At 40.5% G+C, this 288,358-nt stretch overlaps 2 protein-coding genes across 6 annotated transcripts in view; both read right to left on the bottom strand.

Annotated features, from left to right (window-relative positions):
- The window catches only part of tle2b (TLE family member 2, transcriptional corepressor b), a 186,847-nt gene extending 157,517 nt beyond the window's left edge, over positions 1-29,330 (bottom strand). The window contains exons 1-4 of one of the 4 annotated variants that reach the window (XM_051935265.1): positions 29,222-29,330; positions 12,490-12,587; positions 12,135-12,198; positions 8,658-8,702 (exon numbers count right to left, since the gene is read on the bottom strand). In XM_051935265.1, coding sequence (XP_051791225.1) covers positions 8,658-8,702; positions 12,135-12,198; positions 12,490-12,587; positions 29,222-29,245 — 231 coding nt within the window. In that variant the 5' untranslated portion in view covers positions 29,246-29,330. The remainder of the gene's footprint in view (positions 1-8,657; positions 8,703-12,134; positions 12,199-12,489; positions 12,588-29,221) is intronic. The other 3 variants (XM_051935266.1, XM_051935268.1, XM_051935267.1) reach the window with 3 other exon arrangements.
- Positions 29,331-95,352: 66,022 nt separating this feature from the next.
- Positions 95,353-265,154, bottom strand: LOC114662753 (TLE family member 5-like). 2 transcript variants are annotated; one of them, XM_028816402.2, is made up of 7 exons: positions 264,561-265,154; positions 136,591-136,688; positions 111,612-111,675; positions 105,177-105,221; positions 99,710-99,772; positions 99,020-99,094; positions 95,353-98,914 (listed from the first exon to the last, which is right to left on the bottom strand). In XM_028816402.2, exons 1-7 carry the CDS (start codon positions 264,585-264,587, stop codon positions 98,687-98,689), a joined length of 600 nt encoding a protein of 199 aa, XP_028672235.1. In that variant the 5' UTR covers positions 264,588-265,154; the 3' UTR covers positions 95,353-98,686. The 2 variants fall into 2 exon arrangements, with proteins under 2 accessions (XP_028672235.1, XP_028672236.1); XM_028816403.2 differs by having other exon boundaries at positions 95,353-98,911.
- Between the last annotated feature and the right edge of the window lie 23,204 nt (positions 265,155-288,358).

Below are 288,358 nucleotides of genomic sequence, written 5' to 3'. Positions count from 1 at the left end.
AGATGGAAAAGTGCAAAGTTGGCCACAGTTACTTGGGAGACCGAGCTCGCCGCTGGATGAGGTGATTAATAATTAACCACTGGCAGCACATTGAACTTTTTCCTCCCTTGTGTTTGTGGTATGGGAAACTGTGATTTTTTCAATGGCGTCAAAGGAAACTGAAACAAGCAGGCTAGCGGCCACATCCGCCTATTCATCTGTTATCACCTAATTGACTTATTTGAGATTTATGGTTGCTGGGGGCCTGAGCCCATTCTGGCAGCATAGAATTTAAGGCAGAAACTCCACCACAGTCCATTACTGGGCCAATTGTAAGACCCCAGCCAAACAATAAAGTATGTCTTTGGGAGGACAATGGAGAAAGGTCTATGTGGACCCGAGCAGAGCATATAAACTCCACACAGAGAGCGCGACCAGGAGATGATTCGACTGCAATCTCCGCTGGCTGTGAGGCAGCAGCAGTGAGCCACCATGGCTCCACTCCAACACCAGCTCGATTCTGGACGGGAAACAACTGGTGAATAACATGTGGTGTATGTGAACCTTTGAGGACGACAGTTGAAAGAAATGAAGTGTGATGGTCATCCAGGAATCTGTGATGAAACACACGATCTGCAAAAACATCCATGAAAATGACAAAAATGTGCAAATGATGCTGCACTGGCTTTGTATAGTTACTACAGTTAGGCTTATTTCTACTGTACTTATACAAGTATAACTTTAACTTGACTCCATCTCCAAACACTAATGGCTACTTTTGCTCCAATACCTTTTGCTAGACACATTAGCTACTGCAATATTAATCCAGAAAAGAGAAGGGCTGAGCAAATTCATACAATACTTTAGTCAGTCAGCCATCTAAGATACACTTCAGGACTTGTTTGTGAAATTTTACGTCTATAAAGAATCTGAGATAACATTCAGGTATATGCTGCTGGTGTTAACAACCCGACTGGCAGCCAATCCAAGTACAGAATACGCAATGGGGCGGGGCTGAAAGTTTGGGGCGGGGCTGAAAATTGGTGACGCTCTGTCTCCTCTCTCAGTTATTTCCACAACTGATGCTGCTGCATGGCAGGCTAACAAATGGGGCGGGACTTGACTTTGAGCATTTGACCAATCAGGTGCTGTGGTTCACTCAACCTTATCACGTGTGTGGCTCACATGTTTTCTGAGCATCACTGCTCTAAAGAAGACTGTGAGCTGGCTGGCAAAGCCCATGGGAAACTGTAAGGCCAATGTGAAGTGATAACGTCATCGTAAAGCACTTTCTTGAACTTTACTTAATGATAGGTAATGCCTTATTAGAGTTTGTGTTGATGATTAATGTTATTACTAAATTCATTCTTTCACTTTTCATGTAGTTCAATGTTATTTTAATAAAAATGCGACCAATTTCTGGGACCATGGAACACTTAAAAATATTTCTCATTTAAACTTTTTGTAACTTCATTCATTCATTCATTTGTTTATTCATTTTCCACAGCTTATCCGAAGCCGTATTGTGGGGGCAACAATCTTAGCAGTTAGGCCTGAACGTCCTTTTCCCCAGTCACCCTTGCCAAGGGTGTTCCTAGGCCATCAGGGAGATATAATGCACCTGGAGCACTGGGTCTTCCCTGGGGTCTCCTCTCAGCTGGTCGTGCCTGTTAAACCTCCACTGATGCCCAAACCACCCCAACTGGCTCCTCTCGATGCGGAAGGTTGGCAGCTCTACTCTGAGCTTCTGCCAAACACTGGCGCTTCTCGTCTTATCTCTAAGGGAGAGCCCAGCGAACTTGCCGTGAAAGCTAATTTTGGCCGCTCGTACCCGTGATCTCATTCTTTCAGTCATTATCTAAAGCTCGTAAGCACAGGCGAGGGTAGGGACGAAGATCAATCGGAAAATCGAGAGCTTTGCCTGCTGACTCAGCTCCTTCTTCACCACTACAGATCGGTATAGCGGCCACATAACTGCGCTCACCACCCCAAGCCGTTTGTAGAGGTCACCATCTCTTCTCCCCTCACTTGTGAATAAACACCCGAGGTTCTTAACTCTTTTAGGACGGATGTCTACGTTTGTGGACACAGGGGGCTGAGGATGGATATCAGGGAAAGAGGGCGAAAGAAAGCTGTAAATGCTGATAAAACTCACCGTTACATTATAGGTGGACCCTCTTTGCTAGGAGGACTGTTAGACTCATTGACTTGATGTTGAAACCCTGCGTGTGCGTGAGTAGCGCAGAGTAAGCAACGTCTAGAATGGCATCGACATCGGGTGAGAGAGCAAAGCAAATGCACAAAGCAAAATACTCTGCGCATATTATTTATTTCTTTCTTTGTTTTTTGCATATTATTGCTGAATATTGCTCTGACTTATCGAACTCCGATTTTGATACAAGTGATCCGGATATTGAAAATGAAAGTCAGGTGCCTGCATCAGTTGATCGTAGTGCTGACGCGCCATTGAAAACGTTCGCCCTGGGAGGACTACACAGACATCGATCTCGGGGAGACAAGCTGGCAACTGGACTTCACCAAACGACAAGTCTGCTGGTGGACACTCGACTACTTCAAGCCGTTATTTTACCAGAAAGTGCCTTTCAGCTTATGAGTGATGGAACAAACACGTATGTAATAAATATGTGAACATGCCTACTGTAGGGGCTCCTGGAACATAAAACAGAGTGACAACATAAGTATTTATGTGTGAAACCATTGCTTTGTGTGCTTTTTAGAAAATTGAGTTTTTTGGAAAAATATTTAGCCCTGGCGGCACGATGGCACTGTGGGTAGCGCTGCTGCCTCGCAGTTAGGAGACCCGGGTTCGCTTCCCGGGTCCTCCCTGCATAGAGTTTGCATGTTCTCCCCATGTCTGCGTGACTTTCCTCCCAAAGACATGCAGGTTAGGTGCATTGGTGATCCTAAATTGTGCTTGGTGTGTGTGTGTGCCCTGCGGTGGGCTGGCACCCTGTCCAGGGTTTGTTTCCTGCCTTGCACCCTGTGTTGGCTGGAATTGGCTCCAGCAGACCTCCGTGACCCTGTAGTTAAGATATAGCGGGTTGGATAATGGATGGATGGATATTTAGCCCTGAGACAAAAGGAAGAAAAAATAATCAGCCCTGAAAGAGTTAAACTCCTTCACTTGAGGCAGTAACTCAACTCCCACTCGGAGAGGACAGTCCACCTTTTTCCATACTGAGGACCACTGCCTCAGATTTGGAGGTGCTGATCCTCATCCCTACCATTTGACACTCGGTCACAAACCTCCCAATGTGTGCTGGAGTTCACAGCCAGATGAAGCCAGCAGGACCACATCATCTGCAAAAAGCAGTGACTCGATTCGATGGCCATCGACCTGGACCCCCTCCCCTCCTTGGCTTGTGCCTTGATATCCTGTCTAGGAAAATCACAAGCAGGACAGGAGAAAACGCACAGCCCTGGTGAAGCCCTGGTGTGGATGTTGTTCTGAGTATGCACACATGGCTCTCGCTGAGTTTATACAGGGACAGAATACCCTTATTGAGGGACCCCCATACTGTCCCAGCACCCCCAACACAATCCTTCGAGGAACACGGTCATACGCCTTCTGTAACGCACTTAGACTGACTGGGCGTACTCCCATAGTCCGTCCAGAATCCTCATGAGGGTAAAGAGCTGCAGCTCTCGACACAAATCAACGTTAAACCTTCTTCATGTTGTTTTCAGGAGAATTAAAGTTCATTTGAGTAAACCGGGTCTGGCGCTTGTCTTTCAGCAAGTCGCTTTGTTCTCTTTGGTCTCTCTGATCCTTCTTTACTTTCAAGCTCAACATTCACCTGTTGCTGCAATTTTGCTTGAGCTCTTTGTTATTAGAGTAGCGACCTTTGGTATTTCTGATGGTTCTTCCAAAACACTCTTTAAAAATAAATAATAACACTGATAACAATCATGTTCATTTTTTTAAACTCTCTTTTTTGGTGATTTCAAGTGTGTGGCAGACTCCTCCACACACTGGGAGGACTGGGGGAGCCAGCCTATCCAGAGTGTTACCCCAACTGGGTTGCAGCGGTGCCTTGGACTCCTGCAAGGCTTCATGGGAGTTGGAGTTTGGTGCAGCTCTGTTGGGATCCATGGGTGCCACCAGGGGGTGCTGTAACTGCTGCTGAGCCCTACAGAGCAGCTCATCTGCCACACCCGGAAGTGCTGCCAGAAAAAGGTCATCAAGCACCGGGTGGGCGATAAAAGGAGCCAGCAGCCACTACTCCGGGAGCCAGAGTGGGGAAGATGGAGACAAAGCTTGCCGGGAGGAGTGGAGGAGAAAGAGAAGAGAACCATGTGCTGTGTGGTTTGGGACTGTGTCGAGCTTTTGGGAACGGGAAAGGTGATGCCCTCAAGGTAAAAGAAAATAAAAACTCTCGTGTGCTTTGAACTTGTGTCTGTGCCAGGGCTGGCTTTTACAAGTGGCAAAGCGTTTTCAAGGTAAGTCAGTAACCAGGTGTGATTTTTCCAAAAGTTGACGGCTATCCAAAGCCTGCACCAAAGCCTTCACAATCCCTTTGCCAACTACAGCGCCATCACAAAGTATTCAGACCCCTTCACTTTTTCACATTTTGCTGTGTTGCAGCCTTGTGCTCCATTCATTGTTTCCCTTATTAAGGCATATCCCATAATGACAAAGCAAAAACAGGATTTTAGAATTTTTTGCAAATGTGATTAAAAATAAAAAAAAAAAACTGAAATTTTAACTATTCCAACATGTGGCTCGTGGGCTTTCCATTCTATTGATCTCCTTGAGATGTTTCTACACATTGTATGGAGTTCACGTGTGGTCATTTCTGTTGGTTGGACGTGATTAGTAAAGGCACACAGCTCTCTATAGGAGGTCCCTTGCCATGAGGTTGAGCATGAGCATCACCTGCACAGCTTAGAGACAGGATTGTGTCGAGGCTCAGATCTAAGGGAAGTCCTCAAAAAATATTCTTGCAGCTTTGAAGGTTCCCAAAAGCAAAATTGACAGCCATAATTCTTTAATGGAAGAAGTCTGCAACAATCACGTGGCCACTCTGCTAAATTAAGCGATTATGAGAAGGACCAGAGTCGGCCCTCGGGGTGTGCAGGGCCTACGGTTGACCAACGCTGTTACCGGTATGTGTGGCCTGTATAAACTTGAGCGCGAGTTTAATAAAAATAATGTTAACATACATTTCTCATTACAGTATTCAGCTAAATTTTTGCAAGATAAGACGCGGACTTAATCAAAATATAATGATAAAATCTATTAAAAAAGTGCAATTCATACATACCTGTAATTCATGACAATACCACGACAGTGCGAAATGTGATGCGGTGTCGTGTGGAAATTAGCACGGCCATCTTCTAGAAAACGTCCCCAAATTGCAAGTAAACTCTGAGTCTCGATATACAGGATGTCGTAGCCATAACTCACGTTGATGTCATGTCAGCTGGTTATCATGTTTTTGTGTGTTAATATTCAGACATGTTTATGGCCAACAAATAAAATGTGAGTTTCAGTGTTTCGACAGGAAGTGTGAAATTAACGTAGAGGTATCATCATGAAATCTCTTAACAGTTCCCAAGTTCAGAGACGAAAATCCACTTTTCTTGCCTTCTGATTGGGAAAGTCGTTGATGACATCTTCGTTGTCTAATCTGGATGCCATGAATTTTTCTATAGAGAGGAGAAGCCAACCCAGCGACTAATGGGCTATACCTGTTTTAGGAAGGGATTATACTGGCGACCCGATGAAGGTGGACTACGGAAATAGAAGAATCTCAGATATTATATGTGTGGAGAAAATAACTTGAGAAATCCACTCGAATGGGACACATGGACCACAAAAGCGGGGCCTGGGGCGGTCACCCCACTTGCCACCCCCAAATGCTGCTCTTGAGAAGGGCCTTGGTAAGGAAAGGGGACTAAGAACCCAATGATCACTCTGGTTGAGCTCCATGGAACCTGTATGAAAAAGGGAGATGCTTACAGAAGGACAGTCGTCACTGCAATACCTCACTGATCTTTATGGCAGAGCGGCCAGACAGAAGCCTCATGTCAGTATAAAGACAACGAAAGCCGCTTGAAGTTTGCAAAAAGACCTAAGGGATTCTAAGATTGGCAGAATCAAGAGTCTCTGTCCTGATAAGACCAACATTAATGTCATGTCTGGATGAAACCACTCATCACCTGCGCAATACCATTCCAATAGTGAGGCATGATGGTGGCACCATCATGCTGGGCGACTGGGACACTAGACAGGGTTGAGGGAAAGCTGACAAGACCAAAGTACAGAGATATCTTTCATGGCAACCTGCTCCTGACTGGCCACGGGTTCACCTTCAAACAAGACAAGCCAAAGTCAACACAGGAGTGGCTTAGGATCAACTCTGTGAATGTCCATGAGTTGCCCAGCCAGTGCCCAACATTTCTGGAAGGACCTGAAAATAGCCGTCCACTGATGGTCTGTGGAGAGAGTGTTGACCTCGTCCAGAGGTTTACTTACCTCAGCAGTGACATTCATGGCTCTGGTGACTCTTCATATGAAGTCAGTAGACAGATTTGGAGAGCATGGGGGGATCATGAGGTCACTGGAAAGGGGTGTGTGGCGCTCCTGATATCTTTGTCAAAGGACAGAGGTCTAAGTCTTGTGGTACCCGGATGGGGGTGGTACCCAGCCGGGACACCAGAGAAGACCGGAGGAGGGCTTGTGCCTCCTCCAGACCTCGAGGGGGCCGCCCTGGGGGCCGCGGGTACAGAGCTGGGAAGCTTGACCCTGTAGGGGCCTGTGGTCACCGCCAGGGGGACCCCAATACCTGAAGGACATTGGACCTCAGCACTTCCGCCACACCAGGAAGTGCTGGGGGGAAGAGGAACAGGGACACCCGGAGTGCTTCCGGGGAGACAGCCGGCACTTCCGCCACACCGGGGCGTGTTGGTGGGAGATTGCCAGGAACACACCTGGAGCACATCCGGGCGCTTATTTAAAGGGGCCGCCTCCCTTCAGAGATGGACTTGAGTCGGGTGGAAGAAGGACAAGGTTTCTGGAGGAGAGAAGGAAGCGGTCTGAAGACAAAGAGAGAGAGAAGGCATTGTGTTGGCCTGGACTGTGGGGTATTGGGGGTCTGTAAGTACTGCTTTGTAAATATGGAAGCCCGAAATAAATGTGTGTGGGGTGATTACAACGTGTCTGCCTGTCTGTGTCCGGGTCATATTCCACAGTCATCATAGAGTCCTAGTGCTTCCTGTTTCGCTATGTGGTTGTGAGACATGAACACTATCCAGTGACCTGAGATGAAGACTGGACTCCTTCAGTAGTGTGTACCTCTTTGGAGAATCCTTGGGTACCGCTGGTTTGATTTTGTATCGAATGAGCGGTTGCTCATGGAGTCCCAAATGAGGCACGTTATCTGCATCGTGAGGGACCATCAGTTACGGCACTATGGCCATGTGACGCAATTCCCCGACAGTGATCCAACTCATAGGATCCTCATTGTTGGGGATCCAAGTGGCTGGACCAGGCCAAGGAGTCGCCCACATAACACCTGGCTGTGGCAGATAGAGGGTCATCTCTGGATGGTGGAACTGGACTGTGTGTCTGCCTGGGTGGTTGCCAACCGGGATCCCGAGCTGTTTCGTTATGTGGTGGGTGCAGCAACACACTACCAGTGCATGCTCCCCTATGTGAGCTGACCTGACTTGGTGGTCTCCATCCAACCTGACAGAGCCTGAGAGGATCTGCAGAGAAGAATGGCAGAAAAATCACCAAATTTAGAGTGCAAAGCTTGACGTGTCACCCAAGAAGGCTGGAATCGCTGCCAAAGGGGCTTCAGCTAAGTACTGAATGAAGGGTCTGAATACTTGTGTTAACGGGAGATTTCAGCTTTTCTGTTTTTAATAAATGTGCAAAAATATCTTAAATTCTGCTTTCACTTTGTCATGTTGAGGTGTTGAGTGTTGCTTGATGTGGAAATTTAATGAATTGAAATGATTTTAGCACACAGCAGCAGCATAACAAACTGTATAAAAAGTGAAGGGTCTCAATACTTTGTGAAGGAGTTGTCAATGTAATTTATTTATTTTTGCTTTGCTTTAGCATTTACTATTGCGACTCCTTTTAAAATGATTTCAGTTTTGGATTTGTGTCAGTGTGGGTTGTCATGGTTTGTAGTAGCGGTTTGATGACACCGCGTGTATCGCCGTCATCATTTTCTCTAAATTTGCCAGACGTGTTTGCTGCCAATGACATGGTAATGACATACAAAAGCCCTGGCTCCTCGTGAGTAAAACCCGAACAAAATAGCACCATGATGGCATCGCAAATTAAATATTAGACGAAGCACAATAACAACACCAATAGTTCCAAAAGCCAGATTGTCTAATGAGAGAAATAACAACAAAAACCAAAGCTGAACATCTTCAGATGAGACCCCGACTCTCTGCTGCCCTAAAACTGAGAGGAGCTGCATGAAAATCTCAAGCTAGAGAGGCCTGTTGGACAAGGCAGGGAAAGAGAGCAGCCATTGGGTCTTAAGAAGTCCAACTCCACAAAATTAAGAACAACCTGAACAGCAACAATCAGAAGGGTCTCCTGTCCAATGTGCCCAACACCCAGCATGCCATAGGCAGGTGCAGAACGTGCATAGCAAGGCATATAAAGTTCACTTGGATTTGCACTGTCTTACCTGTTTATGCATTTCGATGTTTAGCCCGTAAGACATTTCATAATACTGGAAAAAAAAAGAAAAGAAAAATTGAATTAGCAGGGACATCATAAACAGAGATTGTGTCCTTCTTGTTTATCAGGTCCATATTCTCAATCCCACTGTTTATTGTTCTTCCCTCAGGTGTGGAGAGCATTTGGCTTTTTGTAGTGTAATGGTGCCCATTAAACAATTTTTCAATGAAGTCCAGTTTCTCACAGTTTTCATTGTCCTTTTATCAGAACTCCTTTTGTGTGTATTCAAACCTCAGAACGATCATCAACTTGGTAAGTCAAAGTAAGCACAATCAGGAGGTGAAAGCACCAAAAGGAAATGGCCCGAGTCTTCTATCGACAGAACTGATGGAAAAATAATTCAACAAAATGAGAGACGGTAAACCAAATTCATAGTCAAAATAACATAACCAAAAGTCCTGTCAGTTCCGTGTGTTAAGAATCCCTAACTAGAACCTTTTTTTGAAGAGAATCCAATGCTCTGTTGCATGTGGCTGGGTGCCACCATCTTATATAGGAGGTTTATAATGACACAACTTGTTCTGTGACACCCCACATCACAAGAGGCATAGAAACTATCAACGGCATGACTGTGGCTTTGAAAAGATAAAGACAAAATAATGACGACCATGCAAAAAACAAAACACAAATGGCAAAGTGGGATCAAACTACCAGAGCAAAAACAATACATGCCTGTGATAGTTTACATGTCATCATTATGGACTTTTTGGTACGTATTTTGCATTACTTACTTTATTTTCATGCACTTGTTTTACATGACAAGGGTCTCATGTCACACGGCTCATTCGGAAATTTGCAGAAGTCCTGCGATAAATATGACAACAACCCCCTGTAACGTTATCCCATGGTTGGATAAATCTCAGTTTTTTTAGCAGTAGTTAGCGTGCCTATGAAGTAGACCAAGCGCTAGGTTTCATGAATTTTTGGTCCCCTTTTTTTTGATTTTTGGTTTGTCCCTGTACTTTATTTGCTCATGTACATTTGGAATCTGACGTAGCTGCAATTCCCATTTCATGTTACAATCTCCCAGTCCTATTCCTTCACTCACAATAATCCCTGGAGTGCCTGATAGCTCAACCAAATCTTCATGTGACAAGAAATGATTTGGATGATTTTCATTTTCACTAGAGATCTTTATTTAAATCCTAAATGGCAGATGGATTTATTGCAAGTAAGCACATCTAGACTGGGCTAAATGTCTTTCGTTCTTTGTCATTGGCATGAAACACAACTTCTTTATCAAATTTTTTGCAACGTATAATATGGAGTTTTGCTGAAAATTCGATTGCATGCAAATGGTTTGCTTATCTCTAATTACAAGAAAATACAACTTACCATATATACTTGCATTTAAGTTCTCCCGTGGATAAGTCAGGACTTGATTTTACCGTATAATTTCCAGTATTTTATAATGTCGGTCGTATAAGTCGAATGTGGAAAACTCACACTATTGGCCCAAGGGATTATGAAATGCTAACGCCCACGTGAGACAGTAACCACGGAGTACATGTATGTATTGTGCCTAAGTGACCACACGGTAATACCCAAACTATTCCAAAGCGACGTTTGCACTGTTTTGTGTTTTGTGTGTCTCACACCCTCCTACACCTTTATCGTAAGAGCATCCCTGATCTACGATGGAGCATTCGATTAGAAGAAAATATAAAGCTAGTTATAAATGAACAGTCTTTGAAGTGGCAAAAGAAATTGGTAACTGCGCTGCTGCAACAAAAGTCGATGTGTCTGAGAAACTGGTGTGAGATTGGTGGATACAAGAAGATGTAAAAAATAAAAAAAAATGTAAGTGTCGTATTTTTGAACGGGCGTATAAGTCGGGGTCTGATTTTATGATCGATTTTTCAGATTTCAAGACTCGACTTATACGCAAGTATATATGGTAATCGATAAGAATAAGACAATAAACTTTAAAATTATTCCAAAGAGGAAATAACTCAGCATTCAATCACCACCCAAAAAGAGAGAACAATGCGAGCGATTACACATCAAGCACAGTAGGAAAGCTAAGCACAGACCTGGTAACCTTATCTTAGAATTATATTAATCAGTCCTTGACACATTTTAAAAAACATTTGAACAGATCCTCTTAATAAGAGTTTATTTTTTTCCAATTTGAGATACTATAATATTTGACTTTCCCAATGAGTTGCGGAAAGTGCGTTAGGATTAGACTATATGAGCAAAATAAGTCTTCACGCCAGTAGAATGTTGTAGGATGTCACAACTGATTCTCATTGTGTGCTTTGATCCCCTTTGGCAGTCCACCAAATACCATCACTAATTCACCCGCATTCAGTGAAGAGTCGCTAATTAACTTGATGCTGACTTTGGACACTGGGAAGAACCCGAAGTCCTGACGGACATCTGTGTGAACTCTACAATGGAGAAACTGTCTTTAGGCTTCAGCATGAAACTATGCACCTATGCATCTACATTGTTCACTTGAACAGACCAGGCCATTGTGCCCAACATATTAACAGCCTGATGGTAGAGTACCACAAAGCTGAGTTTTTCGAAAGTCCTCACATACTCTGCCTGGTAACTCATCCCATGTCACTTCAGTAACGTATGTGAAGAATTACTGGCAGATCTTTGAGAAACCAAAACTGGACAGCAGATTCCTGATGAGGCCTTGAGAGTGTTTTACAGAATATAACCAGAACACCTCTTGAGATGTAATTCACTTAATATAGGAGGGACACTATATACCACAACATTCAGCCTTCTAAGACCCCCACCCATGTAAATTGTATTTTTAAGCTGGTAGTCATATAATTCTTTGGCTCATGGATTGGAGGTCTCAGTTTATAAGGTGACACAAAAAACCTCGACTGACATCATCCTTATCTGAAGTGAACACTGATGATAAATGTAAATATATAAATATGTATATTTGAAATAATAAATATATATGTTCATTATTTATAAAAAATATTTTATAAAATTAAATATATTGTTTAATTATGTTGTAACATGAATTTGAAAAATATCTAAGTAAGGAAAATATGACCAAAATATCAATATTGCATTAGTTATCTCTTATTAGATATGCTGTATGCCCTGTGTTCTTCTAGCTGTATTAATTCTGTAAGTTATTTAAATTCTATGATTTACGTTCTTGTTGGACTCTTGGTGTCACTCAGTTCAGATTTATCATGTATGCCACACTATCAGAGTTTCATCCTGCTGCTCCATCCTATGCTTCTGTCGCCCACAGCACACATCCTTGGAAAGCGCAGTCAGATCCTAATGGTGTCAGATAAGGAGGCATCCCCGGTATGGGTTTAGGATCATAAAGGGCTTTCTTAAGGCTATAGGTCAGTGTGCAGAGAAGAACCTTGTAAGATGGCTCATGGTCATTGGTAAGCTGGACATCACAAAGTGAAGTGGCCCTGGTCACACTTACCATGATGTAATGTCTCTGCATCTCAGTCTTCTCGCTGGCCAGTTTTTCACACTCCAGTTTCAAACTGCAAAAATAAAGACGAGAAGTTACGAGTTACAGTATACTTAGGATGGTGTGTGACATCAGTGTCTCCTGTGGAGAGCAGCAAGCCTGGTTGGCATTTTCCTGTGTGTGAGGGTGTGCAGGTGTGTGTGTGTGTGCGTGTGTACTGCTGAGGGACAAATTAGCATCAGCCTTATGTGTTCTGGCCTTTAAAACAGTCCATATTCACACCAAAGAGCAGGATCAACTAGCAATGGTAGGAAAAGTCATAGCAGAAAAGATAGCAACTGACACAGCAAAGGTGTCACTTTACCTGTGATACTGCGCTTGCAGAAACTGAAACTCCTCTTTAATCCGATCCAGTGTTTCCAGAACGGTGAACTTGAACGGCTGGCCAGGCTGAAGTGGGACCTGAGAAGCAGAAGTTCAGACTTTGACAAAGGGGACACCGGCGGGGAACTGTGAGCAGTGAGGTGATGAGGACATGCAAGGCTTCAGACAGGAAAGAAGTGGAGGCCCCTGGTGACCAAATCTCTGAACTACAAGCTAGGACAAGACTGGCAGCCCAGTCCCTGTCACCTGAGGTGAGTCACTTATAGCTTCACAAAGACAATGAAATAACTTTGGCAATAACTTGTCATTTATAAGTCACTTTGGATAAAGGCATTAGCTAAATAAATGTAGATAAATTTATAAACATAGATAGATAGATAGATAGATAGATAGATAGATAGATAGATAGATAGATAGATAGATAGATAGATAGATAGATAGATAGATAGATAGATAGATAGATAGATAGATAGATAGATAGATAGATAGATAGATAGATAGATAGATATTATTTATCCTCTTGATTTTCATCAGTGGCGTTGTCACCTACAGCACTCCCAGAGGTCAGTGGGTTCACAAACCTTAAGGCGACTCTTGTTTATTGACAGCGAGACCAGGCAACCCCATCTCAAAACAAAAAGTCCTGCCACCTGCAGGCCAAAAAGCAACATGAATGGCATGACAGCACAACCCTAAAAAGCAGAAAGTACAACATGTGTAGAGGATGGCAAGAGGAACTTATTTTTAAAGTAGGAACAAAGATGAAGTAAAGTAACCGGAGGATGATTATTTTCTCTGGAGAATGTATATACCAGCACAGAAGGAGTGAGATGGTCTTCAGGTACGCAGCCTCAGGCTTTCAGGGAGCCCATGCATCAGTTAACTAAAGCCGGCAGCACACCCCATGACTTGCAGTTGCAGGGATGTCAAACTTGACGAATGCAGTTGCTGATCTCGTTGTCTGAGAATGTCAGATTACACAACAACCTGCGGCAGTGAATGACGAATTCTACAAGTCCGTGGTGACTTTCCAGCACAGCTTCACAGTTCCAAACTATCACAAGCTCACCACCCCCCCACCCCCAACCTTCATGACAGCCAATAAGATTCCTGTGTCAATTAGCCAGGGTGGTCCGAATACGTTAGAGGCACAGAGAGTTCAGCCACAATCTCCAATCTTGTATTTCTTTTTTCAGTTCTGTTGAGACATCAGATAGATGAGCTTGTCTTCTGTCTGTGACGTCCAAAACACTCGGCATTCTTATTCCTCGTCACCACATTACATGCATTGCACTTTCTGAGGGCTCATATACCATTTAAGACAAAAGCAAACCTGTTGGACTGGGGTGAGTCGTAGACTGGTTGGATGGAGATACTTGGGATGTCAAATTACATGACTGTGAGTCACAGGAGCACAACACCACAGTGCAAGTCTGTGGCTGAAAATCACTAGAAACATCACGTAATGTGGTGAGGCCTTAAGAGACAATAACAAAGAGACATTGACTGGGAGAGGACAGCCATCTGTCCAGTTGGGTAAATTGGAAACCATAACCAACTCAAAAAAGATCCAGATACAAAGGCTTTACAACGTGAGAAGCCATTTCACCCACACAAGTTTCCCTGCATTGTCCATCAGCTGTCCACTGCATGCAGATTCTGGACGGATGGCCTCTCCAGTATGAGAGAAGCTGCATAAAGAGAGAAATGAGCAGCTCGTGCCGGAAAAGACGGTCAAAGCAAAGTCCTGTCTGCCCAGAAAGACAGAGTAAAGGAGGGAGTGAGTGGCAGGACAGGCAAATCCATCGCAATTCAATTTGCGAGGCAGGACCAACGACAGAGGGGCTCCTTCTGGAAAGCATCCATCCTGAGGAACCCAACGCTGAAAACATAACAGCAAAAGGACAAGTAGGCAGGTCAAGGTGGAGAAGGAGCCATCCATCTGAGCAGGACTGATACCACATGGACACGGAATGCAAATATCAGAAATGCTAAGAACCACAGACACATGGAATAAATGAACAAGCAGTGCAGTGGAGAGCTGGACTTTAGGGACCTCAGAATCTCAACTCGAGGTTACTTTGGACAGGATTGATGGATGAGCTGTTGTCATCACAATTGTCCTAATGTCACCCTCATTACTCCTGAAGTCCTTCTTTGACACTTTATGGAGGTGACAGTCGTCCTTTCTTTCCTGATGTCTCACACGGTTGATCAGATCTCCTGGATGAAATTCTCAAATGACTGAATGGACCCCTAAAACCACCCCCCGACTAATCAGCTGCAAATCGGCTCAGCCTCTGAGGTCAATGGAAAGTGCAGTGAGGTGATCTGTAGGCTTCCAAAAAAGCACAGACTCCCTCACTGAGGGTCTAGACATCTACTGCCATTTGTCCCCTCAACTTGGGAGCTCCTGTGCGGTGGAAGTTTGTTGAAAGGATGTCACAGCATGCAGCCACCATATTTCAGGTGTTTCTGCTCCAATGAAACTTTTCAGAGCAGCGGGGAAAGGCCTTTGGTAGGCTGGAGTTATGCCAGCTCTGGTCAACCAGGTGGCGCCATACTAAAGCATTTCCTTGGACATTGACTGTTAGTGGGCCAGACGTGAGGGGACCAGGTTTCAGACTTTGCACGAAGAGCGCTGTGCCAGCTTTGCAAGGTCTTTAATGAAGGCTGACATGGGACGTCATCAACAACAACTACACAGTCACAGCTGGCAGTGAAACTGCAACTACATCTTTATGAGCAGCTCCAAGAAGATGCCCCCTAAATGAGAAATGGATGGAGCCAATGGTGAGCCACGTAAAGTGGGTAAGTTGCAGGGAGGTCTTAAGATGCTTTAAGACAGGGTGAGTCTTTAAGAGGGAGCTGAAGAAAAGACGAGGTGTGACCTATTTACTTGATCTTTGGTGGTGCAAAAAAAGATGGATGGGTGGATGGAGCAACAAATGACTTCTAAAGAAATGGATGGACCAAGAGATGCAAGACTGGGTTATTGCAGGAATGAGTAAATGACCAGCGATGGGAGGGATGGACGTGCAGATCTGTGGAGCAATGGTGGGATTCCAAAAGAGACCTGTGGGCAAACACATGGCAGATGAAGAAATCGATGGAGGAATGAAGTGAGAAATGGAGAAAGGGAAGGGTGTGCTGGAACATCTGTGAACTGATGGACGGGTAAGGGAGAGATGAACAAAGAACTGACTGACCGGTGGAAAAAAATGGATGAATAGGAGGATTGAAAGGATTAGGTCAATAAATTTAAAAAATGGTGAAAGAAAATGGACAGAAGATTAGTAGGGATGGACTGACAATGGCCTGGTGGGATGTGTGTGCAGAGGCCTGGCTTGATGACGAGAGGAATATGTGGGTAGACTTTTGGGCATCATCATAGGAAGACGCTGAGACATCAATGGAGGAAGAGCAGTGTGGGTATACACAGTACCCGGCATTGTCCATCTATATTTGTATTTGCATAATGTTGACTGTTTGGTCATTGTTGACCATCCCATCCATCACCTCCACGATGTCTCTATCAGTTTGTCTGCTTTCGTGAGTCCAGAATTTGCTCTTTTTCATAGATTGGATTCCATAATTGCTGAAACTCCTAGTTGGGTTGGCGCCATGAGTGCTATTTCTTGGCATGTCCTGGGATGATGTAGCTTCATCATGAGATGTTTAATCCATCATCAATTAACAGCATGTCTTATTTAAAAATTAACCCATGGACCAGCATCTGCAGGAGGGGGTCCAGGTAGGAGGAGACTGAGGCTCACAGACATCACTGCAGGTCAATGGTGGGATCTGATGATGTTATAAAGCTGATTCATTCAACTTTGATTTAAAATGGCTACAAATCACAATGTTGGATTGGCAGGGAAGCCTGAAATTCCCACTGCATTATCATCGAGCTTGGACTTGAAATAGACGTCAAGAAACGGTGCAAGTGACTCACGCCGTCCCCCTTCTACCGTATTCTGAACTCCACATACACTACAAAATCGTGCTTCATTTGGCCTCATTGTTTCTGTCACACTGGGGATGACAACCAACACGACTGTGGGTCACAGGAGCAGCACACCACAACTCGAGGCTGGGGCTTGGAGTCGCTGCAAACCTCACATAAGTCTGTAGGTGATACCAAGATAGGTGGATTAGCAGATAATTTGGAATCTGTTGAATCATCACAGAAGGACTTGGACAGCATACAGGCTTGGGCAGATTTGTGGCAGATGAAATTTAATGTCAGTTAATGTAAAGTGTGACACATAGGAAGTAAAAATGTTAGGTTTGAATACACAATGGGCGGTCGGAAAATCAAGAGTATGAGAAGGATTTAGGAGTCGTAGTGGACTCAACTGCCAGACAGTGTTCAGAAGCCACTAAGAAGGCTAACAGAATGTCAAGTTATATAGCGCCTTGATGTGTGGAGTACAAGACCAAGGAGGTTCTGCTCAAGCTTTATAACACACTGGTGAGGCCTCATCTGGAGTCCTGTGTGCAGTTTTGTGTCTCCAGGCTACAAAAAGGACATAACAGCACTAGAAAAGGTCCAGAGAAGAGCGACAGGCTGATTCCAGGCTACAGGGGATGAGTTTATGAGGAACGATTAAAAGAGCTGAGCCTTTACAGTTTTAAGCAAAAGAAGATAAGAGGTGACTCTGACTGGAGTGTTTAAATTATAAAGGGAATTAGTGCAGTGGATCGAGACGGTGACCTTTAAAATGAGTTCATCAAGAACATAGGGACACAGCTGGAAACTTGTTAAGGGTAAATTTCACACAAACATTAGGAGGTTTTTCTTCACACAAAGAACCACAGACACTTGGAGTAAGTGACCAAGTAGTGTGGTAAACAGTAAGACTTTAGGGACTTTTAAAACTCGACTTGATGTTAATTTGGAGGAGTTAAGTGGATAGGCCTGGCGAGCTTTGTTGGGCTGAATGGCCTGTTCTGGTCTAGAATGTTCTAATGTAACGTGACGAGGCCTTAAGAGACACTGACTGGGAGAGGACGGCCATCTGTCCAGTTGGGTTAATATTTATGGGAAGAAACCGAAACCAAGCCGAGTGGCCCGTCACAATTAATTAACGACATGCCGGTGCTGTGGTACAGTTGGCTCTTTCAAAAGTGGAAGTTTCTGCATTGGTAACAAATGGCATCACTTCATTTCAGAGTTAATGTCACTTACTGTACACCCAGGGCAGTGACACTCCTACCTGCACATCTGAGCAGCACACAGCACGCTGCCACTGTCCTGGTTACGCGTCATACAGCATCACAACATAACAGGTTATCAGGTGAGTAGAGCACAGACCGCTGTTTGACGCTCAACTTCCTTTCACTTGTGATTTCACAACCTTGAAACTCGCTACAAAGAGAAGTTCAGAGTTGTGAAACTTTTTTGTGGGGTTGAAAGAAAGGACCATCACTCTTTAAGGGTTTGGCCCACCTTTTGGGACCCGTTTAGGTCTAAGTAAAGGGTCCAAAGTACAATACTGTAGAGACTGTCTTCTGGAAAGTCAACATGGCCACCCATGATGAGACGAAATGACGTACTCCGCGACAAAAACCAGAAATCCAAAGAGGAAATGAAGTTGTTATCCAGATTAGCTGACTGCCTGCCCACCTAGATGAGGTGGTCCCGCTTTGGCCCTGTGAGAGGAGAGCAGGCATCCCGGCCAGGAAGGAGGAGGATGGCTTCATACCCAGACGGGAGACCAGAACAGAAAGACAAAAGGGACTAGAAAATAAATTTGTGTCTGAATGTCATCAAATGATGGCTGGACAAGCGAAAGCTGGGAATCTGGGGCAATTCCATCCCCTTTATGCCAGGTAGCAGCGATCCTCGCATAAGAATCCAGTCGGGATGCCCGCAGGGGTGCTTGGGATATGAAGTCCAGAAATACAGCCCTGTCGGGGTCCCTGGGGACTGATAGAGGGCGCTGTCTGGGGAGGACCTCCCTGCTTTCATTATTAGTGCTTCCCAGAAGATACGGCATGACACTGGAAACACTCCTAGGTGCGGCTTAAAATGGGGGCCACACATGGACTGGAGAGTCAGGAGGCAGTGGGCTACACTCTGGGAGGAGGAAGAAAGAGGAATTGTGATTCCTTTATTTGTGTCATTTGACGTGTCTTTGGAAGGAGTCTTCATTGGAAAGGTGCTTGAGTTTTGAGAAAATATCTTTTATTTATAACCGGGAATTGTGTGTGGTATAACTGTGCCTGTGGTTTGGGGCTCTCTGCTGCCCTCTTGTGGTTACAGCCAGTGCAAAACTTTGTTTGCTGATAACGATTGGATAGCGCTCTCCTGCTGCCTGATGGGAACTGTAGTCCTCACCTTGGTGCTGTGTTCTGGGTTGCCCTCCCTCTCTCCAGCCTCTGTTTTAAGTTGGACCAATGGCAGCCATGTTTGTGGACATCGGTTCAGCTGTTTTGGTGTGATTGGTAAACAAACAAACAGCTTATGACTGGATTTTATTAGGCTGTTTGAAGGGATGGATAAAGGGAGAGGTGACTGGACCAGTGGAGCAGTGGGTTGGGTTATGAATCTCAGGCATGGCTTTTTGGACTTACTGCATAGGGCACTGAGATCTTCAGTGGGAGTCCACCATTTCTTTATGCTTTTCCTTTATTTGCAATGGATATAAGGTAGGGCCACTGTAGGCAAGTTTATAGGGCCTGATCTACTGCTGGGTGTGTGAGTGAAAAGAAAACCTGGATGGAAAGATGGATGGAACTGAATTGAAGAACAGATGGACTGAAGAAAACATTGGAAGATTTTGGAGGTGGATGAGCCATTGGAGAAAATATTTAATTAATTATAGGTTTAGGAAATGGATGGATAGATGAAGGATGGATGGATAGATGGATGGATAAGCTATTGGAGAAAATATTTGATGAATTATAGGTTTAGAAAATGGATGGATGGATTGGTGGATGGATGGATGGATGGATGAGCCATTAGAGAAAATATTCAATGAATTATAGGTTTAGAAAATCGATGGATGGATGGATGGATAGATAAATGGATAAGCCATTGGAAAAAATATTTGATTAATTATGGGTTTAGATAATGGATGGATGGATGAATGGATGGATGGATAAGCCATTGGAGAAAATATTCAATGAATTATAGGTTTAGAAAATGGATGGATGGATGGATGGATGGCCACTGGAGAAAATATTTAATTAATTACAGGTTTAGAAAATGGATGGATAGATAGATGGATGGTTGGATGGATGGATGAGCCATTAGAGAAAATATTCAATGAATTATAGGTTTAGAAAATCGATGGATGGATGGATTGATGGATGGATGGATAAATAAATGGATAAGCCATTGGAGAAAATTTGGTTAATTATGGGTTTAGATAATGGATGGATGGATGAATAGATGAATGGATAAGCCATTGGAGAAAATATTCAATGAACTATAGGTTTGGAAAATGGATGGATGGATGGATGGATGGATGGATGGATGGATGGATGAGCCATAGAAGAAAATATTCAATAAATTATAAGTTTAGAAAATCGATGGATGGATGGATGGAAAAGCCATTAGAGAAAATATTTGATGAATTATAGGTTTAAAAAATGGAAGGATGGATGGATGGATGGCCACTGGAGAAAATATTTAATTAATTATAGGTTTAGAAAATGGATGGATAGATGATGGATGGATAGATAGATGGATGGATAAGCTATTGGAGAAAATATTTGATTAATTATGGGTTTAGATAATGGATGGATGGATTGAAGATGGATAAGCCATTGGAGAAAATATTCAATGAATTATATGTTTAGAAAATGGATGGATGGATGGATGAGCCACTGAAGAAAATATTCAATGAATTATAGGTTTAGAAAATCGATGGATGGATAAGCCATTAGAGAAAATATTTGATGAATTATAGGTTTAAAAAATGGACGGATGGATGGATGGATGGATGGATGGATGGATGGATGGATGGAAATTCTGGAAAATGTTGATCGTTTTAGGCATGTGTAAATAAATAGACAGATGAATTCTGGGGAAGCGTGATGCAGATGGATGAATGAGAATAGCAATGGACGGGTGCATCTTTGGGGAAAACAAGGATGAATCAGGAAGGTTTGGTTAAATCTGGAAGGCCGAAAAGACAGGTCAGAATAAAGATGGACGACTACCTGGATGCATCTTTCACTCATCATGCCTAAATAACTGGACTAACAAATGATTGACAGAAACGTTCTTCGATGTTTCTGCTAAGGAGGTCAGAAGTTGCTGGGCTCACCAGTCCAAGTGCCATGTCCGAGCTGATTAGCACACGCCAGCAGGGGTTTTGCTGTACTTTATTATATTAAGGACACTGTAAACCCTAAAATGTGGGGGGCTATGGAGCATGAATGAGAACAAAAATGAATAGAAGGATGGATAGATGGATGAAGAGATGCATAGTTTGCTGATGGAATGGGATGAAGGAACGAGTAAGTGAAGGATGCATTTGTAGATCTTTGACGTTGACGGATTTCTGTGCAGATGGATAAAAGACTACAGGGACGGATGGATGGATGGATCTGTATATGAAGAATGTGTGGATGGATCAGCCGGTAATTGAGTCTGATGAACCAAATGGCCTCCTCTTGTTTGCGCCCTTTGTTCTGCTACCCTCAGTGACCTGACGATGTGGGCGTCTCAGCTGGTATTCTGCCCAGAAGTCTTCCTTGTGGCAGATTCATGTGTGCCGTGGCCATTAAAGCTGCAGTTTCACTCCCTAACTGTGACGTGCTGTCTGACGGCACAGCAGTTGTTCGTAACTCGAGAAATACCTTAGGATACAAGGCGCTATATAAAGGAGGGTGGCTGTTTAAGCCTTGACTTGTCTGCTGAAGCCGTCTAACGAAAAGACTCAAGAAAAAGTGACTGGCGTAGACGCGATTCCCCCCGTGAGGGTGGGCGGATGGCACTCGAATCACAAGCCATTGGCTTCATTAGCTTGGCACAGCTGCAAGGGGGCGGAAGACAAACTGGGCTCGAGACGCTCCGCGCAGGTGCACCGAGGACCCTGGGGGCAGAGCGGGGAATCGCACTTACAGATGGCTGGGGACGCGGGGTTTGGCAAGCAGCGCCGCTGAAAATGGACGATCCAGTGCGGGTGGAAACGAAAACAAAACACACACACACACACACACACACGCACACACACACACACACACTAAGTGTTGCGGGAGGTGGGAGGATTTTGGCCCCCAACGTGCCCCGCCAAGAGTGCAGGAGCTCCGACAGGAGGTCAGCTCGAGAGCAGACGCTTCACAGCTCGTCTGTCTTTTGAAATATTAGAAGAGGATTGAAGGGAGATTATGTGATCAGCGGCGGGAGAAGAGTGAAGCAGGCTCGGCCGACTTAAACACTGCAGATTTCTTCTAGTTAATCTCGCCCCCCCACACACCAGACCCAATCTGCCTCGTCAGCCCTTCTTATTCTGTCTCTCTACTCTCTCAAAGATCAGACGAAAAGCGCCGCGCGTCCCTCTCGTCCCGTCCAGTCAGAGCGACAGACAGGCTGCGTGTGCACGGGGTGGGCGAAGACCTCGTTAAAGTGGGCACTCCTGACAGGGTGACCCGGCTGTACTCTGCCCAGCATGTCCTTTGAGGGAGGGTGATGGCGAGCATTGCCACCAGTACATCATTCATGCAATGTGAGGGCCAAGATGTCAAGTGCACTCTAACCTTTTATTGCAAAGTGGCACACAGGCATACATGTATGCCAGTTAAATGAAGAGCATCCATTAATGAATTAAGTAATCTGACTCATTGCCTTTTATATATTCTATAAAGCAACTTGTGATTGAATTGGAAAAGGTGCTATACAAAAGAAATAGGATGGGTTCTCACACGAGAGACCCTGGATTGGGATAATCTGGTTTGGAAAGACTGATTGATTGATTGATTGATTGATTGATTGATTGATTGATTGATTGATTGATTGATTAGAAGTACACTTATTGTGGTGGTCTGTCAGAGAAGGTTTCTTAGCTGTGAGCTGATATAGAACAAGCGAACAACATAAATGCAGGAGGATGAGAAAGACACCACACTGAAAATGCAACAGCTTTGGGAAGATGAAAGATAAGCTCTCATCATCAGCACAGATGAACCAATAGGCCTCTTCTCCCAACCCTCGGACCCAGGTTCAATGACTCCAGGCCTAGCGAGGCAGGGCCAGAATACAAATGGGCGGTTGGATTTAAGGATGAGTTGGGTAGATGGATGAATAAATGGATACAGTAGACATTATACAGAGCCAAGAGAGCAAGATATGGACCACCAGAGAAGGACAGTAACAGCCCAGTCTTTGGTGTTTGAACATGCAGATAGGAATTTCATTACAGTGTGTACACATTAGAATAATGAACAGGTGACACAGCATCTAAATGGATGGATGGATGGATGGATGGATGGATGGATGGATGGATGGATGGATGGATGGATGGATGGATGATATAAAAAACACTACAAGATCAAGAAGAGGAAATCCTTATCATCCACAGCTGAAGAGGTAGACCTCATCAATCCAAAGAAATGAAGGGACCACCCTAAGGTTAAACAGAGAAGAAAGCTGCCCTAATTAAAAAGAGCAAGTTGTCATTTGTCCATGAAGAGAACAGATCTACCACACCCATAGCAGAGGAGACCACACCACCACCACAGAGTTACTAATAGATATAGCAGAGAAGAAAAGGATAAAAGTACAGTGGGAGAGGGAGGACACAATGTCCACAGAGAAAGAAGGGTCTCCAGGTAGCATAACAAGGGAGGAAACATCATAGTCTGTAGGAGAATGGAAAACCACCTTTGGTCTATGAGGAGATGGGTTACTCAGAAACCTGTGGAAAGGGGGGCACCGTCAGTCAAGCAAGAGAAGAAATCTGTGATCACTACAGAGAGAAGGAGGAGTCACCCTCAGCTATAGCAGCCATGATAGCTACTGGAGCTTCTTGAAGGTCAAATGTTAAAATAGGCAAAGCAGCAAATACGAGCTTGGTTCATGAAGAGGATGGTTCAACCATGAACATTTAGAAGATAGGACCACAAACAGAGTAGAAGGAGCCACTGCCAGGTATAGCAAAGGAGTAGTAATAATAATAATAATAATAATAATAGTAATAATAATTGTTTACATTTACATAGCACTTTTCTCAATCAACAGTCATTATGCAGACAAGAAGGAGCCAACATCCACAGAGGAGAAGGAAGGGCCCAACAGAGAAGGAAACCATCATAGATGCATTATGACATAATCCAAAGTAGGAAGCCACCTTTGACCCCCCGACAGAAACCACCAAAAACTGAACCCTAGCAGATAAGGGAGCCATCATTAATCAACATCCATCCATTTGGAAGCTCACTTATCCCAGGCAAAGTTGTGGTGAAGCTGGGTGAGCATCCCAGTAAGCACTGGGCACAAGGCAGGAACAACCCATAGAAGAGAAGTCTTCAGTCACTTAAGATAGAAGGACAAGCCACAGAGAACAAGGAGTCACCACCAGGCATGAAGAGGTGGAAGTCATTACTGATTCATGCACTGCAGGGATCCACCATAATTCACAGTGAAGAAGGAGGCCACCTTTGGTGCATGAAGAGGAGGATTTGACTATGAAGGAAGCCACAATGACATCACCCTGAAGCCACCATAATCAACACCGGGGAAGGACCTAGAGCCAGGGAATTCGAGGAAGATACCATAGGGACGATGAGGAAGAGGAGGCTGGCATCAGGCCTGAAAGATGTGAATCTGTCCTTAAAGAAGAGATAGAAAGACACCACAATCTGGAGAATAGGAGAGAGCCATCTTTAGATTGAAAAGGTGAGAGACACCACAATCCTAAAGAGGGTGCCATCTTTAGTTAAGAAGCAAGAGGCAGAAGCTCATGAAGAGGAGGAGAATAGATAGATAGATAGATAGATAGATAGATAGATAGATAGATAGATAGATAGATAGATAGATAGATAGATAGATAGATAGATAGATAGATAGATAGATAGATAGATAGATAGATAGATAGATTCAAGGCTGCAAAGGATGCCAGTCCACTGCCTGGTCTACTTGCCCTCACATGGGGGGTCAGTCAACCCAACCTGACTGTGCTTGGGATTTGCAATCAAAAATGGACGTCCTGGAGAAGAACAAACAGGGGGGACAGGAAGACTCCACACAAACTGTGGGGTCCGTGTGACAGCAGCTCTCCCCGCTGAGCCAGCTGCTCCAGAAGACAAACACTAATTATTCATAGGTGAACAGCGAGACGCATCCACAGGGGCTCCATTGTGTCAGAAGGTGCGTCAAACTTCAGGTCGACATCCCAATAAACCTTTGAACCCCAGGTGCTCACAGTGCACCCCATTCACTACTCTTACGGTCACCTCATTAGCTTTTGGTGCCTTCTAATGTGGCTTGGTGGTCTGCTCCCAACATGAACCCCAGAGGCTTTTATGAAGAATTCAGGTAAATGAGCAGCACCACAAATGACCAGTTTAGTGGTGCAAAGGTTAACACTGCTGCCTCAGTGCTCCAATGGCCTGGATTCCAATTTCATCTCAGCCAAGTCTGCATTTCCTCCAGGTGTCTGCATGGGCTTTTCTTCAGGTGCCCCACTTTGTCCTTTTAATGGTTTTGTGTCTCAAACTTGTGTGTGTGTGTGTGCCCTTCAATGTACTGGCAGAGGAAAGGATTCGAACTCATTGGTTTAAAAGGGTTCAGTAATGGATAGATGGACATTTTAAGGTGGGAGGCCTTGTGGCACAGTTAGTGCTGTTGTGTCTAAGCTCCAAGGACAAGGACTCCCAACTCGCTCAGTGCCTCTTTGTAGCATACATCATCCATGGGGTTTGTCTTCAGGACGCCTCCCACATACCACACGCATGCTAGTTATGGTGACTGTTAGCTTAGTCTGGCATGAGTGAGTGTGGCTGTGAGCATGTGCCATGGGGTAAGCTGGCTCATCTACAGCTGGCTGGTGCCTTCAAACTGACAATGACAGGATGGTGTCAAACTCCACATAACCAAATAGCCAAAAAAGGGGGTTCAGAAAATAGAAGTGTGGACATCAGAAAAGAGACTTGCTCATGGTCACAAGGCCAGGATCTGAACCGACAAACTCCAGGGTTTGAAGTCCAAAGCCTTAACCACTACGCCATACCACATGGGGGGGGGGGGGGGGTGGGGGGTCATAGCAGTCTGGGCAGGGAACTGTGAAGTCAGAGGCAGGGGACCTTTGGAAAGTCAGACACCCAACCCAAACCAAACAGTTAATGAGAGGAAAGAGGGGCCAGCAGCTTGGAAGTGGGATGGGAATGGAGTTGAGTAATGTGGGGCTCAAAAACAAAGAGCACATGAAATCGACATCTTCCTGTTCTATAAGGTCCTGAAGAAAGGGGAGCTAATGGGGGGGCACAAGACCATGGGGTTACAGACAGCGCATACATTTAGCAATGGAGGCAGTCTAAGCTAAATATGGATAAAAAGGTCCAACATTTAAAATGTCCACAAGCATTAATATCATAAAACACAAATATGGAGTGAGAGATGTGAAGCAAACATGAACAAATGAGCAAACAAATGATAGATAGATAGATAGATAGATAGATAGATAGATAGATAGATAGATAGATAGATAGATAGATAGATATGAACGGCATTATATGATAGATAGATAGATAGATAGATAGATAGATAGATAGATAGATAGATAGATAGATAGATAGATAGATAGATAGATAGATAGATAGATAGATATGAAAGGCATTATATGATTGATATAGATAGAAAGGCACTGTATAAGATAGATAGATAGATAGATAGATAGATAGATAGATAGATAGATAGATAGATAGATAGATAGATAGATATGAACGGCATTATAGATAGATAGATAGATAGATAGATAGATAGATAGATAGATAGATAGATAGATAGATAGATAGATAGATGAAAGGCACTATATGATAGATAGATAGATAGATAGATAGATAGATAGATAGATAGATAGATAGATAGATAGATAGATAGATAGATAGATAGATAGATAGATAGATAGATATGAAAAGCATTATATGATTGATATAGATAGAAAGGCACTGTATAAGATAGATAGATAGATAGATAGATAGATAGATAGATAGATAGATAGATAGATAGATAGATAGATAGATAGATAGATAGATGAAAGGCACTATATGATAGATAGATAGATAGATAGATAGATAGATAGATAGATAGATAGATAGATAGATAGATAGATAGATAGATAGATAGATAGATAGATAGATAGATATGAACGGCATTATATGATAGATAGATAGATAGATAGATAGATAGATAGATAGATAGATAGATAGATAGATAGATAGATAGATGAAAGGCACTATATGATAGATAGATAGATAGATAGATAGATAGATAGATAGATAGATAGATAGATAGATAGATAGATAGATAGATAGATAGATGAAAGGCACTATATGATAGATAGATAGATAGATAGATAGATAGATAGATAGATAGATAGATAGATAGATAGATAGATAGATAGATAGATAGATAGATATGAACGGCATTATATGATAGATAGATAGATAGATAGATATGAACGGCATTATATGATAGATAGATAGATAGATAGATAGATAGATAGATAGATAGATAGATAGATAGATATGAACGGCATTATATGATAGATAGATAGATAGATAGATAGATAGATAGATAGATAGATAGATAGATAGATAGATATGAACGGCATTATATGATAGATAGATAGATAGATAGATAGATAGATAGATAGATAGATAGATAGATAGATAGATAGATAGATAGATATGAACGGCATTATAGATAGATAGATAGATAGATAGATAGATAGATAGATAGATAGATAGATAGATAGATAGATAGATAGATGAAAGGCACTATATGATAGATAGATAGATAGATAGATAGATAGATAGATAGATAGATAGATAGATAGATAGATAGATAGATAGATATGAACGGCATTATATGATAGATAGATAGATAGATAGATAGATAGATAGATAGATAGATAGATAGATAGATAGATAGATAGATAGATAGATAGATAGATGAAAGGCACTATATGATAGATAGATAGATGAAAGGCACTATATGATAGATAGATAGATAGATAGATAGATAGATAGATAGATAGATAGATAGATAGATAGATAGATAGATAGATAGATAGATAGATAGATAGATAGATATGAACGGCATTATATGATAGATAGATAGATAGATAGATAGATAGATAGATAGATAGATAGATAGATAGATAGATAGATAGATAGATAGATAGATAGATAGATAGATAGATAGATAGATAGACAGGAGCGATGTCATGTAACAGATGTCTCTAACAAGTCACAGATCAGCTAGCAGATATGAAAGTCACTGAGTGTTCCGCTCGTATTTCACGTCCAATGACACTAACACTTCCGGCTAACTTTTACCTGATATAGCGCCTTCCTCACCGCCCTCGCCCCTCAGCGTGTATTACCGACTGTCCCTGGGAGTGACGAAGACTGAAGGGGGCTTGTTGGACCTCACAGGGGGTCCGAATCTGGCAGGAAACTCCCATCTCTTCAGCCACAAGACTTCCCTGCAGATGCAGCCCCCGTGTAAAGCGGTCCCACGTGGCTATGGCAGGCAGTGACACTTCTGGAGTGACCTCAGCACCGCCACCTCACATTCTTCCTCGTTTTTTTCGTTTTTTTACAGACCTAACGGCGTTCTGTTCTCTTAACAGCAGGAAACAGGGACACAGTAAAGCCAGGAGCCAAAGGGTGGACACGGAGGGGTTTCAGAGTAGCCTGGTGACGGGCACACAACAACATGAGATCACACCACAGCCTCAGCATGCCAGGCACTTTGTGAACTTTGCTTGACACGGGCAAATCCCGCCCGGCGCTCTGTTTTGAACGGTTGCCATTCCAAATCAAATCAAACAAGGACAGAAGGCAGTTCTGGGAAGAGGATGTTCTCACAACTCCTCAGGTAGGCGAGCAGAGTCCCGAGCCAAACATAATACCAACAGAGACACACTGCTTGCCAAGCCCCCGCTCGTGTGACATGCTACCTGGCACCACATGCAAACAACAAACAGAAGTGCAAGAGAGAGAGAGGGGGAGAAAGAGAATCCGAGCCCCCCTTCAAAGATCCGTGGGTGTCGCTGAAAGTTCGTACTCCGCAAATCCAAAAGGAAAAAGATGACAAATCCAAACAGAACATTAAGAAGACTGGCAAGGTACCCAATGCCCACCCCCCCACACAAACCCAAATGCTCACTCAAAACTCCAGCCAGTCACTCAAATAGATAAATAAGAACGCAGAGCAGCGCACACTTCTCATTAGCAGCATTAGTATGTTCCTGACAGACAGGGAGATTGGTGGTCTCCTCCCTCACTTCTACCACCCTCCCTCTAAGACCTTCCATCTCATGTCAGATCGCTGGCACCTATCACAGTAGCTCGAAACAAGCCCTGACAGACTCGATCGGATCAGACACCTGGCTATAACCTGCCATTACGAGATTCTTTCTGTCTGCTTTCGGGGCGGGTGGGGGCACGGGCTGGGGGGGTGTAGGGAAAAGAACCCAAACAAGCAGAAGGAGAAGCAGCGGCTTCAAAGTGTTTAATCGAGCCGTACTCACCGGGTGCCGTCCCTGGGGATACATTCTTCAGCTTTAATGTGCCGATAATTGCTGACTTGAGAGACTCGTCGGCCAGTAGATCGATGACCCCTCTTGCCCCCCCCCCCCCCCACCCCACTCCTCTTCCACAGACCCCAATCCTTTCTGACAGTGAATTCCAACCCCTTTGCAAGAAGGCAAAAAAAGAAGGAAAAAAAATCCAAACGCAGAAGCCGGCCAAAAAGGCAGCGGAGGCTGGCACGGAGGCAGAGACGAACACACTTTTCTTTCCTCCTGGTCTTTTTTTCGGAGAAGAAGAGTCCTCTTCTAGTGGGGTCGGGGAGGGCAGGAGGAAGGGGTCGAGGCAGGAGAAAGAAGTGGATCCCGCTTCAGGTCCGTCCAGGCACCATGGTCAGCTCCCTGAGAAGTGTCCCCTCAAGTTGGGCTCAATCTCAAGACCCGAAGCGTCCTCGATGCAAAGCCCCCCACCCCACCCCCTCCACCCCCCAGTCCCGCAGCCTCCCCACCTCCCGTTCCAAAGGCTTCCGCTCCGGGAGGAGGAATGTTTGTTGAATCGGAAAGCAGGCAGGATGGAACAGCAGGTCACTAGAAAATCCAGCAGGCTTTTCAGCAGCCGTCCCAGACTGTAATAAATTGTGCCTGTTGGCATGAACACAAACACTTGTGTCTGGCAGCGAGCGCTTAAGGTGGCTCCGCGCGGATCCCGCGGACGGACGGACGGCGCTGGCACACTCGGCGGCAGCCTGCCTGCTCCACTCCCCGCGAGCAGGACTGCGGTCCACGAGAGGGCCGGGATACTCCGCAAACTCCGCTTGGCTCCTCTTTATTTTCTTCTTGCTGTTTCTAAGAAACAAACCGAAGCGGAGGAAGTTAAGGCGGGAGAGAGAGAGAGAGAGAGAGAAAGAGAGAGAGAGGGAGAGAGAGATAGATGGTAATTAGATAACTGCCGAAATACTAGGCATCCACTCATCCATTCACTCAGCCCTCCATCCATCCATCTAGTCACCCATCCCTCCATCCATCCATCCATCCATCCATCCATCCACTTATTCAGAGCATCTATCTATCTATCTATCTATCTATCTATCTATCTATCTATCTATCTATCTATCTATCTATCCAGTCAGACTGCTAACCACCAATCCATCCATCCATCCATCCATCCAATCATCCATTCATCCATCCATTCACCCAGCCCTCCATCCATCCATCCATCCAACTGTTCAGGTATCTATCTATCTATCTATCTATCTATCTATCTATCTATCTATCTATCTATCCATCCAATTATCCATTCATCCATCCATTCACCCAGCCCTCCATCCATCCATCCATCCATCCACTTATTCAGAGCATCTATCTATCTATCTATCTATCTATCTATCTATCTATCTATCTATCTATCTATCTATCTATCCAGTCAGACTGCTAACCACCAATCCATCCATCCATCCATCCAATCATCCATTCATCCATCCATTCACCCAGCCCTCCATCCATCCATCCATCCATCCATCCAACTGTTCAGGTATCTATCTATCTATCTATCTATCTATCTATCTATCTATCTATCTATCTATCTATCTATCTATCTATCTATCTAACTTATATAGTGCCTTTATATCTATCTATCTATCTATCCATCTATCCATCCATCCATCCATCCAATCATCCATTCATCCATCCATTCACCCAGCCCTCCATCCATCCATCCATCCATCCACTTATTCAGAGCATCTATCTATCTATCTATCTATCTATCTATCTATCTATCTATCTATCTATCTATCTATCTATCTATCTATCCAGTCAGACTGCTAACCACCAATCCATCCATCCATCCATCCAATCATCCATTCATCCATCCATTCACCCAGCCCTCCGTCCATCCATCCATCCATCCATCCAACTGTTCAGGTATCTATCTATCTATCTAACTTATATAGTGCCTTTCTATCTATCTATCTATCTATCTATCTATCTATCTATCTATCTATCTATCCAATCATCCATTCATCCATCCATTCACTCAGCCCTCCATCCATCCATCCATCCATCCAACTGTTCAGGTATCTATCTATCTATCTATCTATCTATCTATCTATCTATCTATCTATCTATCTATCTATCTATCTTATATAGTGCCTTTGTCTATCTATGCCTGGATTCCATGTGCTGATTTTCTAAACTAAATGTCCACCTTTCCTTTTATCTGATCATTTTAACTAAACACCAAATATATATTTTATATATTTAATTTCATATAAGAGACCTGCAAGTAAGAATTTTATTGTCCTGTGAAAACAAGGCAATAAATCTGAACATGAGCTTGGAATTTATTCACCCATTTATTCCATTTTAATCTCTTTCCACTTACATACTGGTATTTCTAATAATCCTTCCATTCCCACAGTCACCCTTTCATTTTATTTTTTTTTCAGTATAGTAATTTTCCATCTTTTCAGCCATTCATTCAACAATGTTCCAGTTCATTTCATTTCAGTCTATTCTCATATAGACATTTTCCTGGAATCCGTCCATCCACCAATCCATCCATCCATTCTTTTTCTAGCCCAGTTATCCAGAGCAGGGTTGTGAGGAGCCAACACCCTTTATGATGGCATTGGGCTCAACGCAGGGGCCAACCTAGAGTGGGCTAAAGTTGTTATTCTGTTCAACTTCAATACCTTGCATTCATGTTCAGTGTCCATCCATCCTTTCAACTGGACCTCTTGTTATAAAGTGGTCTTCTCAGAATCCCACTTACTCATTCATTCCTACATGCAGGTATGTACCATCCAATTCAGTGTCTTCTAATGTAGCACTCTCATCAGTTCAGCCACCCATCTGTCCATCATATGAGCCTGTCCATCTTCCAGATGGTTTCAATTCAATTTCTATTCATACTTCACTTCACTTAGAATCCACCCATCCACTTATCAGTACATCCATCCATTCATCAATGCATTCACACCTTCAATAAGAGTTCTTGTTATAAAGCCGTCTTCTCAGAATCCATTTACCCATCCAGTCATAGATGCCTGTAATACAATCCAATTTAGTCAGAGTCCGTTCATCCAAGTCTCTTTCCATAAATCATTTCTCTTAGAATCCATCCATCCATTAATCACACCCACCCATCCTTTCAATGAAATGTAATCTACTTATCCATCTATCTATCCATCCATTCTTCCTGCCTATCCATGTTGCAGTTCATTTCAGTTCAATTTCTTTTCATATACCACTTCTCCATTTATCAGTTCACCCCTTATATCCATCCTACTATCCATTCATTAACTCAGTTTGGGGTTGTGGAGAGCCAAGGTCTATCCCAGCAGCACTGAGGGCTCCATAGGAATTAACAGTGGATGGAGTGCCAGATTTTCCATTCAATTTATTCCACTTAATTCAATGCCAGTATGTCACTCTTTTCTTTCTTTTTTGTTTTGTTTTGTTTTTGGAGATGTTTTTCATTTCATATCCACCCACAGATCCATCCATCCATTCATTCTTCTTCAGTTTTCTGTTATATTCTGGTAGTTGGATGAAAGCTTCTCGGTTTCTTCTTTAAGCTCTAAATGTATCCTTGATCAAACGTGGTGTCAGTAGTGGGATGAAATCTCTTTATTGACTTCTTAATGTATCGCTGATCTCACGTTGGTGTCAGCAGCTGGATGGAGACGGCTGAATCTCTAAATGTGTTCCTGATACTTTTTTGGCGTGAGTGCTGGGATGAAGCCTGGTTCGTAAACACCAAGTTGGTTTCCACAGTAATAGTAAGTCAAGGAACGGGCACTATAATCATGGGGCACACAGGGCAGGCTGCATTTACATGCAAACTCAGTGAAATTACAAATGAGAGAGTGATCTTGACTTCCCTGGGTAGACAGCATAGTGCTGGTTCTGGATGCCTCCTTACATTTTAGGACCTTGTCTTTACCTTGGGTGACCTTCCCTCTGTGTTTGCGTGAATACCCTTTGAGTAGTGCGGTTCCCTCTCACATTCAGTAAAAATGGCCGATAAATCAAGTGGTGACTTGGGTTGGTCCACTGTAACTGAGGTCAGCTGGTGTAGACTCCTGTGGCATTGTGGGTAGGTTTCTGCCTTGTCCCCAGTGCTGTTCTCTGTGAACCTGTTATGGAGAGAGGAGGTGCAGAAAATAAATGGATGAATATCCTGCGGTCCTGAAGAGTGGTCCACGTGTTACACCGAGTGCCAATGACAGCAGATGACCACACACACACCCCTCATGTCGACTGCTCTTCTGCTGGCAGACAGCAGCACGGGGCCATTTAAAGGTTTAGTGGTGCCAGCCTGCTTTAGGGTTGATAAAAAGAACAGAATCATTGGGTCAAAGAATTTCGTGCTTATTGCTAGAAGGGAGTCATAACAAAAGAGCAGAGTAGTGGGTGGGTTAATCTGAGCTGGCATATGTGAGCAGCTGCCAGGGCTGATGCTCGTGTGTCCTTTTAGTTATTGTCAAAAAGAAACATGTGAGTGGATGTGGAGACTTCTACAAGAATCACAGAGAGGTGCCCTCCTACGCCTCCTTCTCCTGCTTCTTATTCGAGTCTTGCTGATCAGCCCTATTCATGATGATACGAGGCACTATATCCGTGACCCTGTGTTAGGATATAGCGGGTTGGATGATGACTGACTGACTGACTGACTGACTGACTGACTGACTGACGAGGCTCACACTTTTCTAACTCAGTAACTCCTGTGTTTCTTTCTGGGCTTGGGATGTGTCTTACTGGATATAGCAATGGACACAGAAGGTTGCCCAATCTGCCATGCTTGTATATCATGCCATGCCAAGGCACTTCACAGTTGGAGTACAAGCAGGATAAGTGACCTAACCAGGATCTCAGAGCATACCCGACACACACAGGCCACACACAGAAACGACAGGGCAAACAAGGGTCACATGGTTAAAACCAGGGCTGGTGGCCACAGCCTCTCCTTCTGCTCACCAAATCCATAGCCAGTGTCAAGGTGAAGATCCACCACTGATATGACTCCATCTCTGTTGTTAGTCATTAGCACTAAAACAAAAGTAACATGATAGTTATAATTTGTTACTAACCCTCGCCTATTCTGTTTCTCTTCTCGGTACTCAAATGTGGCACTTGGTGCCACTGCCCACCTGCCAAGTTGCTTTGCCTGCCTAAGGTAAAGTCAGCTCTGATGGAGGATCACAGGAACTGTGGGGTAGAGGGGTCCTTTCATTGGATTGGCTGGCCCAGCACTGGCCAAATGGGGGAGGCAGCTTGATGGATGAGGTCTCCAGGACTCTAAATAAATCCAAATCATATTATGTGATATCATCTACTGTTAAATTCTGTTCCGTACTTGTAAAATTTTTTATTTTTATACTGTATTGAGAATTTGTTCCCTTCTGTGTATTGTATTGTATTGATCCCCCTTCATTTTGACACCCACTGCACGCCCAACCTACCTGGAGAGGGGTCTCTCTTTGAACTGCCTTTCCCAAGGTTTCTCCCATTTTTTTGGGAGTTTTTCCTTGTCTTCTTAGAGAGTCAAGGCTGGGGGGTTGTCAAGAGGCAGGGCCTGTTAAAGCCCATTGCGGCACTTCTTGTGTGATTTTGGGCTATACAAAAATAAACTGTATTGTATTGTATTGTACATGATCCTACTTGATTATGTGCGAGTGCCTGCCTGTTCAAAAGGGTCCTAATGAGCACAGACCTCGATTCCTCCACAGCTGAGAACACACATGCAGCTCACATGGATGGCAAAAGGTCATGGTTAGAATAAGCCCATGTCTGATCTGAGGATCAAAGACAACCATCGGGGAGTGAGCACCGCAAGAAAGAACAAGCAATGGAGAACATTTCATTAGTCAATCCACAACCTGAAATAACTGGAGCCACTCTTATCAAAGGTGGTTCAACATGTCAGAAAAGAACTTAGGAAAGTTTACCTGACTATGGTTCAACGATTAAAACTGCCATCCTGAAAGCTTAATGGACTATGGCTAGTGTGAAGGAACAAATGCCCCCCCACGCACATACTAATTAACACCCACAATAACAGCAAAAGAAGTGAGGACATTACTGAAGGTGAGAGGGATGAGTGAATTCAGGGCACCAAAGGGAAGTGGACAGAACAAAATGAAACCCTGATGTCTCAACGGGAGTCACAGCTTAGCTGGAAATCGTCCCAATTTGAATTTCTTAAAACATGTTTGTGATTTTATTACAATTACCATCAGCACTGCTATTTTGATTTTTGGTTGCTACGATGTATCCATGTGACCTCACAGTGATCATCTTATTTAAGAGCCCCATTACTCTGTTATTGTCTGGACTTTCTTTGATTTATAAAAGAACTTCTTGTTTATCTCCTCCAGGAATTCATTCTTAGGACTATTTTTGACATTTCGCCTTTGACTCTGCTTTCTTTCCAGGTTGGGCCCGTCAGATTTCTGAAGACGTCTGTGTCATAACCCTTGTGCCTCTTATTGTTTCTCGGTCTTTTGTCTCTTTCTCTTTCCAGTTGTGAGGCTCACCTCTTCCCCATTTTCCAGTTGTCCCACTGACTCTCTTTCTCTTGGTCCTGATGGTGAGCCTTTGCACCTCTCACCTCCCAACTCCAGACTCAAGCCTCCTCTGATTATAAGTTGGCTTTGGAACCCTCATCACACCCAGACTGAGCTCCAGAGTCATTGTGCATGTCTGAGCTGAACATGAAGCCAGCAGGTTAACACTGCCTCTGATGGTCCCTAGTGTTATTGCACCCCTGATTCCACTTGGTCTGGACAGGCTTGTTTCTGTCTGCTCCTTTTACTAGACAGTATTGCCGTTCTGCCAGTGATCTGTCTCCCACACTTTTTTCTGGTATTCTAACATGTTTTCTCTTGGTGAAAGGGCAAGCTGCCCCCTACTGGTACCTGGCTGTTTCTCTCTTCTAGCCACAGGTGTGGATTTCTTTTTTAAATGGAGGTTCTTCTTGTGGTGGACAAAAGGTACTGAGAAAAAAGAGCAGGAAATGAGGAATCATTTTGGGGACACAGCAAGGAATAGTCGATAGTTGGTCATGGGTATGACCTCATTTAATTCTACAAAATGAAAATTATGTAAACCAAAATTAAATTAAAAAATGAAAGGCCCTAATGGTAACTCAAGATTTCTTTCCATAACTCAGAGGAATGCCACGAAGAACCTTGAGGATGTTTAATTTATCCAAACCTGGATGTGCCGCCATCTTAAATAGTGCAGCACTGATACTAGAAGACATAACCGACCTAATGTATTTTCTCAGAAATGTGAGCCGCCATCTTAAATAGTAAAGCAATGACTCGGCAGCCATAAATAACATGTCTGCTGTTGTGAGAAAGATCTAAAATGGTTCCATAATGACGTCATTTAAGAGAAAAATCCAAATGCTAAAAATCCAAAATAACAAAAATGATAACTGTTTAGGTTAGTAAGCCATGATTCATGACAACACCCATGAAGATCGGACAATCATTTCAACATGAGACCAGTGGCCACATGTTCAAGATGGATGGACACTCTGTCAGTGATGTCCTTAATCACCCCCTCTGTGCCAATCACAAGGTGATGGATTGAGGGAGGATGGGTATAATGAAACGCTGGTACCCTTGGCCTATTTATAAGATGTGACGCAAATACAACTTGAGCAGGAGATGCCATCACCCCTCCCCACCCCATCAGTCACTCTCTCACTCTCAACTGGCACAGGATGTAATGAGAAGGTGTGCCGTCTCCCTGTGTCATGACACCAAAAAAATCTGCAGTCCCACCACCCTGTGATGCCATGCAATCAAGCGATGCCAACAAGCAGTGGATGCCTTCATGGATCCCGAGGAGTTTTGTTGTGCAGTTTATTTAATTCTGTTTGATTACGCCCATGCTGATAGCAACGCCAAGCACATTTAATCACAGAACACGAGAGCGCTATGTGACGGAGAAAAGGCGAGAGAGAGGGGCGGCAGGGAAACATGCAGCTGCTCTGGTCCAAATCAGTCACGGCACAAAAAAAATAAAAAATGAACAGAAGAGAGAAGTGCAAAAAAAAAAAAATCTGAAATAAGCCAAGTGAGGGGAGCGCAGCTGCCGAGAATTAAACAAAGCCTCGTTATGATATTTGGCCCCGTTCGCTTGTTGGAAGTTGTCCCGTTCAACCAAAGCCGGGATCTGGCTGGCCGAGGGGATTTATGGGCCAGGCAAATAAATTGAAAATTCAATTCACGTAAATTACTTTTGTCACCTCATAAGCAAACTGCAGCTCAACCCCCAATCTACTCCCCACACCCTGCTGCCTCCCCGTCCCATATGTCCTCCAATACCCTTTCTCAACCACTAACCTCTATCCCGTACCCCCAATCAGGACCTCCAATTCAGTATAGCTTCCCTTTACTGTACCCCAATCAATACTCAGTACCTACCAATCTCACACTCCCTCCTCTCTCAGCGCCCCCCTAACCAGTGCACTCTCACTCAGTATCACCCACTGATTGAATATTCTCCATTTAGTGCCCCCTCTGATCTAGTATAGCTCTGAAGTCGTACCCCACCATCTAGTACCTCCTTATCCGAAACACTTTCTTCCATCCACCACCTCTCCATCCAGTATCCTCTATCTAATTTACCAAGTAACCCCTAATCCTCTACATCCAGCTCCCCCAATCCAGTAACCTCCACCCCATCCAGTATTCCTAATCACTATCTCAAATGACTAGCCTCTTTGTATTTAGTACCCCAATCCCGTAAACCACCCCCAAACTTCCTAACCAGAATACCCTCATCCAGTACCCCTACCTAATCCAGTATTCTCCATTGAGTACCCCTAAACAGCACCACCTACCCATCCAGAACATTCTTTCCACTCTCCATCACTGCTAATTCCCTCCTTTCAGTAGTTTTGCAAAATTGCTATAAAACATGGCAAAGTACAAAACTCATTGAAATGAGGGTGTTTTGGGGGGATTACGTTTTTGGGATGGAAATCAAGGAGTATTGCATCCATAATTGCTCTCTAATGCTGCACTGAACTTCTACAACTCCTTCCACGCAGGTCAATATGCTCTCACCTTCATTGTGCACTGCCTGTCTGCACATTCACACCACCGGACCTGCTTCACACCATCCATTTGGGGATTGGGGCGGATAGAGGTAACACATTTTTCATTCACTTTCCTCAACTCTGCAAAGCTGATCCAAGCCAGGATCCTTCTGGAGACTCATTGATGGCCACGTGCCCAGACCAATGGATCTTAACAGTGGTGAGACACCTTCAAAGTTCTTATAGGTCAGTGGTCTCCAGCCACACCTCCCTTTCCACACCCTCCATCAGGCTAAATGTTGCCATGCCATGTACATGGAGAAGAACATTACAGATGAGATGAATAATAATAAAACAAAGTTCTCTCGTGGTGAAATATGACTTGTTTTGTAAATTCTTTGCACAAATTCAATTTCGTAAAAATTATTTCACTCTTTCCAGTACCCACCCATTTATCTTCTCCCCATCCAGTGCCCTCAGCATCAGGTCTTAAATTTCTGAAAATGAGTCGCAGGTGGACCTTTGCTCCTGATTAACGTCATATTTGATCATTTCACACCTCCATGCCTGTGGGGTCCTTGGGAAGCCACGTGGGTGTCTCCTTGGTAGAGGGTTGCAGGATTCTGGTGACATTATGGCTAAGATTTATGTTAAAATAAGGCAGTTGCTTGTGGTATTTGGGACTTGGATTCAAGGTACTGGACATCAGAGAATTCAAGGAATCAGAGGGACAGGGCATCAAAGGCTTCAATAATTCAAGATACTGGGGATCAGATGACTCAAGGAGTCAAGGTACCAGAATTCGGAATATTTAAGGAATCATGGTGCCAGACATCAGATTGTTCAAGAATTCAAGATACTGCGAATAAGAAGATTCAAGTTGCTGGGAATCAGATGACTCAATGATTCAAGGTACCAGGCATCAGATACACTTATTTAGAAGAAGATGTGAGGAGGACACCCTGAATTTCACACTGTAGGTCGGAAACGTTTTGATGTGCTGAAAAGATGGAGTGTCAAACCAAATTAACGCGACACTCAAAACCTATAAAACACTTGTGAGATTACACCATGAGCCTCATGGCCGTTTCTGGCCACCACACTACAAAATAGTCACCCATGTGTATCCCTGGACCAAGCAGCATATCCTGCTTGGCTATGTGTGGACTTAACTAATCCATCAATTGACCTCCTCACATCTCATGAAGGCCTCAGTAAAGTCAATCCACTCAGGGAAAGAGCAGATCACGTTACTGAAGTGCAACGATGGGGAATCCCACCTCAGATGGAAACTGGGAAGTACATCATCTCTATGTATATAAAATCTGACGTCTGTTTGTCTGTCCGCTTTTCACAAAAGAACTACTTAACGGATTTAGATTGTTTTTATTTTCTATAATTTACTTGAACATTCCGGAAGATTTTGCGACATCTCTCATTGCATTATGTATCATAGTTCACTTGTGGTACCGATTTATTTGCGCAAATCCGAGAGAGACGCAGCGGGCCGAGGGGAGGGGGAGGCGGGACCTCAAGAGTAGGGGGCCATCCTCACTCACGTGCCATCCTTGGGGCGTATCTTATATATGCTTAGCTTGCGAACGAGAGAACTACTTAACGGATTTAGATCGGGGTTTTTTCTAGAATTTCCTTGAACATCCCGGTTGATTTTTCACACTAAGAATCAGAGTTCGCTTGCAAGAGCGATATATTCATGCTAATCCAAGACAGAGGCTGTGGGCCGAGGGGAGGGAAGCGTGACATCAGGAGTTGGGAGTCGGTCTACCTCTGCGTTTTGGAGTGTAACTTGCCTTACCTTTTTGTTTATTGATTTTTGAAGATTGTCTTCTTTCACTATGGGGGACAGCCATTCAGCAATAAAGAAAGGTGTGGTAGTCACAAGAAATGAACAATGACACCAAATCTCAAAACCCAAAATATGAATACCATGTGATATACGGCCATAAAGCCTTTTATGGGAGCTAAAGCCAACATTCGATAGAAAAGTACAAAAGAGTCTTCCTCATTCATATTCCAGTCAGCCGCAACATTCAAACTACTGACAGGTAAAGTGAATCACATTGATTGGAAAGTCATTACAGTGGCACCTGCCAACGGGTGGGATATATTGGGCATCAACTGAGCACTCAGCTCTTGAAGGTAATGTGTTGGGAACAGGAAAAGTGGGCAAGTGTAAGGACCTGAGTGACTTTGACAAGGGCCAAATGGTGATGATGGCTAGACAACTGGGTCACAACATCTCCAAAACAGAAGGTCTTGTGGGGCGTGGTCAGTATCTACCAAACGTGGTCCAAGGAAGGACAGCTGGTGCTCAAAGTTAATTGATGTGCATGGGGTAGCGAAGGCTAACCCACCTGGGTCAGGTCCACAGAGAAGCTACTGCAGCGCAAACTGGTCAGTGTGCTCATGCTGACCCCTGTCCACTGCCGAAAGCGCCTACAATAAGCACATCAGCATCAGAACAGGACAATGGAGCAATGGTGCCCTGGTCTGATGAATCGGGTTTTCTTTTAGATCATGTGGACAGCCAGGTGCGTGTGTGTCACTTACCTGGGGAAGAGATGGCAGCAGGATGCATTATGGGAAGAAGACAAGACGGCAGAGCATTTGTGACGTTCTCAGCAATGCCCTGCTGGGAAATAGTGGGTCCTGTCATATATGTGAATGTCACTTTCACATGGTACCACCTAGCTAAGGAATGTTGCAGACCACATGCACCCCTTCATGACAAAGGTATTCCCTGATGGCAGCGGCCACTTTCAGCAGGTACACTGCACAAATTCTGCAGGAATGCTTTGAGGAACGTGACAAAGAATTCAATGTGTTGACTGGGCCTGTACATTCTCCAGCTCTCAGTTCAATCAAGCACCTGTGGAATGATCTGGAAGAACAAGTCTGAACCATAGTGGCCTCACCTCGCAACTTACAGGACAGAAAGGATCTGCTGCTAACATCTTGGTGCAGATACCACAGGACACCTTCAGGGGTCTTCTGGCGTCTCTATGCCTTAACAGGTGGGCCTACACAATATTAGGCAGGTGGGTTTAATATTACGGCTGACAGATGTATGACTCTGTGCAGTCAAATGTGAGCGCCTGCCTTTTCAAAAGCTCCTAATGAGCACAGTAGCAGCACCTTTACAGAAACTCGTAAACCATTGTTAAAAAGCTACAAAAACAGCATGCACATCTGTACAAGCAACTGCTTATTAAGAGTAAGGGCCGAATCATTAGAAAGATGGAGTCTGCAGTGCGGTGCAGTGCTTAAGGCTTTGGACTTCACACCCTGAAGTTGTAGGTTCAAATCCTGCTAGTGACCCTGGGTGATCATGAGCGAGTCACTTGGCCTGCCTGTGCTCCAATTGGAAAACCAAAAGAAATGTAACCACTTGGATCTCAAATGTTGTAAGTCGCTTTGGATAAAAAGTATCAGCCAAATACAAATGTAAATGCTTCTCCCAAATTAGTCCGACTTACCGCCTGCAGCGATAGAACACATCGACACATGTGAACCTGCCATCGAGGATCTCAGGAAGCAATAGGAGATTATCAAAATGAAACAAGACTTTAAAATGTAATTTAATAAAAATGACACAAAAACCAACGACCGGGCCAAAAAATATGTTGGAATGAGACAGTGGAGCGATCTATGACATGAAGGTTTTGGAACGTGCAGGATTCATTTTTCCTTGTGTGTTGTATTTTTATTTGCATTTTGAAGGTGTTATTATTCAATTTTGTGACTTTCCTCCAGACGTATTGCATTCTCAGGAGCCACCATTTTGTGTGGTTTTGTGAGGCCGTGTCCATTTTGTTGTTGACAACCAGTTTTTGCTACTAGGTGACAACCAGAACTCCAATGTGTAATGTCTTTAGGATGTCCATATTTAAGATGGCAGCTACTAATTCTGCATTTTTGGATTTCTAAACGGATTCAGTGGCGTGTGTTTATCGTTAGTTTAAATCATTTTAGGGACACCAGCTCAGTAAAATGTGATTTATTAATTTTCTGGTTTCGGCCTCAGGGCCTTTACTCCTTATCACAGGGTGCATTGATTAGCTTCATTGATTGTTTTATTCCTCCCTGCCAGGAGGGTACTTTGGAGGCTGCATGGGTGTCTCTTTAGTTGAGGGTTATAAGATCCTGGTGGAATTTCATCTAATATTTATGTCAAAATAAGACAGCTAGCTTGGTGCTAACTATAGATGTGCTTGCAGTATTTGGGCAAGGACTCAAGCTATCAGAGGATTCAATGGGTTAATGTACCAGGGATCAGAAAGTTCAAGGAGTCAATGTACCGAATATCAGATGATTCAAGGATTCAGGGTACCAGGGATGAGAGGATACAAAGAGTCGAAATACTATACATCGGAGGTTTCATGGATTCAAGGTACCAGGGATCAGAGGATTAAAAGGTTCAAGGTATCAAGGATCAGAGGATTCAAAGGTTCAAGGTACTGGGTATCCAAGGATTCAAGGATTGAAGGTACCAGGCATCAGAAGGTTCAAGGAGTCAATGTACCAAATATCAGATGATTCAAGGATTCAGGTACCAGGGATAAGTGGATACAAAGAGTCGAAATACCATACATCGGAGGTTTCATGGATGCAAGGTACCAGGGATCAGAGGATTAAAAGGTTCAAGGTATCAAGGATCAGAGGATTCAAGGATTGAAGGTGCCAAGCATCTGAGGGTTCAAGAAGTCAATGTACCGGCCATCTGAGGATTCAAGGATTCAGGATACCAGACATCAGAAGTGTAGCAGGAATCCAAGGATTCAAGGATTTAAGATACCAGGGATCAAAGGATTCAACAATTCAAGGTACCAGGCATCAGAAGGCTCAAGGACTCAATGTACTGGCCATCAGAGAGTTCAAGGAGTCAATGTACCGGATATCTGAGGATTCAAGGATTCAGGACACCAGACATCAGAGGTTTTAAGGATTCAGGGTAGCAGGGATCAGAGGATTCAAGGATTTAAACTACCAGGGATCAGAGGATTCAAGGTACTGAGGATCAAAAGATTAAACGATTCAAGGTACCAGGCATCAAATGATTTAAGGAGTCAATGTACTGGAGAACAGATGATTCAAAGATTCAGAGTACCTGGCATTGGAGGATTCAAGGAGTTGAAATACCAGACATCAGAGGTTTCAATGATTCAAGGTACCGGACATCGGTGGATTCAAAGGTTCAAGGTATCGAGGATCAGAGGATTCAAGGATTGAAGGTACCAGGCATCAGAAGGTTCAAGGGGTCAATGTATCAAATATCTGAGAATTCAAGGATTCAGGATACCAGACATGAGAAATTTCAAGGATTCAAGGTAGCAGGGATCAGGCTGATGCCATTCATCACCAGAGTGTACCAATGAAAGGTTGGAATCCCATTGGACCTGCCTACCAGAAGCATTGGAAGCAAAGTAGAACTCATGCCTGTAGGGGATGCCAGTCGATCCCAGGGCAGCCTCATGCTGGGATCAGCCCAAGTAATATGCAGGTGTTTGGGATTTGAGAGGACAACCCGTAGAGACACAGGTAGACCACGCAAAGTTCCTCAGACCAGGAGTTAAACCCTAGGAGACTGGAGCTGTGCCACTATGCTGCCCTCAAGGGAAGGCCTCACTTGGAAATCTAATGGAAATGTGTGCCATGTGTCAGCTTAGAGTGCATGTGTCTCCTGCCAGTTTGGGTACCCCACAAGTCTCGGCACATGACCTTCCTCCTCAGCTCTCTATTTATTGAACATGAGTTTTCAGAGAGCTGAACAAAACTTGGGGTCAAGAAGCAGAGACTGGGAGATGGCAAACTTGAGAGGGGCACGGCGCTCAAGACTGAGCAGGGTCTCCAGGCAGGTGGCAACCATCAAGTCAAACAGTGAACAACTCCTGTGAGTCTGGTCTGAGTAGGCAGCACTTTTAAAAGAGACTCGGCCAGGATACTGAACTGGCTTAAGATGGGTTTGGCAGGGGAGTGTGAGATGTAATGTGTTGGCATCCGACTCAGGGTTGGCATTTGGAAATCACCCAACAGCCAGTATATTTCAATCCAGGGATCTATTTTGGCACATCAGGCGTAAGACAGGAACCAACCCTGGACGGGATGCCAGTCAATCATAGGACAGCCGATTAAAATCAATGTGAACTCAGAGAGGACAAGTAAACTCGACACAGACAGGGCTTCGAACCAGAGTCACTAGAGCTGATAAACAGCATCCCTAACAACTTAGGGAATTATGACTAAAATGATATCTGCAGGGGATGCTGACCTTATGTATGTGAGATAGATAGATAGATAGATAGATAGATAGATAGATAGATAGATAGATAGATAGATAGATAGATAGATAGATAGATAGATAGATAGATAGATAGATAGATAGATAGATAGATAAGGCACTATATAATATAGATAGATAGATAGATAGATAGATAGATAGATAGATAGATAGATAGATAGATAGATAGATAGATAGATAGATAGATAGATAGATAGATAGATAGATAGATAGATATCAAATGCACTATATAATATAGATAGATAGATAGATAGATAGATAGATAGATAGATAGATGATAGATAGATAGATAATAGATAGATGATAGATAGATAGATAGATAGATAGATGTGAAAGGCACTATATAATATAGATAGATAGATAGATAGATAGATAGATAGATAGATAGATAGATAGATAGATAGATAGAATAGATAGATAGATAAGCACTATATAATATAGATAGATAGATAGATAGATAGATAGATAGATAGATAGATAGATAGATAGATAGATAGATAGATAGATAGATAGATATCAAAGGCATTATATAATATAGATAGATAGATAGATAGATAGATAGATAGATAGATAGATAGATAGATAGATAGATAGATAAGATAGATATGAAAGGCACTATATAATATAGATAGATAGATAGATAGATAGATAGATAGATAGATTAGATAGATAGATAGATAGATAGATAGATAGATAGATAGATAGATGTGAAAGGCACTATATAATATAGTAGATAGATAGATAGATAGATAGATAGATAGATAGATATGATAGATAGATAGATAGATAGATAGATAGATAGATAGATAGATAGATAAGGCACTATATAATATAGATAGATAGATAGATAGATAGATAGATAGATAGATAGATAGATAGATAGATAGATAGATAGATAGATAGATAGATAGATAGATAGATAGATAGATAGATATCAAATGCACTATATAATATAGATAGATAGATAGATAGATAGATAGATAGATAGATAGATAGATAGATAGATAGATAGATAGATAGATAGATAGATAGATAGATAGATGTGAAAGGCACTATATAATATAGATAGATAGATAGAGTAGATAGATAGATAGATAGATAGATAGATAGATAGATAGATAGATAGATAGATAGATAGATAGATAAGGCACTATATAATATAGATAGATAGATAGATAGATAGATAGATAGATAGATAGATAGATAGATAGATAGATAGATAGATAGATAGATAGATAGATATCAAAGGCACTATATAAGATAGATAGATAGATAGATAGATAGATAGATAGATAGATAGATAGATAGATAGATAGATAGATAGATAGATAGATGTGAAAGGCACTATATAAAATAGATAGATAGATAGATAGATAGATAGATAGATAGATAGATAGATAGATAGATAGATAGATAGATAGATAAGGCACTATATAATATAGATAGATAGATAGATAGATAGATAGATAGATAGATAGATAGATAGATAGATAGATAGATAGATAGATAGATAGATATCAAATGCACTATATAATATAGATAGATAGATAGATAGATAGATAGATAGATAGATAGATAGATAGATAGATAGATAGATAGATAGATAGATAGATAGATAGATAGATGTGAAAGGCACTATATAATATAGATAGATAGATAGATAGATAGATAGATAGATAGATAGATAGATAGATAGATTGATAGATAGATAGATAGATAGATAAGGCACTATATAATATAGATAGATAGATAGATAGATAGATAGATAGATAGATAGATAGATAGATAGATAGATAGATAGATAGATAGATATCAAAGGCATTATATAATATAGATAGATAGATAGATAGATAGATAGATAGATAGATAGATAGATAGATAGATAGATAGATAGATAGATAGATAGATAGATAGATATGAAAGGCACTATATAATATAGATAGATAGATAGATAGATAGATAGATAGATAGATAGATAGTTAGATAGATAGATAGATAGATAGATAGATAGATAGATAGATAGATAGATAGATGTGAAAGGCACTATATAATATAGATAGATAGATAGATAGATAGATAGATAGATAGATAGATAGATAGATAGATAGATAGATAGATAGATAGATAGATAGATAGATGTGAAAGGCACTATATAATATAGATAGATAGATAGATAGATAGATAGATAGATAGAGTAGATAGATAGATAGATAGATGTGAAAGGCACTATATAATATAAGATAGATAGATAGATAGATAGATAGATAGATAGATAGATAGATAGATAGATAGATAGATAGATAGATAGATAGATAGATAGATGACCCTACGTATGTGCGCTTTATTAATGTGTAAATAGGACTCATTGGCAAAAAAAGGGACAAAATCAAAATGGAACAAAAAACCCAATGGCCGGCCTGTCATGGCAAGTGAACATGTCTGGCCACAGCAATTTAACGTGTCGGCTGTCTTTGCCAGAGGCTTTTTAGCTGTATTCTCACAGCTGTCACAGCTACACTGCCAACAAGTTGGTTGAGCAGGACAACAGGCGCCCACCCATCCAGGAGGAGGACCAGCTGACATGTTGTCATCAGGGGTTTAGAGGGAGATAAGGCAGTCATGTGCTCACCAGACAGACAGGAGTCCTGAAAGTTTAAACAGGCCGTTTGATGTTATTCCATAGGCGAGATGTTTATGAGTGAGTGGTGGGAATTACCCTTTGGGCACATTAGCTTTATTTAATAGGAACTAAGTAGGATCCATCCAGTTATGTGTTTATAAATGTCTAGAACTGGCACACTGGTTAGTGCTGCTGCCTCAATGACTCTGGGTCCTGTGTTTAAATTGGTATTTGCCGGCTCTCCCTATGGATCTCTGGATTTCCCTCCAGCTACACCAGTGCTCCAGCACACCTGCAGTCTTGTAATATTGGTGTCCATGCGTACACGAGTGGCCATTGTGATGTCCTATCCAGGGTTTGATCAATATTACGTCTATTTGTCCCAGAACAGGCTCCAGCTCCCCTGTGACTGTGAATTAGACTGTTTGGTTTTAATGAGGTCACAGCCTACCTGTGTAACTGGTGAGCCACTCGGTGGTGTCACTGGTGTCGGCTGAACTGGAATCTCGTGGTGTAAACCTCAACGGCTACGCCAGCAGGGCTGCAACATCATGGAAGGCAAAGTCGGAAAGAACCCAAGGAGAGTGCGCAAAACAGGGCGGCTTGTAAATCTGAGAGTATGCGTAACTAGAAAGGATTTCAGCATTTCTGTCTGTTCCAGAATGAATTGAACCTCCAGGGCGGCTCTTCTGGGGATCGACACCGCTGTTCTTCTTCCTGTTTGGCATCTTTATGACACACAGCAATTTACACATCTGAGATCATCCAACGTCTTCATGGCAAACTCTGGAGGCTGAAGAGCTCGAGTGTGGGAAGAGAAAAGTGAACTGATAAATAGAGCGAGAGACAGGTAGGTGAAAGGCACGATAGATAGATAGATAGATAGATAGATAGATAGATAGATAGATAGATAGATAGATAGATAGATAGATAGATAGATAGATAGGAAAGGCACTATAAATTAGATACGAAAGACACTATATAACAGATACATAGGACAGGCGCTATATAATAGATAGTTCTTATGTGTTTTTATTTTTGTTATTGTGTAATTTTAAGTTATATTTAAAATTAAAAAACAATAATATTTTCTTTGTAAAATTTAAAAATTGGATGTCTAATTAACACACACACGCACATATATATATATATGCACTATATAGGCACTATATATATGCGTTTATTAATTTTACTATGCGTTTCCTTATTAGCTTTTAATTAATGCGCTCCGCGTGCAAATCGACGAAGCCAAACGGAAGGGAAATGAGCCGTTCCACCTTAAATGATGAGCGTTGACACCGGCACAAGGGAGTCTCCTCATTGGACGCAGCAGGCAAAGAAAGTTAGCCAATGAAGCACAAGTATACCCACGTTGGGCCGTGACATCAGAGAGTTTTTCACCAATTGCGTGCTGGATCCCCCTCTATTGGGTGAATATTTTCGGAAACGCCGGTGTAGGGGCGGGGCTCGCGCTGAGTGACAGACTAACGATGTGGCGCTCCTGGGAAGTGCAGTCCAGCGGCGACTGGAGGGGCTTTGACGTACGCGCAGCGGACTGGCCAGCCGTATTATGTGGATTTTATGAAAACGGGGAGGCAGTCTTGCCATGAAATGTGTCGTGTTTGTTAAATAAAGCTATTAAAACTGCAAGATAGGAATGCTTAACAAAAATGTCTTGGAGAGTGTGGAAGATAAGACAGACAGTAAGAGAGCGCCAGGAGTCGGGCAGATGTCTTCTTAAACTTCAGGCGTCGGCGTTTCCGTTGTTTTTCAGATTTCCGTCGCCTTGCACCGATTCTGGCCGTTTCGAAGGGCAGGTAGATTTAGGATCCGCATGTTTTGTATATTTGTGATCCTGCCTCACTTCCACTTGTCTTTGTAGAGTTTACGTGTGCTCCCTGTGTGATTTGATGAGTTATCCTTTCACGGGCTGAGTTAATTGGCCATTCTAAACTGGCATGATGTGAGGGACGATGGGTGTGTGTGCCCTATGATGGACTGACATCGAGTTCATTAATGAATCCTGAACACATCAAAACTTGCTGAGAAGGACTCGTGACGTGCACAGTCCTAAAGCAGGTTAAGCAGGTCGGAGAATATGAAGCCATGTTAACACTCTCAGTTCAGGAGCTGACAAGGCAAACACTGAGAGACAGTATGGGGGGCTGAAGTGTGAGGTTTTGACAACAGCGGCCACCTCACGTCCCGTTTTCCAGTGATCGCCTCTCTTAGCAGAACAGGCTAGACTGCTGACTGTCTGTTCTGTTGATGGCCTAGGAGGTGAGAAGCTGGCGACCTGCGATCATTTGGGGATCATCCTGCGGAGAGTATCGTGTGAACTTGATGCACTGGTGTTAGCAGTGGGATGCTCTTCACTTCAGACTGTAGGTTTAGGTGGTGAAGTGTGAGACACGGCCAAGGGGTAAAGTGCACTTACAGTATATCAGCTGTACAGGCGGGCCAGTGGTGGTGGGTTCAGATCCAGTGGCAAATTGGGGGGGGGGGGGGGGGTGTAGCACAAATCATTTACAATATTTATATGCTATATGTCTATATATATATATATATTTCTATGTAGTTTCCAGTACAGGATTGAAGGGATCTGGACAATCTCCCAGCAGCAGTTCTGGACACGGACTCAGCCCAGGCCAGCTGGGGGCCGCCATTTCGTCTGATAGAAGAGCAGTTGAACTGGAGGTCCAAGGGCCGTGAGGCAGGCCTGTACGTTCAGGGAAAGGGAGGGGAGTCCATAATGGCTTCTGACAAGCGGAAAGACAAACAGAAGAACTCAAACAAAGATTAGCAGAGAGCAAACATCAGCTATGTGGGCACCTGTCATGAGAACACGCTGAGTGGTGAAAGTAAAGCACATCACGGTGGGCTTAGAAGTCACCATGCTGGGTCCAAATTACAAATCTAACCTTTAACGGCATCTGCCCACTTCTGCCCGCATCTGCTGTACGCTCAAGGCCGGGGAGCTCTGTGGCGAAATCGATGGCAATTTATTTATGCGTTTGAAGCCATCAGGAGAGAAAAACACATTTGTAACGGGGAGAGCACGTCAAATAAAGACGGGGGTTACAATTTAAAACTGGACCACCGAGCAGAAGATCATCAGCTGCCAGGGTCAGCTAGGGTCTCTGGTTGAATTATCAGGCAGCCGTCTCATGTTAGTGCCCCCAACGAGCAAGGGGGCAAATCCAATTACACACAGGAGCCTGGGGGCCAGCCAAGCAAGCCACCAGTATTTTATATAGCGCCTTTCACTATCATCTCAAGGTGCTTTAGAAGGACAGAGATTATGTAAAATGGGAGCAGCAGCTGGTGGAGTGATACAGACAAAGAACATATGTGAAAGGCGCTATAGAATCATTTCTGGGGCCTCTTTATGACAGTGTCTTTGACAGGAGTAGATAGAGAGATGACATATACACTATATAAGGCACTATATGATAGATAGATAGATAGATAGATAGATAGATAGATAGATAGATAGATAGATAGATAGATAGATAGATAGAAAAGGCACTATATAAGATAGATAGATAGATAGATAGATAGATAGATAGATAGATAGATAGAGATAGATAGATAGATAGATAGATAGATAGATAGATAGATAGATATGACAGGCACTATATAAGATAGATAGATAGATAGATGATAGATAGATAGATAGATAGATAGATAGATAGATAGATAGATAGATAGATAGATAGAAAAGGCACTATATAAGATAGATAGATAGATAGATAGATAGATAGATAGATAGATAGATAGATAGATAGATATGACAGGCACTATATAAGATAGATAGATAGATAGATAGATAGATAGATAGATAGATAGATAGATAGATAGATAGATAGATAGATAGATAGATAGATAGATAGATAGAAAAGGCACTATATAAGATAGATAGATAGATAGATAGATAGATAGATAGATAGATAGATAGATAGATAGATAGATAGATATGACAGGCACTATATAAGATAGATAGATAGATAGATAGATAGATAGATAGATAGATAGATAGATAGATAGATAGATAGATAGATAGATAGATAGATAGATAGATAGATAGATAGATAGATATGAAAGGCACTATATAAGATAGATAGATAGATAGATAGATAGATAGATAGATAGATAGATAGATAGATAGATAGATAGATATGAAAGGCACTATATAAGATAGATAGATAGATAGATAGATAGATAGATAGATAGATAGATAGATAGATAGATAGATAGATAGATAGATTGGCGATTCTAAATTGGCCCTAGTGTGTGTGTGTGTGTGTCCTCCGGTGGGTTGGCACCCTGCCTGGGATTGGTTCCTGCCTTGTGCCCTGTGTTGGCTGGGATTGGCTCCAGCAGACCCCCGTGACCCTGTGGTCGGATTCAGCGGGTTGGAAAATGGATAGATAGATAGATAGATAGATAGATAGATAGATAGATAGATAGATAGATAGATAGATAGATAGATAGATATGACAGGCACTATATAAGATAGATAGATAGATAGATAGATAGATAGATAGATAGATAGATAGATAGATTAGATAGATAGATAGAAAAGGCACTATATAAGATAGATAGATAGATAGAGAGATAGATAGATAGATAGATAGATAGATAGATAGATATGACAGGCACTATATAAGATAGATAGATAGATAGATAGATAGATAGATAGATAGATAGATAGATAGATAGATAGATAGATAGAAAAGGCACTATATAAGATAGATAGATAGATAGATAGATAGATAGATAGATAGATAGATAGATAGATAGATAGATAGATAGATATGACAGGCACTATATAAGATAGATAGATAGATAGATAGATAGATAGATAGATAGATAGATAGATAGATAGATAGATAGATAGATAGATATGAAAGGCACTATATAAGATAGATAGATAGATAGATAGATAGATAGATAGATAGATAGATAGATAGAAAAGGCACTATATAAGATAGATAGATAGATAGATAGATAGATAGATAGATAGATAGATAGATAGATAGATAGATAGATAGATATGACAGGCACTATATAAGTTAGATAGATAGATAGATAGATAGTAGATAGATAGATAGATAGATAGATAGATAGATAGATAGATAGATAGATAGTAGAAAAAGCACTATATAAGATAGATAGATAGATAGATAGATAGATAGATAGATAGATAGATAGATAGATAGATAGATAGATAGATATGACAGGCACTATATAAGATAGATAGATAGATAGATAGATAGATAGATAGATAGATAGATAGATAGATAGATAGATAGATAGATAGATAGAAAAGGCACTAGATAAGATAGATAGATAGATAGATGATAGATAGATAGATAGATAGATATGACAGGCACTATATAAGATAGATAGATAGATAGATAGATAGATAGATAGATAGATAGATAGATATGAAAGGCACTATATAAGATAGATAGATAGATAGATAGATAGATAGATAGATAGATAGATAGATAGATAGATAGATAGATAGATAGATAGATAGATAGATAGATAGATAGATAGATAGATAGATAGATAGATAGATAGATAGATTGGCGATTCTAAATTGGCCCTAGTGTGTGTGTGTGTGTGTCCTCCGGTGGGTTGGCACCCTGCCTGGGATTGGTTCCTGCCTTGTGCCCTGTGTTGGCTGGGATTGGCTCCAGCAGACCCCCGTGACCCTGTGGTCGGATTCAGCGGGTTGGAAAATGGATAGATAGATAGATAGATAGATAGATAGATAGATAGATAGATAGATAGATAGATAGATAGATAGATATGACAGGCACTATATAAGATAGATAGATAGATAGATAGATAGATAGATAGATAGATAGATAGATAGATAGATAGATAGATAGATAGATAGATAGATACACTATTTTATAGATGGATATGAAAGGCGCTATATAACCAACAGGCAGATGTCTTGTCCCCCCCTTCTCCTTTTAAACCGCCGTTTTCTCTTTTCACAGTGTGATGTGTACATCTGTGAGAAGGACCCTCTCCGGTTGGCAGTCAGCCCAGCCACTGTCATGCCAATTAAGCTCAGAGGCCAAACAACTTCCATCTGGGGACGCAGGGCGTTCTCAGTGACTCTCCGCTGGCTGTTGTGCTCGGTCAGTTTGGTGCGAGTCTGGGACGAGGGCGTCTGGCCTGCGGCTCGGTGGAGGGTGTCAAGAGTGCATTTCCCACGTTGCCGCTTTGCTGAACGTGGGCTGCTAATTAAATTTCTCAGCTGCCTTGGCGTTTCCTGCCTTGCATGCGCAGCCTGGCGCGGTTGGGCTATCATTATGAATTTGTGAACGTCGCAGCCTCTGTGCGTCTCCCTATCTTGTCTTGTCTCGTCTTCTTACAGAGATGCCAGCCGCTGCTTCCCCTGCCTTTGAGGTCTGAACCCATGACATTGCCCCTTGAGCTGAAACACACAGTCATATCAGTACCCCCAGTCTGTTGTTGAGAGGTGCCAAATAGAGGTGGGCTGTCTTGTATTATGAGGTACATGTGGCATTGTTGCACCCACAACCCCACCCAACCCTACCACACTAACTGACTGAAGGTCAAAGACGTAGCAGCGTCCAAACAGCGCACTCACCTGCACTCACCCTGTCAGCCTCTTCTTCTCATTCCAGGTTCCAGTCAGGCCTTGGCACAATTTGAGGATGTGAGAGGAAAAGCAAAGTACCAGGAGGAATCCCACATGGACACCAACAGAGCATGGAAACAGCACATGGACAACAACCAGCATTTGATGTCTAGGACGCTGGATCAGCCGCACCAATCACCATGCCAGCCATCATCCATGCCTCTGTAGCGAGCCACAAGACGGGCACATGCATCGAAATGGCCACCTCAGTCTGCCTCACCTACACACCTGGGGGATGGAAACCCCACAAAGCCAGCAGGAAGAACTGAACTCGGACCCCTGGAGCTGTCATGCCGTATCTTTACTGTGCCACCCAAATTCAGTTTGTGCCCTTCCCATGTTTCTGCACATCACGTCCGGTTGGTTGCTGTATTTCTTACAAAGCCTGCAGAGACGTGGCCAGGAATTGAACCGAAGTCCCTGAAGAAACTGTCACCACTCTGCTCCCCAAATTTAATGAATGGCAATGCAGTTTTATCCAGGGCTTCACTCCGCTTATTACACAGGAGGCCCAGAGTGTTATGGAGCCTTCATTGACAGGATCAGGCATTGAACCCACGTCTCTTGAGCTGTCATTTCATTTGAAATGTTTATAGCGCCCGTCTCAGGATTAGTCACATCTTGTCTGTTTGCTGCTGTATTTCCTAGAAAACCTGCACAGACGGGGTCAGCGATTGAAGCCAAGTCTCTGGGGCCATCATGCAGTAGCTTTAGCTGCTGTGCCACCCAAATTCAACTCATTTTAGATGAGCTTTATATAGCGCCTTTCTCAAGTTTCTGCACATCTGTTGTTGTGTGTTATAAAGCCCACACAGACAGGGCCAGGTATCGAACCCGAGACCCTAGAGGTGCCATGCAGTGTCTTTAACTGCGGTGCCACCCACGTTCACTTCATTTCAGTTAAGCATTTTATAGTGCCCATCTTACGTTTCTTCACATCTTTGTCTGGTTTGTTGCTCTGTGCAGGGCCAGGAATCAAACCCAGCAGTGCCAACTGATGTGCCACCCACATTCATTTCATTACAGTTGAGCTGTTTATAGTGCCCTTCTCATTTTTGTTCACATCTTGTCTATCGTTATAAAATCTACACAGATGGGTCCAACGATTGAACCCGAGCCCCTGAAGTTTCTCAAAACCGCCGTGCCAGCCATGCTCACTTCATTTCAGTCGAGCTCTTTATAGCGCCCTTCCCAGGTTTCTTCTCCGGTGTGCTAGAAATGCTGCACGGACGGGGCCAGGAGTCCCTAGAGATGCCATGCAGGATCTTTAACGGCTGTGCCACGCACATTTATATAGCGCCCTGCCCAGGTTCCAGCACATCTCTTCACTGGAGTGTTACTAAGCCTGCGCAGACGGGGTGTCTGTTAGCAACTTCACTTCGCGGAGCTCTTTATAGCGCCTTTGTCGAGTTGTTCGGTGTGTCATTAAATTCTCAAGTTTTATTGTTGACCTTGTATGGTCGAGCAGGTCGAGCTCCCCGGGCTGATGTACAAATGTGACGCCTGGCCGTTTCTTATGGTGGTCCGCGTTATGCCATGTGCGCTGAGCCCCCGCCCCGCCAGACAGCAGACATCTGTCCACACTGCTGCATGTTGGTTTCAGTCAGACATCTTGTTTGTGCTCCTGGCGTGACTGACCGCCGCCCTGCCTTTTTTGTGCCCCCTTGCGCCATGCGACTCCCCCCCCCCCCCCCTCTTCTAGAAATTCTCAGCTCATCCTGCCATTTCACACGTTGTGAGAGAACAGAAATGCCAGGGGGAGGTGAAGGACGCCGCTCAGAGCTGTTAGAGCAGCGTGGATTTGTGTTGTGGCGGAATGAGTGTGAAGGCCTATAGGAGGGAGGGGGCGGGAGGGGGGGGGGAGATGGGGCGGGTTTTTATTTTTCCAGAACACGCCACCGTGAAGCTGTCAATCAAAGTAACGTGGTGCACAGAAGCCGGTCCGCCCCAGCTGGATTTCTTTCTTCTCTCTCTCGGTTAATTATAGTGCTTAGACAGGGCCGCGCTCACTCGCCTCCTCATCACATCAGAGGCAAGGCGGCAAGCGCGAGTGCCAACCCCCCCCCCCCCCCCCCCCCCCCCCCCCACAAGGCTACACATTCCAGAACGCACCTTCATTTAAGGCAGTGGTTTCGGTCTCATTAACATGACCACAAGCGCCCTGGGCTGTTCAAACAAACAACGCCCACCCACCGGCAGCCGTGCCCTAGCCCCCCCCCCCGCACCCAGCACTGCTCCCAGGGTTCACAAAGGAACAATGCAGGCGGCTGATAATGAGTCTGGGCTGCTCACAACTCCATTCCGGAAAGGCTGGCATCTCAAGTGAGAATCAGCCGCCCGCACAGGATATGGCCAGTGAGCGGGACTCAAAAAAATAAAAATAAAAAAAAGCCCCAGGTAATGGAGCCAAGAGATGATGGCAGGCATCTGTGCGAGCCGGCCGGCCGGGAAGCAGATTGTGTGCGTGTGTGCGAAGCTGTTTACTGAAGCGCTCAAGCTCAGATTCCTCAAAACATAGCTCAGCTGCGGCCTTATAAAGCACGCACATCAGCCATGAAAGCCTTGCCCTGCAGCGCTGAGCGCCATGGCATGCGAGCGGCTAATTACATGGCCTCCGCACTTTCACTTGTAGTCGGATCTAGCGAGAGCTCGTCATCAGGCAGCTTTATGCACAGAGGCTGTCCGCGCCCGTGATGTCGCCTGATGCCGTTAGATCAGTGTTGTCCTGAACTATTCGCTACGGGAGGCTGACCCTGTCAAGTCACTAAACTTAGCAGATTTATCTGCCCGTCTGATGACCTCTTCAGATGTTTCATTTAAGTCTGATCCTGTGATCTCCCGCTGGCCTGCGGTTTTATGCGCCGAAGATTGATCTTGTCCTGTCCCAGCATGCTAGAGCTTTATTGCGTGGTGCATCTCACTATGTTAAATTATTTTGTACAGGAGGCTGACCCCGCCAAAGCATTGAAGTCAGTAGATTTATCTGCTAGTGTCTGACCTCTTCAGGTTAGCTTTTTCTTTAAGTCTGATCCTGTGGGTTCTTGATGGCCTGCAGTTTTATGCAGAGAAATTTGATCCCATCCTGTCCCAGCATGCTAGTTACTTATGGCCTGGTGCCTGATACCATTGCATCTCACTGTATTAAATGATTTTGTACAGGAGGCTGACCCCGCCAAGACATTGAACTGAGTAGATTTATCTGCTAGTGGCCGACTCCTTCAGATGTTAGCTTTGTCTTTAATTTAAGTCTGATCCTGTGAGTTCTCACTGGCTGGCGGTTTTATGCACAGACGTTTGATCCTGTCCTGTCCCAGCATGCTAGTTACTTATGGCCTGGTGCCTGATACCGTCGCATCTCACTATCTTAAATGATTTTGTACAGGAGGCTGACCCTGTCAAGTCACTGAAATCAATAGATTTATCTGCTAGTGGCTGACTTCATCAGATGTTAGCTTTGTCTTTAAGTCTGATCCTGTGAGATCTCACTGGCCTGCGGTTTTATACACTGAAGATTGATCCTGTCCTGTCCCAGCATGCTAGAGCTTTATTGCGTGGTGCATCTCACTATGTTAAATTATTTTGTACAGGAGGCTGACCCTGCCAAAGCATTGAAGACAGTAGATTTATCTTCTAGTGTCTGCCCTCTTCAGATGTTAGCTTTTTCTTTTAAGTCTGATCCTGTGGGTTTTTGATGGCCTGCAGTTTTATGCACAGACATTTGATCCTGTCCTGTCCCAGCATGCTAGTTACTTATGGCCTGGTGCCTGATGCCGTCGCATCTCACTATCTTAAATTATTTTGTACAGGAGGCTGACCCTGTCAAGTCACTGAAGTTAGTAGATTTATCTGCTAGTGGCCGACTTCATCAGATGTTAGCTTTGTCTTTAAGTCTGATCCTGTGAGATCTCACTGGCCTGCGGTTTTATGCACAAATGTTTGATCCTGTCCTGTCCCAGCATGCTAGTTACTTATGGCCTGGTGCCTGATACTATCAACATCTCACTATGTTAAATGATTTTGTACAGGAGGCTGACCCCGCCAAGACATTGAACTGAGTAGATTTATCTGCTAGTGGCCGACTCCTTCAGATGTTAGCTTTGTCTTTAAGTCTGATCCTGTGAGTTCTCACTGGTTGGCGGTTTTATGCACAGATGTTTGATCCTGTCCTGTCCCAGCATGCTAGTTACTTATGGCCTGGTGCCTGATACCATCACATCTCACTATCTTAAATGATTTTGTACAGGAGGCTGACCCCGCCAAGACATTGAACTGAGTAGATTTATCTGCTAGTGGCCGACTCCTTCAGATGTTAGCTTTGTCTTTAATTTAAGTCTGATCCTGTGAGTTCTCACTGGCTGGCGGTTTTATGCACAGATGTTTGATCCTGTCCTGCCCCAGCATGCTAGAGCTTTACTGCGTGGTGCATCTCACTATGTTAAATTATTTTGTACAGGAGGCTGACCCTGCCAAGGCACTGAATTTAGTAGATTTTGTTTTTTTTTTTTTTACGGTGAAGGCTGACCCCCCTCATTCTTAAGTGTTCCTTCAAAACGTTGATCCTGTGAGCTCCCAGCAGTCTGCACGTTTATGCAGACCCCTGTTTGATCCTGGGGGTGAACAGCACACCAGAGCTTTATCACCTGCCGGTGTCCGATTCTGTCAGATCTTTCTGTTCTAAATTCTTTCCTACAGGATGCTGACTCTGTCGAGTCCTTAAATTTTGGACGATTTTTCCCATTTTAGGAGGCAGTGCAAATCCTTTCTCCTACAGGAGGCTGATCCTGTCCTGAAGCTTCCCTTCAAGAGTCTGATCCTGTGAGCTCTCACTGGGATGCAGTTTTATGCACCGGCGCTTCATTCTGTCACTTCCCAGCATACTAGCGCTTTGCTTCCTGGGGTCTGACTAAGATGTGACAATTTCTGGTGGCATGCCATCCTGCCAGATCATTGAATCCAGTACAGTCTGGCTCAATCCCTAAAAGTCTGATCTTTTAAGCTCTCTCTTGCATGCCATTTTATACACGAGTTGGTTTCCCCTCATATTAGACCTTTACCCCGCCCGGCTGTCTGATATCAACAGATCTTACTGTTCTAAGTTATTTCCTACAAGAAGTTGACCCTGTCAAGTCATTGGATTCAGTGGATTTCATCACTAGAGAGTAACCCAGTCTGCAGCTCGAGTCCCTTAAGTCCGATTGTGTCAAGTGGCCCTGTTCTGCGGTTTTGTCGGCTGGAGACCAATGTGGACCCCTGAGACGCCTGATCCCCACTCCATTCAAAGTTTGTGTGTGGTAAACTTCATCCTCCTGCAGATTTACCCAGAGGTGTGTTTTCCTGCCGCGTCTTTCCTGATATGGTTCAATGGGGTAAGATTTTGTTATCCTTCAGGTTTAGCTTTTAAAGCTGCATCCTCTTAGATATTTCAGTTTCAAACCCCTGCAGTTAGAGCTCAATGTCCTCGACCAGAGACTTTAGACTTATGTATAATACAAGTGTCCTGATCCTGAGAGACTCCACTCTTCTGCAGCTTTAACCCTGATGCTACATCCCGCTTAACGTCTTTACCAGGAAATGTTACCCGCCAAAGTGCAACTCTGTGCCATGTTAGATTTTTACACAGCTTTGTGCAAATGTTGCACTCTGCCTTATCTGAAAATCAAACGGTTTCCCCTTGGAAGCCTGATCCTGTGAGACATTACGTTACTGCAGCATTAACGTCAGTTGTCTGACCCTATCAGATCTCTGCATCAAGCATCTTTACCCTTTGAATCCTTCACTTGTGATACTTGACTCTCCGGACGCTTTATCATGGAGTCACGTAGTAGATGAACCTGGTACTACATACCTTCATTTCCTGAAGCCTGATCCTGTCAGATGTGACACTCCAGCAGTCTTACACTTTGAGATCACGTGGTGCACAGTCCTACTACAACGCCATTTTACCCTCTGAGGCCTGAATTTGTCAGATGTGACTCTCCAGCACCCTGATGGTGTGATCCTGAACTTGCCTAACTCTACCTTCTAAAGCCTGATCCTGTGACACGTGACTCTTCTGTGGCTTCTCATCCTGACGTTATTATCTCTATATTGTGTAACTTCATTGTAGTAAAAGTGGATTCTTTCAGATCTCAAACCCCTACTTTTAGCTAGCTCTCATCCTAGTCATATCTTAGTATCCCATATTTTTAACCCAGAGAGCCTGATCCTGTTTTCTAAAATGTATAGGGAGATTATTTTTGTGAGGACACGCAAACATCATTCCAACCTGGGACCTCATGTATAAACGGTGCGTACAGTATGCACAGAAATCTTGCGTACGAACGTTTCCACGCTCAAATCGCGATGTAAACCTAAACTTGGCGTAAAGCCACACACATTTCCACGGTACCTCATACCCTGGCGTATGCAATTTCTCCGCTCGGTTTTGCAGACTGGCGGCACCCAGCGTCAAAGCAGTGCTACTGATCCTGTGTGGTCACCCTTTCTTTCTTAGACCCACATTCCTGACGCGGCTTTATAAATACACTGAAATTAACTGCATATTGTTTATTAGTGTAACGCATCTGATCGTAATTAACCTGCAGCAATATAATGGTCCAGGGAATAGCCATAGTATTACAAATACCATAACTGCTTTAGCGTTGTTACGCTCACTGCATCTTGTTCTTTCAGCTGCTCCTGTTAAGGGTTGCCACAGCAGATCATCTTTTTCCATATTACTCTCACTGCACCACTCAGAGTATTTATATCACTGTATCTGAGTGGGGAATCACAGCAGCAGCTGATCGGAAAGAGAATTATCGGTATACAGTTTCAAGCACACACTACCTCAGCCATGGCAAAATGCTTCAGAGAGTTTCCTGTACGGACCTCGCGTTTCAGAAACAGTTTCATCCCAAGAACTCTAAACGCACTCAATCAGTCCATCAAGTGCTCCTTGTAGACCTGTGTATACTTATAAGTACAATCACCTCACTGTAAACTTGCACCACAGTTATAATATTGCACAACCTGCGCCACTTTATGAAGCGCGCATGATGATGATATCATTTTTAAGATGAAATGCAGCAAAATATGTTGATTATATTATACAGATAAAACTTTAACTTCATTTAAATAATCTGTATTGTTAATAATTAAACATGTGAGGACACGGTGCCACAGCGTTAGCTAGTTCACGGATAACTCCTGCCTTGCGCTGTATTATTGCTGGTGCTGACGCGACACTGGAAAAATAGATCCATCCATCCATTTTCCAACCCGCTGAATCCGAACACAGGGTCACGGGGGTCTGCTGGAGCCAATCCCAGCCAACACAGGGCACAAGGCAGGAAACAATCCTGGGCAGGGTGCCAACCCACCGCAGGGAAGGATAGATGGATTTAATAATTAAATACGTACTACGAAGACATTTCAATGTTCCTTAAAAGTTTTGAAGAATCGACGTTCTAAGCTTACAAATGGCTTAACGTCTATTACAGAGCTTATTGTGTGGCGATTGGGTATTTGGAGAAAGAAAAGTAAGGACAGGAATTGGAGGTTAGTACGTTTGAAAGAGACAGTACTGCTGTGATAAATTATTTCGTCGAAGGTCGTGCATGGCGCAGCAAGCCTCTTGCGTGAGACATGAACAATCACTGCGCCACCGTGTTCCCATGTTTAATAACATGCTTTCATTCCTATCATCATGAAAAAGATATCACGTATACATGTCAGTATTTTAATTATTCAGAGAGCTGTAATATCACGAATGTAATGGATTCTGTGTCCTGTCGGAGAAAGAGAAAGAACGGAAGCACGTAGTGATTCACACACATAGAGCATATAGAAGATCAAATACAGAACAAAGCATTTAACGTGCTACTTTAGTTACGATGGGATTTGAGAAACTAGTAAAATAAACGATTTAAAGATGAAGTTTATGATGTTCTACTTTAATGACAAAATAAACTACGTGATTAAAGTGGAAATTTCGAGATTAAAGCTGACATTTTGTGTTTTTTTCCCACTGTGTCCCTATTTTTTTTTTTGTACCCTGATAAGCTTTCATATGACACTCAGACGGTGGGCTACGACTCGCCTTTTCACAGCGACTTTGATATGTGATTTCTTTTTTATTTCGGGCACTGTGCGACTTTGTGAACTTGAGCTTTCGAGTTTCTCCAACACTCTCTGTCACTCGATCAACTTCCTTTTGTTGTTTATACCACTATTTAAACCAACAAATAGTACGTTTTTCCTTTGCCTCCACTTGGTATTCGCTGAAATTCTTCTATTTTCCCTCGTGCTTTTCCCATTGTCTTTTCACAGAAGGCTGAGCTTAAGGGCTATTTGTATTGATTTGCATATTCAAAGAGGCGTAATTCTGGGAGGAGTTTGGGTGGGACAGAAGGCGCGGGCACGTGCGTTACTTTTCACGCTGAACGGGATTTATGTAGTGGAAGAACGTGGAAGTTTGCGTACGCACAGACTCCTGCATCTGGATTTTTCTGTGCGTACGCACATTCCCACTTTTGTGCTTACGTCATGTTATAGTGTGAGTTCTACGCACGGCGTTATACATGAGGCCCCTGGTGTTTTGACATCTTACCAGCCTGGAGATTTCTCCTGGAGTCTCTGATCTGTTCAAATGTTACAATGCCGGATCTTTCTGCTAAGGAGAGTGACCCTGTCAGATCTTCGCATTGTAAGCCATTATCTATGTAAGTTGATCCTGCAAAATATTCAACCTTGTAGCTTTACCTGATGGAATTAGAACCTCTGAGAACTCATTACCTTCTGGATTTGCTCTGAGAAATCTGATCCTGTCAGATACAACAAGCCTATAGTGTTGCAGCCTTATAGTTGGATCCAGTCAGGTCTTAGTAGCATGAACCGTTATTCGTGGCGGCTGATCCTGCCAGTCCCCATTACTACTTGATGAAATGTCATCCGGAAAGACTGAACTATCTGCCAAAATCGCCTCTAAAGTCCAGGCCTTTGTAAATGTCACAATCCTTCTTCTTTAACACTGGCTGAACCCTAATCTGCGCTGTCTGATTCTATCAAGCCATTCTTACAGTACATGGCTCCACTTGCTGGAGGGATATCCTGTGAGATTTCATTGCCTTCCATATTAACCTATCAGATATAAGGATCCTACAGCTTTGCAGATCTCAGAATCCTGAAACATTGTCTATGGTCTGTCACAACCCAGCAGCTTTACCAGAATAATTCCAACTCCATAACATCTCACCACCCTATTACAGATTCACCTCTCGAGGCAGATCAGATCAAGTGACACAGATGTGCACCTTAAACCACTGGGGAGCTGACCGGGTCAGATCTCAGTGGCATGAACCGTTATTTGCGATGCCTGATCTTGTCAATTCCCATAACTTCTTGATAGAATTAGATCTTGTAAGACTGAATTATCTTAAAAATCACCTCTGAAGCCTTTCAAATGTCACAATCCTGCCTCTTTACCACTGCGAGAGTGATCCTGTCAGGTCCCAGTAGCAGGAACCATAATCAATGGGCCTGATCTTGTTAAGTGTCACGGTTATGCAATGTAACGTGATGGCAGTTGATCCTGTGAGATCTCAATACCTTCCAGATTTACCACTGGGAGAGTGATCCTGTCAGATCTCTCATAAACCATAATCTGTGGGGCCTGAGCCTGTCAAGTTTCATTTGATGGCAGCAGATCCAGTGAAGTCTCATTATCTTATCTTCACCCGTGAGGGAGTGAGCCTGTCTGATCTTGGGAGCACGAACCACAATCTCTGGGCCTGATCCTGCTAAATATCACTATTGTGTACCTTCACTTGATGGAAGTCGATCCCATGAAATCTCATTACTTACCAGATTTACTCACGTCAGATGAGGTCCTTCCAGAAACCAATACGGCACAGTTTTACCACCTGTAGACGGATCCACGGAGATCTCTGGACCATAAACCACAACCTATGGGGCTTAATCCCGTCACAAGTCATTATTATGGCAGTTTCACTTGATGGGTGTAGATCCTGCCAGGGCTCCTTACCATCCAGGTTTACTCATTGAATCTTGCCAGACATCAATATGGCCCAGTCGTGCCACCTGAACGCTCCCAGTATAAAGCAGATCTGCTCCTAGGCGTCTGATCTGGCAAGATCTCTGGATGGTGTGGCTTTACCTTGCGTAGTTCATTGTTGGCAGCCTGACTCTGTCAGTGTGCTGCTTCATAAACCCTCCTCTATTGGAGTCTGTCAAGTCTCTTAATTAGACTTCACCTCCTGGATGGACTTCGGTCCCCCTGTGAGATTTTGCTGACCTGCAGATTTGTCCCTGGAAGTCTGGTGACTCCAAACCTTGGGCTGATTCAGTCTTGCCTTACGGAGTTTGGTTTGGGTGCAGCCCCCTGACCCTGTAACGCCGCTCCCTTCCGTCACGTCACCTTGTGCTTTCTCTACCCAGTTCCATCCGATTTAAGTCTCCATAAGTGTGCTCCACAGAGCAGTGGGGTCTGATCCTCTCTATAGTGAGGACCCTTCATTTTTACCTTCCAGAGTCAGTTGGAACAGATTATGCCATTCATGTACTTCAGAGGCAAGCAACAACGCGCCTCACCCGCTTTGCACGGGCAGCATGTCAAACCACTTGTGAACCACACGCCAACCACAGCAACAGCACAGGAAACACATGTGGTTATGGAAAACAGGAGCTTCAGTTGTGTTCTGTGAGAAAAACTGAAAAGCCCCAGCCAAAGCAGCCCAGAGCTGGCGAAGCAGCCATCACTTGACACAGGGAGCCGCAAAGCTGGGCAGAAAGGTGCCCATCACCTCAAACGAGTCGTAACATTCTCAGACCCAGCCGTGCAGCACCAAGGCGTAAACACAGAGCCTGGGCTGGAATTGGCACCTCTGCTCAAGTCGGACCTAAAGTGGCAGCTCTGTGCTGGAGCTTGCAATGGAGTGGCATCACAGTTGGCACACAAGGCTGTGAATGAGTCAGAAAGCGGAGGGATTTCTGCTTCCCGAGTTGGCACCGAAGTGGCAGGCTACCATTCAAGGTGGTGGTATAGTGACAGGCCCTCGCCCAGGCAGACTGTAAATTGCAGGGCTCTGTGTAAGTTGGCACGTTTGTAGCAGACCTCACGTCAAGTTGGTATTGAAGAGAGAAGCCCCCATATATGAGGCTGCAGGCTTCTGATTTTGTTGGCGCTCAAGTGGCAAGCCAGCATCTGATGTGACACATTTGGCACTGTGATGGAATTTGAGTTCTGCTATGGCAGGGTGGGTCTCTGTAGGAGTTCTTAGTAGAGCAACTGGCCCCAAACTGAGGTGACCTCTGGGGCACACACAGTGGTAGATGACTGTAAGCTGGCAGTGCCACTGCAGACTCCTATAGACGTTTTTAAATAAGCAGTAAGCCTTTGGTAGAAATGGCATTGGAGTGGTACACCACTGTTTAAGCTGCACTTACTATACCAGGCTGGACTCTCTGTTGGCATCGGAAGTTGTTAAGAGATTAACTGGCACTGGATTTAAGCTGTATACCCAACAGCAGACCACTCGCCAGGCTGGCAGGCACCTATAAAAGTAGCAGGGCTCTGGATGAGTTGGCACTACTTTCATTACATATAATGCCTGGCTAATCTAAATTTTTTCAGTGGAATGGCAATCATCTATATAACATGTTAGTAGAGGAACAGGCAGAGCTGGCCCTGGACTGGCAGAACCTTATATGATTTGGTACCATGCTACCATCTGAACTGGAACACAATGGCAAGAAAGCTTCTCAGTTCTCACTTGGAAGACAGGTCCACATTTGAGATGGCAATAGGCTGGCACTGGACCAGCAGGCCTCTGCTTCAGCCAGATGTGCAATGACAGACAAGCGCCTGAGCTGGCACTTGAGTGCCAGTCCCCTGTTTGAGTTATCAATAGAGTGGCAGGCCTCTCTGTCTGAGCTGGCAGACTTGTGCGTGAGCTGGCACTCGTCCAGCAGGCTTCTTCCTGAGCTGGCACAGGACCACACAGCATTTTATTGCAGCCAGATGTGCAAAGGCAGACCAGTGTCTGAGTTGGCACTAAAATGGCAAGACGCTGCATGGACTGTTAAAAAATGGAGGTGAGGTGGGGGGGCTAAATGCCCCACCGCTGACGGACTTGTCAGGCACCAGTTCTCGTCAGCAACGAGTCGGCTTCTCTCCTGCCTGCAGCACCTCGTCATTAATAGAGCATCTTTGGGGGGGTAAGGACTGGCATGTTGGCAGGAAGAGTGAGGTGAAGCGTTAGTAATTGGATTTGACAGGGCAGACTGTCTACAAACAGCTGTAAATGAGCCAAGTCAGCTTTAGCTGCGGGGCTGATGGTACAAGAGAGCCGCCGCAGCGCCTGTCTGCACCACGCACGCAACGCGGTGCCATGATCTGCCCGTCATTCACTGAAAGGCCACAATTGTGGGCGACTGCCTGCTTCACTGTGGCATCGAGGAGCTCCTCGTGTACCCCAGCAGGTGCAATCAGTACAATACTGGAATACACTATTCCCACAGCCACCATGCCAATCAAGGTGCATTGCTGAAGGGGCATTGCGCACAGCGGGCAGTAGGGGTGGGGGGGGGGGGGGAAGTTACACCAGCTCTGTACTGCTGGACTGTATGTGGAGGAGCCTACAGATCTCAATGACCTTGCATTGATGGCCTGGGGTTCTCTGCCCCCAAACTGGAGTAAAGAGAAAATGGGTGGAAGGATGGCTAACTGTATGAAGTGTGGAAGGGATGGTGCCCACCTAGTCAAGATGAGGCAGAATGTAATCGAGCTACAAAATAAAAACATAGCTGGTCTCACTACCGTCCTGTAGACCTTCCCTTTCACTCTTACTGATACCCATCTGTCACAAATCACTCCTGACACTCTTCTTCATGTATACCCCCTGCCAACACTCTCTTTTTCACCTCTCTTCCACAATCCCTGTTACTCTGTACTGTTGATCCCAAGTATTTAAACTCATCCACCTTCGCCAACTCTACTCCCTGCATCCTCACCATTCCACTGACCTCCCTCTCATTCACACACATGTATTCTGTCTTGTTCCTACTGACCTTCATTCCTCTCCTCTCCAGAGCATATCTCCACCTCTCCAGGGTCTCCTCAACCTGCTCCCTACTATTGCTACAGATCACAATGTCATCAGCAAACATCATAGTCCACGGGGACTCCTGTCTAATCTCGTTTTTCAACCTGTCCATCACCATTGCAAATAAGAAAGGGCTCAGAGTCGATCCCTGATTTCTCCACCTTGAATGCATCCGTCACTCCTACCGTAGACCTCACCACAGTCACACTTCCCTCGTACATATCCTGTACAACTCTTACGTACTTCTCTGCCACTCCCGACTTCCTCATACAATACCACATCTCCTCTCGAGGCACTCTGTCATATGCTTTCTCCAGGTCCACAAAGACGCAATGCAACTCCTTCTGGCCTTCTCTAAACTTCTCCATCAACATCCTCAGAGCAAACATTGCAACTGTGGTGCTCTTTCTTGGCATGAAACCATACTGCTGCTCACTAATCATCACCTCACTTCTTAACTGAACTTCCACTACTCTTTCCCATAACTTCATGCTGTGGCTCATCAGTTTTATTCCCCTGTAGTTACTGCAGTCCTGCACATCCCCTTTATTCTTAAATATCGGCACTAGTACACTTCTTCTCCACTCCTCAGGCATCCTCTCACTTTCCAAGATTCCATTAAACAATCTGGTTAAAAACTCTACTGCCATCTCTCCTAAACACCTCCATGCTTCCACTGGTATGTCATCTGGACCAACGGCCTTTCCATTTTTCATCCTCTTCATAGCTGTCCTTACTTTCTCCTTGCTAATCCGTTGCAATTCCTGATTCACTATCTTCACATCATCCAACCTCTTCTCTCTCTCGTTTTCTTCATTCATCAGCCTCTCAAAGTACTCTTTCCATCTGCTCAACACACTCTCCTTGCTTGTCAGTACGTTTCCTTTTTTATCCTTTATCACCCTAACCTGCTGCACATCTTTCCCAGCTCGGTTCTTCTGTCTAGCCCATTGGTCCTTTTATCCCTCCTTAGTGTCCAACCTCTCATACAACTCATCATACGCCTTTTCTTTAGCCTTCGCCACCTCTCTCTTCACCTTGCGCCTTATCTCCTTGTACTCTTGTCTACTTTCTGCATCTCTCTAACTATCCCACTTCTTCTTTGCCATCCTCTTCCTCTGTATACTCTCCTGTATTTCCTCATTCCACTACCAGGTTTCCTTTTCCTCCTTCCTCTTTCCAGATGTCACACCAAGCACCCTTCTTGCTGTCACCCTTACTACATCTGCTGTAGTTTCCCAGCTATCTGGTAACTCTTCATTGCCACCCAGTGCCTGTCTCACCTCCTCCCTAAACTCAACCTTGCAGTCTTCCTTTTTCAACTTTCACCATTTGATCCTTGGCTCTGCCCTCACTCTCTTCCTCTTCTTGATCTCCAACGTCATCCTACAGACCACCATCCTATGCTGCTTAACTACACTTTCCCCTGCCACCCCTTTGCAGTCTTCAATCTCCTTCAGATCAACTCTTCTGCATAGGATGTAATCTACCTGTGTGCATCTTCCTCCACTCTTGTACGTCAAAATATGTTCCTCCCTCTTCTTAAAATACATATTCACCACAGTCATGTCCATCCTTTTGACACAATCCACTATCCTCTGACCTTCTTCATTCCTCTCCTTGACACCATACCTACCCATCACCTCCTCATCTCCTCTGTTCCCTTTACCAACATGTTCATTTAAATCCGCTCCAATCACCACTTTCAATACCTTGGGTACACTGTTCATCACTTCATCCAACTCACTCCAGAAATCTTCTTTCTCACCCATTGCACACCCAACTTGCGGTGCATATGCACTAACAACATTCATCATCACACCTCCAATTTCAAGATTCATAATCATTACTCTGCCTGACACTCTTTTCACCTCCAAAGCACTCTTGACATGCTGTTCCTTCAGAATAACTCCTACCCCATTTCTCCTCCCATCCACACCATGATAGAACAATTTGAATCCACCTCCGATCCACCTGGCCTTACTCCCCTTCCATTTAGTCTCTTGCACGCACAATATATCAACCTTTCTTCTCTCCATCATGTCTGCTAACTCTCTCCCCTTACCAGTCTGCTGCCAACATTCAAAGTTCCTTCCCTCAGTGCCACTCTCTTTACCTTCCTCCTCTCCTCCTGCCTCCGGACACGTCTCCCCCTCTTCTCCTCCTTCGGCCAACAGTAGCCCAATTTCCGCCAGCGCCCTGTTGGCTAACAATACTGGTGGCGGTCGTTGTTAACCCAGGGCTCGACCGATCCGGTATGGAAATTTGTATTGTTGTCCGCATATTGATTTGGCAAAATTTTACACCTGGTGCCCTTCCTGACGTAACCCTCCCCATTTATCCGGCCGTGGGACTGGCATGAAGAAACACATTGGTTTGTGCATCCTCTGTGGCTGGGTTATATCAGATGCTTTCTGAAAGTCCAGATAAATAATCTCATGAGCTCCACTCTGATCATATCCTTTTGTTGCTTCCTCATAGAATTCCAGCATGTTGGTACAACATGACCACCTCATCTGAGCCCAACCCCGTGCTGCTGACTGCTCACTAACACTCCGACTCTCGCCATGGGCAGCTCAATCTTCTCCTTAACAATTCCTCCCATTAATTTGCTTGGGATGCACGTTAGGCTTCCCGGCCTACAGGATCAGCGTCTGTACTTTGACCTCATGAAGTAAACCATCACGTTGTTCCTTATGGAAAGTCTGGATTAGGGTGGGTTACACCAATTCAGACTTTTTACTTTTGCTGATCGCAGCCCCCCTTATAAGTTGTTGGTTAAAAGTCCACCTCAGACATATACAACTGGACTCAGGATGGTGTTTGTCATTGTCCACCCACACTCCTACCATCTCCCCCCACCCCCCCAAAATTCACTTAACGGCTTGTGGTCAAATGTCTGTGCAGACTGTACTGGAAGGTCAGGGCATAAGGACACGGCCGGTGACGGTCACTCTCCTCTTGAACCTCAGGCCTGAAGAAGGACAAGGGTCCCCCCTAAACTGTTACTCATTGTCAGAACAGCAGTGGCTATGAGACCCCACACTTTCACTTGCCTGGCAGCGCCCTGGCCACTTTGGCACTCTTAATAGAATCTCCTTACCCCTTCCCGTTAGTTTCCGGTTTTATTTTTCAAGGAAAGGGACAGACTGCTAGAATAGAAGATCAAGCAATGAACTGTGAGCCATTAAATATTTAAAAACTTGAAGCTTGTGTACCATTTCAACTTGAGGGGATTTTAAAAATGTAACAACACAAGGCGCCCCTGCAGGACTCTGCTCATCTGCTTAGGCAAAGGCGAATCACTCTGGCGGGTGGCGTTGTGGCTTGTGTGCCAAAGTGCTGGCTTCACCATGGGTGGGCAGGGGAGTGCCAGCCATTAAAAAAAGAGAGAGAATCCCACATCCAAGGGATGCCGACAGACATCTTTACAAAGAGCTTTACTGAGCTAAAGCTGCAGGGAGCATCGGCCATCCCCTCGGGGTGCAGGCGTTTGTAAACGAGTGGTCCGCCTCTAATGAGTTGAGGAACACGACGACCCCTCCATCTTCATGGCGTGTGCTCCCATCCTGACAGGTCTCGGGGCACTGTTGCCTGATACAATGGGGGGCCGATCCGGCCTCATCTCACCAGCATCCCATAAGATCTCCCATTTCAGCTTCCTGATTTAACGGTGTCCGTTCTTACGGCTTGTGGGATCCCTGCAGCTGGCTGCTGGAGTCTAAATGGTCCGATTAGGATGGATCTCCTCATCCTGCTTCTTGCATTAATGCCGTTATCATTTACATTTTCTTCACTCTTTTTGCCTTCCGCCTGTATAGTCAGGCAAAAAAAGGCAAATTGCTTAACGTGAGGATCCTAAATGCGACTTTAGTTTGTATTGTCAAGAAGGTGGGCTACTGGACTCTACCATCTATTCTGTGACACCATTTTGTTTATCGTGGGTGCCTCCATTTTGGGGAGCGTTGCTTGGAAATCGACCTGGAAATGTGCAGCAGGAGACATCAAGGCATTGTGGGTCTAAAGGTCAGGGCGGGCATTTCCTATTCATTCGGTTATGACGCGTAGATTCTATTAATTTTTTGCACCTTTATGCCCAGAGACATTGGTTTAGATATTCGTATCTTTCTATCGGCATTCCGGATTGTTCTTGGGTGCAGCGTTTCTGTGATCAGAGCATCAGCTATTAACCCAGAGCTCCACGGGAGTGAGCAGCGCATGTCATCATTGGCGTGACCTATGAGTTCTGATGTGTGTAATTTGAATTTATCTGTGCTTTGGATCAAAACACTTTATGGGTGATTCTCTGTGTCTTGCAGATCTTAGTCTTCTGACTTTTATTTTTTGTTCACAATTGGTGGTCTGTAACTTGAAAGTGCCACTGATGAGAAGGGCCTAGGAGTCCACCGAGTGTCCAGAGATTTCAAGTTGTTGGTGACATTTTTCAGCTCTTCCTCACAATCAGCAGCTTTGCTGTTCAAAGGCAAGAGAAATGAAAATTAGGGATGGGAGAAAGAAGAAATGGAGGAGATGGAGCAGAGCAAGCATGAAAGAAACCCATAGCAGCCCTAGGCCTTATACCACTCACGCTGGTCACCAATACAATACAATACAATACCATTTATTTTTGTGTAGCCCAAAATCACACAAGGAGTGCTGCAATGGGCTTTAACAGGCGCTCCACCAGCCCTGACTCTAAAAAAGACCAGGAAAAACTGGAAGAAACCATGCAGTGGGTGTCAAAAAAAGGGGTAAATACAACACAATACACAGAACAGAACAGTGTTCAGAAGCCATTAAGATGACTAACAGAATGTCAGGTTATATAGCGCCTTGATGTGTGGAGTACAGTTCCAAGGAAGTTCTGCTCAAGCTTTAAAACACACTGGTGAGGCCTCATCTGGAGTCCTGTGTGCAGTTTTGGTCTCCAGGCTACAAAAAGGACATAGCAGCACAAGAAAAGGTCCAGAGAAGAGCGACAGGGTTGAGTCCAGGGTTACAGGGGATGAGTTATGAGGAAAGATTAAAAGTGCTGAGTTTTTACAGTTTAAACAAAAGAAGATTAAGATACAGATTAAGAGGTGACCTGACTGAAGTGTTTAAAATTAGGAAGGGAATTAGTCCAGAGGTTGGAGACTGTGACTTTTGTGATAGTTTGAAGTCTCCGTGACCCCTTGAACCCTCAGACTCGACTCCAGACACCAGGTAAAAGTCCAATAATTATATTTATTTGGACAATATAGTGCACAAAGCACCCTCCTCTCCACAATACTCAATAATAAACAATCAATAATCAATCCTCCACACTCCCAGACACTTTGCCACCCTTCCTCCCAGCTCAGCTCAGTGTACTGGGCTTCCCAGAGTCCTTTTATACACCCTGACCCGGAGGTGTTCCCGTTCAACAGTCCACAGTTCCTTTTCCCTTCCGGGTCAGGGTAAACAGTCCTTTTCTTCAACCCGGGAGCACGTCGTTTCTTCCTGTCACGTGACCATGACGTACTCCCGGGTTATAGGGCACATGTGAGCCTACGAGCCCCCTTACAGCGACGCCTGGTGGCCCCCAAGGTATCCAGCAGGGCTGTGTATAAAAACTACATAGTCCATGAGGCCCTGCTGGAACTCGGGGCATGTCCATGCTGCTGGGAGAGCTCCTCCTGGCAGCCTGGGGGTGAGGGCTGGAGAAATAAGCCGGCAATCCACCACACTTTAAAATGAGTTCATCAAGAACACGGGGACACAGTTGGAAACTTGTTAAGGGTAAATTTCTCACAAACATTAGCAAGTTTTTCTTTACACAAAGAATGATAGACACTTGGAATAAGCGACCAAGTAGTGTGGTAGACAGTAAGACTTTAGGGACTTTCAAAACTCGACTTTATGTTTTTTTTGGAAGAAATAAGTGGATAGGCCTGGCGAGCTTTGTTGGGCTGAATGGCCTGTTCTCGTCTAGCTTGTTCTAATGTTCTAAAGTATGCCTCAATCTCTTATATATATTTCTCTTCTGGTTCGTCCTGCTTCCTCTTCAAAACCGGTCCCGCCCACACGCAGCCGACACAGCATTTCTCAATTCCTATTCCTGCTCTTCCAAACCCTTCTCCCATACACCCCCACGCCGTTCTTCTCGATTCCTATTCCTCCTTTGGACTACCGCGTTCCCCGCTCCTCTCTCATGGCCCCATTGGTGTCACGTCACCGCCCTATATCTAGCCCGACCATGTGATCTTTCACTTCAGCCATGTGTGTGCCTGGGAGTCTTTTCCGTAGCCTGCTACAGGAAGGTACTCTGTTGACCATTGGCATTGGTTTCGCTCCTTGCTATTCGTTTCACTCCTTCCTATTTTCGTTATACTGCGACAGGTGTTTTGTAAGCCTTTGTCATAAAATGAAAGACAGTGTCCCTAATTTCCGCCAAATACTGCCTGTTATCTTCAACGGTTCTCAAGCCCTCACTGTTGCCTCTTCCATCAACAAACACAGGCTGTGAAACAAAATGAAAGTCCTAAAACTCACAAAAAATATGAGAGCTCTCGAAAGTGAAACTCAATTTATTCAATGGCTTCTTCAAGTTCAGGAAGGTAAAACTAGAGACACGGCAGAACTACCTTCTCAATGTTTACCACAACAACAAGACCCAGCTGCTCAACTTTACGGTGATATTAATTTCTCGACTGTGACTCCCCAAGAACTTGCTGCAAGAGCAATACTGAACGTCACAAACGACGATTCTCTACATATTAACAACAAAGTTCTTGATCTTATACAGGGTGAAGAAGTGACCTTCAAGAGTGCAGATACAGTAGTCAGTGACGATCCTAATGATCAACTAACATACCCACAGGAGTTTTTACACACCCTCACACCAACTGCCATGCCTCCCCATATCTTTCATCTGAAGATAGGAGCTGTACTTATGCTCCTCTGAAATATTATGCCATCAAAAGGTCTTTGCAACGGAGCAAGACTCATCGTTACCCAAATACATACAAATATTATTGAGTGCAAACTGCTTGCTATCCAAAATTCTGAAACAATCTTCATTCCCAGAATCTCTCTCCTTCCTTCTGACACCAATCTCCCTTTAAATTTAAACGCACACAATTCCCACTCAGACTCGCCTTCTCCATGACTATCAACAAGTCCCAAGGACAAACATTTGCAAAGATTTGCGTCAATATACAACAAAAAGTCTTCAGTCACGGTCAGTTGTACGTGGCTTTTTCTAAGATTAGATCTTTCGACTCATTATCTGTTGTCTCCACCAAAACACCTATTCACAACTGCGTCTTTCAAGAAGTATTTATTTCTTCTTGATTTCTGAATTCCTTTGTCACCGTTTTCTATTCCTATTCTTACACTGCCGTATGCTACGGTGGGCGTCAGCTAGTACATTATAATAGTGCAATAGAAATATTACAAATACAGAGCAGAATTCAACAGTAGATGATATCACATACTATGAGTGCACATCTACCTATAAGCTGCTCCGTGAATACCAGCAGGTGCCAACTACATTTAAAATGTTGTGATGTCCCTCCCCGCTTATTTAGTACATCAAGCACAACTGTGAACGCTGGTAAGATTTGTCCTGCAGACCACCTCTTTATGTGTCTGGTGCATGGAGCTAACATGTCTTTGAATCTGCTGTAGACACTATCAACTTCTCGACAGTGTTCAGAAGCCATTAAAAAGACTAACAGAATGTCAGGTTATATAGTGCCTTGATGTGTGGAGTACAAGACCAAGGAGGTTCTGCTCAAGCTTTAAAACACACTGGTGAGGCCTCATCTGGAGTCCTATGTGCAGTTTGGGTCTCCAGGCTACTAAAATGTTCTTTATTTATTCAGTACAGTAGTAGTTAAGTTGTTTATTTAATCATAACTGTAGAAGGTACGTGCCATCTCTAACTGTAACAGAAATACAGTAACAGTCTGCCTTCTACCTCCGTCACATCCTGCGCATTTCTCTGTGGTTGTGCGTCATCTTTTGAGAACCTCAGTCATAGCAGCTCATTTCTACTACTCCTTGAAAGGGAAATAGGTAGGTGACATGGTGTACATAAAAATAAAAGCAACTTATTTAATGAAGGATGGCCTAGTGACAATATATACTGCAGTGAGTATGCGTGTATTTCTGTAACACTCAAAGCAACCTAATTATCCAATGATTTTTATAATTCAGTATTTCTCTGACACTACAATAACATCAGCTGTCTATCAGGTACAGTTGTAGCCAACAGTTTTACCTTGAGACTTTAAACCACCATCGGATACTTCTTAGAAAAATGTAACGTTTACGAAATTTGAACCACAGTTAGCCCGAGAGCCTCCACATCCAGCAACAGCACACACATGATTTCTGCTAGCTAGTTGAAGAGGAGGCTCTGTGCACACAGTAATGCTGACTGAAAGTCCTTCTGGTGAAATCTCAGCCAGCTCAGTCACCTCCGCTGTCCACATTGCACTTGTGATTTTTGTTTAGTAGAGTTTCAGCGTACAGATAGCTCTAGAGCTGGACATTGATGTGTATTGTTAGGTTCAGCTTCCAGTAAGAATAACAAGGTACTTCGTTTTCATTCATTTCCCTCTGAAGCAGAAACCTGAATTAAATGGATTGTCTCTATCCAGTGAGAGAGCTTTACGGTTAGTCCTTTCCAATGTTTAAAAAAAGAGGACTACCACGAGTCAGGGTCTGAGACAGGGTGGCTACTGTTGAAGAATAGAGTGGTCCCTGCATTGCTTGAGTGGAACAACTTCTCCATTCCATTTTCAAGACCAGGGGTTTGGGAGAGAAGAAAGCGACAGAGACATTCACTTTTTTACATGGTAAGATGTCCAGCAGACTCATGTTAGTATGTATTCACTTTACATACACATTCACCGGTCACTGAATAAAGTTTAATGACTAATTATTGAAATCCAGTTGTTGTTTTTTTTTTTAAGATGCCTAATGTAATCACATATTTGTCCCATGTAAGTTCATAGCAGACACAAGTTTTTAAGACATCCAGATCTTACCTTTGTAATTGTGGATGTAGCTTGAACCCTATAGTTTGATACCCTTCTTCCCTTTAACTCCTAATGTTTGAATAATGTGACTTGCATCATTTACTGTAAGTCTTGGCGCAGTTTGAAGCAACCAGGTGAACAAACACCATAGCTCAGGCATGTCAAACTCACTACCATTGGTGGGCCGCTTCAACTGCCATACGAGCGTCAGTGGGCCACACTGTAACAAATACTATTATACAAAGTTACTGTAGCTTTCTTTCCAATACTGAAAACTTTAAAAAATGTAACACTTAAAAGTTTAAAGAAAAGCAATTTATTTCCATACAATCTCCATACAACAGCGTACAATTAGAGTCTTAGCCTCTTAGCTACAGGAGATCCTTATATTATTATATTATATTCATTGCTTATATAGGAGTCTCACAGTGTGTGATCTATTTCTTTTGTCCCGACACTTGGCATCTCTTGTTAGTAACCAGTTCGTCAATATCAGGCTTGAAATCTTGTGCAGCTGCAACTTTTATGAGGGATGAATGGTGCTCGATGGTAAGTCTTGAGCGATGTGGGGTTTTGGTAGCTTTCATTAACAAAAACAATTGCTCATAAAGGTAAGTGCTTCCGAAAATAGACAGTACTCTTGATGCCAACTTACGGATCTGCACATACGAGGGTGGCAGGTAAGCATACAAGCCTAGCACACCAACTTCGTTGTATTTTGCCTTCAGAATAGAATCTGACTGCACTTCAATCAATTCCATTTGGATATTCTCGGGTGCATTCTCAACATTGTAAGAGTATGGTGATGTAAACAGCGCAAAGTCCTGTTCGTGTGAACTGAAATTACGAAAACACTCACTGAATTCATTGCTCTGTAATTCAAGTTGGAAAACAAATCCTCCAAAAATCTAATTTTAATTTACTTAGTTTACTTTAAAGTTTATATTGTAAAATAAGCCGATATGCAAAAAGCCCCCTCACCTAAAATAATTTTACAAACTCAAAATCACAAAAATATGTTAATAAATAACTCACCAACTTCTCGCGTCCACTTCAGATCTTCAGCTGTAGTCTGCACTAATTGTTCGTTACAATACTAACACAATATTACATGAAACTAGAGCAAAAAAACGTGAAAATATGCGAGCTATTACTACTCGTGATGGTCAGTTCTGCCCAGTGGCCAGTCTCAGCAGCCCAGCCAGTAGTGTAGCCTGCCAGGGGCGACTCTAGGCTCATGGTGGCCCTGGGCAGAGAAAGAATCGGTGGCCCCTTCGCCCGCCAATGTCAATATGGTATCTTATGCACGGCGGATGGCCACGTCTGTTGCGGACACTGGATAGCCGCCTCGTGCTTATGACACGCTTCTATATGCGCGTGTCTGTAACTTGAAAACCAAGTGGCGGTCCATGATATTCTCATTACAGCAGAACGTTTTAATACTACATATAGATAGATAGATAGATAGATAGATAGATAGATAGATAGATAGATAGATAGATAGATAGATAGATAGATGAAAGGCACTATATGATAGATAGATAGATAGATAGATAGATAGATAGATAGATAGATAGATAGATAGATAGATAGATAGATAGATACTTTATTAATCCCAGGGGGAAATTCACATACTCCAGCAGCAAAAAATATTAAATTAAAGAGTAATAAAAAATGCAGGTAAAAAACAGACAATAACTTGAATAATGTTCAACGTTTACCCCCTCTGGTGGAATTGAAGAGTCGCATAGTTTGGGGGAGGAATGATCTTCTCAGTCTGTCAGTGGAGCAGGACAGTGACAGCAGTCTGTCGCTGAAACTGCTCCTCTGTCTGGAGATGACACTGTTTAATGGATGTAGTGGATTCTCCATAATTGATAGGAGCCTGCTGAGTGCCCGTTGCTCAGCTATGGATGTCAAACCGTCCAGCTCTATGCCAACAATAGAGCCTGCCTTCCTCACCAGTTTGTCCAGGCGTGAGGCATCCTTCTTCTTAATGCTGCCTCCCCACACCACTGCGTAGAAGAGGGCACTCGCCACAACCATCTGATAGAACATCTGCAGCATCTTACTGCAGATGTTGAAGGATGCCAGTCTTCTAAGGAAGTACAGGCGGCTCTGTCCTTTCTTGCACAGAGAATCAGTATTGGCAGTCCAGTCCAATTTATCGTCCAGCTGCACCCCCAGGTATTTATAGGTCTGCACCCTCTGCACACAGTCACCTCTGATGATCACGGGGTCCATGAGGGGCCTGGGTCTCCTAAAATCCACCACCAGTTCCTTGGTTTTGCTGGTGTTCAGTTGTAGGTGGTTTAAGTCGCACCATTTAACAAAGTCCTTGATGAGGTTTCTATACTCCTCCTCCTGCCCACTCCTGATGCAGCCCACGATAGCAGTGTCGTCAGCAAACTTTTGCACGTGGCAGGACTCCGAGTTATATTGGAAGTCCGATGTATATAGGCTGAATAGGACCGGAGAAAGTACAGTCCCCTGCGGCGCTCCTGTGTTGCTGACCACAATGTCAGATCTGCAATTCCTGAGACGCACATACTGAGGTCTGTTTGTAAGATAGTCCACGATCCATGCCACCAGGTATGAATCTATTCCCATCTCTGTCAGCTTGTCCCTAAGGAGTAGAGGTTGGATGGTGTTGAAGGCGCTAGAGAAGTCTAGAAACATAATTCTTACAGCGCCACTGCCTCTGTCCAAGTGGGAGAGGGATCGATGTAGCATATAGATGATGGCATCTTCCGCTCCCACCTTCTCCTGGTATGCGAACTGCAGAGGGTCGAGGGCGTGTTGGACCTGTGGCCTCAGGTGGTGAAGCAGCAGCCGCTCTATGGTCTTCATCACATGTGATGTTAGAGCGACAGGCCGGAAGTCATTCAGCTCACCAGGACGTGATACCTTTGGGACTGGGGTGATGCAAGATGTTTTCCAAAGCCTCGGGACTTTCCCCTGTTCTAGGCTCAGGTTGAAGATGCGCTGTAGAGGACCCCCCAGCTCTGATGCACAGACCTTCAGCAGTCGTGGCGATACTCCATCTGGACCTGCTGCTTTGCTGGCACGAAGTTTCCTCAGCTCTCTGCTCACTTGTGCTGCTGTAATTGTGGGTGGGGATGTCTCTCCTATGTTGGTATCAGCAGAAGGATGTGTAGAGAGTGCAGTACTCCGAGGTGAGAGTGGGTTAGGGTGGTCAAACCTGTTAAAGAAGATGTTCATTTGGTTTGCTCTCTTCACGTCTCTCTCGATGGTGATACCCCGCTTCGAGCTGCAGCCAGTGATGATCTTCATCCCATCCCACACTTCCTTCATGCTGTTGTTCTGCAACTTCTGCTCCAGCTTTCTCCTGTACTGCTCCTTCACCGCCCTGAGTTGGACTCGGAGTTCCTTCTGCACGCGCTTGAGCTCATGCTGATCACCATCTTTAAAGGCCCTTTTCTTCTGGTTCAAAAGGCCCTTGATGTCACTTGTAATCCATGGCTTGTTGTTAGCATAGCAGCGTACAGTTCTTACTGGAACTACAATGTCCATACAGAAGTTGATGTAGTCAGTAGTGCAGTCAACAACCTCCTCAATGTTCTCACTATGTGATCCCTGCAGGATATCCCAGTCTGTAGTTCCAAAACATTGTCTAAGAGCATTCTCAGCCTCCGGGGTCCACTTCCTGAATGATCGTGTGGTTACAGGTAGGACTCTCACTTTTGGTTTGTAGTGAGGCTGAAGCAGAACCAGGTTATGATCTCCTTTCCCAAGCGCAGGCAGCGGGGTGGCACTGTATGCGTCTTTAACGTTTGCATACAGTAAATCAATAGTCTTATTTCCCTGGGTGTTGCAGTCCACATACTGGGAGAATGCAGGTAATGTTTTGTCCAGCGTCACATGGTTAAAGTCTCCAGCGATTAGCACAAGTGCCTCAGGGTGCTGCGTTTGTAACTTAGCAACAGCAGAATGGATGATGTCACTTGCTATCTCCACGTCCGCCCGAGGAGGAATATACACGATGACAACAATGACGTGTCCAAACTCTCTGGGCAAGGAATAGGGACGCAGACTTACGGCCAACAGTTCGATGTCCCTGCAGCAAGTGGAGATTTTGACTTTAACATGTCCAGAGTTACACCACCGTGTATTAATATAGCTTACTGCTCCGACTCGAGCGACATTAGTAAATACAGCGTACTAATTAACAAGAAACACAATGTTTTTCGGCCACATTGCCATCAGCTGTGTCATTATTTTCTCTTTCTGTTTTATATTCAGTATATATTGGCATGGCGGCCCTGTGCAGGTGCACAGTTTGCACATGCCTAAGGCCGCCCCTGCTGCCAGGCTGGAGCAGCCTAGCACTTCAGTTGCGACGTTGCGGCTCATTAACTTTGGACAAGGCTCATGGCTATACTAGCAGATGACGTTTCCGGTACCGTAATACCATGGGAAAATGTGCTTTTGTCAGAAGGCAGAAGTAAGAAAAGTCAATAAGTAACGCCGAAGATGCAGAATGATTCAATCACAAACGATAGTAATCATTTTGTACAAGTTTAGTGCTAACTAGGATCTGTCGTGCGGGCCGCACAGATTTCTGTTGCAGGCCGCATGCGGCCCAGGGGCCACGTGTTTGACATGCCTGCCATAGTTAGTCTGTTTTGATATCAGCAGCTGGCTGACGCAGAATCCTGAAGAGAGTGAGCATATAGTCTGTTTTAGCCAGCCATGAGACTGTAAAATGGAGTTTAAAAACAGTTTGATGTACACTACTAGTACATATAATTTCCTTCTGTTATTACTCTTATTTTTGTATGAGGAAGTCAGGAGTAGCAGAAAAGTATGTGATGGTGGTGCAAGAGATGTATGAGGTCACTGTGACTGTGGTGAGGTGTGCAGTAGAAATGACAGCCTGGTTCAAGGTGAGAGTGGGACTACAGCAAAGATCGGCTCTGAGCCCTTCAATCTTTGCAATGATGATGGACAGATGAGGTCAGACAGGAGTCTCCGTGGACTACGATGTTCGTGGGTGACATTGTGATTTGTAGTGAGAACAGACGGTATGTTGAGGCGAACCAGGAGAGGTGGAGATATGCACTGGAGAGAAGGGGAATGCGAGTCATTAGGGGTAAGATGGAGTACATGTGCATGAGTGAGAGGGAAGGTGGTGGGAGAGGAGGCGGAGAAGGTACAGAAATTTAAACACTTCAACAGTCCAAAGCAACGGAGAGTGTGGTAAAGAGGTGAAGAAGAGAGTGTAGGAAGGGTAGATCGGGTGGAGAAGAGTGTCAGGAGTGATTTGTGATAGGAAAGTGTAGATAAGAGTGAAAGGGAAGGTCTACAGGACATTAGTGAGACCAGCCATGTTGTATGGTTTGTAGAGAGGGGCACTGATGAAAAGACAGGAGGCAGAGCTGGAAGTGGTGGAGTTGAAGATGCTACGATTTTCACTCAGAGTAACGAGGATAGACAGGATTAGGAATTTGTATTTAAGAGTGATGACACGTGCATGACAGTTTGGTGGCCAAGTGACAGAGGCGAGATTGAGGTGGCTTGGACACGTGCAGAGGAGTGATGAGGGGTACATCGGGAAAAGAATGTTAGGGATGGAACTCCCAGGCAAGAGGAAAGGGGGAAGGCCAAAGAGGAGGTTTATGGATGTGGTGAGGAAGGACATGAAGGCAGTCAGTGTGGCAGAAAAGGCAGGGATAGATGGAGACGGCTGATCTGCTGTGGCGACCCCTAAATGGGAGCAGAAGACGACCACTATTATTACTTTTACTATTAATACACAATAACCAAAATTGTCATAATCAGAACATTTAAAGCTGCTGAAACATTCAAACCAGTCAGCCCAGTCTCTGAACACAGCTGAATGTTACGCCATTTGTTTTTATTGTTACTTTATAGTTCACTATATCGTTTCTTTTATGATAGGTACTCTTTGACGTATAATGTACATCTATCCTCTTATTTCCTAACCTCACTTAAGCCATGCTCGGAGCTCTGGCTGTTAAGAAAAAGTGTAGGAAACATTTAACATTTCCAAATCTAAAACATAAAAATCCCAGGTTATGAAAGAAAGGATGCGAGTAGAATTTTTTCCAAGGCACAATATCTTTGCCTCCTCAGAGTATTATTCTCTAAAAACTTAATATCTTCAGTGTTTATCTCTTGGAGCGTGACAGTGTCACATATTATTATAACTTCACCCTCCCAATGTCACCATCTTACAGCTTCACCTCTTTGTTAATCTTACCCTGTCAAGAGGACAATTTGGCCGCATCTCAGCATCCCATTGTTTAACTCGTGGAGGTCTGATCCAGCCCAATCTTAAAATCCTGCAGCTTTTGACCTTCAGAGTTGTATTGTGTCAGCTCAATGTGGTTTACATATTTATTTCCTTGTTGTTTGGTTGTATTAGATCTTCATATCCTGCTGCTTCACCCCCCTGGCGCCTACCCTTATTAGATTTTAGCATCCTGCAATTTATTCTCTGGCCTCTTATCCTGTGTGATCCTCAATATTTAACCTGTGAAATTGGATCCTGTCAGATACTGGTGCCCTGTAACTTCTACTGCAATAGAATTTAATTTTATCTGATCTGACTGCCCCTTATCTCTTACACCTTGTAATTTTACCCTGTCAGATCTTAAGATGAAACAGCTTTACTCATTTTGGCCAGATTCATTCACATTTATGTCTAACTTTAAATCTGTTGAATCCAAGAGGCCTTCCTTGGAATCGTGTCTGTTCAGATTTTGGCAGCCTGCAGATTGAGCTCCTCATTGGTGTATCAAATGGGAACATCCTGCAGATGCACTCCTTGGAGTCATGTTATGGTCTCAGGAACTCTCTGTTAGCCTTACAGTTACACCCAGAATGCTCTCTTTGTTTGATCCGAGTAGTCTCCAGTGCTGCCCCCCAAAGTCTCCTAGTATTTACGGATAGTTCAAACCTAAAAACGTGCCACATATTGGGCCTATACTCTTCCTATATATCTGGCTGATGCCTTTATCTAAGGCAACTTAAAAGATCTGGATATGTTACAAATGTTAAAGGTCATCAAACCCATGAATTGTTTTACCTTTTTTCACCTTTTGTGGACATAATCAAGATTTGATCATTATTTAAACAGTACCTTTAGATAAAGGCGATAAAGGAAATCTGACTTTGCTATAATTTATTCAAAGAATAACTAAAAGATACGCCATTTAAATCTGTGCAACAAGTAAGCACAACCGTTGCTCTAGTACAGTGGTCTCAGACTCCAGTCCTGGAGGGCCGCAGTGGCTGCAGGTTTTCATTCTAACCTTTTTCTTAATTGGTGACCAGTTTGTGCTGCTAACTAACTTCTTTTGAATTAATTTTAATTGACTTGCTCGTGAAGACTTGGACCCCTTAATTGTTTCTTTTTCCTTAATTTGCAGCCAAATAATAATGAGACACAAAATGAGCCAAAACAACTGGTGTCCTTCATACAATATCTGAAAATAAAGAAAGATGAAGGTCTCAGGAATTTTGATCTGCTCAGGTCCCCAACACATTTTAGAAGTGCTGCTCTTAGAAAAGAGAAAATCAACAACTTCAGAAATGTCTGCTATTGCACCACGAGAACAGCAAGAAGCCATGGAATTAAAGACTCTGTGCCTAATTAAGCAGCTGGTTGGAGTTTGAGGCCCTGACTTAGTTTGTCTTCTGTTGGCTCCCTCACTTCACATTTCATTTCTGTTTGGGTGACACTTAAGGAAAGAAATGAAACAATTTAGAGGAATGATGAAGAAATTCAGGGGAACAAATCTTAAAAAAACAATTCAATTAAAATGAATTCACAAGAAGTTAATTAGAAGCACAAACAGGGCACTCATTAAATATAAACTGCTCTGCTACGGGTAACCAATGATTTGCTTATGGCAGCAGACTCTGGACAAACCAGCATATTAATTCTGTTAGACCTCAGTGCAGCATTTGACACTGTCAGACATGACATTCTACTGTCCAGAATGGAGAACATGCTGGGTATCTCTGGCACTGCCCTCCAGTGGTTCAAGTCCTATCTGACTGATAGGCAAAAGTTTTAGTCTTGGCAACAGCAGATCCAGCTCAGCACCAGTCACACGAGGAGTCCCTAAAGGCTCTGTCCTCGGTCCTCTGCTTTTCTGTATTTACATGCTTCCCCTTGGCCATATTATCCGTAGCTATGGACTGGGTTATCATTTTTATGCAGATGACTCAACTCTACTTCAATGTTAAAAGTGGAACTTCATCAGAGCTTTCTCAGCTCACAACCTGCCTTAGTGAAATTAAAACCTGGATGGAGCAGAACTCTTTAAAATTAAATTGCAATAAAACTGAACTCCTGCAAACTGGGACTAAAATGCAACTTAATAAAATGTGCTCCTTCCCAGTCTATCTTGGCGGTGATCTCATCAGACCTGCCTCTACTGTAAAAAATCTTGGTGTCATTTTTGATTCCTCCCTCTCTTATTCCGCCCACATAAATCACATTAAGAAACTTTCTTACTTTCACCTCCGTAACATATCCCGTGTTCGCTCCTTCCTCTCCTTCTCTAATGCTGAGAAACTTGTCCATGCTTTTATCACATCCTGCATCGATTATTGTAATTCCCTGCTGGCAGGTGCCCCTTCTAATCTTATATCACAGCTCCAGCTTATTCAAAACTCAGCTGCAAGAGTCCTTACTCGAACCAGCAGCAGCGAGCACATCACACCCATCCTGCTCCATCTTCACTGGCTCCCTGTGTCTTACAGAATCGAATATAAAATCCTAATAACCTACAAAGCCTTAAATAACCTTGCGCCAAACTACATCAGTGACCTCCTCCATCACTATGTGCCTGTCCGCCCACTAAGGTCCTCTGATTCTGGTAGTCTTGTTGTGCCCCACACTAATCTACACTCCATGGGTGACAGGGCCTTCAGCTGTATAGCGCCCAGACTCTGGAATGACCTACCGAAATTAATCAGGTCAGCTGACTCCATGAATTCTTTTAAAAAACAACTCAAAACTCATCTGTTCAGGAAGGCTTTTAGCTCAACTTGATTTTATTACCCCTTTCTCAGTTTACCTCTATGTCAAGATGCTCATATAACCTGTATGTGTGTCTGCTAGACCATCAATTATGTTGTCTGTTTTTTTTTCAGAATTCACTGTCTTAATCTTCTTTATTTATTTATCTGGTTTGTACAATGCTATATACTGTATACACTGCCGTTCTTTATTATATTCTGTAAGTGCCTTGAGCATGGGAAAGGCGCTATATAAATAAAATGTATTATTATTATTATAAAGGGCTAGAATGAAAATCTGCAACCACGGTGGTCGTCCAGGACTGGGGCTGGTGACCCCTACTCTAGTACAGTGGTCTCAGACTCCAGTCCTGGTGGGCTACAGGTTTTCATTCTAACCTTTTCTTAATTGGTGATGAGTCTTTGCTGCTAATCAACTCTTTTTCCTATCATTTTAATCAACTTGTTTTTTATGATTTGTTCCTCTGAATTGCTTCATGTCTTTCCTTAAATGGCACCCAAACAGAAATGAAATGTGTGAGCCAACAGAAGACCGACTAAGTCAGGGCTCAAACTCCAACCAATTTCACTCCAAGTGGCGCCGATCATTATCGTTAATTAAACCCGTTCTTTAATTCCATGACTTGTTGCTGCTCTCATTGTGAAATGGCAGACATTTCTGAAATTGTTAATTTTCTCTTTTCTAAGAGCAGCACTGTTAAAATGTGTTGGGGACCTGAGCAGATCAAAATTCCTGATGAGACCTTCATCTTTCTTTATTTTCAGATATTGTATGATGAACACAGTTTGCTGGCCATGTTTTGGCTTCTTTTTGTGTCTCATTACTGTTTGGAAGCTAATCAAAGAATGAGAAACAATTAAGGGGGTCCAAGTCTTCAAGCACAAGTCAATTCAAATTAAGTCAAAAGAAGATCAATAGCAGCAAAAACAGGCCATTAATTAAGAAAAGGGTTAGAATGAAAACCTGCAGTCATTGGGGTCCTCCAGGACTGGAGTTTGAGACCACTGCTCTAGTAGATGGTGATGCCCCCTTAAGTCGGCGATTCCTCTAACTGTCCAACAACATCAACTGGGAGGAAATTTTTCCCACTCCTCCATGTAGAATTCTTTTACCTGTCTTAGCCCATTCAAAATCCCCCCTCCTCAGAATCTTGATGGAATTCCAATCTGGGCTTTAACTTGGCCATTCCAGAAGCCTCCATTTCTTCCTTTTCAGCCATGGATTTACTGATAATGTTTAGGGTCACTGTCATGTTGCAAGGTCCTCTTTTGGCTGAGCTTCAGTCTTCTGACTGATGTTCCCATATTGTCCTCAAGCACTCTCTGATACAAAGAAAGAATTCACAGTGGATTTTATGATGGCGAGTTCCTCAGGCCCTGCTACAGAAAACCAGTTGGTATCAAGTTCTTCTGGTCAAATTCTCACTTTCTCCAAACATGTCTTCTGGTACTGTGGCCAAAGAACTCTTTGCCACTTCTGTCCGGTACACATTGTTCCAGAAGTCCATGGGCCTCACTTATAAAGCTTGCATACACACAAAAAAAAAAAACAAGGCTTGAAATCTGCATATGCATCTTCCCACTCAAACATCGGGATTTATAAAAGAAAACTTGATAGGGCGAACATGATTATTTAGGGCAACTTTGACCCACACGAACACAGCATTTCAGAGAAACTGGGGAATGACAATAACCTTAATCAAGTAGGGAAATGGAGTCAAACCAGCTAAATGATGACTTGCACAGAGCCATTATTAAAATGTGTGTTGACATGACTAATATATTAGTTTTCCGAATGATGAATATAAAGTTTAGACTCTTATTAGTTTCCTTTTATTCAGGGCCAATGCAGCATGTTTGCACTAAAGAACTTTCTTGGTTTTTCTTCAGTTTATATCAACTACCTGTTGTCACATTTCAGAGAACTGGCAGACAAGTCAGGAATATCTCAGCCTTGCTCCACGCCATCATGCCTGTTGTGCTGGAAGCCACTAACTGACCAGTGAGGCACTGCATTCAGTTTTCGTATGGTGTAGGTGTACACACATAAAATATACAGTATGTACAAAATAAAAATGCAACTGTGTCTAGTTCTCCTAACATAATCAGAGCAATTTCTGCAATCATATTGCAATAGGGACACCTGGTCAGAATGAAGCTGCTTTTGTTAATCATAAGCAGGTACGTTAATGAATGTCATCTGTGATCAAAGTGATAAACGTCATGTCTTACTGGCCTACTTTGGCAGAAGTATTGGGAGTGATGATGCTGTGCGTGATGATTGTGAAGCAAAGTAGCTTTGGCAGACGTGAAGGTAATGTAATAACTAGCTGAACCCTCAGGATTTCATATGGCCTGCACTATTCATTGTAACAGCAATCCCATCATTACATGTGCCAGATGACAGCAGCTACCTGCTCGGACGCTGGCTTCATACGCCTTTCTTGGACACTCTGAACGCACAGAGGTGCTAGAATGACACGGATGATCTTGCGCCCTCATATGTGGAGCACAGCCAGATACTGCTGGGGGGAGTTCTTGATGTGCCAGGAGGGAGCGGCTGCTCTACCAGCCAGTGGCGTTCTGCAGCATTGTGATTGCATATGCATAAGGGTGATTAGCATGCTCCATGTTTGGCCGTTTCAGGGTGCTGTTCGAGCATATTTATGATGTGATTTTATGATTTCCAAGAGAAAATCATGTAGAAATGAGCACAATTCAGGTTTTATAAATGTGATTTCTTTTTTTTGATGGATGCATTTTCCTGTTTTTTTATCAGACATGCGCATACTAAGTTTTTTAAATGAGACCCCAGGTCTTCATTGGGTAAATGTTAGTCTTGCCTTGATGTTCTTTCGACAGCAAAGGTTTCCTCTTGGCACACCTCCCATGTCGATCTCATCTGTGAGGACTCTTTCTAATGGAAGATGCTCACACTTTAACATCAACAGCGACTGTGTAAGTCCCGTGATGAAAAGTCACGGCTTCTTTCAGTTTCTCATGTTCTGTTCTAAAGCTGAACTTACTGGGGTGGCCTGGCCTGGCCAAGTCAACAGTTGTTTGAAATCTTCTCCACTTGTAAATGATTGTCTGGACAGTGGAATTGTACATTTCTAGTTATTCAGAGATCTTTTTAAATCCCTCCCCAGACTCACAGGCATCTATAAGTGTTCTGAAGGTCTCGTAACACAATAAAGAGCAAACCCAACTAAATGTCTGAAATTTAAATACGACTGCTTCAGAACAAATACCCTAAAGATGTTCTGATCTTTTGTACCTGATCTGATGCACCTGATTCTGATCTGAGGTAGTGACGAACAGAAGTGGACTTTTTTTCTACATGTAAAATTTGCATTTATGTTTATTTAAATTATACACTGGGCTACAAAATATAAATGTGGCATGATGTTTGTTATATCACCAATATCTACAGATATTGTTTAAATGAAGATGAAATCTTGATATGCCCACTTCTGTTAAAAAACGAAACATTTCACGGGGTGTAGTTATTTTTTCACACAACTGCAAGCGACTCTCTCAGGGGGTTTCCTACCTTGTACTTTAATGTCCAGTGCCTTTGCCCTTCGTTATACCACCTCTGTCCAGAGGTACTGCCTGCCTAGAGTTTCAGTTCAGCACAAAACTAAACACAAGATCATCGTCCTCTCCTGCTGTGCTTTACATCTCCACATAAGTGCTGAAATTTGCAACTAATGTAAGGAAAAAAAAAGCAATTTGCAATCGATTTCAAGGCAACGGCAGAGCGGGCCCGTCCCTTTAGCTCACACGATGGGTTCAAATGTAGACAGATCTAGAGTGCCACCTTGTGGCAGAAGCGAGTGGCACTGGAATGCAACTCTTGACAGATGCACACAAGAGAGGATGGGGGATTATCCTCCAGCAATAATTAGTGTCAGTAGAAAGCTTATTAAAACATAAAAAACCGTTAGAAGAATTCCAAGAGTGGTGTCAAGCTTCTCTTTTTTGTGAAATCATTATTAAAGCTTTATTGTACCTCTCAACTAATATTCAATGATTGTTCTTCTGTGAAATTGCATTGGGACCTGGGGAAAGCAAGCCTCCAAGAAGATGAATCTTTACAGTACGAAGAGTAGAAAAACAAATGCAATGATGGGGAATTGATAAGGTGAGTTTCTCCGGCTCCACCTCAGAAACATGCATGTATTGATCTGGGAAAATTAGCACTTCCATTAATAACACAGTAGACGGGCCATCATGGGTCACACATGAAAAGAATTAGTTTTCAAAGATCACAAACTCCAGCTAATAAATGTAAAAACTACTGGGTATTCACATTAATTCTACCATTAGTGCTAATTATTTTTTAAACCATCACCTACATTTGATTGCAGGTAAAGCATTAATTTGTGTTCAAAACACAGGTTACTAATAGAAGCTAAGGCCAGCACATATAACAAGTTCTACAGTTCCTCAATTCAGCCCATTGATAGACAATGGTGACTCGCACAAAATTGTTACTTTGTTTTACAAAGAACAAAGCAGAAAAACAGCACTGTTCATACAACTCAACAGTGCTCTTCCAAACAGATGAGATGAGTTTTGAATACAGGAGTCACATGGAGAGTGCAGTCCCACACAGATGAGGCACACTGATGGTCAGTAATTGAACACTGATATAAACACTTCGGCAGAGAGAAGCTCTCAGAGGGTATATCTGGTACACAAGTTCCTCGACCTTGATGTCAGCATTGCAAGACAATGTAATAGGACATTCTCCTGTGTGGGTAACAAATGCTTGGTGAATAAGCAACTGAACTATGGGAAAGATAAAATGAATACTTCACCCAAAAATTTTAAAACGTTACTTATCCCAAGTAAATTGTAGTGATGGCCTAGAAAGACTTTTAATCTTATGTTTTCAAGCAGAATGGAGATACCCAAGTCCCTGATAGAAGTGTCTATTGATGATCAATACAGGCTGGTAGCAAACAATATAAAAAAGTTTGAAGGAAAAATCTTGCATTACTTGTGTCACATACTTCACATGTAAACATACGACTGGACGACCTGACAACATCCCAAACTCATGCATTTTTGCTAAACTGTTGTTAAATAAACCACTTCCATTTAAACTGTAGACCTACCTGTCCGTTTGATCTATTGGATAGGAGTTCAAGCCCAATAACAGATTATTCATTGGCTAATATTGCACTTGTGTGATATCAACAAACAGCATGCACTGAGAGACACGCAAAACTAAAGATTAAAAGTTAAAGAAAAGCAAGTGAAAACATTATCAACAAGGAAATATGCCTTGTACTTTGCATATCTGAGATGCTTTAACAAGCAGAAGGTCAAGCCACCCATGCAGGTTCACAGACTGCTGCTAAATATTCCTGAGCTACCCACTGGAATGACAGGGTGGTTTACAATTTAAAGGCTCAATTGATTCTGACTATGTTCTATTTTTGTTCACAAGATCATTTTGCAGAGGTGGTTAATTTAACAATATTTTTGCAAAATTAAATGTATTAGGGATGTGGTGAGCATATGATTGGATGACGTGATATGTGGATTAAGTGACACAACAAATAACAGTATCAGAAAATTTGTTAAACTTGTTGTCTGCAAACATGACAAAAAAATTTTCTTTCCCATGACTGCAAACTACATGCTATAATACACACACACACACATACTACATATATATATATATATATATATATATATATATATATATATATATATATATATATATATATATATATATACTTCTTGTATGGTGCCCTTTACAACATTATTCATCCTTCTAAAAAGAAGTAGCTTTCAACCTGTTTGGCCTTGTGAACCATTTTTAATTATTTTTGTTCAGTGATGAACAATTTATTAATGGTAATTTTTATGTAAACTAGCCGGCATTGTCCCTCGGATGACACACATTAACAAGAAACAATAAATAATTTCACACACGTGCGCACTTAGGGGTCAGCCAAAGGGTCCAATTCAGGACAGTAACACGATAGTAAAAGGGTTGGTTATGAGAATTACCGTATATACTTGCGTATAAGTCTGGTCTTGAAACCTGAAAAATCAACCATAAAATTAGACACCGACTTACTGTAGACGCCCGTTCAAAAATACACTTAATTTTTTTTTTTTTACATCTTCTTGCTTCCTTCAATCTCACACCAGTTTCTCAGACACTTCAAATTTTGTTGCAGCAGCGCAGTTACCAATTTCTTTCGGCACTTCAACGATTTTTAATTTAAAACCAACTTCATATTTTCTTCTGATTGAATGTTCCACCGTAGAGAATGGATTCTCTTACAACAAAGGTGTATGAGGGTGTGAGATATGAAAAACACAAAACAGTGCAAACGTCGCTTCGGAATAGTTTGGGTATTACTGTGTGGTCATGTAGGCACAATACATTGGAAAAAAAAAAAAAGGCAGTGTGCTCCGTGGTTACTTTCTCAGGTAGGGCGTTAGCATATCATAAGCTCTTGGATAAATATTGTGAGTTTTCCGCATTCGACTTATACAACCGACATTATAAAAAACGTGAAATTGTACTGTAAAATAAAACCGCGACTTATCCGCGGGAGAACTTAAACATGAGTATATACGGTAATGCCTTTTCTCTTCTTTCTACAGACCAGCAGAAGAATAACCCATTCTTTTCTCCACTTCCGTCCCATCCTGATGACATCACTTCCGACTTCATGCTGTCACAATATAAAACCAGTCCATTAACTCAACTTGTTTGTCTTTTGTTGTTTAGCAGTTAAAAGACCGACATCAGTCTCAAAAGACTACTCTCTCCTACAATACATGGGAAGGATCCCCAAATCTTTTTTGTATCTGTTTCACTCATTTACAATACATATTCAATATGAAAATACGGTGCACATAATAAAAATAACCTGACAAAGGAGTATTGAATATAATATATAATACTAGGTGGGCAAGCCTCCCGGCACCTTCGGTGCCCAACCCGCCCTGCGCCTTCGCCACCAAACCCCCAGACAAAATTCTATAAATATGTAAAAAAAAAAAAAAAAAAAAAAAAAAAAAAAAATTATTTAACGGAGAATAAAATATTTACTCTCTTACTGATTGGAGTATTCCCATTAAACTGAAGTCCACTATGCTCGATGCAGGACTTTCTTGATATTTTAGTTTATAATTTAAAAATGGAGTAACAATCTAAAAATCTAACAATATCACATTAAAGTTTGATAAATTCTGAAAAGAATGATACCATACATATATATGTAAGTTTTAAAATAAGCCTGATTTAAAGCGTGACAAAAAACGGGACATAAAATCATTGCACTTTTAGGTTTAGGATTTTATATATATATATATATATATATATATATATATATATATATATATATATATATATATATATATATATATATATATATATGAGTAGATAATATTAGATATATTAATATAAAATTATAATATTTAATGAAATTTAGTGCCCTCTTGTCTTTTAAATGGAAAAAAACTTACTTAGTTTTCAAAATCTGGGGTACGTACAGACAGTAATATTTTTGTAATTTATTGGTAGCTCACTCATCTAAAGTTTTAGAGCACAAATCTATTTCACAAGGCAAAATGAGCTGTTCTGCAATGCTTTGTAATTTTTGGCAATTCAATGTGCAACAAGACATGATAGATGGAGTGCCTGCTGGTTTACTGTATAAGTGTGCAGAAATGTTTTTTTTGTGAAGCCTCAAGAATTTTTTTTTCAATCAAATGGATGTACTTCTGTAAGTACTGTGCTCTGTTTCCAAAGACCTTAATGATTTGGAAAGCCTCATACTGCTCAATGACTCACAGTAGCAGTAAATCGATACCTCAGAAGTTGTGGGTTGTATGTGCTTTTAACTTTTCTGTTTGGTTCAGGTTTTTGGGCTAAATTTTCTGAGTATTACACAGAATTGGAAGATGGAGTAGGTGATGTTGCAAGGTGTTTGCTGTCTGTATTTTGTAGCTCCCTTAACTGAAGCATATGGTATAAAATTGGTTTTAATCTGCACATGCTTGGAATTACGTCATTGGTTTCATATACCAAGTATGTGAGAGAAAAAAGTCTGTCTGACTTAAGTTTATATTAGTACCTCCCTAAGACATTAAAGCAAAGGCCGATTTTTTCTCTTCACTTAAGCACTTAACCATCTACAGCACCCAAGAAGTCACAGTTGGGTTGCAAAAAAGGGATAAAAACACTGCTATAAAGGAACACTTTTACATTATAGAAGAAAGCCTGACAAGAAGGGCTGGCACAACGAAATTTGTTGTTGAAAAAAGAAATTAAATTATTGATGACTAATTGATGATTTTTTTTTTTTATTCACACAATCAAAAACAGAAACTTGTTCATGTGTGCAATATATGATTGAAACCGACGCAGGCGCACTTCTGAGTAGCACTATAAGCCTCTTTCGTCTACTTCAAGACACAAGGTGACACACAAACATCACTGCATTTAAGAATACACAAATGTTCCCACAGACTTTCTCAATTTAAATATACAGTCCTCTCCTAAAGTATTGGAATGGCAAGGCAAATTCTCTTGTTTTTGCTGTACAATGAAGACATTTGGTTTTGAGATCAAAAGATGAATATGAGATGAAAGTTTAGAACATCGGCTTTTAGTTTGTGGTATTAACACCTTGTACAGACCACCCATTATTTTTTTTTTTGACAAGCAAAAGTACAGGGACATGTGACTGACAGGTGTGTTTTGTTACCCAGATGTGTCCGGTTAGATTGACTGTTTAAACAATAAACAGCTCTGAATATGAACTTTTTTCTTTACCCTGGAATGTTCCTTGTAATAAATGCATTTGTTGTTAAAAAGGTTAGACCAACATGAAAACCAAACAGCCGTCTTCAGAAGGAAAGCAAGTCGTTTTGAAGTTCAGCAAAAGAGGGAAAATCAATCTGAGGAATTGCACAAACATTGGGCATAGCCAATATAGAAATTCTGAAAAAGTCAGACCACTGGAACAACAGGCATCAAATGGGTTGGCCAAGCAAAACAATAACAGCTGATGATGAGAAACACTGTGAAAGCCATGAAGAAAACCGAAACACAACAGTTAGTGACATCATCAACAACCAACACAGGGCAGGGGTAAAGGTATCACCATCCACTGTTTGAAGAAGTCTTTACAGCAGAACTACAGAGGCCATACCACAAGATGAAAAAAAAGGTACAGAGAAAAGTACAGGAACAAGTATTGATGAGACCTGATAAGACCAAGATAACCTCTACCAAAGTGATGAGAATGCCAGAGTGTGGAGGAACATGGGTTCTGCACATGATCCAAAACATACAAGCTCATCTGTCAAGCCCGGTGAGGATAGTGTCACGGCTTGGTTTTGCAAGGCTGATTCTGGAACAGGCTCAATCATCTTTATTGATGGTTTAACTCACTGATGGTAGCAGCAAACTTAATTCAGAAGTCTACATAACCATTTTGTCTGAAAGTTTATAGAAAAATGCATCCAAACAAGGTGGAACTTCATCATGTGGCCAGACAATGATCCCAAACATGTTACCAACTTCAAAAAAGGACTTGCTCTGGGGGAAAAAGTGGAAGGTTTTAGACTGGCCAAATCTAATCACCAGACCTTAACCTAACTGAACTTGCTTTTCACTTCTTCAAGAGGAGACTGAAGGGGGAAAAAAAACCCAAAAGCAAGCAACAAAAAACGAGTGCTACAAAAGGTGCTATGTTCTATATGTTATTTAACACATATACTGTAGGTTCAATAACAGGAAATAACAGCTAACAATCTGAACTCTCATCTCATAATTATCATTTGATCTCAAACCCAAATGTCTTCAATGTTTAGTAAAAACCAAAGAATTGGACTTGCCATCAAAATGCTTTCGGAGGGGGCTGTAAGTTATTTTCATTTTCACTGCAACAAAGCGTACAATAATAAAGTACACAAGGGGTGTTGCTGCCGACCAGGATCTGCAAAAGCAAGACAAACACTTATTGACAGATTTTAACAGCTAAAAGATTTTCATCTTCTTCCTGTAATAATTTCATAACCAAAACTGAGGTCTCACTTACAACCAAAACCAAAAGCTGGCTGAATGGTCACATGTCTAGCATTACATTGCAAACATCTTCAGCATTGGGACTGACACTGAATTTCATTTTGTGTTTGGTAGGTGAAACCGACTTGCCAGGAATTTTTCTTTCACTTGAAAATCAGACCTTTAATACTGCATTCACAGTGTAATAGTGGAAAAAAACTTATGTCTTTAAGAAAAGACCACCCACCTGTACCTCCATTGATTTGTTTTTTATTTGTAAGGCACCATAAATATTTCCTTACTGCTGAACTGGTCATTTCTTTATAGTAAATGTTTTTTCGATGTTTTTAATTTTTTTTTTAAACCAAGCTATAGTATTGGTTTTAAACACAAATGACATACATTTGCCAAATACACACTGAATGTTTTACATACATACAACACAAAAAAGTATTAAAGAAAAAAGTTACAAAGCTTGAAAGATTACGATGCTTCATTAACACATTGATGAGGATATCGGCATTTTTATTGCCTTGTTTAGGCAGAAGCACAACTTGTTACAAACATGTCAGCTTTGACTAGGATGACCTATTCCAAAATACCCCCCATTCATTTTTTAAGACATTTTCAGCCATGCCCAGCATATCCCAGAAAATGTGGCAGGCTGGACTATTTTTGCATACATACAGGTAATAGTAATGTGAGGGTCTTTATTTATATGCAACCCCCCCTAACCACTTGCCTAGCAGTATGAAATTCGGCTTTCAGTCTCAAAGGCTATTTAGCAAAAGCATGATGAAATTAAAAGGAAAGCGGCAAGCAGGCAATTGGAGTAGGACAGGATACAGAGTGGAGGTGGGGGTTGGAAATGGAAAGGGGGGTGGTGCTTGAGAGAATGCACTGCTTTAAAACTAAACACTACATGCTGCTGATGAAAACATAACACCAACAGGTAGCACTTTTATTCTTCTTTTGAATAAACAAGGGCAGATTAACCACCTCATTGATCAATCCTTATTTAAAACCCTTGCGGCACAAAAGTGTTGAATTTGAAGAAAAAAAAATTGTGTTAATTAAAAATGACTGCTTAGAGCGTTCTGTATTATTTTCCTCATTCCAATGGGATGTGCTGCTTTTCTTTCTAAAATGGAGTTTCTTCAGGGAGGCATGGAATTGTATTACCAAAGATGATGGAATTTTCATCTAAGGAGGGCGATTAGTGTTGAAATTCAGAGAGCATTCTGATGTGATGACCTGCTTGCAGATTAGGGCCTAAGCTGAAGGGATCTGAGGTTCAGTATACTGAGGGTTGGATACAACAGACTTTTTATTCAGCAAGACATTTATGGTTAGATATGAGAAAGAGAAGAGGAAGTATGAATTAACCTGTCCAAATTACATAATTAAATTAACTACAGGCATATTCAAATTGTTATTCTACTAATAAGTCTAAGTTTTTCAATCTTATATTGTTTTTGTAATCTTATTTGTAGCAGGTGTAATGTTGCTGTCTATATCAGAGTTTATTTAACACCTTACTTATTCAGTATTCGGATGAATTCTGTCATGAGGCTGGCTTGCGACAGTCAGGTGGTGAAGGTGAGTGTTGGTGTGCCTTATGATGGACCGTGGTTGATCAGATATTGTTGGGTTTCTGTTGCTCCCGGAACAACATTGAAAAGGTGTTGTCAGAGGACTGTCATTCACCTTTAACCAATCAGCTTTAAAATTTGCCTCTGATATCATGAATAAGGTATACAGTGCTGAGAGACAAATGAATTTACATTTCTTACACTCAAAACCGGTTTACTTAAGATTTTAAATGATGAGAGATTTATTTGGCCAAGCTCATAGCATTTTGTGTATGTTTATGTGAATGAGGAAGGATCTTCTTTTTCTTCTACAATTGGGGGGATTTTAATTTCTTTTCCATATACTTCCTGATTTGTGATGTCAGAGGCAGAGTTTCAAGCTGATTGGCTGAAACAATTCAAAGCCAAAGCAGATTCATAGATGGACTGCCATCCCTACTCAGGCTGCTCCCTGCTTTGAGTCTACTGTTGCTGAGATAGACATCAACTACCACAGTCCTGCAAATGAAAAATAGGTTCATAAAATGGGCGAATAAATGAATGATTTACTGATTATTCACTTCTGTGTACATAAATGAGGATCTCTCAGAGGATACAGAGCTCAGGTGTACAACTGTTTTTATATTGGAAGAAGAATTAATGTATGGTACTTAGAAGCCTGATGGGAATTTAAAGCAGTAAATACATAATAATACTAAAAGTAAAAAAAAATGAAAGCAAGGTTTGAATTTGAAATCTCAGACTGATGACATTTAAGCAGCAAAACATTACAAATGAGAAATTCTGCAGGCAAACAGAATATGGAGGTCCCAAGGAGCCCCTACCAAAATGATGGGAAGAGCTCTATGTAGCACAAAAACAAAAGAAGCACTTATAGAAGTTCTATAGCAAATGAATGTCTGCAATAAATGTGCATGGTTGCTAACAATAATTATATCATTTTTATTAAATATGTATCTTAAAAGAATACTAATGGCGTTCCATAGGATGTGTAGTAGCGTTCATTTTGGCATTATAGGGGGCAAAGTGTTTATCTGAAAATTGTAACATTTTCCATTTCCTCTCAATGTGCAGCCTGACTGAGATCTGGGAGCTTCTAATTTCATTTTACCCCGCTGGCATGTATGGGCTAGAGATTGACCAGAGCGTCATTACATCAGTATACCTGCTATTAAATTTTGCTAGAGGTCGATATGCCGGTTCAGCGGCATTACCTTCTCTTTCACTGCATCCCAGCACATTACACCATGCAGCTCACACACTTCCATGTCAAAATGCTCTGGAGGGTGCACGTCCAAAAAACAGTCTGAAAGATGATTTAGTTTTTTTCCCATAGTTTCTCATTTTTGTTGTTATGCATTAATGGCATTAACGGCCGACTGCATGCTGGAGTTTCTTTTTATATAATCTAGTTTTAGAGCACACAGAGGCTAATTTTGTAATCAAAACTTTCTAACTTTTGTCATAAATGGCTCAACAAAAATTAACAAAAATGAATAAACATTAAAAGTAACAAATTAAACATTTACATCATCATCATCAGTTAAGAGGAAAACAAAAGGAAATGGGAAAATTTTGATCCTTTCAGCTTTACAATCCAAGCTGACAGGCTATTTTGAAAAGATGTGTAGGTAAAAATTGCAAAGCCTTCAAATATTCAAACAAACTTTTTCGATGCCACTTACTTTTACACTGGGCAAAAATAATATATAAAAAAGATTTACACTTCATCTTAAAGATGTGGTTCCATGCCAGAGCAAAAGTACAAGTGGAAGTTGCAAGGCTTGTACCTGACGGGAATGGAGAGGACAATATTTATAATCTGCTTCAGCAAATATCACCCTTGCTCCAGATACAGCTGTTTCTGTGTCATCAGCCCATTCAAAACAAAAAGGTATAAGGGAAACAATAAAGAAAAAAAAAACAAAGAGCTTGAGATAGAAAGAGAGAGAGAAAGAGCAAAATCTGCCACCCTGCTGCACTTTGGGCAGGGATGTTAATCTGATTTGTCGCCTTCCTCGTCTCGGTGGCTATCACCCCCATCACGTGCTGTCTTCTCTTCCTTTGCCAAGTGAGCTTGTGAAGCTAGGATGCTGGACAGCGAAAACAGACCTGAGCTGCTGGTAACAGCAGGCAGGGTCGGAGGAGTCAAGCCCAGAGGCAGAGGGGTCATTGGCAAGGCCAGGCCCTGGAGCTGAGACAACTGGTGTGCCTGGAGTTGCTGCTGCATATAAAGCAAAAAAGAACGTGAACAAAATTAATAGTTTAGAAGTGATGCAGTATAAGAAATAAACTCTTCACACTACTCATCCTAAAAAGGCTTGCATACCCGAATGATGGAGTTCATCTCTGGGGGAGTCACCTGTTTGGCCCTCTCAATGGCTCCTAGGACCTGCTGTTGGTGCTGTTATGTAAAAAGAGGGGAAAAAACAGAGTGAGTCCATTAAATAAATGAAACAGGGTGTGAGACTAAAAAAAAGTGTTCAAACCATGTCTTTAAAGTGTTCAGGCAGTAACAACTTGGTCTAGCCTCACCTACAATTCTAGGTCTGGGCCAGAAGAGTTAGTGTTAACAAAACTTCATACTGTATGCATTTCATACTTGCATTAAAGCCAAACTCCTGTCCTATCAAAATAATCAAATTTATTCCCAGAAGCACATAAGCCAACATTCATTTGGCACCAGCCCAGGATCTAAATGTCCACCCTATTGCTCATACAGTACAATAAGCCCAGTGTCTGCCGACTCTTTATTAACCTAATAACCATACAACTGTCTTCCCTCTTAGTATGAAAGACTCAAACTATGTTGACCTTATCTTGTGAATACTGAGAGAAATGCTTAGCAACTGTAAATACCCTGTACAGGAGACACAGTCTGTCTGCTGCAAGGCACGAAAGATAAACAGAATGCACATCTGCCACTCTGGAATGCTTTAATGAATGCAATAAGCATTTGTCCTTCCCAAGACAGCTGCCCTACTCCTTCAATGTGTTCAAAGAGGTGACCCTTTCTTACCTCTTGAGACAGGTAGGGCAGGACTTGAGCGCAGATACCATTTAATCTTTTCACAATTTCTGCCTGCAGGGAAAATACAAAAAGGAGAGAAAAAGTGAGAGTTCAGGGACAGTTCTATGTGATTTACTGGCCTGGAGCTAAAGACAAACAGTAGCAGGATGAATTCTTCTCTTTGGTTCTGTGTGATTATGTTGTAATGTGTAGGGAGTGTGGTCTAAAAGTTAAGGAACTAGACTTGACACCTTAAGGTTGCTGTTCCAAACAATAAGCTTTAATATAGCACAGTTAATAGCATACCTTATCATTACAACTTTTACAGTGTGTGAACAACAGTAGTCGCACTTGAGCCACCCCAAAATAAGAGTGAACTCTAAGAGAGATTAATCATATACAGTAGAACTCAAGGGAATGACAAGAATACAAAAAACCTAGAAAATAATAAATCTTGATGCCTTTCTTGACCTCCCTTTATAAAGCTATCTACTTGGCGAGGCGGCTGCTTCACTAACCTCCTTAGTACCACACAAAGCCACTTTTCTCATTTCCTGTGATACTATAGTCTTTCATCCCCCTGCCAACCAGACTCTTGCCAACTATGAAACTCTTGACTCCAAGGTCACCTTAAGGTCTGACATGGAGGAGCTTGAAATGTCTAGGCAGTCATCACTGTTTGGATCTTCCCCACAAACACTTCCAAAGTCAGGAATACATTCTGGAAATTAATGAGAGATGGAATCCAACATCCTGCTCTGGTGGCCCCAGGGATTCAAATAACCCTAAACTTCAGATTCCAGATGAAGAAATACTTCAACAAAAAATTTGTAATAGGCTACTTACTCCATGCACTTTGTAGCCAAAGCTGAAATCAATTTTTAATTTCATGTTTTCATGCACAATAGAGATAACAACGTTTCTGAAATTATTGGGATCTATGGGGATTAAAACTGGACAACACCAAGCATATAAAAAAGTCATGAAAAAACTCATGTTTCTCATGTTACATAATCCACAGGTCAAGTCATCCATTCGTATGCTCATAATATCCCAAACACATATATTTTTACTAAAATAGTGTTGGATAACCACTTACGCAAAACTAGGTTTTTTTCCTACCTTGCACCCCATGTTTGCTGGGATAGACTCCAGCCCACTGTGACCCTGCTCAGGACTAAGTGGGCTTAGAAAATGGTACGGTATGACACTTCTGCAAAACACTGTCATGAATCAAAATGGAGCACAGTCAAGCACATCTGAGCATTTAAATTGAAGATTCATTTCCCTGCCTCATTCAGTGGTCTTGAGTCTAGTCCAGTAATGGCTTATTCAATGGCTAACATTTTCCTTAAAATGACATTAACAAAAAGCGTATGCTGAAGGACATGTAAAACTAAACAGTAAAATAAAGTGAAAACATTATCAGGAAGAGAATATGCCTCCTACCTCTGCAGACCCAAAATGGTTCAACAAGCAGAAGGTCAACTCAGTGATGCTGCTAAATAATCCCGGGGTACTCCAGTTTTTGCTCATAGATATGACTATAAATATAACAATGGGAGGTGGTTCTACAATTCAAATGCTTGTTTGTGCATGTGTGCCTTCCATTTTCACTGCACAAGAGTGTTTTGTGGAGGTGGTTTATTTAACAATATCTTAGTAAATATAAATGTGTTTGGAACATTGTGAGCGTACAACTGGATGACTTTATATGTGGATTATGTGACACAACAACAGTATCAGAAAGTTTGTTAAATCTGGTCTGTCTGAAAACATGAGACAAAAAAAAAAAAATTCTTGGCCATGACTGCAAACTACATTCTGTAAGTAATACTTACATACATATATACACACACATACATACATTATATATATATATATATATATATATATATATATATTACAGTATATATACACACACATATGGATTATGTGATACAGATAACGAGCCTAGTTTTATATTATTTGCTTTTGTCCACTGTTGGTCATGACAAACTCCAATTATACCAGAAATGTTGTCATCTCCAATCTACATGGAAACTTAAAATTTTTTTTTTGTCCATCAAACTACACAGTGTAAGAAACATAAAAATATATATCACTCTGCTCAAAGTATTCCTTTAAAGAGTCATGAAGTGCCACAGTAGCCTGCCCTCTCTTGCCATCTATTTGTTACTATCACTATGCTGCTAGAATAAAATCTTCCAGGGCACATTCTGAACAGTTATTTTTTAAACATCTCATTGAGAGCACCATTCTCTCCGGACATATTTCTAATGCCAGGGCTGTATTTTTTTTCCAATAGTGCCCTCTTGTGCCTATACAATTAGTACCCACCTAGTCATTCTCTACAAAGGCTCAAAATAATATAATGTACACTATGATAATGTACACTTAACGTGTCCTTAAGTGTTTAAAGTGCCACTCAACATGTTAAACATAAATGATATAAATTAAAAGTGCTTAACCATTTGAACAATTTTCACAGACATGACTATGTGCAGACACATTAATATACACAAGTAAAAGTCTAGAGAAATCAAAACTACTTCCTGCACTGACTCATTTTGAGACCCTGAGAAAATGAACTTAACTTACTAGCATGCCACTTCCTGAAATATTGAAACAACTGAACTTATTGTGCATGATGATATATAAATTGTGTTTTAGCCAAGCATTTCCTTAGGAAATAACTAGCATATTATTATAATGCTTGGGTTAAGAAAAAGTGTTATAAGTGCAATGATGAGGCCATGGTTTAGATGGTGGGTGGTGGTGTTAGCAAGTTCTCAATGATCTGATCTCAGTGACCAAATTAAGCTGGTCTATGATACCTTTGCTCTGCAAATGATTGGTACCAAAGTTAGGAAGCACTACTTAAAATGGATTTCAATTTCCAGGAGCCAAGGGAGTATTGCACAATGGGGTAGCTTTGGCTCTAGGTGAAAGGGTTGCTTGGATGAAGAAGAAGAGGCACGGAGTTTTTATTGCTTTAACCTGTCAGTTTGATTACAATAGCATTTATCCTCAGGATTAGTTTTTGCTGAATTTGTGTTCTTGTCCTATGCCTGCTTGTTAATGTAGTTTCATCTGAGTTGGAAAAATGACTTCATCTTTGGAGCGCTTCACGCTTTTACAAATCTTCACTAAAGAACTTTGTCATAGTAGGACAAAACTTCACATTAAATTCAGGAGTTGTTCACAGGGGATTTCACTTCACTCACCATCTTCATCTGCATCGGTAAAACCAGACTGTGTCCTGTGTGTTTGTTTAGTGCCTAGTATTTTGTTGGTTTAATTAATTAATTATCGCCATTGGGTTTATTTTGTTGCGTTTCTGCTTAGGTGTTTTTTGGTTAATTGTTTTTTGCACTCATTATTTTTTTTAATACATTCTTTAATGTTGATTTAATTAAATTGCTATATTATGTGTCTCTGTGCATGAGTGTGTCTGAGCCAAGTCAAGGCTGGGTGCATTCCTGGATTAACTGAAATAAAATAAATAAATCACTGTTTAAAGCAGGAAGGATCCAAGTGACTTGTGGTCGCTACAGACTTTAGATAGGAGCCAGGAAACTAACACACACCCTTCTGTTTCCCTGTTTCATACCTCACATTATTAGAAGTCATGTCTTTTGAAGGTGCAGTGCAGTGCGAGAACCTTGAACTAAGTGCACCTCTTGTGGACATGATTCTGGTGTCTAGGGAATGCCACGTCATGGTCAGAACCCCTCTTGAAGAGGAGCCGATCCTGCTGGATTTCTTGTGCATCTCCATTCCGGAGCCTGCGAAGACCAGCAAGAGATGGATTCTACAAGTCTTGATGCTGCACTTAGTGTAACCGGAAGCTCAGGTTGACATCATCACCTGCATCTTTATAAATAGGGATGAGACTGTCCATATTAATACAGGCTGCTACACCAATATGAGTGATTCTTGAAAATAATCATTGATGTTGGGAGAAGCTGTACTTTCCAAAGATGATTAACAGGAAAATTTAAAATCTACACTTAGCAGATGGATGGCCCTGAGATTGTGCATGCCCTTAAAAATACTAAATAGCAAACCACGATTAATTTCACTTTTATTAAGGACTGTAGCTTGAATTTCACACATAGGTTGTTGCTTCCAGTCTTGACAAGGAAAGTGGAAATTTTGCAGCCAGCAGAATGTCAAAAATCTGTTACTAAATAACAGAATGTAACATTTTCAAACTTGATTAATACAATTCAGTGTCAGGGTGAAATGGAGCCCAGACAATCTTCATTTTGTTGGCTTGTTTTACTTTTATGTAGAAGGGGATATGAAGTTATTTTCTGACAAGTTAAACATTCAAAACGTTAAAGATTAAGCGGCAAATGTGATGAGACCGATTTATAAAGCATGAATTTAAAAGCAGAGCCATAAGAATTTGTCTAGTTTTATGCTGAAGCCTCCACAAGATGAACATGAACAGCAAATGAGCTCTGCTAGAGTAATGAAAGGGTAAATAGGTGTGTGGGTGTGCATGTGTGTGAGTGCTACTCCAAAGATGAATTTCTACTGAAAGTAATCATGAAAAGTCCCCATCAATTTCTTAAACTGCCCAGGAAGATAGTACCTACAATTTTTTCATGCTTTCTTTTTATTTAATAAATGTCAAAAAGGCGTGACAAATGACACACAACAGCCTCCTCTGATTTCCTATGTCAACACCCTCTGTGTACAATTTATTTGGCTGCTGGCAATTACTTCAGGGGAAAGTGGGCTCTCTGTAAATTTCACTGGTGTGGTAGTAGAAGGCAGCTGGTGAAAATAAATAAATAATTAATACTCCCACCCCATAAACTGATTTAGGTTGCAGGGGCCTATTTCAAAAGGAATAAAAATAGACATTAAATAAAGAGTACAATTAAATATAACCCAAAAATGGATCTGGAAAAAACATTTTAATAGCAGAAGTGATATGATTTAACAAAAGTATTAAGTAACATAATATTCTTAAACCTCAATAATCCAATTTAAGGGCACAAGGGCTTAAGTCTACCTTGGCAACACTGGCACATACAGAAATCCAACCATGGAGAGAGGAGTTGGTGCATGGCTAAACCTAACTGCCCTCACAAAGGGGAGGGACACACTGGAATTCACAATTACTTAAAATGCACAGCTTTGGGTATGTAGGAGGAAAACCCGTGGAGACAATGACTGATTGTAGAACTGATATACAGGACTGCCTAACTGTGCTGCAAAAAATACTAAATAATAAACTAAAAATACTAATTGCAGTTTCATTGGATTGGCAGAGGATGTTTAATGCCAATAATTATAATTTTTCCCCCTTACAGACATTTCCTGCAACTTGATCCAGTTTAAACGGTCATAAAAAATACATTCAACTTAGATTTCATAAAAACACATTTTAACCTAGATTTGCTAGCAAGGGGTCAAGCCAGTATTTCATATTTTCTTACTCCCTATAAAAATCACTTACCTGCTTGTGCATCTCAATGTTTAAACCATACGACATTTCATAATACTGTTAAAAAAAAAACAAAAAACAAAAAAGAAAAAAATAAACAGGATTAGCATAAGGTAGGACTGGTAATGTTTTACATACTGAAGGCCTTTTAAGAATAAAATGTGCTGCACTATCTCTGGAAATTTTATTGCATCTACAGAGATATCTCCATCTGGGAACTCAGGTACCCCATTTAAAGATCTGCTACTTTTCTACTCAAGGGGACATGGTTTCCCAATTAAAGGTCAGAGGCCTCCCACTCAAGGGATTGAGCTCTAATACTAAAGGGTCAGTTTTTTTTCTGCTCAGTCTCGAACATAGTGTTCCCTGCTTTCTCTAGCAGGGCAGCTCTGAGAAAGATGCTTTTGAATTTTATTAAATCTGAGAGAATAGTAACGGAGTCGAGTTTGATTGAAGATTAGTTAAATTTTCTTCCGTTTTATTTGTTGCTAAAGGACTCAAAATCTGCTTGTACTTTATGAATAAAGTGTGCTTTTAAAAAGGCATGTTTATCAACTTTATTTGTATAGCTCAGAATCCAAAGTGTGACACATTTATATTTCTCTATATATGAATACTGTATACATGGATAGTTAAGTGAGCAGAAGATGAACTGATTACTGAAAGACATAAACTTAAAGATGACACATTTCTTTTATACTTTAGACAAAACAACATTTGTATTTCTATTATTCACAGGAACAAAATACCAAAAAAATGAAAAGGGCCTGAAGCAAAAGTATGGGCAATCAGCATGGTCAATACTTAGTAAACCCCCTTTGGCAATTTTCTCAGCTTGTAAACTCTTTTTGTACTGAGTCAAGAGTCTTCCAGTTCTTACTTGGGGTAAGTTTCACTCATTCATCCTTCTAAAAGGCTTCTCATTCTAGAAGACTTTTGGGCCGTCTTGCGTGCACTGCTCTTTTGTGATTTATTCATAGATTTTCAACGACGTTTATGTCGGGTTTGTGGGTGATAATGACTCTGAAGGTCTTGGAAAAACTGCTAGCTTGTACCTCTTGAGGTTTTCCATTGCAGACTTTGAGGTGTGTTTTAGATCGTTATCTTGTTGTAGAACCCATCCTCTTTTGAACAGATGGTGTGATGTTTGCTTCCAGAATTTGCTGGTATTTATTTGAATCCATTCTTCCCTCTACCAGGGACATGTTACCTATGCCACTGGCTACAATACAAGCCCAAAACCTAATCAATCTACCGCCATGTTTAATAGTTGGAAACGTGTTCTTTTCCTGGAATTCAGTGCCCTTTTTACTCCAAACATACCTTTGCACATTGTGGCCGAAAAGTTCTATTTTGGCTTCATCAGTCCACAGGACTTGTTTCCAAAATGCATCAGGCTTGTTAAGATGTTCATTTGCAAACTTCAGGTGCTGAATTTTGTGCCTAGGATGCAGGAAAGGTTTTCTTCTGCTAATTTTACCATGAAGGTCGTATCTGTTCAGTTGTCGCTGCACAGTAGAACAGAGCACCACCACTCCAGAGTCTGATAAATCTTTCTGAAAGTCTTTTGCAGTCAAATGGGAGTTTTGTATTTCCCTTTGTAGCAATCTAACAAGCAGTTCTTTCAGAAAGTTTTCTTGGTCTTCCAGACCTCAACTTGACCTCCACTATTCCTGTTAACTGACATTTCTTAATAACATTACGAACTAAGAAAACAGTTACCTGACAACATTTTGCTATCTTCTTGTAGTCTTCACCTGCTTTGTGAGTATCAGTTATTGTTTCAGAATGCTAAGCAGCTGCTTAGTGGAGCCCATGGCTGCTGATGTTTGGGACAAGGTTTGAGGAGTCTGAGAATTGATGCATCTTTGCAATTTACATCACTTTGGGTTTCCTAACGATGACCGTGAACAAGCCATAGCCCTAATGAGCTAATGAAGGTATAAGACCTTGGCAAAAGTTAACTGAGATCTTAAAACATATTGGGGTGCCAAAACCTCTGCATGGTGCCAATTTTCTTTTTTCACTGAACAATTGTACAAAGCAAAAATGATACACTATGCTTGAATAAAATGCTGAAGAGAAATATTTCATCTTTAACTTTATGCCTTTTGGTGAATAGTTCAACTTCTGCTCACTTAACTATTCAGAGTAACAGGTATTTTAAGCAAGGGTGCCCAAACATTTTGCAACTAATATATATATATATATATATATATATATACAGTGCATCCAGAAAGTATTCACAGCACATCACTTTACAGCCTTATTCCAAAATGGATTAAATTCATTTTTTTCTTCAGAATTCTACACAATACACCCCATACTGACAACGTGAAAAAAGTTTACTTGAGGTTTTTGCAAATTTATTAAAAATAAAAAAACTGAGAAATCACATGTACATAAGTACTCACAGCCTTTGCTCAATACTTTGTCGATGCACCTTTGGCAGCAATTACAGCCTCAAGTCTTTTTGAATATGATGCCACAAGCTTGGCACACCTATCCTTGGCCAGTTTCGCCCATTCCTCTTTGCAGCACCTCTCAAGCTCCATCAGGTTGGATGGGAAGCATTGGTGCACAGCCATTTTAAGATCTCTCCAGAGATGTTCAATCGGATTCAAGTCTGGGCTCTGGCTGGGCCACTCAAGTACATTCACAGAATTGTCCTGAAGCCACTCCATTGATATCTTGGCTGTGTGCTTAGGGTCGTTGTCCAGCTGAAAAATGAACCGTCGCCCCAGTCTGAGGTCAAGAGTGCTCTGGAGCAGGTTTTCATCCAGGATGTCTCTGTACATTGCTGCAGTCATCTTTCCCTTTATCCTGACTAGTCTCCCAGTCCCTGCCGCTGAAAAACATCCCCACAGCATGATGCTGCCACCACCATGCTTCACTGTAGGGATGGTGTCAGGTTTCCTCCAAACGTGACGCCTGGCATTCACACCAAAGAGTTCAATCTTTGTCTCATCAGACCAGAGAATTTTTTTTCTCATGGTCTGAGGGTCCTTCAGGTGCCTTTTGGCAAACTCCAGGTGGGCTGCCATGTGCCTTTTACTAAGGAGTGGCTTCTGTCTGGCCACTCTACCATACAGGCCTGATTGGTGGATTGCTGCAGAGATGGTTGTCCTTCTGGACGGCCAGCTCTAGGAAGAGTCCTGGTGGTTTTGAACTTCTTCCACTTACAGATGATGGAGGCCACTGTGCTCATTGGGACCATCAAAGTAGCAGAAATTTTTCTGTAACCTTCCCCAGATTTGTGCCTCGAGACAATCCTGTCTCGGGGGTCTACAGACAATTCCTTTGACTTCATGCTTGGTTTGTGCTCTGACATGAACTGTCAACTGTGGGACCTTATATAGACAGGTGTGTGTCTTTCCAAATCATGTCCAGTCAACTGAATTTAACACAGGTAGACTCCAATTAAGCTGCAGAAACATCTCAAGGATGATCAGGGGAAACAGGATGCACCTGAGCTCAATTTCGAGCTTCACGGCAAAGGCTGTGAATACTTATGTACATGTGCTTTCTCAATTTTTTTATTTTTAATAAATTTGCAAAAACCTTAAGTAAACTTTTTTCACGTTGTCATTATGGGGTGTTGTGTGTAGAATTCTGAGGAAAACAAATGAATTTTTTTGGAATAAGGCTGTAACATAAAAAAATGTGGAAAAAGTGATGCGCTGTGAATACTTTCCGGATGCACTATATATATATATATATATATATATATATATATATATAGTTGTGTATATATACTAGCCTATACTACACTACTAGAATATATTTAAGAATACAGTATTTGAGATCTCTTGCCCTATGTGTACCTTCAGCGCCTTTCCTCTGTATCGTCATGCATCTGAACCTCTCTTAACCTGAGCTTCCTTTATTAAGCATGTTCCTGTAAAGCCTGTACTTACTCCTCCAACTGAGCCAAAAGAGCAAAACTGACCAATTATATTGTTCAGAGGGACTGGACATAAACACAGAGCAGAGCTCATCTTATTATACATTAGATATATACACACACAAACTGTGTATTTCAATTCAGTTTACCTTTGTATAGCACTCTTCATTGAGCTGTATCAGGTTTACAGTGAGATGCAAATACAAACTTTACAAATTACTAATTACATAAAGAGTACACATAAACACAATGATTTCCTTAAACAGACGAGAAGATAAAGTAGCTGTAACTGAATAACATAATGGAGTCCAGCAATATCAATACATAAATAAATACAGTTGTTCCACTTTATTCAACTATTCATTATCCAGATTTCTGATACAACTCTTGGTTTTCTTTGCCAAAAATTCATTATCCTGACCACTTTATTGTCGTAAGGTACATTTCATCTGATGCACCTCTGGGATTTCTTGTACTAGTCTTGCGCAGTGGTTGCATCTATCATAAAATATCTGTGTAATCTTGAATAATGGCTCTAAAAAGGTGAAAAAACTTGGAAACAATTGAAAAACGAGTGCAATTTCTTTCCCACAAATTTCATAACTACATTTTGCTGTGAGTCAAGTCCACTGTTCTAGTTGGCCTTGGAAGTGAACTTTCCCTTTGCATGAGAGAAGTAAATACTTGGTTTCTATCATTTATCCTGAATGCAGCCTAATGTATCGAAACATTCTCATTAATGACCTAATTAATGGTTTTTAAATTAGGTAATTGATGTATGAACTGTTGTATATCATTGAGAAATCAAGACTTGATGAATGTGTGCTTTAGTGATATTTGGGGAAATTGAGGAGGATTTTCTTATGGTCTGGGAATGTATTATTTTTCCCATTTAATGCAATGGGAAATATTTTTTTGATATCTAGTTACTTATTTGTCAATACACACACATCCACATATATGTGTATATATATTGTATATATATACTAACACGTATTTAATTAATACCTCTTCCACTTTTTTCAAATTATCAACTAAAAATGTTTTACAGTAGTTTCAATCTTGTGACTGTGGAAATCTTTCTTATACATTCAGGATTTACTGGATCGCATCTGGTCAAATATATAAACCAAAAAGAAGAAGATGATGACAAAGAATGGAAAAAAAATTGGCTAAAGATCTCTCAGGAGACATCCTTGTTAAAAGCGAGAGCCAGTAAACAAGCCTGCCCACGCCAGATATAAGCACACCTTTAACAGGATTTAATGTAAAAGGAAGAAAAAAATGATTGAGTGTCTAGCGTGGCAGCCATTAATGGCAACTTGAATGGATTTCCAAATCCTAAAGCAATTACAGCGCATGGCAGAGCGGAAAGCCCAGCTGAGCTTCAAGAGTGTGAAATCCAATAGCCTATTAGATAGCATCCCACCTTTTTTTTTTTTTTTTTTTTTTGATGTGTCAGTTTGACGCTGAAGCAAGTCGGGGATTAGATCAGATTATATCGTTAAACGGATCAATTAGACGCAAACATCAGACGGCTACGCAGGCAGGGCCAGTGACAATGAGATTAGGCAGATCAACAAATTATACAGACTGCAGAAGGGCCATAGGCTGGAGGTAGGGGCATCCCTACACCAAAAGATGGGCACTGAAATGAATATTCACACAACCACATAAAATTTAGGGCAAATATGGATTAAAGGATACATTTTTGGGGTGCCTTGTCCATGTGTGCCCACGATTGCTGGTACAGCTCCAGATGCCCCGCAATCCAGCCCTAGAGCAGGCTAGGAAAATGAATGGATGGATGGATGAATTATTTGACGGTATTGTTGGTAACTGTTCAATTTGGCAGCTGATGATAAAAGCACACTCTGATCTTCAAAGTGAGCCGTCAGATGAGATGCCCGTCATGATAGTGGCTGGTGCATCAGCTTTACTTCACAAAAAAAACGTGCTGAGGATTACAGAGACTCTCAACTGAAGGCTGTGACTGGAATGTTGAAGACCGTAAATGTAATACTTTTTTGCAACTAGATGTTCTTGATATATCTACAGCATGTATCATTCTGGTTCCCCACTCTCTTAAAAGCTATGGAATTGTGGTGCTGCTAGAGGCATGGCTGTCTTAATGTATGGGCACAATAAGCACTGGCCGGGGGCCCACAATGTTTCTGATGCTTATGTATGTTTCTGCTTTGCTATCAAAACAGGGGCCCCAGCTCACTACTTTGTTTGACGGTCTATGATACTGGTAAAACGGCCATGGCTAGAGGGATATACATGGCACCCAATGCCCTCAATGCCTGCTCAGCTAGGAAAGCCCTACAGTCTTCTACCAGACTTACACAGGTACATCAGTCCCATTAAACATAACTTAATGGTCCCAAAATGCACAAAATTCCTACTGGGTAAAGACAAATTAGTAATTTCAGACCAATAATTGGTGGATAATACAAAGACAGTTCAGAGCTACTAACTAAATCCCTCTGCACTACAACAGTAAGGATAACTACAGCCATTCCCGAAACTGCCACACTCACCATAATGTAGTGACGCTGCATTTCAGACTTCTCAGTGGCAAGCTTGTCACACTCCAACTTTAAGCTGCAAGGGAGAAAAAAAAAAGTAAATATGAGATAAAACTCATGTGTCAGTAGAGAGTCAGAGAACGTCATCTGCATTTTTGTGAGATGGACCAAGTCAGCGCTGACAGAGGCTACCAAGAGAGGTGGAATCTTAGTAATTTTTGACACTGCCCATCCTCAGTTAACCTTGTGAGTATTCAGCCTGGTTTGGCTGTTTCTTGCTGGAGAGTAGGATAGAATTACTTGAGTATAACAGTGGCATCAAATATCTTATGCTATGACACTGGTTCACTGGAAACAGTTAATAGGAGTGTAGGATTGTCAGCAGGACTGCTTCTGCTTACCAGAGGCCCAGATGACATCACATTTTTGTACAACAAATGAGGAAATACAGTAGGAACCAGAAAGCATTAGTAGCAGCAGCACACCATTGCGATTCTAAACACAGGCACGTCATAGTGTTCCTGGATTAATGGAAGGAACAGAAGAGGCATGCATTAGGCCAAAAAATGGTGGGAATTTCAGACCATTTGGGTAAGTCCTGACATTAAAGCTTTTAGTGACTAGGTGACCATGAACAGTACACACATTCTGCCTAGAGTCAGGAGCAGAATGGTAGCAAAGGTTTACTGGTCAAAAGGAATTAAATAGTGAAAGTTGACAAGATTCCAGCAGTTGTGTGGACAGCTCAGAGCCTTTCACATATCTGAAAATTTTGTTCCTGTGAGCAAGGAGCAGCCACAAATGTTACAGATAACATTAATATTGTAATGTATTGTTGTGATGGTGGGTGGGTTATTAAGGCTAGAACTGGGGTGCTTTGGGGGCAAAGCAGTTAGTGGTTCAGCCTAAAAGCCTGAGAAACATGGGTCTAAATCCTAGACCTGGTACTATGCTTTGTAAGAACTGTAATTAAAGCTTTTTCATCCTATCCTTTTGATAGTATTCTACAGAGGCACTTGATGTCACTGCTACTTTATCAAATGGCTGTTTCTGTCCATGCAATAAGATATCATAATTATTGGGAACCTTAAGACCAATGGTTACAAACAGAACACCAGACTATCTTGTTTTACTTTAGTTAATTAGAGTTGCAGACTCTAGCATAAGCTTATGAAATTCAAAGATGCCAAAAAAAGGAGGGCAGGCAGGTGGTAGCCTAGCCAGTAAAACGGTCACTCTGCCTATTATAAATGCCATACACCAGGGGTCCCCAACCCCCGGTCCGCAGCCTACTACCGGGCCACTACAGAACTGCCGTCAACGGAGACTCACTCAGACTTTTCAGAACGCTTGGCAGGCAGGGCTTTGCAGCGGTGCAGAGAGAGGAGAGAGACCGAGGTGAGAGAGTATTACAACAAAGTATTTTGTTGGTCCCGACAGTTTCCCCATATGACACGAGTCTATAGAAATCTCGTTACTACGAAGTACATTCAGCAGATACTTTCATTACAATGAAGTGACCTTGAAATGCTTGAATGAATCATCCACAGAGCTGTTAGATCTGTGGTCGCAGCTCAGTGGTGCACATTTGCACAACGATCCCCAAACAGAAACATTGTAAAAAAAAAATTCTTTCTTCGAACTTTCCTCATACTGTTTTTTTTTTGTTGCTGTTTTTGTTTTCTGTGGTTTTTAGTGATACCTTTTGCTTATTGCTTGTCAACATTTGAAAAACATTCTATAGAAACGGCAGACACGAAAAAATGATAGCTGTTAATATTTGTGATGTGCAATCTGTGGGAATGACAAATGCAATGCATATGTCTTTGTTATATGCAAAAAAAGAAGAAAAATCTCGGGTTGCAAACGTATGCGAACTGCTTAATAACTTAATAATAATAGAAATGTAATGTAAATTGTGTATAAAACTGCCCTACAAACCCACCCAGAATCCTCAACCTTCCCCCCCCCCCCCCCCCACCTCTCTCCCGATCCCTGGAAAAATTTGCTTCTGGTAAAGTGGTCCTTGCTGTCAAAAAGTTTGGGGACCACTGCCATAGACCACTCGGAGGTTCATTTTCTCCAGGAATGTTTTCCTCTCCTCAGTTGACAACTGTCAATTCTCACTGCATGTTAACAGGTTTAAAATTGGCATGATTTTGCTTCTGTGTATCAACTGAAATTGGTTTCTGTTTTACTGTTAATTATTTTGATAGTGTGTATGAATTTTTAAATATTGTAAGGTTTAGAATTTTATTCTTATTGTGTTAAACCTGTAAAAATATGTACAAATGTTGAATCTATACTTGCTGAAGGTATAAATGAATAAACTGAAAGGAACTATTCCCCAATTCTTTCTTCTACAGATTTCTCGATGGGCTCTGGTTTTCATCCAACATCCCAAAGATGTGCCAGTTAGGTTTACTGGTGAGTTTTAATTGGTTGGCATAAATGAAAGCAGATGTGTACAAAAGTGCACCCTGGACTGAACTGGTGCTCCAAAATCAAGGCTGAATCCGGATTCGTTTCTCATTTTTGTCAGGATGGGCTGCACCTATTTCATGACCATGCATTGTATTAAGGTGGTTTGTAAAAAGAATTACGGATTACATTTTACATTCTGGTTACAGAGGCATACTGGTAGTAACATTTAGTTATATACATGCAGCCTCTGTGCGGGTCTCAGCAGCCTGTCAAAATGGTCATATATTCAACATCATTTTGAAAATGATAGAAAGTCACACAGACAGAACAAACTTTTTTGACCACAGGGGTCTCCAAATAGCAACATAAACGCAAAGGGTCCACAGACGTAGTGGAAAACATTTAAAACAACGTACACACAAATGCTCATGTGGACTACTCAGAAATATACACACGATCTATACAGTGTACTTCAATGTATAGCGTCCCTAAAGAAATACCGTGCACAACTAAATGTGTGTGTACTGTAACTTGTAAATAATAAAGTTGCACAATGGAAGGAGGACTTATAAAGTCTGACAGCTATGAGCAGAAACATCCTAATGGTGCACAGTGATGGAATGAGTTGCTGGCTAAATGTGAGATAGTGATGGTGCTAATCTGTCACTGCTGCTCAGTTTTGCAATACATCAGCCCTTCCTGATCAGGAATGTCAAATGAGCTTTGCTGCTGATGTTAGTTGCTGCAGCTTAATTGCAGTTTAATTAAAAAAATATATAATATATAGTAACGACAAATTTCACCTAACAAATGGTAAAAAATGCAAACTTCCAAGTAGAATCTTCTTTGACTTGCCAGAACACGGTATGACTCATGATCGTGTGTTTCATAAGAAAGTCGGGATCAGTCTTCTCAGTTCTTTATCTGCTTTGTCCGGAGACCTAAAAATGTAAAACTGATCTTCAATATCCACTTTCAGTTTGGTAAGGTATAAGTTGCTATATTTGATTTCAGCTCTATGTAGGCTCTGTTTAATGCTGCGGAATGCGACATGTTCAGCAGCTGTAGCAGGACAGATATCTGGGAAAATACAAATAGGGGTACTTTCAAAAATAATCTCATGTTTGTGTCTGAGAAGGGGCATGAGATATTATTTGGCCTGTAGTTTCTCGAACACGGACAATTAGGCTTTTTGGTTTGGAGGCATTCGATCCTTGTATGTGGCAGCCGGCAAAGATCTCGATGTCCAATTTAAATTTAAAGTCATCTCCAGTTATTTTAGAGAACAGTTCAACTACGAATTTTGCTGGGTCTGGACTTTCCCATTTTTCAGGAAGACCTTCATTCTGATGTTGCTCCTTCTATATCTATCTTCCAGCGGTGCCAGTTTGTCCACGAGCACTTTGTATTCTGATTTTGTAGCTGTTGCTTTTTTATCTGTGGCAGAAGCCGATTGTCCAACTTTTTCAATGCAGGTTGTGAACGTTTGCTTAACATCTTTAAGCTGAGCAGCAAGTACTTTAATTTTACTCTCTAATTTACTTGTATTGTCCTACAAGTAAAACATTTTAAAGTATTTTCTCATCAATTTTTTGTAGCATTTCTTATAAAGGTTATAGTAAGCTTAGTACTTAAACATTGCTCCAGGTTTTTCATATCCTGATGCAGTTTCTCATTTAGGACATTTATTTCTCTATTGTCCTTCTTTGCATCTCGCCTTATATCATTTATATTCTCTCTGAGTGTGGCGATCATTACCTTCAGATTGGTAAGCGTGTTTCAATCTTTCGCGATCTCCATAGGCAGAGTTGTGAGTTTAGTGGGAGATGATGATGCAGACATGCGGGGGCAATTAGCTGAAGTTGACAGTGGGGATGAAAAGACCATGCTGGGCTCCAGTGATCCTCCTGGATTATACCATTCTGGACCCTGTCATTTGGAAATCCTCTTTGAAGTCATTCTTCACAGAAACACTTTATGGTTGATTGTTTAATCATTAAAGCAAACCTGGGCAGTACCTGAACTCAGGACATGGGAAGACTGAGGCATCAGTGTTAACCACTGTGTCACCATGGTGTGTAAATGAAATGTTTTTAAAATTGATGCAAAATATGATATCATTTTTAGTACTTACAGTATGTAGTATATTAACCTGTAATTATCCATTGGAATGTTCTGTGTCCAAAAACCACTAGAACTGATTTTAAAATTACATAACTGGTACATAAATTATCCTGTGTGGATCACCAATTTGAAAATGTCATATCATAAATAATGCTGCCTAGTACACTGTTAATGAATCAAAGATACTTCTGTTGTGAAATCTGAGCATTCTTTGAGAGGTCTAATGAAGCCAGCGTTCCTAGTTTGTGGGTTTACTTCAAAGTTGTTAAATTTAACAAGATGTAGGTTTCATTTTTTTGAACTGTTTGTTAGCTTTAATTTGGGCATATATTAGATCTGCATGAAGCAATTTTAATTAATCCATTTACAGTACATGCCATTTTTTAAATTTTGAGAACTGCCAAGTGCCCTACTCCATGCCCTGTACATTATAGGCTTTGTCTTATTTTTTAAAGTAGGTCTATAGGTTGCATAGCAGCAGCATTGTATCATTGCCAGAGATTATAACCCACAGTTCAGTAGGATTATCTGCGTTAGTATATAAGTAAGCTTCTCACTTGAATTAAGACATTATAATGTTATATAACTGCAAGCTACAGTGCATCATTCAACTAATCACATTTATTATGTGAGGTGCTACCCTGGTGTGCAAAGTTCAACATGTACTGTATCCCACCATCTTAAATTAGAAGAGATTAGCTTTAGCATCAAATTTCAGATGAAACATAAATAGAAATAATAATAATAAAAAGATACAAATCAAAATCTAAGCACACACCTGAAGAATTAAAAAAAAATCTATCTTGTAATGACTGTTTTGGTACAACTAAACATACTGCCATTGGTGAAGGTGGGCAGGCACTTTGGTAACAGAAAAGGACCAAGAGAAGAAAACATAAGTCAGGGCACAAGAGGGGTGTCAAAACCATAAAGTCAAATAATTGTGTATCAAATCCCAAAACACTTAAAAAAAAAAAAAAAAAAACTCTTAACAAAAGTCGAAACACCACAGGGAATCTACTAAGTAAGCACACATGAAGTCTTTTAAAATTATCCATAACCTTAGACATCCCTTGACATGAGACTAGGGCTGTGGAGTCTGAGTCAGAGCTGCAACCAATGGAGTCGGGAGTCAGAAAAAATGTAATGACTCCAAATAAACAAACTGTAATATAATGTGTTAAAACTTTCAATTTCACTTATACTAATTTGACTAGGCTACTTTTCTTCTAGCCTTTTCATAAAAATATAGTGTCTTTTTTAATTTTGTAAGTTTTGCCTTTTGTTTAATGTTACTCAATGTTTGTACCTTCTTTAAAAAATAACATAAAAGAGTCGCAGCCTTTAAATCCTAACTTTAACAGGATAGGGTGCTGAAAAGTAGCATGAAGATTCACATTGGCAGTGATAAAATGTCTTGTATGTTGTATGTTATATGCTTTCAATTTCCATTGAAAATTATGAGTCTAATTACAAATAGAGGAGTAGGAGGTACCATAAATTGAGAGGTCAGAGTCCAAGGCTTTGTGTATTGACTCCACAGACCTGCCTGTGATCCTGGCTTAAATATCACTGTATTGATGACATTATGCATTGCAGCGTTTGGGCTAGGTCTTTGATGACAGATGCCTGTGTCTAACAGACTGATACGCAAAATGGCAGTTCTGATAACTAAAGCAAAATGGTGTTGTGGTAATTACAAAATCTGATGGAAAAATAAAACAGTTGTGGCAGATGGCCAGGGATCTTACCTGGCAGGGACGCCTTAATAATGGAAGGACCAGGGGAGAAAACAAGCATAGGGAGCATTAGATGGCAGCCCCCCTGGGATACAGCGGTGCCTCAAATTCCCAAAGGGTTTCACGGGAGTTGGAGTCTGGCACAGCCCTTTTTGGTTCTGTGGGTGCTGCCAGGGGGTACTGCTGAACTTGCAGAGTCCTACTTGGTCCGGTTTCTGTCTCACCCAAAAGTGCTTCCGGACCATGCTAACAGGCCACCAGAAGTACTCCCGGGTATTGGATGAATGAAGCCCATTGCCACTGCTCCAGAAGCCAGAGTCATGAGGAAGGGAAACGAAACTTGCTGTGAGGACTGGAGGTGGAAGGAAATACAGAGAGAGAAAAAAGAAAAGACAAAGTGCCTGGTGCTTTACTTTTGTGCTGCTTTGTACTTTTAATTGTGGTGTGCAAGTGGGAAACGAAAAGGAAGCGTTTCCCACAAGAAAATTAAAAAATGTTTGTTGCGTAGCTTGTGTCCTGTGTCTATCTGTGTCGGGTTTGGAGAGCTCAGCACCCCCTGCAGGCAACACAGTATAACTTTGCAATGCTAGGTAACAGATTGAGGCCCAAATTAACTTGATTCCAGAGTAGTACATCATAAATTGACAGTACTGTAAAATCCCGTTTTTTTTTTTTTAAGAAATCCATAAAGTGGAAAAATTTGTTTGTGTTTTATTTAGTCGACACTGGTATAAACAAAGGTTTTTAATCATATAAATGCTTGAATTTCTTGACAAACATGACATTTTAAAAAAATGAAACTGTTAGGCAGACTTTTGTTTTCCTTTTTTCTGATGCTTTTCAATAAAGTGAATTACAAACCATAAAAGCATATTGCATTTTCTGTATTTTAATAAACAGGATTCTGGTAAGGGCAGCATGGTGGCGCAGTGGTAGCGTTGCTGCCTCGCAGTTAGGAGACCCGGGTTCTCCCTGCGTGGAGTTTGCATGTTCTCCCCATGTCTGCGTGGGTGCAGGTTAGGTGCATTGGCAATCCTAAATTGTCCCTAGTGTGTGCTTGGTGTGTGTGTGTGCCCTGCGGTGGGCTGGCACCCTGCCTGAGGTTTGTTTCCCGCCTTGCACCCTGTGTTGGCTGGGATTGGCACCAGCAGACCCCCCATTACCCTGTAGTTAGGATATAGCGGGATGTATAATGGATGGATGGATTCTGGTAGATTAAGTAACTTGCTCGGTTTGGGAGTTCGTACCTTGGACTGAGGTTGTGATCTTGGAATTTTCCTGTTTAACTTCCTACCTACAAGGACGCCTGCACTGAAATGCTCACAACGAAAGGGAACATAAAACATTATTATCAAAGAGTCAGGGTTAGTCACTGGACACAACACAGGAAACAGCCATGGCCAGAGAATGAGTCCAAGGCAGGGCCCACTCACACAAAAACAGATATTCAGTCATAGTTACACAGGGACAATCAGCTTGTGCCAAATAAAATAAAACTGATGGTATAATTACAAGAAGCGAGAGCCTGCTAATTAGGCACAATGAATGCTGCATTATAAAATAAAGGTAATGCAACAATTGAGGTATATAAAAAGAGAATGATTACTGATTACTCAGTAAAATAGACTCATTAGTGCTTAGTCTCAAAGACAATGCTTTAAATAAAACTGAGGAATGATTGAGATTAAATGTTTACTATAAAAGGTGCTATATAAAATAAAGTGATTAGTGCCCTGTATTAAATAAACTAAACAGACTGAATAAAAAAAACTATATTAACTAAAACTGGTAGTGAGTAAACTGTTTACCATAGAAAGTACTACATAAATTAAAACTGATGGACTAAGCACAATTTTCCATATTTCTAAAAGTTGGAGCACTGGCACCTATCAGGGGCACCTGGTGACTAAAATCCTACACTTTTAATTCAAGTGCATAGTATTGTAAATTCTGTTCTGAGATTGTTTTCAAGTAAAGGTTTTGAGGTAAGGTTGTTATTCTCACACATGCAAGTAAGAATTTCAGCCTACATACATGACAATAATGATTCTATAAACCTATTCCTATCCTCCTACTTCTCCCTACTGACTTCATCATTTCCACCTCCATCACTTCACCCTGTGCCACAATCTCAAATCACCTCATCCTGTTTTTGTTACTGACACACTTCCTTTTCCCCCAAACTGTTTGTCTACACATGACTCGTAAAATTCTGCATATCTACACGCTTAAGCGTAAATCCCGTCTAAATGATAAATGTTTAAAATGAAATTCTTGTTTAATCAAAACTAGTTCTTCGCTTGCCTACCCCCGGGGTTGGGTATCCTGAAATACATTAGTCGAGCTTGTTCGTCTTGGAGCCGTGCCTGCTTTGCTTCCGCAGTTTCAGACGCGGTTGTAGGCGCCTGCATTCATTGATCTTATCTAGGTGGGCTTGTGTTTGTATCGTTGAGCTGTATTATGTTTGAATTCGGTGTAAAGCGTTCAGCGGTTTGTACAATCCCAAGCAGCACATTACTCCTAACTTCACCCCGCAGTAGTGCCACTCATAATATGCCGGTTGACGCCTGCGCCCTTCGTACTCTCTTTGTGGACCTGTGGGGCCAGTGTAGCCTCTTCCGTTTGAATCCGGGCTGCAGCGCAGAATCCTCTTTTTGGCGTGGCTGTGTCGGTAGTCGTTCACGTCAGTTGAGCTGTGTCGTTTTTGGGTCGTGAGTCCTTCGTTCACGGTGGATACGACTTTGATTGCGGTTTATGAGATGTGCGCTGTACGCGCCTGTGCAGTACGTCTCATGGTCCCATCGCCGTGTACCTGCGTCCATGCCATCCGGTTTAGTTAGTAAACCTGCGTCCATGCCATTCGGTTTACCATTCTCGGTTAGTAATATGGATTTGTAGAAAAGAAGGAGGTTTATAAACACAAATTTCACATACTGTTTAGAGTAACTGGTACATGCAACTGAAAAAAGAGGAAATTTGGAATTAGCTGATATGTAAAAATAACCACAAGGTTTATTCATATAATCATTGAATTCATAAAATGACTGGATATCAAGAAGGCTGTCAGAACAAATTTCACTAATTGGATACAATTTGAATATATTAAAAAAAAAAAAAATCATATTTGAAACCAAAACCTCACATAAAAACTAGGCTTGGTTTACAATGCTCTCTTTGAGGTTTTTCTAAAATCTGTGGCATTAAAAGTTTAAGAGGCTCTCTGTGATATAAAGATAAGAGAGCAGGTCAATGCAGTCTGCATCATATAGGTTAGTGTTATCAACCATAAATGACTTATATAGTCATAAAATAACTGCAGAAAGAGTGTCAGAAGTGATCATCAGTTCAGAAAGCATTAGGAAACCACAGCAAAACATTTTGGAATTCAACAGTTTGCAGCAGTGGTACTTGAAGTGTCTTGGACTGAGGGCCACTTTGATAACTTCAAAAATAATAGCAGGCCACTTGAGGATGAGTGTGACCAGTCAGTGAAATTCTGAGTTAAATTTCCCACATTTATTTTATGAAAGGCATTTATGTGAAAAGTACTAAGATTAAAATCAAACTTTGCTGGATTTGTGCTTTAGATCACAGATTTCAGCCACTGATTTATAATAGACTCTTAGCAATGAAAATCGATTACCAGCTGGCAGCCTTAACTTGTTACCGGCAGTTTGGAATTAAGAGGTTGCCTTAACCAGACATGGATTCACCAGGCTTACACCAAAATAAGTTTAGATGAGAGACCTGTGCAGTGATCGAGATCAGCTAGACTCGAGAGAGACTGAGGTTGAAGAAGACAGACCGACAGAGGTGTAACCTCAACAAGTAAACAGGAGTAGAGCAGAACGGCACAGAATTGAAGCAAAAGTTCTCAATGCCCACAAGAAAAGTAGACGGTATGCCTCGTGGTGGTAGTTTTAAAGCCATTTCTCAGATGTCTTAAGTATATCAGTTTGGTACCACTGATGTCAGCTAGGCAACCTTAATTATGACAAATAAATGCTTATGTAAACAGGTAAAAGATTGCATCCGAGGGACTTAAAAGTCACTGCCTTGATGACTGGATCACTTGACTCACACATACGAACCACACTTTGAGAAACACTTGTCTACAGTAATGGATAAAATATGAGACTGAAGTGATTATACCTACAAATGTACACACCTTTCAGAAGTATATGTTATAGCAATATGAAAACACAGAAAGGATGTCCAAAAGGAGCCCATCCAAGGGTCTCTAGACCTCTTGGTGGTGTCACCAGGAGAAAATCTTTGCTCTTGAGTGAAAGCCATCATTACTCATATTAATTATGGGCAAGGTCATATGCATTATTCTGCATTTTTTTTTTAGTTTTTTTTTTTGAACAAATCAATTTAAAACACAACAGGTGTCATAATGGCTTAAAAGTCATATAGGGCCAAGAGGTGGCTCTGAGGTGAAGGATCTGTGCTGGTATCCAGAAGGTTGCCGGTTCGAATCCCCGTCACTGCCAAAAGAGATCCTACTCTGCTGGGCCCTTGAACAAGACCCTTAACCTGTAATTGCTCCAGGGGTATGCGAAAACTAACAAATTCGTAAGACAAGAAATTGTATAAGGCGAAATAAAGAACAAAAAAAAAAGTCTATCTCCGCAGTGTCAATTGTGATGGAGGAGCTGTCGGCTACCTTTTGTCCATAAAACTAAACAAACTGCTATCACTGCCAGAACTATGAATTCACATTTCAGAATAAACCAAAGGATCAAGCATATTTAGCTGCAGTTAAGGAAGCAAAATATAGAAAGGACTTAAATTAAAAACAAATCCGCAAAAGATATTTAAAGTTATGGTAAAGAATGCACATATTTAAGAATTTCACAGAAATACTTGCAGGCCAGATAACTGAACAATGAGATTAATTAAAAGTAAAATTATGATGCAACAATTGTGAAAATGGCTGGAATTAAAAATTGAAGCAACATGGGTTCCCTAGATCTAAACCTTAAAACAACTACTCTGAACAATTGATAGGATTGTGAATGTACATCCAGTGGCCTCTTTATTGGTATAACTGTCCTGTTATTGGGTAGAACTCTTTAGATTTAAAAACAGCTTGAAGTCTTTGAAGCATAAATTCAACAAGGGTGCTGGAAACATTCTCCGGGGATTTTGGTAGAATGTTGACTTGACAGAATGACAGTTTCTGTAGATTTTTTCAGAGTTATACCTTATCCCATGCTCGGTTGAATTAATATCTGGAAGATGTGTGGCCCAGTAGCATAAACTGAAGGCAATGCTGTGTTTGTGGAACCAGTTTGAGATGATGTGGGCTTTGTGACATTGTGCCTTATACTCCTAGAGGTATCCTTCAGAGAGACAGAGAGTAGACTCTGGTCATAAAATGATGCACATGGTCAGTAACAATGCTTAAAGGGTCAATATGGGATTCAAATGAGGCTCAACTGTGGGGAATGTGGTATTACAATACACTATTACATTACTAACACCAGCATGTACCATTCACACAAAACAGATGGATTCATGCTGTTTACACCAAATTCTGACATTATCATTTGCACATCATAGCAGAATTTTGTCTCTATCAAAGCAGTGGACATTTTTCTAATTTTCATTTGTCCAGTTTTGGTGATTAGCTCCAGCTTTTTGCTCCCAACTAACAACAGTAGAACCTGGCATGGTCTTCTGCTGCTATGGCCAATTTCATTACATGTCCTACACCATTTACATTCAGGGATGCCCTTCTGCACACCACTGCTGTGTAAAGAGCTGTTAATGTATGTGATTATTCATGGCCTTTCTGTTAGTTTAAATGGGTCTGGCTATTCTCCTGTGACCTTTCCCTTTAATAAGGTGCTTTCACTTACTGGATATGTTCTGGTTATTGCACAATTCTCTGCAAACTCTAGAGAGTAAAGGGTGTAAACATCTCAGGAGAGTAGCTGTTTCTGAGAAACTCTAACCCATCATATCTGGCACTAATAATCATACCACAGTGAAAGGCACTTAGATCACTCACGTCTCCCACTTGAATGTTTTGCTGAACAACAACTAAGCCTTTTGACTGTTATGAATCTTCATAACAGCACCCAAGCAATGTACCTGTTTCGTTTTGAGAAGTTCTGGACCATTTGTAACACTGTTCATTGTTTTTTATTGTTATGTTGGTGACATCTTCTGGGTTTCATTTTATGTGCTATTATTGCCTCCATTTTGTGGTGTCTTCTGAACTGCCGCAGCCATGTTGTTTATGTTATAACTGGCATTTCTTATTTTTAGGGGATCTTCTGGAGTGTTTCAAACAAAGTATGCACCTGCAGAATTCAATTCTGGCCCCTTGCTTTTATCTAGATGGGTCCCTGAGTAACTTGAATAATTTTACCTTTATACTCTTACACCATTTTGTTTAGATACAGGCACCACCATTTTGAGATGGCAGCATTTTTGGTTGCTATGGCACACAAAGTTCTGGAAATGTGTGATCAGATCAACACTACAAAGGTCAGTGGATACATTTCAGGTGTATCTAGGAATATGGAAAAACAGTGCTGGTTAATGAACTTGCTTTTGCCGTCAAGGTCTTCGATTTTTGATTAGCCGTGAAGTGGCAGACAATACAAAATGACAAAGCAGCATGTAAAAATTGACAAACCTCTCTGGCATTACTCACAAACTGCCTCTGAAAGCAACAGAACTGTGCATCTGGAGCTTCCAGAAATGGGTTTCCAACACTGAGTAGCTGCACACAAGCTTAAGTTCACATTGATGTATATAATTCCAAGAGTCGGCTGGTGGAGTGCAAAGCACACTGTGTTTGGATTCTGGAGTGATGGAAGCGTGTTCTCTAGAGTGACAAATCACGCTTCACTATCTGGCAGTCTGATGGACCCTAGGAGAACACTGCCTTCTGGACTGTGTAGTGCCTACTCTAAAGTTTGGTGAAGCAGGGATAACACTCTGGGGCTGTTTTATAGGGGCTGGGCTAGACTCCTTGTTTTCTTTGAAGGGTATTGTTAATGCTACAGCATACAAAGACATACAATTGTTTGCTTCCAGCTTTGTGGCAACAGTTTGGGGAGGGTTTTTTTCTGTTCAAGCACAACTGTGTCCCTGTGTACAAAGCCAGGTCAATAAAGACAAGGAAAACTCAAGTGACTGACTGAGAGCCAGGCATTCTCATCCAATAGCAGTACTTGACCTTACAAATGGTATTTTGGTTGAATGGGCACAAATAGGCAGGCAGTGTGGTGTAGTAGTTAAGGTTTTGGATTTCAAACCCTGAGGTTGTGGGTTCAAGACCCGCCACTGACAGTGTGGTCAAGTCACTTGACCAGCCTGTGCTCTAATTGGAAAACCAAAACAAACGTAACCAATTGTATCATAAATGTTGTAAGTTGTCTTGGATAAAATTCCCAAACTACAAGATACAAATCTTGTGGAAAGCCTTCCCAGAATTAAAGCAAAGGTTGGAGACGCAACACCATATTAATGCTCATGGTTTTGGGACGGGGAGTCCAACAAGCTCATATAGATGTGATTGCAAGGTATCCACAAGCTTTTGGCCATATAGTGTAGTTTAAAAATATTACACATTTGAATATCTGTGATAGACTAACACTGAATACTCCTCTCACACACGCATGACTGTATTGAGAGCTACAGAAGGGGTTCACTAAACTTTAATTATTTGAGAGCTTATAAGAAGCCATGTGAATCTTTGTGCACTGACTTGGCTGGCGTCTGCCATTCACTCTCTCTTCTTTTTATTTGTTTGCTTTTCAGTCTCTGGGTAAACTTGGCTACTTCCCAGTTTTAACTTATTGACATGGAAAGTTGTCCAGTTTAGATGTAAGTCTTGATTCCCTTGGTGAAAGGTTGCTTTTATTTTTTAATCCTTTTGTAAATGCAATATCAATGTCAGACCTACTGCTGCCAAAGGAATTGGCTCAGTTTGGGGAAAAAAAGGCTCCTTATGAGGGGGCACTAGTTGGCACATACACCATGGCTGTTGCTACCAAGGCATTTTTTTAAGCATGCCCTGGAGAGAGCACTGCTTTGGATTTTCCCAAAGAACGGGAAATTTGAGGCTCAATCGCAAGTCAAATATACAGAGGGGCACAGACAAACTGACTGGCAAAGGCAAATGCCTACTGGTGTTACATTCCGGAGTTCCAATAAGTGGTCATGATTGAAATATGAAATAGATGTCTACCTCAGAGTCCCCTTTTTCATTTTTTTAAAATGGGCAGAATGGCAGGCTTGAACGAACAGCCTGTGTACACATCATGGAAAATGAAACCACATGCGCAGACACTGAGTCTCTTAAGTGTAAAAAAAAAAAAAAAAGTTGAAGTCTAGGAGTAATGGGGGGGGAGGTGTGAGCTGAGGGGGGGCGGGGGGTGTTTGGGAGCTGGAGGTGTGTGTTTTCCCTGTCATTCAAGAGGAGGTGGAGCTGTCAGCCTTGATGCTCCTTCTCATCTCATCTTCAGGGCTGCCACTTTCCTTTCAAAGTTATTGCACAGACTCTCTGCCATGGCAACAAGTGCACTGGTCACCATGGGAACGGGCTCACTGCTGGCTTACTCGGGCTGGTCTTCGGCAGGATTAGAAAAGCTCAAATGGGGGAAGCATGCAAGGAAGTAAGTGATGAGCCCACCCATGAATACATGTGGTTATGGCATATTAGGAGATCCTACCATTCAAACACATCAAAGGTAATCAGTCACTGACAACTTAACTGTTCCTCAGGTTTTTAGGGTGTCCCTCCTAGGGGACGAAGGTGCCATCAACTGCACAAAGTAGGCTGCAATATTTCAGTACCTTTAACAATATTTTATAACAAGGTAAAGAAAGAGAGAGAGAAAGAGAGAAAGACAGAGGCAGCAGGAGGAGGAGATCTAGAACTGGAGGACTACTTTGAATTCATCCAGGCTGCTGATGTCAAAACTATCACTGTAATGATGCTCCACAGTCCTCTCGGCAAGCACTTCACTCAGTAATTGCCGGATCCTGGCTATCAGGGCAAATCTCTCAGACGAAGCTGACGCACGTCAGTGTGCTGACACTTGGCGCGGGCTTTGGAAAATGGCAATCCTCGACAAGCTCGTCAGAATGAATTCTCTTTGCGAGAAGGTTCCTGTGTCTCAGCGTAATTGTCTAATGAATATTTAATGTCCCACTTCATCAATAATTAAGAGGCAAATTAATGGAATCTATCTTCGGCTCCAAAAGAGAAAGGGGGGGGGGGGGGGGAGAGTACATCACAGATAAAGCGTTTAAGCGAGAAATGTACTGTGAGAAGGAAAGTGATGCATAACTGCAAAGATTTGGCATCTAAAGCTGTTGGCATAGGGAAAGGAGGTGTCAATGTGAAAAAGTGAGACGGCAAACTGGCCAGACAAAACGTTCCGGCATGGACCCAGCCTATCAATATTAGAGAGTCCTTGTCAGACTCAGCACTCATATCAAGAATGATTATTTTAGTACAGTGTATGCTTGTTGGTTATGCTGTTCATATTGCTATTTCCATTTTTTTAAATCATTGTGGAAGTCTCCCACTTTTCCTTTTCCACTCAACATCCAATGACGGCAGATAGAGTACCCAAGAGTGGATGATGACCTACTGCCAGACGTTTTTGGTATTCGGTTTTAATCACCATTTGGCTAAGTTGTGATTCATTTTATAGTGTGCAAAAAAGGCACACAAAATGGAAAACTATACAAGTATATATCGTTACATTACACAACTTACCAGTGATATTCAGTCGTAGTCTTCACTTACATAATCTTAAAGAGTCAGAGTTGGTCAGCAGTCCTCTCCTGTGAGATAAGTCGTGTAATGTGATATACCCAGCAACTCACTCCAACTAGTCCATGACTTATCCTGACAAATTCAACAGGTTTAATTTTGTTTTAAGTTGCGGGGGAAAGCTTTGTGTGCATGAGAGCTGTCAACCAATGAATACTTATATGGAAGTAAAATTCATATAAAGCAGTGATAAGGAATAAGAAGCACAGGTGTTTTGGACTTTACAAATAGAACATCATGTCTGATGTCTTGTATGTCACATACCACTACAGAATGGAAAAAAGAAATGAAGGGCTGAGACTGCAGCTGAACTTGCTGTACCTGTTCACCTCTTGTACAGTGCTGGCTCCATCAGGGAGCACATTATTGGCTGTCACATAAAGGGACGAACATGACTGTGCTGGGAGATTGGCACTCAATAGTTAAACGTGATATGTCCAGGGATTTTCAGTTGTGTAAACTGACATGGTCCAGCGATTAGATCAGCAACTGCAGTTAGCGAGTCTGCTATAATCACAACTGAAAGTCACGTAACGTAGCATTCGCTCAACTGTGCCATGATTGTGATGGACTAGTGTCTTATCAAGATGTAGTTCTCACTTGGCACCCAATGTTCCCAAAACAGACACCGCCTCTGTATGATCATAAACTGGAGGCACACATTAGTAAATGGATGAAAGAGTTAGGGATAGGATGTGCACAGCATTAACAAGTGGAAAGGTTGAATTCTGTTGTTTAAGACTCAAACCAAAATCATCACTTCTAGAGCATGGAAATACAGAATTGCTTAATTTTTGTTTGGACACCATCACTCTTAAGTTTTTCCCTGACAGAGACACTAATGATATTGGAAGTTTGTCAGACATGTCTCCAAGAAGACTGTCGCAAAATAGTTTAAAACAAAGTTTGATGTCATATAGAGCAGGGGTCGCAAACTCCGGTCCTGGAGGACCACCATGGCTGTAGGTTTTCATTCTAACCCTTTTTTAATGAGTGCCCTGCTTTTGTGCTAATTAACTTCTTGTGAATTAATTTTAATTGAATTGCTTTTTTAAGATTTGTTCCACTGAATTTCTTCATTTCTTTCCTTAAATGGCACCCAAACAGAAATGAAATGTGAAGTGAGGGAGCCAACAGAAGACCAACTAAGTCAAGGTCCCAAACTCCAACCAGCTGCTTGATGAGGTGCCAATTCTTGTCGTTAATTAAACCTGTTCTTTAATTGTGTGGCTTTTTGATGCTCTCGTGGTGCATTAGCAGACATTTCCAAAGTTGTTGATTTTCTCTTTTCTAAGAGGAGCACTGTTAAAATGTTTTGGGAACCTGAGCAGACCAACATTCCTGAGACCTTCATCGTTCTTTATTTTCAGATATTGTATGATGGACACCAGTTGTTTTGGCTTATTTTGCATCTCATTATTGTTTGGCTGCTACTTAAGGAAAAAGAAACAATTAAGGAGTCTGAGTCATCAAGAGCAAGTCAATTCAAATTAGTTCAAAAGAATTTAATTAGCAGCAAAAACTGGACACTCATTAAGAAAAGGGTTAGAATGAAAACCTGCAGCGAGTTGGTGACCCCTGATATATAGTATGTTAGTAAATTTCTCGCAAAGGTATATGTAGTGTAGGTGGAACTGTGTCTTGGTTCTGTTCAGTGTTACAAAGCAACTGGAACATTAACACAGGGCAAGCTTTGTAGAGTTTGCATGTCATCCTCTGCATGGATTTTCTTTTATACTGGCTTTCTTTCATGTCCCAAAGGCATGCATGTTGTGTTGATTAACAGTTCTAAATAAGTCTATGTATGTGCATGTGTGCTATGTCGTCGGGCTTTAGGCCTAGTGTCTTCATGAAAGGAACCAACTCCTTGTGACCCTGAAATGAGTAAATGAGTTAGATAATAATAATAATAATTTATTTATGTAACGCCTTTACCAAGCTCAAAGTGTTTGGATGGATTTGATTGATAGAAGAATGTTTTTAACAGAAATCTTCCTGTGCTTAAAAATCAGTTTAAATCATAGCTGTACCTTTTGATGGGAACCCACATATAGAAAAGTATTTTATGTTCTGTCAAATCTAAATTAACCAAGAGTTAGTTTCACATGATATAGGGGACATTTCAAATCATAGTTTGGTGGCCAGTTTTCCTCAGCCCCTGATAACCTGCACTCATACTGACAACAAGTAGAAACGGTCATTTTTGAATTATCTGCTGTCACTAGTGGGCTACAAATGAAGCTGGAAGCTGCCAAGTAACTTACCCATTTTCTCTACTCGAACGGTTTTGAAAAATGGTCATGTGAAAATGTGAAATGCCTTGGAGTTGATCTGTGAAACAGTGATGCGAATCTTGATTTTACTTTTTGTTATTACCTGAAACCAAGTGAGGAATGGAAACAGTGGGTAGTAAGGGGTGGGAGGGGGTATATGGAGGAAAAACATCTCAGCAACAAATCACTTTCGCTTATTAATGTGGGGCTGAGAGCCAAACTGTGTGCATCTCTCATATATGCTTTACTCAGCTGGGGGTGCTTTCTGAAAGTCAAATCTGACTGGGATTTATGCTTTAAAAGTGCATGAAGGTGCTGTCTTGAGGACAGTCTTCCAATATTAATTTTAAATATAGAAAGCTACCATGACTGGGTAGAAAAGAGCAAAAGAGTCACTTGTGAATTCTACAAGTTATGCAATGTGTCAAAGAATTGTCTTTGACATAAAATCCTCTGTCATATTTCCACAAAAGACTGTGAATTTTTAACATGTAATAAGACTTTTGCTTTCTCTGTATTATAAGATTCAGGAACAATCAACCAAAATGTTGCTAATTCATGGCTTGTCCAGGAGAAGGTCATGGTGGCAACAAGCTGTGAAAGTAGACTACAGTTCTCCTTTTCCCAGCAACAGATTTCGACCCTTCCTGGGGGATCCACACTTGTTCCTAGACCATCTGTAAAATATAATCCCCCTAGATTATCCTGGGTCTGGCTCCAACAAATTAATAAAAAAAACACACATTAAAAAACTTGATTGTCTATTATTCAACAGAATAACATGAAATTAGAATTGAAATATCATGTTTGGTCAATTTTGGAATAAAAAAATCATTCAGAAAAAAGAAAACATTCTGTATATCAGGATAAAGTGTTAATAAACAGCATGTATCAGCATATCACAAAGACAATTCGCTTAACGAATCATGAAAATTACTCTGCGTTACAAAATTGCATAGGACTAAAAGGAAATTTGCTATCCCCGACAAAGTGATGCGTGAAAGAAAAAAAAAAATCAGCTATACATACGAAAAAAGAAATTCTACATTATTGCACAATGTAGCTTCAAATGGTAGTCTGTATTATGCAGTAAAATGAAAGAAATGGTGGAGTGCCATTAAAATCAGTACTGTGACAATATGCTGTATAGCACAAACAATTCTGATAAATCATGCAACATTACAGTATAAAAAATATATGTCATTAACATAAAAATAATTCAGCTGTAAACATAATGTTGCACAATTCTGAGTGTCTAGACATCTCGTATTTCTCACAACACCACCACACATCAGCACTAATTTAGGTGTATTGACCTATTCTATTAAAATCTTTTATTTGCCCTTGCTGCGTTCGCAATACTGTAAATTATGTAGACAATACTCTGCATTCATATTGCCAAACTGTGCCTTGCTGGTTTTACATTGGTATGTACCATTTAAATATAAAAGGATCCGACCAATCAGATGCCTTGTTATTGTGCTTATGTAAACCTATAAGCTAGTAATCTGGTACGTTGTGAAAGATGGTTTCAAGGGAAGCACAGCTCTCAGGTATAGAATAAAGAGACCAGTGCCTGCATCTAAGACAGAACATTTTAAAATTTTACCTTTTATAAGTTATAATGTATAGTTAGGGGCTCTGTTAGCAACAGTGCTAATAATTTGTTTTAAAAAAAGCTTCAGATTTTGCAAGTAGTGGTTTGCATGTTTCCTTGTTTTTGTCATTATTGGTTTGGCATGTGCAAGGCTTTCTATACAGTGCGGTATTAACACAACTTCACTGATCAGAGTGCCTGTGCACACCTTCCATTTAGTTGTATGGTGTCATAAAAGTAAACAGTGCTGGGACAGATCAATGGTTCTCAACCAGGGGACCCACGTAAACTTCTACTGTAGCAGCAAGATTACTAACAATAAGTATAAAGTAGCAGAAAAACACTTAAATTACTAAAATCAAGCCACAAACCTAAGGCCAAGATTAAAGCTTGCAGCTCAGGTCTGGCCCTTGGATCTTTTTAAATTGGCACTCTTCATCAATATTCAAAATATATTACATATGGCTCATAATGACAATTAGTTTGTCATAGACCCCTTTTAAAGTCCATTTCATGTATAGGTTGTATCCATACACAGTTTATTTGGATTGCATGTGCACCAGGCATTAAAATGCATCCCCAGTGTCCATATTTTGTCTGGATACACATCAGATGGACTCCACACACACTCACCTTCTTGGTTTAGTGGTCCACTCAAGCTGGACAAAGCATCACAGATACTAATCTGTAGTTGTAATGGGAATGTCTGCTTGTAACGACTCAACAAGAAAAAGTGAAAAGAAGGTGACATGCTTCACCTCCATAAAGCACTTCAGTGTTTCACTATGACGTCAAAGATGCGACTCATTTTTTAAAGTCATACAGGTGTCAGAGCTAGCTACTCTTTGGCAGCTTATGTGACTTCCAACTTCTGCATGATGCTTTTGTCTTTTCTGCTGACTTGACATTTGTGTATGTGGAGGGGAAACACATTTGCATTTCTACTCGAGTTAAAGTGCATATCTCTGTTGGAAGCACTCTAGTGCTGAATCCAGAGGACAACAAAATAGCTTCTCTAATTAAGTTATGAAAAAAAATTCATTTTCAGGAATATTGAACCATTTTATGCTAAATTTAAAAAGTAATACTTAATCCAAATGGGTATTGTGTAGCATTTGTTGCTTTTAAAATACCTGCTGTCATATGTTCTGCATTCTAGTGTTTACTGGATATTATTTATCACAAAAAATGGCTACTGGTTGTATGGTATGATTTCTGGCACTAGCAAAAATAACTATTATTTAATAGGCTATTTCTGCTTAAAAAAACAAAAAAAACACAGGCAGTGTAATAACACTAGCATCATAGTTAATATAGGGTTAACTGGGTCATAGCATCCAAGTGTTGCACTGCTTTTTGGTTTTACTTTTCCTGACATTGTGAAACAAAATTCACCAGCTGTTCTGAAATGTTCATCCAAACAAAGGCACCATCTCAATGTGACCTGACCAAAACAAAACATGGTCTAAACCTCCTCATATATATTAAGGCCGTGGGAATCTAATCTTTCTAGGTAAAACTCAGCATAAATTAATCTAAAATTCACAAATCCACTTAATGCAATTCAGGGTTTTCAGGGGTGTGGAGCAGCACTGGGCACAAGGAAACAGGGTTGGATGATGTGCCAGTTAATCACAGGGCTCACTCACACACATCATTTATACTGGGACAATTCAGAACCTCCAATTAATCAAACCTGCAGTTTTTTGGGATGCGAAGTGCCGCACACACACATGAATAAAACCAACCCTCACAATAGCATTACATTTAAACTCTACACTCTGGATCTATCAGAGAACAATGTTGCTGAAAAAATAATTCCACTTTAGTCACATTACGTGAATCATTGTAGTACGGAAGAAATATGCATCATAGAGCATAAAAAAAACCTACAATATGCAACCCACGTAGAAGAATTCTGTACAAGGCAACAATGAAATGTATAAAAAAATTGCAGCAAGGAACAGCACAGGCAAAATAAACGTTTTTCAATACACATCAGCCTGGTGTAAGAGTATCCTGAAGTAGGAAAGACATATAAAAAGAGGGCACTTTGGATAATAATAATTTAGTACAAAAGCTAAATATAGAGCCACATCATAGAGCACAGCATGTTCCAAAAATTTACCATATGCATCAGCTACCTGTAAAATAATTACAAACTTTTTACTATGACCCTGCATCATAGATCAGGAAATTCACTGACATATTGTACTGCTGAGTGTTATAAAATTAAAATTCTCCACCACCTGTCAGATTACTGTCATAAAACTAATTTACTGTACCATGCACTTGTGGGGACTTCAGCTCGGTAAAATTGGTTATGTCACCCTATCGATAAAACTAGTCCATTTCAAACTTCAACTTGTCAGAAACTGTTTTTATATACAGAAGAGAAAACCAATGTTCTACTAATTTAAATTCAGAAAAAGTAAGGAATGCTTGGGATAAAATCCAATCTATTTGTCTATTAATTTCTATGTAACGGCTGTTCCCTATGAGAGCTGCAGCACTTGGGTGCAAATCATTTTTCAAATATGTACTTGTGTTCAGTTTAAGGCTGTCTTCAGAGTATGTTGTTTATATTCTCCTTGAAACAAATCTAAGGATAAACTGTCCTAACATCCCTCAAGACATATGCATTAAGTTAACTGGTGACTTTAATTTTCCCTATGCAAATAACTTACGTATGAGTGTGAGCAAGTGTGTGCCCTGTAATGGACTAGCCCTTTTTCAGACCTGGTTCCTGCCTTGTGCTTGATCCTTTTAGGATCAGCTCTGCCTCCCCTGCAAACTAGAATTTGATTAGGAGGGTTTGAAAAATATATGAATGCCTGCTTGGATATACGGAATGTGGAAATTATGCCTGCATACATCTCCATAAGACACGGGACAAACTGTGGAACTTGTCTTAGACATTTGTCATGCTTTTTCTGTTTGGAAGACAGACAACCGAAGGAGCAGAGATTTACAGTTTTCAAAATGTTTTCATTCATTCCATTGAGCAAAAGAATGCAACAGCTGCTCCACAGGCACATTTTACAGTTATGTGCCACTTATGCAATATCGGAGCACTCATCAATGGTGGATGAAACTGTACAGCCAAAACTGGTGGAATGAATTTGTCATTGGTGGGATTTGTGCATAGAGAGAGAATACTCTACAAGTTACACCAACCATAAAACAATCTGAGCTCATATTAAGAGCTCTTACACCATGTGTAATGCTAATCATGATTGTGTTGTGTCTTAGGTAACTTCTCTAAACAAACAATGCCTGGCAGTGAACTAATTTGAAGTCCAAAAGAGTACAATGTATAAGTGTAAGCTTCTTGTTTGGCAAGCTATACCATTTACAGAAATAGCTAGTGGATGCATGTGAGCCTCACCTTCCTACAAAAGCTTCTTCATGTGTACTTTTGCATATCACAGTTGAACATAAGGTGTTTCCACCTACTCTGTTTTGGATTATCTGAAAAAATGTAACCTGTCTTATTCAGGTTTTGATTAGCCTTCATGGGAGGTCCATCAGAATATCTGAAAATCTACCTATCCTGATCTGCTTAAACCAATTTCAAAGACACAACAAGTGAGATCCTATCCTGGCATCAATGGGCAGAAGACAGGAATTAACTGTAGATGTGACATAAGTGGTGCATTCCTAAAACACACACTGGCAAAGCGCTCCCTAATGCTGTTCAATCTATCGTCAGGTGCACTTACATTTACCGGATATATTCAGGCCCACCGATAACACTAACATGCATATTTCTGGAATGTGGGAGAAAAGTCCAAACACTGGAGAACTGTCCATGTGAACATGAGGAGAAAGTGAACATCACTTGGTACAACTGAACCCAAGACTCTGAAGATGTGAGGGAGCAGCACTAACAACTGTGTTTTGAATACGCCGTTTACAAAAACTGAAATACTTGAGATCTATTGGCTCTTTGTTTGACTTAGGCTTTTGAAGTCTACAGAAATGTTAAGAGGACACTCCAAAGATACATACTGCAATATATGAAATACTGAATTATAGAAATGCCAACTTCAATCTTATTTAAGGCCTACTTACAAAAAACTGCCTAAGGGTTTTTTCACACTTATTGGCAATAAAAAGGTGCCTTGACATGTACACTAAACATGTTGATGATACAAAGTACAAATTTCTTTTCCTAAACAGCAAAAGCTGAACTATTGTCTTGCTTATAAATGCCTGCCAAATAGTACACTAAAGCACTAAGTATTCAGCTAGAGTTCAGAGTTAATCCAAACTTAGAAAAGCAACTCCAGAACTCTTTTAAATGTTTTTCATTCTTCCTAGATTCCTGACCTTTTCTTTTATATTTCACTTTCTGTCTAAGATTTTATTAAAACAAGAAATAAAAACGGTCAGAGCCAATCTTAGAAAGTTAATATTAAATTCACATTAAGTGTATGCTAATTTGACATAGTCTCACATAGTTATATAGATTATGGTAAGATAGCAAGTAATAGAACTTTCTCAGCTATTCCTATAAAAACAGAATGTTGATTAAGCCAGTTAGGAAACAGCCTCTCTGCTGGAAGCATGGACTGTTAGATTAGTGTACAGGTAGGATATTGGTATACAATTTTCAGACCATTTTATAAATACATGTACATTTGAAAGCATGACTGTATTACCATATAGAGAGAAATGAAACAACTAAACCTTAAACAGAACTTTCTTTAAAAAAGAGCTTTTACTTTCTTTGTAATATATTTTTTTCTCTACTTTTGTATGAACTCTTTTGCTTTGAATTTTAATAAAACTTTCAAAATGATGATATTTGGACTGTGGAATTATTTGAACACGTGTCATACTATTCCCTGGATTGTTCTATCAAATAAGTTAAAACTGCAGAACCTTGGAAATTTTGGACAAACACAGCTACAAAAACCCTTTCATTAATGTAAACAACACTTGAAATGTTACAGATGATTTAATCTAGATCAATACAGTATGTGTTAAGCGTCACTGAATTTGGACCAAACTGCAAACATACCTGTGGTACTGGGCTTGAAGAAACTGGAACTCATCTTTAATTCGGTCACAGGAGTCTGAAGTTGTGAACTTCAGTTGCTGCGATGACTGAGATGACGCCTGAAGAAAACAGAGAATGGGGGAGAGAGAGAGAGAGAGATATTAAAATTGGATTTTACGAACTCCCAACAGAACGCTTCCTTTCAGTCAAACGACAATTTTACTGTACGCCTGCAGCAGAGTAACAATTAGATGTAAAAGTTTTGAGCAAACCCACAGCTAGACTCTGCTTCGCACTAAGTGCTGGGCACGTGGCGCCACCATCTGACTAGCAGTTTAGGAGTCACTTGGGCATTTCTCTCTTTTTTTTTTTCTTCCACAGGAAAATAAAAATTGCCAGCCACAACTCATTGCTGAATTAGATTTTAAAATGATTCACAACACTGCAAGTGCTTCAATTCCATTAAAGTAATTGGAAGGTGTGCCCTGGGGAGTCAGGCGAGTCTCTCCGCAGTTTAGCTGCACTTAAAATTAAATAAATAAATACCAAGCTGCAAAATTACAGCTAAATGGGAAAATTCTAAATACCTTGTTCTCTCAGTAGTAAGGACCCAGGTGCAATCCAAAAATCCTAGTCAGTATTTCTTATTGTCCATTAATCCCAAAGAAAACTGGAGAACAATGCTGGTACGTTATGACAGGATCAGCTACTCTAATTCCATGGCCAGTACACCACATGACATTAAAGTCATTTATTTATATTTACATTACACACTTAATAGATACCTTTATTCTAAAAAAACTTCCAATAGAGGTCAAAATAATTATGTAAACGTTAGTCTTTTGGACAGTTTTGAAACAAGTGCCACAGAACAAGGTTACACAATGGACACACACATCACAAGTGAAGAGCTCTAAACCAAACAGAACAACGGAAGACTTTTTCAAGCTACAAGAACCCATTATAAAAGCTATTTTTAACTAGGTAGATATTCAAAGTACAAGGAAGTCTTCTTAAACAGAGTGAGGGGAGTCAGCAGTTTAGATGGAGGAAGGCAGCTCATTTGACTACATAGGAGCTACATGTGGTAAGAGTCTGGACTGATATTTGATGTCACATAGAGGTATCTAAAGATGCCTGATCCTTTATCAGCAGATCCGAGTGGGTAAGAAGCAGCACAGGACCTCATGAGTGCGTCCATACACATACAGTATGTACTGACCCACACTCTATGCTGTAGGCAAGCATTCAAGATTTGACCCCAACAAATGCTGCCCGGCATTACAAATATTTTTCACAGGCTTCAGGGATTCTAGAGTTAAATGTCTTTTCCTCCTCTGCTTTCCCTGACACTCACTATTACTGTTGAGAAAAAACATCCATTTTGGATTTCACAAAACAAAAGTACATGCTTCAATGAAATCAGAACTTTAATGGGACGACCCCCCCACTTATTGCTTCAACAAATTCAGGACATTTTATGGTTTTAAGAGGGAAGTGATGAGTAGTGTGGCTGGAATAAGATGGGGTTTTAGAGTTATCCGTTATTTGCTTCGGAACCATATTGGTACTGAGATCTGAAAGCTGATGTATCAGTTACCTTTGGTCGTCAGTTAATGCATCTAAAGGTATTGACAGCTGTTGGAAAACTTACTCAAACATACTAATTAGCAATTTAGAAATGGTCTTATATATTTACTCCGCTTCCCTTTATGGAAGGACATATTTTGTCTTACGGTCTGGAACCATTTATTGTAACAAATATAAAAAAAACAAAAAACTGAGAATGTCAGGAAAGAGACAAGTACTTTTTTACAGCACTGTATTATGTATGAATGATGACTTCAGAAGCTGCGATAAACTGTGGTTTAACCATAGGGATACTTCAGGTTCTGTGGCACATCAAGAGTAAATGGCTGATGTGCATTTCTTCCCATCTACAATGAAAGCAATTTAAAAGTGAGGCAGACATGAGAAGTGTGTAGCAGTCTCAGTTCACCCTCCAAGTCCTTGAACTCACATGTCCAAGTGCAGCTGATTTTGCTCTCTTCACGCCTATTTTATCTGTTTATCTTTGTAGAATGTAACTGTAAAATGACAGACTTGCTCTTTTGGACCAACATGAAATATATTATCAAATTGGCCTTTGACTTTTACCATTTTAACTATCAGAAATGTATAACCTTGAGATTCTTCTACTTTAACTATTTTTACTTATTTAATAATTTTATTTCAATGAAGTAACTCGAGCACTCAAGCAAATACCATTTATAGAACTTATACAGCAAATAAACCTAATAAAGCAAGAATTCAACCCCCAACACTATTTTTCTTTTACTATTTTACTATTTGCATTGAGAAGTCAAGCAAAATTATACCTTTTTGGCTAAATGAACAGATTTTAATATGCAAGCTTTCGAGGCAACTAAGGCCCCTTCTTCAGGCAATAATAGCCAATAAAAGATGTAAAATAACTGATTTCTCATTGCATCCATAATGGCTAACACAGTACAACACCTTACTACCATTTTACTATTTGTAAAACTAGGGATGCTTCAATTGGGTTTTTTAAGGTCAATACCAATCACCGATTTCATGTTACTTGATCAATAGATTCCAATACAGATTCAGATATTTTCCCTTTGTCCCTTTAAAAACATTTTACACTAAGCTCCTGCATAACCAGACACATAAAAGTGCTTTGTCCCAAGTGTTAACTTTGGTATTTTTATAATTAAACTATAGACCACAGGTATTAACTGTTCTTTTTTGATTAACAAAATGAAATTCTTTAAGGCTTATCTTTCAGTGACTATTAAAACACTACACTAGATAAAATTTCATTACAATACATATTTTTAATAAAAAATATTCAAAAATATTTACCCATAATACATATGGTATAAAAAAAATATTTCTCATAATTACAAGCTGTCAAATTGTTTAAAATTTTCTGTAATGAACGTTTCTGAAATAAAGTTTAATTAAAAAAGGAGTTTTCACCATTTCTGTAACTATATATTCTCGCACAATTAATTAATTGACATTGGCAATTAAACACTCCATAAATGTTAATATACATGCACCTATAGGTTTTAATCATTTGAAATCATTAATTGCACTGAAGCTGTTTGCTGTTAAAATATACATTTACTACATTTATACAGGTGTGTTTTATTTCTTCAGCGTATCCACCAGACATTTGTAACTCTTGAGGTGTAATTATAAATATGGATTACCATTTTAATTATGTGGTACTTGATTCTTACCAAAACATATGCTGCATGACACACAGCAACAAATAATACACAGTACAAATCATTAAAATGCCTATTGTTTAATAAGCAGCAATTTCAAATTCGTCTTTATCTTTTCTTTTTCCAATTAAAAAAGAAGGCTGCTGCACTTAAAAAAAACAGCTCGCTGTCAAAACTGAAATGGTGTCTGTTTTAGTTTAAAGGACAAAAAAAAGTAAAGAAGCTACTTTAATGAAGCCAGACCATCTCAGATTCCTTTTTCTCAGTTTATTACTCTACCTTTTAAAAGGCAAATACACCAATCGCCTCTCTCTCTGATAATGATAAGATAAGCCTCCAATCACTGCTCTTTGCAGGAAGTTTGCTGCAAAAAAAAAAAAAAACCCTCACTCCATATGCACTGGCTCAACTACTGTAATTTCTTTCATAAAGAAGCACTACAACTAAATAACTGTAATGCTTAGAAAAGCACAGGCTGAAAATATTGTTTTTTGTGATCAGCCAATTTATAGATCAGTCAAGTCAGTCACATTTATTTATAAAAGCACATTTAAAACAGATGTTGCACCAAAGTGCTGTACAAAGGAGCATTAAAATTAAATTAAAACACAGTACAAAACAATCATACAAAAGCAGATCAATAAAAAGAACCAATTAAATCCATCCCCCACAACCCATTATAAATAGTGAAAGGCGGAAGAAAACAAGTAGGTCTTTAGCCAATCTTTAAAAACCTTGATAGAGGATGAAGACCTGAGGTGGAAAGGCAGGTCCAAAGTTCTGTCTCCCCTAGACTTCAGCCGAGATCTTGGAACTACGAGGAGCTGTCATCGTCCAGATGACTCCAAAGCTCGTAGTGCCTAGTACGGGTGAAGGAGGTCACAGATGTATTTTGGAGCAAAATCAAAACAACATTTCACTGGTAGCCAGCGGAGAGAGTCTAATTTATGGGGGAGATATGATCCCTTTTTTTCTAGACCCAACTAGAAATCTAGCTGCTGCATTTTGAACCAGCTGAAGGTACAACAGAGCAGATTTGGGAAGCCCCACTTAAGAATAAGAAATTACAATAATCTAGCTGAGATGTGATAAAGGCAAGAACGACCGTTTCCAAGTCCTCCTATAATTTAGATTGGCAGCTGATCGACTGGAGCATCTATGTAAAGCACTTATCTATGAAATTGTGTAATATAAATAAATAAAAAAATACAACTGAGGAGTCCAATTTCATTTTAACTTTGAGTAACAACACTTTATATAAAAAAAATCCAACAATATTAAAGCTTCAATAAACTTACTTGCTTTCTGCTTCATACAGTACAATGACAAACTCCCAGTTAATAAAGTGCACCATACAAAATGTCCATCCATCCATCCATCCTCTTCCGCTTATCTGAGGTCGGGTCGCAGGGGCAGCAGCTTGAGCAGAGATGCCCAGACTTCCCTCTCCCCGGCCACTTCTTCTAGCTCTTCCGGGAGAATCCCGAGGCGTTCCCAGGCCAGCCGGGAGACATAGTCTCTCCAGCGTGTCCTGGGTCTTCCCCGGGGCCTCCTCCCGGTTGGACGTGCCCGGAACACCTCACCAGGGAGGCGTCCAGGAGGCATCCTGATCAGATGCCCGAGCCACCTCATCTGACTCCTCTCGATGCGGAGGAGCAGCGGCTCTACTCTGAGCCCCTCCCGGATGACTGAGCTTCTCACCCTATCTTTAAGGGAGAGCCCAGACACCCTGCGGAGGAAACTCATTTCGGCCGCTTGTATTCGCAATCTCGTTCTTTCGGTCACTACCCATAGCTCATGACCATAGGTAGGGTAGGAACATAGATCGACCGGTAAATTGAGAGCTTTGCCTTATGGCTCAGCTCCTTTTTCACCACGACAGACCGATGCAGAGCCCGCATCACTGCGGACGCCGCACCGATCCGTCTGTCGATCTCACGCTCCATTCTTCCCTCACTCGTGAACAAGACCCCAAGATACTTGAACTCCTCCACTTGAGGCAGGATCTCGCTCCCAACCCTGAGAGGGCACTCCACCCTTTTCCGGCTGAGGACCATGGTCTCGGATTTGGAGGTGCTGATTCCCATCCCAGCCGCTTCACACTCAGCTGCGAACCGATCCAGAGAGAGCTGAAGATCACGGCCTGATGAAGCAAACAGGACAACATCATCTGCAAAAAGCAGTGACCCAATCCTGAGTCCACCAAACCGGACCCCCTCAACACCCTGGCTGCACCTAGAAATTCTGTCCATAAAAGTTATGAACAGAATCGGTGACAATGGGCAGCCCTGGCGGAGTCCAACTCTCACTGGGAACGGGTTCGACTTACTGCCGGCAATGCGGACCAAGCTCTGACACCGGTTGTATAGGGACCGAACCGCCCTTATCAGGGGGTCCGGTACTCCATACTCCCGGAGCCCCCCCCACAGGATTCCCCGAGTTACACGTTCGAACGCCTTTTCCAAGTCCACAAATCACATGTAGACTGGTTGGGCGAACTTCCATGCACCCTCCAGGACCCTGCTAAGGGTGTAGAGCTGGTCCACTGTTCCGCGACCAGGACGAAAACCACACTGTTCCTCCTGAATCCGAGGTTCAACTATCCGACGGACCCTCCTCTCCAGAACCCCCGAATAGACTTTTCCAGGGAGGCTGAGGAGTGTGATCCCTCTGTAGTTGGAACACACCCTCCGGTCCCCCTTCTTAAAGAGGGGGACCACCACCCCGGTCTGCCAATCCAGAGGCACTGTCCCTGATGTCCATGCGATGTTGTAGAGACGTGTCAACCAAGACAGCCCTACAACATCCAGAGCCTTTAGGAACTCCGGGCGTATCTTATCCACCCCCGGGGCCCTGCCACCAAGGAGTTTTTTGACCACCTCGGTGACCTCAGTCCCAGAGATGGGGGAGCCCACCTCCGAGTCCCCAGGCTCTGCTTCCTCATTGGAAGGCATGTTATTGGGATTGAGGAGGTCTTCAAAGTACTCCCCCCACCGACCCACAACGTCCTGAGTCGAGGTCAGCAGCGCACCATCCCCACCATATACAGTGTTGACACTGCACTGCTTCCCCCTCCTGAGACGCCGGACGGTGGACCAGAATCTCCTCGAAGCCGTCCGAAAGTCGTTCTCCATGGCCTCTCCAAACTCCTCCCATGCCTGAGTTTTTGCCTCAGCAACCACCGAAGCTGCATTCCGCTTGGCCTGCCGGTACCTATTAGCTGCCTCCAGAGTCCCACAGGACAAAAGGGACCGGTAGGACTCCTTCTTCAGCTTGACGGCATCCTTCACCGCCGGTGTCCACCAACAGGTTTGGGGATTGCCGCCATGACAGGCACCGACCACCTTACGGCCACAGCTCCGGTCAGCCGCCTCAACAATAGAGGCACGGAACATGGCCCATCTATCTATCTATCTATTTGGACTCAATGTCCCCCACCTCCCTCAGGACATGGTCAAAATTCTGCCGGAGGTGGGAGTTGAAGCTACTTCTGACAGGGGGCTCTGCCAGACGTTCCCAGCAGACCCTCACAACACGTTTGGGCCTACCACGCCTGACCGGCATCCTCCCCCACCATCGAAGCCAACTCACCACCAGGTGGTGATCAGTTGATAGCTCCGCCCCTCTCTTCACCTGAGTGTCCAAGACATGTGGCCACAAGTCCGACGACACGACCACAAAGTCGATCATCGAACTGAGGCCTAGGGTGTCCTGGTGCCAGGTGCACATATGAACACCCCTATGCTTGAACATGGTGTTTGTTATGGACAATCCGTGACGAGCACAGAAGTCCAATAACAAAACACCACTCTGGTTCAGATCGGGGGGGCCATTCCTCCCAATCACGCCCTTCCAGGTCTCACTGTCATTGCCCACGTGAGCATTGAAGTCTCCCAGCAGTACGAGGGAGTCCCCAGATGGTATGCCCTCTAGCACACCCTCCAGGGACTCCAAAGTGTGGGTACTCTGAACTGCTGTTCGGTGCATACGCACAAACAACAGTTAGGACCCGTCCCCCCACCCGAAGGCGGAGGGAGGCTACCCTCTCGTCCACCGGGGTAAACCCCAATGTACAGGCTCCAAGTCGGGGGGCAATAAGTATACCCACACCCGCTCGGCGCCTCTCACCGGGGGCAACTCCAGAGTGGTAGAGAGTCCAGCCCCTCTCAAGGAGATTGGTTCCAGAGTCCAAGCTGTGCGTTGAGGTGAGCCCGACTATATCTAGCCGGAACCTCTCAACCTCACGCACAAGCTCAGGCTCCTTCCCCTTCAGAGAGGTGACATTCCACGTCCCAAGAGCCAGCTTCTGTAGCCGAGGATCAGACCGCCAAGGTCCCCGCCTTCGGCCATGTGATGTTAATAAAAAATAAACTTTGGGAATAAGTTAAACAGTGCCAATTATTAATAAATCAGTTATTTATATAGCAACTTTCACAGAACACACCGTCACAAAGTGCGTTACAAAGCAGACACAAGTATCAGAATCCTTGCAGAAGAGCGAACATTCTCAGTTGTTGTCACTGCTCTTACATGTATAAAGAAAAACATTTTGAAGGCTATTTCTGTTCTTATATTAGAGAAGACAGTGCACATGTAAAAGGCATATTTAACAATTGTATCCATTTCAGGAGCTGCAGGCTATACTGGTCCATGCACTGGCGCAAGGAATGAACAAGCTTTGAACAGGTGCCAACCCATCACATAGCACTTATAACTGCACCCACATTCAGTCACACTGGGCCAATTAAGAGTTACTAATTAACCAAACACACACTACTCTGAGATACAGGAAAAAACAGTGTAGGCAGAGGCAAACCTGCATACACAAGATAATTAATGCCCTGGCCTGCAATATAAAGGTAAATTTAAGAACAAAAATTACTGATACTTGTTTTCAGTGTCTGTATAAAAATATCTTAACAAAAAATATTGCAGTTCTATACCAGATTCATTTTTTTCACCCACCTGTTCAGGTGTAATTTTTTCATTTCATTTTATTTGCATGAAAATTGTTGTGAACCCTTTGGAACCACCTAGATTGTCACATAACGAGGCTGGGGGTTCAAGTCCCAGGAACTCCCTGTATCCATGTGGGTTTCCTCTGACAGTCCAAAGACAGAACTCTAGACAGGTTAGGTGGTTTGGTGATGTGTGTATAAGGTCATACCATGGCTGGCACCCTGTCCAGGAAATGTTCCTGCATTGTGCCTAATAATTGCTGGAATAGGCCCTAGCTGTCTTGTGACCCTGCTCTGGATAATCAGGTTAAGAAAATGAATGGAGTGATGGATGACTCATAGCAATGTGGTCTGATCTTCAAATAAGCATACAAACACTATCTGCTTAAACTAACACAAACACCAGGGACTTTTTTTTTCTCTGGAATAAACACATAATTTAAACATTCACAGCTTTGGAGTCAGGAGTTCAATCAATGAGATGAGATTGGAAGTATGGTTTGGAGGTTCAAACAAAAAGTTTGGTTAATGACAGGGTTAGTCCTGTTGTTGTGAACTGTGAAACGTCAAAGGACCTTAGAAATAAAGAGATGAACAAGAATTGTAGAGATGCATAAAGCTGGAAAGGGTTAAAAAAAAAAAAAAAAAAAGTCCCGGGTGTTGTCCAGCAAGACAAATGACTGACAAATGGAGGATATTCAATACTGGGAGAGATGGACATTGGGTAAAAGCATAGGACCTGCAAACTTGTCAAAGTCTCTGTTCTCACCTGTCCATTATAAGAAAAACATAAACTGATGCATGGCTGGGGTCTTGAAAATTTTTTACAATGCTTCTGGAACAATTTTGTGTGGATGGACGAGACAAAAGTTGCATGAAAACTCCAAAACGTCATCTCAACAATGAAGAATGGTCGAGGTAGCATCATATCTTGGGTTTACTTTGCTGCCTCAAGAAATTGGCAGCTTGCTACGATAGAAAAAACAATAATTAATTCAAAATTATAAGAAAAAACATTACAGGAGAATGTCAGGGTAGCAGTCCATCATCTGAAACAATGGCTCAGAACACAGGATATATCAACAACAATGACTTAACTAGAAGGAAGTTTGTGTGCTGGAATGGCCAAAGTCCAAACCTCTTCCAACCTGAGATGCTATGACATGACCTGAAGAGAGCTGCTCATTCAATTAACGTCAGAAAAAAACAATTAACTGAAAGAGTTTTTTTTAAGTAGAAATGGTCTAAAATTCCTTCTAACTGTTGAACAAGTCTGATCAGCAGCTATAGGAAATGTGTGGTGGAGGTCATAGCTGCTAAAAGGAGATTCTAAAAGTTGTTAATTAATTACAAAAGCTCACATACTTTGTCCAGAAATTTAGTTTTGACAAGAAGTTGTTCAATTGTTTGTGTGTTATTGTTTAGGTGATTGGCTGTGTCTTTTATTAGTTGAAGATCAGACCACATGTTTATGAGTAATCTATGCAGTCATCCAGGTAATTCCAAAGGGTACACAATTTTTTTTCTTGCAAGTATATGCTCATTTATTCCAGCAACTTCAACTGAACTATAGGCAAAATACAAACCAGAGCAATGCCTCCTATTACCTGGAGTATAAAAAATTGCAATTAACTTACAATAAGGAGGCAGCGCAGGCAAGAGAGCAACAGCTGTAGAAATAGCAAGATGGACAACTTGAATGGCTAACTGATGAGGACCATTGCTTATTATTTAGTTAACAAAATGAGGGTGTAAAAAAATATTAAAAATCAGGCACAACCATATGGGTCCTTCCAGGCATTTATAGCTCCAGGCTACATGCCATTAAAACTGGTTGTTGTGAACATCCAAAACTCTCCTGCACGTGGCGAGCATCTGGAGCTGTCCCTTACACCTTTTCAATTTTACACTGACATCTGTGCAAATGAAATTTCATTACCACCCAAGTAAGGACTGTATGTATTTAAGTTCTTGGTTAAATCATTTTTATGAGCATCTGGTGATTTTAACACTTTGCCAACAGGGCAGAGGGCAGAAAAGATATGCAGTTATGTATGTTATTGGTTAACTGGCTGGTACTGGATGAAGTTATCAAAACCTGCAAACAATTTTTCTGCACCCATTCGTACTCCGTGTTGAAGTTAGAAATATACTGGCAATGCTTCTAGGTCAAATGCAGGAAGTCAAATGCAAAAGCTGGGGAAAATTTCAGTATCTATAAAAATACTTGCTCTCTCTCTCTCTTTTTTTTTACTTATTCTGTTAAAATGTGATGTGTTAGTATACTGTATACGGCTAAAGATTATTTTTTATACTTCAATAAAAAAAAAATCTAAAAATGAACTTCACACATTCTTGCAAATACTCCATTATAAAAAGGAGAACAACTCTAAGAATTTACACCATATGCTTTGTGTTATAATAGATCTGACCTTTCATAAAAGGTTATCCTATTTTATATTTGAACGAGGCAGCAGGTTAATGAGGGCTCAGAAGAACAGTCAGGACTGAGCAGAGTTTGTACACAGGTATCATCAAGAGTGGCAACCAGAACAAAGGGACAAATTCAGGTTCAAAGACAGGGACAAACAAAAGACAAAACCAACGTGAAAAATCCTTGAAAATATTTCTCACAGTGTACCCTTTGACTAGGTTAAGGCAACTTCAGGGTACACTGCTCATCTGTAAATAAAACTGACAGTATGTTGTCACACACATGCACAGACATAACCACAACCCCCAGTAACACAAATCATCATAAGGGGCTACCACAGGAACTTTGTTTTTAGGAACCATTTATTCATGCATGATGAAGTTCCTAAGCCACATGTGGTCCTTGGCCCACTGCCCACCAGGAAATGTAACCTTTGTGCAAAATATGTAACATACTAAAAAAAAGAGTAATACAATATGAAGTGAGACACATTTGGGAGTTCACAGGAGACCCCCTAAACCTATCACTTCAATGCATTGTATGTCACAACACACCAGGGAGGCGGCTATGAAGACTGACACAATGCAGTGTCATAAAAGTGCTGCTAAACTGCAACATAATAAATTAAATAATAAAAATAATAATTAAATGTGACAATTTTGATGAAATCAAGACACTGTGACTCACTTCCATCCATCCATCCATTATCCAACCCACTGAATCCGAACACAGGGTCACGGGGGTCTGCTAGAGCCAATCCCAGCCAACACAGGGCACAAGGCAGGAACCAATCCCGGGCAGGGTTCCAACCCACCGCAGGAGACACACATACACACCCATGCACCAAGCACACACTAGGGCCAATTTAGAACCACCAATCCACCTAAACTGCATGTCTTTGGACTGTGGGGGGAAACCGGAGTGCCCTGAGGAAACCCATGCAGACATGGGGAGAACATGCAAACTCCATGCAGGGAGGACCCGGGAAGCGAACTCAGGTCCCCAGGTCTCCCAACTGCGAGACAGCAGCGCTACCCACTGCGCCACCGTGCCGCCCACTGTGACTCACTTAACACCCATAAATTTATTTTCAAACTTGCTTATCTAATTCAAGGTTTTGGAGAGTTACAGCCCTTCCCAGAGACATCTAGATAAGGCAGTAGCCCATTTCAGGGGTATTCCTGTGCACACACAAACAATCTGAAGTGGCATGTATCTTTGGGATGTGACAGTAAGAGAAAAGGACCAGGAGAAAAAATCTATGCAAACACATTCAGAATGTGCAAATTCGACAGTCAATAGCATGTAACTGTGCAGGTGCTCACACATGGTCTCCTTAACCACAGCTGTCCCAGCTATTACCACAGTGATGTTCCTTTACATGTTATGTAATACATTTTATGGATACAGAGGTATGTCCACCATAAGGTACACTCCTTCATATTGGGTTAATTTGGAGTTGTCACGTCTTTGGGATGTGGCACAAAAACTGCAATACCTCGGCAAAAACTCACATGGATGGGGTAAATTATACAAATTGCACACAGAGACCAGGGAAGATTTTAAATTAATTTGCTTGAAGCTATAAGATAGCAACATTAACAAGTTTATCGCTATGCTGCCCACTCATCTAAATATTCTGCAGTGAAACCCAGTGTCACAATATAAGACAAATGGATTCTACTGAGATGCAAGGCATTCCCAGGAGTTAAAGAAACAACGGGAAGTCTCCTTGGTTCATGAATAACAGCTTGATTGACAGAAATTATAGTATTAAACATGGGAATGCAGCAGTTTACGCTCAACCTTCTAACTAAAAATTGTATAACCTGTGTCCATCCATATGTCATTATGGGGGGTGTATTCCAAATCTAGTGCGCCCACTGGGTCAGAATCTCCAATAGGCATTTCACATTTATTTGCTTCATAGATATTATCTTCAGCGACTTACAAAAGAGATCATCATAATTGACTTAACATCAGTCTTGGGAACTGTTTACGAACAAGTTTTACAGGTTAAGTTACAAGATTAATCATCACAAGTGAAGAGCTCAGAACACGTCCTTGGTTACAAAAACCTAACAAAGCCATTCACAATTAGACAGAAATTTACCAAACAAAGGAGTCTTTAAACATTTCGTAAACACATTGCGGGAGTCAGAATTTTGAATAAAGTAAGGCAGCTCTTTCGACCAGGTAGGAGCTAGATAAGTGTTGACCCATTGACTACTCAGTAGGCAAGCATCAAGGATCTGAACTTTATACATGCTGCTACCGGTATCCATAGTAGCACCAACATACATTCTGGAACTTGACTAACCCAATACAAGAGTTGTGGTGTGATGGAATCTAATATGACATTACCTGATGCATAGTAGTTAAAAGCCCCAGACATTTTTTCCAATCTACTGCTGGACACACACGCACACACTCAAGAAAATTTAGAGATGCCATTCCATCTATCATGCATGTCTTTGGAGACGTAAGAAGAACACTGGAGTACCCAAAGGAAAACAGACAAAGATAAAGGTAGAATGTGCAAGTGTGACATAAACAATGACAAGGAACAGAAATGAGAAAGCTGGATCCAAGAGGTAGCTATGCTAACCACTGCACCACAATGTCACCCAGGCTCCCATGGTCGTTCTGGTAGATTATTTTTCATGATTAGATTTTGTGACTTTTTATGTTTTGATAATCTTTCTTAAAGCATAGTAAGTATTCTACAGATGAGACAGAAGAAACTAACTGGCGGTCTTCTCTCACCCAGATGCCCAGTTTTGGCTGTTCCACATATCCATATTTTCTCTGTATAAGTGTGTTTACATTGTATTGTGAGCTTTTCAATGACATGGTAATTTTCTTCTACTCTTCCTGCTATTAGTTAGTTAGATAGATAGATAGATAGATAGATAGATAGATAGATAGATAGATAGATAGATAGATAGATAGATAGATAGATAGATAGATAGATAGATAGATAGATAGATAGATGTGAAAGGCACTATATAATATAGATAGATAGATAGATAGATAGATAGATAGATAGATAGATAGATAGATAGATAGATAGATAGATAGATACTTTATTAATCCCAATGGGAAATTTAGTGTTTTTCTGTAATTTTCTTGCAAACTTTTTGAATGTTCCTTTGTCTTCATCATGACACTTTAATTAAGACCTTTTGAGACTTTCCAGAGACTGTGGATTTAACCTGAACCCAAGGGTCTCCAACTTCACTAACAAGAGTTGAACTTTGTTCAATTATGTGCAATATGCTATAGTCACATTCAAATTTATTATCATGAGTACACAGTACATCGAGACTATTAATTACATGTTTCACAAGTCCATAAGTAGAAAATTAATACAGTATAAACACCAGACTTGTATACTGCAACAGATGATTAAAATATAAAATAAATAAATAAATACATAAATAAATGACAAATGGCAGCACCTGCCTCTGACTGAGTGTGTTACAGCAAAGGGTGGTGAAAAAGTACAGAATTGGTCATGCTTTGCTTTTTACTTGGGCAGGTAATGCGGGGCCTTAACTTGGCAACACATAGCAGCTGATTAAAACCCCTTCTCTCAATAACTGTGTGGCTTTGAGAGATTCACTGGACCTGCCTATCCTACAACTGACAAAACAAACAAAAAAACTATATTGTTACATCTGTCATTAGCTAGGCAACATTAGTAGGAAAAGTGAACTTCATGCAGGTAGAGCAACACTAGGGTGGCATTATAGACAAACTAAGGGATTTAGCTTGTGTGGGACATTTGCAGAGTGCAACTGTATCAGGAAGAGATCATAAATTATGGTGAGTGTGTAGAAAAATAAAGAATCAGTTGAAACCAAATCCAGTAAAATGAAAAGAATAAAGGGAATGGTGTGTTACTGAAGGAGTGAGACCTGGAATGAAGGGTGCTGGATAAACTTTTATTTTGGTGATTTGCTTCAATATGTACTGTACTATAAGCAATTAGAATGGAGCCAACCAAATGGCTTCATAGCAGTCTGTTATTATGATCAAATCTGCTCTATCACTTCACACATCAGCACCACCATCTTGGACACCTGCCTGTACAGATTTCCTGCTATTGTTAGTCTGCCCAGGGAGAGATGGGTAGCCTACTTGCTAATGTCTCTTGGATATTCATTTTTTACAAAGTATTGTTGGGCAACAAGTTACATTTCTTTCCCCAGAATTCACGTTAGTCTAGTGGTGTTATTTTTATCTTCTTTGTTACCACTGCTGTTTCCTTTTATTTATTTGCTTGTGTGTGTTAGGACTTTTATCCAATTGGCAGGTGGTTTTGTTTGGCAGTATGTTCAACGATTTGTGCCAAGAAGTGAAAATGGCAGGTCACTGGAATAGATCAACACTGGAAACATAATACATTCAAGGGGATCCCGTAGCAATGGTTAGTCAACGGGGAGAACTGTACAGTGCAGGTGACAGTAGAATCAGTTGAGGATCATCTGCAAGTGTATGATATCCATAAACACTATCTTTTCTGACTTTTGTGCTCTTGATTAGCTACCTTATATTTTTATTGTGAATGCCAACTTGGAATTCACTTCATACCCCAGCTGTTAACCGCAGCTTGTTACACAATTAGTAAGTGAAAATAATCATACATACAGAATGCTAGAAAGACATTCCAAACTCCTCTGGCATGATTACGTGACAGCACAACAATAAAGGCCTAGGCTTGGAAATGATTCGCTAGCTTTGAGTCACAAGTACAATTTGACAGTAAAAGCAAACTGTGAAAATGTACTTCACTTTTTAACTGCTATTTTTACATTTTCTGAAAAAAGGAGGCTGAGGTTTCTATGCTCCTACTCAGCAAGTTATATCAGCATTTATTGTGGAGTGGAAGACTCTGTCAGTCTGGAATTTAAAGATTGAACGTGCAGGATACAAAATGTAACCCACTACAGTACAAGCTAGAACAGACTCCAGAGCTCAATGGTCAAGGAAAATGAAAAGCAATCTGGAAGTGCTGAGAACCTGCAGTACAGGTCAAACAGCTTCCAAATATGAAACAAGAAGTTTGTCTAAGGTGGACCTTTCTCTTGGATTCACGTGTGTTGGTGGCAGGCGCACAACACATCTCAGCATTTAGACACGAGGTGCAGTCATGTTATCGAAAGGCTAAAGTAATTTGTGTCCGAAAAATTGAAAGAGTATATAAGTCAGGAAAGAGGCACCATCAAAATTATCTCAGCATTACAGTTCTTTTTGAGGAAGTAAAAGATGTCCATTGGAAGTAATGAGTATACATTACTCAAAACGCTTTGACCTTCTCCATCACAGTTTGGTAGTCTGCCGAGGACAGGAAGCAAACAGAGAGCACCATGAGCTTCACTTCTAATCGCTGGCAGTCACACCTCCACTGATGATTTGTTAGACTTAGATTTTCCCATTTGGAAAAAGTACAACCATTAAAATGTTCCCTGGCCTGTTACACACATTGCTGACATTCTGCTCACTTACCTGGTCAAATGGATTGAGTCATTCAAGACTAAAACTACCAGATCTCTTAACAGTACTGACCCAAGACACTAAGAGGTGAATTACTTTACCTTCTTCTACACCATAAGTGTCTTTAACACTAATATAATCCTGTTCAGGATATTGCAGGTTTTGGAAAATGGTTGGATGGATGTCCAAGTGTCTTTATGTTACACTGGTTATTTTGAACTTTTGTAAATGATGAATAATGTTGTGCTTATGTTTTTGATAATTTCAGCATATGAATTATAATGCACTTGATGCAGATAAGGCAATAGTGTAATGCCAAGTGTTGCATAGTGACTCAGAGGACGAATAAAATGAAAAAACTGAGAAAAAAAGAAGTGGCTATGATGAATGAAGAGTAATACATGTTAAGTTTACATTTACTTAACTGGCCGATACCTTTATCCAAGGTGACTTAAATCATCTGATATACAATTGGTTACTTTTTGTTTAGTCTTTTTTTTCGAGCTGGAACACAGGCAAGTGAATTGACTTGCTCATGGTCACACAAGTGTGAGTAGCAGGATTTGAACCCACGACCTCAGGGGATGAAGTCCAAAGCTTTAACCACAGTGCCATACTGCATGCTACCTTCATTAATGGCAGCATGAGGATCAACAATGCAAGATGCGATGGTAGTATTTTTTTTCTTCAAATAAATGTGGGTGTGTTAGTATGCTGTCATGAAAAATTTTTGGACAAATACAACTTTTTAACAACAACAAATAAAAATCATTGGTTTACAAAGGTTAGCTGACTGTCCTCCACATCTTTTTCCTCTGCTCTCTGTGGTCCTGGGCATCCATTGGATTGAGGACCATTCCTTTCATTTTATCTGACACCTCCTCCAACCTCTTCTTCTTTGAACTGTATTTTGGCCTTATTCCTTTCTCCTTCACCTTGGTGCTTCTTATCACCCAATCATTCACCGCTTTTTGTTTCACATGCCTAAATCACTTTAGTTTATTTCTCACATATATAACACATAACGCCTCCACACCAAATTTTTAAAATAAGTATTTATAAATAAATCAGATGTAATAGTTGCAGAATGTGCAGTGTCTTTTGAGTGGTAATTTTATATATGTATGACTGTACCTTGCAATGGAAGGTCAGTATTTTAGTATGAGTGTGATGCCTTGGTAGCCACAAAGAAGAACATATGGCAATTTGAAAAACAATGGATTGGCTTATTTGTGAGATACCTTTATCATCATGGGATTATTTTGAATTCATCTTGATTTTACAACTGTGGATGCATATATAATTTATCAAATGGGACTGTTTTAACTGACAGGTGATCCCTGTATTTGGGAATCTTTACCATAATAAACATTTTGCTGTCTTCACTGTTCCTTCTATATGCTCAGGATTGTTTGACTGTTTTGTGCTATAATATGATAGAATACTCAACAGTCTGCACATTATTATGTTTGATATTGAACTGCCTTTGTTATTATGTCAGTTTCATTTACTGCATTTCAATTACATTGTAAGTGACAGTTACAGCTTGATGAGTAGAGGTAACCAAACTAGACAGCAGGTATCTTTCATTCACAGGACACATGCACACACATTAAGCAGACTTTCTTACTCTCTCCTCTCCTTTTCCTTTCTGTTCTGTGCTTCTTCACATCTAATCAATACGTGACTGGACTTGAATACAATAGCCCAAACACAAAATTCGTGTTTGCCCAGGGGAAGATCAGAGATTACTTTTCAACCCTAATCGTCCAGTCTCCTCAAAGCTACAGGGCTCAGCATGACTCCATTAACATACAGCTCTGGCACGTGGCAGTCCTCCAGGGAATTTTTGCCGCTGTTTGCCATGATACACATATCTCTCACAAGCTTCCCGAAGGAGGATCACTTGGAAGCGGTTGTGAATTTAAACGTCTTCAGTTTCCAGTAGGTCTTGGCTTTGAGATGTGCATCAAAAATGCTTCAAGGATGGTTACTTAAGGTAGCAAGAACTAAAATACAGACTCGTATCTCTTCTCATGGACAACTTTATTTTGCATGCTTGACATTGCAGATTCTTAAGGCATCATGAGGTGAAGGCATGTCAACATTTTTTTTTTTTTTTTTTTAAACATGAGGGACAGCAGTAAATGTTATTATAATCTCCTACCATTTATACACTTGAAAGTATAAAACTGACAGTCTTCAAGTGGCTGCCATCTTACCAGATAAACTACCCTTTTCACTACAATACGTCATTGTGAACATCACCGCCTAGCTCTGTCAATGGTAAAATTGTTCACACAAACATTTTTTTTTCTTTGAACAGATACTGTATGATGGGCCATAATTGGCACAGTAGCTAGTGCCACTGCATCACATGTCTAGAAGACTTGTTTTGAATGCTGGCTCTCTTGATATGCAGAGTTTGAGTTAGGTTAATTGGTGACTGTGAACTGGCCTTGTGTAAGCTTAGTTACTGTATGTGGGTGAGTGGGCTCTGTGATGGACTTACAGCCTGTACAGGGTTGGTACCTTTTCTTGTGTCCAGCTTGGCTAGAATAACCTCTTTCTACCAGTAAGATTTTGAGAATATGATGCTGCTTTTGAATTCATTAATTCTTGTCTGTGTTCTCATCTTTATGTACCGGTGTGGATTTTGCTCTCAAATCCTAAAAATATACTGTAAATGTTAGGCAGATTTTTGACTATGAATTAGCCCAGTATGATGGCATGCGTGTATGATTGGCATACCATCCTGGGTTGGGTCCTATATTATATCAAGTGCTGCTGGCTCCCCACAGCCCAGTATACGTATTAAGGAGGTTGGAGAATGGGTGGATCTATGATAATGATGTCAATTTTTAATTTTTATAAATCTACTGCTAATAACTTCATAGATGTTTAAGAAATAAAACGTCTCACTTTTTCAGTATAGTCAAACCACAATTTAGCTCAGAAACAACTTTTTTGATAATCTCATCTTTTTTTTTTTTTTTTTTTTTTTTTTTACAATATTTACAAGATCTTATCTGTACTGACTGTACAAGGTAGCAGAAGCATTTAGTGGAATATGAAGCAGGAGATGTTGCCAAGTGAAAAATTTCAAGCCAAGTGTCAGGACCAGAAACATTAATACAGTAGTTGAGCAAACAATGTTCAGAATGTGTTTGAAGAATTACAGCCAGGAAAAAATGAGGGAAATGATGAAAGCCAGAAATAAAAAGGAAGATGTAAACACAGCAAAATGGCAAACTGTAGTCAAAAAGCAAGGCAAAGATTATTCATACTGACGTAAAGATTTTTATGAGAATCCACTCCTAGACAACTAGAAAGTGCACCTTTATACCTTTGACGTGGTGATGTCATGTGTCACACACTTCTGGTGCACTTTACCTGGCAACAGCATAGCAACCGTTAATAAAGGAACTCTCAAAATGACGCTTCCCATAAGAAAAACATTGCTAAAATGTAATGAGTAAAAAAGCAAATGTGAACATAAGGTCGCTTGAACTATAAAACCTCTAAAACAAAGTCCCAATAATTCTTTTGAGTCCATGTAGAAGGAAATGTACTTTTTCTTTTTTTAACATATTCGGACATATCAAGATTTGATCTTTGTTTGAACAGTATAAATAAAAGGTAAAAATTTGACTTTGCAAAAATTTATTAAAAAAAAAAAATTAACAGGAATGCCATTTCCATTGGTGGAAAAAGGAAATCCACCCTTGGCTCTAGCAACAGGTATTGCACCTCAAGTAGGAGTTTCCTACAGCAGCCTAGCAATCTCTGATATTGACTGGGAGAAAAATTTTCCGACTCCTCCATATAGAATTCTTTTAGCTGTGCCATGTTTGGCCAGACTCCAAGACCAGGCTGTCTCTAATGAGTTTGCATGCAGTTTGTGTGAGGAACCTGCAGATTTGGGTGCGACTGCTGATCCTAATGTGATGTGGGAGACCTTCCGTGACAAGACCCTGAAGGTTGCTGAGGGTTGTGTTGGTGTTACTGGTGTTCCCAGAAGGAGGTGTTTCATCTTGCAGGGCACCCTGGATATCATCGAGAGGAGTCACAGTGCACAGCTCAATTGCAACTCTGGTCTGTACCGGGATGTGAGAAGGACGGCTGCGAAGGCTCCGAGAGCAGATAAAGAGGCGTTTGTTATAGGAATCTGTGATCTAGCGTTCCACGTCCTGCTTACAGAGGAATCGAAGCATTACGCACATCTGAATCTGTTCCTTAGAGAGTTGCAGTCAGGGCGGCTGATGGAACTGTCCTCACAGATGACACTGCAGTTGTGACCCACTGGGCTGGCTACTTTGAGCAGTTGTTCAAAGCTGATCCTCCAGCTAGGACGTTGGATATCTCGGGGTCCATGGTCCTTGAGAGGCTGATCCTCCAATTAGCTGTGAACCACCCAATCTCACTGAGATTGCATAGGTGATGAACCAGCTGAGGGGAGGAAAGGCTGTAGGGATATGTGGTATCCGGGGTGAACTTCTCCAGGCTGGTGGTAAGGCTGTCCTCCTGGCATTGCAAGCAATCTTTGCTTCCATTTGGGAGACTGGCATCATCCCAACTGACTGGAAAATGGGACTTGTCGTCCCTATCTGGAAAGGGAAGGGTGATCGCCTGGATTGGGGCAACTACAGGGGGATAACACTGTCCTCGGTGCTGGGTAAGGTCCTTGCTAGGGTTGTCCTCAATAGAATCCGTAATCATTTGCTCAACTACCAGCGACCAGAACAGTCTGGTTTTAAGCCTAAGAAGTGTACCATCGACCGCATCCTAGCACTGAGGGTTCTCATGGAGCACAAACGTGAATATCGGCAGAATTTCTTTGTAGCCTTTGTCAATTTTCGTAAAGCATTCGACTCAGTTGATAGACCTGCCCTGTGGGACATTCTGAGGGTTTGCGGGATCCCCTTGAGGTTGCTGGATATCATGGCCGGCCTATACACTGGTACTGTGAGTGCTGTGCAGAGTGGAGGCAGAACTTCTGTGTTTTTCCCAGTTGATTCTGGGGTTCGTCAGTGGTGTGTTCTTGCTCCTACTCTGTTCAATGCTTGTATGGACTGGGTGTTGGGCAAGGTCGTGGGGTCCAGTGGCTGTGGGGCATCTGTTGGTGAAGAAAGATTCACGGATCTTGACTTTGCTGACGATGCTGGGATCTTCGCTGAGTCAATGGAGGCTCTGATCGGGGCGCTCGAGAGACTGAGCGAGGAGTCTGAGTGTCTGGGCTTGAGAGTGTCCTGGATAAAAACCAAGATCCAGGCCTTTAATAGCCTCTTGGGCACAGCCATCGGCAGTGTGTCTGTCTGCAGAGAGAGTGTCGACCTTGTCGGGAGGTTTACTTACCTGAGATTGACTCTAATGATGTCTAATCATTTGCACCTAATTCTAATTTGTTTTATTGAGGTAGTGGCTCCCTGTGGTGCAGTGGTAGCGCTGCTGCCTTGCAGTAGAGAGATCATGTGTTTGCATCCTATGTCCTCCCTGCCTGGAGTTTACAAAGCACTTTGAGTAGTGAGAAAAGCGCTATATAAATGTAAAGAATTACTATTATTATTAGTGATAAATAGATGGGTGTGTTTACTTTTTCCACATGTAAAACCTGCCTTTATTTATTTAAATAATGGATGACAAAATGTACATGTGGCATGACTTTTATCATATTACATCACCTTTATCTATAGATACTGTTTAAATCTAGATGAACACTAGGATATGTCCACAAAAATGAAAAAAAAGTTCATGGGGTGTGCTTACTTTTTCACATGACTGTATTATGCTTAAAATTTAGAAATGGGTAACATCTGTATGTGCAACCTAAACAGAAACTATATATTGTAACTAGCAAAATACCCGCGCTTCGCAGCGGAGAAGTAGTGTGTTAAAGAGGTTATGAAAAAGAAAAGGAAACACTTTAAAAATAACGTAACATGATTGTCAATGTAATTGTGTTGTCATTGTTATGAGTGTTGCTGTCATATATATATATATATATATATATATATATATATATATATATATATATATATATATATATATATATATATACACATACATACATACACATACATATATGTATATACACACATACATACACACATATATATACACATATCTACATATATATATATATATACACATATATATACATATCTACATATATAGCTGATTACCCAGTGGCTTAGCTCACTGAGTGCAAGAGAAAAAAATAAAATGTAGTATGTATAAAATAAGTCTGTTAATTGCCAAATTTATTTTTCCACAAATAAAGAGCACTTACAATAACATAGAAATCAATATAAACAACATTAACATCATTATCATATGAGAATATGAAGTAATATATAAGAAGCACATTGCATATAAATATAAATTATTAAGCAGTAAAATCTTCTTCTATAATACGCTACCGTGGCTATTCGTTTGTCTGTCCAGGATTTTAAATCACCTGTAGCTCGCAAACCGTTTCACCTATTGACTTGAAATTTGGTACACATATACTACGTCACGTCTACTATTCACTTTTGGGGTGATGATTTTATTACTCTTTTTATCTTTATTTTATTTTATTGTAGAATCAACTCACAGCTGCGCGCACCAGTGCGGCCGTGGTGGATGCGTACGGGTGCCGTTTTCATTCCCTACCACCTTCGCTAATCATTCTTGAGGCAGATTGAAGACTTAAGTGCCAGCTTAACTGAAAAATTAAAGAAAACATACTAAGTTATCGCAACACAAAAACTAACTTAATCAGTTTTAACGGGAAAAGATGCTGACGAAAGAAGAGAAGCAGCGGGACGCTAGGGTGAAGAGCTGCTCATTAAGCAGCAAGCGCATCAACCTCTGAGCAAACGAATGGTAAACGTACAGAGAAAGAGGATAAATAACATGAATGCTCATGTCAAGTGTATTCACTCCACGTTATCGTGCAGTGCGCTGTTACTGGTATTTTGATAAAAGAATTTGAACAACATATAAGAAGCGTATAAATTATTAAACAGTAAAACATCAACATTTAAGAAGTAAAGATACATTGAGTACTACTGCAGTGCTTTCGGGTATAGTACATTTTTTGTTTGCCCATTACATGCATAAATGTATACATTTTTTGGTGTACCTACCCGAGAACACGCGATATGACCCGGCAGTTAAAAGTTTCTCGCTCCAACAATTTTAACTCTGTTACAAAGTCATTCAAAGTCTCGTTTATACCTCGTGTCTTCTCATTAAACTTATATCTCGCGAATATGGTATTGCAAACGGCAGCGGGAGCATTTCTATAAACTCAATTTAAACTTACGGTTTACACCGTGCTTTGAAGATGCATAGTACGCGACACGTGTTTCACCGTAATTGTGGGCTCATCAGGCGTACACACTCACTGCACTCCCTTACGGGAATCGAACCTCGGACGTCAGTGCTAGAGGCGAAGCCCCTAACGTTGTGCCACGTTCATTTGACAGCATGTAGATCGGGGTAATTACATTGCAGGCATTCGTAGTCTGATTCACAATCTCATTGTATGGGTGGTTACCTACCAGGTAACGCTTGTGGTTGGTCAGCAAGTCGGCTAACTTCTGCTACGGTGCCCTCTTTCAGTTGCGAGAAGCAGATCATAGAATTGTTGAAATAGTTTAATATATATAGCAAAATCCCCGCGCTTCGCAGGGGCGAATATGGTATTGCAAACGGCAGCGGGAGCGTTTCTATAAACTTAATTTAAAGTTACGGTTTATACCGTGCTTTGTTTCATATTCTTTTCCTACCTTATCAATTGTGTAATGTGTTTTTTGAACAGGTTTGATTCATCGAAGTGATCACTCCTGCTGCGTTCAGTCACTTCACGTGAGCCGCTCTCTTGTGTGATGTTGCGATGTTAACGGGTTTATTTAATGTTAGCTAAGACCCGGCAGTTAAAAGTTTCTTGCTACAGCAATTTTAACTCTGTTACAAAGTGATCCAAACTCTCGTTTATACCTCGTGTCTTCTCATTAGACTTGTATCTCGCGAATATGGTATTGCAAACGGCAGCGGGAGCGTTTCTATAAACTTAATTTAAACTTACGGTTTACACCGTGCTTTTTTATACCTCATGTCTTATGAAGATGCTTGTATGCGTCACTCGCTCGCTTCTTATTGTTTCGCTGCCTTCTCAATTGTGTAATGAATGTTTTCTTCAGCGCTCTTTGGGGCTCTTCCTTGTTTTCTACGTACTGCGTTCACCGTCAGTTCACGTGATTACGTGGGAGGTGTGATGACGCGATACGCAACCCCGCCTCCCACGGCCAGCGAGCTGCAGTCCATTACAGTATATGGACAAAAAAGAGGTTCCAGTTATGACCGTTACGCTTTGAATTTCGAAATGAAACCTGCCTAACTTTTGTAAGTAAGCTGTAAGGAATGAGCCTGCCAAATTTCAGCCTTCCACCTACACGGGAAGTTGGAGAATTAGTGATGAGTCAGTCAGTGAGGGCTTTGCCTTTTATTAGTATAGATGCCTTTCAATGAACATCTGTTCTAAGATACAACGGATTTAAAAAAGGATGTACAGTAATCCCTCCTCCATCGCGGGGGTTGCGTTCCAGAGCCACCCGCGAAATAAGAAAATCCGCGAAGTAGAAACCATATGTTTATATGGTTATATTTATATTGTCATGCTTGGGTCACAGATTTGCGCAGAAACACAGGAGGTTGTAGAGAGACAGGAACGTTATTCAAACACTGCAAACAAACATTTGTCTCTTTTTCAAAAGTTTAAACTGTGCTCCATGACAAGACAGAGATGACAGTTCTGTCTCACAATTAAAAGAATGCAAACATATCTTCCTCTTCAAAGGAGCAAACAAATCAATAGGGCTGTTTGCTTTTAAGTATGCGAAGCACAGCGCGGCACAAAGCTGTTGAAGGCGGCAGCTCACACCCCCTCCGTCAGGAGCAGAGAGAGAGAGAGAGAGAGAGAGAGAGAGACAGATAAAAAAATCAATACTAGCCCTTCGTGCTTTTAAGTATGCGAAGCACCGTGCTGCATGTCGCTTCACGAAGCAGCTGCACAGAAGGTAGCCAACGTGAAGATAATCTTTCAGCATTTTTAGACGAGCGTCTGTATCGTCTAGGTGTGCGAACAGCCCCCCTGCTCAATCCCCCTACGTCAGGATCAGAAAAAGTCAGCGCGAGAGAGAGAGAGAGAGAGAAAAGTAAGCTGGGTAGCTTCTCAGCCATCTGCCAATAGCGTCCCTTGTATGAAATCAACTGGGCAAACCAACTGAGGAAGCATGTACCAGAAATTAAAAGACCCATTGTCCGCAGAAATCCGCGAACCAGCAAAAAATCCGCGATATATATTTAAATATGCTTACATATAAAATCCACGATGGAGTGAAGCCGCGAAAGGCGAAGCGCGATATAGCGAGGGATCACTGTATGTCAACATGTTATAAAGTCGTTTAATGATTAAACAAAACTCTGACAAACTCAGAATTGTATGTGTCATGCTTCTATGGTCCTGTTCACCCTAAATTTTGTGAAATGTTCACATTACATCTGTTTTACCAAAAATAGATGCTAACAACGGCAGTCCTGGGTTGCTTGGAGCCTAGTCCAGACCATGCAAGATTTATCTATGGTAGGTACCTTTCAGGAACATAAACTGTACTCATGAATGCCAGAACATTTTTCCTTACAACAAATCCTTTCAGGACAAAAACAATTGCAAAGTGCAGTAATATGTCTGACCCGCTAGACAGTAGTCTCTATATTCAGTCTTCAACTAAATAGGATCAAGATCTTAAATTGCAAAGTACAAAACACAAAATAATAACTAATTAAACTGAACACCGTGCCATTTCTTATAAAACCTAAAGTCTAAGTCTAAAACCTAACCCCCTCCTTGCCGTTTAGCTATTGCCTACTGACAACATTTCAAGAGAATTTTCAGTTTTATTCTATGTAATGGGGTATGTAACATTAGATGTTACCTAGCAATGGGTCCTGTCCCCAATTAAAATTACCTCTGGTAATCCAATAACCTACCATACAAATATTTATGATGACAATGTGATTAACTTCCCTTTACCTTTAGCTGTCTTTTTTCTTCTTCCATTCTTTTTTTTCCTTTTTTTAAACTAAAAATGCCAGATGGCTTTGACCTTTTTAGAATCGATTACGACAACGCTTGCTGTTCAATACAATTTTTTTCAGCTAATATAATGGATGCATCATCCCATCCCCCTGACCCTGTCAATCAAAGGCCATGTCTGGCTACAATGTCTGCTACAAAAATGTGGTTTTCAATGTTTTCTTTTATTTTCTTATCTATTTTAAATAAAATTCAGGCAAAAAGACAGGTCTTGCACTGTATATCATTTGCTAGGATTTGACTGCATGCTTTTCTATTAAATGCTTGTGACCATTTAAAGAAAGCAGGAATGCATGTATGCATTTTGTTAGATGTCACTTCACTGACCTGTACAGTGACAGTGTTAGAGGGACTTCATGGCAGCCATTTTTCTTCCTAGGTGCTTGGTTGTGGCAGTGAAATGTGTGTTGTTATCATGCAGATTATATATCAAATGATTTAAGGGCCAGAAAGACCCGACATTTAAATTCACAACTGTGCACAGAAAGTGCTTGATAAGGTGATGATTAAGCATAAGTGAGAAAGATATACAATGAGTTGAAACATAATGAGGAAGATGGTGGGGAGGACCTTATAATCAGCAAAATTAGACCGAGTTCCTATTCATCCTGTAAAACCAAGAGGGAGCAATACCTTGTGGTGAAAGTGCTACGGTTGGTGCTCTTAAGCGTTTACATCTATGCCAAAACAGGCCCCTCAGGATTGTAAACTGCTTTCATTAGACATGCAACTATTTAGTTTTGTTTACGTCCATATTATTGAACTGACCCTAGACACACTGGGGACAACACCAGAAAAGATGTTGGGTGCACTATATTAAAAGCCATCATGACCAGGGCTGTCCAGCGTCTCTATGATCTGTTGTTCTAGAGCATCTTTATCCAACAGCTCATTCCATTCCTGTGAGCTAAGATGTGCTACTTGGGATTTATGGCCATTACATTATATGATAACTAAACCCTCATCTTCATCCAAACCATTTATAACAGAGACCTAGCCATAGGAGTAACATTTGATGTTTAGGAGACCATACATTACATTACACTGGGTATATTGTGTGCAAAGTTCTGGATTCTACACTTTTGTATTACTTTGCAGTTTGCTTTTAATGTTTTATGTAAATGAACCTTACTAATTTAAGACTAGTTCTGGAGCATTTGAAATATTTTGTTAACTCGTTTTTAGTTTTTATTATTTATTTTCCATAGTCAGGATTTGATTAACTCATCTAATGTTTGCATTACACCATTTGTTATGGACACATCTCCATAGTGATGGTGTTTATAGCATGTCAGGCTATTAAAAGACAAAGGGTCAAAGAGGTTTCTTTGTCTGAACTTAACTGTAAAAAAAAATAGTAATCACTCACGGTGACTTTCTATTGTTAATATCTTCAGGCTTCTGACTTATAAGCTCTGTCTTAACCATGGTTTGCATTTTGGCTCTTTGATAACTGTTTCCATGATAATTTGTCCCTCTTACTGCCTTTGGATATTGGTTTCTGGTTACACTCCTCAACCACTGCCACTCCTATTAATTGCTAACGAAGTCTTCTTACAAAAACATTCTCTTTAGTCACAGGAATGTACTGATGCACAAATCTGGGCAAGGCAAGAAAAAAAATTCTGTAGCATCAAAGGTTCCCAAGACTACCATGACAACCATAATTATTAAACGGAACTTTGGAACAACCAGGACTCTTCACTCTAGGAAATGGGCCTTGGTAAGAGAGGTGACTAAACTAAGAATTCGAAGGTCAAACTGACTAAGCTCCAGAGAACATGGGAGAAAAATCTAGAAGGACAATCAACACTGTGCTCAGACGGAAGCCTCTCCTCAGTAAAAGACATATAAAAGCCCACTTGGAGTCTGAAAAAGAGTACCAAAGGACTCTAGATGGTGAGAAACAAGATTCTCTGTTTTAATGAAAAACCAAGATTGAACTATCTGGGCTCAATTCTAAGCATCATGTCTGCTCTTCACCTGCATAATACCACTCCAATGGTGAAGCTCGATAGTCACTGAATCTTGGTTTGTTTTTGAGTGGCAGGGACTGGGGGGACTAGTCAAGGCACAGGGAAAGTTGAACAAAGTTTAGAGATATCCTTAATTAAAACCTGCTCCAGAGCACTCTGGATCTCAGACTGTTCACCTTCTAACAGGGCAATCACCCTAAGCACAAAGTAAAGACAAAACCAGAGTGGTTTATGGAGCTGGGCTTGAACCCAATTGAACATCTCTGCAGAGACCTGTAAACAGCTGTCCACTGAAAGTCTTCATCCAGCCTGATAAAGAGTCTGTATAGAGAAGGATGGTAGAAAATCCCCAAAACCAGGGGTGAAAAGCTTGTCACGTTATACCCAAGAAGACTCCATCTGTCATCGCTTCAACTAAGCACTGAGAAAACAGTCTGAATAATTATTTCAGTTTTTTTAATTTTTAACAAATTGCAAAACAAATTCTAAAATCTTTTTCTCACTTTGTCATTCTGGGGTATTGAGTGCTGCTTGACAAGGGTAAAAAAACGATTTTAAATGATTTCAGCATGAAGCTGCAACATAACAAAATGTGAAAAAACTGTAGTGGTCCGAATACTTTCTGAACACACAGTATGCCATTTGTCCAGTGTGGAAAAGACAAAAATGTGCCACTCTGCATAATTTCTAGAGCACACAAAGATCAAAGCTTTGATTCGCTTGACTGAATGTTCAATACTATTTGCAAGTCAAAGAGTAAAGAAATCTAAACTCCCCCACTATCACCCTTGACCCCTAAGACCCTTGAACACTACTAGGAAGATGCTCTGTGGTGACACAGGTCAGCAACACAAATACTATTGATCACTTGGTTAACCCCAATCCCAAACCTAAATAAGCACCCGGCGGGGAGTACGCAAGCAGACTGTGAAAGGAATGTACAAGCAGGATATTCCCAGCGCTGGTCACAAAGTCTTGCTTGCTTGACAAATCTATTTGAGTCCAAGAGCTCTAAATCTTAATCCTTTTTTTGGGACTGGAATCTGAACGTTTTTATGGGAGCCTAGACAGAGGCTGCTAACTGTTTACCTTGTCTATGAAAGTGACTGCCATTTCAACATATGGAAGATTGGCAGAGAAAGGGATTTGTGCTTGCAAAATATTCTTGTTAATTATTTTATACATATGGGTTTACAAAACAAGGAAGAATGAGGTGTTTTAAACTCCCCCTCGTAAAGAGTGCTTGCAAACTAATATGAAAAACACCCCTTTGGTGAAGATGATGTTAAAAAAATTTGAAAAAGTTCTAGGATAAAATCCTTTCAAATATCACTTCTGAAGGCATTTAGTACAACTGTCAGCAATCAGTAGTTATACACCATCATCATATACCTGGAGCTCAAAGCAGCACTTTATTTTGAGAGCCTAGAGGAAGTGGATGGCACAAAGGCATTTCTAGGCACTCAACCAGCTAAAATCACGGAGGGGGAGAAGCAAAGAGAGAAAAAGAGGCCGAGTGTTTTATTGCAGCAACGATAATAAAGACAATAAGTGTGACCGAGTGGCAAGGACTGACAACTCAAAGGAAAAGGGGATGGATAAAATCCTGGTGTCAGATTGCAGTGAATTGTTTACGAACATAACCGTGTTTCCCAGAAGGACAATGCTTTACGCTTTATGTAGTCTGATCAGGTTGCCTAAATCACAAGACTGACCCAAGGGAGGGAGGGGGACATAACACGGCCTTGTTCATCATTCAAGACGGCAGGTACTACTACCTTTTAGTGCAGATGGAGCCCCATGCTGCATATTTCACATGTGGGAGACCCTCTCAAATTTGTCCAATATCTTTGTTAAAGATTCTAAATGCATAATCAGAGGTCATCTTTCTATTTATATTTAAATAAAAAAAAAGCAGCACTTCAGTGTTAATGTGCTACAGGCAACTCCTTCAGGAGCTGATTTAGCTTCCATGACTACCTTGGGTTTCACACGCTTGTGTTTGTGTGGTAACTAAATGCTCATTTTCACCCCCCACTGCTTCTGCGCTTCCTTGGGAAAAAAACAGAGGGCATTAAAAAAAGATCTCTAGGCAGGTAGCTCCATAATTTATAAACACTTCTGAGAGAGGAACGCAATCCCCTGCTGCATGCGCCAATGTTGCTATCGCCCTTGGCTCCTTTGCAATGCAGATTTGTCCCGCTTGGTCTGAAAGAGGAGAGGTTTGTATGAGGATACAATAATGTAGTATGCTGTTGCCCCAGGAAACGTCACGAGACAGATTTCAAAATCTTATTAAATATTTCCTTCTCCTGAGCATGCAATCGGGCTTCTGCTCTATCATCTATAATAATTCCATGCACCAACAAAACAGCATTTTGGCTCGATTTTTCCAGGTTAATGGTTCCTAATACAAGTTATTTGGTGAGCCCCAGTGTTTACCAAAAATTACAAATACTCTGCCATGAAGGTTTAGTAGATAATGCAACATTCTATGAGTCAAAGGGATCTTCAAAGTCTAATTCCTTTTGGGGTTTGGCTGCTATTTTTTCATAAAGAGTGTAATGTCCGTCTCCCTTAAAGAAGCAGTGCTCACAACCCAGGAACTACAGCAGAGAGATGTAATGGAATGGTAATAAATTTTAATATCTCCAGGTACTCCAGAGTTTGCCTTGAATGTCAGATTAATTGTGAACTCTAAATTGGCCTATGAGAGATTATCCTTGCACCCAATACTGCTAGGATGGGCTTCTGTCCCCATGACCCTAAACTGAACAAGCGCAAGACATTCATGATGTGTTTGCATGAAGTCAAAAGGGTAGAAACCCTCCATCAAAAACATACTCTGCTCCACCAACATACTTTACACTGACAATAGTCTTCGAAAAATAAAAAAAATGGCTCTCGTGAGCTTTCAAGTTAGAGGAGTTGCAAAGAGTCCAATCCAAGACAATCAATCCTGTTTCAATTTTTTCTTGGTTTAGCAATGTTTCATTCCCAACCTAAGTGTCAGTACATTGCAGGTTGTTTCATAGTGCCAAAGAAGCAAACCATACTGAACTCTGCAAGCTATTACAATGAGGTCTACCTCTGATTTCTTCTAATTTTTAGAAAGATTCCAAAGATCAATAGTTTAACCATTGCTCATAAACCATTTTAAAACAAACCAGACATTGCTTGAAAGTAGCAGTCAAAATAAGAGAAGTCTCACACAGAGGGGACTTCCTTTTTTTTTTTTTTTGCCAGCAAGCAAAATAATAGCGTAAACTGTCTACTGCAGCCAGATTATGCATTTTCACTTATGCTCTAAAATGGATTAGTTAGTGACCTATGGCAACCTTGAATGCTACTTCTACAGGTAAAGATTGATACTACCACACACAATAGGACTGTTCTTAAGAGGAGAAGTTCCTGGCTACATAACTGTAGCAATATTAACTTTCAATAAAGTCACCAGAACAATGGTTAGAATGAAAAGGTGACGTGCTGTAAACCATACTGCTATTATTCCATACTTTAGCAACTAACCAGAATCTCTGCTCATCCTTCAGGAAACCAAGCCATTGTGTATTTAAAAACACCGATCTCGTGAAGGAAACCAAGCTATTGGTTTATGAGGATGTTTGTGCCATTCTTCTCTAAATATTACAGCTGCCTTAATAGGGTTCTTAAACTGAGAGAAACCCCTCCACCACTTCCAGGCAAAGATGACCTGTATGAACGCCAGAACCAACTCTAGTAGAAGTGTCACTGCAGAGACTCCTGTCTATTCTAGTCTCATCTGAACTGACACCAGAGAACCAAGGTGGTTCAAAAGATGCACTTAAGCCCTGTCTTAGAAAAGGCCAGATCATTATCACTAGGTGGGAGACCCTAGCCCTGAAAAGACCCATAAAGTATGCATGACACGTTGAGTGGTAGTTTAGACTTTGAGACAAACTGCTTTACTAATAAGACAGACAAAAAAGAAGGCAAACTCAAATTTGTGGGAGCTGCTCTTAAATTAATACATTTTATCACTAACTAGTGGGCAATATTCTGGTTATTCCAGTTTACTGGATAGCATTCTCCTTCTGGTATGGATTTGGGTAAAGAAAAAAAACCAAAATTTTTTGTATGTTAAAAATTAGTGAAAAACTTGTAAACACATTTAAATATAAAATACAAAACGTTTATGCAAAAGGGCATGTGACTATGTGTCAGTGAATAAGCATCTTAAAGGTAATGAACTGTGTAGTAAGTTAGCCTACTCCTTTAATAGTGTTACTCAATGTGCTCTTGGGATTCAATGCAAAAAGAAAAGGGAGGAAAGGAAGAAGCTGCGTCTTGTTCTGCGTTTGCTCGGAATCACAGACTACAGCAAGTGAGTGATGGAGAGAGAACAAACTATACTTTTGTCGATTTAAGAGATATGAACCCCTGCAGTCAAATTTATTTGAGTAGAACAGCAGGAAGATATGAAAAAAAAATGATCCACTGAGGCAACCCCTAATGGGAGCAGCGGAAAGAAGAAGAAGCAGCACAGCATTAACAAGCATTTCAATGAGTAATATGTGTGACTGCGTTAATTACACTAATTGGTAGTACATTAGTTATTTGTTTAAATAAAAACAAGTCTCAGTCTGACATATGTACAAATACATTATATAAGAATCTAGAGAAACTGTCAGAATGTTCGTTATAGCACGATGTAGGTGCCAGGCCACACCACCAACTTCTAACTATAGAAATTAAGAAACTACTGTACAATGAATATTTTGATAAAACCTTCACTGAATACAGTGATAAAATATATACATATAAGATTTATTTCTTGACTTATGAGTTATTATATTTTGTGTATTCATTCACTTTCATATTGCTCCTGAACACTAGTTTAAAAAAGTCAAATCTATTCTGTGAACTAAGTGGACACTTTTGTAGTTAAGAGATGAAAATGTTGGCCTGCTGTTCTGCTTACAGCACTACATAAGGTGCAAGCTGGCAAACTGGGCCACAATGCAGATCTGCATGAGGTATCTTACTGCATCTGTATAACAGGATATGGAGTTGGCAAACCTGGCACACAGATTCTATCTTCACTATTGAATGGTGATACTAAGACTGATAGGTCTTCCATATTTATAATTTTGAGTTTAAGGTAAGGTAGTTATTTATATAAGGAAGACAGAAGTTTTGGGGTTAAGGAAGGCAGAAGTCTTGAGTTAAGACAGAAGTTTTGAGTGAAGGCTGTTATACTCACTGATCATGGCACAGGAGAGTGGCAGCATGTTGCATGTTCAATAGCTCATGCAAGTAAGAATTTTACTGTACAATGTGCATGTGACAATACTGACACTATGAAGGTTTTAATTTCAATAAATCTCTACATCTGAGTCCAATACTTGTTGTCAATACCGTTTCATTATTTACAATTCTACCAGAAATTGCTACAAATTCTCAACAGTGTGAGGTTTACTTCTATACAATAATGCTTTTAGGGCAGGAATTATTTCAGCAACCGTTTATATTGGATTTATTTTGGTTGACTATTTTAGCAATTATCTGAGCTCTTAATTTGTTTTTTTTTTTTAAAACTAGCATCCTTTTTAATTAACAACCAATTAACATTCTTCCATTTTCTGAACCTTCACATTCTAACCGAGGGTCACAGGGAGATGATTACTACCCTTGAAAAAAAAGGCAAGACTTAACCCTGAACATTTCATTGCTAGGCACATCTATTCACAGGGCAGTGATCAGTTTACTTAACCTGTACATGTCTGAAATATGGAGATACATTTACAATAAAGTGGTGAGACTACGCATATCCCACACATATTGTGACTGGGCCGAGATATGAACCTAAGATTAAGGTGGCAATGGTAACCTTTAAGCTACTGTGTTATTAATCTAGTTAAAAGACACCCATATTTCAATTTTCTAACTTGTCTGTTGAGTTCAGGGGTTGCAGGGAGCTAGTACTCATCAGTCCTGAGCTTAAGGTATGAAGTGGGCCTAAATGGTGCACAGCACATGCAGTATACATACTCACACTGCCACCTAACCCAGCACACATGTTTTTGGGACACATCAGAAAAATCCATATAGACACAAGGAGATTGTACATACCTTGCACAGGCAGTGCCCAGGCCAGGAACTGAACCCCAAAGTACTCTGAAACTCTGCTAACCAGTACAGTTTTGCTTCACCTATCCAATTCACAATGATGTGCAAGTATGAATAACCAACATGTGTTTGTACCATTTGCAGCTAAGTATAGTGATCATAACATAATCATTTAAATAAAACAAACAAAGAAGTAACAAAAATAAGTTGAGGGACCGGGAAGTAATGATCCATTGTGCCCCTCAAAACATTCCATTGATTATATGTTATTAGGAACGTCTGTTCTTGCAGAGTGAGAGCTGATGGATGATGCCTAACTAAATAACAATGTGCTTTCAACAGCCAAAATTGGAGTTAAATTAAAAAATTAGAAATCTGGAATAAAAATCAGCAGTCACTATTGTGTTAAATAACAATGATTGCCTCCCTAAGTTAACTGACTAGATGCCCACATATGCTGGTGTGCCAGCACTGATGGCATAACTAGCTAACTTCAGCTAAGTAACTTTGCCATTACTGGCAGCCACTCTCCTGCTGCTATTTTTCAAAATATAAAAATATTTCTTTTGCTGATTTTTCCTATTCAGCCACCACTGTATTTGCACAGGTTTAGGCCTGAGCTCAGGGGGGAGATTTAAAATCAACAGTCTCCTGCTGCTGCTGCTTGTTACAGGCAAAAGCTTTGCACTGTGGGATGCCATCAGTAAGTGCAACAGTGTAGGGAATACAGATTGTGCCAACTCCTCCCTCGACAATAAAGCAGAAGATTCTAGCTTTCTGGTTTCTAGGCTTGGAGGTGAAGACCGCACTCTTTGGTATGCTGGGCCACACGTGGATATCCCATGGTGCCAGCTTTTAGCAATAATCGCTCACCTGCCGCTCAATGTACAATGCTTAGCAGAAATGGAAAGGGCATCTGAGGATTCCCTAAAAAGCTAGTGACTCGAGAAATCTGCATGATAATCTGGATGATTCTGCAGCAAGCCAGGTTTTGTTGTTCCAGGATGAGCAAAAAATCAAGAATAGGCTCCTGCATTGAATTTCAATTATATATATCTTTTAAAAAATTTTCTCAGTACACAATACCTAAAAATAGATCAATAAAAACAATGAAGATTTTGGCAGGTAACTCATTTGCCACTGCAAGATAAATAAGACAGGAAGACAAACCCTAACCCTAACCCTAACCCTGATGGACACTGGTAATTTCCATCTATCCATCATTATCTAGCCTAGGGTTGTTAAGAGATGGTGCCTATCCCAGTAGCACTTACTGCAAGGTGGGAAACTAAATCAGTGCCGTGCAATGCACACACTCATGCACACTCCCATACCAAGTATGCATGACATACTGCTACTCAAAAATCAAATTTCACATTATGCAACATTTTCTTCTGGGGTATGTCAGATTAGCTGATCACATTCAATGATTTTGCTACATCACCATGTCAACTTACAAAACAAAAAAATTGTAGCCCTTGTAACATTTACCAACCAAGCGCTGATTTTCCACAACAATCATGCTTGCAGCTTTTTCTCTCAGCCAATATAGCATGTTGCCTGACGAAACTGCCGCTGTATGAAGTGTTAAAAGCTGCTTTAAGTTCAGCAGCAATTTCTCCGCTTTATTTATTTTTTCCAGCCTGTTTTTATACATAAAACATGAGACATCAGACAGACAAACTTCTATTCTAGTTGTGAGGTTCAGAACATGGTGCTCCTTATTCCTCATCACTATATATTTTGCATTATACTTGTGACTGAATGCTCATTGGTTCTCAACTCTCGCACACGAAGAGCCCATCCTCCGACTAAAGAGAAAATCAAACCTGTTTGATTTTATCCTAGCCTGTCACAGACTAGTTGGTCTCAGTTGTTGGGCAAGTCATATTAGATGATCAGCTTCACGGGAGTGCAACACCGACTAGCTAAGACTGCTTAAAGAAAAGCTGAAAAATCCGTTTAATGTGACACAGACTTAAGGGGCCAATTTACAGATTAGTGGCAACCTAATGGAAAAGCCCTGCAGACATGTTGAGAACATTCACATTCCACCAGGACAATGTCACTAAAAATCTACAATCCTTAAAGACCCATTCCCATTATTCCAAAGGATTACAAATCTGTATAATCTCTGATTTTAACTACATGTTGATGACAATACAGTAATCCCTCCTCCATCGCGGGGGTTGCATTCCAGAGCCACCCGTGAAATAAGAAAATCCGCGAAGTAGAAACCATATGTTTATATGGTTATTTTTATATTGTCATGCTTGGGTCACAGATTTGCGCAGAAACACAGGAGGTTGTAGAGAGACAGGAACTTTATTCAAACACTGCAAACAAACATTTGTCTCTTTTTCAAAAGTTTAAACTGTGCTCCATGACAAGACAGAGATGACAGTTCCGTCTCACAATTAAAAGAATGCAAACTATATCTTCCTCTTCAAAGGAGTGCATGTCAGGAGCAGATCATGTCAGAGAGATAGAGAAAAACAAACAAATCAATAGGGCTGTTTGGCATTTAAGTTTGCGAAGCACCGTGGCACAAAGCTGTTGAAGGCAGCAGCTCACACCCCCTCCGTCAGGAGCAGAGAGAGAGAGAGAGAGAGAGAGAGAGAGAGAGAGAGATATAGAGAGAGACAGAGAAAAACAAACAAGCAAAAATCAATACGTGCCCTTCGAGCTTTTAAGTATGCGAAGCACCGTGCAGCATGTCGCTTCAGGAAGCACCTGCACAGAAGGTAGCAACGTGAAGATAATCTTTCAGCATTTTTAGACAGCGTCCGTATCGTCTAGGTGTGCGAACAGCCCCCCTGCTCAATCCCCCTAGGTCAGGATCAGAGAAAGTCAGCGCAAGAGAGAGAGAGAGAGAGAAAAGTAAGTTGGGTAGCTTCTCAGCCATCTGCCAATAGCGTCCCTTGTATGAAATCAACTGGGCAAACCAACTGAGGAAGCATGTACCAGAAATTAAAAGACCCATTGTCCGCAGAAATCCGCGAACCAGCAAAAAATCCGCGATATATATTTAAATATGCTTACATATAAAATCCGCGATGGAGTGAAGCAGCGAAAGGCGAAGCGTGATATAGCGAGGGATTACTGTAGTTTTTCTTTAAAGTTCATATACACTTAAAATATAAATGATCTGATAATTAGTCAATAGTCTGAGAAGAGCTGCACTAAAATCAAGAAACAGAAAATGATTTGCACTGCTTTCACTGGGTGACAATTGGAACTTGACAGGAATTGACAGGGCATGTAATTATACAGTCATCTTAAATTCATTAACAATGGCGTAAGAAATGCCATCAAATACAGATTTGGTGATCTACTGCTATCCGGGATCTCATATACAGCAGCTGGACTACTGAAAAGCAAAGCTGCTCTGAAAGCACCAATTCAACGGCGAGTTCTTTTGAATCAGGCATCTTCAATGCAAACAAATCTATTCTATTCTATTACCCCTGAGAAGGCAGACAAGCTACCTACCTTTTCTTCAAATTCTAAAATGAAATTACTAACATATATAGTATTTAGCTTACTGCGGTTCTCATGAAGAGGGCCCATGCACCTGCAGGTACACTTATTATTAAAATGAGTGATTTTTTTTGAAAGCCTTTGACTGAAAAGAAAATACAGTACAGGTAAAATTCCATTACAACGAACTTCCAGGCACCTAAAGAATATTTTGTTGTAATGAGATTCTGTATTTGTAGCTATAGTGCATTCTTTAACTTGCATCCAGGCGTCTGCATTCATTTCAATAGCTTCTTTCACGTTAATTTTCATCTCCTCCAGTCTACAAGTTATGCTGATGAGAATTTTTCTCAGCATTTCCTTGCGATAATACACTTTCAGGGTGCGAATGATGCCCAAATCCACCCAATTCACCCAAATCTAAATACGGAAGCATGTTGTGGGCAGCAGTTATCAATCAGAAGCCGAATCATCCTTTTCTTCTTCTTCATATTGTGAGGTTTCTGAACTCTTTTTGGATCCCCCCCAACCCAACGGGAACGTCACGCTGAAGTGCGTCCCGAAGCGTGATTGCTGCGTCTGTGGAAGATTGTTTGTTCAGTGCTGGGGAAGGGCAACAGCAGGCTCACAGCGGTGCAGTAAGGTGCCACAAAAGCGAATCCTAAAAGATCGGGGTAGCGCTATAAGTCCCTGTCTTACACCCCAAAACACGAGGCTGAGTCTCAGTACTTTAGCAACACGAGCTTTACTGAGCTTGAAACAGGAACAGCACGGTTATTTATTGTAGCGGGATCTGCCACTCTCTTATAAACAGACACAGCAGTCAGGCAGGGTCATGGCCAGGTTAATGGCCAAGTAATCCTGTTCACTGCATTTACAATGTTCCTTGCGTCACCCATCGAGTTCCCTTTGGCCGAGAGACGCAGCAGAGCTGGGAGCCTGCTGTTGCTCCGGCAACATATACAGTCTTCCACGGATGTAGTGATCGCACTTCGGGACTCTCTTTGGCGTGTCGTCCCGTTGTGGGAGGTCCCAAGAGAGTTTAGAAACCTCACATTTTCTTGAATGAGTGCCGCATTAATCGGAAAGGTTCTTGAACAAGCATCACTGAACCACATAAAAACGGCTTTTTCAATGTCTTCAAATGCAGCAGTTCGCATACGTTTGCAACCCGAGATTTTTCTTCTTTCTTTGCTTGGTCTTTCCAAAAAGTTGACAGTGTTGATGGCGCAATTCCAAATTCAGTGGCAATGTCTTTTTTCTTTTTGCTGCAATTGAGAGCTGCAAAAATGTAGTTTTTTTTCTAATATGAACCGTTACCGTTTTTTCGTTTCTACTGTTTCTTTAGGAGGGTGACAATGATCTACTTTTATTTTTCTATTTTTATTTATTGATCACTTCTACCACTCTATTTTATGTGGATTCCTTCCCTGGACACACTTTCTTTTACAACGTGGGCATGGATTTTAACACGCCGAGACTCGCCTATTCAAGTACTCAACTTCGAGCGCTGAGAACAAATGCCAGTGCCGGTGTGGTTCCCTATTTACCCGACGAGATAAGAAGGCGGTATCGTGGCAGCAGAGCCGGCACTAAGCTAAAAAAGAAGCGGCTTGCGAGAAAGTGGCGTTTCAAGCCTTCGGTGCCTTCTGTGATTCTGGGGAATGTGAACTCAATCTCAAATAAGATTGACGAACTGGCTGCGCTGGTGAAAAATGTAAGGACCTACAGAGAATGCAGTTTGTTGTGTTTCTGCGAAACGTGGCTAAATAACACCATCCCAGATGCCAACGTGGAGCTACCCGGGTTTAGCACAGTTAGAGCGGACAGAAACGCAAGTACCTGTGGGAAGCACAAAGGAGGAGGACTCGCTCTCTATGTTAATACACGGTGGTGTCACTCTGGACATGTTAACGTCAAAATCTCCACTTGCTGCAGGGACATCGAACTGTTGGCCGTAAGTTTACGTCCCTACTATTTGCCCAGAGAGTTTGGACATGTCATTGTTGTTATTGTATACATTCCTCCTCGGGCAGACGTGGAGTCAGCGAGTGACATCATCCATTGCGCTGTTGCTAAGTTACAAACGCAGCACCCTGAGGCGCTTGTGCTAATCGCTGGAGACTTTAACCATGTGACGCTGGACAAAACATTGCCTGCATTCTCCCAGTATGTGGACTGTAACACCCGGGGAAATAAGACTATTGATTTACTGTATGCAAACGTTAAAGACGCATACAGCGCCACCCCACTGCCTGCGCTTGGGAAAGGAGATCATAACCTGGTTCAGCTTCAGCCTCACTATAAACCAAAAGTTAGAGTCCTACCTGTAACCACACGATCATTCAGGAAGTGGAACCCGGAGGCTGAGAATACTCTGAGAGAACTTTTTGGAACTACAGACTGGGATATCCTGCAGGGATCTCATAATGAGAACATTGAGGAAGTTGTTGACTGCACTACTGACTACATCAACTTCTGTATGGACATTGTAGTTCCAGTAAGAACAGTACGCTGCTATGCTAACAACAAGCCATGGATTACAAGTGACATCAAGGGCCTTTTGAATCAGAAGAAAAGGGCTTTTAAAGACGGTGATCAGCATGAGCTCAAGCGCGTGCAGAAGGAACTCCGAGTCCAACTCAGGGCGGCGAAGGAGCAGTACAGGAGAAAGCTGGAGCAGAAGTTGCAGAATAACAGCATGAAGGAAGTGTGGGATGGGATGAAGATCATCACTGGCTGCAGCTCGAAGCGGGGTACCACCATTGAGAGAGACGTGAAGAGAGCAAACCAAATGAACAACTTTTTTAACAGGTTTGACCACCCTAACCCACTCTCACTCTCACCTCGGAGTACTGCACCCTCCACACATCCTTCTGCTGATACCAGCATAGGAAAAACATCCCCACCCATAATAACAACAGCGCAAGTGAGCAGAGAGCTGAGGAGACTTCGTGCCAGCAAAGCAGCGGGTCCAGATGGAGTATCGCCACGACTGCTGAAGGTCTGTGCATCGGAGCTGGGGGGTCCTCTACAGCGCATCTTCAACCTGAGCCTGGAACAGGGGAGAGTCCCGAGGCTTTGGAAAACATCTTGTATCACCCCAGTCCCAAAGGTATCACGTCCTAGTGAGCTGAATGACTTTCGGCCTGTTGCTCTGACATCACATGTGATGAAGACCATGGAGAGGCTGCTGCTTCACCACCTTAGGCCACTGGTTCAACATGCCCTTGACCCTCTGCAGTTTGCATATCAGGAGAAGGTGGGAGCGGAAGATGCCATCATCTATATGCTACATCGATCCCTCTCTCACTTGGACAGAGGCAGTGGTGCTGTAAGAATTATGTTTCTAGACTTCTCTAGCGCCTTCAACACAATCCAACCTCTGCTCCTTAGGGACAAGCTGACAGAGATGGGATTAGATTCATACCTAGTGCCATGGATCGTGGACTATCTTAAAGACAGACCTCAGTATGTGCGTCTTGGGAACTGCACGTCTGACATTGTGGTCAGCAACACAGGAGCGCCACAAGGGACTGTACTTTCTCCGGTCTTGTTCAGCCTATATACATCGGACTTCCAATACAACTCGGAGTCCTGCCATGTGCAAAAGTTCGCTGATGACACTGCTATCGTGGGCTGTATCAGGAATGGGCTGGAGGAGGAGTATAGGGACCTAATCAATGACTTTGTTAAATGGTCCGACTCAAACCACCTACACCTGAACACCAGCAAAACCAAGGAGCTGGTGGTGGATTTTAGGAGGCCCAGACCCCTCATAGACCCAGTGATCATCAAAGGTGACTGTGTGCAGATGGTGCAGACCTATAAATATCTGGGAGTGCAGCTGGATGATAAATTAGACTGGACTGCCAATACTGATGCGCTGTGCAAGAAAGGACAAAGCCGGTTATACTTCCTTAGAAGGCTGGCTTCCTTCAACATCTGCAATAAGATGCTGCAGATGTTCTATCAAACAGTTGTGGCGAGCGCCCTCTTCTACGCAGTGGTGTGCTGGGGAGGCAGCATTAAGAGGAAAGACGCCTCACGCCTGGACAAACTGGTGAGGAAGGCAGGCTCTATTGTTGGCATGGAGCTGGACAGTTTAACATCTGTGGCAGAGCGAAGGGCGCTCAGCAGGCTCCTATCAATTATGGAGAATCCACTGCATCCACTAAATAATGTCATCTCCAGACAGAAGAGCAGCTTCAGCGACAGACTGCTGTCACTGTCCTGCTCCACAGACAGATTGAGGAGATCGTTCCTCCCCCAAACTATGCGACTCTTTAATTCCACCAGGGGGGGTAAACGTTAATATTTAACATTATACATAGTTATTGTCTGTTTTTTTCACCTGTATTATTATCATTCTTTAATTTAATATTATTTATTGTATCAGTATGCTGCTGCTGAAGAATGTGAATTTCCCATCGGGATTAATAAAGTATCTATCTATCTATCTATCTATCTATCTATCTATCTATCTATCTATCTATCTATCTATCTATCTATCTATCTATCTATCTATCAATGAGTTAAATTCCAATGGATGTTTTTCAAATGTTAACGCGCAATAAACAAAAGGTATCACTGAAAACCACCTAAAACAAAAACAGCAAAAAAACAGTACGAGCAAAGTTCGAAGAAATACATTTTTTTTTACAATGTTTCTGTTTGGGGATTGTTGTGCACAACTGAGCTGCGACCACAGAAAAAAATGCTCTGTGGATGATTCGTTCAGGCATTTCAATGTCTTTTGGGCACTTCGTTGTAATGAAAGTATCTGCTGAATGTACAGTACGTCGTAGTAACAAGATTTCTATAGACTCGTGTCATATGGGGAAACTGTCGGGACCATAAAAATACTTCGTTGTAATGAAAATTTCGTTGTAAAGATATTCGTTGTCACGGAATTTTACCTGTACAAAATTTAACAAGATGCCCCTATATAGGCTGTTTCTGACAAAATTCCACGGGGTACTGAACTTCTTGAATTATTGTAATCAATTTTTATCTATCCTGAAATTTATGTACCTAGCAGATAGTGTTGTATGAGGCACAAGACTTTAAACACTAAGTTGGCGGTTGAATCTCTCTCTGATTCATTGTGTGTCCCTGACTAAGTCACATAAGCTTTGTGGGGTTCACTAAAGAACTGTATACACATATGTAACTGTCTTGCTCCTCTGCACTTTTCCCAGGAGCGGATTTGTGGACATTTGGCTAAGGTTTCCAGGACTGTGACTTTGTCTTCGACTTTCTCTGTTTTAAATGACCAATGGACACACGAGAGGTTTATTTTTTCCAGGCATGCTGCGGACTACAGTTTGTTTTCCTCTCCCACATTGCCACCTGGCCACAGATCAACAATTAATGAACAGATACTGCTTGGTTCTACTTATGTTAAATCAGTTTCTCATCTCTTTCTTATCAGAGTTAGAGAGGTGGCAGCTGGCTACAGCCAATTTTCACAATGTCCAAGTTATCCTTGAGCACTGCTTGTAATCTGTTCATTAGTGTCACTGATTTTTACTTTTCAGATTAATGATTAAATACAATCATCCCACTCTGATGCCACAAATTGGCAGCTGTCGGTTCATCAAATAAAATAAGAATGAACCTAAACACAAATTCACTAAAAAAATCCAAGTTCTTGAATCTCTGAATTATTGGAGAGCTCACATATATGTTAGCCTTCAATTTAGCAAAGTCTAGTCAAGTTTCTTCCAAAGAGCAGTGTAAACAGAGTTTCCTCTATTCCTGCTGCACACTTACACAACTCCGCTATACAGTCGATTTCTGAATTACGTGGCTGTGAGTTCCGTCAAGAGTAATGCCAACAGGAAGGTGACATTCTATGCATATGACCATAGCAAAATATAAACAATGAAAAAAAAATCAATTCCTAAGTAATAAATGTGTCATGATTATAAAATAGTGACTTAAAAAGCAGACTTTTCTTGCAACAAGAAATAAAAAGTTTTTACCAATTAAATATGTGCAGGAAATTTGCACACTAAAAATTAGAATTTGTAGGAATTACTAACTTTGTGTGGAATACACACGATTCTGTACTGAAACTCAACCTTTGAAAACCATACTAACTGCTAAAATGAGGCAGAGAAGTTTTTAAAATGGAAGGGATCAGAAGTTAAATGTCATCAAAAAAATCAAGCAAAGGTTGTTATTGAATATCTATGAAACCTAAGAAGAAACAAAGCCCCATTTATATGTCAGGAAAGAGTTAGTCAAAAGAGAATTAAGTACCAACACGGTTTGTATCCTAATCTCAGATAATTAAGGGATGCATGCTAATTTTTATATATTCGCTCTAGTGATGTCCAATGTTCCCTCTAAGGAGTAGCATATAGTGAGCAAAAAACATTGTTTATGAGCGACATTTTGTTTAAGCCAAAAATTTATGAGCACCAACTCTGACGGTCGGAGTGAGCGATCGTGCAATAAGTATGAGCGACGCCGTCGGAATGAGTGATCGTGCGGGAAGTATGAGCGACGCTCTGAATTCGTGTGAGCGATCGCTCATGCGCTCAGCTTAGAGGGAACATTGGTGATGTCATATGCTGCACTGTCCTTGTACCTTTTGGAAATCACCGTCTTGGAAACCATGATGCTATAAAGCAGGAAATGGTGGTGCCTAGGGGAGTGCGATATGTATTGTCTATGATAATATCTTAATTGTTGTTTTAACAGTATGTGAACTGACATTACTGAAAAAAATATGCCTTGAGAGTAGCCAAATCTCGCAGGGGCCATATGTGACTCTCAAACGAGAATACATGTCATGGGGTAACCATTTAAAAAGTCTGTATAAATAGAGGTGAAATCCCGCACAGCAAATCTTCTTCCTAAACACCCACCCCCAATTCCTCCAGCTTGTTAATTTTAATCCACTGGAGTTTTGGGGAGAGAGAAAAATAAACTAAAAAAAAAAAAGAGACAATAAAAAAGCTAAAATTGCTGTTATCAGTTCAGGAGCTCTATATCAGAAAGTAACAGAAGCATAATGATTAATTTTTATACTGTAATGAGTGCTGTGACAGAATAGACAACTATGGATGTTTACAGCACCCTGTGTGCTTCTACTGGTGTTATAAAGCAGATTTATTGAATCAGGTGTTTTGAGTACTGAAATCTGCACTTCCTGTGGCTGTTCGTTAACAACTCTCTTAGCACCGGTCCTTTTCATCTTCTTTTGATTAGGTGTGACAAATCATTTGCATCAAATGCATATATTGCATTTCCAGAGGCTTGTTCTCTCTCAGATCAAATTAACAAGAGCACCATTGTTCAAAATCACCACCTCTACTCTAAGCTCCACCTTCATGAGATGATGGATTGGTTTAGAAATATGACACTCAGTGAGCAGTCTAATTGTATCTACCACTCATGGTTGCCTCCAGACATACTGGATACAGTGATCCCTCGCTATATTGCGCTTCGCCTTTCGCGGATTTTATATGTAAGTATATTTAAATATATATCACGGATTTTTTGCTGGTTCGCGGATTTCTGCGGACAATGGGTCTTTTAATTTCTGGTACATGCTTCCTCAGTTGGTTTGCCCAGTTGATTTCATACAAGGGACGCTATTGGCATATGGCTGAGAAGCTACCCAACTTACTTTTCTCTCTCTCTCTCTTGCGCTGACTATCTGTGATCCTGACGTAGGGGGTGTGAGCAGGGGGGCTGTTCGCACACCTAGACGATATGGACGCTCGTCTAAAAATGCTGAAAGATTATCTTCACGTTGCTACCTTCTGTGTGCAGCTTTTAAGTATGCTGCACGGTGCTTCGCATACTTAAAAGCTCAAAGGGCACGTATTGATTTTTGACTTTGTTTCTCTCTCTCTCTCTCTGCTCCTGACGGAGGGGGTGTGAGCTGCTGCCTTCAACAGCTTTGTACCGGCGGTGTTTCGCATACTTAAGAGCCAAACAGCCCTATTGATTTGTTTGCTTTACTCTCTGTTTCCTTTGAAGAGGAAGATATGTTTGCATTCTTTTAATTGTGAGACAGAACTGTCATCTCTGTCTTGTCATGGAGCACAGTTTAAACTTTTGAAAAAGAGACAAATGTTTGTTTGCAGTGTTTGAATAACGTTCCTGTCTCTCTACAACCTCCTGTGTTTCTGCGCAAATCTGCGACCCAAGCATGACAATATAAAAATAACCATATAAACATATGGTTTCTACTTCACGGATTTTCTTATTTCGCGGGTGGCTCTGGAACGCAACCCCCGCGATGGAGGAGGGATTACTGTATATTAAATGTCTGGTACAGTAAGACTACATGTAGACTAGTAGGACATACTACTGCATGTGCACATTAAATGATATTTTTTTTTTGTTTGTGCAGTTTTTGACAGAACGTGAAGTTTGGACATGGTGATTAATAGTACAACAGGTCAGATTTTTGTTCTTACTTATATGCTTCAAAATTCACCTCAAAGCAGGTCAGCTGAATTTTTATTCATGCCCTGTAGTTTAATTATAATTAGTATTTTATTTCCATTGGATTCATGTCTTGTTTACATTAAGGAGAAGTGTCTGTTGATCACATTATAATAGTTTTTGTTGGTCTTTGTGCAAATTTATACAAAGAAAATCCTGTAGGCCACTTTGAAATGTTTTACTCATATTTGCACTGTTTGATCTCACAAATACTTGCACTGGTAATTTTGATGTTTCTGTACCGTTTTCACTTGAATGCTTCAGTTGTAAGTAAATAAATAAGACCCGTTTCCCTTAAATAACTTGTTTCCATTAATATCATTAGTACATAATATCCTATTGACAAGCGCAAGATGGAACACATACAAGATTTTTAAAAACACATTATTGAAGTTTTCAAAATATTATCTACTTATAGTTATCAACACAATCTCAGAAAATATTGAGATACAATATCACTCACCCCTAGAGAGAGGTTGGGAACAAAAAAGAGCAAAATAGTAAAAATATTAAACAGTAAATTAACAATAAAAACTTGTAAACCTCCATCAGTTTTTTATGAATAAACTATCATCAAGAATGAATTGGATAGAAAATGAATCTGGCTAGAAAAACCTAAAAATGGATGCATAAACTTCTCACGATGTCATAATCATGGCCACACTTGCATGATTATATGTGGAGTGGTGGCTCTGAGGTTAAGGATGTGTACTGGTAGCTGGAAGGTTACTGCCAGAAGGGATCCTACACTGTTGGGCCCTTGATTAAGGCCCTTAACTTGAAAATTGCTCCCAGAGAGCACTGTGCAATGGTCGACCCTGTGCTCTGACATTCAAAAAGACAATTTCCCTTTGGGAACTAATACGGTGTACCAAATACCAAATATGTGATCTATACTAACAATGTGGTGTACACAAAGAAAATCAAGTCAGTAAAGAAAATGATTTTTTTTAATTCAGGACTTTCACTAAACAAACACCAAAATTAGTTTCTTTATGTGTTAAAACCTTGAATTAAACAAAAAAGCTGACATAAAAAGGTATAAATATTACACATATCACAAAGCCAAAGAGGAAAACCCACACTGTCTGGCACTAAGTCAGCTGTACCTTTATCATTTGAATTGTTATTAGAGAATGCTAGTAAATTTAATCAAGACAAGCCTGCATGTAAAATCGATTATATTTTAACTAGCCAACCCGCATACGCCGCATAATCACGCCGCTTTTTTAATGATTTTTAAGCGCAGTGAAAAAAATTAACATTTGAAAAATCTGTAATTTAATATAATCCACCAAATTACCCGACTATGGAAGAAGCGGGTGTGTGTGTGTGCTTGGGGGGAATTGGGGGGGGTCTGGGGTGGGGTGTAGGGTCGGTGTACAAAGGGCAGGGACATAATCAGTGCAAGCGTATGACCCCGCACTTACTGGGAATTCCTCGTTCGTGGGGAACAATTGCAAGCCCCGGTCTCCAGCACGAATAGGGTTCAATGGCTTACCCACGTCTCTCGGCGCCGGGTAGACACATGTTGATCCATTCAGTGTAGCGCACGTGCAGTACCGGACATCCAAGGGCATCACAGACCTGTTAATGCTCAATCTCACGTGGCTGAGAGCCACTTGTCACTCTAAGAAGTTGGACGCTGACCACTGTTGGGTCGCGTAACTATCTAGCAGGCGGGTCTCTCGTTCGTTTTCTGAATTAACCAGACAAATCGCTCCACCAACTAAGAACGGCCATGCACCACCACCCACAGAATTGAGAAAGAGCTATCAATCCTCTCCGTGTCCGGGCCAGGTGAGGTTTCCCGTGTTGAGTCAAATTAAGCGAAAGGCTCCACACCTGGTGGTGCCCTTCCGTCAATTCCTTTAAGTTTCAGCTTTGCAACCATATTCCCCCCCCCCCCCCCCCCGGAACCCAAAGACTTTGGTTACCCGGTTGGCCACCCAGCGGGTCATGGGAATGATGCCGCCGGATCGCCTGTCGGCATCGTTTATGGTCGGAACTACGACAGTATGTGACCCTCTTCGAACCTCCAACTTTCGTTCTTGATTAATGAAAACATTCTTGGCAAATGCTTTTTCTCTCGCTCGAATTGTAGTCGGGCGTGTGCCATAGTCGGCTGCTTAGTGAATTGTGGGCGGGGCTCTGTGATGTTGGCGGGCGTGGCTCTGTGAGTTGTCATCATATCCCATGATCTTAGCGTTGGTGGGCGGGTCTCTGTGAGTTGGCGGGCGTGGCTATGCCATGCGTATCCCATGGTTGTCTTGCTTGTTCTGTCGGCTATGCCGTGAGTATCCCATGGTTGTCTTGCTTGTGCGTATCCCATGCTTGTCTTGCTTGATTTGTCGGCTTGGTGAATTATATATATATAGATATTCATAGCTACAGTACTAAATGAGTGGTGTGCAAAATACCCCATATAATAAGAAAACCTATTAGTGTTGTCTGAACACCAAGATCATAATCTGGTAGTATGGAATATACTGTACAATAAATTACCTACAGAGAATGCAATCAGTTATCATACACATATCTTAAGTAGACAAATCACATCATACACAATCTGCAAACAAAAGTCATGTTGCCTTGTACGTTTGATCAGCATTACGCAGAACATCTACATTTCATGAGACAAATGTACTTAGTGGATGCAACACTAAAATGGTTGTTTCATCATGCAATGGTAACTGCATTCTGTGAACTGATTCTCCAACCTGACACTGGCCAGCAACAAAACTCTCGTTAGTTAAGAGCACAGACAGCAGAACCATGTTATCTCAAGGGTAAAGAAGTGCTTTACTGCAACATTAAATCTGCTGGTATCATGTTATCAGCAATCTCTACTACTTTATGATGCCACCATCACACTCTTTGGCATCACTGAAACTAAAACAAGCTCTAACAACTGCATGAGGGTATATACCCTTTTTCTTGAATCCTTTTAAGGCTACTGCTATTCAAGCCACTAGGCTCATATACAGCATGTGAGACACTACACTTGGGTCTTCACACCCAGCTTGTGAAAAATTGTCTGTCAGCTGGTATACATTTTTCTCACAAACCTAGTAACGAGCACCAAGTGTTTTTCTCTGATCTACTGGCTTCAGGGTGGAACCCTGTTTCCATTTACTCCATGTAAACAATTACAGTTGTTTTTTCAGTCCTGCACTTTGAACATTACAGCCCCATATAACTCCATTTTATTCTGCAGAAAACACAAATCAGCCAAGTTTATCACAGCTGAGATGTTTCATCTCCTTTCCATCTGAATCTCATACCAGTGGAAGCCTAGTCCCAATGCCTCACTTGACCACTTTTCTTACTTTGCTATACTGGTTGGTTTCAACTTCCTTTGCATATCTTCTGGCCCCATCATCTTAATGCTTTGAGAAATTATAAAAAATAATGCCAAAATAAATAGGCATTATATATAAGAAAGATAGTGTTTTTCTAAGGTAATGGTGTTTGATCTTGTTCAAACCAACAAGATTTTCTGCTAGAGTTTAATTGAACACAATATGCAACTGGTCATCTGTATTTGTCTTATCTTACTTCAACATGTTCTTCAGGACCCCAGTCCCAATCCAATATATAATATATCCAAATATATAACAAGTAACATAAAAATTTAGAACAAGTATCAGTTTTTATAAATTTGTTTCTGCAACTAAGCTAATTGGCAAAGGTCAAAAAAGTTTTGGGAACAAAAATGTTGTCTCATTTTATTAATATGTGCTTATTTAAGTCATCTGTCATTTTTTTATGAGTAACTTTTAGCAAACACTCTGACTATGGCTCCTACAGATCAAAACCATCAGAAAATGGATATTCAATACAACCAACACAGCCTATTTAATGTCCAAAATTGTTTTAAATAAATCCCTTTACTCCCCTTAGTGCTAGTCCCAAGTGTGACTCAGGCAACTGTATAACAAGTCTCACACAAGCGAGGATTACTCGGGCTATAAAAGTGCCAACATCATTAGTCCTAAGCGTTAATTGAGCCAACGGTATAGGTGTGTCTTACATAAGCGTCAGGCCCAAGCATTACCTGGGCAATGGTGTAGATGTGTCTTCACCTAGCCTCATAATGCTGTCTCGTAAGAAACATTATTCAGCAACCCAGGTGTCATGCTCTTGACAGTGATCTTGAGGAGCCTCTCATCAGCTGTGATGACGAAGTGAATCTGTCTTCAGTCAGTGAAACTGAAACGGACAGTGAAACCAAAAGTGATTCTGATGAATCCGAAAATTATGCTCAATTGTGTTTGTGTTTCTGTTAACTGCTTTAAATAAGCAAGCAACATCTCATTTTGTGGTGTGGCCTGGATTAATAGAGAATGTTGACAGCCAAGATCCACTTACTTACTTGAAGTTTATTCCTTGACGATGACATGATGGAAAGATGTCGTTGTTGAGATGAACTGTTATGATGAAACAGTGTCGGGTTAATGACCATATACCTAAGCAGTTTTCCTGTTCAAATTTATACTACACAAAGGACATATGTTGACAGCATAATTCGGTATTTGCATGATCATTATTATTTTTATTCATTTCATATTATTATTCACTATTATTTGTAGTATTATACTTTTTATACTAATAAATTTGTACTTTAAGTTTTTTGCATGTTTTACAGTAAAAAGAAGAGATTTAATAAAAATGCCATTTTTCAAATGCAAAACTTTTTACATGTTTTTTTGAGAAAAAATGTTAATGCTAAGGAGGTTAACCAAAGTAACTATACGTGCCAGTTCCACTCAGCCCTTAGAGTGATGATAAATAACTGTGGTTTGTTTTTTAATCTGCTCACATTTCCTACTGTGGAGTTGACAAACTACGCCCATTTCTAGATGAGTCAAATTTCCCCTCCTGTGTTCTCAAACCCGCGTTTTTTTGTTTGCTAGATTAAAAAAAAAAAAAAAAATTACCTTAATTTTTCTCATGCACCGATTTTAACCATCATACATATGAATTACTTTTGCTTCAGCTGAGAAAATATTATATTTGAGTTATATTCTAGTGGTAATTTATCAGCTTATTTTAAAATAGGATCTGTTTTATTTGTTTAAAAAAAAAAAAAAAGTTGGGTGGAATCTGACAATGGTTCAAGGCTTTAGAACAGGAACATCAAAAGCACAGCATGTTCAAACTCTGCACAAACAGTGACATGGCAGGGATTTGAACTTTATAGGTGTGAAGCAGATGTGCTAACTAATGTGCTGCCTAATGTGCAGAACAGACACATGTATCGATACATCTTACTGTAAATGTTCATAAATGTGAACTAATTAATCTTCATCCCATTGTCATCTTTGTCAACAAAATACAACTACTCATCTATTTTCAAAACCAATTAACCCAGTCAAAAGGTTATGAGAGTTGGGGAGTAAGAGGGAGACTTACCCCAGCGGAATCAGGTGGGGTGGAGTGGTGGCTCTGAGGCTAAGGATCTGCGCTGGTATCCTGAAGGTTGCCGGTTCGAATCCCCGTCACTGCCAAAAGAGATCCTACTCTGCTGGGCCCTTGAGCAAAACTCTTAACCTGTAATTGCTCCAGGGGCAATGTACAATGGCTGACCCTGCGCTCTGACCCCAAGGGGTTTGCGAAAACTAACAAATTTCTAATACGAGAAATCGTATAAGACGAAATAAAGAACAAAAAGAAAAAAGAAAAAAAAAAAGGAAGGAGCCAACCACACATTGTCAACAAATATTTTTATCCTAATTTAAAGTGATGAAAGCAACATTGCTCAAAACTCTTGTTCTGGCCCAACATCCATATTTTTTCCTGCAATATCTGGCACAGAAAAAAGATTTAAAAGAGCTGCTCAGACTGGCAAATGTATTTCCGTGTTTCAAGTCCTTTTAGCCCCATGATAGCAGCTTGGCTAGGGTGTTTTTAGGAAGCATTTCAACTGTACTGCTGACTATACTTCTTTTGCCTAAGGAGACTTTGAAATGGGCTCCTTCTGTTTATTCTTATAGATAGATATGATAAATTGATAGTTAGGAAAGGCACTGAAAGATAGATATATAGACAGACAGACCAACAGACAGTTAGATATTGATCTCTTGGAAGAAGTTAATATATTTCAGTAGTAACAGAGTAAAAAGTACATATTGCCTTAGTGTAAAACAGTAAACAAAAAAAAACCAAAACAAACGGCAAACCACATTTAATGTATCGTGTTCCCAAAAAATATTGAATGGTAGAAAGCATTACATAATCTGAATGCTTCATAGCCCCAGAAGGCCTTTTAACAGACAAAGACAGAATAAGATGGTGACTAAAGGTGCTCCATGACAACACATCATGTATATTTATGCTTTTAATTAAATAAAGTGACGTATTTTTTATAAATTCCTGTTAATTATGTTGCCGCGTAATATTCCATTTTGAACAAACATGCAGAGAAAAAATTCACTGTGCTTAGTACACATGACAATATTTCTACTTCTAGAGGATTAACACCGTTAGTCATGATGTTCTTTATTTTTGCCTGATCCTATTTTCTGCCACAGTCTGTACGGAGTCTCAGGTCAGTCCTGAAATGCAGTTGGGACAGCTTAGCTTTTAGCTAAACAAACGGGCTTGATGGACTGAATTGTCTCCTCTCGTTTGTCAAATTTCTTATGTTCTTATAGTTTTGCTCATCCGTTTATTCAGAAGTCGGGTGTTATTTGTGCAGCTGACTTCAGAGACAACTACGTATTAGAAGAACATACCAGGCATCAAAATACCCATTAAAACAGTCAAGCCCCCTCAGATCTTTTGTTTACACAGCTCATACAGGTGCTGACTAGGCCCATATAATAGTGAAACTATTGGCTGCTGCTTGCATTTTCTCTCAAAAGGCTGTTGATGTACACAAAAGAACCCACATCACTGAATGGCTTGATGTCTAGTCATCATCTAATGTGTAAACACGCTTTTTCTCTTTAAGTATATATAGTGCATCAATAGAAGGCAGGGGAGTTTTGCTTAAAAATAGCTAGGCATGGCACAGCTTCAATTTATTTTGGATCCCCATTATAACCATGAGCTTCAGCTTATTAAAATCATAAGTCAAATCACAATAATACTTAAAGCAGAATGTAAGTTTATTAAAGGTACAGGAAGAAATTAGAAGCAAGCCTGGTTTGTATGGCTTTAGGGTGGAAAAGTGGGATTCCTGGTCTACTGAATAAGTCTCTTTTGGTAAAATAGCACTGACATTCAAAAACAAAATTAAATGCAGTTTGTTTTTATATAATACTCTTCACTGTGTGCAGGCACAGATTTGTTTTCACCAACAGGAAACAAAGTGGTTCAAAGCTGATTAACATACATGGAGCCCCTCAATATCTGTCCATTAATGAATTGTTGAACTATGGACTATGACTACAATGAAATGCAAAGGAAAAGAACCATTTTACTGCAGCACTTTTCAATGCAGTTAAACACTAAATCTGTTTAATCCAATTCAGGGTTAGGAGCGCCTGGGCCTACCTACAAAATAGATGTGGTGCAGGCCATCACAAGACAGACTCACATAATCTCACCCTTCATTCAATCAACCTAATCTGTACACCTTTGGTAACGTACGAAAAAAGCTGAAACAACTAGAGAAAATCTACCCAGACATATGGAGAACATGCACCGTCCTTATATAGAAGATTTGAACCCAAAACTCAGGAACTGTAAAACAGTACTGGTCACTGCACCACTGTGATGTAAGCAAAATTCAAATGTATAAATGTTTCAGGGTAAAGGTAATCACTTTTTCTGCATTTCACAAACAGTACTTAGGAGAAACGCAATTTAATAGCAGACATCAATCCTTAAACTATCTTCAGATACAATGAAGAGCTGAGACAGCTGTTTTTTTTTTAATCTTATGTTGTCTCAGAAGTTAGTAGGACACTGGCAGAAAACCTTCTTTGTATGTTTTGATGTATAAAGCAATATTTACACCAGTAGCCTAATTTACTAATATTTTTCATTCTTGGAAATTTATTAGACAGGCAGGAGCTGGGATATACTGTAGTAAGGTGTACTTCAGGTTCACGTTTAAATTAGCCTAACCCCAACAATAATACAAGCCATAAATAATGTCATTGTAAGTTTATCAAAGAGCACAATTCTCATTAAATACGCCATGTCCTGAAGGAAAATAATTATGGTAATCGCAAATAGATGTTTTGTTATTACACAATAGATAATGACAGTCATGACAGACAATAGCATCATGTTGTTGGTGATTAAAAGATTACTTTAAGTAACAGCCAAAATTCAATAAAAGTAAGTCACACAGTTTGAGAGTACACTATTAGCAGAAGGCTGTGTGCACACTGAGGCATGAGGCAGAAAAAAGAGGCAAGAGGAGGAAGAAACATTTTTGGCGAGAACAGGCTATTTGGCCCATCAAAGATACCAATATAGTACACTTATTTTCACCAAAACAACATCAAGTTACATTTTGAAGTTCCCCAGAGTATCACTGCCTACCACACTTGGTAACTGTGCAAAAATCAGACAATAAGAGAAAGGAGTAGAATGAGTGAGCTAAAAACTGGATTGAGTAAACTGAAGACCATGAACTACATTAATCAGCACTGCATCTGTGGTTTGGTTTCTACATTCTTCATAAGGAAAATGGAGAAACAAACCTCAACACAATGCAATATATTAATACAGCCTTGAAGAGAAATCCAAACTACTATGGAATTATTAACATTACTAAACTACTACAGAACTACTATTCGTTCCCATCATGCCGAGCACCAGAAGTCTGTGTCACGTCAAGGGCCAGCATCGTGAGCAGGTCCAACAGTTCACATATTCAAAGAAATGCGAAGGCAGTATGGTGTGTGACCCTACGCACGATACTTGACCTGCCTCTTCTCCAACTGCAAAAAAATTACCCATAGATAGTTATAATATATCCTGACCTTGGGAGATGGTGACAGGATTGGCACTCCAGCCACTGTAAAAAACCTCACACTGTTCATTGTGGTGCGTTGGCGACACCCGTTTCATGGCTGCACTTGGATCTCAATCCAGGTGGTTCACAGTGTGGTGGGTGTGGCAACGTGCTGTAATCAGCACATGCTCCCAACCTCTCTCTCTCTTAAGTAGTGCTGGGCGGTATGACCAAAATTCTATATTACCGTATTTTTTCCCCATGCATGAGTGGATGTTAACCACATTTTCCACTGCAATTACTGCAGTAGACTGGCTAAGAATAACCTATTCCACTGTCATGAGAATTGTACATTGTACAAAAAAAACATTTTAATGTGCACACAAGTATTAATACAGGTTTGTATGGCCCCATGAAGTGATAGTTTTCAAGGGGGTGGCACTAATGAAGAGAAGGAATCACATGTAATGACAGATGCAGTCAAAACATAGAACCTCTTTATTAAACAAAGTTTGCAAACAACTTAAACTAAAATTTTGACAGCATATTTTCAACCATCCAAAGAGGCATTTAGTCTTAGTAAAATATCCAGAGGTGCTTGTGAAAAGTTGTATTGCACTGAACATGTCTTAGAAAAGGAATAAATAGTAAATATTGTTTTGTAAACTAACTACACTTTCTGTTAATGTTAACAATTTCTGTCCACTGACACGTTAAAGTGATTTTTTAAATAACTTTACCATCATTAAACTGCATAATATTTTAAACTAGTAAATAATTACAATAAAATAAATAATAGTGCAAGTTCCAGTAATAATACTATTCCTTCAAGCCCAGGTGCATTACACAGTATTCACCACATAAAAATAAAATAAAATAAAACAAGTGCAACTTGGTGATGACATCTTTACAAACTGAACCATCATTAAGGCAAATTGCACTAATATAGACCTTGCTTCAAGCTAAGCTATATACATACAAAATAAAACTGCAACTTGCATTTATAATGCTATTTGTGGTATAGTCCTACGGAAGCGTATTAGGGCCACGGTGAAGAAAAAAAAATACAGACACAGTGAAGAAAAAAAAAAACTATATGTTGAGAATAAAAAGTCGACATGTTGACTTTACTCTTGCCGTTTATGTCGAGATTAAAGTTGACATTTCCACTTTATTCTCATAGTTTATTTTGTCATTAAAGGAGAATGTCATAAACTAAACTTCATCCTAAAATCAAATGTTTAATTTACTAGATTTTCTCAAACCCTGTCATAACTATTGTAGCACATTAAATGCTTTGTGTTAAGTGTTCCCCGACCCAATTGTTAATCGCTATGCACTTCTTAAACTGACTTCCTCTGCACTAGGAGGCGCAGGCAGCAATCACCGCATAGAAAACATTGACTTCATGATATTGCTGCTCTCTGAAAATTTAGAATGGTAAGAGAAATACTTGATATCATTTTCATGATGAAATGCATTAAAGCAGGTATTAAACATGCACGGTAGTGTGGCGATAGTGCTGCTCCCTCGCAGTAAGGGGTCCTCAGGTGTATGTTTAGTGTAGAGAACTTTATGGCACGTGTGACAAGGGTCCAAAAAAACTGGATGCATGAATGGGTATCACACAGGTTTAACTTAAATATTGTGTAAATGTTAGGTTCGTGATCTGGTGGTCAGTGACACAAACACAGAATTCAATGGATGTTCTTCTGAGTAGGCTTTCTTTATTGCATGCATGATGTCTTTGTCTGACGTAACAAACCCCCAGTTCCTATCCTTCCTTTTTCTTTCTCCACATAACCAATCACCACACGATAAATGTCTTTGTGAAATTAAAACTAGTTATAAACTTAGACCACGGAGTGTTCAGAACTTTAAAAAAATCTTCGTTATACATGTTTAATTATGCCAACCATTCAGGGTTGCGCCCATCCCAGCAAGCATTGTCTGCGAGGCAGGAGCAAATCCTGAACGTGGCACCAGCAGATCGCAGGGTGAATACGAGCAACACATACACTAGCAGGGTCAATATAACGTAACAAAACCCCACATCCTACATGACTTTGAAAAGAAACTGAAGCATGCCGAGTAAACCCACCAGAAAAACATGCAAATTCAAGGCAGGGAACACCCGGGACCCCCTTATTGCGAGGTAGCCCCACCGTGCCCCCACATGATTAAAACATGCTTTAATGCATTTCTTCATGAAAATGATATCAAGTATTTATCTTAGCATTCTAAATGTTCAGAGAGCAGGAATATCATGCAATTAATGTATTCTGTGTGCTGCCTGCACTTCCTCTTAGTGCAAGAGGAAGTCAGTTTAAAAAGCACGTAGCGATTAACATGGCACCAGGAAGACTTAATGTGCTACAGAACTTATGACGGGGTTTGAGAAAATCTAGTAAATTAAATATTCATTTAAGGATGAAGTTTAGTTTATGGTGTTCTACTTTAATGACAAATTACGATAAAGTCAACATGTCGACTTTAATCTCGTCATAAGTGTTGAGATTAAAGTGGAAATGTTGAGAATAAAGTCAACATGTCATCACACTGTTACACAGTACCCAGGTACATTACTCAGTATTGAAAATAAAATAAAACAAGTACAACCTGGCTTGCAGTATTACCCGGTAGTATAGAAACAGTATTCACACATTTGAACTTAATGGTCCACATCCGACCTTTTAAAACCAAACCATATCCGGACAACAGACATGGCTCCTTTTTTCGGCAAAAGTTCTTCTGTGTCATGTTCAACTTTATTGTCTGCTACAGCTTTAGTTTCGGAATGTTCTTTGTCCATTTTCACCATTCAATACCTCCACTAACGCATGTACTCCGTTGTATGCGTGTTTCGCGGTGCAGCAGTGAAAAAGGTCCTTCCTTAAACAGTTTCCCGCTGCACCACGTTCTGAACGTTGTTTAGGCTATTTAAACCGGTGTTGCGATATAAGAAAAATCCATATCATAACAAAAATAAAAAATGGTTTTTGGTATGAACCGGTATACCGCCCAGCAGTACTCGTAAGTCACCTTGTTTAAACATGTCAAGCAATTATAAAATAATAAGAAAAACTTTAAATAATTAGGGACAGTTTTCTTAAGGTGACATATAGGGCAAGAATTCTCCAGAATGAATTACGTGAATATTTACATCCATCCATCCATTTTCCAACCCACTGAATCCGAACACAGGGTCACGGGGGTCTGCTAGAGCCAATCCCAGCCAACACAGGGCACAAGGCAGGAACCAATCCCGGGCAGGGTGCCAACCCACCGCAGGAACATTTACACATCAAAATTTTTATTACCGAGGAGAGGGTGTATATAAATGATAGGCTTTGTCTTCCTGTTGCTGTAGAAGTTTTACTGTCTACCTCTGGGTACAAGTAAGCAGCTATTCACAGCTGTTATAAGTGTCTAGTATGGAGGTTTGGTACTGGGACCCATGTGATAAGAGGTCCATGGCAAAGTGCAGTTTTAAATTCATAAACGAGTCCTAGAGAGTGTAGGCTCCGATCATGTATGGGTGTACGAATGCCAGCACTTATTCCAGGATTCATTTGGGCGGTTGGCTGATCACGCACTCATGTGCAAATACAAGCAGGTCAGTCAGGTGCCTCTGTCACACCTCAGAGTAGGCAGGGGACCACATCTGCACCCAATTAGGCTGGATAAAAGGAGCCTGCACAGCTGAGAAGAGAAACAAGAATCAAAAGAGAGAAAAACCAACAGGGAAAGAAACAGAATGTTAGAGCAGTATTGGGTGCTGAAACAGAACGTGTCAGCCAGCCAGCCAGCAGGCAACCAAGAGGAAGCCCATCAGACATTAACCCAGCGGAGGAGCAAAGGATTGGTGCTCAAGGGTTAGATTGTTCCTGCTGACATTTCAGAGGAGTGGGTGCAATGGTGGTGGAGTCTTCTTCGGGGATCTGAATTACACTAGGGGAGCGAGAAGGAAGGTGGGAGGACAACTGACAAGGAGCAGACTGACAGATTCCGATGGATGCAGCCAAGATGGGGGTCAGTGAAGAGGACGCGCGGCTGCTGGAGTCTCCGCTGGCTGAGCAAACTATAGGTGAGCCAGGGAGACAGAGAGAGAGTTGTGCTGGGCTTGGCACGGAATAGAGGAGGAACATCAAGGATCCGGTGACTGAATTTTATTCTTGGATTATTTATTTGGTTTTAATTCACAGACTGTCACTGTTTTTATTTGATTATTTATTCAGGAAGATTTTTATGCACTGCACTGTTTGCACTTCTATTTTTGTCTGGATTTTAATTAAAAGCACTGAACACTTTTGCACTAACTCCTTGCTGAATATATGTGCCCTCATTTGCCCAGCTCATCTAAGTTCATGACTATCAATGGTTATGGATTGAAGAAGCTCCTGGAAGCACTATGCGTGCACCCAACCCAGACCATTACTGCCCATTTTTACTATTTTTGTTCATTAATGACCTAGTAGTACTTTTAATGTAAACTAGCAAACATTTGATCTTAAATGGCACATATTCACAAAATTACAGCAAACAGATAATCGACATTTAGATACAATGTACACAATTTGAATTAAACTTAGCATCCTCTTTTTAATGGAGCCCTGGGTTTGCTTGGTTTTCACAGATTTACTGCAATCAGCGTTAAGCGAAGAGAATGCAGAGAGGAATATTTTCTACTTAGTTGGAGGTTGACTTATCTAGAGTTTCAGTGTATATATCTGCTATATAACGAGAGGCAAGCTATTTTGCAAATTGTGTGAGGTTTCTTATTTCAGGCATTTCAATGTGCAACAAGATATGATGGATGTTGTGCCTGCTGGCTTGTTGTACAAGCATGCACTAATGTTTCTATTTTTCATTTTGAAAAGTCCAACAATTTACTTCTGTAAGAAGTGTACTTTGTTTCCAAATGTCTTAATAGACTGTAAGATCTCCTGTTTTCATTTGCTGGTACGTCTCTGCAGATAATGCACAACGGCTGTTGCTTATCACGCATCACGGTAAAAGTAAATCCATACCTCAAAACATGTGGGTCGTATATTCTTTTAACCTTCCTGTTTGATTCAGGCTTTTGGGGTGAATATTCTGCAGTTGAAATGGAATTGGAAGAAGCTGGAGTAGGTGATGCTATGGGGTGTTTGAGACATGTTTCTTGGCTTTGTAAACTGAAGCATGCAGTGTTTACTAGGTTTTCATCTGCTAGTGACTAGTGTTATGTCAGCCATTTCAACTGCCCACTTCGCTGGTGCAAAATTTGACTGGGCATAGAACTTCAGTTTGCAATTAGAAGCCCAGTAAAACATTAAACTGATGTGGATTGAATTCATTTTTAGGTTTTTTTTTTAGTTGAAGCAATATCCCACATAAAAATGCATTTTGTTTTATATGTTACTTTCCTCATGTAGTTTGAAGTGATGACAGAGAAAGAAATTTAAATGTTACTTTTTCATGCACAGTGTAATGAAAGTTTCTGATATAAGGGTCTATGGTGACCAATGATGGACAAAGGCAAACACTATAAAAATGCTTATAAAATAATGTCATTTAACTTGTGCTGCATAATTCACATGTCAAGTTATCTAGTCATATGTTCACAACATCCCACAAACACTTTTTTTATATAAATAAAATTATGTTAAAAGTAATGAGCAAGCCCTTCTTCCTCTTGCAGAACATGCGTTTGGATTGTTGTGAGCATATGACTAGATGACATGACGTTGATTATGTGACATGAGTAATGTTAGATTTGTTCGTGGACTTTTTGATATAGCTTGCAACTGTCCTGCATTATTCACGGTAAACTCCTATTATATCAAAATCTTTAACTCTATTCTGCATGAAAGCATGAGATTAAAATGCTTTCTTGTCTACCATTACAAACTAAATGGGATAAGTAGTGTACACATAATATCATTTTTGGGTGGAGTATTCCTTTAAGCTGAAGACCTGTGTAGAGCACCTAGCAAACCATATTTGGGTAGGGACCCATGGTTTGAGAAACACTGGTCTAGAAGATCTACAAGAGATCACTATGAACCAAATTTCAAATATTGGCCTGCTTGAAATTACTCAATGAAAATTTTATGCTTATGAGACAGACTCCTTACATATTATCCAGCCATCCTTTTTCACACTAACTTACACTAATTACAGGTTCCAGTCCCTTATGACCTTATCTTGAAAGCATTTACACACACACACACGCGTGTATACACTTACTCATTGTAAACCAGCAGTTCTCAAACTCAGTTCCGGGAACAACACTGTAGCTGCAGATTTTTGTTCCACACAGTTTCACAATCAGCAAATCGTTTTCCCTCAAACTGTTCTCATTTAATTAGCTGGTCTTTTTCATTTCTTCTATTCTACATTTAGAAAAGCACAGCAATGCAGTTTTTACATTTACAGTATAAGATATTTAGAAATATTTGTATTTTTGCTTTCGCTTTAAATGTTTAACTCTTTTGTTGTTTTCCTTTAGATTTGCTTTTTTTATGTTGTTTGTTCGCTTAATTGTATCCTGATAATGACAATTAACAATAACCCAAGCAACACCCGGGCAAACAACACTGAATGCGAAAAGGCTGGAACAACTTTTGCATCAGACCCACTAAACTAACATACTCATTAGTAAACAAGGGGGCTTCGCCCCCTGCTCGCTTCGCTCGCCTACCTCCGGCGTTTTGAACCCGTGTCTGCTGGGCAGGCAGGTGTGAGGATGACGCAAGTTTAATACGGAGCGCTCGCCCGTGTCATTTTGGGGCTCTCCACTGGTAATACGGAGTCCCGTCCGTACTATTTATGACGTTTTACTTTGCTTTCCACTCTGTCTTTCATTTGAGACCTCGCGTAATTCTGTTTTTGTTATAATGACACCCGATCCGTGGCGATTTTATTCTTTTCACTTCGCATATCGTGTAGTCGAGCTCTTTCTTTTTGGAGAAGTCTCTGCCTGGTTTGCGTCATTTTCAGGGGCTTTGTGTGGCGCCTGCGCACTACTTCTTATGCGTCCACGGCCCATGTCCCTGCGTCCATTCGGTTTGCCATTCTTGTTTAGTAATATGGATAACAAATTAAATAATTAAATAATAATAATAAAAATAGAGTAAAAATAATAATAATGGTAACAATCAACATTATATATAAATGCTTGCCATATTTTAGTAAAAATGTACCAAACTTTGTCAATGCAATCTCTACATTGACCCTAAACACAGAAACATGGAAATAACAGCTTGCTTAATCATGCTAGGTGTCCAATTAAAACCTAAAACCAAAACTTGCAGCCCCATGAAGTCCCCAGGAATACGTTTTGAGAACCTCTGCTCTAGACCAACAATTCAAAACACAATGTGTGTTTTTGAAATGTGGAAGAAAAGCTGGGGGAACCAGGTGCAAAGCCCATGCAAACAAATGCATTGACTAGGCTGGTATTTAAACCAAGTCTCCTAGAGAATTAATGCAGCACTGCTACACTTTGTTGACCATCTACATATAATACCATACATTTTTGGAATTAATTGGTAAGGATTTGTATTACCAAAAGCATATACTTTAGCCAATTTGATCATTCTTGTTGATTAAAAGACAATCTCCAGCCTTAAAAAGCACACGGACAATTAAACACATTTAACACATTTTATGAAAACCATGGGCAGTGCAATGGCACAGTGGTTATAGTTATTACCTCACAGGTCCAAAGTTCCAAGTTTGAATCCCACATATAGTTAGTTGTTGTACATGCAGTTTTCCAATCAAGTACCAAATAAACATTTGTTAAGTTAATTGGTGACTCAATATTTGCTGTGTGTGTGTGTGTGTGTGTATGTGCGAGTGAGCGCCCAGGACTGTTTCAAACCTTCTGTCTCATGTTGCCATGATAGAGGAGAGTGGAAAAAATCTTTTTCACACATGTTCCGTACTTCTATCATAGACAGCTGTAGAGAAAGAAATAAGTGATTCTGCATGTTGCTATGTGGTTCCAGACTGACCAAACATGGCTGTATATTCACCTGTGCTAACTTGTCCTGCAAAATTATAAAAAAAATAAAAAATAAAATTCAGAGAGGCCCATTCCCTCCCTGGCGTGTAAGTGTGCCGCCAAAGACACATGTAGCACTGTTGTTTGTACATTCATCACAGCAGTGCTTTGCTCTGAAACGCAAAGCTCTATCCCAACCAATTTACGATGGCGTGTTCAAACAGCATGATGTACCTGCTAGTGTTGTACCAAAATTGTTCACTGTTTTTAACTTGAATAGCCTTATTTTCCCCCCAGCTACAAAGGGTAAAACTATCCACTTCAGATACATTGTAATACTGTAACATGTTGCAATAAAATTTTACTGGCATTTTAACTGAAAAAGCTGAAGAAACTTGCTAATAGAGCCATGCACATTTCTTGGTGGTAGTGCCAAGGATGTGTTGATGCTGAAGGGGCAAAAAAGAGAGAAAAAGCAAGATAAAGGACATACAAACCTTGTTCAAAATAAAAGACTGCTGTGTTGTACTCAGCAGTTGTCACAGCAAAATAGTTGTGACAACAGGATATTCTCAGACCTGATTAATCTAATTCAGGGTTATAGGAGCAGAAGCTTGTCCCAGTAACACTAAGTAGGAAACAGCCCTAAAGAAGACAGGGCCATCTCACCCACACTTGTACTCATATGGGGACAGTATGGAATTCCCTATTAATGTACTGTATATGTTACGGCCAAAACTCGAAGTTCTGCCACTTCCTGAATTGGCCGACCATTTTGGCCGAGAGATGTGGCCAAAGCCCGAATTACTAGAAATGACCAGTTTATATGCCACTTTGGCCGGCCATTTCGCAAAGTGGCCGAAAAATCCCTGGCCAAAATTCGATGTGCTGATGTAAGACTGTCCGCTTAAGGCGCGAAGATGCTTAAAAATTCAGATGCAGATTCACAAGTGAGTTGTCCATTCTGCACGAGAAACTGCTCACATTGGAATCCATAGGCACAGAAGAAAAATCACTACGAGCTGTCATGTCTTCCCAATCACTGACCGGTGGCCAAGGCTGCACTCGATGCAACTGCACTACTAAATGTGCAACAAATCACTGCTCATGCCTTTTTTTCTTCTGACTTTGGCCGATCGGCCCATGCTATTTCACAAACTGGCTGGCCAAATCCCGAAATCAAGGAAAAGATCGGACTTTGGCTGGTCAATTTACAGCGACTTTGGTGGGAAACTTCCCACTTTGGCCGATTTTGGGTTTTGGCCGTAACATATACAAAGCTATGAGAAAATGGGACAAAAACTGATCCAGTGTGATGGGCTGGACTCCCTCTCCCAGCTGATGTCTTTGTTGAGTACCTTATCCCTGTGTGGGTTAAACTCACACATCCCAAAAAGATGTGCAGGTTAGGTTAATAAGTCATTCTTAATCCAACCCAGTGTGAGTGGCTAAGTGTGGCAGTGTGCAGTCCATGACAAACGCACGTCCTGTCTAGTGTTATTAGTCTCTTTGCACCCTGTTCTTCCTGGATTGGCTTCCGCCTTCATGGTTCCTGAACTAGATAAACCTAATTAGAAAATGTATGTATGTATGTAGAGTACATTCAGAATGTATTCAGACCCTTTCACTTTTTTCACATTCTGTTATGTTGCAGCCTTATGGTAAGTTTGTTTAAATTAAAATTTTTTCTCATTAAGCCAACACTAAAACCCCAGAATGACAAAGCAAAAACAGGATCTTATTTTTTTTTTTGCAAATTATTTGAAAACAAAAAATGAAAACTCAAAATTGACACAAGTATTCAGACCTTTTGCTGTGACACTTGAAATGTGGCTCAGATGGATCCCATTAGAAATAACAATACTGTTTGTTAATAAAGTTCAATTTCAGTTCTATTGATCATTGTTGAGATGTTTCTGCACCTTTTTTGGTTTCTACATAAGGCCAGTTCAACTGACTGGACATGATCGGGAAAGGTACACACGTCTACAAAAGGTAGGACAATGTGCATCAGAGCAAAAACCAAATAATTAGGTCAAATGACTCGTCTGCAAAGCTTAGAGACAGACTTGTGTTGAGGAAAACAATATCATTCGACACCACTGAAGTTTCCCCAAATGCACAGCGGATGCCATAATTTGGAACAAGCACAACTTTTGCTAGAGCTGGGCACCTGCCCAAAGTGAGCAATAGGTGGAGGAGGGCCTTGGTAAGACCAAGAACCTGATGGTCACTCTGCCTGAGCTTCAGAAAGCCTTTGTAGAGATGGGAGAAACTTCCAAAAGTTCAACTAACCAACTGCAACACCCTATAAATCTGTGCTTTATGGAAAGATAGAAGCCTTTCTCCAGATAAAGACACATTGTGGAGGTTTCAAAATGGCAACAAAAGGACTCTCAAGACTGTGAGAATCAAGACGCTCTGATCTTATGAAACCAAGTCTGAACTGTTGTTTGGTCTCAATTCTAAATGTCATATCTGGAGGAAACCACGTACTGCTCTTCTCATGTGAAATACCACTCCAATGGTGAAACATGGTGGAGGCAGTATCATGCTGTGGAGTTAAGACTAGGAGACAAGTCAGGGCTGAGGAAAACCTGAAAGGAGAAAAGTACAGATACATCCTCAATGGTCTGAACATCAGGCTAGGCCAGACATTCACCGTCCAACAGGACAATGACCTTAAGCACAAAGCCAAAATAACACAGGAGTAGCTTACGGTTACCTCTATGCATGGCTCAGCCAGAGCCTCAACTTGAGCATAATTTGAACATCTCTACAAAGACCTCAAAATAGCTATAACCAAAAGTCTTCATCAAACATGACAGAGCTTGAAAGGTTCTACAGAGAAAAATAGCAAATCCCCAAACCCTGGTGTGTGAAGCTTATCATGTCAAAACAAAGACTCCATGTTGTAGACACTGCAGTGACTCAACAAAGTACCGAGTAAAGGCCCTGACTACTTGTGTCAGTGGAAGATTAAGTTTTTATTTTTAATACATTTACAAAAATTTCTAAAATCCTGCTTTGACTTTGCTGTTCTAGGGTATGGAGTGTTGCTTGATGAGGAAAGCCAACTAACTTAAACATTTATAGCAGAAGACTACAATATAAATAAATGTGAAAGAAGTGATGTGGTCTGAATGCTTTCTGATGCTTGACTGTTGTTTTGATTTTACACCTTAGTATTTGTCACAGATAATTGTGCAGAATTTTCTTGCACAAATTTGTAAAAAAAAAACCAAATAAATAAAAAACTGCTTCTTCTGCAATTAATGCTGTGCTAGCCACCTAATCTCTCCTGTACCCAGGGTTTCCTGGAAGGTTGAAACTTGCCTCAGTTTGATGAAATCAATTAGCAGGATGGCAGCAATAATCAATTTCACCAGTCACCCCTGACCTGCAATAACCTACCCGCCTGCCTCCCCCTCTCCTATCGCTGCCAAGGCAAGAGGGCTTACAGAGCGTGACAATTATGATGCTAATGAGTGGGCGCACCGCACTCTGACCCAGACATCTGCTGTGCAGAGTTTATCAAGCCTTTCAGTCAATTCATTTATGTGAAACAAAGAGGGGACTCGAATGAGGATGTGTGTGTGTGCGCTCTCGCACACATGTTGGGCTTGTGTGGCAGAGATGTTCACTGGGCCTCTGTTTACCAATGTGAGGGGTCAGAGGGGGAGGACAAGCATTAACCTTTACACAGCTGGACATTATTCTTTAGCCACAAGCCAGCTTTGTTCATTATAACAGACTTAATATGCTTCAAACTAACCTCGACTCCCCATCCTGCCCCCGCCCCAGACAGGAAGCATATTATAAAACTGGGGGTGAGGTTTCGGGTGGGGGGCGGGGATTGGTAGTGAGTTAAAGCAGCTTAGAAGCAGGCTTGCCCAAGGGCCTTGACAGTCTGTAAACAGTGGCTTTGCTTTACAGACATTGTAAGCACTGTCTTTAAGGCTTTAAAATTAATCGCCTGTGAGGAAGTAGGGATTGGTGTGCAGACTTCTGCGACATGAAGAGCTTTCCATGCAGTCGTCAACCCAGAAAACATCAGCTGCATTTTTAGTGAAGAAAAAGCCACAAAAGGGCAGATTTTCCACAGACTGCCTGAAATCAGCCACATTAACTAATTAGGGCAGAAAGATCAGGGATTAGCTATATATGGCTTAGTCATTCCTGCTTGTAAGCAAGGGCGGGATGAGTCGAGTAGGGGGTGTTGTCATGGCCTGAGCTGACTGCTCTTTGCATTTCCACACACACACACACACACACACTGATGTAATTATTTTTTGTGCGTTATATGAAACCCCCTGGAGACATCTAGTATTGCAAATAGCGTGTCTGTTGTTAAAAAAATTCTCTTGAGGATTGTTTTTTTTTCTTTCTGTGTCTAACTCTGGCCATTCACACTTAAAATTCAGCACAGGGGAATACTTCCTCTTTCCCTTAGTCACCTCCATCTGATCACTTTTGGCAGCTCCATTTCTAGCGAAAGTTATTTCCTCTCACATTTCCCATCATAATAGAATTTCATTTTTGCCATCTTTTACAACTAGGTAAAGTTGTACTCTGAAAGGAATTTATTTTCAAGTTCCCTCTAGTGGAACTCACTGTATTACACCTGGGACAGCCACCATCCATTTTCTTGCTCCTATATAATTGGCTTTACTGAAGAAAGCCCTAATTAGAGAAGTTTTGTGAAAGTGACAAGTATTTCCTCTCATTTCCTTATAGCTGACCTGATGAAAAAGCAAAAAAACATTTCCTAACAGCTCTGATTTTGGAAAGTGTTTCCTCTAAATTTCACTATGGGAGGTATGTTCTGTTCTGTTCCATTTCCTGACTGCTCTATAAGGGCGAGGCACTTCCCTTCTAGTTCTTGTTATACTTCAGTTGGCCTAGTTTATATATCCAATGCTTTTTTTAATAGTTATTTTTAATACAGTACACATCTTATAGCAGGGGTCCCCAACTCTGTTCCTAGATGTCTGCTGGTTTTCATTCTAACCTTTTTCTTAATTAGTGACCTGTTTTTGCACATAATTAAGTTCTTTTGAATTAAGTTTAATTCATTTGCTCTTGAAGACCTGATCAGACCCATTCATTATTTATTTTTCCTTAATTAGCAGGCAATACAAAATGAGCCAACACATGACCAGCAAACTGTGTTCATCATATAATATCTGAAAAAAAGAAAGATGAAGGTCTCAGGAATATTGATCTGCTTAGGTCTCCAAAACATTTTAACAGAGCTCTTAGAAATGAGAAAATCAACTATTTCAAAAATGTATGCTATTGCACAATGAGAGCAGCAACAAGCCATGGAATTAAAGAATGGGTTTAATTAACAACAAGAATCAGCTAATTAAGCAACTGACTTAGTTGGTCTTCTGTTGACTCACTTCACATTTTATTTCTGTTTGAGTGCCATTTAAGGAACAAAATGAAGCAATTCAGAGGAATGATGAAGAAATTCAGAGGAACAAATCTTTAAAAACAAGTCAATTAAAATGAAAGGAAAAGGAGTTAGCAGCAAAAACTGGTAACGCTCTCTATGTTGCCACCATTTTGTGATAATTTTTAAACTGCAACAGCCGTAGTTTTTACAGTTGTTATGCTTGTTTCTGGTCATATGATGGATTGTGTCATCTTTCCCTTTCTACATACAACTGTATTTCCAAACAGAATTAGAACACTGTGTAAAACACAAATAAAAACGGAAAGCAGTGATTTATAAATGCTCATTTACCCATATTTGATTAAAAAAAATTACAAAGTTGAAAAAAAATTACAAAGTTGAGATATATCATTTTGTACCTTAGGAAATTAAAATACATCTGAAAATATAAGCGAATTTCAATTTTGTAAACACATTTTATTGTAGCATCTACAAAAGTAAGCTAAAACTATATGTAAAGTGAAAGACATACCTTATTCAACATCTACAAATGCTGGTGACATCCTTGGGATAAACCTTATCTCAGATGGACTGATGCAAAGTGGAAAAGTGTACTGTGGCCTGACAAGTCCAACTTTTTAAGAAAATGGATATCATGTTGTCCAGACCAAAGAGGATACGGATCATCCTTTGTTACCAATACCAAATTCAAAAGCCAGCTTTTGTCAAAGTATGGGTGTGCATTAGTGTCCATGACATTGTAAACATGCTCATATTTAAAAGCAGCATTAATACTGAAGGGTACAAACATATTTGGAGCAACATATGCTGCTATCTAAAAACATGCCTTTTTCAGGGACATTCAGTGCTTATTACAACAGTACGGCTCTGCAGTCATAGAATATGGGAGCTAGACTGGCCTACTTGCCGTCCAAACCTGTATCCTATTGAAAACAAGGCGCACTATAAAGCGCAAAACACACTAATGGGACCTCACACTGTTGAGCATTTGAAGTAAGATATCAAGCAAAAATGTGAAACAAAATCCAGCTTTCAATAAGACAACAATTTAATGCCTTCAGTTCCCAAACAATTACTGAATGCTATTAGAAGCAAAGTTGACAAAACACATTGGTAAACACACTCCTGTCACAACTTTTTTGGAAGGTGTTGCAGGCATCATTTTTCATTAGTTTAAACTTTATATATCTTCTTTTGTACTGTTTTCAACTAAATGTAATAAGCATTTTTTTTTAGCAAATTTGTTTTCTTGACTTTGCATTTTTGAATCTTGCATCTGTTTTGACTTCATTTTCTTTGTTTCATCTGGTTTCTCCAACTGTAGGCTGCCCTCCTGGCTAGAACGGTGTCTGGTCCTCAGTCTTTATTTCATTCCTTAGTCATTTTTTTCGCCATAAATTGGCACCCAGTTTTTTCTTTCAAGGAGCTCGCATCTTCTTCTGTTTAGATACCCCTTTCTCTATTACTTGTCTTACAAAATGTATGAAAAAATGGTTTGCACTGTGGTTAGCATTCAGAATACTGGATTCAAAAATCAGTCCTTTTCAATATGGGGTTTGCATGGATTTTCTTCTTAAAGCTTCAGTTTTCCTCTTCATATCCACATGGGCAGGTTAGGTTTACAATAAGATGGCCACACATGGTTTCATGTGTGGATGTGTATATGCGAATGGCCTTGTGATGGACTGGTGCCCTGTGCTGGGATGATTCCTGCCTTCCATCTTAGCAGTGCTGGAATAGACTCCAACCTGTTAAGACCCAGAATTGGTTAAACAGATCTGAGAATGTTGCATTGCAATTTATAAAACGTGCAAATGGCCCCCCTCACTTGTACTGACAGAAAGGATGTAGTGATCGGTCATGATAGTCATGTGTGTGTTAGATCATGGCCATTCTTACTCTTTAACCATCAAAACAGGTGTTATTGCAACATTTTAAGAAACATGCCAGTTAACTGCATGTGTAATTACAAAAAAAGTACAGGATGTACCCCTAAGCAGTTACTTTTCTGATTTGCTCGATGCTGTAAAGGGTGTACTAAAGACAGGCTTGAATTTCCATTGCAGCTGGCTAGGTTGGGGTTTACTCAAGAGAAGCTTCCTCTCCAGTTTCATTAACTATTCAGTGAGATTTTCTTTCTCGTTTCCTAAAAGCAGGTCTGGTAAGGTTATTTTCTGCAGAATCCCTAACTACTCTCAGGCTACATCAACAACACTAGGGTAGTCAAAACGTTGTAGCAAAAGGGAATGTAAAATCTCAAGATACATGCAGAAGCCTATTTGCAAGATATGAAAGAGAGTCAATAAAAAAATGTATCTTAATTCTAAATTACAGAAACATCAATAAGTATAAACCTGTAAACAAGTTGTGTTTAAAGTAGTGACAATTACTTTTTCTACAGGTTAAAACATTTTCTGTAGCCAGCCAAATATCTGATACATCAAGACAGGGGTTTGCAATTATTTTTATCCATGGGCCAATGCTATTCTGTGCTGCTGATTCAAGGGCAAGTTGGGCAACATTCTTACACACCATGGATCAGGTGCCACAAAGTGTTCTAAAATAGAGCATTAATTTTGTTTATTACAAGTGATTTTAAAATTATATTTCATCACATTTACTATATAATGTAAGGTGCTGTAACTTTTCGGTACTCATTTGCACAAACAGTGAGTGGCACCACCAGTCTGTGTGCTCATATACTCCCAGGTGTGCTTCATGTCAGGGCTCATTTGCAGCCCAACAAAAGCATGCTGTGGCCACAAGGATGAGCACACTGACATGTTAGTCTTTCTTGCAAAAAAAAAAAAAAAAAAAAATGGAAGTTGCTAAGACACTGAAGTTTATTTAAACAAAGATGCAATGTGCACTGTTTGCATTTTGCAGAGCCTTTAGTGTTAGTGGTCTGTTTGGGTGTTATATTTCTGAACAGCTGTTTGCAAAAGACCACATTAATGTTCTTGTTTAAGGTTTCTTTTAAAATTTGTATAGATAGATAGATAGATAGATAGATAGATAGATAGATAGATAGATAGATAGATAGATAGATAGATAGATAGATAGATGAAAGGCACTATATGATAGATAGATAGATAGGATACTTTATTAATCCCAAGGGGAAATTATACTGTTTACAGAAGATTGCAATACTTGTTACAAATGTCATTAAATGTTAATTGAATATTGTACTACCTCAGTATTTGTTTTCATCAATGTAAAAAAAAAATAAAAAAACCTGCTTTAAGCTTATTGTTTACAGAACGTCACTTTTACCTTTTATGAAATACTGCACTACTTGAAGTATTTGCATTTAATGACTAAAAATTCTATTATTTGTTTCCATTAATTATGAGATTTTAATGCATACTGAATTGCAATTTATTTAATCAAATTTTTATTTGAGTTGCTTTATATACTGCATTGGGTGTCAAAATAGTATGAAATTTCAAAAACTGTTCTTAGTGCTGTATCGAAGTTTGAAACTTTGGTATTGTGACAACCCTACACACCACTATAGTTTTGTTTAAAAATACAAACACTTGTCTTTAGTTTCACTTTTCACCCAAATTACTCCAGCATTTTTAATCCTCGAAAATGGAGACATTTGAAAACACTCTCCAGAGCTGAATGTTTCTAAAAATGCAGGCTTGGCACAGTAGTATAGATGGCTGAAATTTTACACTCTAATTGCACCCTGATATGTTCGTGCTTATTATGTAGCCATTGCCTTATTGGATCCTGCTCATTATGTCTCATTCCATCATTGGTCTCTCTTCATGGAAAAAAAAAAATCACATTCCAACACAGCAGACACAGAGGAGTTGCTTTCCATGGAGCTTGCTGTGTTGCTTACCTGTATGCATCTAAATTGTATTTAGTACAAATGAATGATGCATACATGCCCAAAAGGCAAATAATTTACCAGTTGCTAACGTTTTTGCGATAAACACAGTGGCCGACAGCATTACCATCCCTTCAAGGAATTTTCAGCTAATGTGAACATGCACAGTGTACATGAACTACGACATCATTTATGTTTTTAGTCGTTTTAGTATAGATGGAAATTCTTTTGTAAATGGTGTGAAAATGCTGGTGTGGATGGAGATCATTTTTATTTAAAAATGCTGTTCTTAAATGACAGCATGAGTACTAGTAGACTATTAAGTGTTTTCTCCCACGTAGTTTATCATGAATATAACTAGATAATATTTTCTCTGATGGTTCCAGAACGATCCACATTTCCTCACTGAGTACTTGAAAATACTGCTTTAAAACCTGTTCATTTCAAATGAATTACATTAGATTGGGTTTGGAGAAATGCATCTCCTGTACACAATAGTTTATGGCAGTGCGGCATTTCCTCCAGTTCTTCACTTATAGGTGGCCTCTTCATGGTGTACATATACAGTGGTGTGAAAAACTATTTGCCCCCTTCCTGATTTCTTATTCTTTTGCATGTTTGTCACACAAAATGTTTCTGATCATCAAACACATTTAACCATTAGTCAAATATAACACAAGTAAACACAAAATGCAGTTTGTAAATGGTGGTTTTTATTATTTAGGGAGAAAAAAAAATCCAGACCTACATAGCCCTGTGTGAAAAAGTAATTGCCCCCTGAACCTAATAACTGGTTGGGCCACCCTTAGCAGCAATAACTGCAATCAAGCGTTTGCGATAACTTGCAATGAGTCTTTTACAGCGCTCTGGAGGAATTTTGGCCCACTCATCTTTGCAAAATTGTTGTAATTCAGCTTTATTTGAGGGTTTTCTAGCATGAACCGCCTTTTTAAGGTCATGCCATAGCATCTCAATTGGATTCAGGTCAGGACTTTGACTAGGCCACTCCAAAGTCTTCATTTTGTTTTTCTTCAGCCATTCAGAGGTGGATTTGCTGGTGTGTTTTGGGTCATTGTCCTGTTGCAGCACCCAAGATCGCTTCAGCTTGAGTTGACGAACAGATGGCCGGACATTCTCCTTCAGGATTTTTTGGTAGACAGTAGAATTCATGGTTCCATCTATCACAGCAAGCCTTCCAGGTCCTGAAGCAGCAAAACAACCCCAGACCATCACACTACCACCACCATATTTTACTGTTGGTATGATGTTCTTTTTCTGAAATGCTGTGTTCCTTTTACGCCAGATGTAACGGGACATTTGCCTTCCAAAAAGTTCAACTTTTGACTCATCAGTCCACAAGGTATTTTCCCAAAAGTCTTGGCAATCATTGAGATGTTTCTTAGCAAAATTGAGACGAGCCCTAATGTTCTTTTTGCTTAACAGTGGTTTGGATCTTGGAAATCTGCCATGCAGGTCGTTTTTGCCCAGTCTCTTTCTTATGGTGGAGTCGTGAACACTGACCTTAATTGAGGCAAGTGAGGCCTGCAGTTCTTTAGACGTTGTTCTGGGGTCTTTTGTGACCTCTCGGATGAGTCGTCTCTGCGCTCTTGGAGTAATTTTGGTCGGCCGGCCACTCCTGGGAAGGTTCACCACTGTTCCATGTTTTTGCCATTTGTGGATAATGGCTCTCACTGTGGTTCGCTGGAGTCCCAAAGCTTTAGAAATGGCTTTATAACCTTTACCAGACTGATAGATCTCAATTACTTCTGTTCTCATTTGTTCCTGAATTTCTTTGGATCTTGGCATGATGTCTAGCTTTTGAGGTGCTTTTGGTCTACTTCTCTGTGTCAGGCAGCTCCTATTTAAGTGATTTCTTGATTGAAACAGGTGTGGCAGTAATCAGGCCTGGGGGTGGCTACGGAAATTAAACTCAGGTGTGATACACCACAGTTAGGTTATTTTTTAACAAGGGGGCAATTACTTTTTCACACAGGGCCATGTAGGTTTGGATTTTTTTTCTCCCTAAATAATAAAAACCATCATTTAAAAACTGCATTTTGTGTTTACTTGTGTTATATTTGACTAATGGTTAAATGTGTTTGATGATCAGAAACATTTTGTGTGACAAACATGCAAAAGAATAAGAAATCAGGAAGGGGGCAAATAGTTTTTCACACCACTGTAGTTCCACTGCTCTTCAAACAGGAAGTTTCATCTACCATGCTTTCTCTAAAATTTGGTCTGTCGGAGGTGTATCTTTGCGGTATTTCCTCATAAGAGTCTCTTGAAGGCTCTGTAGTTTGGAGATATATGATGCCCTTTTTCATTAGTACAGCATTCTCACTACAGATGTGTATGGGTTTTACTTAGGCCCTCCATTTTTCATTCCATATCATAAAGACATTCATGTTAAGGTAATCTGTGACTTTAAATGCCCCAATATGAGAGAGTGGGATTGCATACTTAAGCATATGCTGCATAGCCAAAGTTAGCTCATCGCAAGTGCCGGCAAGACGGATCCTGAACCCCCACATTCCTGAGTTGGAATAAGCATATTTAGAAAATGGGATGGCATGGTGGCATAGTGGTTATCTTTGCCAAATTATACCTTACGAGTCCTGTGTTTCAATCCTGGCCCAGACGCTGGTCCTCTATGGCTACTGCATATTCTCTCCATGTCTATCTTTCTCAGAGTTTTCCGTTTTTTTTCCCATATTCCAATGAATTTTAGGCTAACTGGGGACTCTAAATTGGCCCTGCATTAGTGGGTGTGATTCTGTATTTTAATGTGTCCTGACAGGGTTTGTTGATCTGTGCGGTTGTAACTTTGGGCATCCCACAATCCCCAAGTTTAAACAGAATATTCAAAAACAAATGAAAGGTTGCTTCCCTATATATGCTAGCCTAGTCAATGTGTTACTTCAAAGTTATTTCTGTTACTGGGCTATACTGGCAACTCAGTGCACCCAACTTCATTTAAATTTTTAAAAAAGCAGACTATCAAGAACTGGTAAAACTTTAGGAAAACTGCTCTTTGGCACCCAGTCTGGCCAGCCAGAACTTGTCAGTCTGTAGAGTACCAAGACAGGAAGGGGAGCCTGCCATTATATCTTATATATAATTCGCCAGCCTACTCACTCACTCACTCACGTCTGTCCGAAGCCGAATGCGCAGTCGCCTTCTGCGCAGCTGCCCGAAAAACCTTACGAGACTGACATCGTGACAGGCGGCGGATTAACGGCCGCGAAAATTCAAAGAGAAAGGCGCCTTCGATTAAAGCTCTAGAGGCCTGAAAGGCGATTTCAACTACAGCTCGAGGCCTAATTACGCATTCATTCAATACACCTGTATCAGGTTTGTGGTGCTTATACTTATTACTATTCCATATTGTACTGGAACATTCATCATTCAATATTATACTATAGGCCTGGAAAATTCATCAACTAACAGTACAAACCTGTACAGTAATGAGTAAAGCGGACTACAATCATTACAAAATAACTTCTTTGTTACTTATCATTTGTTCTTCATACACTGCTGACACAAACTCGTGCCCATTTCATCTTACGTTTTCGAAACGGGCTCTTTGTCTAGTTGAGGAATAAAAAAGGCTCACCAGGCCATTCCGCACAATTTTATTTCTTCCAAGTTTTGCATTCAGAGATGCCAAGCATCAGACACAAGAGTTTCGGCTCTTCAGAGGGAATTAGCAGCACCGCTGCTAACTAATCCTTTAATAAGCGGTCTGCAGATGTTTACGTACAGCAGCTGGATAGCTGGCAAATACATTTTAAAAACCGAGTGAAATAAGAGTCTGCTTGTGCCAGCACAGAAATAAAGAAGCCTGCCAAAAAAGCATTCTAGACGGTACAAGCCAGCATCAAGACAAAAGCAAATAGAGAGAGGCCATAAATCCGAAATCTGGGATCTGCAGAGCAAATGCAAATTCAAGTTTGACAGGGAGGATTTAATCACAGTGTGTCCAAAAAAACAACCATTGCTCACACGAGAGAGAGGGATGTCTCTTTGGCACGAGCAATGTGACACTTTTACGACGGAAGAGCTGCACAGCTTGGATAATACTAATAGCATACTGGCTGAGTCATTGGCATGTAAAAACATTATGGTGTGGGGCGAGGGGGATCAATGGGTAGGGTAGTCTGAAAATGTATGAACAAAAAGTAAACATTGTGGTGAAAGATGTCCTAGTGGCAGAGTTTCCTTGCCTAGTGAAGCGAATCAAGAATATTTTGTTTTTATTTTGTAGTTTAAGAACAAAAGGACAATTGACCTAAAAGTGCATCTATGTTTACATTAAGGCTAGCCTTATAATGCAAGCTACTGCATCTGCCACCACTATAAATCTGTTTTAGAAGATGGATGGATGGATGGATGGGTAGTACCTGCTAATCTAAACTTCAAATGTTTGATGTCATTAGCACTTTGATGTCTGTGTTATATGTTTCCATGATGTGTGCTTAGGACTTATTAAATGTGAATGCACTACTACAAGCTCAAAATTACAAACCCAGGGCTTGATTATGAGGGCTCTAAAACATAGGTGGCAAATCAATATTTCACATACTGTGAAGTGTACACTGTTCAAATGACTCTTTACTGTTGTACTGGGCTGTCACTGATAAATTAAAAATGCTCAGAAAAAGCCAGAAAGACATGTGAAATAAAAACACGCAGGCTCTTGTCTTTATATAATCAATAAACAAGGCAAATGATGGTGTACATGTAGCTCAGCCAAAGACAGACACAAAGGAAAGAAACAAAGAACACAGACACACACACAAACAAAAAAAAGACTATTCAGCTTGTCTTGGTGGTACGCAGCTTGGCTATTATCGAGTTGAATCTAACTCAAATACAAGTAATTATCTATAAACTAGACAAAGAGCCCGTTTCGACAACGTAAGATGAAATGGGCACGAGTTTGTGTCAGCAGTGTATGAAGAACAAATGATAAGTAACGAAGAAGTTGTTTTGTAATGATTGTAGTCCGCTTTACTCATTACTGTACAGGCTTGTACTGTTAGTTGATGAATTTTCCAGGCCTATAGTATAATATTGAATGATGAATGTTCCAGTACAATATGGAATAGTAATAAGTATAAGCACCACAAACCTGATATAGGTGTATTGAATGAATGTGCAATTAGGGCTCGAGCTGTAGTCGAAATCGCCTTTCAGGTCTCTAGAGCTGTAATCGAAGTCGCCTTTCTCTTTGAATTTTTGCGGCCGTAAATCCGCCGCCTGTTGTGATGTTGGGGTTGGATGTCGGTCTCGTAAGGTTTTTTGGGCAGCTGCACAGAAGCCGACTGCACATTCGGCTTCGGACGTGCACAGAAGGCAACTGCGCATTCGGCTTTGGACGGACGTGAGTGAGTGAGTGAGGAGGCAGGTGAATTATGTATTATGATAGAACTCTGCCGTAACATTTTTTTAATTCTGTTATCCAGGTATGTAACCTTTACACCTGGCACTTAACATGTTTGGTACCTGAACCACATTCTGGTACAACCTAGCCATATTACATATTAATGCCAGGTGAAAATAAGCCTCCAGTGTCCACATTGTGTCCAGACAGGTAGACAATATTATCCTCTCCATGCAAAATTATAATTAGGTTCCGTTAATGTGGTTATTGCATTCAGCAAGAAAATGCATCTATAATCTGCAGAAAATATGCTGCAATTCATCTTAAAATTGTGCAGTCGTACACACCATTCTAGATTAAAACTTTGCAAAATCTATTAGAAAGAGTGGACCCTAACTTTGAATTTTGCTACTTGGCACTGGCCTCACTAGGTCATGTTTTGTGTATGTCCTAAATTAAGATAATTTTGGAGGAAGCTACAGTATATGCTTAATTATCAGACAGTTGCTCCTACATTGCTCCGAGATTATGTAGCAAAATACACTTGAAGACCTACTATACCATAATGGAACACGTTGACGGATTCGGCTTAACTAGAAGATTTCTAATGACCTCCACAACTCAATGGGAAAGCAATATCTTACGCAAAATTCTTTGCCCCTCCTTTAATCGCCACCTTATCGTGGTGGAGGGGTTTGCGTGTCCCAATGATCCTAGGAGCTCTGTTGTCCGGGGCTTTATGCCCCTGGTAGGGCCACCCAAGGCAAACTGGTCCTAGGTGAGGGATGAGACAAACAGTGGTTAAAACAAACCTCCTATGATGGAAAACAATTTTGGACGGCGTTTTCCCTTGCCCGGACGAGGGTCACCGGGGCTCCACTCTGGAGCCAGGCCTGGAGGTGGGGCTCGATGGCGAGCGCCTGGTGGCCGGGCCTGCAGCCATGGGGCTCGGCCGGGCACAGCCCGAAGAGGCAACGTGGGTCCCCCTTCCCATGGGCTCACCACCTATGGGAGACTTCAATGCTCACGTGGGCAATGACAGTGAGACCTGGAAGGGCGTTATTGGGAGGAATGGCCCCCCCGATCTGAACCCGAGCGGTGTTTTGTTATTGGACTTCTATGCTCATCACGGATTGTCCATAACGAACACCATGTTCAAGCATAGGGGTGTTCATATGTGCACTTGGCACCAGGACACCCTAGGCCTCAGTTCGATGATCGACTTTGTGGTCGTGTCGTCGGACTTGCGGCCACATGTCTTGGACACTCGGGTGAAGAGAGGGGCGGAGCTGTCAACTGATCACCACCTGGTGGTGAGTTGGCTTCGATGGTGGGGAAGGATGCCGGTCAGGCGTGGTAGGCCCAAACGTGTTGTGAGGGTCTGCTGGGAACGTCTGGCAGAGCCCCCTGTCAGAAGTAGCTTCAACTCCCATCTCCGGCAGAACTTCGACCACATCCCGAGCGAGGTGGGGGACATTGAGTCCGAATGGGCCATGTTCCGTGCCTCTATTGTTGAGGCAGCTGACTGGAGCTGTGGCCGTAAGGTGGTCGGTGCCTGTCGTGGCGGCAATCCCCGAACCCGTTAGTGGACACCGGCGGTGAAGGATGCCGTCAAGCTGAAGAAGGAGTCCTACCGGTCCCTTTTGTCCTGTGGGACCCTGGAGGCAGCTGATAGGTACCGGCAGGCCAAGCGGAATGCGGCTTTGGTGGTTGCTGAGGCAAAAACTCGGGTGTGGGAGGAGTTTGAGGAGGCCATGGAGAACGACTTTCGGACGGCTTCGAGGAGATTCTGGTCCACCATCCGGCGTCTTAGGAAGGGGAAGCAGTGCAGTGTCAACACTGTATATGGTGGGGATGGTGCGCTGCTGACCTCGACTCGGGACATTGTGGGTCGGTGGGGGGAGTACTTCAAAGACCTCCTCAATCCCATTAACATGCCTTCCAATGAGGAAGCAGAGCCTGGGGACTCAGAGGTGGGCTCCCCCATCTCTGGGACTGAGGTCACCGAGGTGGTCAAAAAACTCCTTGGTGGCAGGGCCCCGGGGGTGGATGAGATACGCCCGGAGTTCCTCAAGGCTCTGGATGTTGTAGGACTGTCTTGGTTGACACGCCTCTGCAACATTGCATGGACATCAGGGACAGTGCCTCTGGATTGGCAGACCGGGGTGGTGGTCCCCCTCTTTAAGAAGGGGGATCGGAGGGTGTGTTCCAACTACAGAGGTTATCACACTCCTCAGCCTCCCTGGAAAAGTCTATTCAGGGGTCCTGGAGAGGAGGGTCCGTCGGATAGTCGAGCCTCGGATTCAGGAGGAACAGTGTGGTTTTCGTCCTGGTCGCGGAACAGTGGACCAGCTCTATACCCTTAGCAGGGTCCTGGAGGGTGCATGGGAGTTTGCCCAACCAGTCTACATGTGTTTTGTGGACTTGGAAAAGGCATTCGACCGTGTCCCTCGGGGAATCCTGTGGGGGGTACTCCGAGAGTATGGGGTACCGGCCCCCTTAATAAGGGCTGTTCGGTCCCTGTACGATCGTTGCCAGAGCCTGGTCCGCATTGTCGGCAGTAAGTCGAACCCGTTTCCAGTGAGAGTTGGACTCCACCAGGGCTGCCCTTTGTCACCGATTCTGTTCATAACTTTTATGGACAGAATGTCTAGGCGCAGCCAGGGCGTTGAGGGGGTCCGGTTTGGTGGGCTCAGGATTGGGTCACTGCTTTTTGCAGATGATGTTGTCCTGTTTGCTTCATCAGGCCGTGATCTTCAACTCTCTCTGGATCGGTTCGCAGCCGAGTGTGAAGCGGCTGGGATGAGAATCAGCACCTCCAAATCCGAGACCATGGTCCTCAGCCGGAAAAGGGTGGAGTGCCCTCTCAGGGTTGGTAGCGAGATCCTGCCCCAAGTGGAGGAGTTCAAGTATCTCCGGGTCTTGTTCACGAGTGAGGGAAGAATGGAGCGTGAGATCGACAGGCGGATCGGTGCGGCGTCCGCAGTAATGCGGGCGTTGCATCGGTCTGTCGTGGTGAAAAAGGAGCTGAGCCGCAAGGCGAAGCTCTCAATTTACCAGTCGATCTATGTTCCTACCCTCACCTATGGTCATGAGCTATGGGTAGTGACCGAAAGAACGAGATCGCGAATACATGCGGCTGAAATGAGTTTCCTCCGCAGGGTGTCTGGGCTTTCCCTTAAAGATAGGGTGAGAAGCTCAGTCATCCGGGAGGGGCTCAGAGTAGAGCCGCTGCTCCTCTGCATCGAGAGGAGTCAGATGAGGTGGCTCGGGCATCTGATCAGGATGCCTCCTGGACGCCTCCCTGGTGAGGTGTTCCGGGCACGTCTAACCGGGAGGAGGCCTCGGGGAAGACCCAGGACACGTTGGAGGGACTATGTCTCTCGACTGGCCTGGGAACGCCTCGGGATTCTCCCGGAAGAGCTAGAAGAAGTGGCCGGGGAGAGGGAAGTCTGGGCATCTCTGCTCAAGCTGCTGCCCCCGTGACCCGACCTCGGATAAGCGGGAGACAATGGATGGATGGATGGAAAATTCTTTGCATGGCGCAGTACAGTGTTTTTCCAGAATATGGCAAGAATTTTTAATGTTACTATAAAATAAGTCTCCCAACTTCTGCCTTTATTTCTGTTTTACCTCTTGTGTTTTAATCTATATGAAGATCTAATTTATAATATTCCTTTTTTTTTTTTTATATATTGCACAGCTTTCCCAATTAGGTGCTGTTTTATGATTTATGCATTTTATTTCTTCCTTTGAAATGCTGCATTGATCATGTGTTTGATTGGCCTGTGTTTCATATATTGTAATGTGACCTTTATAACATAATTATCTGTCCAGCAGACCACAGTTTGTGAGGCTCAAGGACGGTGTCTCTGATGTATATGTGTGCAACACAAGGAACAGTCCTATCACCTTTTCAGTTTGCACTTTTCACCTTGGACTCTATATTTAATACCAGGTCATCTCACTTTTAAAAATTATTTGATGATTTTTCACTAATGGAGTGTATTGACAAGAGGGATGAGAGAGAAAAAGAGGAGTCAGGTGGAGAACTTTGTTTCATGGCGCAGAAAGAACTATTTGCAATTTAACATCTGCAAAACCAAGGAACTGGTCACTGACTTCCACCACACCAATAAGCCCCGGTGACAATTCAGGTAGTGGATGTACAGGTGGTACACTGTTGCAAGTACTTAGGGGTACACACAAGTGACAGGCTAGACTGGTTTCATAACACAAAAGTATAAGAAAAGACATAGCACACCGGAGACTTGGGCAATATTCTTTACATGTTCTATAGCTCTGTGCATTTTTCTACACTCGAGTGTGCTGGGCCCTTAACATCACTTCAAGAGAGGGCCAGCATAATCAACAAACTATTGAGCTATCAATTAAGAAGGCAGGCTCTCTGAGCCCACTGGAAGTAGTAGTGGAGGAGAGAATAAAGGCAAAACTGACGGCTATTATGAACAATGCTGCACATCCTCTCCCTGATACACTAACACTGAGGAGTTTCTGCCAGTGAATTACAGCTCCTTCATACCTATGGTATGCCTTAATATTACTGCTCTATTATGTTTATTTTAGTCACTTTTTTTTGTAATTCTTTTTGTGAACATGATGGGGTTTATAGGTGATGCAGTTTGTTATAATATTTATTGAGCTTCTGTAAAAAGCTAAATTCACTCTATGGATTAAGCAAAGTGTCATCTATCCATGTAACCATCTATCTATACGGTATACAATTGATTGGTTATATATTTTCTACTGTAATGCAGATGTATTTTTTAACTTAAAATAAAAAAGAGCATTTGCACTTCTACCTGTTTCCCATTATCAACATCACAAGCTTTCTTCTCATATGAAGATAGATCATTGTCATAGAATGACAACTCTCAACTTTTCTATCTTGTAGCTTCCTTTTCACACTCTTGTACGTTGTGTTCTCTTTAATATTGCCCAGTTGCCTTCTTTGTCTTCCACATTATAGCTTTACCATTCTAATCTCCCTTCAGTGATATCTCCCAGCAGTCCATCGTGACAAAATTCATGGAAACGGCATGGGTTTGTTGTGAATTTTAAAATGGATTTGAAACTTCATGTATTAGTTTATGAGGCCCTACACGGTTTCCCTCCTGAAAAGATTTTTATTTATTCTAGCTGTGCTTCATTTTACTCATTCCCTTGTTTAATTTTAAACAGAGGGAGGAGAATGCATTTGCTTATTATGCTCCAAGATTTTGTTTTTTAAAATAGTAAAAAAAAAAAAAAAAAAAAAAAAAACAAGCTAAATAAAAAAGAAAACTTGTAAAAAGACAAAATCAAATAATAGCTGTTATTGACACTCATAACATTAAAAGAAAAGGCCTGGAAAAAGAGGTGTTGTCAAGGAAGCAAGTGCACTCTGGCAGACAACTTAAAAACAACGTCACCTTTTACAACAGACAGAGAGCCCAAGAAATTTATAGGCCGTGGTGCACTTAACCTTGTCAGTAGGAAGCAAGCGCACGGTGTTTTACCACATCATTAGCAAAACCTTGGCCGGTTTTATTAGTCCAATGTCATTACAGCGGATCAACATAAATCATTCAACAGCCAGTTACAGCAGAGCTCAGCAGGCTAGCTCTGGGAAAACGAAACACCCTCGTAATCCCAGGAGCCACCGGGTTGGTAGTGACTGGGTGGGGGGGTGGAGGGAGTATTTCCTGCTCCATTTTTTTTTTTTAATGCTCCTGAAGCTTTAAAAGGATGCTTTCAATTTCGCATTAAGACATGAAACACACCATTGCCATTGGCCCCTGAAAAATACCTGCTGAACGTGTGATTCAATACACATGATACAGGTGGGGTAACAATGTACTCTGGGTAGGGAGCCTCTTAATGTCTTGTCTTGTGAGCAGAGATGTGAGTTGGAAGCACTGCCAAAGTTTAGCAAGGCAAGCTGAATGCAAACCAGAGTTGCAAAGCTGCCAGGTTTAACTGGTAATTCCTGGCCCTGTAAATGATGACAAGTTCCAAGGGAGCTGATTTAGAGACAACTGTTAACCAGAACAGTTTAAAAAATGTAACACATATGGATAAAATACTAGATTCCCACTTAAGCAACTATTTTCTTTTACAGTGGTCATTGTTACAGTGTCAGAGGACCCTTCCAGTACGTTTTTCATGTAAATGCTAAACAATTAAGGTAAGTTCACTGGACTCACCCCATAATAAAAAATAATTGCTTTGCAGAGTAGGGTTTCTTTTTTCATTTTACCCAGATAATATCTTTTGTGCTACCAGTCAGAAGTCATTATTCATTGATTGTGCATTAAACACATTTTTCCCTATTAACCAATGTAAGTGCTTTGGAAGTTGTTTTCTCCAGAGAACTCGCGGTAACGTTATATAAGTTATAGATTCTCTGGAGCAATGAAGTTTTTTTTTTTTTTTTAAATAACATTTCCTTTTGTGTTTATGGCATCTCCATTTTATTTTTGAACAGGCACCACCATTTCAGAGTCTTATTGCTAGAACATAACTGTTGCTAGAGGTGTGCTTACCAGAAGTCACAAATTTTGCTTTAAAAGCTGATGCTGCCTGTCTTAACAGCATCTAAGATGGCTTATTGGTTTCAAAAGGACAACCATGGAGTTGCTGGCTGCCGCCAGTGGGTCACATATTGTTATTTTTTATATTGGTAGTGGGTTGTAGCGGGTCACCACTCTGATGACTGTGCCCAATTAACACCACCCAACTCAGACGATCGCGCTCAATTCCCCAGTGGAAATCACAAAGGCACTTATATGGGAAAACATTCACTTAGATATAATAGTGCAAAAATAACTGCAGGGTCCTACATTACATAAAATCTCATTTTTCTTTAAATTGCTCAGACTCTGTCAGTATATTTCTGTCACGCGTGTAGAGTGCAAAATGGTAGCTAAAATGAAAAGAAACCTAAAAGGGCAGGCAGTGTGGCACGCAAGTGATTTAGAAATAAAAATCTTAAGCCATGTCGCATTAGACAACTATTCCAGATACAGTATTTTCATTCGTAGCCTACATTAAATAATGATAGTGAGCCGAAGGCAGTCAACGACGTGCTCCCATGCAGACCGGTCACACAATGTGAATGCCCGGCAACTCACACTAACAAAATTTTGTCTTTAGTTATGAGGGTGGACTCTTGTGCATGAGAGCTGACAACTACTGAATGCTTATCTGGAAGTACAGTGCATAAAATGCAGTAATGATAAATAAGGAACACGAGTGTTTTGGACCTTAAAAAAAGAAGCTTGTCTGTCTACTATAAAATGTTTTATGCAACATGACAGAATGGAAAAGAAAAAAAGGCAGAGATTGCGACTGAGTTTGCCGTACCTGTTAACCCTTTGTATAGCACAGACTCTGTTAGGCTGTCAGAAAAAGGGTTGAGAAAGATTGTTCTGGAAAACTGAGTAATAGGGCCAAATTAGAATTGTCAATTAAACTAAACTGCACATCTTTGGGGATGTGTGAGGAAAATCCACACTGGAATGAACAGAATGCTGAGACTTCACACAGATAATGAAGCTTGATCTCTGAAGCAAGCAGTGCTAACCACTGCACTGCCACTCTTGGTAAATAAATATATATTAAAAAAAATAAAGAAAAGGATATTGATCATCCTCAATTTCATAGCTAATGTGGAATATATTTATCTTACTGTATAATATAGCTGCAACTTTAAATTAAAAGAGTAAGGCCTTCTTTAAAACTCAAAAGATGTGCTCTTTGGTTGCTATTTATATTGAAACTCAAACCGTTAGCCACTTGCACAAAAATAAAAGCTTGACAATCTTTATGAACTCTTACTGACCCTCTTCTATTTAGTTTCTCTTCTTGGTATTCAACTGTGGTGCTTGGTGCCACTGGCACATTGCCAAGCTACTACTCCTACCCTTGGGAAGTGACACCAGATATATTGAAAGATTTGGGATTCAATGATTCAGGCTGCTTCTTATTAGACTGTCCAACCTGTACTTGAAATACTGTGGAACACCCAGGAGGGGTGGGTGGTTAGCTGGCCTGGGTCACCAGAACTGTATCTTTGTCTGTTTTAACCAACAGTGCTGCCAGGGGTTTATTTTCTTTATGTTGTTAATTGCAGTTTTGTTTTCCCCTCCAACCTTTGCCATCTGTTATATATTAAGTATAATATTATTGGACTTTATTTTAGCATGATTTCTTATCACTGATTTCATTCCATTTCACCTAATTTTTTGTGTTGACGTATATAAATGTATGATTTGTTGATTGACTGGTATTGCATTTTAAACATGTGCAAGCAATCCGAGCCTGTACTCAGTGAAGAACACTATACAAAACATAAATTGAATTGGTTGGTGATTTTAAACTGACCAGTTTTTATTTGTGCACTGCAATAGATTGGTATCTACATCATGGACAGGCTAGGGCTCCTCACAACCTTGACCTGAATAATCAGAAATTCACAGCTATTTAGAGAGACAGACTATAATGTGCACGCTTTGTAAAGAAACAAATATCAAAATTGGTAGTGCAAAAAAAAAAAAAAGAGGATTTTCAGCACATTAAGAAAGATCTTGTAAAGAAAAATGGGATGGGGGAAATCCCTTAAAGCTGGCAACCTATATTGCCATAAGTGTGAATGGAGTGGCAGCCAAATACTTCTAAGGAAAAACAGGAAAGTACATGTCCAAACCTGCTGTCTTTTGCTTTCCCCTGAGCTGCACCAGGTTATGGCAGCTGGCACTTCACAGTGAAACCAAGAAGTGAATCACACTAGTTTCACATGACCTTGCCAGTTCCCTCATGGCGGGCGCCGGATTGCAGTACTCGAGCAGACATGAAAGAAAACCTCACAGCTCAAAGGCATGAAAACAGAAATGCTCTGCAGACAGAAAGATTAGTTTGTGTCAGCCTAAAAGAGTCCATGGCCAATAAACTTGTTCAACACACAAGGGATTAGCATTCACCAAAAAAAAAAAAAAAAGTGTTGTGTCTTGCACAGACTTGGCAGCAGAAGTAGTTCAAGCTGGGCGCAGCGGGTGCCAATTCAGTTATCTAAATTCACTTCTGAGGCAGCTTTTGTTTCTCGTAGGTCCACCCGCTATCATTACATGTGATCTGGCCCTCACTACGTGCACGCAGAGGAAAACTGTGCAAAAACAAAGTTGACAGGCAGTGCCTCAAGTTGCCATTTATCATTATCAAGCTGAGTCGCACTGCACCAGTGCTAAACTAGGACAGTGAGTATAACTAATCATACAAGTATAATAAAAGAGAAGCTTCTGTTAAGTACCATCATTATGATGCAGAGAAGCTTTATTTATTCTCCACTTAACTTTCTAAAGAATTTGGCTTATGTTGCATTAAACATTCAATATGTGTTTTATGATTATGTTTTGTATCTATTCATCTATTTCTGATCACAGAGTCACCAAGCAGCTCGAGATCAAGCATGATGTTTACCCAGACCTGAAAGTCCATTGCTGGGAACTACTTACCTCTCATTGTTATGGACAACAAGAAATCATGGCTATCTAACGCTAAATAATGCTGTTCACAGCAATTTCCCACTGGGCGACAACGTTCAATTATAAATGAAAAACCAATTGTGGCTATGTTATCTTATAAGCAAAACCTTTCTCATATTTTATCCTTAGTCAGCGTTTCATCACATACAGTGCACTGCTACTCACATTTTGCTGCCATAAGATGCATGACCTTTGCATTTCATTTATCATATTACTAGTCAGATGCTGGACCACAATGAGTCAACCTTTTTTTGTTCAAAACAATTCTAAATGATAGGACCAAATGCCCAGAAAAGGCTAAACAAGGACTAGCTAGGTAGCACCTTTTTGATACCATTTTATTTTGCATTTTCATTTAGTTTCCGTCTGTAGGCAGGCAGGTCTTTGTCATAGAATGCCAACTCCAACTTACTCCATCTTGCACCTTCCTTTTCACACTCTGGTAAATTGTGATCTTTTTAACCCTGTCCAGTAACATTAGTGTCTGTTTTCCATGCAATCTTTCCCCTCTAATACAATACAGTTTATTTTTGTATAGCCCAAAATCACACAGGAAGTGCCACAATGGGCTTTAACAGGCCCTGCCTCTTGACTAATCTCCTTCAGGTACATCTCTTACCAAATCATCTTGCCTAAACATACTGTATGTCCCAGCCACCTCCTCTTTCGAATTTGAAATTGTTCTAATCTTGGTACTTCCTTCTCTTCTCAGTAGTTTATTACTCATTTCCTTCTTTTTCTCAATCTATCACATCTGTTCTTTTCAATATTAATAACTTTCATATTCTGTTTTCTAATTTTCATTCCAAAGTTTACCATTGCATTATTGATAGAGTGCAACACAATAGCAAGCACAAGAAATGTCCACCAACTTTTTTTTCTATATTCATATTCTTTGGGACGTCTCTGTTTGCTTCCACTAGGACACTTCCATTACTAATTTATGCATTTATTTGCACACATTCAGGAAAAACAGAATTAGAATATAAATTTGGTATTTTTCAAGTTGAAGTTATTTATTCACAATCAAGGTATATATTAATTTGTCACAGTGCTCCAAAGTGAAGCATTTTTTTTTTTATAAGTTTTAAAAATATCTTGTCTGTTCTTAAAGCTTACACCGTGGCTGAATTGGTGAATGAAAAAAGGCTTAAGACGTACCAAATATGTACACTTTGAAGAAGAAGGGTTTAAGGAAATATGAGGCATTTGTCTCATAACAAAAAGAAACTAGACAGAGTTACTTTATCACAGATTCTTGGAACTATTTTTCCTGAGGGAAGAATACATGTGCTGTCGTAGGTGGAGTTTAGACTTAAAAATGTTGATCAGCATAGAAACTCAACAGGTGTTTGAAGCTGTTTAGAGCAATTTCATCTTTTGGGAAAACGCTTTAAAAATGCACATAACCAGGACGTAAACAAAAACACTAAAAAACATTAGAACAATCTAGACAAGAAAAGGCCATTCAGTCCAGCAAAGCTCGCCAGTCCTATCCACTTAATTCTTCCAAAATAACATTAAGTCGAGTTTTAAAAGTCTGAAAAGGCCTATTGTCTACCACACTACTTGGTAGCTTATTCCAAGTGTTTCTGGTTCTCTGTGTGAAGAAAAACCTCTGAAAGTTTGTAAAAAAAATTTACCCTTAACAAGTTTCCAACTGTGTCCCCGTGTTCTTGATGAACTTATTTTAAAATCACTGCCTTGATCCACTGGACTAATTCCCTTCCTAATTTTAAACACTTCAATCAGGTCTCCTCTTCATCTCCTTTTGCTTAAACTGTATAGGCTCAGTTCTTTTAAATCCTTCTTCATAACTCAATCCCTGTAGCCCTGGAATTAGCCTTGTCACTCTACCCTGGACTTTTTCAAGCACTGTTACATTCTTTTTGTAGTCTGGAGACCAAAATTGTACATAGTACTCCAGATGAAGCCTCACCAGTGTGTTATAAAGTTTCAGAATAACCTGCTTGGACTTGTACTCTACACATTGTGCTATATAACCTAACATTCTGTTAGCCTTCTTAATGACTACTGCACACCGTCTAGCAGTTGATAGTGTTGAGTCCACTAGGACTCCCAAGTCTTTCTCATAAATATGTACTTTTGATTTTCAGCCCTTCAATTGTGCATACAAATGTATCCTTTTTACTTCCTATGTATGTTACTTTACATTATACAAAACAATGTGTTTACCACAGTTTCCATTGTCTTTCTTGTGGTACTCACAATACCTTGAAATTATGGCTTGTAGGGCTTAGGTTGGATGTGAACACTTGAATAGAAGACCTATTGAAAGAGGACCCATGAGTTTGCAGTGCTCATTTCTCCATGGATGACTACTTACTGCTGAAAAGGAAAAGACAATGTGTTCTTTACTGCCCATTATTGAAGTCGAATGCAGTTCCAAACATATTTAAGATGAGTCATTTCACTGCAGCACTGAAGCTGGCTGAAATATACAGCTGTAGAATTTTAACAATTGAAATGTTATTTACTAGCGAATTGAATACTGTATAGATGAGAAGCTCTTATGTAGGGTAGCAAGGTAGAACAATCATTACTGGTGCTGCTTCATGGATCTAGCATCATGAGTTTGAACTGTGTGCCTGGTTGTTGTCTGTGAGGAGTTTGTATAGTTTCACAGACCTTGTGAAGTGTTTTCTCTAACACAAACACAAAGCCATAAAGATAATTAGGTTAGCGTGAATGGGATTGTGTGTATGAGTGTGTGACAGATGCTCCTGTGATAGGCTGGCACCTGTTTCTTGCCCTTCACACATAGATGAGGTGCAAAGATGGTTTTCTTTTAAAATGAACAAAACCCACAAACACTTATTTATTCCTTTCTAAAGCTTTGTAGATGTACTATTTTACAATATTTAGGCAATTTCAAGATCCAATAAAATTCTTTCATTGAAAAACAAATGATGCATTTGTAAGTTTGTAAGCCTTTTGTTCATGTTTGGACCCTGGTGCCCTTCAACCCTATTGTAAGCTACACAAAGTATTTTTTAAAGTTAAAAAAACACTTCAATTTAGGACACAATTTAAAGTGAAAATTAATATATGCCACAACTGTGCAGAAGAATCTTCATCTTCACGATAGCTAATTTATAGTATCCTTTAAATCTGTTCTCACATTTGTTTGTCTATAGAACATTTAATATAATTTTTGTTAATTCTGGCTGATCCACCCAAAAAGGTTTAGGACAGATAATTTCCATCCTTAAAATCTCTCCTGTTAAAAGCCAAACAAAGTTTTTAGTGGACAACTCTGCATAGCAGCAACTAGGCATAAATAAATAAAATAAAAATAAATCAGTACAAAAATTCACTTTTGTAATAAATTAAAATCTAAAGTATCAGCAAAGTTTTTCTACTGCAGTAACATAATGAAAGAAGGATGCTTTGCACTGCACAATTTGTTTTCTGAGTTAGCATCAAACATTTCTCCAACAATGGCTGTCCATTGACTTCCTGCTTGAAGGCCTTACTGGCCCATTAGCCCCAGATCTTGACTGGATCTTTAAAAACTTGCAATGTGGTATTTCTTTTTAAGAAAAATGAGAATATTAACACTCTGCATGAAGCTGAGACTTCTCCGCTGTGACAATATTACCAGAATTTGAAAACATTCAGGTGTAGCAGGGACAGACATACAATTTGACCAGAACAGCAAGCATTGGGAGTTGGGCTGCTTTGTCTCTCTCCACCATGCTAATAACTGCTGTTGAGAAATATACAAGATCCATGGCTGTAGAATTATTTCTTGCTGTAATCTACCCATATTTATATCAGTGAAGGCTGTACAGATACAGTATCTCAAGGTCTTGTTCTCATGTCAATGGCTCATGAGAGCTGAATTAAGTGCGGCTTGCTGCTTCTAATAGCATTTAAGCATATCATACGAACTGTTCCAACAAGATGATGTGTTTGTGCTTTACTGGGCCCAATAGAGTTCAATTTGAAAACAAGCCTGTGGAAGCAGTGGTGCATCTATGAAACAATGCTGTGACTCTCTGCACGTGTCCAATGAGGCAGCTTTCTAAATGTGCGCTTCAAACACAACCTGCAGTCCCAGTTCCCAATCACATAAAGTGAACACATTTCACCTTCACATTGTTGTACAGTTGGTGAATAACAGCTCTGCCAAAGTGCACTTATTTATATCTTAGTTCAAGTTTTTCAATCACACATATGGCTCCCTTGCTTCTGACAAAATCCATTTTGTTTGCCTTGTGTTTCATTTCATTCATGTAGTAATATCGTGCAATACATGATGCATGGCCAAATTTCGTATTGACTGTATTTTGTATTGTGAAATTTTGTCTCAAACATGGCAGTAAAAGGGTAAGAGAAGAAAGCAGCATGACAAAACCATGCACCATCCAAACTGTTCTCTCAAACAGGTTTTGATTCATTCTTTTACCATGTTGACAATGCTAGACATATTAAAGTTACAAAACTACAGGGAAGCCTGTCCCAGACAATCCTTTATACTGTAGATTAGAATAAGGCAGATTGTAACAAGAAATGTTAGTGTGGTGGTTAGTGTTGCTGCCTCCAGAGTCCTAGGTTTAAATCCAGAAACTGTGAGCAAGATGCAAGCTATATGCAATATGAGGAGCACATACTAAAGACAGAACATCACTATTCAAATGTAATTCTAATGTTTTTAAAAAGGTCTTATTTGAAGACAAAAGCTGTTATTTCATTGTAAAAAATGGTTGTTAAACCTGCAACAATCCTGGCATCATTACTCCAGTTGTGCTATGTAAAAATGCAGTTTATAACTGATCTGGTTTGGCTCCTCACTTTCAAAATTACAAAAAGGCTGATAGTGGATGGCTAGCTTGCTGTCTTCAATGGTAAAATGTATAGCCAAACACCTTTACAAAGTAGTTTGGAAAAGTTCTTTTTTATTGGTCTACATGTGTACTCTATGCAGTTTTTCTAAACATTTCTCCTAATGCCCTAAAAGTATTATTCTACATCTGATCTTGTTTCCAGTCTCAACCCTGCGTCCATTCCCCACAGCTATCCATGCAGCAACAAGACAAATATCTCTATGTCAGAATATGTTTGTGATGCAGGATGCCAGCTAGGTATTGTAATAATAAAACATTGTCAAAAGTCCTGGATGCTTTGCAGATGAACCACAAATATAAAAAGTAAAAATATTAATAATAATGTAACGAAGCATGGTGGCAATGTGCGAGGCTTGTAAGAATTTAAGCTCCTTTTCTTGCCTGATTTTGTGGCTTGCAGTCCAGACAAAGACTTGTGCAAATAGTCAGCCATACTAGACTCAAGAGAAGATGGTGATGCAGAAGCTTCCTTTATATGTGGTGCAGCTGCTCAGGATTTTGATGACTCCGCTGTTTAAATGACAGTTGTCTGCTAGGATGTTTTCATTGTAGATGTTTGTTATTGCAGTGACCGCTGCTGCATTCATTACCATGATAATGAAATATAAAAAAAGGTATGTACAAACATACACATAACACCCAGAATCATTAACCTAACCCTAACTTTGAATACAGTAATCCCTCCTCCATCGCGGGGGTTGTGTTCCAGAGCCACCCGCGAAATAGAAACCATATGTTTATATGGTTATTTTTATATGGTCATGCTTGGGTCACAGATTTGCGCAGAAACACAGGAGGTTGTAGAGAGACAGGGACGTTATTCAAACACTGCAAACAAACATTTGTCTCTTTTTCAAAAGTTTAAACTGTGCTCCATGACAAGACAGAGATGACAGTTCAGTCTCACAATTAAAAGAATGCAAACATATCTTCCTCTTCAAAGGAGCAAACAAATCAATAGGGCTGTTTGCTTTTAAGTATGCGAAGCACCCACAAAGCTGTTGAAGGCGGCAGCTCACACCCCCTCCGTCAGGAGCAGACAAAGAGAGAGAGAGAGACAGATAAAAAAATCCATACGTGCCCTTCGTGCTTTTAAGTATGCAAAGCACTGTGCAGCATGTCGCTTCACGAAGCAGCTGCACAGAAGGTAGCCAACGTGAAGATGATCTTTCAGCATTTTTAGACGAGCGTCCGTATCGTCTAGGTGTGCGAACAGCCCCCCTGCTCACACCCCCTACGTCAGGATCAGAGAAAGCGCAAGAGAGAGAGAAAGAGAAAAGTAAGTTGGGTAGCTTCTCAGCCATCTGCCAATAGCGTCCCTTGTATGAAATCAACTGGGCAAACCAACTGAGGAAGCATGTACCAGAAATTAAAAGACCCATTTTCCACAGAAATCCGCGAACCAGCAAAAAATCCGCGATATATATTTAAATATGCTTACATATAAAATCCGCGATAGAGTGAAGCCGCGAAAGGGGAAGCGCGATATAGCGAGGGATCACTGTATATTCAAATACTTGTTTTTAATTGGAATATTGAATCTTATTTTTTGATCTAATTTGACACCCCTAGGAAGGATTAAGATCTATTTAAGATGGGATATCAACTTTTAAGCACAAACTGCCCTTTTTGACCTTCATCTGTATAACTCTGTTTCGCCAATTGGTCTTTCTTATACTAAAGGAAAGATTTCAATTTACCTTAACAAGCAAAAGCACATTTCCACATCAAAGGCCAACTGTTGTGGAGTCACCAAAATGACGAAATTGGTATGAGACCTCCTAAAAGGGCAAGCCAGCTAAAGGAGACATGCCCCAAACCCAGCTAGTAGGCTTACAAATTGGCAGGCCCCAAACAAGGAGTCTGCAAAATAAAAAAAGACTCACAAGAGGAGTGATGACTGTAAACCCCTGGCTTGTGAACAAAAGGGGCAAACAAAGGATGTTTAAAAATAAAGACTTTATTCACAGAAATGGAAAAATACGAAGAAAGGCTTAAGAGCAAAAACAGGAAAAAGGAGTTTCCTAAAAGGCAATCAGAGTTCAGACTAGTTCAAATCCACAATTTATAAGCAATATCTAAAGAAATACAATCGGAGAGCATAAAGTTTTGAGTCTGACCTATTATAAAACAAGTGTATTTTACACATTATTCCCACACAAACTTATTTACTCATCAGGACATTCACAAAGCTCCTCTGTAGATGACCTGTTGCCTTCGTTATTGTTGTAGCATAACCAATGACGATCTGGTGAATAGGGTAGGTGTGGCACCTCTTTAAATCCCCTATTGAGCAGAACACCTTTTACAACCCATGCTCTGTAAACAAGGGCTATACAATAGAGCACAATGTTGTTCATCAACAACTTTCTTGACCACTTTTCCCTAAATGACTGACACAAACACCAAAGTAAATCATCTAACTGTATCATTGATCACTTAAGTGGGACTTTTGAAGCATAAAATCAACACCAGTATTATATGATCAACATCATGAATAATTGTGTAGATGTTACCACTGGCATTAGCATGGACCCTGAATTTCATTGGTGCTGAAGAATCACCATACATTAATTGCTTCAGATATTATTTGGATTCCAAGCCAAAGTGATGTATGCTAATTTCATCCCAAGTTATAAAACACTTTTTAAAATGTCACCTAGTCTGAATTCAATAGTTTACAATTATCCTTGGAATGTTGGACGTGATGATTTTTCATTTCAGTAATCAATGTTCTGGTCAACAAAAATGCAGAAACCTTGCACGTTTCTTTGCAATTCAGCTCCATGTTGGCAATATTCTATTGTTGATTTCAAAGGCTAGACAGACAGACCTTGAGTCCTCTATAAGAGATGTCCTGCTATGATAGAATTCGACCTTGATACCTATTTATTCTTGGCAGGGATGGATATCTTTATGTCATAACAGAACAAATGCTTATGTGGAAATTTGTAGTAACTGAAAAAGTCTTTCGATTTGTTTAAAAATGTATAAGCCTCTGGTAAATATTTGACTGTACAAGGTTGTGTTATGTTTTATGAAATACCCTCTAACAATTACATGCACACACTCTTTGTTTACTCTGTCTTTATATGTTTTTATCACTTAGACGAAAATCAGATCACACATTAGGAGGACCAAGGACCACCTGCCATAGTAAAGAACATGGCAGACTACCTGTGGTCAACAGTTAATTTTTAGCATACATTTTGTGTTACAAGAATTTTTTTATTACATGTTTTCTTAGACATTTACTTTAACATGCCGTTTTTGTGAAATATATGAGCATTTAAACCTAACATTGCTGAAGTTGTGCTGCCGAATCCAAGAAACCAGCCCAGCCTTGAAGAAAGTGTAACAGCAAGCAGATTAACAGTATCCATGCTGCAGCTGCATGGACCAGCTGTATGGAATTAACAGATTATTTTTTCCAAAGGTGTTATTGTTTGTAAGAAAGGCAGACGGAGCACTCTGTGATGCTTGTTTTAGAGCCACTCCCCATGGTACTAAACTACAGGGATGTTCAATTAGTAGCATGGAGGAAGGGCAGCAGTCTGAAATTTATAAATTAATAATTATACCTGGGCGACTAATCTGAATCTTTTATATAGCATCACAGTTTCTCATCTCGGTGCTTGTTACCAAACCATTAGGCTACCAACTACTAAGTTAGATGCAGTACACTATAATTAACTATAACTTTATTTAATAAAATAATACGCACAACTGCCAAATCAAAATACATCTAAATTCAGCCCTCAACAGATGAAGAAGAAAATGCCACTGTGGTGGTATGAAATGTAGGTTAAGACTTGAATTGACGTCACAGTAAAATTAAATTTTGTGACAACGCTACAGCAGATTTAAAAGCAAATGTAAACTTAAAAAATATTGTCAGACAGATGCATGCTTGCTGCTTTCTGCTATAGCCTTTTCTAGAAAGTCACTGGAATAACACTCTCAGTGTCTCAGATAAATTTAAAAGGAAATACCATAAACAGATTAGTAGTTGTTCGACTGTACTAACAGATAGAGAGAAAGCAAGGTTTGACCAGTCTTTCACAGACTGAGGATATATATGTCCAATATATGGTGTGGGAGTTATCCATTATTTGCTTTGGCACACTTTGTTACCAGTACTGAGGTTTGAAAGCTGGTATTGATACATAAATCGAAATTTTACTAACGATCCAACACTAATCTACTACCAAAAATATATATAAATCATATGTGTACCTATCTATCTATCTATCTATCTATGGTATTGATACATAAATCGAAATTTTACTAATGATCCAACACTAATCTACTACCAAAAATATATATATATCATATGATGTGTATCAATCTATATATATGAGCATAGGGGACAACTGAAGGGCTCTAGAGATTGTAATTCTACCACCACTCCAGGGGTTGGTGCTGTAACCTGATGCCTTTTTCTCTTCCTCCCTCTGCAGACCATATGATTGATGGCCAGAACGCCACGGACATCGCTTCCAGTGATTGTCCACCTGTACCCACCTCTTCCTGCCAGAAGGACCCAAAACTGAAAGCTCCACAATTTTTGACAGTTCTGTTCTGAACTTGCAACTGCAAAGATGTCTCCATAATTCAATGTATTTTTATTATTTTTTCCAAATTAATTATATAGAGTGACCAGGCTGGTACCCCAGGTCTTTACCATTGCTGTCTGTTTCTCTTACAATATACAGTAATCCCTCCACCATCACGGGGGTTGCGTTCCAGAGCCACCCGCGAAATAAGAAAATCCGCGAAGTAGAAACCATATGTTTATATGGTTATTTTTATATATTTTATGCCCTTATAAACTCTCCCACACTATTATAAACATTTCATGCACAATTATACAGCATAAACCCTTTGTATTCTCTTAGATATTAGGTAAGATTCATTGAAATTATGTATGTAAACACAGTTTACATACAGTAAAACCTAAATATTATTTTAAAGATATCGAGCGTCTCCGATATCACATATGTTACAGCCATTTCGACAGACAGGCCACCAGCAATAAATACGTACAATGCAAGAAAAATTGTATACAGTAAAATGTGTGTACAGTGACACTAAACTATGTACATGTAATAAGTACTGTACGTAAATAATTAATTATGGTTACTCACCAACAATGACATGACGCCTTGTCCGATAACGATGAGTTTAATTTTACTGCACAACAAAGGATAGCGTTACAGCTCTTCTAAAGGAGCCTCTTCAGGCGACTGTTTAGCACCGCCGTTGTTCTTCCATCACTCTTCAATCCAAATCCCTAAAGCAGATTCCATCCAGACTACTGCCTTATCACGTCCACTTGCAACTCGTTTTGCGCCCTGGTTAAAGGACACTGCGGCCGTAGATCTTATATGCTTTTCCTCCTTTTTAAATAAAAAGAATCGTGGACTCATTTATGCTGTAATGGTGTCCTGCAGGGTGTAGCTGTTTCCTTCCTTCAACATATCCAAAACTTTTACCTTTTCTGCAATCATTTGCATCTTCTGTTGGCGCTTGGGCACGTTAATGCTGAATGAGTGAGATTAGACTTCCTGGTTAATGCAGCACTCTGTCGCTGAGCCAATCAGCAGCACACAGGAACTTAACCACGTGCTCTGATTGGGTAGCTTCTCAGCCATCCGCCAATAGTGTCCCTTGTTTGAATTCAAATGGGCAAATCAACTGAGGAAGCACACGTACTGTAGACCGCAGACATCCGCGAAGCAGTGAAAAATCCGCGATATATATTCCCATATGCTTACATTTAAAATCCGCGATGGAGTGAAGCCGCAAAAGACGAAGCGCGATATAGCGAGGGATCACTGTATATTAAGAGTTAAGGGTTGTGTCCAATAAACACTGGTCAAGCAAAAAATGCGCCTAGCTGCAGCCTTAACAAAATTATTGGCTATGAACGTCTTTCTTAAGGCAAACTGCTTAGGCAAATGGATCAACGAGGTGACATGGCAAAAAGAAAAAGAAGACCATCAATTTTTGCTAAAAGTGTAGCAAATTGCAGAAGGTGATCATGTGATAGGAAGAAGTTTATCTTGGTTTTAATCAAAACCTTATAATGTGATATGCACTGGTGAAGCAAAAAAACATTCTTAGAGACCCCATCTGCAAAGTAATGGGGGTGCACATTTTGCTTACATCAAACTCACATGGCAGAAAAAAAAAAAAAAAAAAAGAGGAGCACCCACATTTATGGAGTGTGAAGGAAATTGCAGAAGCTGATTACTTGGTAGGAAGAAGAAGAATGACAGCACTGGCATCCGATCACCATTAATAAACTTGTGCAATATTAACACTAGAACCTTGATCTGGGAAGACTGGGGGTCTGCATGTTTTCTAGTAATAAATAAGGTGGTGGTTCAAGGATATGATATTCGTGCTACAACAGAGGTAGTTACACAGGAAGTTTAGGCACATTTTAGTGCTACAATTGTGTAAGTACAGTACCAGCCAAAATATATGTTTTTTTTTTTTTTTACTCTTAAAGAAAATGTCTACCAAAAGGGTTATACAAAAATACTTGAAATTTGTTTCTTAGACAAGTGCAAATAATAAATGTGCTAACTATGCATGAATTTCTTTCAAAAACAAAACCTTTACATTAAAAAAATCTCTTACTGAAATCTCTGCCCAACCAAAAAAAGTGTTTTTCATTTAGAATATTAGTGAAACTTTGATATGGAAAATGATAAACAGCAATTATTATGCTATTTTAATTACTATATGTAAATTAGTGGAGTCGTAGTAGTCCACATTATGGCTAGAATAGTTCTACTTAGCACTGAGCAATAATAGCCCCATGTCATGTTAAGAAAGAAAGGTCAGTTAAGTCAGAAAATTTCAAGAACTCTGGATGTTTCTTCAAGAGCAGCTGCACAAACTATCAAGCGCAATGATCAAACTGTCTCTCATGAGGATTGCCACAGAACAGAAAGACCAAGAGTTGCCTGTGCTACAGAGGGTAAGTAACCAGTCTCAGAAACTGCCAATTAACTGCATCTCTAATTACAGCCTAAATAAATGTTTCATGACACATCAACCTCATTTGTTCAGAGAAGATTGCATGACTCAGGCCTTCATAGCATAACTCCTGCAAAGAAACCACTACTGAAAGAGACAAATAAGAAGGCAACACTTGCTTAGGTCAGGAAGCACAGAGAGTGAACATTATACTAGTGAGAATCTGTCCTTTGGTCAGATGAGTCAAAATCTGTGATTTGAGGTTCTCACAAATGTGTCTTTAGGAGATGCAAAGAAGGTAAATGAATGATGTCAGAATGTGTAATTCTTACTAGGCCTGGGTAAAAATATTTAATTTTCCGATTATTTGTATTTTTCATTTAAACAATTCGATATTGATTCTTAAGAATCTCTATCCTGTTCTATTACTATATGTATATTTTTGCTTCTCTTCGTTTTTGTCGTCCAATTCGGTAGATGTCGCTAATGCACCCGTTAAGCTCTTTTTCCATAGAGAGCTTTAACTATTTGTACTCTGCACAAACTGCTGTGTCCTCCTGAACTGAAATCTGCATCTTGTGTGGGCTTACTACATATTCAAACACTAGGTTGCTAAAGCACAACTGGGTAAAAGCAAAGCCATGTGTAAGCTGTGCAACTCAGAAATTAAGTATTGTGGTAACACAACAAATTTGAGAAGTCACTTATCCGGATGTCACCCAGAAATGTTGTCTCAGTCGACATCCAAATGAGTAGAGCCTAAACAAGTAGAGCCCTCTACACTGGAGGCAGCATTTAACTCCAAGCTTAATTCAGCTCATGCCCAAAAAAATAATCTACAGCAGTTTTTATCTGTAAAGACAGACCCTACACTGTTGTTGACAATGAGGCTTTCAACAAACGATACAGGTTTGAACGGCTGTACACTATATCAACAGTAAAGCAAATCAGTGAAGTTATTACACCTAGGCTTTATGAAGAACTTAAGCAAAACATCGCCACTCTCTCAGGTCAGTGAGAACAACCCTAACTTGTGACAGCTGAACATCCAGGACAGCGGATTCCTATGTGACGATCACATGTCATTACATTAAAAATGACTGGGTGCTGCATGCTAGTCACACCGGCAGCAACCTTGCTGCCTATACAGTATGTAGAGCTGTTGGCCGTTGTTCCAAAAAACTTTCTAGTATCTCCAACGTGCTGTTTCTTTGTGTGATCACATCAGTCACAAGTTTGTGCGTTGGCAAGTACAATAAACATAGCTTCTCTTTTAGCACTTGGCTATAGCAGCGGTACTGCTACGGTGAAAAATGTTTGCAACTTTCTTCAGCCAGTCGAGCAAGCGGGCAACTGTTGAAATTTTCAGAGCAGCCTGTGATTTAATATTGAGTGTGTACACAAAGCAGCCAACGTAAACTAGCTCTATAAGCTGTACCACAAAGATCATATTAGCGGAGTTGTCAGTCATGATGGCTGTTTGTCTTATGTTCCATTCATCCAACGTCGCTGTCAACAAGCCTCAGCGATAGATCCTCGTTTTTAAATGCTTTCTTTTTTGTCTGAGGAGGAAGTGCGAGGACAAATTTTCAAAACTGGTTAATGCAATAGCTACACATCAGAAACTGTACATGTAACTTGCACAATTAAGACATGAATCTTCCTGCTGTATCTTTAATTTCGAATAATTCAAGATTAGTTTAAAATGTCCAAATGGGGAATAAATTTGGCTAATAGCTTACTGGATAACATTAAATTATTTAAGAAGCAATATTATTTTTTAATAATATTATTTGGTTGATTATATAGGCATTTTATAAAGTAGGCGCTACTGCATTGTTTTAAAACAAGAAGCCCTCCCCATAATATGTGTGGACTGTGATGTGGTGATAGATATGTTTGCTAAATTATGGTGAATTTTGAATGAGTGCAGTGATTTTTTTTTTTTTTTTTTTTTTAAGAGCAAGGATATTTTGTTCCACATCTTGCAAATTCTGATGTTAACTGTTCATTACTAATCAAGTATTGATTCTTAAATTCATTCCATGCTTATGCCTATGTTATGCAGTTACTATGTGCACACCCTTAAAATAAAGTGTTACTGAAATCTGTCACTTTATATTCATGTTCTCAATGCATGGGGAACTCTTAAAAAAAAGTGATCACTTCAAATATATCAGTGCATGCTAATTAAATAAAGATAAAATCGTTATTGATTCAAATCAGGATATTGTGAATAAAAATGGGATCGAATCAGGACATCAGTGAAAATAGTTCTTACCGTGAAGCATCATAGAGGAGATGCACTGGTGTGGAGATGCTTTGCTGGTGAAACTTCTAGCGATTTATTTAGAATTGAAGGCATGTCTACCAAGGCATTCTGTAACAACACTCTGTCCCATCTGGGTTGAGCTTAAGGTCAGGTCACAGTAGACAACTTTTTCTGTAGTTTTCAGTTGTAGCCTTCTTTTGTATAATCTTAGCGATTCAGAGGCAGTCAGCAGCTCGCTCCCATGAAGGCCAGTCACATAATATAACATTACCAATGAATGGTAATCTGGAAGTACAGGCATATAATGCAGTAACAAGGAATAACGAATGCAGTGGTATTGTACCCCACAGACAGAAGAGAAACATACCAGTCTAAGGTCTTGTGTTTTTCATATAATGACAGAATGGATAAAAAAAGGAAAAAGAATTTGTGTCAGATCTCAGCATACTTATTAACCCTTTGTATAGAACTGGTTACATTAGGCAAGATGGTATTGGCTGTCACAAAAAGGGATGAGTAGAACTGTACTAGAACATTGGCAAGCAGTCGCTGAATTTAACATGCCTGGAGTGCTGTAAATTGACACAGCCCAGTGACAAGATCAGCAGCTGCAGCTGGCAAGTCTGACATACATGACTACAAGTCATGTAATACGACATCAGCTTTAGTTGGTCCATCATTTTTTTATTTTTTTATTTTTTAACAGGACAGTGACCTAAAACCTGCCTCATGGCAACAGTACAAATACTGTAACACAACAACCAGTGTATAGAAATGCAAAATACTTGGAAATACATATTGTATATACTAGCCATGTTACCTGGATTCACCCAGGAAAATTTCTAAGTCAATGGGCCTCAGTTATAGTGCCTTTGGTTAATCCAATATATCAGAAGAACAATGTAACTAAGAATTTTTCTGTAAACAATATTTGTATTTTTTTCCAGGTGCTAAGATTAAATTAGTTTATTGAGCTGCTTACTGTTGAACATGGCACATACGGTCCTTAATGGTGTTGGTGTCAAAGAGATTGCAGCAGAAGTCCATATTAAAACAGTATTCGGTAATGTCACAAAGTCGATTAATTCAAAACTAAAAATCTTGACTCTCTTATTAGCATCAAAGCCTAAAATTATTACTGCCTCAGTATACAGTGGAAGGTCTACTAAAAAAAAGTTACAAATTTCTTTTACTTACTCCAAACTTGTCTTGTTCTCTTCTTGTAACATTCTGAGAAATGGCCATCTCCATCAACTGAAGAAAAAATTGTGCTTCATTCCCTTTAGTCATAGTGTGACTCCATTGGTCAATTTACAGATTTATTTTATCTTTTTTCTTTATTTATTTCCTCTTTTGTGAACTTAATGACAACATGCAGGACAAAAATGTTAGCATTTTCAGAAATGCAGGGCTATGGAGTAATAAAAAAAAAATGTAATCATTTATCTTACTTTTTTTTCTCTATATGTGACCCCCCCCCCCCCCCCCCCCCCAACCGGAGTCATTGACAGCACAGTCTGAGATTTTTCCCTCATTCCCACATTTGCCAACGCTCTTATTTAAACTTTGAGAGAACCAATGAAATTGTCTGGAACAGTGCACTGGCTGATAGCATTTGCATAAGACTGCAGATAAGATAGTGGGTTGGGGGTAATGTTATTTAATTAACTTTCTTAATGGATCAGTTGCGCAAAACTAACTACGCTCACAGCCACAGTGGCTGGCAAGCACTTGCTAAATGTGTCTTTAAGTTTTGCTGAACTTTTCTCTTTTTACTTCGCTTCTGCAGACCGCTTCTTCTTCTTTCGGCTGCTCCCGTTAGGGGTTGCCACAGCAGATCATCTTTTCCATATCTTCCTGTCTTCCTTCTTCGGCCAACAGTAGCCCAATTTCCGCCAGCACCCTGTTGGCTAACAGTACTTGTGGCGGTTGTTGTTAACCCGGGACTTAGCTGATACTGTATGGAAATTTGTATTTTTGTACGCATAGTGACCTGACATAAACCAGCACACATCATTTCTCTGTACAATTGTTGCCAGCACTGTGGCGAAATGAATTATGTGACATGTTAGAATATCCAAATTGCTTATGGCATTATTCATGACAAAAATCAACAAAAAAAAACAAAAAAAAAACAAAAAAAAAAAAACACACCATACACCTATATATTTACATAGCAAAATATCCTCTTAGGGGATACCTACTGACCTAGATGTAACATCCTTTTTAGCTAAAAAGAAATAGTGTTTTTGTTGATGAGTGAGCAAGTACACTTTGCATATTATTTATTTATATACACACACACATTATATATATATATATATATATATATATATATATATATATATATATATATATATATATATACACACATATATATATACATATATATATATATACACACACACATATATATATATATATATATATATATATTATACATATATATACACACACACACACATATATATATATATATATATTATATATATACATATACATACAGTGGAACCTCGAGATACGATCACCTCTGTATACGAGAAATTCAAAATACGAGGAAAGTATGAGCGAAAAATTCAGATCTAAATGCGAGCATTGGCTCGCGTAACGAGCCACGAGCCAGGCTGTGGGTATAGCTTGCGGCTTAGCGAGGGGGCGTGGTAGCAGTTGCGAGCCGCGATCTGCGGTGTCTGCGTTTCTCACTTAAGTGCACAGGTGGGAAACTGCCCACATCCATGATTGTTCCTGTGGCTGATGGGCTGCAGCTGCCATGTCCTCCCCGCATATATAGAGAAGCGCGAGCCGGTTAAGGGGGAGAAGAAGTAAAAGAAAAGAGAGGACAGAGAACGGAGGCAGGCAGGCAGCAGTAGGAAGTCGGTGCGGGAGAGCGAGCGAGTGCAGGCTCGCGTGTAGCTGAACAGTGAGCTGAACAGGTGAGCCAAAAACACATAGAGCACATAGAAGATCAAACACAGAACAAAGCATTTAACGTGCTACTTGAGAAACTAGTAAAAGAAACGATTTTAAGATGAAGTTTATGATGTTCTACTTTAATGACAAAATAAACTACGTGATTAAAGTGGAAATTTCGAGATTAAAGTTGACATTTCGTGCTTTTTTCCCCACTGTGTGCCTATTTTTTTTCTCTGTACCCTAATAAGCTTTCATATGACACTCAGACGGTCTGCTGCGAGTCGCCTTTTCACGCCGACTTTGTTATGTGACAACTTTTTTATTTTGGGCACTGTGCGACTTTGTGAACTTGAGCTTTCGAGTTTCTCCGACACTATGTCACTCGATCAACTTTCTTTTGTTTATTATACCACTGTTTAAACCAACAAATAGTACGTTTTTCCTTTGCCTCCACTTGGTATTCGCCGACATTCTTATATTTTCCCCCGTGCTTTTCCCATTGTCTTTTCACAGAAGGCTATTTATATCGATTTGCATATTCAAAGAGGCATAATTCTGGGAGGAGTTGGGGCGGGACAGAAGGCGCGTGCACGTGCGTTACTTTTCACGCTGATCGGGATTTATGTAGTGGAAGAACGTGAAAGTTTGCGTATGCACAGATTCCTGCATCTGGATTTTTCTGTGCGTACACACATTCCCGCTTTTGTGCTTATGCCATGTTATAATGTGAGTTCTACGCACGGTGTTACAAATGAGGCCCTTGGTCTTTTCCTGTCTTTTGTGCAACTCTGCGACCCAAACATGGCAATATGACATTATATATAGGGGAATCAAGCTAAAGTTAGAAAATGGGATTTATTAGAAAATGGAATAAACCTTAACCAAACTGACAATGTCATTTCTCAATGTCGTCTACACCCTTCGAAATGCACTTGCACCAGCACTATATATATTATACATATACATGCATACATATATACACACACACACACACACACACACACACACACACACACACACACACACATATTTTGGATGTATATATATCAGATAAACATTGTCAGGGTGATTTAAGCCTTTTTAATTCTATTATCATTTCTTATTGTATACTTTCCAAATCTTAAGTTGTTTTCTTATTATTCCTATAGCCACTTGCATGTCATTTCAGAAAACAAACATTTAAAATGAAACCACTTGTGCTATTTTTCACCTTCTCAATGACAGCTGTTACTGACAGAACACCCAAACAATATCTTAGGGTTCTTTTGCTCAATTTGCAATATTCTACTCATACTGTGTTTTGACATTTCTAATTTTCTTTTAATTTTTTTTGTGAACTCATAAAACCCATATGTAGCACTGGTGATATTGTCCTTTTAGGGATAGCAGCTTTTTCCCAAAATCCATGTTCTTACTTGTTTAGTGAAGAGACCTGTTAGGTTTACTTCTGTTCCTAACTTTTGGAATGATATTTTCCTTCATCACCAGCACTTGTGGAAAGTTATCCCAGTTTATTACCTTATAGCCTAGACATACCTGTTAAAAACATACCTCTCAGAAATTAAGTTGATCAGCTTTAGTTTCTGTATATTCACTCTGACAATTATTTTATACCCTCTATACAGACTGTTTCAGAATATTAAATTAAGACAAGCTTTCTAACTTAATGTTTACTATGATATACTGGCATATGAGCAATTACCATGTGTCGATTACATCTATAAATCCCTTCTTCTTGCGCACTACAGTTTTAGGTTTTGATAGTTTAAACCTCCCATTACTCTAACATCCCCATCTGAACTTGTTTTCTGATATTCTTATAAAGTTGTCTATTGATACATTTGTCTGTGTTGAGGGTTCTGCAAAACCGTAGAATTAGGCATGCATTGGTGAACCCTTCTATTGTATCCTTAATATTCACACCGACACATGTCTGGTCTCCCACTTTGGAACGGCCCATTATTTCAATTATGTGGTACGATGATTAGTGCTGCTTCCTCAAGGAGCCAGAGCCCTGAGTTTGATACACAGTCACTGTCTGACATCTGCACATTCTCTTTGGTTTCTCTGGTTTTCCTGTCATGTATCACAGATGTGTGTACCGAGTTAATTGGCTAAATGTGAATATGGTTGGGTAGTCTCTGCAATGGACTGGTGTTCCATTGAGGGTTGGTTCCTGCCTTGTGCCCAATACTGTCAAGATTGACTTAGGTCCCCTCATGACACAGAAACATCTTAAGCAAGTTTGAAAATGTTACACTATGTATATTATTATAGCTTCAACTGCCTTATGACAAATCTGTACTTCCATACAGTAGTTAAAGCTGGCCTGTCCCAAACGTCTATCTCCATCATTAACTTGTTTAAACAATCCTCATCTAACCTGAAAATACACTCTCCCAGACCCCCCCCCCCCCCTTAAAAACGAAAACCTCCCTAGTGACACAGATCCTATCTAAGTCTGGGATAAATAATCGATTTTCATTAAATTCTCATAGCTGTGTAATCCAATTCAAGGTCACAGGAGGCCAGCTGTTAACCCAAAAGTACTGGCCACAAGTCAGGAAACAGCACTGGGCAGTTTGCTAGTCCATTGCAAAGCCATCCAATACACACACACATCAGCATGTGTTCAGGGATATGGGAGGAAAACGAGAATAACACGGGGAAAATAATTGTGCAAACTTCAAACAGACCGTAACTGCACACAGAATTTGAACCCAGGACTCTGGACTGATTAGACTGTAGCATTACCCACTGAACCATCTGTTTTTTTCTCCACAAGGCTTAAGGGACACAGTACGTAACTGAAAAAGTGGTAACTGGAAACAGGGTTAAGGAGTAAATCAGCTAAGTTAATATAGGTGCTCTATTAAATAAAAGTTCTCTACTGTAATATCTTCATGTTCATCGTGGCACCCTGAAAAGATGATGTGCTACATGTTAGTCAGACATGCAAGTAAGAACTTCACTGTACTCTGTACACCTGACAATAATATAGCTACTACTGTTACTAACTCATTGGTAGCCACTTAGTGAATGCTTAAACAGAGAAATACATAACTGGCTTTACAATGGACATAACTAGTCAATTACTGCTACTTCACTTTTATACAGAATCTATATCTATTATATATATATAAAATGCAAAGCTGACCAACTGACTCATTCACTAATCAGCAAAAACAGCATTTCTCATTTAGTCAAAAGGGTAAAATTTAGTAGGCTTATACATCGAGGATAGTATGTATCCACTAAGAAAAGACATTTTGATATTTCGATACTTGGGGTAAAAAGAACCCCTGGGACAGAAAAATGTTTTGATTGAAATTTGGTGATGTTAGGGCTGCACGATTAATCTTTTTTTTCTCATGATAACGATATTTATGACCCATGATCAGTTAATAAATATCGTCGCGATTTTACAGTATAAAGACCAAACTGTTTTTTATGGGCTGAGTTTACGGATTGGACTGCGTCACTATGACGTTACTGCGTCTAGATTGCAAGCGCTTTCTGAAGCAGTAGAAGTCAATAGCAGCAATAACAGTCAGTCAGAATAAACATATGATGGCGGAGCAACGTGCAGAAGTGTGATCGTTAGTTCCTAAAAAGGGGTCATACTCAGTTGTCTGGAACTATTTCGATTTCGAGGAATGTGATGTTGATCAGGTACGAGTCTTGTGCAAACTTTGCTCCTGTTCCGTCCAAACGTCCCAAGGTAACACAACAAACCTCATCAACCACCTTAAAAGCCACCACAAAGTACACTATCAAGAATTTCAACGACTGAAGGCACAAACAGCAACAACAAAAAATTACCAGCCATCCACAACACAGACAACAATATCAGGGACATTGTTCAACGCAATACCATATCTGCCTAGCCAGTACCGCCGCTCCCTATACGCAGAGTACGCAGTCTGCGTAGGGCACCAACTCCCAGGGGGGCACCATCCCAGCTGCTCAAAAGAATCGTTTTTATATTTTATAATAATAAATTAATATTAATAATATACATATACAAATAAACAAAAAAATAAACGTATATATTGCATTTTACGGTGAACGCAGAGTAGGCTAAGCACACGTGATGACGCGCGTGCCCTAACCTCTGTACCCAAATCTCAGGATTTCTCTGCGCATAGCAGTGACGCTCCCTGTAACTGTTGCCTCTGCTGAGCGAAGTTTTTCTAAAAAGAAGCTCATCAAAACGTACTTGCGCTCATCTATGGCACAAGAGCGCATGAGTGGTCTGGCAATTGTCAGCATCAACTCTGAATTAGCAAAGGCTTTATCATATGAAGAGCTCATTTACGACTTTGCCTCAAGAAAAAGCAGAAGTGTGCCTTTGTAAATTTTGAACTTTGGAAAGCTCCAGCAGATGACAGTGTTGATTTTATTTCAGTTTATTATTGTTTATTTTATTTATTATAAATGTTTTATTTAAAGTGTAATTTTAGTTTGTATTTTTTGCTGTAGAGCTACAATTGTAATTTATAAATGATACAATTTATTTATGTATTTACTTTTATTTGAATAACGTTCTATTTTGGCCCCTATAGTAGGTGTTTTTTTTATTATTTTATTTTTACTTCCGTAATATTTGGGGGAGGGGGCACAAAAGTAAATTTCTGCTTAGGGCACCCATTTGGCCAGCAGCGGCCCTGTGCCTAGCTCGCAAAGACACCGGGAAATAACAGAGGCGATCACGTACCATATAGCCAAGGATATGTGTCCAATAACCACCGTGAGCAGTGAGGGGTTTAACAAAATGATCGCAACACTTGATAAAAGATATAGCATTCCCTCACGCAACCATTTTTCCAATGTTGCGCTGCCCTCGCTGTATGCGGAATGCCGAAAAGAAATAGAAGGAGAAATTCTCAGGCTCAGCCTTGAATATTTTGCTGCCACGACCGACTTATGGTCAAGCAGAACTGCGGAACCGTATTTGAGCTTGACAGTTCATTTTATTGACAGAGAGTTTGAGATGAAAAGCAAGTTTTTGCAAACTTCGTTTTTCCCACAAGACCATACAGCGGAGTTTATTGCAGTGGGCCTCAAAGAAGCGATGTCCGCCTGGGGCTTGGTGGAAGAAAGACTTGTGTGCATCACAACGGACAACGCAGCTAATATGATTAGGGCAGCATCTGTGAATAACTGGCCGAGGCTACACTGCTTTGGTCACAGACTTCATTTACCAAAGGAATAATCGTCATTATTAATCATGATAAAAATTTTGAGCAAAATAATCGTGATAATCATTTTTTCTGTTATCGTGCAGCCCTAGGTGATGTTATAGAAAAAAGAAAATTAGCTGACCCTTTATTTGTTAATATCGTCGATAATACTGTAATAAGTAGTCTATGGTAATGTCCCGCGTCCTCTTTTTTTGGGTTAGCATTGAGAAGGAATAACGGAGAGAAATGGGGCTTGTTGGTTTATACAAATGAAGGCCGTCAGCAGGAGTGAAGTGGAAAGAGAAATGCTTGAGCTTTGTTAAAGTAGAGACGGTCAGCAAACGCACTAAAAACTGTAGTGTGGATGCCACACACTGTGGCTGTGAGCACAGATGTTATTCTGTCAAAAACAAAAACTGAAGGAGACAGAAGTACAGGTAGAATTAGTGTTCTCAGGTCAAAGACAACCTAGCAGGAATGGTGACTCTCAGCCAATTTAAATGCTAACGCAGCTCAGTTAATTGGTTTCCCATGGCCAGAACAGAGAGGGTGTGGACACCACCCATAGCTGACGATATCATTTCTTTCCACCTGTTCTTTGTTGTACAATGCTTAAAGATGTTCACTTCATTGCATGGGACGTGTGCATTTGTGCAGCTTGTACAAATCATTGCTATTTATAGTAAGTTACATGATTCAGTGTTAGAACCTTATTTTCTAGCTATGGCTTTTAGAGTAAAGCCATATTAATAAAATTAAAAATAATATTATTGTACTGCATCCCCAAAAAAACCCACATGAACATTCAAGTGACAAACTTGGAAAAAAATTCTTGTGCACGAAGTAAAAACCCACATATGAAGCAGACTTTAGTTCAGTTGGCTTGCTACTGTTGTGTGATACATACAGTGCATCCGGAAAGTATTCACAGCGCATCACTTTTTCCACATTTTGTTATGTTACAGCCTTATTCCAAAATGAATTCATTTTTTTCCTCAGAATTCTACACACAAAACCCCATAATGACAACATGAAAAAAGTTTACTTGAGGTTTTTGCAAATTTATTAAAAATAAAAAAATTAAGAAAGCGCATGTACATAAGTATTCACAGCCTTTGCCATGAAGCTCAAAATTGAGCTCAGGTGCATCCTGTTTCCCCTGATCATCCTGGAGATGTTTCTGCAGCTTAATTGGAGTCCACCTGTGGTAAATTCAGTTGATTGGACATGATTTGGAAAGGCACACACCTGTCTATATAAAGGTCCCACAGTTGACAGTTCATGTCAGAGCGCAAACCAAGCATGAAGTCAAAGGAATTGTCTGTAGACCTCCGAGACAGGATTGTCTCGAGGCACATATCTGGGGAAGGTTACAGAAAAATTTCTGCTGCTTTGAAGGTCCCAATGAGCACAGTGGGCTCCATCTTCTGTAAGTGGAAGAAGTTCGAAACCACCAGGACTCTTCCTAGAGCTGGCCGGCCATCTAAACTGAGTGATCGGGGGAGAAGGGCCTTAGTCAGGGAGGTGACCAAGAACCTAATGGTCACTCTGTCAGAGCTCCAGAGGTCCTCTGTGGAGAGAGGAGAACCTTCCAGAAGGACAACAATCTCTGCAGCAATCCACCAATCAGGCCTGTATGGTAGAGTGGCCAGATGGAAGCCACTCCTTAGTGAAAGGCACATGGCAGCCCGCCTGGAGTTTGCCAAAAGGCACCTGAAGGACTCTCAGACCATGAGAAAGAAAATCCTCTGGTCTGATGAGACAATGATTGAACTCTTTGGTGTGAATGCCAGGTGTCACGTTTGGAGGAAACCTGGCACCATCCCTACAGTGAAGCGTGGTGGTGGCAGCATCATACTCTGGGGATTTTTTTCAGTGGCATGGACTGGGAGACTAGTCAGGATAAAGGGAAAGATGACTGCAGCAATGTACAGACACATCCTGGATGAAAACCTGCTCCAGAGTGCTCTTGACCTCAGACTGGGGCGACGGTTCATCTTTCAGCAGCACAACGACCCTAAGCACACAGCCAAGATATCAAAGGAGTGGCTTCAGGACAACTCTGTGAATGTCCTTGAGTGGCCCAGCCAGAGCCCAGACTTGAATCCTATTGAACATCTCTGGAGAGATCTTAAAATGGCTGTGCACCGACGCTTCTCATCCAACCTGATGGAGCTTGAGAGGTGCTGCAAAGAGGAATGGGAGAAACTGGCCAAGGATAGGTGTGCCAAGCTTGTGGCATCATATTCAACAAGACTTGAGGCTGTAATTGCTGCCAAAGGTGCATCGACAAAGTATTGAGCAAAGGCTGTGAATACTTATGTACATGTGATTTCTCAGTTTTTTTATTTTTAATAAATTTGCTAAAGCCTCAAGTACTAGGGTGTTGTACCGTGTTAGCCATTATGAATGTAGAGAAAAGCCAAGCAAAATGACACCTTTTAACTTTTTTCACATTGTCATTATGGGGTGTTGTGTGCAGAATTCTGAGGAAAAAAATGAATATAATCCATTTTGGAATAAGGCTGTAACATAACAAAATGTGGAAAAAGTGATGCGCTGTGAATACTTTCTGGATGCACTGTACATATGTAGTGTGCATTGGAAGGTTAGGATTTGCAGTTTGCACTACTTTTTATTTGACTTTCTATTGTTTTCCATTTTGTTTATCACAGTGTTATTTCAGTTCTTTTTGGTGTCAACTTTTGAGTCCCACTTTCTCAGAGGTAAACTGCTGTTTCCATACACTTCACCTGTTTCAATTTGCATGTTTCTTTTGATCTAAACCTTTCAAAACTTGGTAACACTACAAGATTACAGACCAAAGCATTATATTTAAATCTGACTGAAACTACCATTTGCACAGGATGTGCTACAGGGTGAAATTATATTCATCCCCAAAATTCTCATTATTCCTACTAATTATTGTTTCAATTCAAAAGAGAACAATTCCTGTAAAATTGTATTTCTAATGGCCAGTAACAAAAGCCAAGGTCGGTCGACAGGAAAAGGAGGAACAGATCTACAGCAGAAATGTATTACTGACGTGCAATTGTATATAGCACATTCAAAAGTGAGGAGCTCCAATGAACTAATATAATTAGACCCTGGTTTAAAAAAAATGACAAAATTTTGTTCAAGTTATGACAGTAGAGTAAAGAATAACTCTTACTGAATGGAGGGGGTGGAGAGACTGTTTATCTCAATGATTCCTATGAAATTGCTTACTGTGAAGGTAGTAATTGATTACACCATCTTCAAGTGCTTTGTGTCCTCTGATTCAGTACAAAGTTAGGTTTCCATTCATGTCACACACTATGCAAAACAATAATAGAAAGTATTGACATTGCTAAATAAAAATAGGGAAATAAGCAATGAGACAATAAAAACAAAAATGGAAGTCTTGTCATTTTTGTTGCAGACAGACAGAATTAATGTAAAAATAAATAACACTTTTACTATTGGAAAAAAAACTACTATGTATCTGTGCTGCCCTTATTTAGCAGTATACAAATATGTTCAGAGATTTTTCAGTAAGTTTGAGGCAAGTTATTTCTATTCAGTAGTCATTGTGTGGGAGAGTGGTGAAATGTTGCATGTTGATTAGTGCATGCCATTAAATTTCACTGTGCTCTGTATACAGTATGTGACAATAATAACCCTATAACAAGTTAGAGAGGAACAAAAAAAAAAAAAAAAAAAAAAAAAAAATTTCTATTATAATTAATTAAAAATAATGACTGTGTCAACAGTCATTACTTGTTTATGTCATAATACAAATATTTATCCGTGATAGACCTTTCTGGTATATCAAGAAAACTTGATTTGTCATAACCAGATGTTGCTTTACTTAATTAAAAAAAAAAAAAAAATCTCTTATACATAAGGTTGTCACTGTCTCAGTCTCCTATATCGTATAAACAAGAAAAACAAAATCATGAAGCCAATATGAATTGATTGACAGGGTTCAAATATTTACGTGACTACACATGTTGTCAAATTCACTTAAATCAAACTCAAAGATGAAGGGGACCCAATGTATCCTGTTAGCATTGTCTGCAAGGTAGGAAATAAGCTGGGATAAGGTGGCAATTAAATGCAAGAAATCCGCACGCACGCACGCACGCACGCACGCACGCACACACACGCACACATCTAGACTAACTTATACTGGGGCTAATAAACTTGCATGGCTTTGGGGATGGAGAAGAAAACCCACGTAGACATGGCAAGGACATACAAACTTCAAACAAACACCACTTTGTCAGCCAGCTTTGGGTGTTGAGAGAATATACAATCAGATAAAACTATGGGAGATGAAAAAGGGACAATTCATTAACATGCAGAATTTTTTTTTTTTTTTTTTTTAAATTTGTGTAAGAATTTCCTCAACCTACCTTTAAATTATTAGCAGTGCATTTATTATATGTTTCTAAACTTTAAAATCTATCATTGTACTAGTACAAGATTAAAATGGAAAAATCTATATAGTTTCGGATTGTAAGTGCAGAACAAAAATGTCACCTATTGGATGCCAATCATGCCAACTGACTACACTCCCAGTTATGTTATAATTTGACATGACCACAAAGACAAAAAAGGTCAGGCCCAAGCATTAAATTAAGTGCAACATGTCTGGAGTTTCATATGCTTTTTTTCATATGTCAGTTTCTCCAAATAGGAAATAAATTTATATAATGTATCATAATGGACAACCAACAATCTCCGATAACATATAGCCCTTAGATAGAAAAAGACAAAAATAATATCTTCTCTTTTGTTTTTCCTAATTGACAGGCACAGTAAGTTTTTCCTTTAATGTAAGTATTCATGCTTAATTTGTTCATCTTTGGTAATTGTTTGAAATTACCCTAATAAAGGGGTCACACATTTACATAATTGTCTTCTTTCTCTTTCAGCTGCTCCCGCTAGGGGTTGCCACAGTGGATCATCTTTTTCCATACACATTTACATAACTGTACAGATAACAAAACAACCCGATAAGCCACAACATTAAAACCCACCTGCCCAAACTTGTGTAGGTCCCCCTCGTGCAGCCAAAACAGCTCTGACCCATCAAGGCATGGACACCACAAGACCTCTGAAGGTATCCTGTGGTATCTGACACCAAGACGTTAGCTGCAGATCCTTTAAGCCCTGTAAGCTGTGAGGTAGGCTCTCCACGGATAGGATTTGTTTTTCCAGCACATGTTACAGATGCCCAATCAGATTTAGATCTGGGTAATTTGGAGTACAAGTCCACATCTTCTCTTTGTCATGTTCCTCAATAAATTCCTGAACAATTTTTGCAGTATGCAGGGCACATCATCCCAATGAAAGATGTCACTGCCATCAGGGAGTACTGTTGCCATGAGGAGGAGAAAGCAGTCTGCAACAAGCTTTAGGTAGGGGGTACACATTAAAGTAATAGCCACTCGAATGACAGGACCTGTGGTCTCTCAGTAGAACATTGCCCCGAAAGCACCACACTGCCTCCGCCAGCTTTCATTCTTCTCATTATGCGTTCAGCTGCCATCTCTTCCCCAGATAAAATGACACACATGTATCTGGCCATCCACATGACCAAACCAAGCCTCCTCCTTCCACTGCTCCATGATCCAGTTCTGCTACTTGCATGACCATTGTAGGCACTTCTGGATGGTGGACAGCGGTCAACATGAGTACTCTGACCAGTCTGTGTCTACACAGCCTCATACTCAGCAAACGGCGATGCACTATGTGCTTTGACACTTTGCTCTCATGGGCATTAAAGTTTTTCAGATTGTTTTGCTACAGTATCTTTTTTGTAGAATCAGATCAGGCAGGCTGGTCTTCACTCCCAATATCTATCAATGAGCCTTAGCCGTCCATGACCTTTTCACTGGTCCACCGGTTGTCCTTCCTCAGACCACTTTTGGTAGGTACTAACCAATGCATACCGGGAAGACCCCATAAGTCATGCCATTTTGGAGATGCTCTGACCTAATGATCTAGCCATCACAACTTCGCCAGTGTCAGTTGTTTAGATCCTTATGTTTGCCCATTATTCCTGCTTCCAACACATATTTAACAACTGACTGTTTACTTGTGGAATAAAATATCCCACCTATTGACAGGTGCCATTGTAACAAAATAATCAATGTTATTCAAGTCACTGGACAGTGGTTTTGATATTGTTGCTGATCTGAATCCATATGTACTGTACATAAAAATCTAAATGAATACTTTTATGCAAACAGGCCGATTGAAAACTTCAGTTGGGTCATTTTTACTACACAGACATATAAACATATACATACACATACACGAGAGGCGTTCAAAAAGTTTCCGCACCTTCGTATTTTATTTGGAAACGGTGAAGGCGGGAATAGTAGTAATTGGGCATTAAAAAGCTTGTATGACGCTGGGAAAATTGCCTTGCAAAGGAAGGTGACTATGAGGAAAAGTGATGTCATTCCTGTTTGTGTTTTTTTTTTTTTTTTATATAAAAAGTGTGGAAAATTTTTGAATGTCCCTCGTGTGTGTGTATATATCTCACATACATACATGCATATACATACTATACATACATACACATATACACAGGCTCATAAACATTTTGTAATGTTGCAAAATCTTAGGCTCTCTAGATGGTTTATGTAAGTTTGTCTTAGAAATTCATTTTTTGTTTTCTGCATTATTTCATCAATAGAAAAATACACGTTTAAGATTTCTAAATGTTTTTTCCAAAAAACTAAATGTTATGGAAGCAATTTTAGATTTCATTAAAGAAAGTGACATATTACGTAAAAGGCCTTTTTTCAGTTAAAAAATAAAAAAAAGCTTATGACTTTGGAGATACAGGTATATCTCAGTGAATGATTAAACAATGACTTGCCTGAACCAAAGTGATTGATAGAACCAGGTGTACAAGGAATTAAACTGGACAAAGGATAACCAAACAAAATGGTGAGGGTGTGGTAGATGTGACAGTTTAACTTTCAAATGATCAGTTATCTCCCTACAGTGGGCTGGCACCCTGCCCGGGGTTTGTTTCCTGCCTTTCGCCCTGTGTTGGCTGGGACTGGCTCCAGCAGACCCCCGTGACCCTGTGGTTAGGATTTAGCGGGTTGGATAATGGATGGATGGATGATCAGCTATTATACCATACCAAGAGTGAGCATGCTAACAAGACACAACGTGGTCATCTTGTATCGTTACATCTCTTTCAAACAAAAATTTCTCTGCAGACAACAGTTTCCAGACGTGACGTCCAAGCTCTTCTAAAGAAGCACAAGGTAAAGGGCAAGGTTAAGGACTAGAAACACAGTGGCTGGCCATGGAAACCGAGTGTAGCAGATGTGTGATGCTTTTAATAGATGTTCAAAACTGGAAGAAATTCAGCACTGCTATTCACCCTACACTCACTGAATCACTGGAACCCAAATATGCTCCTTGACAGTCTGAATAAGTCTTATTAGAAGTGCCGTTCATCAAAGCTTTGCCTCCAAAAAGGAAACAAATGCCAGAAGACTTGCCTACACAAAAATACAAGGTCCAGGCTGCAGAACAATAGCAGCAAGTTCTCTGGATTGAGGAATCAAAATTTTTAATTTGACCCCAGTAAAGATGGATATCACTACAAGAATGAATGTCTACAGCCTAAGAGAAACACTGTGGAGGTTTCCCTTCTGGTTTGGTGCTAAACTTATGGAAACAGAGATGGTGATCTGGTCAGAACGACGAAATCTTTAATGCTGAAAAGTACAAGCAGAATCTAAGTCATCACACAACACCATCAGGGTGACGTCTGATTGGTTCCAACTACATTGTATGGCAATGACCCCAAACACATGGCTAAGGTAATATAGAACTACCTTCCGCAAAAAGAAGAGTAAGGAGTTCTGCAACAGATGGTATGGCCATCACCGAGCTCTGGCCTTAGCATCATCAAGGCTGTCTGCAATTGGAGAAACCGAAGCAAGCAAAACAGCCAAAGTCTGCAGAAGAACTGAGGCTAGTTCTCCTAAATGCATGGAACAATCAACCTACCAACTTTCTTATAAAACTGCATGAGTCTACTGAGGACAACAACTGCAGTTTTAAAGTCAAATTTGGTTTATAGTATTCAGTATTTTTTAATTGCTCACTGCTCATTACAGCATTTTTTTTTAATTTAATAACTTTCATTTCATCATTTTGAAACTTTCTTTGCTATACTGATTTTTTTTCTTTTCTTTATTCACACAAGTACCGAATACTTTCGCAGAGTAATGTGTGTATGTGCAGTAACAAATATGATTAATAAATACGATAAACACATTGCTTTTAGGGACCTAATCAATGACTTTGTTAAATGGTGCGACTCAAACCACCTACACCTGAACACCAGCAAAACCAAGGAGCTGGTGGTGGATTTTAGGAGGCCCAGACCCCTCATGGACCCTGTGATCATCAGAGGTGACTGTGTGCAGATAGTGCAGACCTATAAATACCTGGGAGTGCAGCTGGATGATAAATTAGACTGGACTGCCAATACTGATGCTCTATGTAAGAAAGGTCAGAACCGGTTATACTTCCTTAGAAGGCTGGCGTCCTTCAACACCTGCAATAAGATGCTGCACATGTTCTATCAGACGGTTGTGGCGAGCACCCTCTTCTACACGGTGGTGTGATGGGGAGGCAGCATTAAGAAGAAAGACGCCTCACGCCTGGACAAACTGGTGAGGAAGGCAGGCTCTATTGTAGGCATGGAGCTGGACAGCATGACATCTGTGGCAGAGCGACGGGCGCTAATCAGGCTCCTATCAATTATGGAGAATCCACTGCATCCACTAAACAGTGTCATCTCCAGAACAGAAGAGCAGCTTCAGTGACAGACTGCTGTCACTGTCCTGCTCCACTGACAGACAGACAGACAGGAAGATCGTTCCTCCAACAAACTATGCAACTCTTCAATTCCACCCGGGGGGGCTGGGGGGGGGTAAACGTTAACATTATACAAAGTTATTGTCTGTTTTTAACCTGCATTATTATCAGTCTTTAATTTAATATTGTTTTTTTGTATCAGTATGCTGCTGCTGGAGTATGTGAATTTCCCCTTGGGATTAATAAAGTATCTATCTATCTATCTGAATTAGCAGATAATCTATATTTTGTAAATTAGCAGATACAATAGTGCCAGCTTAATCTCTTCATAGGGGCTAAACACAGGGGCATTTTATATATATATATATATATATATATATATATATATATATTTACACACACACACACACATATACACAGTATATCCGTAAAGTATTCACAGCACATCACTTTTTCCACATTTTGTTATGTTACAGCCTTATTCCAAAATGGATTAAATTCATTTTTTTCCTCAGAATTCTACACACAACACCCCATAATGACAACGTGAAAAAAGTTTGAGATTTTTGCAAATTTATTAAAAATAAAAAAATTGAGAAAGCACATGTACATAAGTATTCACAGCCTTTGCCATGAAACTCAAAATTGAGCTCAGGTGCATCCTGTTTCCCCTGATCATCCTTGAGATGTTTCTGCAGCTTAATTTGAGTCCACCTGTGGTAAAGTCAGTTGATTGGACATGATTTGGAAAGGCACACCCCTGTCTATATAAGGCCTCACAGTTGACAGTTCATGTCAGAGCACAAACCAAGCATGAAGTCAAAGGAATTGTCTGTAGACCTCTGAGACAGGATTGTCTCAAGGCACATATCTGGGGAAGGTTACAGAAAAATTTCTGCTGCTTTGAAGGTCCCAATGAGCACAGTGGCCTCCATCATCCGTAAGTGGAAGAAGTTCGAAACCACCAGGACTCTTCCTAGAGCTGGCCCGCTATCTAAACTGAGCGATCGGGGGAGAAGGGCCTTAGTCAGGGAGGTGACCAAGAACCCAATGGTCACTCTGTCAGAGCTCCAGAGGTCCTCTGTGGAGAGAGGAGAACCTCCCAGAAGGACAACCATCTCTGCAGCAATCCACCAATCAGGCCTGTATGGTAGAGTGGCCAGACGGAAGCCACTCCTTAATAAAAGGCACATGGCAGCCCGCCTGGAGTTTGCCAAAAGGCACCTGAAGGACTCTCAGACCATGAGAAAGAAAATTCTCTGGTCTGATGAGACAAAGATTGAACTCTTGGTGTGAATGCCAGGCGTCACGTTTGGAGGAAACCAGGCACTGCTCATCACCAGGCCAATACCATCCCTACAGTGAAGCATCGTGGTGACAGCATCATGCTGTGGGGATGTTTTTCAGCGGCAGGGACTGGGAGACTAGTCAGGATAAAGGGAAAGATGACTGCAGCAATGTACAGAGACATCCTGGATGAAAACCTGCTCCAGAGCGCTCTTGACCTCAGACTGGGGCAACGGTTCATCTTTCAGCAGGACAACGACCCTAAGCACACAGCCAAGATATCAAAGGAGTGGCTTCAGGACAACTCTGTGAATGTCCTTGAGTGGCCCAGCCAGAGCCCAGACTTGAATCTGATTGAACATCTCTGGAGAGATCTTAAAATGGCTGTGCACCGACGCTTCCCATCCAACCTGATGGAGCTTGAGAGGTGCTGCAATGAGGAATAGGAGAAACTGGCCAAGGATAGGGTGTGCCAAGCTTGTGGCATCATATTCAAAAAGACTTGAGGCTGTAATTGCTGCCAAAGGTGCATCGACAAAGTATTGAGCAAAGGCTGTGAATACTTATGTACATGTGATTTCTCAGTTTTTTTATTTTTAATAAATTTGCAAAAATCTCAAATAAACTTTTTTCACGTTGTCATTATGGGGTGTTGTGTGTAGAATTCTGAGGAAAAAAAATGAATTTAATCCATTTTGGAATAAGGCTGTAACATAACAAAATGTGGAAAAAATGATGCGCTGTGAATACTTTCCGGATGCACTGTATATATTTTACGACAAATTACACTAAAATTTTAAATAAAAATTTTAAGAATATTGACACAACAAGGTATTTGGGGTTGTCAAGCCACATTGGGCCACATGGCCTGTTCTCATTTCTTTTCAGTCTCCTTATTGAAAAAAAAGAAAAAAGACTTGTAATTGTAATGGACTCATCATTCTCTGCAACTAGGCAGTATGCAGAAACTAAATATGATTTTTATGGGATGTATTGTGCAAAGTGTGGAATGCAAATTGAAATAATATAGGTTCAACAAACTTTATAATGCTGTTGAGATGCAGCTTATAATACATGTTGAATATTGTGCCCAGTTTTGGTCTCTACACATGAGAATGTCAGGATACTTTTGGAAAGGATCAGAGAAGAGTTGAGATAAGTTTAATAGATTTTATAGTGTATGAACAATGAAACAAAGAATCTTTTAGCTGAAAAAAAAAAAACAGATTATGAGAAGACATAATACAATTTTATAAAAATTATAGAAGATTTAAGGGTGAATGGCTGCTTTCAGTGTAAAAAAAATGTTGAGTAATAACGTGGAGGAATATGGGAGTTGGTTAATGGCAAATTTTGTAGAAATGTTAGAAAATATTTCTTCTCATAAAAACAAATGAAAGAACTTGCCAAGCATTGTGGTTGAGAAGAGTACCTTTGGGGCCTATAAATCTTGTCTTGATATTGTTTTGGAAACATTAGACGTATAAAATAAGAACTGATGAGCTATGCCAGGCTGAATGTCCTATTCTTGTCAAAAGGTTTAATATGCCACCTCATCTGAAGGTTTTCTTTAAAATGAAGTTGAGCTGTCACTGCGTTTAATTGCATCATCAGACAAAATTGTGATCTCATCTACTGTGCTTTGCAGAGGAACACACTCTCACACTGTTGTACATGTGTAATATCCGACATGGTTATTCTGACTGGCATAGTTTTCTGTGCTGCTTGTAGGCAAGTTGTTATCTAATATGTTGTTTAGCTCACAAAGATAATTCAATTGCACTAATTTTTTTTGATTGTCAGAATTGTGCAGCAACTGGCAACTCAGCTGTAAAAAAAAAAGCCACCAGGCACAGTTTGACCCACTACAAATCATGAACTTTGTGTGTGAATAAGTGAATACGTGAAAAAGTCTATACACCCTTACTGAAATTTTAGCTTTCTTTTATGTTAAGGATAAAATCAAGACAGATCAGGCCAAACCTTTTTTCCCGCCACAGTAACCTATGTTATTTAAGTGAAAAAAATAAAACAGTTTTAAAAACAAACAAAAAAAAGATTATATTTGAAAACATTTTTCAATGCACTGGTTGCATATATGGTATATACTCACTCATTCTTTTCAATGGGGGTTGTAACTGGTCAGATTTAACCAATTACATTATAAATTATGTCCAAAGGTAATTTGCCTTTACTCGACACCAACTGAAAAGCGACTCTCTGATAGTTCCTTAATAAAATCAGCTGTTGCTCTAGTATTTCCATAAAGCTTTCCTGGTTGCACAGTGCAGACTGATATCCACAGCCCACAATGAGCTAACAAAAGACTTATGGGATATTATGGTTGAAAGGTACAGATGTGGAGAGGGATTGAAATGAATTTTAAAGGCATTACATACATCACTGAACAATGTATTATTATTAAAAAGAGAAAGAAAAATTGGGCATAACAGAGACCAGGATGACCCTATGAAAACAATAACTGTAGAAGGAAAAAGCCTATCAAGGTGGCAACCACGATGCCAAAAGTAACCTAAAAGGAGCTGCAGAAATTTGCTATTCCATGCACATTCTACCCATTCAATTTATTCTCCACAAGTCTGAGCTGTAAAGATAGACCATTTCATAAACAAGAGCACCAGGCCTATATAAATTTAATTCAAAAAGACATACTGTATCTCTCAAAAAACATGCTTGGAAAATGTCTAATGATCTGATGAGCCCAACTTCAAAATATTTAGTCTTACTTGTGACAGAAAATATGATTGGCAAAAAGCCAACACAGCAAGAAGCACAATATCCACTGTCAAGTATTGATGCGGTGGCAGCACCATCCTATGGGGCTGCTTCTCTTCAGAGTAAAACCCGATGCCCTTTGCCAGAAGTTAGAAAGACTCACTTCTCAGTATGACAACAATGCAAAGGATTTTTAAAACTCAGACTTTGTACTCAAATATGGACATTGTGTAATTTATTCGGCAACTAAACAAGCATGTTAGCCCATTTAAGGCAAAAAACATTCATACAATTTTGTATATGCCCCTCAAAAAAGAGAACACCGTTCTTGATTTTGCATCTTAAAGCTGTGCGCCAGTATTTAGCTTATAAAGTACTGTCATGATTTAAAAAAAAAAAAAAAAAGTAAAAATCAGTTTTTTTTTTCCTTTTTGAGTAAGATAGCAATACTTTGCCTGAGTAAAGAATTTGAGATGTGTCACTGCCAATACACTCCTTCCAATACAGTCCATTTGTCCGTGCGGATTTAAATGACATGTTAACTCAAAAAAATCTTAAAACATGTAAGACAATGAAAGTGAATTGTGAAAATCAGCATGATTTTGTGTGCATTTACCAGTGCTGTAAATACACAATATATTAGTTACCAATCTACTTTCAGTTAATGATGTACTGGAATTTAATGCGAGACATGTCTCTTCACCTCCACTGCCTGATCTTGCAGTTAGCAAGTGTGGTAGGCAGTAGCACTCTGGGGACCTCAAAAACTTAAGTGTTATTTTGGAGGAATCAGGTGAATACGATTGCTGAGCTTAGCTGGGCTGCATAGCCTACTCTCATCAAAATTGTTCAAATGAGTCTCTTTGTGAGTGGTATATGAATAGGCAAAAATAAAAGACTCTGAAGAAAGGAAAAAAAACTCAGTGGTTATACAAATTACTGTATGCAATTTGAAATGGGAATATAAAACTTCTACATAATTTTAAATTATAAAAAAAAACAGCAGATTGTATATAAAAATGGAATAACCAACTGTGTAAAAAAAACAAAAAAAAAAAAAAAAAAAAAAACCCCACCACATTAGAGAAGTTATTAAATACAAAAAGCAATCATCAATGTGGTCAAAACTGCTACCAAATTTAAAATACAATGATCTAATAAAGGAGTTCTTTATTTGGGAGATGATGCAGCAATTTATTTGCTAGAAATACAGGAAGAATATCACTCTGGACACAAAGCAGGCAGACAGCATAGACAGATAGGTGCGTACATAACATGGAAGACAAATATTGTGTTTTAACTGAAATATTAAAATTTGTTTCATTAAGCAGAGGAGATGTTCAGCACAATTCTAAACAACAGGACATTTACAATTACTGTAAATATTTGTATTTTGTGATAAGCCCCATTTTTTTCATCTTTATGTATGTTATATAAGGTATAATCAATAGTGCATGGCCTTACAGATCAATAATGAGCCCTCAGTGGACCTTATTGAGAAATTAGTTTCACTTTTATGTCTTTTGCAAATCTCTGTCCTATGCAATGGAGTCTCCATAATTCAGCTGTAAAGATACGGTTTGTATTGACTGTATATTCAGAGATCTATCAAGCATGCTGGACCCTCTTTAAAATGGAAAGTATATCAGAACTCTCAAACTGGGGTGGAAGTTGTCATTTTAAAAATAAAATAAAAAAAAAAAACGGTATAAAAGTTTGTTCAATTACCAAGGAATCAAACTTTAGCGTCTCCAAAAGATCCTGAGCTAGGGTACTAGCAAAAAAAAATTCTGGCTGATAGTTTAGGCCATGAACAAGAAGGTAAAATGGAGATTCCCAGTCATGCAGCAGTGGACCTAATCTTAATCCTTGTACAGATATGCGAGGGGTCATGTGTGCTTGCCAACCCTGTTTACAGGTGCTTTGTGGACTTAAAACAAAAAAACGTATGACTGTATATTATTAAGTACTTTATATGAGGTGTTTCAAGCATATGAGGTCCCAGGGAAACTGCTGTATGCTATTGGTTACCTGTATTTGTAGAGTGAAAGTTGTGTTCACATACTGCATTTGCTGTTAAGATGATCCCATTAATTGTAAGCAATGGACTCGTTATGGGTTGTTCTGACCCCCTCTCATTTCCATGATTTTCAAAGATTGGATATCAAGGTGCAGCCTGGATGCGGATATATCCAGTTTGTCAACCTATGGGCCGCATCTCTGCAGATTATGCTACACCTTGGCCTCATCAGGCTGTTAACTTTGATACTCATTGGAATGACTTGCAAGGAATTGTTGTATGGTTTGGGAGGAGAACTAACACCTTCAGATTGAAGGTCTGGGTCCTCTGTGTCTTGCTCTCCACAGGTAAAATTCGAAAAGCTGTTGCAGCACCTCAGGGTATTGTATAAAAAATGAAAATTGAGATGATCGCGAGACTGACACAAATCAATGCAGCAGAAGTTTTACAAGCATTTCACTGGACAGTATTGGTGAAGCAGACGATACCTTCACAGACAAAGCTGGAGATTTACTGTTAGTCTTTATCCTTATCCTTACCTAAGGTCACAAGGGAGGTGACAATATAGGACCATGAGTACAAGAATAAGATGACAAGAACAGGTGGCCAAAATGAGACTCAAGCACATGGTTGTTGAGCTCACTCACAGAAAGGTACAGCCCACTCAGATAAGATGAAGGGATAGACCTAGAATATGCGGAGTAATTAAATCACTCAGTTGTTATTGAAATATTTGGGTATTCACCAGGAATGTCTGGAGAATGTTGTGGGGAATGAGGAGGCCTCATTAACCAAGTTCATCAGGTTGCTACAGTGACCATAACCAGGAAAAATGGAAAGATGACGATCATAATGGGTGAATGAGACATGACACAGTATTCTTTTTCAAGAAAGACCAAAGGACCACCAGTGTGATGGATGGAGATCTAGACAGAGATGTGCAAATTCTTGATGGCTTGAACATGCTTTGCATGGCAACACCTGGTTTGTGAACAAATGTGCATGTAACATGTTGGTAAAAAGTGAATGAAGGTGAACAATTTTTGATGCAATAATGGGCATCACTTTGTCTAGATGTTCAATATAAGGGTTCTAGTTATTAGTAATATGTAGCAAATAATTAATTATATACGGTATACCATAAACAATAGTGTAAGAACACAGAACTTTTGTCTTTAACCTCTATAACTAAACAGAAATTGGTATTACATCTGACAAGTGAACAGGACACCACTGAACAGTAAATTGCAGAATAAAACTACAGTCGCCTTGTATGCTACAGTCAACTTCCCACAATCATTCCTTGCACACCACTTCTGGTATAAATTAAACTATTCTGCATTTAAAGATGCCATTTCTTAGTATAAACCTGGTAGACGTATATGAAGCAGGGGTAGAGGTGTCACAGTGTGAATCTGTGCAAACTATTCCGATTCCCCTGCTTATAAAGGCAAGCTGATGTTGTAGACTAAAATAAATATTTTGTATGATGTTGCACGGAAAAAAAAAGTGAACTGTGAAATTCAAAATGTGTATGTCCTGCTGCATGTGAAATCAAATAAAATGTAATACTGATGAATATCTGGGAGGCAATGATTTGTTTTTCCAATGTATCATTCTGAAAGATGACAACAGGCCAAGATAAAACAGAACATATCTGCCTCCATCTGATTTATTTCTCTTCTGTTATTAAATAACGGGCCATTGTAAGCCCACTTCATTAAAATTTAAAGCACTTTAAAACATGTACTGTTGCCATGGTGCACCCATAGAAATTCATGGACACTGCAATGCTGTAACAAAGTTAAGACACTAAAGCATGCTGGGCTTCAAAGTCGCCCATTGGTACAAGTGACACCACAGAATGGATACAAATAGTGATCATATAAACTATCCAACAATAACATCTTAACATTTGACATATACAAGTTAAAAATAAATTAATATATAAGTAGGTGTGCTTTAAAAAAAAAAAAGATCTGTCTATGAACCTTCCTCCCTATACTTTAAAGTAATACAGAATTTCATGAAGAGAAATGAAGAGCTCAGCAAACAAACTATCATTTGGCAAGGGGAAACAGAGAGGGACACTAGACATGAAACTCACCTATAAACAGATAACTGTACATTGACTGGCAGAGAGGGAGGGTAACTCCAGGGAACACAAACAGATCAAAAGGTGGGGATAACTTTAATTGGGGCATAAGTACAGCCTGAGTCAGAAGGATAAATCCTACAGGAGTAAGCTTACAATTAAATTCCTAGAGACAGGTACACAACTAAATCATGGAAACCAATCCTTCTTCAATAGATGCAAAACCTTGGGGAAATAAATAACTAAAGAAAATACCCAGAAACAAAAGTATAGTCCACATGTAGTTTGTGGGCCTGTTAAATGAAAGGTGGGAACCCAGCCTGGGCTACAGAGGAGGCACTTTTTCAGTCAGATGCCCAGTATGAGTTGCAACTCCTTTTCAGCCTGTACTAAACAACAACGAAATTCCCATTCATTTGAGCTAACGGCTCAATATTAGACCCTACAAAAGGCACCATCTTCTGAGTCAGACTTTAGAAAGGCAAATACTCCTGAGACATGCAAACAATCAGAAATGCAAGAGGTCAACTCCTTTTGACTAGAAATAAAAGCTGGTGTTGCAAAAGGGCAAAGGAGAAAACTCCACCTAAGACAGAAGTCCCATTAGTATAGGAAAAGGCCAGATTCTTCTGGGACAGGTACACACAGTGAAATGTTAAGGCTAATGACTGACTTACCTTTAGATACATAAATGTTTGCCACAGCAGAGCAAACATCAATTCAACCAGGGAGCATGAAAACAATCCAAGCAAAGCTGGGAAAACTCACAAGAGTAGCTTGTGCTGGAGTAAGGTCAAGATAACAGACTGTGGGCCAGCCCCATAGGGGGCACTAGTACAATCCATGCACCACAGGGCAACAGGCAGGAGCACAATGTGTGCCTCAGGTGGGAGGGGGTTGGCAACTCCCTCCATGACAGGAACATGATTGCCTTGGTGGGGAAACTCCCTTTAGGACAGGCACAAGACACATACTTCAAGGGGAGAATGCACCAACTGTGAAGGGTCAACTAGCTACTCGGATCACAAAATCAAATCCGTACAACAGGAGAGCAAAGGGTAACTTATTGAGCAAAGTCACAGAGAAGGTAACATAGCCCTGGAAAGCATATAAAGAGCAAAGAACTGTCCACGACAAAATCCTCTCCACTGAGGGCAGCAGGCTTGCCATACCGTGGTCCACTTCACTGAGGGGCAACAAGCCGGCCACACCATTGTCCACTCCACTCAGGGGGTAACAAGACGGCCACACTACAATCCACTCTATCGACGGGGCAACAAGCTGGCCGCAGCACAATCCACTCTATTAAGGGCAGCCCCTCCCCCATCCCAACACACCCGCGGGCAGCGCTCACCGAGTGTCTTGATTGTGGAAACATCATGTCAGGTTCGTGTCGGGATCCGGCTCGACAGCTGCCGCCGCTTCCTCAGTCCCTGAAATCCGTGAAGAATCGCTAGCGATGCTTCGGCTGGCGAGTCTTGGCGAGACAGTCCTGTTTATATCTCGCGATCTCTCAGCGTCGCGATCCACACGCTTACATCGACGTGTTTCTGTCGGACTTGGCGGTGCACAATGTGCGCTAAGTTGTTATTGCTGCAGCCCCTCCTCCTCCTCCTCTTCCTCCCACCCGCGGATACAGCGCGCCACTCGCCAGCCAGATCGCCAGATATCAAGGGCAGAAGACAGCGACGAGAGACGGGGAGGAGGACGGATACAGAGAAGGTGTGCGCTTCGCTTTCGGCCTCCTCTTTTGTTTCTTTTTTTGGCTCTGGACGCTGAGTGACGTACGTCGGTCCTGCAGAAGAGTCTGTCTCACGGACGCTCGCGGTCCCGTCTGGGGGAAACTCGTCGCCGCTAGCCGAGCTCGCGCTGTTCAGGAGCGTTCACGGATGCGATCATCGAGCTGCTACCGCTGAACCTGCTGCCGTCCTGCCATCACTGCAGACCGGAGACGCGCATGCGCGTCCTCGTCCACCCCCGTTTGCCTCGCTCCCCCGCGCGCGCGCTCCTTCACCGTCAGTTCTCCCTCTCTTTCTCTTCCTCCGCGTGCGCGTGCAGGCGAGTACACACGCTTGAATGCATAAACGCGCACGTGCCCCCTCCCCCTCTTTTTTTTTTTTTACCTTTCCTCACGAGCGCACGCGCGCGCCAAAGGCGCGTGTAAGAACGCGCGAGCTTCTGAAACCAAACAAAACAAAGTCGCGGACGACGACAATCTGGCGTCTTGAAGCTCGCCGACAGACAACAATAAACGGCCTTCAATTAACGTATTACCAGAAGCGCTGTGCTCGAGTGTCGGTAAGGAAAATTTGAAACAAAGCCAATGAAACAATCAACTAAAATATGTAAATAAAGCAAGAAAGTAAAGTGAGTCAAAGTCGTGTGAATTCTAGTTATGTCGACCGGGGGGGGGTTGGAAAATTGCTTTGTACTGGGGCCAGCCTCAGTGTTACAGTGGAAAGCAGTATACATTTTAACTTTTCTAAAAATGTCCCATTTCATTCTTTGCAGTAACTATTGCTTTATAATGGTACTGAGAGTGGATTGATCACTTTACTCTGGTTTAGTTTACTTACCCTGTGACAGTATAATGGACAACAGTCCACCAGTGTTTTTTGAGACTTACATCGGGGTCACATTTTAATAGTTTCGAGGTAAGTAAGCAGTGTTGAGTCTGAACGTGATCCACACCAACTTAGGGGTTACTAGACCTTCTACATTTGACATGCTTCTTTTCAACTGCCCTGACAAACGGCTATTCAGAATGTTCATCATTAACCTAAAAAGTGCAAGGTTTCATTACTAACAAGAAAATAACACCACACCCTTCTAATTTTACAGACACTTCAACTGTCAGTGGAAAAGTTATTCAGATGGAAAACCAACATTTTTCACTCTTAAGTATTCATCCCCAGCCCCCCAAACACTCCATGGTTCTTTCATTGATTCTGGCTTAACCTGTGTCCACATACAAAACTTTGCCCTCTTATACCTAGGTTTCTTTCTGTGATCATTTTCTCTGGTTCTGTGTTTGCACCTTAAAACCCCATAAATTGATGTTACATTGCATGACTTCAAGTTGTTGGGTATTTCAGAATGCAGTTGCTGATCTCGCTGCCAAACCGTGTCCATTTAAATACCTGAAAATCAGCGGGCATGTCACATTTAATGACTGTGTGACAACCTTCCAGAACTGTCTTGCTGGACCCTCTTTGTGTCGGCCAATAATGTGTTGCCTGATGGAGACAGTACTGTATAAATAGCAGTAGAGTGTTGTACTGTGTTAGCCAGTAGTACTAGGGTGTTGTACCGTGTTAGCCATTATGAATGTAGAGAAAAGCCAAGCAAAATGACACCTTTTATTGGCTAACTAGAAAGATTACAATATGCAAGCTTTCGAGGCAACTCAGGCCCCTTCTTCAGGCATCATCTTGCCTGAAGAAGGGGCCTGAGTTGCCTCGAAAGCTTGCATATTGTAATCTTTCTAGTTAGCCAATAAAAGGTGTCATTTTGCTTGGCTTTTCTCTGTGTTAGCCATAAATTGATACAGCAAAAAAGTCGGGTGAAATGACACCTTTTATTGGCTAACTAAATTGATTACAAATGCAAGCTTTCGAGGCAAATCAGGCCCCTTCATCAGGCAAGATGTAACAAAGAAACTGAAAAATACTCTAGCTTATATTGGGACAGAAAAGTGATTTTTTTCTTTCATCTTAACATTTTTGTTCAAATTTTAGCAAAATTAATAAACCTTAGATTAACCCTTAAAGAAGAGAACAATGAACTAATAAAATGTAGTGATAAGATAACCATCACTAGAGAAAGTCCTGAAAGGTTTTTTTGAAGTGCATTGTCTGTAAGATAGGCCTCTGATGTAGTCAGCTGGTCAATCAGTCTGTTAGTCCACATATCTGGTCATGAAACTCTTGTCTCTATTCAGACCATTTTGTAGAGTACTGAATTTAAGCATAAGTTTGTATTCCCATTCTCTCCGCTCCTGTTTTGTCTTGAAATTACCCATAAGCACAGTGACCCTCAGATCCTTTATGCTGTGGCCATTACTGTTAAAGTGTGCTGCCACCGGAAGATCAACGCTGTTCTGATTGATATGAAATTTATGCGAGTTCATTCGCTGGCGCAGTGTCTGACCAGTTTCCCCTACATACAGTCCAGTGTTTGGGCACCTTATGCACATGATTAGGTAGACCACATTTAGCAGATTTGCATGTGAATGAACCATTTATTTTATGCTCCTGCTGGCAATGTGGTATAACTACCTGATCTGTCGTGTAGATATGTGCACAGGTGCCACACCTGTTCTGTAGGCAGGGAGATGCGCCACTTGCTGCTGAACCATACATAGGAACAATCAGTTGTTTGAGGTTCGGTGGTTGTCTGTATGCAAGGAGGGGAGGTTCTGGGAATATATCCTTCAGTTTATTGTCTTTCTGTACCATGGGTTGAAGCTTTTTCATAATTTTGCGAAGTATTTCCAGATGTGGATGATAAGTTACAACTAGTGGGACCCAGTTCTTGGTTTCTGCACCTTTGTACTGAATAAAGGGTTAATACATATGGTGATTCTCATCTCCCTCTCTCTCTCTTGTTTATTTCCATTCAATCATGGTACGTAAAACAAGAACCATCAGATGGATGAGCCTCTGTTCGTGAGGTGCAAAACACAGGTGCTCCTTGTTCCTGATTGACTTTCCAGATAAGCATTTTATGGTTGTCAACTCTCGTATACACAGTGCCAGCCCCTTATGAGTAAAGACAAAAATCCTTTGCCCATTAGATCATTTTCAAAAATGACGTCTGACTTGTGCAGAGTCATCCAGACAGATGTTAAAGCTCCCCAATCTCCATTTTCACAGCAAAATGACTAACAAAGCAGTAGTGCCACATGAGTCCTTCTTTTAATATATACTAGTAAGCCCGCGATTCGCTAGCGAATTGGAAATCCAAGAATGGCAATCAGTTTCTGTTCCGTCCGATATCTGGATGGATGACATATCATGGAGGGTGGGTGCGTCTGGGGACATGTCATCTAACTACATAAGCATATCTGTAGTAAAGTGGTCTCGTTTTGTGGAGACGTGATTCCGTTGCCTTTGCTGACACCGACTGCCGGCAGAGTTTTGCACAGCAAGTTCAGTTTACAGGTTGTGGTGTTCGTGTGCCAGCCACTGAGTGTGGGAAGCCGCTGGATTAGAGTCTGTGACCGTTATGTGATCTATATTACTGGCACAGTGGATTAGAGCAAGTGTGGCTCACAGGTCGTATTGTTTGGGCACTACGTACTGACTCTGGGAAGCCGCTGCGTTTGACTCTGGGGCGGGCGACACGGCGCATTACGTTGTGTTATTTGGGCGCCACATACTGACTCCGGGAAGCTGCCGCGGTTTGGGAAGTCGCTGCGTTTGACTATGGGGCGGGCGCCACAGCGTTTTGGGACGCCGCTGCGTTTGACTCTGGACTCTGGGGCGGGCGCCAAACTGAATGACCGTTATGTGATCTACATTTGAACAGGTTGTGTTGTTTGGGGGCCACCTACTGACTCTGGGAAGCCGCTGCGTGAAGACATATCATGGAAGGTATATGCGGTGGTGTGGGCGGTTGCGTCCGGGCGGCTGTACAACCTGGCGTGCACGCTTTACCACAGGTGTAGTTCACAGGTTGTAGTCTCGTCTCTGTGTTTTCTTTGGTTTGAGCCGTGACTCCTTTCGCAAGCGCGTTGTAGGCGCGTGCGTTGTCACAGTTGGTTTGAGCCGTGACTCCTTTCGCAAGCGTGTTGTAGGCACGCGCATTGTCACAGTTGGTTTGAGCCGTGACTCCTTTCGCAAGCGTGTTGTCACAGCATGGAGCTGTGGGGATTCCGTCCATACTGTAATACAACCTTCGAATCCTCTCGTTTCTTTTTTTGCTCTGTGGCGGGCGGCAGTGCGCGTGCGCCTTGATGTGCCCAGCGCCCTGCGTCCATATCCAGTTTACAACCTTCGGTTAGTAAGATGGATAATATATATATATTATGACACCTGACACAGACTAACCCCCTGAGAATGACCATGAAATGTCTACACCGTTGAGGGAAGTATTAAACTAGTTGTCAATTGTATTAGCCCTTCCCAAAACACAGGTGTATATATGCTTTTGTGAATTATTTTCATAAGCCTTATGTGTGTAGTTTTTAGTTTGCAAAATGTTCAGAAATGGGAACATTTCTTTGTGCACAGGAGACTAACCTGCAAGGAAACAAGTGTAAAGGGAGATGTGCTGCCACCTAGCGATTATAAAGGTGAAGCACTGTGAAAACATTCTTTTGAAGAGGAATGGCCAGATAAGGGAATGCCACTTAAGAGTGGAATGCAATAGAATTATTGAAGTTTAAAGATCAGGCACAGCCATTTGTAATAATGTAAGCACAGTCTTAAAATATACATTAAAAGGTTAACTGGTTTAAAGTGAAATTTCTTATGCTAGAGTAACTTGTCAAAACAAAAAAGCAAATGATTTCCCTCCTTTGTGCCTTCTATGAGTCCAGCATGATTAAAAAAAAAAAGATTATTACAAGTATATGGTCTGTGGCTGTCAGTTGGATTTCTTTTGTTTTTATCACTTTTATGGAAATGTTTAAGACCGTCCACATACTTTTCTTTGGGTTTATTTACTTTGTGTAAGTGGTGTTTACATTAAAGAAGGCAATGGAGTGGATTTTGTTTTTAGGGATAACTGCAATGGATGCATTATTTTTCAATCACCTTTAGAGAAAAGCCAAGCAAAATGACACCTTTTATTGGCTAACTAAAAAGATTATATCTTGCCTGAAGAAGGGGCCCGAGTTGCCTCGAAAGCTTGGATATTGTAATCTTTTTAGTTAGCCAATAAAAGGTGTCATTTTGCTTGGCTTTTCTCTACATTCATAATGGCTAACACAGTACAACACCCTAGTACTACAGATATACAATCACCTTTAGTAAACTGTAGAACAGTCACAGCATTGCTAAGCTGAACTACCCTCTTTGAAAGAATTTTTTTTTTTTCCCGTCACCTTTTCCCAAAGATCACTTTGTAGCAGCTCTCATTCGTTATCTTCTTTCCTTGCACATATTCTTCCTCAAATCAAAACATGTTCTGGTTCCTGAAAAAAAAAAGTATAATACTTACGAGGAGACACTACAGAATAACAGATAAAAAATATTATTTAATAAAGCAAGAAAAAAATCAGGCTTAATTTAGCTAGAAATGTATTTCAGACATACAACTCTTTAACTGTAAACGTTAAAGGATTCCAACCCCTATATCTCTGATGTAGAGATTGTGTTGTAGAGACACAATGAGGTCATGATTTCTGTTACATTAATCATAATGACCCGCAGTAACAGGTGTTTTGAACCTGTTGCCAGGATTCAAATTTAATCAGATTAAAGCCCAGTCACTTAGCATGTCACTTCCATAAACGCGAGTGAAAACTATTATCTCTTGGAACTCCTCAATGCATTCAATTACATATAGTAACAATAAGTACATTGATGTTTTCTATTGACTCAGTTCATTTAATTCTGTTCATCCCTGTCAATCGATTCAGTTAAGTAAATATTTATTTTGTATTTAACAATAGTACTCTTTTAGTAAGGGAACTGATTAACCAGTACCCTCAAGCAACATGGGCACACATGAAACAAAAGAATACCCAAGAAGCATTCTTGCAGTCCTTCCTTGACCTTTCAGTGCAACAGCTTCAAAGACTCTTAAGGGGATGCTAGGTAAATAGGATCACAAGGCTAAAGCTGTTAAGCTGATCCTTGTCACTATAGCAAGAGTGCTTGACAAAATCTAATACCAATTAGACAATTTGTGGGTGTTGGTATCACCCTTCTCTATTTCAAGGGTAACTGATATGCAGACTGCATTGTGTAGTATGTGATTACACCCTAATCTTGCAGTCTTCTCGTCACATATCCCCTCCCCCAACTTCCTACAGCAGTTCTTCAACTGAGAAAGGAAATGACATCAAAAGACACTCAGTAGGCGGGTCCTTACTGGAGAAAGCCAACACTTCCAATTATTAGCAACTAGCCCTTGGCAACTGGTGGCAGACTTAGCCCTCTGGCTTTTGATCCTTTTGATTTTGAAGGTTTTGTCTCAGGCACAGTTACAGGTGCATGCTGTTTCTCAGATTATCAGTTATTAAAGTGTATCATTTGCTTTATATAAAATTTACCAACAGATTATATTCAGAATATGTTTATTTTCTTTACTCTGATTAGTTTCTGTCTGTCGGTATGGTATTGAAGTGCTTGTGCTGTTTCCTACCAAGTTATGTAAGATGTAACAAATTAAAAGTTGAAAGTCCATAACATTGCACATATTTACAATGGCAACCACCAAGCAGCATGGCAAATTTTAAAGTGGCAATACCATCACACAGCTCCAAACACATCATGGACAATGATGCTGAAGTAACCATCCAATGTCACCCAGCAAATAAATAGAATGGTAGAATACATAACTTCAGTAATTCCACATGGATTTGATTCTTTTCTTTTTTGCCTTTTGAAGATACAAGGCTTTAAGAAAGGAAGTGAAGTATAAAAACATCGAGACACCTTTAGAGTAAAGGTGGCTGTTGCCATTTGTCTAGAAGGGGTTACAAAGTTGCAGAGTGTAATGGACTGTTTACATCTGGGTAAAAAAAGAATATAAAAATGAATGAAAGCACAGGTCCTATCATGAAATCCAATCATTTCACAGACTGAAAGATGGTAGATGTCTCTAAGAGGTACAGATTAACATCAAATGATCTAAAGACTGCTTTTGTCACATTAAGTGTCAGTGTGCATGGACCACCTGGAAGAAAAGGAGTGCATAAATTTGGTGCACATTGAGGGCTCAAAGTTGAGCATATATTAATGGTGTGTGCTAATTGTCATTTAAGTACAGGCTAAAGAGTTAATGAAACAATGTACTCCAGAAAAACAAAGTTACACTCATATTGGTAGAGTGCATGAACTAATATTCTTTGCCAAAGCACATTGGTTTTAGACTGAAGAATCTGTTATCTGTACAGCATGTTGATGGCAGAGTTATAATTTTTGGGTTAGTTTGCTTGTTTAAAAGATAAGTTATTTTTCAAGTCAAAGTTCTTTCTTCATAATCATGCTATATATTAATTTGACACATAAAATTGCATGTGAAAGTGAATCTTTTTTATATAACTAAAAAAATAACTAGCCTGCCCTTGTGTTTTATAATGGAGTTAATGGGTACCAGGATACCAATGTTTAAAATGCCTTAAAACTTAACTGAATATAATATTTCATTCTTGAAAAATAGACATAGAGTATTGATCTGCATCTTGAGATTACACACATATTGTAAAACAGCATATGCATGTAGTTTTAAAAAGTGAAAAATGCAAAAAGCTTTTATAAGATTCAGTCATTTTAAAGGGAGACCAGCTGTGTGGTTTACTTTGCTGCTTGTATTTCTCCACGACAGTCTTTCAAGGACCGGGGCATTGATTCACCTTGGAAAGTTATTGTCAATTGCCGTTATTGAATGTTGATTCTCGGATGTGAATTGCTTGTCTTGGTTCTATAGACAACTACACAGTAATAAGTGAAAAAAGTTATACTTATGTTCTGCAGAGTTCACTCATAGTCTTTCATTATACAGAAACATATTTTGTTATTTTGTAAAGATATTACCTGCTGCTAGTATCAACATGAATGCCTGTACTTTGGTGGTATTATGTGAGAAAGACTGAGCGTTCATGTAGCATGCAATTAAGTGACAAGAGCTGAACGGATGTTAGAGGTATAATTTTAGTTTTAATCAGGTTAAAGTTCAGTAAGTATAGTACAGATATTTTAGCATAGACAGAGTGGTAGCGCAGAGCTGTCATTCCTACCTCACAGCACCAGGGTCTACATGGAATTTGCATATTCTCCCTGCGTATTTGCGGATTGATTTTTATCAGTGAGTGTTGGTAAGTTTACACACTTAAAAACGTTGTTCTAAGTTCTTTTATTACCATATTCTCAGCAAGAGTGACTCATCATGCATTAAAAATTTTGATAGTTGGTTTGTGGCACTTCAGCCCACTCCATCACACACTCTGCTTTTTTCATTTTCTGACAATTTTTTTTATTGTATATATGCACAACACACCATGGAAATGTGTGATGTGCAGGTGGCTTGGCTCGTTGAAAAATAGATAGATAGATAGAAACTTTATTAATCTCAAGGGGAAATTCACATACTGCAGCAGCAGTATTAAATTAAAGAGTGATAACAATGCAGGTATACAGACAGTCAATAACTTTGAATGAGTAATGTTAACGTTTACCCCCCCAGGGTGGAATTGAAGAGTCGCATAGTGTGGGGGAGGAACGATCTCCTCAGTCTGCCAGTGGAGCAGGAAAGTGACAGCAGTCTGTCGCTGAAGCTGCTCCTCTGTCTGGAGATGATACTGTTTAGTGGATGCAGTGGATTCTCCATTATTGACAGGAGCATATAAGGCATTTATTAAAAATACAATGCATTGTAACCAGTTAAGATTTATTGTTATGTGCACAAAGTACAACAAGACTCTTACATGTGTTTTTCATCACTATACTGCAACTTGACATTACATGTGCACCTTAGGATATGAAAAATATCAGTACAGACTGTAATTGGCAAAAACTAGGTACCATTTAGTAAAAAGAGAAATGCACATCTGTCTGTTGTTACAAGCCATAGTAGAACATAATCACTGCAGAAACATAACTACAGATGCAAACATAGGATAATAAGTAGAATATAGTTTGGGAAAGGGAGGCGTGGGGGTTGGGGGTCTTGGGTTGTCATAATCCCATCCACGAGAGATGCTGCTAGAGAAGAAGCAATCCACAAATTTATCATTACCTCAAGAAAATAGTACTAACAGTCTGTGATAAAATTAATTATTTCCAGTTTACTTTTGTTGTCTCAGGCATGCCTCAGAAATGTGGAAAGCATGTTTTCTTGAATGAAAACCCTGGCTACTTCAAAGTGGATGTATTTGGTAAGTTTTAAGACTTTTGTTTAACACTGGGGCCCATTAGCGCCATTATAAAACAAATGAGCAGGCTAGTTATTTTTTAAAATTTATAAAATATGCTTCAATTTTGAAAGCAATATGGCAAATTAACATACACCATGATTGTAAGGAAGTAACTTTACCTTGAACAATATTGAACTTATAACATCAGCTTGAGGTCACGGAGTTGATTAAGAATCTCACACTGGATATATGCACCCCGAATTTTATAGTTTTTACTGCCATTTAAGCAGTTCATGTTCATTGAATTACCTGAACTAGTACAAATGTAAATTACAAGAGGTTAAAAAAATGTAGGATACCAAAAACACAAAAATAATGTAATTTTCAGAGTTACACAAAAAGTCAATTTTCAGGAAAGAAATAATGGGTTAATAACTTGCTACTTTTCTGCAACAGTGGAAATTAATTAAGCCTTGAAAGCTGTGCAAACAATTTCTAAATGTGTCCCAACTTTTCTGGATTTATTATAAACCCTTTCTGTATAAAGAGCAGTGTTAGAACAAATTGTGGTGCTACATCCACTGAGGCATTAGTGGGACAGTATTACATTGAAGGAAGCAGTATATTGCTATCATAATGGCGATAAAAAGGAAATTAAAGGAATTCAAATAATACAAAGGAAGTCAGGGTGTCAATAATTACAGTTTCATACACCATCAAAAGGATAATGAAACTGTAGGAAAGTCTGACAGGAACAATTCTGGCAGACCCAAACTCACAACAGAATCATAAGACCAGTTTCTCAGGGTCAACAGCTTGCATGACAGGCACCTCACAGGACAACAGCTTCACAGTGGTTGAAGTAAGCAAGTGTTGCTTTCAATTGTGATGAGGAGACTTCGAGCTGCAGGTTTGAAAGGTTGAGTGACAGAATGCCATTGTTAAAATGGTTAGAAGTTTTAGAACATTTTTCCAGTTTTTATTAAAATGTATGCAGTTTACTATGAAAATAAAGCATGTCAGTTTACTGCTTATTTAAACTCCTTAAATGTCAATAAAAGCTGAAAAAGTGGGGGATCTTCTAAAACATGTGACAGCTAGTGTATACTTGAAGAAAATGTTAGATTGTTAGAATGATTGAGCTGTCACAAAAAAATTAATTTTGCAATAGGAGGAGCCACAATAAGGCTTTTTCAAAAACAAGAAATGGTGTGTTTTAGAAAGGCACAGTGAGAGGAAGGCAATACCTTAATCCTACTAGTATGCTATGAGGGGATGTGAAGAGGATTGCACATGCATGAAAAGCCCTTAAACATTATACATTTGAAGCAACACTGTATGACAGAGTGGGCTAAGATTGTTTTCAGATCATATAAAGGTCTGACAGACAGTTAAAAGCAATAGTAAACACAATTATTATTATCAAAGTTGGCCATACCAGACATATGCCCACTGTACCCTACTCGGAAAACTGCATTTGGGTCATTTTCATGAAATAAGTAACTGCAGTCTTTAAATGCTATTTGATCGATTAGATCACCTTAATCTAATGAGAAAACGGAAATGAGGATCAAATTGAGATATGTTAAGGGGTGTACTTACTGATGTTTTTGCAGGCCTGTGAAGATGAAAGGTTTGTTAACATTAAAGCACAATATAGTAATGAAATTAACAACATTTTACAAGGATGTTCTTTTAATTTGTAAAATTGTGAGTAATAATAAAAAGTATGCATTTTAACACACAACATACAGACAAAGAATATACTGTATAAACCCCTTTCAAGTTCAAGACAAACCAAGTATAATCCATGTATTGTTGCAGCATTAGTGCCATAGAGGAGGAATTGGTAAACGTTTTCCAGAAAAGGCAGCTCAAATTAAAACTTGCACTGATGTATGCTTTTAATTATTTTTAGGTGTTCAGTCTCCAAACTTTACCGCTTTGACATCTCCATCTATAAGTGATGGGCTCCCTTGTCACATTCTTTTTTTTGGAGTAAAGGTGGGCTTAGCTTTATTTTTTAATTATCCATCCATCCATCCATCCATCCATCCATCCATCCATCCATCCATTTTCCAACCCGCTGAATCCGAACACAGGGTCACGGGGGGTCTGCTGGAGCCAATCCCAGCCAACACAGGGCACAAGGCAGGAACCAATCCCGGGCAGGGTGCCAACCCACCGCAGTATTTTTTAATTATGTATTTATTAAATTTGTCCCAGTTTGAAAATTAATGTAAATGTGTTCCCTTTGAGGTAAATGAAGATTTTACACAATTAGAATGTTAAAGCAAATCTATTAGTACATTGTTGAATTCTTTTGTGAATCACCTACAAGCCTTTTTGTAATCATTTGTCACCCCAGCTATATGGAAAAAAAATGGAGTGATTCTTGTTTAAATGTGGCGCAAAGTTCATATTTTAATGGAAGAGTAGCTGGGTTTGAGCCTGTAGAAATCAGTGAAGATAAACATCTCTTGCTGTTTGGTTTGGAAAACATTTGACAGAGTAAAGTCTTAAAAGAAAGAATGATTAGGAACAACAGTTACAACTAAGAAAAGAATTCCACCCCTCCACCCCGAGAACTTACAATAGGTAATTAGTAATCATGTAAGACAGATTTGTCGAAGAACTTCACAGAGTCCTGTTTGCTCTCTGTGAGCGTGTTCACACTGCTAAGTAATTAGTTATAATTAACACCTACAGCACTTGAAGAAAAAAAGAGAGCACTGATGATTGAAGGTAAAACATGAAAAGGACCTATCATGTCGGGGGGGGGGGGGTTGGGGGTTGAGAAGAGAGCTTATAACAGAACTCCCATAAGTCAGAATCTGTACAAGGTAAAAGTAATATCTAAACAATTATAGGATGTGTGCTAAGCTAACTAAGTGCAGCCCACAAGTTACAGTTAACCTCTGTGCTGATGATTAAACGCATACTTTCAGTATCAAGGACCACCCCACCCCCGGCCAAAACATTCTTCTGTTTCTAGTAGAATTCAGTTCTCCAAAGATGTTATCAGTTTATTGCAAGGAGGTTTCAATTTCAAACAAGGACTGAACATTTAAGTGAAATAGTCCATAGCATGAGTTCAGAGGAAGGGTGAACAGCTGTTTAATCTTAGGCAACACATTCCATGATGCCCCCGAAGTATACATGCTTTATTTTGATAGGATGAAGTTGCAGATCTTCCACCAAATCCCACACGGCCGGCTGCTGTTGCAGGCCTATTGCCAGCACCACCCCCTCAAAACTTTATTACAAATCAGTCACCAGTGATAGTTCCTTAGAAAAACATGTAGCTTGTTGTCTATCCACCCTTTTTCCTTGGCAGTCTTTGTAATTAAAATGTCTAGAAAAGGCCAGAATAAGCTCTACTGGAATTACCACGCCAGCATTTGACAACAATGAATGGTAGTTTGTCCAAATGCAGTTCATTAAAGAGCAGCTACAAGCAAAGGCAGTAAACATATTAATGATTTTGATGTAGGAAAACCATAGCATTTCTTGCATTCGGATATCCGACTGAGGAAGATGGTAATCTTGCCTTCAGTTGCTTATGGTGTGATGTATTTACTTATCATTGAACCTACTTAATCCACTACAGGGTCACAGTGGCAAAAACAGCTCATCAGACACATACACTCTTTGGCACAGGGTAAATTATGTCACAAATAAACTTAACATTCATATACATACACGTACATCTTTGGGATGTGAAGATTAAAACGCATGCAAGCACATTAAGAATATTCAAATTCCACAAATCTGGAGGTTTGAAGCTGCAGTGCTAACTGGGCTTTACTGACCCATACGGTTAATGTGAATTTTTTTGGGCATGGTTTTTTCATCCATTTTCAGAACCAGCAGCACTAGCTCACCAGTAATTGCAACCAATCCTGGCCACAAATATTCATAATGCAGAATCTGACCAGCCAATTCATTCGTTTCAGAGGTGAACTGAATATAAGGACTCACAGATAGATGTTGTAGGGGTCTCATCACTATCAAGTGTGCAAAAGTGATCAAGAAGGCAAACGGAATGTTAGGTTGTATAGTGCGATGTGTGAAGTTTAAAGGGAGGTTATACTTAAGTGATATAACAAAAGTGAGGCCTCAACAAGAGTACTGTGTACAGGTTTGGTCTCAAAATGACAGAAAAGTCCAGAGTATTTGACTAGGCTGGGAGATAGGAGGACTTAAACCTTTTCAGTTTTGGAAAATGGATTTTAAAGTGACATGATCAAAGTGTTTACATTTACAAAGGAAATTAGTGTAGTGGATCCCATCTGTTTTCTTTAAAATAAAATTTTCAAGAAGAACACAGTTGGAAACTTATTAAGGGCTGATTTCACACTGACGTTAGAAACATTTTCTTCATGCTAAGAACCACAGACACATGGAATAAATTATCAAATAGTGTTGTGGAGAGTAGAATTTTAGGGACCTGCGATTCTTGGCTTTATTTTATTTTAGACAATCAAGGTGAATAGGATGGACAAGGTAATAGGCTGACTGGCTTGTTGTTGTGACATTTGTTCTAATCTTCTAATTGTCTTGGAGTTAACTACCATAAACAAACTTTTTCCTGGATAGCAACATGATCTCCTTTAATATATATTTTTTAAACCTTAATAATTGGGGCTGTGTCTTGTCTTACATGGCAGAAGAAATATTTCCAGTGAACAAACAATAGTCTACAGTTCTAAAGAATACATGAGTAGAGCTGCTTTCAGCTTGGAAAAAACTTTGCATCACAGTCTCCTAACTTACAGTACGTCAGGTTAATTTTTAAGAATAGGAAATAAGAGTAAAAGATTCTAAAACTATTGGAAAGCCTACTTACCTATAGTGCCCATTATTATGTCAGCTACCTAAGAACCACCAAGTGCAACTGATGCATCATTAGGTCCAAACTGGTAAGAAAATAAAAATGAGTAAAGCCCAAAAGAAAGTCATGTATCAATGTTGTCAAAAATTGTTTTAGAGAATTGCCATTCGTGCCAAATCAAAAATACAAAAAGTAATTAACTATATTAAATGAGCCCCAAAAGAGCACATTTCAACAGCATCTTTGATGTTTCTTGAAAACAAAACCTTAGCTGGCTTTGTGACTGAATTTAAACACCAGCCTTCAGTTTTTTTATTATGTAGTGTATGCTTCTATATCAAATGCAAACCCACTGTGCTTTACTGTTACAGAGATGTAATACAACAATCACAGACTAAGTTATTTGCTTTAGGATCACACAGTTTATAGGTTTATAAAGGTCACATGCACCGAGTGCAGTGAAATTCTTATTTGCATATACTAATCAACATGCAACACTTTCTCCGTAAATAGGCAATCTTGTTTTTTTTTTTTTTTTGGAATGTAGACCACACTACCCTTTTTACTCCACATCTTTTATGGTAATAAATCAGCATTGTTTTAGAAAACCATTGGGAGTAGCCTTCTTTCACAGACTGTTAAAATACATGGAACATACACTCACTGAACAAATTATTAGGAATACTATACTAATGCTGGGTTGGGCCACATTTTGCTCTCAGAACAACCTCAAGTCTTCATGGCATGGATTGTACAATATATTGGAAACATTCCATCGGGATTCTAGGCCATGTTGACATTGCATCATGTAGTTTCTACAGACTTGTTAGCTGCACATCTCCCATTCTATCACATCCCAAAGGTGTTTTGTTGGACTCCAATCCGGTAACTGGGAAGGTCACTGAAAAAGCTGTCATGTTCCCAAAACCAGTTTGAGATGACATGTGCATTGTGACATGGTGCATTATCATGCTGGATGTAGTCGTCAGAAGAAGGATAAATTGTGGCTATGAAGGGATGCACAGGGCCAGCAACAATACTCTGATAGGCTATGGCATTCAAGTGATGATCGGTTGGTATTAATGGGTCCAAAATGTGCCCAGAAAACATTCCCTTTACAATTACACTACCACCAGCCTGGACTGTTGATACAAGGCAGGTTGTGTGCATGGATTCATGCTATTGGGAGCAAATTCTAACCATTGTGCCTTCCCTGTCTTTATCTGTCCAGTTTTGGTAAGCCTGTGTCCACTGTAGCCTCAGCCACCATTCTGAATATTAGTACACTCTAGACCAGGGGTTCCCAAACTTTTCAGCTCACGACCCCCAAAATAACCGTGCCAGTGACTCGTGACCCCCACTATCCTTGGAAGTGGTTAAAATATACAAATGTTGTGTGCAACGGTGCACATGCGCCAATAGGCCTATCCAAACATGAGCATGACAACACGAAAGAACACAATGGTCTAACAACCATATAATTTTTTTTAATAGTAATTTACTCATTTGTTTAATTTCAACAAAATATCCTATCCAAACAAGAGCATGACAACAAAAAAAGAACATAACGCTCTAACAACCATATAACTTTTTAAAAAATTGTTATTTACTCATTCGTTTAATTTCAACAAAACACCTCACCTAATGAGATGGGTGGATTAATTAATTTCTAAAAAGTTAAAAAAAAAGTATTTGATTTCTTGGAAATCATCTCGCGCCCCCCCCCCCCAATGTCTCACGACCCCCCAGAGGGTCGCGACCCCTACTTTGGGAACCACTGCTCTAGACAAGAACAGGCCATTCAGCCCAACAAAGCTCGCCGGTCCTTATCCGCTTATTTCTTCCAAAAAACATCATCGAGTTTTGAAAGTCCCTAAAGTCTTACGGTCTACCACTCTACGTAATAGCTATTTCCATGTGTCTATTATTCTTTGTGTAAAGAAAAACTTCCTAATGTTTGTGCAAAATTTACCCTTAACAAGTTAACAAGAATTGTGTTCCCCGTGTTCTTGATGAACTCATTTTAAAATAACAATCTCAATCCACTGGACTAATTCCCTTCGTAATTTTAAACACTTCAATCATGTCACATCTTAATCTTCTTTTGCTTAAACTGTAAAGGCTCAGCTCTTATCTTTCCTCATAATTCAACCCCTGTAGCCCTGGAATCAGCTCTGTCGCTCTTTTCTGGACCTTTTCTAGCACTGCTATGTCCTTTTTGTAAAAAAGCAGGATTATCAAATTGTTTGCATCTTTGGCTTCACAGATCACATAATTCTCGCTTAATCTGTTTGAGAAATGCAGGTTTGGCTAAGTCCAAGTTTTCTGGAATGAAATTAGTCTTATTTCTGTAAATTCCAACTTACTTTAACTGGATTTCACAGTAATTCTGTTTTCTGGAAAACAGCCCTGATAAAATTTCTACAGACTGTACAGGTATATGGGTATACCAGGGTCTCGGTGCTTTCTGTCTGTTCTGCACTAATAGCAGTCCTGGACCTCTTCTGCTTTTGAAGCGTAATAAGCTTGATGTATGTTTCATTTACTGCCCTCAGTTTCGCTGGCCAGCTGGTGTGTCTGGTACTCAATCTTGCCCATTTGTTTATGTTTCCATAGAAGAACCTGAATACCTCATCTGGAGACACCTGCTTGCTATGCAGTTTCTGCTTGCAAGAGGCCTTGATGAAGGATAACCACTTTGCGTTTTGATGCTATGCTCACTTTTGCAATGTTGTAAGATTTGCAGGTTTTATTCCCTTTACACAGATTTTTCTGCTTCAGGTCAACCTACATGTTGTTCTTGATCATTAGCAAATATTTATTATATTTGCTTTGTCAAGCACTGAGCTACTGTATATGCCTACAAATTTCAAACTTAACTGGAAAGTGGTCTGTTATTCTTATTTTCGTACTTTAAAAGCATTCAAATATCTTGTTGTTTTTCTTCACTTTTTGGAAAAATAACGTTTGGAAATCAAAAATATATATTTTTTTCTATTGACACACTAAACTAGAAGGCATCAAATAACCATCTAAGGCAAAGTGCCTCAGACTTTTGCTCAGTGCTATATAGAATAAAGAAAAATAAAACATTCAGAGTAAAACTTGTAGCACTGGGCCCACGGACCAACTCTGGGCTAGGGCTGTCAAATTATAGAAAAATTAGGGTTAGATTCTCATATTAAAAATTAGTAAATATTCAAGTATGTTCAAAAGCAGGTTAAGAGTTCTATGTGCTACTACACTACCCGTCAAAAGTTTTAGAACACCTCATTTTTTTTCTTTCAGTTTTTATGCAAATGCTGACAGTTTAATGTCCTCATGAAATCAAGGCATAGAACAAATAGACAGTGGCAAATAAAATAAGTCAAGGAATTATTAAGTGTGAAAAATTGTATACAGATTTTTGATTTATTAAAATAGCTACCTTTTGCTGATAACAGCCAAACTGTGGTAACCCTTTTGATTCAGAATGAATACCAGTCACTCTGTGCAAGTCACCAACTCTTCCTCCAGCAAAAGAACCCCAGACCATCACACTTCCTTTGACAGCTGGTGTCACACACTGAGGAACCTTCCTTTCACTAACTTAATGGTGTATAATAAGACTTTCTTCCAGTCTGCAGTAGTCCACAGCCAGTATTTTTAAGGCCCTATTTTGTCTTTTAAGGAATGGCTTTTTTACTGCCTCTCGCCATGTCAAAACTGAAGCACAAAGTGTCCTCTTCACAGTAGAAACTGAGACTTGCTTTAATCGACCTGCACTGTTAACCTCTGCTTGAAGCTGTTGTATTGTGAAGTGCCCATCACACGGGCTGGTGTTGCTCAGAAACTTGTCTTCTGATTGGCTTGTGACTCCCTGAGTCTGCATGATCTTTTCCAGTTGCCTTTGGATTGTGTACTTACTACCACTTTTTTTCTTGCAGTTTCTCTAAATGAAAGTCCTACGCTTCTAAGGATAATAATGCTCTGTCACATTTCATTTGTTAATTGCTGTTTTCTTGCCATTATCACTGAACTTTACAACTTTCTAGAGTGTAATATTGTCCAAGTAGTATTTCAGAGGGTATAGTAACAGTCTTTTCCATTTATTAAGACAGACAGTAACTCACAGAAGTTGGGACACCTGTGCAAATTGTTTGCTTCCACTTACAAGGCTTAATTTGCTTTAAATAGGTTACAACATACTGCTGTATATTGTAACCAATTAGTTGCTCCCTGAAGAACACCCGTTTGTAATATTCTGAAATTTCCTGTTTTTCCTAACCTGATCTTTAAATTTAAACCTCTGGCAGTTTACTGCATACCTTTTCACTATTTTAGGTCATTCATTGCATTTCAACTAATTACATTTGAAGAAAACTGGAAAAACAGAGGTATTGTAAAATTTTTGACTGGTAGTGTATGTGAACATTTATATTTAGCTTGACTGTTACTTCCCATTATATTTAATAAAAAAAAAATGTCCATTTTAAATATGATACAAATAAACAATTCAAAATTGTAAAACCAGCTGATTATGGAAGTGATGTGCAAAACACAGAAGTATTACATTATATGTGTCTGTAGTAAAACAATGCCTAAATTAGTGCAAGGTTTTAAAAAAAATAAAAGCAACTCTTTTACAATGAAAAAAGTCAGTATTTGCCTTCAAATTACAAAGTTTTCATATACGTTTGAATTATATTCAAACTAGACAAAGAGCCCGTTTCGACAACGTAAGATGAAACGGGCAGGAGTTTGTGTCAGCAGTGTATGAAGAACAAATGATAAGTAACAAAGTTGTTTTGTAATGATTGTAGTCCGCTTTACTCATTACTGTACAGGCTTGTACTGTTAGTTGATGAATTTTCCAGGCCTATAGTATAATATTCAATTATTACTATTCCATATTGTACTGGAACATTTATAAGTATAAGCACCACAAACCTGATATAGGTGTATTGAATTAATGCGTAATTGAATCAGAATGCATAATTAGGCCTCGAACTGTAGTCGAAATCGCCTTCCAGGCCTCTAGAGCTTTAATCGAAGTCGCCTTTCTCTTTGAATTTTTGCGGCTGTAAATCCGCCGCCTCCCGCGATGTTGGGGTTGGATGTCGGTCTCGTAAGGTTTTTCGGGCAGCTGCGCAGAAGGCGACTGCGCATTCGGCTTCGCACGGATGTGAGTGAATGAGTGAGGAGGCAGGCGAATTATGTATTAAGATAGTGGTGTACATTCTGAAATCTTGTAGAGCACTTTGAGCTATGTTCTTTGAATGAAAATGTGCTTTCATGTTGTTGTTACTCTGGCCAAAGCGCACAAGGGGGCAGTTCCGAGTTGCCAAACATGTCTCTCTGCCAGTTGTAGTGTGTAACTGTTTCACATTTCTGACATGTGCAGGTTAGTAAGAGTTAGCAGCCGCTGCTTCTTCTTCCGGCTGCTCCCGTTAGGGGTTGCCACAGCGGATTATCTTTATCCATATCTTTCTGTCCTCTGTATCATGCTCCGTTTCACCCATCACCTGCATGTTCTCTCTCATCACGTCCATAAACCTTCGCTTAGGCCTTCCTCTTCCCTGGCAGCTCCATCCTTAGCATCCTTCTCCCAATATACTCAGCATCTCTCCTCTGCACATGTCCAAGGTTAGCAAGTGTTAGCTATACTAACAACAATAGAACCATGAATCATGAGAGTCCATACTTTTGCTTCTCGGTGGCAAAAGGTTTATATAAACACGCTGCAGCAGCATATTGTCAGCCCATCAAAACTGGATCCATGCTGTGACCTTCAACCCTGTGTATGCAACCTTCTCTCAGGCTAGTCACCTCCATTTCTTCCTGGCATCAGTCAACAGCATCCTACCAAATCTTTCTTTGCATCTGGTTCTATGGAAAATCACAGTTTACTACCTTCACTCTTGTATTTTTCCTCATGTTTTGTTAGTGAAGCAAAGACAACACATTCATATTTCAAATGAACTTAAGCCTGATCTTGTGGTTAATATCAGAATTCATTTATTTAGATGGCTTGGTTTTGGTGGTGTTGCGTCAGAGGAGGAGATATTTCTGCTTGGATATTGTGCCCAGAGAAAACCCTCAAACTAATAACGAGCATGTGGAACTCCACCCAGTGAGACAGCCCAGGATTACAGCCGTGGTGCCTGTAGAGATAAATGGAAATGCTAACCACTCTTCAAAAGTGTAGGTTACAGTTAAGATGTTGGATATGTTTAATAAAAATCAAACCAAGGTAGTGTTAACCATTGTGCCTCAATGCATATGACATTTTAAGATGTTGGTTTGACTTTGTGGATTTCACTTTTATGCGGAAGGTCTTCGAACCTAAAAAAGAAAAAAGAAAAAAAAAAAAAAAATTTTCATCTGCATTGGCGGACATTACTTTATCAACACTGCAAAATTCATATCAAATATCCAAAATGTTTTTCCTCCACCGCATGCTGCCATCAGTTTACAAATAATTAAAATAAGTTTTTGGAATTAAATATACTTCTAACAGTAAACTATCCCTAATATATTCATTGACAAAAAGGACGTTGAAAGTGTAATATTCTATGCACAAAGTTCAAAAGAACTGTTATTTAAAAAAAAACAAAAATCAATGCTAAAACTTAATATTTCATACCATGTTTGCAATAACCAGTTTCCTATGCATTAATATCCGCATTTACATTTTATTGTCTGGAACGACTAACACCTTTTGATTCCCTTTACATTACAAAGGATAGCAGTGGAAAACGGACTACATTACTAACACCCCTTAAGTAATCAGAACCATCATCTCTACCTTCCCTACATTGTCTGTATTACTTCATGAGTCCGAATTCCTCCTGCACAGTTACTTACCCGGGAATTTAACATTACTGTCTCAGCTCCTAAGTGTGCCATTAGTATTCTATAAACTTATCATGACAATATGGGAACAGACAAGTATGTTGTGCTTTCCACAAGAAAAACAAAATGGATGGACAGCTTGAAGCAAGCCTTAATTGCTACTAGTATGTATGTGTATTTTTTTTTTATATAAATATGTCTAATAACGGTTTCATTATAATCTATAAATTTTAATCTGTTCGGGTCATTATTAGTCAGCCAAAAATAGACTCAAGTGGTCTCCACAGTTTATATCAGTTATAATTCAGAAAACATTGCTGCCTTGCTTCTGACTATTGGCATTCTTTTACAAATGTGTTTAGATTTACCTGACCTTTGTGAAAACACCCATCTTATTATTAAATGTAGAAAGTTAATAGATGTACTTTTCTTTAAGAATCACATTTAAAACTGTTAAAGATAATAGGAAGCCAAACAAAAAAAGATGAGCCAGTAACATGCTAAATTATAGGAACAGGATTTATTCCCATGTCAGAACAAGATCACTCTCCCTAGTTTTACCACCCACCTTTTTTTCCCCTCATACCACCTGGGATGAAGTTCACAGCTCAAATTCCACTTTTCAACATTATAGTCCTAAAAATAGTTATTTATTAAGTACCAACCTTTTGCCGGAGAGATGCAGACAACAGTTTCCTAGGCTTCCTAGTTTAAACTACAGCTTAAGGGAAGGGACCTGGAGGTCAGATTGATAAAACATGTATACGCAAAGGGAAGTCTGAAATACACAACTTTCTATGCAAATAAAAGGAAAAATTGCACATATTTACAGCAACTATCCCCCATGTGTACACATTTTAGAGAAAGTGGAAGTGATATCACCCTTAAGCATGTAGCAAAATGCAGCCAAACCAGCTAAATAATGACTCACAAGTATAACTCGTATCACCGGCCGTTATAATAATGTGTGTTGACACGGCAAATATATGAAAGCTCAAAATTGATGAATATGACATATACAGTACACTCTACTGTAGTTGCCTTTTAAGAGGACCGATGCTGCATATTTGCACTGAAGAGCCTTGCGTAATCCCAAACCCCAAGAGTTTATATAGCCTGGCTGTTGTCACTTCTCAGAATTAGAAACCAATGCAACCCCACATTGTCAATAATTGCATTAAGTAAAAACACAGGTGACATTGATACCCTGCTACAAAAGGGCACAAGATTTATTGTTTTATTGACTATTCATAGCCTAATGGTTTCATAGGACATGGCTGGTTTAGTTGTGTAAACGGTCATATACAAAGGGAGCAAGTGTTTAGAGACCAGCAGGATTTTTTTGGTTCTTATGAGCCAATTTAGGTTTCCAAGGGCCATTCTCTTTGAAAAATGTGGCACAGCATAATCTTCCACCCCCAACCTCACTCTTCACCCACTTACTAAACAAGTCTGTATTTTGCACTAGTATGATTATTTCATTCTAAGGCATATGTTAAGTGCTTTACCCTATTCCCTTGCAGCTGTCTCACCTGTCACATCTGCGTCATCTAGCATAATGCCGCCTAATAAGGCACCTCCGATTACAGAGGGTGTCCTCAGATCAAACTCGGAAAGCTTAGATATTCTGTACCCCACCCTTTCTGTTGCACTCATGCTGTGCTTTTGAGGAGTTATCAGTTTCTCCACTTGTACCTTGAAATTGTTCCCAATTTTTTTTTTTTTTTTTAATTTCAGGTATGGTGCAGCCAGTAGAGCTCACTGCATTTACAGCAGCAGTAACAGGTAACCAGTCAACAGATTTGATTAGCATGCCTCATAGATGTTTGGTACAGGGTGGCAAGTGAATGGGGATCGTGGCATGTTCACATACACACGTGTAAGAGGAGTGTGATTTATAGAGGATAAATGGCATACAAATGTGTGTATGCCAGATTTTATCTTTTTTTTTGTTGTTTTATGCATTTGTTTGTGGTGTACCATTACTACAGGCTCAAATCTATGCAAAGTTTTATTAATGAGATCCCTGGCCTGCCAACTTTAACATATTTAAAGGCAGCTTGTGTTGGCTGTCAGTTCCTTTAATAACAATCACAACACTAATCAAATTTCTATACTCCCCTCTCCCTCTATCAATATATGGTACAATATGTTTTAAACTTGCATTTTTGTCAAAGAATGTTAATTACACAATTACAGAAGTAAATCTGAACATTCTTGCCACCAAATTTGTACGTTCTGCCTGTTAGGTACAACTTTTTTTTTGGTGGGGTGAGTTTGGGGTGTTAGCGTGTAATCATGCAGAATATAAATGGGAAAAAAAGGATGAATCAGAAACAGACAATTTTAGGAACAAGATTTATTCCAATTTCAAAACAAAGAATTCTCCCCAACTTTCCCACCCCACTCTCGCTCACCCAACCCTCAAGGTGGCTATGAAAAATATTTCCAGGATAAA

Source organism: Erpetoichthys calabaricus, chromosome 12 (genome assembly GCF_900747795.2).
Source record: "Erpetoichthys calabaricus chromosome 12, fErpCal1.3, whole genome shotgun sequence".
In the NCBI taxonomy this organism is placed as follows: Eukaryota; Metazoa; Chordata; class Cladistia; order Polypteriformes; family Polypteridae; genus Erpetoichthys; species Erpetoichthys calabaricus.
This window is presented reverse-complemented; position numbering and strand designations above follow the sequence as displayed.

Excerpts from the sequence above, each read along its gene's own strand:
- LOC114662753 (XM_028816402.2), bottom strand. The coding sequence starts at position 264,587 with ATGATGTTTCCACAATCAAGACACTCG. Across the intron at positions 111,676-136,590 it reads CTTCAAGCCCAGTACCACAG|CTTAAAGTTGGAGTGTGACA; the intron begins GTATGTTTGCAG and ends TCTCCCTTGCAG. Across the intron at positions 98,915-99,019 it reads AGATGAACTCCATCATTCGG|CAGCAACTCCAGGCACACCA; the intron begins GTATGCAAGCCT and ends CTTTATATGCAG.